This window comes from Carassius gibelio, chromosome A1 (assembly GCF_023724105.1).
Source record: "Carassius gibelio isolate Cgi1373 ecotype wild population from Czech Republic chromosome A1, carGib1.2-hapl.c, whole genome shotgun sequence".
NCBI classification, from domain to species: Eukaryota; Metazoa; Chordata; class Actinopteri; order Cypriniformes; family Cyprinidae; genus Carassius; species Carassius gibelio.
In genome coordinates this window covers 38,270,958-38,559,315 of record NC_068371.1, presented here as the reverse complement: position 1 = coordinate 38,559,315, position 288,358 = coordinate 38,270,958, and the positions used below count along the sequence as shown (strand labels likewise).

The 288,358-nt window shown below is 36.8% G+C and overlaps 16 protein-coding genes and 1 pseudogene across 27 annotated transcripts; 7 read left to right on the top strand and 10 right to left on the bottom strand.

Annotated features, from left to right (window-relative positions):
- Nucleotides 1-9,331: 9,331 nt before the first annotated feature.
- On the bottom strand, nucleotides 9,332-34,740 carry LOC128020875 (protein jagged-1a). Of its 3 annotated transcripts, none has more exons than XM_052607641.1 (25): nucleotides 34,463-34,740; nucleotides 33,866-34,174; nucleotides 30,278-30,335; nucleotides 28,255-28,512; nucleotides 27,356-27,416; nucleotides 26,303-26,433; nucleotides 26,090-26,209; nucleotides 23,989-24,102; nucleotides 23,106-23,219; nucleotides 22,756-22,869; nucleotides 21,886-21,932; nucleotides 19,884-20,208; nucleotides 18,536-18,700; nucleotides 18,340-18,453; nucleotides 18,108-18,221; nucleotides 17,061-17,174; nucleotides 16,861-16,977; nucleotides 16,352-16,379; nucleotides 14,923-15,008; nucleotides 14,672-14,785; nucleotides 13,670-13,779; nucleotides 13,355-13,579; nucleotides 13,109-13,231; nucleotides 12,186-12,339; nucleotides 9,332-11,906 (listed from the first exon to the last, which is right to left on the bottom strand). In XM_052607641.1, the coding sequence occupies exons 1-25, from the start codon at nucleotides 34,556-34,558 to the stop codon at nucleotides 11,374-11,376; spliced, it is 3,744 nt and encodes a 1,247-aa protein (XP_052463601.1). In that variant the 5' UTR covers nucleotides 34,559-34,740; the 3' UTR covers nucleotides 9,332-11,373. The 3 variants fall into 3 exon arrangements, with proteins under 3 accessions (XP_052463601.1, XP_052463609.1, XP_052463616.1); XM_052607649.1 differs by having other exon boundaries at nucleotides 9,332-11,903; XM_052607656.1 differs by having other exon boundaries at nucleotides 34,598-34,740.
- A 22,043-nt stretch (nucleotides 34,741-56,783) lies between these two features.
- On the top strand, nucleotides 56,784-61,315 carry LOC128020859 (BTB/POZ domain-containing protein 3). The gene is made up of 5 exons (XM_052607620.1): nucleotides 56,784-56,890; nucleotides 57,349-57,542; nucleotides 57,654-57,744; nucleotides 57,973-58,091; nucleotides 58,204-61,315. Exons 2-5 carry the CDS (start codon nucleotides 57,412-57,414, stop codon nucleotides 59,237-59,239), a joined length of 1,377 nt encoding a protein of 458 aa, XP_052463580.1. The 5' UTR covers nucleotides 56,784-56,890; nucleotides 57,349-57,411; the 3' UTR covers nucleotides 59,240-61,315.
- Nucleotides 61,316-61,333: 18 nt separating this feature from the next.
- LOC128020849 (ESF1 homolog) lies at nucleotides 61,334-67,920 on the bottom strand (annotated as a pseudogene).
- Nucleotides 67,921-69,377: 1,457 nt separating this feature from the next.
- Nucleotides 69,378-89,483, bottom strand: LOC128020826 (kinesin-like protein KIF16B). Of its 4 annotated transcripts, XM_052607575.1 has the most exons (32): nucleotides 89,145-89,483; nucleotides 88,093-88,162; nucleotides 87,899-88,012; nucleotides 86,573-86,689; nucleotides 86,387-86,484; nucleotides 85,980-86,089; nucleotides 83,078-83,220; nucleotides 82,756-82,924; nucleotides 82,500-82,631; nucleotides 82,147-82,322; nucleotides 81,606-81,671; nucleotides 81,290-81,349; nucleotides 81,080-81,199; nucleotides 80,532-80,583; nucleotides 79,630-79,767; nucleotides 79,419-79,501; nucleotides 79,245-79,333; nucleotides 77,839-77,871; nucleotides 77,471-77,524; nucleotides 77,026-77,227; nucleotides 76,651-76,880; nucleotides 75,397-75,781; nucleotides 74,444-74,704; nucleotides 73,963-74,300; nucleotides 73,705-73,863; nucleotides 73,472-73,577; nucleotides 72,590-72,637; nucleotides 72,212-72,256; nucleotides 72,002-72,124; nucleotides 71,799-71,888; nucleotides 71,152-71,235; nucleotides 69,378-71,066 (listed from the first exon to the last, which is right to left on the bottom strand). In XM_052607575.1, the coding sequence occupies exons 1-32, from the start codon at nucleotides 89,189-89,191 to the stop codon at nucleotides 70,905-70,907; spliced, it is 4,104 nt and encodes a 1,367-aa protein (XP_052463535.1). In that variant the 5' UTR covers nucleotides 89,192-89,483; the 3' UTR covers nucleotides 69,378-70,904. The 4 variants fall into 4 exon arrangements, with proteins under 4 accessions (XP_052463535.1, XP_052463550.1, XP_052463541.1 ...); XM_052607590.1 differs by lacking the exon at nucleotides 72,590-72,637; XM_052607581.1 differs by lacking the exon at nucleotides 77,839-77,871.
- Nucleotides 89,484-96,997: 7,514 nt separating this feature from the next.
- On the top strand, nucleotides 96,998-138,933 carry LOC128020799 (microtubule-associated serine/threonine-protein kinase 1). Of its 3 annotated transcripts, none has more exons than XM_052607530.1 (27): nucleotides 96,998-97,549; nucleotides 103,180-103,208; nucleotides 118,066-118,154; nucleotides 118,252-118,327; nucleotides 120,732-120,804; nucleotides 122,558-122,715; nucleotides 122,810-122,885; nucleotides 123,711-123,920; nucleotides 124,772-124,873; nucleotides 125,524-125,656; nucleotides 126,633-126,700; nucleotides 127,018-127,094; nucleotides 127,195-127,403; nucleotides 127,510-127,648; nucleotides 128,542-128,674; nucleotides 128,754-128,919; nucleotides 129,138-129,239; nucleotides 130,866-130,988; nucleotides 131,055-131,164; nucleotides 131,806-131,960; nucleotides 132,078-132,337; nucleotides 132,417-132,659; nucleotides 132,769-132,998; nucleotides 133,099-133,221; nucleotides 133,351-133,484; nucleotides 133,590-133,777; nucleotides 133,883-138,933. In XM_052607530.1, exons 1-27 carry the CDS (start codon nucleotides 97,499-97,501, stop codon nucleotides 135,622-135,624), a joined length of 5,199 nt encoding a protein of 1,732 aa, XP_052463490.1. In that variant the 5' UTR covers nucleotides 96,998-97,498; the 3' UTR covers nucleotides 135,625-138,933. The 3 variants fall into 3 exon arrangements, with proteins under 3 accessions (XP_052463490.1, XP_052463483.1, XP_052463500.1); XM_052607523.1 differs by having other exon boundaries at nucleotides 103,177-103,208; XM_052607540.1 differs by lacking the exons at nucleotides 96,998-97,549; nucleotides 103,180-103,208 and adding an exon at nucleotides 107,267-107,488.
- Nucleotides 138,934-139,608: 675 nt separating this feature from the next.
- Nucleotides 139,609-147,378, top strand: LOC128020812 (cysteine protease atg4da). Its single transcript, XM_052607553.1, has 11 exons — nucleotides 139,609-139,919; nucleotides 142,234-142,470; nucleotides 142,673-142,756; nucleotides 142,894-143,067; nucleotides 143,540-143,897; nucleotides 143,985-144,049; nucleotides 144,176-144,309; nucleotides 144,822-144,900; nucleotides 144,985-145,061; nucleotides 145,144-145,263; nucleotides 145,447-147,378. Exons 2-11 carry the CDS (start codon nucleotides 142,275-142,277, stop codon nucleotides 145,624-145,626), a joined length of 1,467 nt encoding a protein of 488 aa, XP_052463513.1. The 5' UTR covers nucleotides 139,609-139,919; nucleotides 142,234-142,274; the 3' UTR covers nucleotides 145,627-147,378.
- Nucleotides 147,379-148,257: 879 nt separating this feature from the next.
- On the top strand, nucleotides 148,258-156,899 carry LOC128020822 (actin-related protein 2-A). Its single transcript, XM_052607563.1, has 9 exons — nucleotides 148,258-148,433; nucleotides 149,256-149,366; nucleotides 151,126-151,341; nucleotides 151,427-151,499; nucleotides 151,978-152,114; nucleotides 152,600-152,749; nucleotides 152,926-153,071; nucleotides 153,793-153,925; nucleotides 154,669-156,899. The coding sequence occupies exons 1-9, from the start codon at nucleotides 148,386-148,388 to the stop codon at nucleotides 154,837-154,839; spliced, it is 1,185 nt and encodes a 394-aa protein (XP_052463523.1). The 5' UTR covers nucleotides 148,258-148,385; the 3' UTR covers nucleotides 154,840-156,899.
- A 9,175-nt stretch (nucleotides 156,900-166,074) lies between these two features.
- On the bottom strand, nucleotides 166,075-180,014 carry LOC128020790 (sprouty-related, EVH1 domain-containing protein 2-like). The gene is made up of 6 exons (XM_052607510.1): nucleotides 179,645-180,014; nucleotides 173,862-174,042; nucleotides 173,604-173,772; nucleotides 173,451-173,515; nucleotides 170,825-170,974; nucleotides 166,075-168,717 (listed from the first exon to the last, which is right to left on the bottom strand). Exons 1-6 carry the CDS (start codon nucleotides 179,668-179,670, stop codon nucleotides 168,025-168,027), a joined length of 1,284 nt encoding a protein of 427 aa, XP_052463470.1. The 5' UTR covers nucleotides 179,671-180,014; the 3' UTR covers nucleotides 166,075-168,024.
- A 2,842-nt stretch (nucleotides 180,015-182,856) lies between these two features.
- LOC128020786 (homeobox protein Meis1) lies at nucleotides 182,857-202,440 on the top strand. 2 transcript variants are annotated; one of them, XM_052607499.1, is made up of 13 exons: nucleotides 182,857-183,227; nucleotides 184,236-184,435; nucleotides 184,952-185,090; nucleotides 185,229-185,279; nucleotides 185,420-185,470; nucleotides 185,586-185,732; nucleotides 188,111-188,216; nucleotides 189,624-189,769; nucleotides 195,390-195,466; nucleotides 199,053-199,111; nucleotides 199,799-199,885; nucleotides 200,805-200,905; nucleotides 201,347-202,440. In XM_052607499.1, exons 1-12 carry the CDS (start codon nucleotides 183,216-183,218, stop codon nucleotides 200,864-200,866), a joined length of 1,137 nt encoding a protein of 378 aa, XP_052463459.1. In that variant the 5' UTR covers nucleotides 182,857-183,215; the 3' UTR covers nucleotides 200,867-200,905; nucleotides 201,347-202,440. The 2 variants fall into 2 exon arrangements, with proteins under 2 accessions (XP_052463459.1, XP_052463448.1); XM_052607488.1 differs by having other exon boundaries at nucleotides 182,859-183,227; nucleotides 199,796-199,885; nucleotides 201,347-202,438.
- A 12,256-nt stretch (nucleotides 202,441-214,696) lies between these two features.
- Nucleotides 214,697-228,625, bottom strand: LOC128020785 (calcineurin subunit B type 1-like). The gene is made up of 6 exons (XM_052607472.1): nucleotides 228,366-228,625; nucleotides 223,493-223,532; nucleotides 219,001-219,177; nucleotides 218,477-218,536; nucleotides 218,091-218,275; nucleotides 214,697-216,872 (listed from the first exon to the last, which is right to left on the bottom strand). The coding sequence occupies exons 1-6, from the start codon at nucleotides 228,366-228,368 to the stop codon at nucleotides 216,825-216,827; spliced, it is 513 nt and encodes a 170-aa protein (XP_052463432.1). The 5' UTR covers nucleotides 228,369-228,625; the 3' UTR covers nucleotides 214,697-216,824.
- A 758-nt stretch (nucleotides 228,626-229,383) lies between these two features.
- LOC128020769 (CB1 cannabinoid receptor-interacting protein 1) lies at nucleotides 229,384-232,317 on the bottom strand. Its single transcript, XM_052607425.1, has 3 exons — nucleotides 232,033-232,317; nucleotides 231,524-231,668; nucleotides 229,384-230,558 (listed from the first exon to the last, which is right to left on the bottom strand). Exons 1-3 carry the CDS (start codon nucleotides 232,209-232,211, stop codon nucleotides 230,394-230,396), a joined length of 489 nt encoding a protein of 162 aa, XP_052463385.1. The 5' UTR covers nucleotides 232,212-232,317; the 3' UTR covers nucleotides 229,384-230,393.
- A 522-nt stretch (nucleotides 232,318-232,839) lies between these two features.
- On the bottom strand, nucleotides 232,840-234,792 carry LOC128020773 (F-box only protein 48). Of its 3 annotated transcripts, none has more exons than XM_052607438.1 (3): nucleotides 234,715-234,792; nucleotides 234,112-234,419; nucleotides 232,840-234,015 (listed from the first exon to the last, which is right to left on the bottom strand). In XM_052607438.1, exons 2-3 carry the CDS (start codon nucleotides 234,415-234,417, stop codon nucleotides 233,854-233,856), a joined length of 468 nt encoding a protein of 155 aa, XP_052463398.1. In that variant the 5' UTR covers nucleotides 234,418-234,419; nucleotides 234,715-234,792; the 3' UTR covers nucleotides 232,840-233,853. The 3 variants fall into 3 exon arrangements, with proteins under 3 accessions (XP_052463398.1, XP_052463406.1, XP_052463416.1); XM_052607446.1 differs by having other exon boundaries at nucleotides 234,112-234,612; nucleotides 234,715-234,762; XM_052607456.1 differs by lacking the exon at nucleotides 234,715-234,792 and adding an exon at nucleotides 234,485-234,708.
- Nucleotides 234,793-236,623: 1,831 nt separating this feature from the next.
- On the top strand, nucleotides 236,624-244,770 carry LOC127949704 (aprataxin and PNK-like factor; the record flags this gene model as incomplete). Its single annotated transcript, XM_052547288.1, is given in 9 exon segments — nucleotides 236,624-236,781; nucleotides 237,596-237,761; nucleotides 238,500-238,584; nucleotides 239,592-239,778; nucleotides 240,601-240,713; nucleotides 241,487-241,631; nucleotides 242,844-242,905; nucleotides 244,594-244,711; nucleotides 244,713-244,770. Coding segments are annotated over 9 exon segments (1,092 nt in total), but the record flags the coding sequence as incomplete, so codon positions are not given.
- Nucleotides 244,771-253,100: 8,330 nt separating this feature from the next.
- Nucleotides 253,101-259,536, bottom strand: LOC127947489 (prokineticin receptor 2-like). Its single transcript, XM_052544669.1, has 2 exons — nucleotides 259,022-259,536; nucleotides 253,101-254,753 (listed from the first exon to the last, which is right to left on the bottom strand). The coding sequence occupies exons 1-2, from the start codon at nucleotides 259,483-259,485 to the stop codon at nucleotides 254,027-254,029; spliced, it is 1,191 nt and encodes a 396-aa protein (XP_052400629.1). The 5' UTR covers nucleotides 259,486-259,536; the 3' UTR covers nucleotides 253,101-254,026.
- Nucleotides 259,537-264,424: 4,888 nt separating this feature from the next.
- LOC128020755 (U2 small nuclear ribonucleoprotein B''-like) lies at nucleotides 264,425-266,519 on the bottom strand. The gene is made up of 7 exons (XM_052607399.1): nucleotides 266,424-266,519; nucleotides 266,108-266,202; nucleotides 265,826-265,998; nucleotides 265,358-265,489; nucleotides 265,233-265,274; nucleotides 265,025-265,113; nucleotides 264,425-264,778 (listed from the first exon to the last, which is right to left on the bottom strand). Exons 2-7 carry the CDS (start codon nucleotides 266,169-266,171, stop codon nucleotides 264,619-264,621), a joined length of 660 nt encoding a protein of 219 aa, XP_052463359.1. The 5' UTR covers nucleotides 266,172-266,202; nucleotides 266,424-266,519; the 3' UTR covers nucleotides 264,425-264,618.
- Nucleotides 266,520-269,074: 2,555 nt separating this feature from the next.
- LOC128020764 (peroxiredoxin-1) lies at nucleotides 269,075-276,366 on the top strand. The gene is made up of 6 exons (XM_052607411.1): nucleotides 269,075-269,190; nucleotides 270,654-270,771; nucleotides 270,987-271,140; nucleotides 271,987-272,109; nucleotides 272,980-273,110; nucleotides 275,941-276,366. Exons 2-6 carry the CDS (start codon nucleotides 270,669-270,671, stop codon nucleotides 276,021-276,023), a joined length of 594 nt encoding a protein of 197 aa, XP_052463371.1. The 5' UTR covers nucleotides 269,075-269,190; nucleotides 270,654-270,668; the 3' UTR covers nucleotides 276,024-276,366.
- A 2,398-nt stretch (nucleotides 276,367-278,764) lies between these two features.
- On the bottom strand, nucleotides 278,765-280,384 carry LOC128020741 (transcription factor JunB-like). 2 transcript variants are annotated; one of them, XM_052607390.1, is made up of 2 exons: nucleotides 280,235-280,384; nucleotides 278,765-280,020 (listed from the first exon to the last, which is right to left on the bottom strand). In XM_052607390.1, the coding sequence occupies exon 2, from the start codon at nucleotides 279,980-279,982 to the stop codon at nucleotides 279,110-279,112; it is 873 nt and encodes a 290-aa protein (XP_052463350.1). In that variant the 5' UTR covers nucleotides 279,983-280,020; nucleotides 280,235-280,384; the 3' UTR covers nucleotides 278,765-279,109. The 2 variants fall into 2 exon arrangements, with proteins under 2 accessions (XP_052463350.1, XP_052463343.1); XM_052607383.1 differs by having other exon boundaries at nucleotides 278,765-280,376.
- Between the last annotated feature and the right edge of the window lie 7,974 nt (nucleotides 280,385-288,358).

The window sequence follows — 288,358 nt, the reverse complement described above, 5'->3', positions numbered from 1 at the left end:
GAAGAGATTCTAAAAGGAAATACTGGTGCACTGCTTGGCATGCTATGCAATAGCCTAGGCCTATACACTGTATAGTGGGGCTTTCATGTGTTTCAGGTTGTTGCATGAACTATGAATTAGCCTAGTTTTAAGTTACTCAAAGCCAAAACTGTTGATTTGATACAAAACTATCCAAGAACACCACTGGTTGACTGTTTACAATAAAATCTCTCGGTTTCATTCCTGTGTAACAAGGTGTAGCTGCATTTTGCTCTACTGCATTATGTTGCAAAAACATTTATAAAAGGTGACAGTCTGTATAGGCCTACCTGACATGGAAGAAGAAGAGGATTTCAGTAACCTGTTACTGTGTTAGTATTTGTATTATATTTGTTACTATCTTTTATAGTTCCCGGAATGTGCAGTATCTGGGTCTTATCTGTTTAAAGACACTAATGACAGGGTGTGGAGCTTTTGGAGGATTTAATACTCCAGCATTAAAAGCAAGATAATTTCACACTGTTCCGAATTACTGGCGTGACTTAGGGAATTACTCAACTGATCGCAAATATAGGCCAGGAACATCATCAGCTAACAAAAAATATGTTCTAAGAAATGCTTGCGAACATATACTTTAAGTTATGAATACTTTATTTCTTAATGTTCTCAAAATGTGCAGTTTTTTATGTTCTATTTTTTTTCTTCTTGGTTTTGAAAACCTTGTATAGCTCATGTATGTTTGCAAGATGTCTGTTGAAGATCACTTAATCTGGAAAGCATCTGCTGCGTACAAACAAAGACGGCAGTTTTACATTTAGACATATTGCAGATGAGCAAACAATCCAAAAATACGTCTTGCAGATGTAATTGCAGATGTCAAATAGATATCTCTGTGAAGTAAATGTTTTATCAGGGTAAGGGAACATTCAAATGTCTCATATAAAAAATATTATGCAAATGTTACTTTTGAATGTCCTCTGAAGGTTCTGAAACAAGTAGTACCATTCAGAAAATGTTAGACAAATTTCCAAATGAGTTGAGGGGAAAAAAAAGGTTCCATGAATTCTGTATACATTAGTTTTGTGCTAAAGTTTCAACCACATTATTAAAGACCATAACTTTGAATGAACGTTCATTTAATGTTACTGGAAGAACATTTGTTTAGAATGTTCACCAACATTCTCTGATTGATGGAAATCAGGCTCAATCAGCTCTTTTCCATACAACGACATCTGATGGACAACTTTTGGAAAAAAATATTAATTCTTGGTTCTGTTGTTGTTTGGCACTAAAGATCTTTCACAAATTCAACTTTTGTGTACCGCGATTAAAAACGACATGAGGGTGAGAAAATAATTTTAGAATTTGCATTTCTGGATGAACTTTTCCTTTAATGCTTCTATAAATGCAATCCTCTGAGCTTTGTGTGTGAACTGGGACTGAAACATCCTTCACAATACAGCATTACCACTCGTTTCGACACCAGGCTTTCTCTCTAATTAGCCTGTGTGGTAAACACACTGTATTTGTTAAAACAGGCCAGCGTCTCTGCAGTTCCCATGAGAATTTGACTTCACACACACAGCAACTCCACCAGTAATCCCACCAAGAGTGTGCCATGGCTCCCCCACAGTGTGTGTGTATGTGTGTGTTAAGAAGACAACTATACCTACTAGATTACTTTAAGACGCTAAATAAAGATAAACGAGAGGGAGTGTCTGTCTCAGATTCACAGAAATGGACAGTTGTAATAGTTCACTACAAAGTCATTTTTTTCAAACAGAAAAAATGTGTCATAGTCATTCCTGGTATTAAGGTGACTCTCTGAGTTTCCAGTCTTCCCATGCCATGAGGAGACAGAGAAAGAGAAATGGCAGGCAGGTTTGAGGGAATGACAGAGGGCAATAACAATTTAAACTTGCTAATTGTTTGAAGCTCAGGGCTCAGTCATCTATCACACATATACACATGTAGTCAGTGTGGGAAACTCATTTGTATTACAGTGACACGCCTGTACCACCCCCAACCCTCACGTCCCCATCCCATTCTAAACCACCAATCAGCAGCGGTTCTCTCTGGGCATGTGCAGACACAGAGGTCATGTTTACACCTGCTATTGAAAAACCAATCCAGTTTTTTCAATTTCAAAATACTTCAATACATATAATACTTCCAGGCGTTAACACAAACTTAGGAAACCTATTTCTGCCACACAAGAAACACAAATCATGCTTTGTTAAATAATGATTATGACATACAAATGTGAAATAATGAGATTTTTATTGTGGTATCATGAAATTATACGTCACATAAAAATAAAGCAAACTGTGGTTTGATGCTTTACTTCTTACTCAAATAGTCTCTTTGTTTCTAAGTGAGCAATTTTTGGTGGCCAGATTTTTTTCCACTACACAAGACTACCGTCATCAGCTTGTCACATGACTATATTCAAAGTCCAATCTTGTCTGTGCAAATACACGTGTGTTTGAATGTGTGTTTAGTCAGTGATGTTACAATATTATTACTATACCCCATTTTTATATTGACTACTATTTTTGAAGCACAGCAGCCTCCAGCTATATATCCCCATGGAGAAATCAAGTGTGTGATTGTGTGTTTGTGTGTTGGCAAGGTGTGTTGTGAGTGTAACACCTGGTACTGCAGCTTCTCCATTATTACTTGAAGCTGCTGTGGGGCAATTTCCCTGATGACAGCAACCACTTACACCAATTACTGTAAAACCTTTCCCCTCCCTCACCCACTCTTTTCCCTGCTCCGTCTGACTTTCAGGAATTTTTAAGATGCAATGTGCATAATATACCTTCACCTGTATTCAAACTAGGAAACACACACACACACACACACAGGATTTGAATCCATTTTGAAATGTTCTGGCTTGTAACCTGTTTCAACTGTATCTCAGCTCCGACACGCCCAATAGTTTTAGCTGTAAGTGCAGATGCATCTGAATCATGTAAGGAGAGTGTGTGTGTTTGCTGGACACACCTTCTTTTCCCAGGAGCTTCTGGTATGTGATGTAAGAGAGGATGCACTGAGGATGTCGTCACAGGTGGAGGTATAATCATTTGATGGGAACAAATGAATCATAGTCAGTCAAACATGACTGAGAACTATTCTGGGAACTGAATTTCACCTCATTTTTGCATTTGCATTAAAATAACAAACTATTCTGCATCACAAATACTACAGAAATGGTCACAGGTGTGGAGATCTGGGGCTGGACGTGCATGTTTGAGTGCTAAAAACACGACGTGTATGTGCTTGATAGTACATCTGTGAATCTTGACATTTGGCCACATTGTTTTTGATCTTCAGAGGGTCTGAACGGGTCAGACTGCTTGCTGCTTTCTCTTGTGCCTGACCCACATTCCTCATTCACTGCAATAGCATGTGGTTAATCAACAGTTTGCGCTGTAGGGTGAGATCAAATACACACAAACAGCCCAGTGATGCTTTCAGTTCACAGAGAGAGCTGGACTCTCAGCACCATATACTCCATATAAAACAGGATCAGTACCAAAACCCTAAAAATACAGGTCCGACAAAAGTAGCTCTTTCTTGGGTTTTAAATGTTTGTTTACTGGACCCCCCCCCCCCCCCCCTCCATATCACAGTATGCATTTACATTACATGGTTCAAGTGACCCCATTTTAAATAGGCACTATTTTTGCCAAGTTTTCCTGCAAAATTGGGCTCCTTTATGTTGTTGTGGGTAGTTTTTCAGTCCAGTTTAGTTCCTCCACCTGGAAAAAGTATTTGATGGAGGGAAAACCACAGAAAAAACACAATTGGGTTACATTTGGGTTAATTTTGTTTAGCAATTTGACTGGCTGTGTTTTGCCAAGTGTCTAAATTCGCTCTGTCAATGCATGTTGGATTTATCCGATCATTTTTTCTACCTAAACCCTGTCCCTTTTTTTGTTTGTGTTTTTTTTTTTTTACCTCAGGCTTGCATTCAGATCTGCCTCCATCTAATCTACAACCAATACATAGAAGCAAGTCTCACCATACATTTTTTCTTTTTAGATAATTCATAACTCGGATGTACCCAACAATATAGAAGTACATTTAATCAAAACTGTACGATTTTTAGGGAGAGACACCTAGCATTCAACAAGAACATGCTAGCAATCTTTTGACTAGCCTAGCAACAACCCAGAAGAGCCTCACAACAACCAAGGACAATATTAAATTAAATTTATGCATTTAGCTGATGCTTTTATCCAAAGCGACTTACGTAGTACATTCAGGCTATCAATTTTTATCTATCATGTGTTCACGGGGAATCAAAGCCCCAACCTTGCGCGCAACGCTCTACCAATTGAGCTACAGGAACACTATGTAATAACAATATGGCAATAACATAACAGCAACTGAGAAAACCCTAGCAATGCCTCCGTTATTATGCAAATAAATAAATGTTCCCATTCTAGAAATCTTGTGGTGAAGTCGTCTATGTTTAACTTTTGCTATGATATATGCTGAATGGATTTACACAAAACAGAACGCATACTGTAACCTCTTTGCCAATGAGCCACTTGTGATGTGTCAAGGAAATTGATGTGTCAAGGCATTTCAAGGAAATTATACTGTGGGAAACATCTACAACATCAGAGAAAACAATCAGGCTGTTATCACTCTGAAGAATAACACAGCAATTACGCCTCTCCAGATAAGCTAATCGCTAACGGTGAAGCCCTGAAATCTAGACCATCATACATCGGCCATCTCTGTTTGATCACACACTTCCTGCGTCCGAAACCAAAGATCCAGCTTTTGTTTTCAGCTCAGATAAAAGAGACCTTAAAAAGCATGACACAGGCACGTGATTCTTGATAAAGGCCATATTCTCTCTCAGTATGTTGTTTTTATGACCTCTCTTAAACACTCTCATGTTTCAGAGTGATTAAAGGAACTAAAGAGGAAGCATGAGTGTGTCACTGGGTTTGTGCTGTGTGATCTGTGCATGGGAGTGTGTGTGGTTTTATGACTTGATTTTTCAGACTGATTATTAGCATATGCTATTAGCATAAAAGCATAAGGTGTTTATGTTTAGCATGTTGCTAAGCTAACAACACACACACAAATTGGGTCTTTTATTGATACTCTCACTTTCTCCGCCATAATGAATGGATGTTTTCACTAACCTCATATGCTATTAGCATGAAAGCAAGTGTGTGTCATGTTTCTTTGACTTCATTAGATGGAATTTTTGACTAACAACACAAAGTCTGGTTCATGTAGCTTAATGCTGCCAAAAAACATCCACTTAGACAGGAAGAGACTGTCTGACCAAAACGTAAAATGAGCAGTAATAACAATCAGACCTGAACAATTTCTGCATTGAGCAGGATATTCACTACTGACAAAATGCAGAAACAAATGTAAGATTGTTCCTGTGGCTCAGTAGTAGTGCCTTGAGTTAGCAGAGAAAAAGGTTATGGTTTCAATTCCCAGGGAACACACCTACTGGTAAAAAAATAAATAAAAATTATAACCTGAATGCACTTTAAGTCATTTAGAACATTTGTGTGTGTGCAAATCACTATACAATTGGAGGGAATCTGATTCAGTTAGTCTGTAAATAAACTATTTATAAATGCAACTTCAGTCTGTATTGCCGACTTAAGCCTGAGGGGAGGCTGCTGCTCTTTCTGCTGTTATTTCCCCCGTCTTTCTCTCGTTTTATTTTTGCACATTCTTCGTCCTAAAGGAAAACTGACATCATCATCTCCGAGTTCCCATGCACTCTTCGCCGTCTCACAAACATATTCACAGGCTGAGTCATGGTACAGAACTAATTATTGGCTCTAAATGCATCTTCTCAGGGTGTGGTTTCACTGGGAAAGTGTTTCTGCAGGAATGGGCTCCCGTCTCCTCAGGGTGCTTGAAAATGTGTGTGTGTGTCTGCGATACCCTTGGTCTGTGTTCAGGACAGTGTGTGACTGTATATGGCTTTTAAAGGTCGGAAATCTATGCTAATTTTACAATGGATCTGTTCCAAAACCTAATTCCTTGTTGTCTGCTGCCTATTTAGTAATCTGCCTTCTAAGGCAGCATCCTAACTGACATGAATCTCAAAAGTGACAATTTTTGAACACTTAGCAACAACTAGTAAGAACTAATCACATGAACTGCTCTGGAAACTTGACTCACAGCTGATTTCAGTTGAGTTCGTCATTAGCATGTTGCTAAGCTAACAGAGCCACCAAAATATACCAAAATGTAATCTATTTTTATTGATACATTAGGTATATACTTTATTGACAATCAACATTTCTCCCGCTTTCTCCACCATCTCTAAAGATGCTTCCACTGACCCGAATGCAATGCATTATGGGATTGCATTCCCCATGGAAGCCTTACAATTCAGCCAGAACAAGGCATTATTTTGATGTCTACCATTTAAAACAGTCTTTGTACTGGGATTGTGTCCATGCTATCTTTAAATACTGCTTGTGTAGGCGTCTCACTGGGTTTTGGACCAGAGCTAATGTTTTTGTGGCTAAATTTGAGTGCAAGGGTCTCTTAGCATTGAATGCTTTGTACTTTCCAACCTTCTGCTCTGGGATCACTCTCCTTACAGCACAAACACACACGGATCGGATTCTAAAATGTTTTCAGAGAACAAAAGATGATAAAGCCCCTTTAGGAAGCTCATGTTACATCACCTCAGTGAACTCACTCACTTGAACACGCCGCAGTGTTGTTCTTAAGGGAACACTGAGTCTAGTTACTGTGACAAATTTCTTAACATTATGGAGCCATTAGCTCTGAAGAGGGTGGCCAAGTCAAGTTTCAGACTTTCCTTCAGTCTAACTTATTTCTCAGGCTTTGAAGTCAGCGAAATAGTCATAGTTGCTGTTCTGATGTCAGCATTTCCTGTAACCAGGAGACGAGGGGTCAGTCAGATTAATAGTCCAAATGTGTTCTACGTCTACAGGCAACTATATGGGATATTCACAAAAGGCATTTGTTCTGCTTGCTGTACATCCACCAAAATGAAAAAAGATACAGTGGCCCCAAAAAGCATTTGGACGCTTATGCCACATTTACACATGAATGAATGAATGCCATTGCATTCAAAATGTCAAACCAAGTGTTATTTGTGCTGCTAGAGCTTTTCTCAGAACTAACTTCAGAACTAAGCCATTCTTACAAAAAAAGGTTTAAGGAACTGGCGTCAAGAAGATTTTCAGTGGATGTATGCAGTCACTATTCCTCAAGTTCAAACTGATTAATATGTTCCACTGATGTTAAACTACCAGAAAGTGCCTAAACACTTTCGAACAGTATTCTATTGATTTATCATCTATTGTTTTTATCACTGAAGGACTTGATTAGTTGGATCAGGAATGTTTAAATAGGGTTGAATCTAAGCTCTGCTGGGCTCCGGCCCTCCAGGAAAGAGTTTGACACCCCTGGTCTAAATGAATCTGGTGGCGGTCAGGTGGTCGAGTTGTAATTACGAGTTCTGCACAAATAAACACTTTGATGTTGATAATTTGATAGAGGTGCATAATTCAGCCAGAAAAAGAACTTCACATGTTGTTATCTCAGAATTATGGTAATTACGACATGGCGTGAAGGCAGCCTACTACATCTGGTCTGTATTAAGCTACACAAGGGCTTTTCATATTTGAAATAGTTCTAAATAGCTCCTTCTGGTAAATGGAATGTTGTTGTTTTTTGTTTCACCTTTTTATTAAAAGTGATTAACAGTTATTCCTGTGTATTCATAAATTTAGGAATGATGTTGTACATTCCTAAACAATAGGTTAATGTCATGAGTAAAGTGCAAATGAAATTAATTGCGGCATTACATTTAGATCGACTCATGTTCCGCCATATTTCTTTTCGTTGAGCAATACAACCAATCACAAACGATTCTGTTAGCTAATGAATGCAATGGCCAATCAGAGGCTTTCAGATGAGGGAAGTTCGGATCATTTTACTGACTCGGATCTTTGAATCTCGTTTAGCAAAATTCACGAATCCTTTTTTAAAGTCAATTAGTTCATTTTGAGAGTAAATAGAACGTTCCCAAAACATTCTCGGTATGTTCCCTGGAACGTTTCCCTTACCCTAAATGGGAATGTTCCGTTTACGGTAAGAGATTTTTCCTGGCTTGCCAACAGAGATCATTCCTAGATAGTTCTTAGAAAGTTAAATTATTATTGGTCGCTTTTTGTAATTTATTCGCTGTTCAAATATCCAAGGAAATGAAAGTGTTATTAGTAACTTACAATGTTTATATTAAACATAGTTAACGGATTACACTAAAATTATGATACGTTTAGCCTTAAAGCTATGGTAGGCTACTAGAGACTTGATACATGACAGTAAAAATTACTTGAATTAGTCCTGAAAGCCACTGTCTCCAGATACTTTCTGTGTCATTTCAGTGATATGATTAATGATCAGTGCATGGCAATCACTTCAGCTCCAGAAAAACAGTTTTGCACATGTTAAATGCTTTAGCGAAACAGGCCTGTTGAGAAAGGGTCACCGCACGGTTTTCGAAGAAAAGCTGATTGGAGGTAGAGATCTAGAAGAAGACATTCTTTGTGCGATGCCTTTGCAAACACGTTAGGCAAGCACGTCTCATGCCATCTATTTTGGTGTGCATCTTCAGCTTTCCCACGACTGCAGAGAGAGACAGTGTGAAGGGCTTTCATAACCTCTCTCACATGGTCGCCCACCCCGCTGCGCTCAGCTGAACGTCTAGACTCACACAATGTGGACCCTGTTGGGGCCGGTTACGGCTGTGTCCACCATATCAGAAATCAGGGTTACATTAAGTCGTGCATTAATAAGGAAACATTTACAATGCTCTTAGAACTTGACAGGAGATCATATGCTACACAAGCTGCATTTGATACACTTAAACCTATAATTCCATATAGAAATTCCATATCAACATTTGAATTTTCAAAGAAGAGTTCCCACACTTTTGTCAAATTTCCATAAACAGTAGTCTGTGATTACTGCTGGATTAGGAAAAATTATTCAAATTTATACATGAGTCTTTTAAACAAGTTTGTGAACCTGTTTAACTGATTCATTTAAACAAAATGACTCAAAGAATGACTCACTCACAAATCGGACATCACTACTGTTAGCTTGCAAGCAAGTTTCATCCTACACAAGACAAATATTTATCCATTTCACACAATAAATTGTATTTTTTATGACTTTGTCATGGGATAATGGATAGCTTAGGACTAGTATTCACACCACAGAGTTTCCTTCGAATTATAGATATTATTTGATAAATATGACTTTTTTTGTACAAAAAAACCAAATAAAAAAATCGAATTGCACAAATTCAAAACATTCAAGTGAAATTTTATTTGATTTCAGAACTCCAAATGTAAACAGTTGAATGAAATTTAACTAAAACCTAAATAAATGTTTTGACAAACCCCAGGATGTGTTTTCATGGTCTTGTTTCTTTTTTCCATAGAACATTTCATAGGCAGACACAAGGAAAAAAATAACTAATGAATTGAAAAACGTAAGACTGGACCTAAAAAAGCCCAACAGTCCAAGTGTATTGTAAATGATTTTGATTGAATATTTGTCTTGCACATCACATTCGGTTCTGTGTTCTTCATATTTCATATTACTGTACAAGCATTGCACTTCTAATACTGTTTATTCCCTTTAGACGTTTTGGTTAAAGTTCGTCTGAATACTGTGGTTTACCAGAAAACTCTAGACAAGCGTTGTTTGATATCCTGGGCTGCCAAATCCATTTAACACCGCTATGGCAGAATATTTGCTAAACATCTTTAGGAATGATTTTAACATATGAACAAAGAAAGTATGTATATATCAAAACTAGATGGAAAACCATCTAGCCTACGTCTCAGGTTTTCTGAAACAGACATTGCACACTGTATTCTGGATTTAAACAAACACCCTATTATTCAAAAAATAAACTATTATTTTGGCATCTCAGAAATAAGACAATATTTTCCATCCAAAAATACAAAGGTTGGACACGAGCGGTCACGTTCTCAAACCTAAACTATGTATATAAATAAAAACAAACAATAGGCTCTCGATTAAGTTAATAAATCAAATATACACAAATGATTCATTAGAAAATATGTACAAAGTCATCTATACAACATCAAACTGACAGTGAATTTCTTCATACAGACAGTAAATTCTAAGCATGACCTGTCTGCCTGTAGACGAAAAAAAAAAAAAAGAGAGTGTGAAAATAAAATCCAGTCAAAAACCCAATAAATGGGAGTTAAATACAATCTTCGAACACATGACACAGCAGTGTTGATTCACAAGCTATTTCTGGTGCATTAAGTTCTACATTATAAAAATGTAACACAATCTGCATAATATGCAATTCAGTTCAGCAATTGGATGAAACTCACGAAATATCTCCACATATAATTTCATCCTAAAGTCACAAGAAACGAATAAAAATTTCTAGGACTATACTGTTTAGCACTATAAAGGTTAAGCACACCCCACTGTAATTGCATAATGTTTTATGCAATACAAATAAATGTGTAATTCAAGCTATTTTATTTATGTGGTAAAGTACTTTTTGTAATTTATGCTGATTTGCATAAAAATCCTAGTATACATTTTTTTGTACTGTATAAAAATGCAGTATTTCAATCTTGAAAAAACAAAAAAAAAAAAAACATGTAAAGTAATGAGAATTTGTGTGTATAGTGCTTAAAGGGACAGTTCACCCCAAAATTGAAATTGTCATAATTTACTCACCCTCAAGTTGTTCAACTTACTTTCTTCTGTTGAACACAAAAGAATATATTCTGAAGTAATCAAAAAAATTGACGGTAGCCGTTGACTTCTATATAATATATATATATATATATATATATATATATTTTTTATACTATGGAAGTCAATGGCTATAGTCAAATGTTTGGTTACTTCAGAATATCTTCTTTTGTCAGGATAAACTCATACAAGTTTGATGGTGAATAAATGACATTTTTCGGGGTGGAATACCCCTTTAATTGTCATTCAAAAAGACATCACAATGTGAACAATGCCTATGAATTCTGGGATGAAATGTGACCTGGACATGTTTTCGTGATATTCCCACAATAAGCAGATTTTGGCCAATTACAGTCCATTCTAAATCTGGTTCTGTGTTTTAGGCTAAAACTTCAGCACAGGTTAACATCTTCAGGCCCTACTAACGCCTTAAAAAAACCGGACCAGCCCGTGGTCCGACGGCAAGGTCTGAACAAAAACTGTCCGGCCTTGTCGTGACAGCCAACAATAGGCGTTCTAAGTCCAAAAGATGTCTTCTTTCGTTTGACCTCTTGTGACATCATGTGCAATGATTGCTAACATGTCGATCATCGGCTGCTATACGATATACTCCAGTTTGTGCAAGCGGTGTTGTGCGTCCAGATCTCTGTGCTGTGACTCCAGGACCCTGTTGTCTCGTTTATTAGTCCAGCGTGGATCTCTTAGGTCCGTGGCGTTGGCGCTCAGCCTGTCGTCTCTGTCCACCAGCATGTAAGTCGACTGGCGTGGAAAGCATGTCTTCTGCAGACTCTTGTTGGAGTCCTCCTGCGCTAGTCTGGCTGATTCGGACAAATGCGTCCTGATTTTGGCGTTGACGCTGTTCTTGTCGTCGCAGTGGAGCTCTTTTCCTGGCAGGCTGGCGTTGGACGCGTTCTTCTCGATGTGGTTCTTGATGTGGTTGAGCTGCTCGCGGGCGTTGTTCACTGTGTTGTCGTCTGTGTTCCCCGTGGAGTAGGGGGTGGTGGGGTTGATGGCGCTGGGGCTGGAGCTGTGTTTGCGTCGATGGCGCACGCACCACAGGAACACAGACGCCAGGGCCAAAAGCCAGATCGCAGTCACTATAGACACCAGCAGTGGCACCAAGTAGTCTACTGAATGGAGAACAAAAAGATTAATAAAAACAAGCTGGCAATATAATCTTTGATGAATAGAAAGTTAATAAATGTCTTTATTTTCACTTTTGATCAATTGAATGCATCCTTGCTGAATGAAAGTATTAAGAAACCCCTCACTAGCTCCAAACTTCTGATTGATAGTGTATATCTCAGTATTTATATATTTGCTCTGAAATTGCATAAAATGGTACTTTATTTCCAATCAGAGCATCCATCATTTTGAACTATGGTTAGGGGCTTCCTGTGGTGTCTCACCGTTGGAGTTCAGTGCTGGTCTGCGCTGCACACGGACCTCAGCGATGGAGCCGATGATGGAGCTGTTCACGCTGTGCTTGCTCACCAGATCAATGAGGCTGTCTGTGATCTCTTTAACAGGAGCCCGGCCGTGAATGCCATCCTCAGTCGCATGCTACAAAACACAGTGTTTGCTTTAACATGCGACGCAAAATGCAAAAATAATCCTGACTTAAATAGCTTTCTATAGTTTCTTTTTACAACTGAAGCTGCTGTTATTAAATTAAATTAAATTAGTGTTCCTGTAGCTCAATTGGTAGAGCATTGCGCAAGGTTGTGGGTTCGATTCCCAGGGAACACATGATAGCCTGAATGCACTGTAAGTCGCTTTGGATAAAAGCGTCTGCTAAATGCATAAATTACATTTTTTTTATGAAAGCAAACAAAATGCATGGGGTGTTAAAATAATAATAATGAATATAATACCGCAACATAATGTATAATAAAATAATATAATAAAAACCATGCACATTTTTTCCTTTGAAATACCGACTGTAAGCTATTATTCAATTAAAGCAGAATTAAATGCATGGTTTAAAAAAAATTAATTAATAAAAATATAATAAAATACAAATAAATGAAATATATCATGTAAATAAAAAACACATATAAAAATAAAACATGCTAGAAAACAATATTTCATTTAAAATGTTATGAAACTGAAGCTTGCAAAAAAAAAAAGAAGATAAAATACAACAGAATAAGACACATCATGTAAATAAAAAGATAATATAAAAAATGTATACAAATATATTATGTATAAACATTTCAGACAATGCAAATTAATGACTTTTCTAGTAGTTCTTTAATACAATAAGGATACTAAAACCACTCACAAAAAGCTATTTCTAGCCAATGAAAAACTGCATGAATCTGTCACTTACGATGGCCACATGGATCTCATTATTGGTGACAGAAGAGATTTCACAGCTCATAGAGATGGAGACATTCTTAGCCACATACAGATACAGCCTCAGCTCACGACACACCTGCTCCACCGTCACTCCCTTAGAGCCGAAGCAAATATACACTTCAGAAAACCTCAACAAATGTGTGCATTAATCCAACATATGCAACCTCATCACCCAACCCTAGCAGCACACTTTAAATCTCAGTCCCAGCCGCCTCACCTGTGGCATGGTGTCCTTGTTGAAGGTGAAGGTGATGTTGGCGCAGTCGCTCTCGGGGTGACAGTGGGCCCTCACGGCCGGCCGGTGAGCAGACCAGCACTCACCCTGTGAGGAGCAGGGCTTCACGAAACACTGCTCGTCTCGCACCGGCACACACAGCTGACCCAGAGGACAGTCGCCTCGTCCCGAGCCAAGCATATGACAAGGCTTAGGGCCACACCACAGCTGTGGAAGAGAAGGAAGCGTATTCAGAAACGATAATGCATCACTATTAACTTCTGTCCAGCTACAACACTCAGGCTCTCGCTGACGTACCTTGGTACAGCTGACAATCCCTCGGTGACAGTAACAGGTGTTACAGTCTTCAGCCCACTTCGATCCATCTACAGCAATCCGACCTCCGGCCAAACACGGACGTCCAGAGACTGAGAGAAAAAACATGGCATTTAAAAAAAAACATGCTACATTTACATGTCTTATTCTTTAATTTACGGCCACTTTTGACTATTTTAGATTATGAAAAATGTAGCTGAGTTATAGTTATGGGTCAGTTATGTTGAAACTTTTATCACTTGTCCTTTCAGTTTGTGATGTTAATGATATTTGTCATGTTTTTGAGAACAAATAAACAGAGATCTTGCTAATCACATTATCTAGTGCACTGTAAAATACAAAGATATATATCGCTTCAGAATTAAAATGACTAAAACGTGTCATGTAGCGAATTCTTTTTTAATTACAAATTATTCAAAATTATTAAATTCAAATTAAATTCAAAGCATCATTTAAAAATAATTCAAACTGAATTATGGTTCTGGTCATGATTAAAAATATATATTAACACAATAGTTACAGTAAAAAAACAATAAAGGCTATTATATATTTTTCCCTTAAATCTAGAAAAAATATTTCTAATAATAATAAATGACTCTATAATATTAACACAACAGAGGCTGCTATAATATATCCTTTAAATCTAATAAAATAAGGGTTTTAGTAGCAACACCTAAAAACCTAATCTGAGATCATGAAAAAATAGATATTATATTGGCCATAATAAATATTAAAATAGATAGTGAAATTTAAAAACTATTTTAATATGTCCTTTAAATCTAGAAGAAAAAAAGTCTATCATTCTCTAGGGAACAGGAAAGTTCCCCTAATCAATGCACAATTGATAATTTAATACTGAAGTTTAGGGATTTGACCAACTCCTGAATCCTGTATGATCAATAAGTGCATGACTAATTATATTAATGTTTTAAACAGCAAGCACCAACAATAGGAGTTTGGAAAAGTGGAGTGTGGAGCACATACCTTCCTGACATCTGGGTCCGGTTCTTCCGGGGGGACACAGGCAGCGGTAGCCGTTAATTTCATCGACACACGTGGAACCGAACGCACAGGGAGACGACTGGCACTCATTGACGTCTGCGGGATGAGACATATATGTTTACACAAGAACAATATTCCTCTAAAATCACCATCTTGTGTGCTAATGTGACTTTTTAGAATGGATTAATTTAGCTGTAACCTGACAAAAGATGAATGAAGCACGAATCACTCACTGATGCGACAGTCCGGCCCTGCGAATCCACTGGCACACTCACAGCGGTACCAGTTATCACCGTCCACACACGTCCCGCTGTTATAGCTGCACACACATCACACACGCGATGAGATACGGGGTCAAAGTTCACCAGGACACAAAAGTCCCCCTCAGAAATTTCTATGATTTTGGACATCTTTGGCAAATCTGATTTATTTCAAATTTCTTTCATTTATACAATGACAAAAACAGTAAGATTTTTAAGTCGTGATGCAAAAAATAAAAAGATGCTTACAAAACTATTTATTCCTGCAATGCCAAGCCACATTTTCAGCATTTTCCTCCAGTCTTCAGTGTCACATGATCCTTCAGAAATCACTCTAATGTACTGATTTGCAAACTGTTGTGCTGCATAATGTTTATTTTTGGAACGTGATACTTTCAGGATTCTTTGATGAATAAAAAGATAAAAAAGAAGAGCATTTATTTAAAATAGAAATATTTTCTAAAAATATACACTACCATATACACTATTCTTTCTTTTCTTTTCTTTTATTATTTTTTTTAAAGATTTATATTTTGAATAAATGCAGTTCTTTTTTATTTTTTATTAACAAAATAATTCCTGAAAAAAAGTATTACAGTTTACAAAAGAATATTTGGCAGCACAACATTGAAGATTCCAATAATAAATCAGCATATTAAAATGATTTCTTAAGGATCATGTGACACTTTATACTGGAGTAATGGCTGGAGGAAATTCAGCTTTGATCACAGAAATAAAGTATACTTTAAAGGATATTAAAATAGAAACCATTATTTTATATTGTAATAACATTTAGCAAGATAAGTGTTTGTTTTCTGTATTTTTGATCAAATAAATGCAGCCTGTGTGTGTGTGTGTGTGTGTATGTATGTGTGTATATATATATATATATATATATATATATATATATATATATATATATATATATATATATATATATTTATATATACATTTGTGAGAAAATATTAATTTAATTAAAATATTTATTTGATTAATTAATGCTTTACATATAATGTATTGTCCACCCACAGAGAGTGACTCAAACAGACCATATTCGTTTTTATCTGGCAAAATGTATTGCAATACTTAACAATATACAGAAAATAAATTAAATTACAATCAATGCTTACAAAAACAAATCCCTCGTGGCTTGAAAGCAGCAACATAATTTACTGATTTGAAGATAATCTCACTATTCATCTGAAGCTTAATTTGCACAGTATTTCATACAATTAAATGGTTTATTAAAAGTATACTAGGTAAATATAGCTGATTATCACTATGTATTATTTGTTACATTATAACATTGTTAGATAAAAGAAAAGACCTTGCTTTAGTTACAAATTACAATTAATTGCATTTTTACACAACAGCAAAATGATGGACTTAAAATGAAGCTCACCATGGTTGTGGGTTGCAATCATTGGAATCTGTAAATGAAACATCAAACAATTTTGTCATTAAACAGTATTCAAACACAGAAACAATCATCAGAAGAGTGAAATCAGCATGTTCACATGCACGACTGCCTAAAATCCACGATGCAACATCAACCAGTAGATCAGTCGCAATCATTTCACCATAGTCATAAAAGGCAGATCATAATCCCACCTGAATTATTACGTTTGCTAATAATCTGTGAACTATGTAAGCCATTTCTGGGTTCATTTACAAAAACCTGGAGTTCTGCATCTGAAGGTAAAGACGACATGTGTCTTGATATACTTTCTTCTATCCCAGACAGACAACTATAATGATGACGCTAGTGGTGTAGGAATTTAAGGTGCTATCCGATTAGTATATAGTTTGAAAGAGAACCTTAAGCAGCAGTAGGTGAGAGTTGGAAACAGGAGGTAGACAGGAGTCAAGACAGGAAGTAGTAAGGAAGTGGAACAGGAAGTTTTGCCGTACTCTGGCTGCAGGTGAGCCCCTCCCAGCCTTCTTTGCAGACGCAGGTGAAGCCGTCACCGGTCACCACACACGTGGCTCCGTTCTGGCAGGGGTTCGGCAGGCAGCTGCTGTTCTTTGCTGCAGAGTGAAGAGGGGAAAAGCTTTAAAAGCGGATTTAGAGGCTAGTTCACCGAAACAGTCAGTCAGGCTGTTCTTCTCACCTATGTTACAGGTCGCTCCTCCCCATCCAGGAGCACACGTGCACTTAAATGAGTCGCCTTCGTCAGAACACGTGCCCCCGTTGTTACAAGTAGCCTCGTCGCATTGGCTCTCGCCTATAAACCAGAAGAAATCAAGTGTCAGAAAAAACGGATTACATTCAAATCCTTTACTTGATACTTGAACGATTTATTCTAATTCTGCAGGATAACAGCGTCTGATTTAAACTAGTCCAGAAAGTCCGATTGGTTTCCGTGAATCAGCTCAAATTGTGTTTTTAAATGAACTGATTCAAAACTGATTTAATGATTCATTTGTATCATCACTGTTCAGAATATTCAGGGACATTTTTCTATGCTATTTCATGCATTAAGATGGTTTAGTGAAAATATATGAAGATAAATATGGCATATGGATAAATATGGATAAATATCACTATGTATTTATATTAGATTTTCATATAAATTAAAAAGATTACATATCATTCTTAAAGATTTAATTTAATTCAAATATTCTTATTTGAGGAAAAAAAACATGCTAGATTTTTTTATGTATTTAGTTTATTTCTTAATCATTGGATCTCCTTGACTGCAGTGGTTTTGTTGACAAAATCCCTTTTTATTATTAGTATTTTTTTTACATATAGAATTTTGTTAGTTAAATCAAAATAATAATGAATATTTTTGTTAATTCTTATTTGTTTACTATACATTAAATAATATTAAATAATTATAATAATTATTATTATTATTATTCATTCTTGCTTGCTATACAGTAATAATAACCATGAGTATTAATATTGTTAATTAATCATTAATAAAATTGAATAAGTATTTTGTTATACAGTCTGGTTTAACGCAAAAATATAAAAATCTTAAAACAAGATGAATTCATTTTAAAGACAAAAAGTCATCTGAACAATGCCTTTTCCAGTCAATTGAAAATATTTCAGCAGAGCATTACTAGAAAAACGTTACTGAAAAAAAAATCTTGGGGGTTTCAAGGTTGTATGAATGATACAATATGCAAATGAGGAGGGCGGGGCTTACGTGAGTGACAGGTCTTTCCCTTCCAGCCGTTTTCACACTCGCAGTAAAAGTCACTGACCAGATCCCGACACACTCCTCGATCCCGACAGGGGTTCAAGCTGCAGTCGTCAATGTCTGTTTTGGAAACAAACAATGATGTACTGCTAAATATAATCAGAGACATTGCTGAAATCATTTCCATAGAAAATCAGCTCCACTTGAAGTGACTATTAAAGGCTGTAATGATACTCACTGCTCTCACAGTTGTGTCCCTCCCACCCATCAGCACAGATACACTGGTACGCGTTGATTTTATCAATGCAAGTACCGCCGTTACGACAGGGACTACTTTCACAGTCGTTGATGTCTGAGAGTAAAGAGTGAGAGGTACAACGTTAAAAAGACTCTGAGTGAAGGCGTTGAATCTAACACGGGGGACTCTGGCTTACTCTCGTGGCAGTAGGTGCCGGTGAATCCCTCCTGACACTCGCAGCTGAAGTGTCCTCCGGCGTGACTTCGACAGCGGCCGTGAGGACCACAGACGTTAGAGGAGATGAGCCGCATGCCGCCCGGAGTGCTGTTAGACGCCACCGCAACCGTGCAGCTGTCAATCACTGGAGGAACCAAAGGAGTCATTAAGAGTCCTTCTGACCAAAATCAAAGTCTAGACTCGGTCAAACTCATGTCCAATAACTAGCAACCATTTAAACCAGCTAGAAACCACAAAGAAGCTGGCTCTCCACAGCATTAATCATAATAATGCTGTTATTATTAGTATAATATAATTTATATTATTAATAGTGACAAAAATTACATCTGATATAATAATCTTGATCTGATTAAGATTTATCTGATTTAATAAATATATTTTTGTTATAATAAGCATTAATAATTTATTAAGTAATTAAGTTCAAAATAATTAAGTTCAAATAAGTATTTGAGCATTTTCTTATTTTTCGTTTAAATAATTCTTGCAGTAAATAATAATAATAATATTTGACGGTAGAACAAAATGTTATTGTTATTATTTCTTGCTATACATATAAAAAAATACATTTATGATTGTTAATAGTAAAGTTTCACCATATGTATTTTTAGAGAAAAAAAAATATTTAAAAGGATATCAATTAATTTGAAAAGTAAAATGTCGTCTGAACAATGACTTTCCATTGTTTTTAAAGCCATTTGAAATATTTATGAGCATAAAAAAAAAAAAAAAAAAAAAGTTTTTATGACTTTTACTTTTACAGTCCTGAACAATAACAGGTGAAAATATTCCCAGGGTTTCCTTGAGCGTGGGAACCCTGCCTCCATCCGGATATCTCCTTCACACTGACAGCTATGATGAAAGCAGACAGCGGCATGCTAAGAGTTAGCGAAGTCGTCACGTCGTCTGATTAACGGTGGGTTTTCCCCTCGCGGTATAAGCTCACTTCGGGTTAGCATATGCATCGTGTAACGGTATCCTATCTGTTACCATAGTGCACCAGCCCAGGAGACCAATAGACTAGAGTTAGCAATCACTAACGCTACAGCGTACACAATGGCACGGCATCAAACACACCGAGGCCTTGAGATGAGGATAGTCCTACAGCCGCGCTAACTAAAAAAGACTCAACTTCTATTCCGAGTAGCCATTAAACCTCAGAATGTGCCTGAACACATAATCTTTCCCCCCCGCACACGAGAGCCCATCAGCAGCCAATAAAGCTGGAGACTTCAGCACTCCTGTAATAATTTGAATATTATTAATAAAAATATAAATGATATATATACTGGATTCTCTGGGTGACCTACCTTGACATGGTGTGATGAGGCAGTGGTCTTTAAGCTGGGAGCAGTTTTTGCCTTCGTAGTCTTCGGGACACTTGCAGTAGTAATCTGAGGCCAGGCTAAAGCACTGTGCCCCGTTCTGACACGGGCCGCTCTCACAGTAGTCTATGTCCAGCTGACACGTGTCCCCTGAGAAACCAGGTGGACACAGACACTGGAATCGGTTGAGCGCGTCCTGACAGCGTCCTCCGTTGAGACAGGGGCGACTAGCGCACTCGTCCACGTCCCGCTCACAGTGTTCACCTGCAAAGCCTGCTGCGCACACACATCGATATCCATTGACCAGATCCTGACGGACGGAGGGAGAGGCACATTAGGACAGGGCGGGAAAACACTACACTCACACAGTATTAAAACACTAATCAGGATGAAATAATAATACCATTATTATTATTATTATTATCAACTGACTACATTGTAAAATAAAAAGTTGTATTATTATTATTAAGATAAATAAATAATAATTATTGTAAACCTTAATAGTAACAGTCATAATAAGTGTTATTATTATTCATAATACTACGATATTGACAATAATTATTTAATAATTTTCTGCATTTTACTTTATAATTATAATTATAATTTTTATTTTAATTACTTAAATTTGAATAATTATTTATTTTCTTAATTCTTATTTGTTATACATAGTTAATAGTAATAACAATAATAATATATTGTAAAATAAAAACCTATTATTATTATTTTATACAGAGAAAGATAATAAATAACATTTACTGCAAACTTTACTAAATAAACTTTACAAAATTTATTGTAAAAAAAGTAACAATAATAGTAATAATAATAATATTGTTATTATTATTATTATAAATAATAATTATTGTAAACATTAATAATATATGCTATTATTAATTATTATTATTATCATGATATTGACAATAATTTTTAATCATTGTTTAATAATTTTCAGCATTTATCTTTATATTTATATTTTTCTTTTAATTACTTAAATTTGCATAATTATTTATTTTCTTAATTCTTATTTGTTATAGATGGTTAATAGTAAAAACAATTATAATATATTGTTATTTATTGCAAACTTTACTAAATAAACTTTAAAACATTTTTGTAAAATTATTTTTTAACAATAATAGTAATAATAATAACATTGTTATTTATAATACTATGGTTTCATCTATATATTTAAAAATGATTTGTATTTTTCTTTTATAATTATATTTTCCTTTGAATAATTTAATAATCATTAATTGTTATACAGTACAATAATAATAATGTATTTTTGTTACTTGCCATACTTTAAAATAATTAAGTGTATTAATATTATTAATGAATGATTCATTAATAATTTCATTTAATAACTATTAGTTACTTAAGTAGTATCATTCAGCAAGTATCATTTTAGAGCAAAAATATCTAGGCACCTACAAAATAAATCTACCTGAACAGCAAAACGGTGTATGGTACAACATATTTCCATTGATGATATCTTGAATTTTATTTTCTAGGACCACTGACAAATCGTTTTTTCTTTTAACAACATTTTGTGAGGTTTATTCAAACATAATCTCACCCATCCCTAGTGAGGATATTGTACTTTCTTGCATTATAAGCGACTGATATCCTACAGTCCATTACAACAGATTAAATTTGATCAAACCGAACACAGTATTGTCAGGACTGATTAGGGTTTTGGGAGCTAACTGGCTCAGATAATGTCCTAATGTATTCCAGCTGTACTAAAGCGCTGAACCAGAGTGAGCAAAGTATACAAAGAGAGCGGAAAAACAATGAATAAGAGACAAGAATGCTTCTGGTAATCCGATCGTTTTACAAACTCACTCTGTCTTTAAGTTCACTCTCCAAAACATGACTCTGCTTCTGCTATAATTAAACAGAAATGGACAGAGGGGATAGAAACGGAGAAAGCAGGGTCTGGGTTTTTTTTTTCACATCTGCCAAAAGAGATGGAAAACATTTGTAGCCTTACCTTACACAGTCCTCCGTTAAGACACTGTCCATGGCAATCATTGACATCTGAGGGAGGTGATCAATCAAAATATCAGTTCATATTTCAGAAATCATGCCAAGAAAGCAGCATTAGGCTCCATATCAGGTCCAGACTCTGCACACTTATTTGCATTTTCTGCATTTAGTGAGAAAACCTTAAATTTATACAAGGTGAAACATGTTAAACAGAGAGGGCTGAGAATACTAGACTCTATTAGGATTCTAGGATTTTTAAGAAAACTATTCGATGACTCGGATGAAAAGGTGAATTATTTTTTGAAGTTGAGTTTCGCCCCACACTAAACCACTAGTTTTTAGGAATTAAATAATGGACAACTTCTCGTATGCTTCTAAATTCACAAATTTGTTTGTAAAAAAAAAAAAAAAGGAATATTTAAAAAGTAAAAGTAATATAAATTTGATATTTAGGAAGATTTATATACTGTTGTAGTATTTATTAATATTTGTAATTAGCTTTTATGTTTTTTATTTTTACTATTTTTCACATTTCTATTTAGTGACAGAATAATAATGAATAATCATTAATCATCATTAATCATCATAAAAAAATTATTCTAAGTGTTTGCACTTTTTTTATTTCAGTTAGAAATAAGAAATAACTGTAATTAGATCACAGAAGAGTAATCCCTTAATTGACTTTTTCAAAGTTTCAGTAATTAGTTACATCTTAATGCATTCAACCCAACACTGATCACTTCATTACTCCCTGAAACTGCTCTATGATATGAAAACATATTGATATGAGTTTTATTTGAATATGGGAACTTCGTTGAGAGCTCCTAAGAATTCAATCTCTGACTGCTTTCATTAGAAACTGTGACATACTTACTGATGTCGCAATTCTGGCCCGTCCAACCAGAGAGGCACTCGCAAAAGTATCCGCCAATCAGATTCCGGCAGGAGTGGGCATTGACGCACGGGCTCTCCTCGCACTCATTAGCATCTGAGCCAAAAATGACAAAAGAAATCAGCATGAGCGCAGTCTAAATAACGTCCCTGAAGAATTTGTGCGTGTGTGTTAATGGTCTGTAAACGTGATCCACTATGAATCCACAGCGGGGGTCTCATGGGGGTCTGGTACTTAAATTCTTCCAAGGCTGATTCGGTTAACACGGTAAACTGAATTTTAGAACGAACACACCCTGACTCAAAGAAAGACACACACACACACACACACACCAATGAGACAGGTCTTGCCGGTCCACTGCGCAGGACAGATGCATTTAAAACCGTCCACCAGATCCAAACACACACCGCTGTGATTGCACGGGTTCGGACTGCAGTCGTCTTCATCTGAGGAAGAGGAGGAGACACAGAGGAAGTTTGCATCATAGTTTAAGAGACTTCTGAAGGTCAGAGTTCAGTTTCAGTTAAGAATCAAATAAAAGGGAAACAAATGTTTATGTAAGAAAACTTGATTTTCTCATTTTCTGAAGAAACTAGTGGTCCTTGATTACGCAAAAGTCACTGCAATGATACAAGCGTATTTTACATGGTTCAAATGGTGTCGCTGTGCCATTGCTGAGGTGTTTAGACTGGTTTTTAATGTGTTGACATGCACTTGCTTTTATATTCTGGGTTATAGTCACTGATCTATAATATATATAGATCAGTGGTTATAGTACTATATTAGAGTGATTTCTGAAGGATCATGTGACTCTGAAAACTGGAGGAATGATGCTGAAAATACAGCTTTGCATAACAAGAATAAATGACAATTTAAAATATATTCATATGGTAATAACATTTCAAAATATATAATTTTTACTGCATTTTTTTTTCAAATAAATGCAGCTATGTTGAGCATAAGAGACTTCTTTCAAAACTATTTTAAAAATCATATGACAAGAACTTTAGAAATAAAATCAACAATAAAAAAACATTTTCTGATGAAGTAATTATAATAATAATAAATTGTTATTATTAATAATCATGACACTTGTTGTTTATATTTAATACTTACATTTCTTAATACTAACTGATATTAATATATTTTCTTAATTTACACTCATGTACACTCAGGCAGATCTGAGCAGTTTGAGGCATTGCAGAGATGGCTTACTGATGTTGCAGGACGGTCCGGTCCATCCCGGTGCACACTGACACTCGAAGCCCTGACTGGACTCCACACAACTGCCTCCGTTCAGACACGGCTCAGACAGACAGGCGTTATCTGCTGCAGAGAGCCAGAGAGAGAGAGATTGTAATGTATGCTCACACACAATCAAAACAAAACTGAGACAGAACAGCATTTTCCACAGGAATGCACAAAATACACAGACATTTTACCCCAAAATAAAAGACATGGACCACACATTTGCCAAACCATGACAAACTCCCTTTCTGTTCTAGCAGCACTGTATGCTTCGGACCGTTTCATGTCATTTTATGACTCCACGGTCTCTTTTTCACTCACATAATAAAATAATTACAAATCAAATAAAAATTTCATATCTATTTATTTAACCAGTTACTTACTTAATAGCCTCTTCATGTCAGGCAGTGTTATTGTTAATGAAAACCATTGAAAATAAAATAAAATAAATGAAAACATTACAGTGAAACATTAGACATTTTGACTTGGCAAGTTAAGCTTACTTAATAATAAAATTAAAACTAAAATAAAAACCTAAATATATAAAAATATATAACATTTGCAAAACTAATAAAAATGATTAAAATATATTACTGAATCTTTACCTAAAATTAAAACAAAAAAAAGGAAAATAAACAAATAATAGCTAATTCAAAATATTGATTAAAAACTCTAAAAGTAAATAAATAATATTAAAATAATTATATAAAATAATTAAAAATAATAATAATAATAATAATTTATATATATATATATATATATATATATATATATATATATATATATATATATTTTTTTTTTTTTTTTTTTTTTTTTTTTTTTTTTTTTTTTTTCTGTAATTATATGGAAGTCATCTGTGTCTGGAAAGCTTTACTGAAAACTCCTTTTCCCCAATTCAGAGATTATGGGACATTCTGTAAAGCTTCTCTGACCAAGCAATGGTAAGCAGGCAGAGTTTAACAAAGGGTCAACTGAATGCTAACAAAGAAAGAAAATAATCAGTAGGAGTTTTGTTGCATCAAATCACATTGTCTTTTATTGTTCACAGACAGTCAGGCAGGACCACGTTGGTTTTCCCCTTTTCAATCTCCCAGTCCCTCCCTCTCTTCACTGTTTATCAGATCAGTCAGTGGACGGGAAAGCCCCTTTGGCCTTTCTCAGAGACCACCAACAAAAACAGACGAGTGTAGCAAGAGGCTATGAGTTTTTATTTCCAATAAAACATAACAAGAAGAAGGATAAACAAAAAATCGAAGCAAACCAGAACAAAACGAAAATAGTAATATCTCTGTAACTGTGTCCTGGTGAAGTGTGTCTGACAGGAGACGAAACATCATGCCAAAACAACCCAACCAACAGATCTATTCCAACACACATATGTGATAGAGCCTGCGCACGATCGGATGCATTATTCTGCCTAAAATCAACTTAATGCACACTGCATTCTTAGGCCTGGCCAGGACACGGACTGCTTGATTAGTAAGAGTATGTTTGCTCTCTGATCTTTTCTTTTCAAAGAAAGACAGATGACAGAATCCAGGATACTTTGAAAAAGAGAAATATGGACAAGCAGGATCCAGAATGAGCTCTCGCCAAGTGCCAAATGTGAGTAGAAACTGGCTTTGGAGAGTAGGTAAAATTGAGTTTCTCGCCAGTTGGCCGGAATGAACTGCAATATGATCCATGGCTTAATTCGACGACTCGCTGATAACTAACACGAGCGAAACATGCAAACCGCACACTCAAGAAAACATCTGTCCAACAACTTTTTATCCTCTTTGGAAAAATCTAATCAATCTGAATTTTATCCATGATTGTTTTCCTCCAGTACTTCAATTGATATGGAATATTCCTGTTTTTACTGCATTTTTGATCAAATAAATGCAACCTTGGTGAGTATAAGAGACCTATTCCAAAAACATTTAAAAAACTCATCTGTGGTGTAACAGTAGTGTAATAAATATGGAGGAATCATGATGCATCCTCAGGTTTTTGTAATTCATTACGGTGGACATCAGCCATGTGAGGTGTGTGTGTATGTGTGTGTGTGTGTGAGTGTGTGTCCCACCTCTCTCACAGTTCTGTCCCGAGTAGCCATCAGGACAGGCGCAGTGGTATTTGTCTGGTCCTGTGTTGCTACAGGTGCCGCCATTCAGACAGGGCTGGCGTGTGCCACAGGTGTTCAAGTCTAAACAGGAGAAAACAGTTCAACAGAAGACTCAAGCTGAAGAAGCTGAATAGAATAGAATAGAATAGAATAGAATAGAATAGAATAGAACACCTTTGTCACAGAGCTGGCCTCCCCAGTTGGTGTCACACAGGCACTGCCAGGGTTCGATGCATGATCCGTGCACACAGCCGGGATGAGGGATACACTGGTCACAGTACTCGCCCTGCCAGCCGTACAGACACCTGTGAAGGGCAGAACATCGCCTCTGAATATACTCTACCACACGCACTTTTTTGAAATATGAAATCACTGACATAATGTGACACTGTTGCAAGATCTAGTGAGCTGGCTACCTAGATAGGATACACTAGGCATAATGTGTGCACTTACAATGCAAAGGCTGCTAGTGAGGGCACACAGCAACAGTATGCTGCTTTTTAAGGCACTTCGTTAGGCCAAAATACATGACAGAGAAGGCAATCTTTTACTGCATTTTGCAGAAAACAAATTATATACAAAATGTAGAATATAAACAGTCATATTTCATTAAATTCTGAAGTAAACATAGTTCAATCTTATAAAAATCCCTAATTAAAAGACTATATGACTGAACTTTTGTGTATTTTATTGCTTATTTCAGTATTTTGTCATTAGCTTACCAACATGCTTAAAATTAGACTATCAAAATTAAAAAGCTTGACATTTGAAAATTAAAAAAGAAAGAACAAGACAAGAATTAATGTGTAGTTTATTATTATCATTATTATTATTTAGGGTTACTAAAATATATTTAAAAAAAAAAGGCCAAAAAAAAAAAAAAAAATGGCCAAATTTCGCAGCTCTACAAAAATGCACAGAAAACCTCAGTAGGAAAAAATGATAAAAAAAAATAATAATCACATTTTAAACTACATTTGCAATTATAACCAAAAAATAAAATAAAAATCCCTAGCAGCCCTAGTTAGTAGTCACTTAAACCAGTCACTTAATAGTAGGCCAGTGCAAATAGTAGGCCGGTGAAAATGGGGTTTCATTTGAGTTTACTTATGATGAGGCTCTAGGAATTTTAGTTAGCATGCAACCTTAGAAGGGAGAAGTCAGCTCACTTGATTTTGGAAAAGAGTCATTAGATCCATGATCCGTATAATAAAGACGATGTGTTACCTGCAATCTCCAGGCACTTTACAGGAGCCATGCTCAGTGCTACAGCCCTGCTTACAGATGGCTAAAGAAACAAGAGAGAAAGAGGGACATGGTTACTGCTATCAGCTCCATCTGTGTGATCTCAGCAGTTCTCTCTCATCACGCCATTCCAGCGGCTCTCAACATCATCACACCCTCAGCCAGTGATGTCACTTCTCCTCCCCTCCACTCGTGTTTCTTCATGCAAGAGTGAATGAGGGAATAAACACTATTACAAAGATAAAATCCACCCTAATACTGTCGCAAACCCACACCGTATCAAACAGTAACAAACACTAGCTGGCAGACGGGATGCTGTGTGTCTGTGTGTGTGTGTGAGAGACAAAACTTTGTTGTGATAGTGATAATCTCAAATAATAACATCCCTGTGAGGTCAATGATACAGAGCCAGTATGAGTCCAGTCTGACCGAGCCTAAATCTCATTCCCACACTTATCAAACAATGAATTTCCATGACTTTTCCATCGTTTTGTGATTTTTTTTTATTGTCAAAAAGAACATTTTATTGCAGATTAAACATTTATTTAAAAAAAATAATTAATTAAATATATATATATAGATTTTTAAACACTATGAAAAATATTTTCATTATAGGAATGTACATGACTTTTCTAAATGCTAAGTAATTTCCAGGAGTATTTCAGGTTTGGAATTTGTTTTCAATTCCTGACATTATTTATAATAAGAGACCTTTTTAAAAACCAATCTTACAAATCTCTACCTTTGAAACAGTAGTGTGAACACTGTCCCCGATGGAAACAGACCTCAAATATGAAACGTGAAGTATTTTACCTATAGCAACAAATCCATAAATTCATGCACAGTAGCACTGTAAATCTGACAGATGCCCAGCCACTTACCAGTGTTGCATTCTGGGCCAGCCCATCCCTCCAAGCAGGTCTTGTTGCCGTTGTGATCGCAGTTATAGTGGCCGAAGAAGTCATCTCTGGGCCGACAGAACTTATTGCAGCCGAAGCCGAAGTAGTGCTCGTCGCAGGTCACCCGAATCTGGTACTGGAAGTGAGCCACGAGGCCGTTGTGTTTCAAGACGTGCCACTGACGGTTTGGGTTGATCATGCCTGACTGGACCGCTTTCTCTATGACTTGTCCATTAACGCCTACAGGAGTGAGAGACAGAGAGAAATGGACACTTAAGTGGGCAGCTGTGGTTTAATTACACCTCTTTACAGCGTGACTGAGAAATTATTCCATCTTACAAAACCCTGACGCACACACAAAGTCTGATCGCAACAGGCGGATTTGTGTAATGGCTTAAAGATGAAATGTTTCTGAAACACAAAAGGAGATTTTAGGCTGAATGCCTATTTTAGCCTATTATACCACCAAAATAGACAAAAAAAACACTAAAAGTATCACAAATGTTTCATGTAAATGTAAACATACTCTATATTCCCAGTCTTCTGAAGCTATATGATAGCTTAGCTTGACAAATAGATCTAAATTTAAATCCTTTTTGGAGCTTGACAGCATAAATCACCATCACCTTTTGATTTTTGATGTGTAGAGCGGCTTAGACATTCTGCTTAATATCTCATTTTGTGTTTCAAAGAACATGTAAACAAAAAACAATGACAGCTTTTTAGGGGCGAACTGTCCCTTTAAGAGCAGTGTACTATAGTCTTTGTTTACTATTGGGCAGAGAAATATTGTAGTGATTTTTTCACTTCAGGCAGGAATCCAGCACAGCGGTGAGGTATTTGGCCGAAGGGCTGTAAATTGTGAGACGAGTGTGTGAAGTGTGTGTGGCTCGTGGTTTAAGAGAACTGTCTTGACCCACACCTGTCCTTCAGAAATACAGGAGATCTCACTGTTACCTTCCCTCACTGTTTACCTGAGAGACGCTGGACACATCACACCATAGTGCAAGAGCCAAAAGTGTTGTGTTTTTGATTTTTGCTAGCATACATACACAAATATAATATATAAAACAAAATGCAAAAACACACACACACACACATGTATATATATGTGAAATATACATTTCCTCTAGTATACAGTTCACAAATATAATATATAAAATATATATAAATATATCAAATTATATATCTATAAATATATTTTTTACTTTTGTAAATGTATGAACTTAATATTTACACTATTTATTGTACGTATGTATATAAAATAAAATAAAAATTATTCTATATCATTTAAATATTTCAAATTGATTTAGGGAGAAAAATTACAGTCGATTTTACGCCCAGTTCATTAATTACGCACCAACACATTATATATACAGTGAGTATTAATATATAGTGTGAGTATTAATGTTTAAAAACACAGCCTAAGAATGTATTTACTGCTTTATTTAGTCTTTAAACCCTGGTCAAACAGCATTCACTACAGTGTGTGTGTGTGTGTGTGTGTGTGTGTGTGTTAATGAATGCTACACTACAGAAGCTGGAGCCGTGCTAAAGGCTACTTGACATGTAGGTGTTAAGTACAAGTCAATATTTGCACTCCTGTTCACATTTGGCACACACTCATTTAACTCTGAATCAGAAAATAAAAAAGATTATACACATTTTACATGCTTGACTCTACACAAAACTAATGTACCAAATTTCCAAGTGTCTCACTGCTTCACGTGTAAATTTGTCTCCTGCTTGTAACAATGTGTTTAAAAGACTGATGAATGTAAGCAGGTGCAGGCAGCGGTTTAGTGACAGGAAGTATTTGCCAACCATCCACAACACACACGCACAGAAATACACACAAGTTGCATGCTGCCTTTACACACGCTCTCTCTCATTATCACTTTCTGACTGTGCTCTCTTCAAAGATACAGAATAGAGAGAGAGAGAGAGAGTGAGTGTGTGTGTGTGTGTGAGAGAGAGAGAGAGAGAGAGAGAGAGAGATACTCACTGCCAGTGCTCGAGTCATTATTGAAGTCCAAAGCCTCCACAATCAACGTATATGACCTCTGAAAGAAAGAAAACACACATGAAATCACCAGTACACACAATCTCAAAGAAGCTTCATTTTATATTCATTCACAATGTTTTTGTGTCTTCTTTGAACATTTGTGTTTCAAATTCTGCTGCTTTAAGTTATATGGTTGGCTAAAATGAGCCAATGGTTTAGTCAAAACTGAGAGAAAGACTTCAAGGTGTAACTACAAGGTGAATAATTATAAAACAAAAAGTTATGCGTTCATCATAAGGACTTTACACCAAAAGTTTTTTACTAATTTTAGAGCTAAATGGTTAAAAACATGCAGAAAGGGCCATTCAAAATGCAAATAATACAATGATATAATCACTGGCTGTTCAAAACATCATATCAATGCATTCTTGAATATATAGCCTAAGTTTAAAATTGTTGACAGTTAAAAAAAATTACAAGTGAAACTTTTAAACATACTTTAAACTATTTATTATACTGTGAAATGTTACAAAAATTTAAAATAACAGTTTGAATATCCAAGTGATGGAACTTTACATTTTCAGCAGCCTTTCAGTGTCACATGACACTTCAGAAATGATTCTAATAAGCTGAGTTGTTGCTCATTTCTACATTTCTTTTTACTATCAATGTTGAAAACAATTGTGCTGCTGTATATCTTTGACTAATAGAACACTCAATTGATTGATACAGAATGTTCATTCTTGAGGTTGGGGTTTAGAACAAACCCTTCCAGAACATTTGAGAAACATTAATACAGCACTGCCTCACACACACTAATGATTGATGACTCGGTGCCTTATCAGGAGACAGCACTGAACTACTTTTACTATCAGGCTCTTCATCGACTGAAGATAATCAACAGGACAGACAGGAGAGTGAAAGAATGTGTGAGAAAAACCCTCCACGAGATGTTAGATGACGTTTGAGGACAAGGAGAAGCATGAAACTGACAGAAACAGCCTGAGAAATATTCTCAGAATATAAACTGATTCGGAGAACAGACCGCAGACGCGTTTACTCCATCGGTGCTCTCTGAGATGACCTCACACACACCAATAATGCCGGCTCTTCCTGCCTCTGCAGTCTGAGGGATCTACGGCCCTTTGTGAGCTTTAATCCATCCACACACACACACACACACACACACACACATGAAGGTGAAGTCAGACGAGTGAGTGCAGCATGGACTGCAGGCCAATCAGAGTTCAAACTCACGCACAGAAAGACACAGCAGGGCCACAGGATTCATCCACACGTGACACATCAGTGATTTGAACTTGAGACAGTGTGAGAAAGACATGAAGAACCTCTCAGACAGAACTCATGTCACACTGACTGACTATTTAAGTATTTACTCTGAAATGGCTTCAATTACTTTCAATTAGATGAGCCATCCTTGTCAGTGTAATCATTAAGATTCAAAACGTTTGATGCAAGAACAAAAAAATCAAGTTATAGAAACAAATCAAGGCTAGTCTTTCACTGTTTGAACAGAATTAATAAGGATATGCTCTCCCACTGAGCCACATGAACCACTATCACAATAAGAGCCAACATATTGTTTACTAAAAACTTTTACAATTTTAAAAATTCCATGCTTTGATTCATTGAAACAGACAATTTGATTCAACTGAATCAAACTTATAACAAAGTTTTTCCCACACCAGATATTATTGATGTTGCTTCATGAACAAAATCACTGCAAATGGGTTATATTGGCGAATATCTATTATATCAGCTATAAGACTAGTCTTCATCTTCTCCAAGTTCACTAACAGCAGGACGCTGGTTACCAAGACACGGTCTGAAACATCCATACACACCCTGCATTTCATCTGACTGCTGCTGATGATGCGAAAACCAACAACAAATAGATCAGGACACACACACACACAAACACAGTCATGCAAAGACCCCCTGTGTGTCTTTGTAAACCCGCTTTGTTGAACCGCCGTCCAAAAATCCAGCATCGCAGGCTGCGTGGAGTTCAATTGCTAGGTAGACTAGTGATGGAAAAGAAAGCATGCAAGATGACAATGTCTAATTAATCTCCATTCAGAGCGGCTGTGAGGCAGGTCTAGACCGCTCTGGTCGATGTGGGCAGGGGGTGAAATGTTTGAGCACGCCTGCCACGGTAACTGGCCCTAATTGAACTATCAGACTGACTTGCTTTGACCTCGTACTGACGGCTCAGCCTCAGGAGTTGTGAAAGTAAATATGGGCTTCAGCAAAAACAATTGCACCATTCAGATTCAGAATGGAGAAAATTAGATGCCAAAATCAGATCTGGTTAGATGCTCTATGCACTGACAGATAAGAGAGTTTCAAAGGCTGATGTCAACGTCTGGTGGTCGACAGATATGAATTTTTTGATGGCTGATGCCAATATATTTTAGAGCAGATATAACACTGAATTACCCTGTCCCACTATTTAATTTGAACAGTTAAAATTATTTTAAATAAAAAAATGTTTTTGTTTTTGTTTTGTTTTTGAAAAATAAATCTGTAAAATAAGACAGGAACTTCGTGTTTTATTAATCCTTATCTAAAATAATTAGAAGTACAGACGTTGACAGCATGTGGATTAGAGATCAAAAATATAGTCTCATCAATATATCTCAAATGTGATTGTAAAATCAAAAAAAAAAAAAAAAAAAAAAACACACACTTGCATAACCCTTATTTAATAAACTATAATAATGTGTTGCAAGCAAAATGTATAAATAGTCCAATAAATTAGCTTGGATGAATAATTGAATAATCAGTCAACCATGTTATATTATTTATTTATTTAGTGAAGTTGAAGTAAATACTTTGTAGAATAGGTGCTGATTTATTATTTGCTATGATTGTATTGTCATTTTTTATTTCAGCATACAGCATTATGTTGTCAAAATGTTGTAAATATGAATGCATGCTTAGCTTGAATTATAGGATGTGTCTAGGTAGGCAGCACACTATAGGTTTCATTAAGACAATTAGAGATAGTGAGATAACCCCCTTTAAATGATCAATGGTGGTCTGACTGGATATCTAAGAGCAGCTTCCAGAGACCACTGTGTGTAAATCAGCCTCTGCGTGTCCATCAGCAGGAGCTGGAGATAAACTCCAGCATTGTCCTGCTATTCTGAGAGGATTCTGGGGGATTGTGCCGGATAGGGTGGGGTAACACAACACCTGTCCAACCTGAGAGTCATCATACAGGAATGCCATGGCCCAGAGCACGAGAAGAGAACGGGACAGAACCGGCGTTCACAAACAAGCCTCGTGGAAAAAGGTATGTTGGTGAGACCGGGGCAAGTTGTCACAAGCTTATGGTCTACTTTTGGGGGTATGTTGTCAAAAAACACTGTACATTTTTTATGGCTTATAACAGTGGCTGTTTTAAACAAATAAACCCGAACTTACTTTCACAATAAACCCACCGTGGGAAATATTTACTGTGGTAAAGAGTTTGACAACTAGTGTCCCGTAATCCTTGGATTTGTTTAATCAGATTAGGATTTCCCAACAGCTTTGATAACAAAACAGCCTTTTTCAACTCACCGGCCACGCGAAGCTGAAGGGCAGCACGATCCTGGATTTGTCGTTCGGGGTGTCGAGGGGCTTGACAGAAAAACTATTCCCACCGATAACGGGAGTAGATCCGCTTCCGTAGCTGCACGGGCCTCCCGATGACACCCGCAACTGATACTCCTTCAAACACAGGCGGAAAAACGTGTCGCACTCGTCAGCCGTGCACGAGCGATCCGGGTCGTCGCGAGCACCGTCACAGCACGCGCCGCTCTGCAGCTCTCCGTTCAAGTTCTGCATGGACAAAACCTGCATCTCAAAATGCCCCGATGCCTCACATACCTGGAACATTAAAAATACGGGGGTTAATAATATTAGAGTACAGTATTTGTCAAATGAGACATCTATCTTTATCAGTTGTTTATATGAATGCATGTGCTCAATTCTTGTCCTGAAGTTGTGTGCATGAAGAATCAAAATCTGTCAAAAAGTTTTTAAAAGCCATTTAACTCAAAAGGTGTGAAAAAAATTAGAAATCTTAAAAATACCCGAGTTTACAATCTATTCCAGTGTAAGTGTTCAGATAGCATCACATAAACAGTTATGCCACAAAAGCCAAATCGCACGTACCCGCATCCACAGGCACCGCAAAAGTACATGAATGGACAGCACCGCGAAACTTGGACTCCGTCTCAGAATCATGCCTCCTCTGTCTGTCTGTCTCATTTAGTTTGCTGTGAAACTAGAAGTTCTCTCATATATTACCTCATGCACGAGGACAGAGCCGCTCAGATCCAATAGAGGACAGATTCCCTGATGCCCCTTTTGAGGCTCTATTATCCGTTACTCTTTTCTTGTATTGTCCTTCTGTTTTATAACAATGCCCACGGGTTGGAGAGGAAAAGCTGCGAATGCGGCCAGGCGAGCGCTTCATCTATACAGCGCGTTCACGGAGGAGGGGCGGGTCCGACACTTGCGAGGATTCCATATTCATGAGTGGGCGGAGCCATGACTGGAAATAACACAGGCTTCACCTTGTTTTCTAAAGCAAATTGTTTGCCAAGGTTATTTGAAGGATTTTTTTTTTAATTCAGGTGAATAGGGTGTCAGGTTTCAATTATAAAATAAAATAAAATGTATTGTAAATTTTAGATGTTAAAGTGTATTATATAATAATAAATATATAATAATAAAATCAATTAAACATTACATAGGTAATAAAGGATATATGGATTAAATTTTAATATAAAACAACAAATAAAAATGAAATTTTATTCAGTTATATAACAATGTATTTATGTATTAAATAAACAATTTTATATGTACAAGACTACTTTAAAATAACAAATTAAATAAATAATAAAATGTATCGTGATTTAATTCTAAAATGAAATCAAATTAGATTAATTTAAATAAAATAATAAATAATAAGTGTATATGTTAAATAAATACATTTATATGTACAAGACTACCGAATAATAATAAATATATAATATAACCACTATATTAAATATTAAATAAATAATAAAGAGTATCGGGATTCAATTATAAAATAAAATAAAATAAAATACAATCATACAAACAATAAATAACAATTTATATTTCAAATGAAAATGTAATATGTACAACACCATATAATAATGAACATATAATAAAACCAGTTAAATTTTGAATAAAATAATAATGGTTATCAGAATTCAATTATAAAAAAAAAATAATGAAATGTGATAATTTATATGTATGAAACTACCATATATAAGTACATTTATAATAAAACAAATTAAAATATTGACAAAACTGAACCTTAGTCAGACCTTCTTCCCTGGTGTCTCTGGCTTATTGCATTTTCACTACTTCACTTGATTGCATTCTAACGAGGTTCATTTGCTACACGTTTCAGCACAAGTTGCCATTGTGGCAGTCCTGTTAATATGCATATATTATTCATGAGCAAGAATCCTGAAATTTTACAACACAGGACCCCTGCTAGTTCGCCATTGTTTTGGGCACAGAATCAGCCTTAGTCTTTCATGCCTTTAATGGCAGCTGGTCAGAGACGGCTCTTTCTTGGAACAACAAACTGCTCTTTTCAAAGCTTAAACGTGAAGCGGTTAATCATCTCCCAGTCCATGTTAGAGGAGTCCCAAAAGAAAAGGACATGACGGGAATGAGGGGGGATAGAGAAGAAAGGGCGATCAGAAGGGGGATCTCCTGTGTAACAGAGATGGAGGAAGGAGGGGCTGATAAAGGTGGGGTTCTTTATTTTTAAATTAGAGCAGCTGGGTCTCAGTCTCCTTAAAGAGCTGTCATGAATAGATTATGGCACAGACCCAAACAGGAGCTGCCAACCCCTCCCTTTAGGACACGCCCCCTCAGCCTCTGCTGGATGGAATGAACTGCATTACTTTGACAAGACAGGAAGAGTGCAGGTAGTAAATTACAAGTGTAAAAAAAAAAGGGAAATTCCTCTTAAGTAAAAATAAACACTGTTTGAAGATCATAAAAGACGTCTCTTATTTTCACTAAGGCTGCATTTATTTGAAGATATTTTGTTTTTTTTTCAATCAAAATTTTTTTTCTATCTGAATAAATTTTCAAATGTAATTTATTCCTTTGATCAAAGCTGAATTTTCTGCATCATTACCCCAGTCTTCAGTGCCATATGATCCTACAGAAATCATTTTAGTATGCGGATTTGGTGCAAAAAAAGAAAAGAAAAATAAATGACTTATTATCATCAGTGATGGTGACTCCGTGACGTTTGAAAACATTTGTGCTGCTTTATATTTTCAGAAAATCTTTACTTTTTTTCAGGTTCTTTGATGAATAAGAAGTTGAAAGAACAACATTTATTAGAACTATAAATATTTTGTAACATTATAAATTGATTTTATTATGTAATTTAATGCATCCTATTAATTTCTTTCTCTTTAAAGGTAATTCATTTGCTCTTTTGAATGGTAGTGTTCACAACTATTCAATCATGATCTTTATAATATTTAACTAATTGTTTAGCTGTTCTGTACATTTTCCAGGACTGGAATGACATTTTCAAAAAGTGTGAAATTGAAGCGTGTTGATGCTGACAAATTCAAATATTAATCTAGGAGTCTAAAAATATTCAGATAAATCTAGGAGTCTAATAAGCATTTTATCAAGGATCCTAAAAACCTCCCAATTCCTCAGAACTGAGTGACATCATAGCAGCTCAACCACAATTTACCAAAACTGATTTTAGCATCGCAGTAGGCCTGTAGCCACAGGCAGCAATACGCTGTCAAGCTGCCAGAATCATGCAGCTTTACATTCCTCTATCTTCACACCTTATTTATTCATGCATGACTGATGACAAGGGTTAACTCACCCTCATGAGAAAAACTTTATCAGTCTGTGATTTTTGACTATTTCCATGTTTGTTTATTCGTTTGTTTCCATTGACTTCGTTTTTGGAGGCTGATCATTCGTATCTGGGATGTTTTACAGTAATATCGCGCTTTGTGTTTGTGTGTTTGTGTATGAGCTGAAGTTCCCACAGTTTCTCCTCTGCTTTTTCTTGCACTGACCTGCATGTCAGTTCCCTGCAGGAGCGACGTTGCGAAATATGTCAGTGAGAAAATAACGAACAGTTAATGAGCAACTGTTGTTACATATTAGATCTGCAATGCTTCATCTGTCCTTCAGATTACTCACAGACACCCAGTGAATGTGCACTGCAAATATTATTTCCTTAAAATATATATTTTTTTCACCTGTACATTAAGGGGGATCTGGACTGTCCAGCACCTGATGGAAATGACCAGTCCTCCTAATCTTGAGCCGAAAGAAAATGATTGGCAATGTTTGAGTTTGTGCGAAGGAAAGTTTTGAGTTAGTTTGAAGGGAAAACGTAGCTTCCTTCTTTTCTTCTGGAGATGAAATAGCTCAACACAAGCCAGACCCTGTAAATACTTTCAACTGGACCACATGACGAACACGTTTCAGATCTCTGTGAGGTTAGCTAGCTAGATGTTGTCATTGTCTTCAATGAAAAAGTGCTGCAGTTTCTACACTCTTCTATAGCTGCGCCGTGTAGTCGATCGCACAAGTGATGAGTTTGTGTTTCAGGAGATATATGATCACACATATCTTTATAACAGATAACCAGATATGAGAAAAGATTCCTAAGAACAAAAGAAATTACAAAAAACACAGCTTAGAAATAAAATGCATCTTCTCCACAGATATCATAGATAAGAAAAACCAAAGACATTTGACCAAAACAAAAAGGTTCCTGTACTATGACATAAGAAAGTATAATAAAAGATTACAATTATAGACACAGGTCAAAGCTCACACGTTTGGCAAAACACTGAAAACAAGACCTTCTTTTTGTAAAATGGCAACATTTCAGCGCCACATATTTACATCACTTTCTAATTGACTTCTACATATAATTAACCTACCATGGATTCATGTCAACAATGTGTTTGTACTCCTTTTTGATCTACGATTCATCATTATTTCAGTGCTCCACCTCTAAAACAATCATTATTTTTAAATACTGTTACAAATACTCTTTAACCTCCCCCCTCCGACTTCTTTCCGGAATGTACCGTCCACTTTTCAGACATTCCCGATGGATAAATCAAATTCCTCCCAGATTACAGAAGTGAATGAGGATATTAAACAGTGTCTTCATGCTCCATTTGTCCTCGTAAGCACAACTTGTAATCTTCACGCTAATGTTATCAGAGATGAAGAGTCAATGGAAGAGTATGTGTGGGATCTCAAGGGTGTGTGTGTGATTATATTCTACCAACTGTGCTGAGAGTGTGTGTCCTGAACTCCCCCTCATCTTTACTCCAGAGTTTATGTGCTGTAAGTGACTGCAGTAATAAATGACCTCAGTCATGTATGGGCTCAATATATATGCTAATATATGGAAGTGCTCCAATGTCTAATAGGTTTCATATGTTTTCACTTCCTATGACAGTATATTTAATATATGGAAATGTAATAATGTATGCACGTAATGCACGTATTACATTTGCATATGGGAAATGTTGTAATAAATAGATGCAAGTAAATAGTGTTTTTTATTAATATGCATTGTTATATTTGTGCATGGAAAAAAAGATTAAATATCATTAATCTTTGTGTTTATTTAGTTAGAATAATTTGAGTTACATTCATTTGATCTTATTAATAAATTCATAAATATTGTGATTTTTATAACGTTTTAGTTATATGCTGGAATAGTCTTTATCTTAATTGTGTTTATTAGGCAGATAACAACAGCAATCTCTCTTGGCCGTGAGCTTGCTGTCCGTTTCTCAACAGGTGTTGTTCTCATGAGACTTCGCTGAATCTGTGACCTGGTAAAGGGACATCATGTGGCAAAGGCCACGTTTTGTTTAAAGTTGTTTTGGTGCAAACCTCCCATCCTTTCCCAGAGAAGCAGTACACGGGACCAGCTCGAGCCGAGACCCCGCACCGCGGGCCGTGCAGCTGCGCTCGGTGGGACTTCTCCTGATTACACAGTAATGAGCAAATAAAAGAATGGGAATGCTATGATTCACTCGCCACAACACTTGCAGGATAGTCGCATATAATTTGTAAGTGATTGGTCAATAGAATCAGAAAATGAGCTGTGTTATTGCCTGTGTGCATCTGTTTTTTTAAAGTTGTGAGGTGTATATTTAAAAAAAAAAAAAAATAACCCCAGCGGTCGACCATTGGTTTGTGAGCTAGACCTCATTATTTGACTCATGTTTTGCTTCAAATCTACTAATCTCAGCAGGTTTGAATGAGGGTTCAGTTTAGGATTACAGCAAAAATCATTAGCTGTGTATAAAAACCATTGTATTTTAAAAGGATCTTTACCAATACAGCTTCAAGTTTCTATTGTGTGTGTGTGGAGAGGAGATCTAGGCTGCACACACATGTGATTGAGTTGAATTCCTCCATCCCTGATGTGTCAGGAAAACATCTCACACTCTGAAAACAGAGCCAGCGCTGCGACAGGTTCAACATGCACATCTGGACAGGAGATAGAGACAGAGGAATATAGTACAAACTAGGGGTGGAACGGTTTTTCTTTTTCATGGTTCGGTTTGTTTCAATTCAATTCAATTCAATTCAAGTTTATTTGTATAGCGCTTTTTACAAAATAAATCGTTACAAAGCAACTTTACAGAAAATTATGTTTCTACAATATTTAGTAGTAGCTAGTAGTTTGTGCACATTTGACAGGATTTTAGAAAAAATAATAATAATAATACAAGACGTAGTCAGCTAGACGATGAACTATCAATATTATTAATTAAGTTATTATATGATTCAGTCACACATTTAGCAATAATTGTTAGTTCTGTTTGTTGATTCAAGGTAGCATCTAGCATGTAAATCCCGTGGCGAAACATAGAAACAAAATACAGACATCATTAGCATAGCTGCTGATCCAACAAAGTAAAATTAGTTTAACCCAAGCTAATGAATAAAAATGCAACTTTGAACAGATGCAACTACACTCACAATTAAAAAGATACATTATTCGAATGCTTGGCGAAAGAGATGTGTTTTTAATCTAGATTTAAACAGAGAGAGTGTGTCTGAACCCCGAACATTATCAGGAAGGCTATTCCAGAGTTTGGGAGCCAAATGTGAGAAAGCTCTACCTCCTTTAGTGGACTTTGCTATCCTAGGAACGACCAAAAGTCCAGCGTTTTGTGACCTTAGGGTGCGTGATGGATTGTGACGTGGTAGAAGGCTAGTTAGGTACGCTGGAGCTAAACCATTTAGGGCCTTATAGGTAAGTAATGATAATTTGTAACTGATACAGAACTTAATAGGTAGCCAGTGCAGAGACTGTAAAATTGGGGTAATATGATCAGATTTTCTTGACCTGGTAAGGACTCTAGCTGCTGCATTTTGGACTACCTGTAGCTTGTTTATTGAAGAAGCAGGACAACCACCTAGAAGTGCGTTACAATAGTCCAGTCAAGACGTCATGAATGCATGAACTAGCTTTTCTGCATCAGAAACAGATAACATGTTTCGTAGCTTGGCAATGTTTCTAAGATGGAAGAATGCAGTTTTTGTAACATTGAAAATATGATTTTCAAAAGACAAGTTGGTGTCTAATATAACACCCAGATTTCTGACTGTAGAGGAAGTAACAGTACATCCGTCTAGTTGCAGATTGTAATCTACAAGATTCTGTGTAGTGTTTTTTGGTCCAATAATTAGTATCTCTGTCTTATCCGAATTTAATTGGAGAAAATTGTGTGTCATCCAATCTTTTACATTTTTAACACACTCTGTTAGCTTAGATAATTGGGAAGTTTCATCTGGTCTCGTTGAGATATATAGCTGAGTATCATCAGCATAACAGTGGAAGCTAATTCCGTATTTTCTAATAATATTACCAAGGGGCAACATATATATTGAAAATAGAAGGGGACCTAGGACGGATCCTTGTGGCACTCCATATTTTACTGATGATAAATGAGATGACTCCCCATTTAAGTAAACAAAATGGTAGCGATCGGACAGGTAGGATCTAAACCATCTTAGAGCCTGCCCTTGAATACCTGTATAGTTTTATAATCGATCTATGAGTATGTCATGATCTATGGTGTCGAACGCAGCACTAAGATCAAGTAAGACTAGAAATGAGATGCAGCCTTGGTCTGACGCAAGGAGCAGGTCATTTGTAATTTTAACGTTTCACGGTTTTAGAGTCACGGTTTCGGTATGGTTCGGTATGTGCTGCTTATGGAGAAACTATACTTAAAAAAATAAAGTTTGCACGCTTTGGGTGAGCGCATGCACAATTCCTTTGCTTCGCATCCTTTGGTTCTTAAATGTTTAAACTGACAAAGCTTAAATGAGTTTAGTTTAAACACAGATATCAACGTGTGCTGTTCAGGTCTCATCTGTGCGCGCGTGCTATCAGCACCCGGGTGATGACGGAATACATGACTGCTTATATTCCAGCATAAGGCATTCACATTGAACAAGAGTTAAAGGTTTGTCCACGGTTTTTTATGTCTGGGAATCCAGAATACAGATGCATCAACAGAAATATATATTAGCTGAACCCTGTTTGTTTTATGAGCTAACGGATTTAAGTTGAACCGCGGTCCCCGAACGGTGCGTTTTTTTTCAGTGAACCATGCCATCCCTAGTACAAACCAAGCACAAAACAGACAAAAATGCATGTAATATGTTTACATAAAAAGTCCAGGTATGCAAATAATCTCAACGTATCCAAAAAAAAATATGTTCCTTGAACATATTTGAAATGTTTTTTTATTATGCTTACTGAAGAACGTTTGTTCAACAGCTGAATGTGGAGCGCAGTGTCTGAACCCCCTGAGTTGTTCTGAAATCACTCGAACCACATCCTCAAAGGGCTTACTGATTTAATAAAATGCTTACTAAATATACAGTACAGGTCAAGTTTTCATAAATACACAGCAACAAAATGTAACAATTTATTAATAACAAAACAGTTTTTCACCAAACTGCATTGGTTTTCAGCAATGTTTAGCAGAACATAATTAATGTAATGTAATGAGGTCACAGGTGTTTTAATGGAGTTTACAACCGCTTTAAACGTGGCTCAGCCAAACATAATAAAGGGGCTTATAAAATTTACTACAGTTAATGCAATCAGTCCGTCTGTCTATCTATCTATCTATCTATCTATCTATCTATCTATCTATCTATCTATCTATCTATCTATCTATCTATCTATCTATCTATCTATGTGGATGGATCAGTGATTGCCATATAACAGAACGTGGAGAGCCAAATGTGTATCAAAGCTGAAATCTTGTGTTTGTGGCCACTACTTTGTTAATAGGTTGTGTGTTTGTTTTTCTGTACATTTTAATAAGTCAGTTTGCATGAGAAAATGGAAAGCTGTTTTTGATTACAAACACACAGACACAGAACACACACTTGACCTACTAACCCTACACACTCGCATGACGTCACCGTTGTCAGAGATTCCCATATTGGGTGTTTACACAGAAACGATAACGGTGGCATTTTCAAAAACTTGCACTTTGAAACCCATTTTCAAATATATGCGTTATACACACACACACACACACAAAACTGAGTTCAAACTGTGTGACTGCAATGAAAAAAACTTATATAATACCATTAGTAAATCAGAAATTGCAAACAATATTCAGCTTTATTCATGTCATTGTTATATCCAAAAATTGCACTTTAAAGCAAAACTATATATAAACAAATCCTATAAACTTTGTGTCCCAGTTCGGTTTGGCTCTCAGCACAGATGCAGGACACAGATCACAGACCTTACTGTTATTATACACACACACACACACACACACACACACAGTTGGACTGACACATTCATACATTCCCATTTGCCCTCATGAGAGTCTGACACAACACACACCAATCACAGAGTGGATGTGCCAGATTCAGAGTGTTTCTGATCGTTTTGATTGGGTGGAGGTTCAGTCTCTGGAGAGGACGCTTGAGGAGCTCTTGGCTTCAAGGTTTGGTTGCATATTACTCAATAAAAATAACTGAGAACTGTCCTCTTCATTTTGTTTAATTTGCTCTCACTGATATGTTATTTAAGTTTTCACTCAATCTAAAATGCTCTTTCTTAGTGGTCCACCCTGCAAGGTTCAGTCACTATACCCATTTACTGTAAATGAATTAGTGCTATCAAAATATGGATCACTGTGTCTTTTTCACTTCCAACATCACCTAGACGTGCCATTTTTTTGTCAGGAAGAATCCAGATCTGGACGAGATTTGAAAAATGTAAATGGATTTGTCTGTTAAAAGCATATCTGTTATCAATCACATACAGCATAAAATTCATAAATCCACAAACACAGTTCACCTGAAAATTACAATTCCTCTCAGCTTTTAATTACCATATTTGATAAGCTCTACTTTTGTGCATTGATCAATGTTTATATGTCAGTAAAAACAATCAAATCCATTCATCATAAAAATCAACCGTCTCTCTTCAGCTAACCTGCTCAATTTACAGCCTTATGGATTACTTTTACAATGATTTTTGATACGTTTTGAAGCTTGAACATGTTGACTGAATAGACTTTCAATGGACAGACAAAAATAATGAGAGAATATTAAAAATATTTTTGTTTGTGTTCAGAAGACGAACAAAAGTCTTATAAGGTTGAAATGACATAACAGTGAGTAAATGATGACATCATTTTAATTTCTGATTTCAAATTTTTTAATTTCTATCATGTTTTGTTTAATTACCAAACTAATCCTTTATAACAAATTGATTTGAATGATTAAATGCAATTTTTTTTAAACAACAAAAAAACATTTATATACTTTTAAACCACAAATGCTCATCTTGCACTGAGGAAAGGTCACGCGTGATGTAGGCAGGAGAACCATCCCAGCATTTACAAAGCGGACATGCAAAGTTGTTGGAGAAGTTGGTGGAGAAAATGAGATGGGAGTTTTTCACCCCACTTTTCTGAACCGGAGTAAAGAGATGAAGAGTTGACCTCACGTGACCTTTTCAACCTGATTACCTGAAAGATTTTTTTTTTTAGGAAATGACAAATAGTTTTGCTAGATGAGACCCTTATTCCTTGGCTGGGATATCATGTAGAAGCTGCAATTTGGACCTTCAGCCGATTGATTCCCATTGAAGTCTATTATATGAAGAATAATCCTGGAATATTTTCCTTAAAAACCCTAACTTCTTTTCGAATGAAGAAAGACATGAACATCTTGGATGACATGAGCGTGAGAAAATTATGCTATCAGGAAATATTTATTCTGGAAGTGAACTAATCCTTTAAACTAGGCCTACAAACAACCACACAAAGTTCATTTCGAAGACTTATAGTAAGTGAGTCAATTCAGTGAATGAATCATTAGACTGTTTTTTTTTAAAGGGGGGGTGAAATGCTCGTTTTCACTCAATATCCTGTTAATCTTGAGTACCTATAGAGTAGTACTGCATCCTTCATAACTCCAAAAAGTCTTTAGTTTTATTATATTCATAAGAGAAAGATAGTCTGTACCGATTTTTCCCGGAAAAACACGACCGGCCGGAGGCGTGGCGTGTGGGCGGAGCTAAAGAATCACGAGCGCCAGTAGGCTTTTGCGTTGAGAGCATGTGGAAGCTGTGACATTACCGTGAGGGAAAAAACATCATCCCAAACAAACCATGGCTAACAGTCAGATTCATCCGTTTATTTATGATCCAGAATCAGATCCCGAGGCTGAAACTGAACGAGAGCAGCAGCAGCAACGACTCGCTCCGAGCGGGGCTCGAACCCGGGTCTCCGGCATGGGAGGGGACGCACTAACAAGGAGGCAGATATTTGAAGCAGTTTTACTCACCGCCTGCGGTTCCAACACACGATCGTGACCCTTTTTCGTTGGGATTGCATTATCCTTAAGAAATAAACGATGTGCAAATCCGTCGTCAAACTGGGCCTTGTTTGTAAAACAAGCATCTTCGAAATGCAGGGAACAAACACAAACACTTGCACAACTCCGTTGATGCTCTGTAAAAATAAACTCCATCCACTGGTCCCTTAATGCTGTTTTTTTTTTTGGTAATCTGTGCAGGGTTGTCTTGCCCTGGCAACCAAAAACACACTTCTTTTGTGACTTTTCGCGACGCTCTCGCTCCGATCAGTGAATGTCTGTGCTCTCATTGCTCTGCTATACGGGAGCGCGCGCTCTTCCGGCAGAAGTGCCTTAAGACCCATATAAGGAAATTCCGCTCCATCTAACGTCACACAGAGCCATACTCGAAAAAAACTTTCCAAAACTTGTGACAAACCGGAAGGAGTATTTTTGGAACAGAAATACTCCTTCAAACATACAACTTAATTTTTGAAACTTTGTCCACATGGGAATCCAACTCTTTAACAGTGTAAAAAACTCAGTATGCATGAAATAGCATTCGTTTCTCATTTTGTTTTCCACAAACAACAGAAAGCTACATGGGTTTGGAGCGACATGAGGCTACGTAAATGATGAAATATTTAGTCTTCATGTGTTTCTCCAGGCGACAAGGTTTCCCGCGGTTTCTCTGTGGTGTAAACAGATCTGCAGTGATGATGCCCAAGGCACAGGCTTCAGCTACAAACACTAATGATGCTCTTTACAAAAGCTAGCAGTTTTACACACACAGAGAGAAGAGAGTTCAGAAAGACTTGATTCTAGTCAGTTTCCTTCGAAACCACGATTCTTCCACCTTCACACACACACAAACACAGGCGTTTAGAAATGTCTGACCACATGATCACGGCTTGTAATATGTCACAGCCTGTGGTTATCATCTTGTTTTATGCACTCGCGATTGTGTTTTGTGTTTATGTGCGCCTGAGAGAAAAGCAAAAACGAGTGTAGAGAGCACAAAAGCAGAGCTATATTGAGGCCGACAGAATAAATGCAAAACAAACCTCACTAATCGAATACAACTGTGTTTACGAGTGAGGGAGAAACGCGCCGCGCGCCGCACAAGGCAAGAGGAAACTGCTCGGTCATGAGTCACGATGACTTGTTGATCTCCATGGCAAACTCGTTCATTCTCACTCTGCGACGGTAACCGGACGCCTGGAGCAAATTGCTACACACAGATGAACGGTTGATGGTAAGAGCAAGTATGAACATGAGCTCTGGCCAAAACCAAGTGTGCTGCCTTGCTACCTTTTAAGGGTGCTCCCTGACTGAAATAGAACCTCATAAGTGATCGATTTAGAACTTTTTGAAAGATTTTTTGGTAATTAATCTTTCAACATGAAGAATGTAACTTTTTTTTTAAGTTACATTTCATTTTCTTTGCATGTACACTCTTAAAAATAAAGGTTCTTGATTGGCATCAATGGTTCCATGAAGAACCTTTAACATCCATGGAACCTTTATAAGATTCTTTATAAGAAAAAAAGTTTCTTAGATTATTAAAATCTGGTTCACTTTAAGAATAAAATGGTTCGTTTAAGAACTGTTGACTGAAAGTTTATTTGAAGATCCCAAAAAATATTTCTTCTGTGGCATTTCTGTGAAAACCCCCTCTTTTCGACCCTTATTTTTAAGAGTGTTTAGTGGAATGGAAAGGTTCCATGGATGTTAAAGGTTCTTCACAGTAGATGCCAGTAAATAGCCTTTGTTTTAAAGAGTGTGGCTTTGAATTTGGAGACGGCATCTGAATGAAAATCCCACACGGAGAACTGAGGCGAATAATTAAGACCACAAACCCATGAGAGGAAACCAAACGAAACCATTAATCCGAACAATCATCTCTCTCGGTTGTGATATCACCGTACAACATCTCATAAGACCAAAATGAAGGGCTTTTAGATGATTATGACGCAAAAGAAGGAAAGATACGCCAGGATGTGTTCTAATGCAGATAAACAATATAATAATTTGTAATGTTAGACAAGAAAATGTTTTCTATAAAACAGTCTTTCCGCTCCAAAATGTCCTTGTGATCAATGGTGAAGCAGTTTCTGAGGGAAAATTGTTTCTTCACCAAATTTCTTTCAGTGAAGGTGTGTTGATAGTTTGAGTGAAGGGTCTTTACAGGTGATTATTAGGAGCGGATTCCTGTCTGAAGTATCTTGTGTGTACAGAAATCAGTCAGTGCAAACTCTGGCCTCATTTCACAGTTTGCATGGAAAACACACACAGGTACGCCTGGCCAAACTGAGACGCTCTTTCACAGCGTGCAGAGAAAGACACAGACACTAACATACACCTCGCTGGGCCTATACGGAGTAAATTAGTCTGTGCAGTGTAAACTGTTCATTTCACAAGCCCCATTAGCAAATGCATGAGGAAAAGTTTTGACGTTGCATCCACACAAACACATACAGGTATGCTTTGTAAATCACTGAACTGATTCACAGTATCGAGTGAAAAGCACACACTTCACAATAACATGTTAAAAACAGTTAATTAATATTTTTGTGAAAACTGTGATAATTATGACATTTTCAGGATACTTTAATAAATAGAAACATCAAAAGTACAGCATTTATTTGTAATATTCAAGACATATTAAGTGCATCTTATCTGTCTTACTCTGTAGTCGCTGTAGTTTTGAGTCTGAAACTGAAATTCAAAACTGTGTTCCAAACATCTGTCACAGCAAATGACGATAAACTGCTCTAAGTGACTTTCCAATGGTTGGAAACATTTGTTCATGTGAATCTCAATGTTTTTTGACAAGTTATTATGGTTTTTTTCATTTTACACTGACTTTTTCTGCCACTGAATGGCTCACTTAAACAAAGAGGAAGGAATATATCAAGCCCCCTCTTCCCCTTCACACACAAATGAAAACAACACACGGCCCTGAAAAACACAAACGTGAAGTATTTCTCTGGCTTGTTTGCAGTCAGTGAGGCACATCTAATCCTTCCACTGATGAGTGAGACTGTTTCCTCCAATTTCAGAGCTTTGGAGTCTTTTTCTTTTGCCATCAGGGCATTCAAAGTAAACCTGCTATTTTACTGTAAGATGAATCTCTCAAAGCCTAAGAATGAAGCCTGTTTTAGGAACCTTTACCATTTCTTGAATTTGTACGTTATGACAATTTTAATACTGAATTCTCATTACTGTATTGAAAAATATATATTTATATATTATATATTTAAATTGTTAAGTATTTCTGTTTCATTGTTGTCTGTTGTGAAACCTTTAATTTATGCAGATTTATGCAGTTTTCTTCACTATAATCTGGATTATTTGCATTATTACTATTATTTTAGTTGTTTTTTTTTTTATTTTTCTCCCAAATTACTGTAAAGCAACTAGATATTTTACTCGTTTTTATACTATTTCATAGTTTTGTAAAAAAAAATTATATTATGACTAATTGTATTTATGTAATACAAAAAAAAAACAGAAATGCAGTACAATTTGGATGATGTAATCATTTTACACAGTTTTCATTGTTTATTATTTTTATGGTTTTATTATTTATCAGCATATTTATATTATAAGCACACTGTATTAAGGTAATAACATTTATTATATTAAATTGCTGGTGTTTTTACTATTTATAAGCAGAATTATAAGCGCATTACTTTAATCTACTACAATTAATTATATTCAGTGCAATTAATACTAACAAAATGTATTTAAATGTATTGTAATAATATTTTCATATATTATTTTCACACAGTGTAACCCGAACAAAGGGAGCCCATCTCTGGTGCCGTAATGTATCAAACATGCTGTAAAAACAGCCTAAAGAGAGAGCTGGAGCTGAAAGAATGAAAAGAGAGGGGAACTGATGGAAAGAGGGATTGAGAAAGGAAGAGAGAAGAGCCTGAGAGAGGGATTAGATGAGAAAGCGGTTCCCTGCGGCCTGAGGCTGTGGATCGACTGAACGCGCTGAGGCCACTTCCTCTCCGGACGCTCTGTTTAAGCCACAGAGAGGACTGGACATTCCTCCTATTGTCCTAAAGCAGAGGACACCACGAGCTCAGGATCCCATGGGCCTCAGGGAAGAGAGACACACACAGAAAGGGTGACACCGTGACTTTTATACACATGCAAAGAACTGATGCTCCTGCGTGATGTCAGATTTCAACCTGCAGCAAGTTGCATGACTTTATCAGCCGTTTTATTGCCACAATTATTAAAATGAATGCCTGACTGATTAAACAAGTAAAAACACATTCTCCTCAGCAAGTTTTCCTCTCAGAGGATCTCATTAATGACACTTTTTGGAATATGAATGGCCATATTAATACTCCATACATGTTTGCAGCATACAGTCAAACTGTTTTCCAGTCCAAAAAAACAATAATTTGTCAGAGTAAGAGGAAACCCCAAAGCAAGACAGGAAGTATTTGGTGAAATACCCAGATCTGTTCTCCATTAACCCCTGAAAAACACCTCTGATACAGTGAAGAAACAAGCACATCAGACGATGGTTTTCACATCTAATACATGCCTTCAGTATCCAGATGATTCCACCCAGTTAAAGATGAGGGAAAAAAATATAAATTCCTTTTCTGCACTGATTGAATAATGTATGGAGGTCTTTCCCATGGCACTCTGTGGTAATGGCTTCTTCATGCAGCAGTGCAGTGAATGCTTAGTTTCCAGCCAATGTGCCATGCACCGTCTCCACACGGGCCAGAGTTCAGTCCCTCCGGTGAGCGATGGCCCGCTTCAACAATCTTTGGCACCTTTTTCGTAAACCGTTTCAAAATTTCATTTTTAAGTCTCTCTATTCCTTAATCCCTTATAACCTCCACCAATGGAAAATAATTTCAAATGTCATATTTCAGAACATTTCCATTTCTTGGGTTTCCCAGTGGATCTATAATGCTGGTTTGAAGGGTCAAAGCCGCTTTGTAAGCAGATCAGGTTCTCCAAAGTGAAATACCCTCTCAAATGGGAAAATATGTTAATTACATGAGAAAAGAGTGATGCTGGTGTTTGGGCTGTACCTTAAAAGTTACATATTTTTTCTTTACATCAACAAGCCAACAACAACCAACTTTTAAAAGGCAAACTTCACCAAATAATATATATTGAAAGCAAGTGCCTCTGTTACTCACCATTTACTTACATTCACTGTTCAGAGGAAAGTAATGCATTACAATATTGCAGTATTCAGTATAAAGTAACTAAGTACTTGTGTTACTTCATTACTTTTATGGAAAGTAATGTATTACATTCTTTTTGAGTTACTTGAGTTAAAAAGTAACGTGCATTACTTAATGAAAAAAAAAAGTAACTGATATTTTCTTGTAAATGTAAGAGCAACACATTACATTAATTACAATTAATTATAATTAATGTTTTTTTATCGTATCATAATTTTTCTGACATTACTAGCATAACTGGATGAGTATCGTATTTACTCTAATTTTCAAACACTTTTTTTTTATTTAATCCTAAATTAAATTGGTGCTTAGGAGCTCGTTAGTTTGGCCTCTTTATTGAAGAATTTTCTGAAATACCAACCCGATCTCACGGCAATTCGTAAATTTTTCACAAGGTGGCTTATTCGTATGAATTCATACGGCCACACTCGTACAAATTCGTACAACCACACTCGTACAAAATCATACGATTGCTACCAAATCGTACGTATTTTACGAGTTTAACAATTCGTATGAATTTGTACGAATGACCTACACCTAACCCAGCCCCTAAACCTAACCATCACTGGGGTTTAGACAAATCGTATAAAATCGTACGAGTGAGGTCGTACAAATTCGTACGAATAAGTCACCTCGTAAAATACGTAGGAATTGGCAGTGAGATAGCGTTGGAAATACACATGGAAAAAAAGTGCAAAACACTTCACAGTTGTATAGACTAGCAGTAAGCATACAAATTCCAGACACATCTGAGCCATCCTTCTTCTTTTCCTATCAAGAAGTGGCAAAAAGCCCAAGAGTCTAAAAACATCACATGCTAATGTTCAACAGCATGCTTGTGTGTGTTCATTTCAGTGAGTCACAGTGCAAACAGTGGACACTTTTGCATATTGGCCTCATTTAACCCCCATTTAAAGTCACTAATGCCTGTAATATTGGTTCTGAGAGTGATGGCATGTCTGTTTGGCTGCTCTTTCTACCATTAGAAGGCCCTTATGAGGTTGACGGCCCCTGAATGCTCATAAATGTTTGAGACTATTGACGTGACAATAGAAAGACACGGCGAGCAGTACACAAGCCGATTATCAGCAGCTGTTCCAGCGCTCTTCTGAATAGAGACCTCCTCCTGAAGGAGCGAGAGAAGGGCCCTCATCCGTCTCTATTGTGTGGCCATTTCTGATTGGCTCTGTTGTTGCTAATGGAGTTTATAGTGGTTTAATTGAGTGGAGTAAATACACGGAGCACATCAATGGAGCGGGAGGCAGATGCTGGCGGAGATAATAAGGGACGGTCTATTCTCAAGTATTCAAAACTCATTCAAGACTCCATTATCCCTTTCAACCACGCGCAGGAGAACCACAGCACAGATGGCAGGGTGACCGTTTGGGCCAGAGAAGAGCTTTCTGAGATCCTTTTCTTTCAAGCAAATGCAGCGAAAAGTGAACACAGGTCCCTACAGCTGAATGAATGACCAGTGGAGCACAGAAAGAAAGACCCAGACCTATGTTTGCAGACTGGTTTATGTTAGTTACTGCTGGTCTGGTCATGATCTCGCAGATAGTCCACTCAATTGAGATCTATCTATCTATCTATCTATCTATCTATCTATCTATCTATCTATCTATCTATCTATCTATCTATCTATCTATCTATCTATCTATCCATCTGTCTGTCTCTGTGTCTGTCTGTCTGTCTCTGTCTGTCTGTCTCTGTCTGTCTGTCTGTCTGTCTGTCTGTCATCCGTCTATCTGTCTGTCTGTCTATCTGTCTGTCTGTCATCCGTCTATCTGTCTGTCTATCTGTCTGTCTGTCTGTCTTTCATCCGTATATCTGTCTGTCTATCTGTCTGTCTGTCTGTCTTTCATCCGTATATCTGTCTGTCTATCTGTCTGTCATTATGTCTGTCTGTCTGTCATTCATCCATCTGTCTGTCTGTCTTGTCATCCGTCTATCTGTCTGTCAGTCTGTCTGTCTGTCCATCTGTCCATCTGTCTGTCTGTCTATTTGTCTGTCTGTCCATCTGTCCATCTGTCTGTCTGTCTATTTGTCTGTCTGTCTGTCATCCGTCTATCTGTCTGTCTGTCTGTCTGTCAGTCTGTCTATCTCTCTGTCTGTCTGTCTATCTGTCTATCTATCCTTAAGGTCTGTAACCTGTCTTTTTTAACTACTTTTTTTTTGTTTTGTTTTGAATTTTTACTTTTTGGCTTCAAGTTTTTAGTTTTGTTTGGTCTCTTACTTGCTGTTTGTCTTGTTTAGTTTTGTATGCCTTGTTTTTGTCTTGTAACCTGCTATTCAGTTTTGTTTTGTTTAGTTTTGTCCTTTTTTGTTTGCATTTGTTTTGTCTTTTTACTTGAAGTTTGGTCTTTTAGTTTTCTTTTAATTCTGTTTAGGTTTACTCTTGTTTTTTTTAATTTATATGCTGTTTTATTTAGTTTAGTTTAGTCCAGGCCGAGTTTATTTTGGTCTTGTTTAGTTTTGGTTAGTCTTTACTTGCTGTTTTGTTTGTGTTTGTTTTGTCTTTTTACATGCAGTTTGGTCTTTTTTTTTTTTTTTTTTTTTTTAGATTTGTTTAGTCCTGTTCAGTTTTGTTTGTTTTCTTAGTTGCTGTTCAGAATTTGAGCTTTTTTGTTTGCTTTTGTTTTATCTTTTACTTGCAGTTTGGTCTTTAATTTTTCTAGTTTTGTTTGATTTTGTTTTGTCTTTTTACTTGAAGTTTGGTCTTTTAAAAAAAATTGAGTCCTGTTTAGTTTTGTTTGCTTTTGTTTTGTCTTTCAACTTGCTGATTGCATTTGTTTAGTCTTTACTTGCTGTTTTGGTTTGTTTTGTTTACTTTTTTGTCTTTTTTACTTACAGTTTGGTCTATTTTAGTTTTGTGTAGTTCTGTTTAGTTAGGTTCACTCTTGTTTTTGTGTGTGTGTGTGTGTTATTTTTTAAAGTCTAGAATGACGTTTTCTTTGATGAAATCTCTGGCAAAGGTGTGTAACATACTCTCATAAAAGACTTTCAATGATATGGACACACAACTTGAAATTATGACAATGGATGATGTGACAAAGAAGGGGGTGGATCAAGACACACCGGATCCCAGAATGCACCTGGCTGTGCAGCCCAGCCAGTCTGTTCCACTCATTCGCATCCAAATGAACAATAAGAGCCTTCACTAAGAAATACTACAATACCCTTTATGAAACACTGTTATCACCCTTTCCTTCTCCACAACACATACACTAAGCCCTGAGAAAGCCTGCGCACAATACAAGGGGCAGGAACTGACCAGCCTATGAATACAGAGTCTCCTATTATCACACCATGTGTTCAGTCCAAACACTGCGGTTCCCAGGCATGAGACGTATTATTCAATTTAATGAATGCCACTTGACAGATAAAGAGAAAGAAAGAGGCTGTGAATAAAGAGAGTTAGTACGGCTAATTCATCCTTTATCTCCATAAACAGCATTTCATTGTAATAGACTTCTAATTGACTTTGACCAATCTGCTTGCTGGAGGATTTGAAAAGGATCATGGGGGGTTTGGGGGCTGAATGCATGTGATGTCACTCATTGCATAATGTTTAAGAGTTAAATATTAGTGTAACATGTTGAAATATATTTTGAAATCAGTTTTAAAATGAACTTATATAAACAGTGTGAGCTATGTTGGGCTCAAATGATCATAACTCAGAGCAAAATCTCAAGATCATAGACGTTTTGTGCAATGGTATAAAATATGTTTTGCAAAATTACAGATAATCTAATAAAAGAAGGAAAAAACACACAAAGGCCCAATTTAAATCATTGTGGAGTAGGAAAAGTCTTACCAGCCCTGTGTTCAGAGACGCTGATATCCCACAATACACTTGGGGCATAAATCACCGCCGCTCACTACAGATGAAAAAAAAGAGAACATCAGATTTCATTAGCAGCCACATTCAACTAAAATGATACAATATCTGTATTTGTAGATATAGTATAATGTTATGACTGCAACGCCACATGAGTTATGTAAAAATACCTGCATATGCTGTTAATCACAGCTCATGATCTGTGGTTACGCTAATATAAATTGCAAATACAGTGGCCCCAGAAAGTTATTGGAGACTTAAACCACACTTAAAAATGAAGTGAAACCCTTGAGCAAGGCACGAACCCCCAACTGATCTCCGGGTGTGAGTTCACGGTGTGTGTGTGTGTTGTGTGTTGACTAATGTGTGTGTGCACTTGGATGGGTTAAATGCAGAGCACAAATTCAGAGTATGGCTCACCATACTTGGTCACAGGTATGTCACATCACTTCAGAATGGAATAGCCGATAACTACATTTATAATAATGCATTAATGTTTTTTTTTTTTTTTTTTCACATATTGTAAATTTAATTTTTTTTTGAACATTGTAAAGTATGGTCCTTGCTGATTTTTATTGAAATGTATTATGTTAAAATGTTAAAGGCAACAATTAATGTTTTATTTTTATTTTTTCCTTGGGTTGAAATACATTTTATTAAAAAATCTTTAAATATATATTTGATATTTACATTTTTTAAATATATTTGTAAAATATATATGCATATCAAAAAATGGCCAAACATATATAAATATTTTATGTTTTAAAATGAATTTATTTGCTTATTTTGCCGTATGAGAACATTTCATAAAACTAAGTTTCTTAAGTTTACATGTTAAAACAGTAGATATGAAATTGAAGATACCAATGAAAATAGGTTTTCAGAAAAGCCTGAATAATATTAATTGTCCGAATACATCTTGGGCACATTCTGGTGTCTTACTGTGCCTTGCATGTTTTTGTGTCTGCCATAACCAAATCGACCATCCTAGAAAAGAAAACTGATATTTTCAATATAACAATTGACAAACTTTACCACAGAACTTTAATCTCAGACTTTATGGAAATGCAAAGAAAACTGAATGGACCTATGAATAGAAGAGCAAATATAGCATGAGTCTCCACATCAACAATTTTATGTACAAGCCGACCATAACTACTGTAGACAGGCAAACAATGGTCATTTCCTACCTCTAAAAGACCTAGAATTGGTCTGAGAGATACAAATCAATGGCCAGACAATAAAAGTGTGGCTTGTTTATGGACCCCTTCCATTAGTCGGTGCCTGTCGTAGTCTAACTGAGAGAGTGCCGTTACCCAGCATTTCCCAAGGCTGAGGCCTCTATAGTGTCATTAGTAAACCATTACGTAAAGCCTTTGCATCAGTGCAACAAGGGCAGCGTCGCATTCCTGTGACTGTTTTTGCTGTTAAGCTCCAGTCAAGCTGCTTTCCAGGGTCAATGTTCAGTCAGAGGTTTGCTGGCCGTGGGATTCCAGCGATGAGTCTGAATATTTGTTATTTTATCATAATAAAAGAGATTCTTTGCTGTCTGTGAATTTCGCACACTGACCTCCATGTTTAAAGCTGAAGATGGATAAATAGTTGAAGTCTAAAAATGTGTAAGGTGCAAAAATCCAATTTCTTTTTGTAATGCATGTTTTGTCAGTGGCAAGAGAATGTTTATACAATAATGTATGCTTGTAATTATTTGCAACTGTACTTTAAAAACGTTATTAGATAGTCTTGCCCATTATTCATGAGCTAAACATTCTTGTATTTGAATTATCCATTAATTCCCTCGTTACAGTGGACAAACTGAACAATCTGCAAAGATTCTTTAAAAAAAATATTTTTATCACAGTTGCAGAACGCACCTGAGGCAATGTTCACAATGTATACCATTTCAATTTAAAATGTTGTTTTTATAATTAAGTTTTCAGAGTTTTAGCTTGATTTTCTAAGTGAAAAATTTAATTCCAAAAACTAAAATTGGGTTTTACAGTGCTGAAAAATAAATATAATTGTATATATATAAATAATACATAAATAGCATATTATAAAATAAAAAAATAAAAATAAAACATACGTCAATTTGACTGAGGAAAGACGTCATTGCAACGATTTAAAAAGGTTATAAATTATTCTACAACCTTGCATTAAGCGCCACCTGCTGGTTATATTAGTATCAATGCATTATAAGTTTAAACATTTATAAATAATATAAGAATTTTCTTTGGCATTAAATAAATAATTTGGTAGAAATTCTTACAGCAAATATTTGTAATTTATGTGAAAACCCGTATCACATCAAGACACGACTGTTTTGTTACGACTGTTAAGTTATGGCCTACTACGGTTGCCCTTAAAACATCAGTTTTAGTCTCTAAATATTAACAGAATTCCACATAACATATATAAAGTTCATAGTACCTACTGTTAACTGCAAGCAATAATTCTCTTTTTCCCCTTAAATAACAATAACAACCACAACTGTATTTTCCGGCGCATGCGCAGTCCGTCAGGCGGATCCTCGCTCATGGAGGATGTTGATGTGCAAACTTTCCTCACTCTTATCACTAAACCTGCTGCATTAATCAACCTCTGGTAATTTACTGCTGTTGACCCGTTATTGGTTGATGTCGTGATGTTATTTTAGTTTGATGTTTTGGGGATTTTGTAGGTTTGTGAGCTCGATGGCCGCTTTTGTTTATTTCCTGTTGTTTGCGTCTGAATTCAGATCATAATCTGTTATCATTGATGTTACAGTTATCAAACGATTTACTAAATGCACATGCTTCTAGATCATTCGAACACTTATTTAACAGTATTTGTTGCTGTTCTGCGATATTTGGATGCTCATCGCCGCTTTAGCTGTGAGTGCTAACTGTTTGTGTCAGGCTAGCAATGAATGTGAATTAACTGAGGTTCTTATGTGAACTGCTTCAGTCTCAAATAGTTTATGTGTGAGATAACAGGGATGAGATATTTTATATTAAAATCAAATCAAAAATATTAAATGCTTGCTATTCATTCAGAATACCTGGAGTGTTTTGTCTCTCCAGTTTCGCAGGTTGCCAGATCCTCTGGCATGTAATCCTCCTGATTAATTGACATGTTTTGGTAAAATGGCTGCTGAGCTGTTTCCTGCCAGAAAACTGTCCACTGTTCAACAGTACCAGCAGCAGAACCTCAGCAACAACAACAACACCGTCCAGGGATGTAACTGGCAAGGCTTGTATCCCTCCATCAGAGAGAGGTGAATCACTCTTCTCTTGTGCATTGCTCTGTTATGCTGCCACCCTAGACATCATGTGATGTTGCATTGATGCTCTGGATGTGAAGGGTCTCACTCATTTGTCCTCTGCAGAAACGCAGTCATGTTCAACAACGAGCTGATGGCTGATATTCATTTTGTGGTGGGACCTCCCGGAGGAACCCAGAGAGTCCCGGGACACAAGGTGCAGAATCACCACGCTTCAGCCATGTTTAAAAAATACTGATATTAAATCACTCCAGTGCATGCAATAAGTTAGAAATGAAATAAATGAAATATTAGAGTAGGTTAATTAGATTTCTCTTTTTTTTTTTGAATGCAAAATTGATTTATTTTTTCCTTTTGATTTTGGGGTGTGTTATAACCGGGACATGTTCTTGAGTGATGCTTCCGGTCTCTTTTTGTCTTTCAGTACGTCCTGGCTGTGGGCAGTTCGGTATTTCATGCCATGTTCTACGGAGAGCTGGCTGAAGATAAGGACGAGATCCGGATCCCTGATGTGGAGCCTGCGTCATTCCTCGCCATGCTCAAGTACTCTTTTCAGACTCTAGCGTACAGATAGACACTATTTCATTAAAAAAACTCAAATGTTGTGGGGTCATGAAGATATAAATGTATACAATGTTTTGCACTCTGTTTTCAGGTATATCTACTGTGATGAGATAGACCTGTGTGCCGACAGCGTCCTCGCCACGCTGTACGCTGCCAAGAAGTACATCGTACCTCACTTGGCCCGCGCTTGCGTCAACTTCCTGGAGACCAGCCTGAGTGCGCGAAACGCCTGCGTCCTGCTCTCTCAGAGCTGTCTGTTCGAGGAGCCCGACCTCACGCAGCGCTGCTGGGAGGTGATCGACGCGCAGGCCGAGCTCGCGCTCCGCTCCGAGGGATTCTGCGACATCGACGCTCAGACTCTGGAGAGCATCCTGCGGCGCGAGACGCTCAACGCCAAAGAGATGGTGGTGCTGGAGGCGGCGTTGAGCTGGGCCGAAGCAGAGTGTCAACGACAGGAGCTCCAGCCCACCATCGAGAACAAACGGCTTGTTTTGGGAAAGAACATCTACCTGATACGGATCCCGGCGATGGCGCTTGATGATTTCGCCAATGGTGTTGCGCAGTCCGGCGTGCTGACGCTCAACGAAACCAACGATATCTTCCTGTGGTACACAGCGGCCAAGAAACCGGAGCTCAAGTTCGTCTGCAAGCCACGTAAAGGGTTAACGCCGCAGTGGTGCCACCGTTTTCAGTCCTGCGCGTACCGCAGCAATCAGTGGCGATACCGCGGCCGCTGCGACAGCATCCAGTTCGCCGTGGACAAGCGCGTCTTCATCGCCGGGTTCGGGCTGTACGGCTCCAGCTGCGGCTCGGCCGAGTACCAGGCCAAGATCGAGCTGAAGCGCCAAGGCAGCGTGACGCTCGGCGTCGCCATCATCAACTACTTCTCCGACGGCTCCAGCAAAACCTTCCCCGTCTTCTTCGAGCACCCGGTGCAGATCGAGCCCGACACCTTCTACACGGCCAGCGTGGTTCTGGACGGGAACGAGTTGAGCTATTTTGGCCAGGAGGGCATGACGGAGGTCCAGTGCGGGAAGGTGACCTTCCAGTTCCAGTGCTCCTCGGACAGCACCAACGGGACGGGTGTGCAGGGGGGGCAGATCCCTGAACTCATATTTTATGCTTGAGAGAGCGTCCCGTTCACCACTGATTAATCAGAACCCAATCTTCCTGTTCCTTAATGAAGTGCTGCTCAGATTTTGCACAAAGGCTGCAAAAAAGATTATTAGAGATTACTGACAATCCTTAGAGACTATATTAATGTTGGTGCACCTGAAAATGAAGTTCGGTTATACTCAGCCTCATTGTCTTCCAAACCAATAAGCCTTCGGTGCAACGTCAAATTTCAGACTCAGAATTCTTAAAGTGGTCGATTAAACTTGAAAGCTGTAATTTACACCATGAAATACACTTTACTGTGCTAAAGTTAATACTTTTATTCAGAGAGAACCAATTAAATTGATTAAAAGTGACTGTAAAGACATTTATGATGTCTCTAAAGTTTTCTATTTCAAATAAATTCTGTTCTTTTGAACTTTCTGTTCATCAAAGAAACCAGTTTAATAAGCAATAATTAATGACGATAAGCAGCACAGCTGTTTTCAACATTGATAATAATCAGAAATGTGTCTTGAGCAGCAAATCATCATATTAGAGTGATTTTTTTTGTTATTATTGATTAGTTGAGGCTCTCAAGTCTCATTTTCCAGTTGCACATATTCAAAACTTGTGGTTTCAAGACACTTCTGCCATGTTTGATGTTGATGAGAGCAAAGGCAGTTGGTTATCACAGCTTGATGTTAAAATCAGTATGCAAAGTAGATTGCAGTCAATGATTTATAATTAATAATGACATAAATTTCCACACGACTTCGGCTCACTTGGACAATGGTGCAAGGGTGAATTAGATGACATGAGGTTGAGTAAAGGAACTCATCTTCATTTTTGTGTGATGTATATATTGTTAAGCGCAGAGATTATGATTCACTTATTTAGCTGGATAGACCTTTCTTGAAAATGACACTAATACTAAAGATAAAAGTGCAACTTAAAAGCTTCAGCACAAATAACATCTGCCTCACGTAAATCCTCGTGAAGCGTTGGTCTCCTGTCGGGTTAAAGGTCACGTGAGGTTCACGTTTCCTCCCGACTGACACTTATTGAGCTAAATAACAGCAGACGGGTTTTGAGGAAGATGATTTGTGAAGCCACACACTTGATTTAATCTACAGAATCATATTTTATTGCCTTTTGTGTCGTATCGTAACGAAACTGTATTTTGCTGAACTCTAAAGTATTTGTATACTTTTTTTACTCAAAGCGTGAAGCACAATTTGTCCTGAAGCGTTTCAGTAAAACTTATTTTCTCTACTCACCATCCATGTAATCCTATATTTTGTAACATTTTGGTGCGACACAACATTGTATGTGAGTGGGGTGAAGTCAAGAGGGGTTTTACAAAGACTTTGAGAGGAAAGATGAGGAGAGGGAGCTATTGCTTCAAAGTTTAGAGGTTTGGGGCAAAACTCAAGGAGTTCGGTCACTTTTCATAACAACCAGACTTGGGAATTTTGCTATAAAATGGGCAAAAAAAAATCCCACAGATGACGAAGGAGGGACCTGAGCCACATAAAGAGCAGAATATCATAGAAATTTGGGTTGTTTACTGAAGCCAGTAAGAAACCAACGCCCTGTCAATCCATAACAGTTTAGCAGCATGACGGCAATGTCGAGCACCGTTCAGAAACTGAACAAATGATACTGTGGTGATAACCTGAAACACAACACAGCACCCGAGCTCTTTCAGTCGATGTCAAACCTTAAATGCACTATTCCTCGTAAAGTAGCTGTTTTTTGTAACACTGTGGCACAATCTAGTATCATTCCGTTGGTTTTACTTCTGAAATGCTTGTGATCTGGAGTTCCTCTTTATTCAGTCAAATCAAACCCTGCTGTTGACATTACTCGGCTAAAATCTGTTATTTGTGCCTTTTCTGGATTGGGTTTACTTACTTTTACACTTTGTTCCTGGACCATGAATTGAGATGTCTTTACATGCTCTGAGCACTGCTCATATTCACTGGAACTGGAACTGGAAGAGGTTTCATTCATTCGTTGTTTTACAGTTGTATTTGAAAGTGCCAACAGACTTGAATGTGAGAGCTGCGTTTGTGTCAACATGAATAAAGATTACATTAACTCCATCTTACACATGTCCGTTTTTCATTATTGTATTGACAATAAATCTAAATCAACAGAAACCTGTTTTTGCCGCAGCTCATACTTGAAATTATATTCTACAATATATTCTATATTCTTTGGCTTCTCTATGTTGAAGTTCAAGATTTTTATTGTGATCGACTGCTTATGATTTCACTGTACATATCCATGTGTTTGTTGTGTAATCTTAAAGTTCTAAATGGAATCCAAGTCAGTATGGAATCAAAATTAAAGCAGCAAACAACTTTAAATGAAAACAAGCCAAATAAAATATTTACCTTTGACTAGGAGTCTCAAACTCAATTATATTTTTATAATTTTATATATCTACACAAACACACACAAAAAAACTTACTACCACTACTAAGTATTAATTAATAATAATAGAAGTAATACTAATGGGCTTTAAAATAAAGAAATAGTATGATATTTTTCATAGAACACCACTAGAATTACAATACTAATTATGCTTTTTTTTTTTTTTTTAACAAAACATTGTTCTCATTTCATTACAAGTGACTCCTTGCAAACCTAGCTCCTCTCTATCAATTTTGAAAACTTGCTGGATCTGCTGGATCAGACTCACAATAGCATTTTAAGATGTACACATGCTCAGCTCTGCAGCAATTAAATGTGCCACACTTCACATTTAACTCACAAAAGTACATGTAATATCTAATGAATGTAACTTGCACTAAATCCTCAGAATTCAGCGCTTGCAGTCTCTTCTGATGATCTAATGAGATGAATCAGGTGTGTTTGATGGGGGAGCTTGGGTTCCTGGAGGATAGGTTTGGGAAGCACTGATCTGTGATTTCAACGAGCAACACGAGTGCAATGAGATTTTGGAAACAGACCCTTGATGTTTTCATCCAAAACTGGCAGGTCAGTTACAAAAGTCTGAAGCAGACAAGTTCTAACAGTTTCGAACTAGGAGAAAGTATGATATTTATTCAATCAAAAACTTCTCATTTTTTCTCCACTAAAGTGACTCCAGAAAACCAACCCTGTTGTTTAAAACAGCAATGACTCCACTTCACTTGTTATCAGTCATTTTGTCTTTTGTTTCTTGCGTGCTTGAAACTGTTCAGTTTTGTTCTTGATGGATTTGATGAGCAGTGATAAACTGGGGTCCGTGACTTTAGTGGAGGAAGAGGGTCTCTCTTTGCTCTTCAGCGCCTCCTCCTGACTGTGCTGGCGCTCCTCTCTGCGTCTCTGTTTCTCCTCTAAGATGCTCTGTGTTGCTGTGGTCTTCTTGTAGGCCGGGTCGGACGGGTCCAGGTTGTAAAGATGGGATGTGAACACAGCCTGGAAACGCGGGTCTTGAACGTCCACCTGGAGATCAACAGCAGAAATGGGGTAAGAGTCAAATAAATTTGATTCAGTTCTTCAGGGAGTTGATTCCAATCTCTGATTCAGTGATTCTCAAGTCACTAAATCTGTGAAGGTGATATTTTGGGACTCTGACCTGGAAGTCGTCCTCCTCCAGTGGCGTGTTGCTCTTCAGGAGCTTCTTCCTCTTCTTCTTGCTCAGGTTCTGCTGCTCTACGATCTTGTCGTAGTTGAAATGCTTGTGCTTGTCGTCTTCATCGTCGTTCATCAGCAGCTCCATCTCAGCCTAGATGCCACAACACCGCCGTTACCCATGATGCATTACACACAAACACACATTCATGAGCATCAGAGGAACATACCCTCCGTCTCTCCAGCTCTTCCTGCTCTTCTGGTGTCCTGTCCTCATCCTTCTTGCTGTTCTTCTTCTTCTTGTTGTTTTTCAGGGCTGCTGCAGAGAACATGCAGAGAGAGCACCAACAATGCAATACTCCTGAAGGACTGTGAGATTCTTTCTCATGTTGAAAAGAAGAAAGCAAACTCGTCACTTACCGGTCGAGCCGAGCTCCTCTTTGAAGAAAGGGTCATTAAAGTCAATATCAGCAGGAAGTTCATCATCACTGATCTCAGGCTCCGCCTCCAGCGCTTCCTGCACAAGTCAAAAGAGAATATGTGAGTCAGAGGAACAGAGATGAAGGAGAAACTACATGATTCTTTCCTCACTGACACATTTACCTTCTTTCCTTTCCTCTTCTCTTTCTTTTTCTCCTTTCTCTTCTGCAGGTACTGCTCCCACGGAGTCAGCTGATCTTTGCCCTCCATTTTCTTCTTCACAAGCTTCTCAGTCGTTTCCTTCAGTCCTAAACAAACACTGAAATTAATATACAGTACAAAAGTGCCTATATATATATATATATATATATATATATATATATATATATATATATATATATATGCGCATGTTACTTTTTTTAATATTTCATAAAATATTTGTATTTTATTTATAAATAATATATATTGTATTAATAATATATATTATTATTAATATTATATATATATATATATATATATATATATATATATATATATATATATATATATATATATATATTATAATATATTATATATAATATTATATTATAATTAATATAATTAATTTTATATATAAATATATATAATTTTTTTATTATTATATTTACTGAATAAGCAGGTTATTATTATTTTAATAATATAGTATAAAATAATATTAAATATAAAAACTTTATATTTTCATAGGTATAGAATTTTTATATATGTATTGTTAAGTATTTTTTACATTTTTATATTTATTTTTTATTTTATGTTGAATATATTTACAGAATAAAAATAAATTGTATATTCTTATAATTATTTAATATATAATGTTATTTTTAATTGTAATTAAAAATATACATAAAGATTCATATTTGAGGATACTCAATATTATATACTTGATACTGTAAATTTTTTAATTTATTTATTTTTTAAGGTTACTGAGTTACTGTTGAGTTAAATTATTATTATCATAATTTGTTATTTATATATATATATATATATATATATATATATATATATATATATATATATATATATATATATATATATATAAATAAAAACTCTGATACCTGGTACCCATGTGACTTCCATATCCATGCTGTCATCTTTCTCCTTGTCCTTGTCCTGAAGGCTCTTCAGCAGTTCTCTGCAGACCTTGGCTGTGGTGGTGGCCGTCGATGAGAGGAGTTTGGGCTTGTAGGAACTGTAATCCACATCCGTGGCTCGGTCTTTCGGCTCGTCGTCAAACGTCACGTCATCAGGGATGAACCTACGAAACACCACGAGCCACAAACATGAGATCTTTTAATAGCACACGAGTGGCAGGTTCTTAGGAATCAGTTTGAGCTCCTTGATGGTTTCAGTTTCGAGGGAATCTCTCTGTGACTGTGAGGCTCTCACCGCAGGTCGATCATCGAGCAGCTGCTCTCGTACTCAAAGCCGTCACACTCCTCGTAAATCTTTGCTGCCGTTTCGACGGAGTCACACTCCACCACGGCGTAGAAATACCTGAGACGCTTGAACTGATAGTCACGCACCTTCTCTCGGTAGATCCTGAAAACACATGGGAAACATCTGGCTGACTGAAAAAATATAATCATCCAGAGTGAATATAAAGACAGAAGACAATACATATCGTCAAAAGACTGAAACATATCGAGATAACAGTGATATACACTACAGGTTGCATTTATTTGATCAAAAACACAGTGAAAACAGCAATATTGTGGAATATTATTACACAGTTTTCTATTTAAATATATTTTAAAATGCAATTTATTCCTGTGATATTAAAGCTGAATTTTCAGCATCATTCCTCCAGTCTCCAGTGTCACATGATCCTTCAGAAATCATGATAATATGATGATTTGATGCTCAAGAAACATTTCCTATTATCAATGTTGAAAACTATTCACATCAACTGTCAGTTTTGAACAGTTTACTGCATCCTTGCTTAATAAAAGTATTCCTTTCTTTCAAAAATAAGAAAAAAAAAAAAAAACATTATATCACCTTTTTAGCTATCAATGTATCACGCAACACAGCATACACTCCTCTTATAATCATAAAAATACACAGCACTGAGAAAAAACTGTTAAATTAGACTGGATTTCTTTTTAGGATTGACTGAATAAGGAGAATGTTTTAAATAAAAACCCGGGCATCAAGAACGGATTTTCTTCACTGAGTTTGTTTGCAAAGCATTCTGGGATTGTCCTCGCTGGCCCAAGCCCAATAGGAGTCATGATGATGACTGCGTCCAGTACCTTTGCTCTTCTGTGTCGGCGTCAGGTTCTCCTGAGTCTGTTCTGCACTCATCCTCTCCTTCCCAAACTCAGACGGATAGATCTGACGAATGCACGACAACAATTCAGACTCGCCGGGTCAGGACTGACATCTCACAGAACAGAAACGAGTCTGGAGGAAGTGATGGGACAGTTACCGTCACGGACAGCACCACGCCTCCTTTGGGCTTGAAGGAACTGAAGAGAGCCAGAAGATCTTTAGCTTTCAGTCTGTCCCAGTTCATGTTACAAACCGCCAACCGCCGGGAAGACTGAACACAGCAACAAACACTAGTTTGATAAATACTTTTTAAATACAAAAGTAAATATCTTAACTGCATTATGCATTTTAAAAAATGGTCCGTAAAATGTGTTTAAATGTCATTTAAAAAATATCACAATGCAAAAAAGCATAATAGCTGTAATCATTATAACAAAAATTACTATATTAAATATTTTTTATATAACAAAAATAACATTTTATTTTAATTTAACAAGTATACAACTGTTCAAAGGTTTGGGGTCAATAAGAGATTTTTTTTTTAAAGAAATTAATACTTTTATTCAGCATTCAACTGATCAAAAGTGAACGCAAATAAACTTAGAAGGTTACAAAAGATTTATATTTCTATATAAGTGCTGTTTTTTTTATTTCTAATCAAAGAATCCTCAAAGTATTACGGTTTCCACAAAAAATATCGAACAGCAAAAACTGTTATCAACATTGATAACAATAAAAATCTATGTATTTTGGAGTAATAATGCTGAAAATTCAGCTTTGCGACACAGGAATAAATTACATTTGAAAATATATTCAAACAGAAACCAGTTATTTTTAATTGTAATAATATTTCATAATATAACTGTAATTTTTTTTATCAAATAATCGCAGCTTTGGTGAACAGAAGAGACATCTTTCCACAGACCCCGAAATTTTGGATGGCAGGTTATGATTAATAAAGCATTGGGATGAAACTCACGTTATCACTGCGTGGAGCATCCTTCCACATCTCTCCCCAGTCATGCTCAATCTCATCTTCCTCACGACGAAGATAGTCCTCCAGCTTGTCATCATCGTCATCAGAGCTGGTCTCAATGTTACCCTTCCCTCGGGCCAGATCGGGTCCACTGTCGCTGTCCTCACCACACTCGCTCTCGTCATCTTCATCAGACTCCTCTTCCTCGCCATCATCTTCCTCATCCTCTTCAACACCAGATTCCTCATCCTCATCTGATAAAACCAATACAAACAGTATCAAGCCATAAATAACAAACACCACTAGTATAGTCTTCAGAAGATCCATATCAAGACGAAAATCTAATTTACATAACTCAATTAAAGGAAGTTAATGCAGTACCTTCTTCAAAAACTCTCACTCACTTTACCAGCGGCTCTTTCGTTTTCTTCGCTCCTTTCGGCTTCGGGATCTTCTCGGCTTCTTCCTCCTCTTCAGATTCATCGCTCTCCTCTTCATCCTCAACTTGAGGTTCCTCCTCAGCCTTTTTCACTTGCTTTTCTTTCTTGGGCTTCTCCTTCTTCTCTTCTCCTCTTCTTCGTCCGACTGTTCAGAGTCGGAGAGATTGTAGAGGCGCTTGAGGTCCTCGGTGGACGTCTGGTTGACGGGTCGGCCGCGTTTATCGACTGTATACTTCAGTTTAAAGCGTTTGTCGTGAAACATGGACTTGAAGCGCTTGTCGATTTTGACTTTGCGTTCTCTGCTGGGCATCTCCCAGAAGCGAGGGTCCTTCTGGACCTTGGAGAAGCGGTCGTCGCCGCTGACAGTGTTTTTGGAGGTCATGGTGATTATTAGGAAGAGCTAGATGATAGCATGAACCTGCGGGGAAAAACAGAAGAGGTTCATGTCAAGTACACGTGAAAGCACTTACCTAGAATTACATCAGATAGTTGTAAATGCATATTTAATACGCAGATAACCCAAAATAACTCGGCTCATGTTTCCATCTGTATAGAAAACACTAGGCAAACAAAATATGATAAATTGTGGGAAAAAAAATGAGTGAAGTGGTGCATGTTTGCACACTTTATACTGTTAGATAACGGTGCATGCGGTCAGATTATAGTTTAGAATGTACACTTGTCATCTGGCTGTATGCAAGCTCTTTTTGTCTGTCTGTGATTCACACTGCACACATTGTACAGACTGTAATGACACAGAACCAAAACACTGAGCATGTCGTTCATTTACAACACGACACTGCACTTTACGAAAACTCAAATAATTCAGTACAAAACTGACTGCATAGTAATAAAAAACCCGACTTACTGGGGTTTCGTGCGATGTAGCACAGATCAGATCCACTCCACACGTGTTTTCCCGTGATGCTTCACTACTTCTGTTACCACTTGGAAGCCACGCCCTCTTTTCCTCAAAACACTCTAGACGCGGAGGTGTTTCAGTCAGTATAGTTCGTTTCTATTCTGATATTTATGACAGTAAGCAGTTAGATTATGTCTTGAAATTTATGTGTATGATGGGTAAGTACCATTTACACAAAGCTTGATGCCTTATATTTTGCAGCTATGTTTAAATTTTTGTTTCTGATTTACTTGCATCCCTTCAAAAAGAAACTTAATAAAAAAGCACACCAGACACGAGCGTCTTTCATTTTACTTGTGACATTCTGTGCAGATTTTATAGCCAACTTAATTTTTTTAATTGTTTCTTAAAATAAAATAAACTAAAGCTGAAATAAAATGAATATAAATAAAGTGAAATATATTTTTACAAATAATACAAAAATAAAAATGACAAAACAACACAATTACTAAAAACTTTAAGTCCAGTGGAAATGGAAATATAAAAATACAAACTAATTCAAAATGCGAATAAAATCTATTAAAGATACCAAACACTGAGCTGAGGCTATTATTTAGTTTAATTCATGAGTTTTTAGCTGGAAATATAATTAAACTTACAAATAAAAATAATATAATAAATAATAAATGAAGAGTTCAGTTGCAAAAGCCTTTTTATCAGGCTCCCATGTTTAGGTTCAGTAAATTTACTTTAATGTCAATGTATGTATAGGCTAGATCTTTTCTATGCCATTAAAGTGAAATAAATGAACATAAATATAGGAACCTGATAAAAAACAAATGCTCATTTTAGATGAAGATTTCAGACTCACTTCAAATAAATAAATTCACAAATAAAATACACTTCAGTCACTTCCATTATACATCATCAGTATCAGAAAAAGTGGCAGCAACTTCTGTTTTACTACCATCACTAACTTACCAGCAGTTTTATTGTTTATCATTTATTTCACGTATTGTTGTTGTTTTTACTGTTATTTAAAAATGTAAAAAAAAAAAAAAGTTTTTCAACTGAGGGCTTGAGACGAAGAACCATATAAGTCCATATTTTCAATTTTTGAATAATATTTTTTTTTTTATTTGGACTCTGAATATTATATTACTTTTTTTTTTTACTTGGAAGATAGAAAACAAAAGCTTCCCAATTCTAATGAGACAGGATTTTTTTTGTATCAATCTTAAAAATAAAAAGTTAGAGTAATTTACATTTCTGGAATGTGGAAGAACAGTATATGTCCAGTCAATGTGGAATAACAGTATAAGTCCAATTAATCATATCAATTTAACAAATATAAATGGAAGCCTCATGAGACTCAGGTCTGTTGCATTTTCATTGGTCAGCATGGAACGAACCACAGCCAATCACATTTCTCCAAAAATGGAATTGTAGTGAGATTCTGACTTTGCAATCTTGTGATGAATTTACAGGCGAAACCAGCAAAAAGGGGGTCGGCGAATATCTAATTCGCTGATCTGTCAAGTTTAAACAAACTTCAGAAAACCAACGAAAAATCCTAGGACAGGAAGACGTTTTATCTTTCAGATCAACTCTGGATCTGCTTTACTTACATGAACATGATTACACAGAAATGTTGCATCAACAAGCTGAATTTTGCAAAAGCTTCTTTGACAAATGTACTCATTACAACATAAATAACCAATGATTTTAATACGGTGCTAAACAATTCATGTTACTCTCTAAAACTGAGTTACCAAGTCATGTCACTCACAAATTATTACATTCAGTTCCAGAAATAAAAAAGCAAATGTATAAATCTTACTCTCAGTCAGTTCTCTTTTAGAGGAAACAAGTGCTCTAATGATCAAGAAGATCTTAATGGCTACTATAGCAGTACATCCCTTTCCTCCAAACATCATGAGATGTTCATGACAAACTCCTCTGTACACATCAAGTGTAAATTACATTTACATATACATTTATATGGCTTTATAGTGTTCAATAGTTATCAGTGGACATATTATAGCCTGTTCTACTTAAACTTCATCAAGGGTGTTGAGTAAGACAGTAGCTCTGAACCAGGAGCATTAGTCGTTTTGCTGGAAGACATAAGTTCACACTTCATATTCTATTTTGTGAGCTTTGACATCTTAGTGGTTATATAAAAATAATAATAATCTGCTCAACGTTAGCCTGAGTATCATAGATATTAGTACAGATTTGCTGTAATTCATTTAATCTGGAGTAGATATGGACTGGAGCCGGTAACAGGTTGCGGTTTTCATCATCTACATCCAGACTAAAGTAGAGGAGATTGATTATACTGTCCGCATCAACTACAACAAGAGCATGATCACTAACCCAAGCAGCAGCTACAGGACGTCCTGTCTGTGCACAGAAACAGGCTTCACGGTCCTCGATGTAAACACAAGACGTCATCTGTTGTCAGTTTATGTTTGTAGCATTTAAAGCTCAATTAATGCCAACAAGGCACAAACAAATCTTTGGATCCTTTTTTTCACCATAAATTTTTTCCATTTCAAGTCACTCTTACCTTTCCTGCTCGATTTTCAGATTTCCTAAATGAGTGCACACGTGTCTGCATGAACCCAGGTCATATTTCACCTCAAAAAAAAAAAAAAAAGCCTAATTTAGATTTTTTTTTTTCATTATGATATTATTTTCATGACAATAATAATTATATTATATTTAAAATGTAAATTATTCATACACCATGGCAGTCTTGTCGTACTGTTATTTAAATGTATGCTACTTAAAAAGAAATAGAATTTTTAACTTTAACACAGAATTTAAAATAAAAATCTATATTACTATGGGAATCACACTTGAAAAAAAACAACAACCTTAAGTTAAACCTCAAAGTGTATAGTATAATGAGAATGTCATATGAAAAATATGCTTGTCATGAAAACAATATCACAATGCAACGTTCTCAGGCTTGATTTTCTTTAAGCTGAATACAATTTCTTATTTTTTTTTCTTTTGGCTGTACTTTCACTTTCTGGGAGTCAGTTTGTATTTATCTATTGAGTGTTTTAATTGTTTAATTGTTGTGTGTGAGTGTGTCAGCCCGTCCCGTGACTGCTGTAGTCAAACACTCCCTTCTTAAAGAAAGGAGAGATGCTGCACACGGCGTGTTTTGAGAGGTGTAGTCCAAACTCGTCTGTTCTCAGAGGAGAAGAGGCCGAGGATGACATCATCACGTGGAAGAAGTTCCGCAGGTATTGCTGGGAAGACACAATGACATCATCAACAGCTCCAATCAGTAAAACCCCTGTAGTGTTCATGAGGTTCTCACTCAAAAACAGTTACCTCCAACTGATTCCGGCGTTCTGCAACCATTCGCTCATCTCGGTTTCCAAAAATCTTTTTGGGAGGGAAGTCCAACACCGCGAGCTAAAACAAGATTCAAGATTCTCTAAAATATCTAATGCACCACAGTTGGGTGAATCTCACAAAAATGGGGTCTGTGTCATATTTCACTACAATATCAAGAGGGGGGAAATTTTGATGGTCCAGAACATATCATTATTTTTGGATGAAATATATTAATATGTAATAAAGATGGATTAAAAAAACTTGAAAATTCACAGGATACATGCATGAACTTGATCTGATTCTATTATTATTATTATTTATTTATTTTATTAAAGCATGTATCAAAGCAGCTTATTCATGCACTAATATCAATTGCATATAAATACAGCGGAAATGGTCCTTAATTATATTTTGGGTTGAAATTATACAAAAATTACAAATATTTCAAAAATTACATCAATAAATTTGATCTGGAATAAATTTACATTTATGCATTTTTCCAATGCAACTTAGGATGCACTCGGATGCATGTAATCAATATGTGCATTCTCGAGGAATTAAACGCCATAACCTTGGTGTTACTAGTGTCATGCTCTACCAGTTGCGTCATATTTGTTTCTTAGTATACATGTGGGTCATACCTCTGGATATTTCAGCTTCAGAGATTTGTGCATCTCCCGAAAACGACTGTATCTTCTGAACACTGTCCACGTTTCATCTAACACAGTGATCTGAACGCAGACACAAAACCACAAGAGGGATTTTACAGGAGCTTGCGAGATGGTCAATTCAATCATTCTTACAGATAATTCAGTGATTGTGGTTCTATGAAATGCAGACAAACCTTGACTTCGAACTCAAAGTGTTCATCTTTTCCCTGCCCGCAAAGGACATAACGGGGAATACTGATCCTGACTGGATCTTTAAGACTCTCCGGACTCGGATCCAGAGGAACTGACACCAGCCGCTGTAGAAAGACAGGCACTGACGGTCAGAAAACATCCTCAACTAAAGTGCTAATGAAATAAAATGACCTAAACATACAGGAGAGTACCTCGTATTTCAGTTTGCGTTGATCGATGCGTTTTTTATCGCTCTCCTGAGAGATTTAAACACATTTCATTAGGTTCATAAAACAGGTTCATAAAATCTCAATAAATAGTAGCTGATTTAGGGGAGAAAGCACTTGTTTGTCATTTCCTATCAGTGTGGTAGCAAAAAGAAAAATATCAGTTTCTTTGCTGGAACATGTGAATGCATCTATGAAGACATCATTGGGCAGGCTGCATGCTCCCAAAGCAGAAAACCACAGGAAAACAGGAAAGACCCAATCTACTGATACCAGAGATTGTGAGCGGAAAGCAAATTAAGGCTGGATCATGCAAATCACAGTCCACTCAGCTGGTGCTGATTGGCTGAGGCCTGTGCTTACCTCATCCGTCAATCTAACAGAGCTACCCTCACTATCCTGCTCCTCCTCCTGCAGAGCCAAAAACAATTCTGTGGGTTTTAACGGGTTTCTTGTGCATGACTAGGGTAACATTAAACACCATTTTTCTCCTCTTTTGCAAGCCCACACCAATTCTGTGCTTGCACACAAATTTCACAGAAGATAATTGGGCTAATTTGATTGTGCTTTCGGCACAATTTGCATTCAAACCAAATAGAAAAGCAATTGTACATCAGCAAGTATATGTTTATAATAGAATAATGATAGCAAGAACATGACGTTTTGGTCTACAATTTAAAGAAAACATTAAAACAACATATTTCACTTCTGTATGTTAAAGTATTCTTGAGTGAGACAAAATATTCAGTTTTATTAGTTATAATAGTTTATTATTTGTTGATATTTGTCTCTGGTTGTGTCGTCTCAGTTACACTGGGAAAAATTATAAGATGTTCTGAAGAAAACAGTTAAAGTAAAAAGATGACGTGCCATTGTTATTTCAATATGTTTTATATAGTATTGAAAATCATTTTTGAATTTTCCTGGTCTCATTAATTTCAGTCTAAATTTCAATCATTTTATTTGCTTTTGTAATTTATTTATTTTTTTGGTGGGGGGGTTGGGGGGGCTTCATTTTTATTTCAGTTTTAGTTTCAGTCATTTTAGTAATTCAACTTTTGCCAATTATTACATTTTAAAAAGTTGTTCATTTTTGATTTCAGCTTGATTTCGATTAACGAATATGACACTTCATAGATTTAATTAACAATGAAAACACTGATTTGCACCAAAGTTAAAAGGCAAAACTTTAAGTCTGGGTGTTGCAGTTTAAAGGGAGTGTGTGTGTTAGCTGTAGGTTTATACCTGCAGTGAGTCTGAAGACAGTGACAGTGTGTTGTTATTCTCTCTGTTCCTCAGGTTCAGTTTCTGCAGTCTCCGCTGCACCTCTTCTTCAATATATGTGTTAATCCTGAGAGGGAAATGGCCACAAATTAAATTACTTTCTGATAAAATCACAACCAAGCAGTAAGTTTTTACTACACACTGCTTGTTTGAGATGGTTAAGCAGCAATAAAAGGCAGCTGTGGTGTGTGTACCTCTCGTCTCCTATAGACAGCACAGTCGGGAGGGTCTGTATTGGGCTGACGGGCGACTGGTTCACACTGTTTTTATCTTCCCCGCTCACACTGAGACTCCGCACACTTCCTTCACTCTCACTGATCCTCTGCTTCAGCTGTGCGATCTCTCGCTCCATCCTGAGAAACACCCAGAACAAAACGATAAAGCAAAGACACAGCATACTGTGTATTTTAACATAAAAATATAGGGCAGTCTTTTTTTGTCCAACTACACACCTGTCCTGGTCCAGGTCTTGTGTTCCTGTAAGCCTGGAAGTGCTCGGTCCTAGAGCGGACTGTGACCTCTTTCGGGGCCCTTCGGCGTCCGGCTCCAGACTGAGGCTCCTGCGGTAAGCGGAGTGTCTCTTCTCCAAGCGTGCGACCGCCTGCTCCAGAGCCTCCCGCTGCTGTCTCTCCTTCCACTCCAGGATCTCCTTCTCCTTCCTGCGGACCTTCTCCTCCTGACGGGCCACGTTTGCTGTGAACTCGTACGACTGCTGGAGCTGCTGGAGCTGTTCTGCGCTCGTGCTGTACTGAGACAAACGCTCCTCCTTCTCCTCCAGCTCCTTCTCTACCTACAGAGAAAAACACAGAAACGATAAAGATGGATAACCAGGAGAAAAAAAAAAACATGTGCGAAATGCTACTATCAATACAAGTATGCAGCTTATTCAGGCCAAGTGTCATCCATTTAAACAGGAAGAGTTCAGAGTTTTACCTGATATAGAGTCTCATCCAGCTCTTTGTCCATAGCTTCTGGACTTCCGTCCAAACCAGGAGACCCTGTTCCTCCTCTAACTCTCTCCAGTAGCTCAATGGCTCTCTGTCGCTCCTCTGAGACAGCAGGGAGGTGTTTCTCACAGAGAGACTGGAGCTGTCTCTCTTTAAACTGCAGCCTGTGTTCGGCCTGTTGGATCAGAGCCTCCTCCTGACCCAGAAAGGACACGTCCTGAACGCCGCGCTCCATCATATCACAGACCTGCGAGGATGAGAAAAGTGAATCACCAGAGTCTTGATTCAATTTTGATTAGATTTTCATTCTGGGTTATAATTCAGTTATAATGTCCATTTTGCACACATTTGAAAGAAATTCTCTCTTTGCTAATGCTTTAAATTACTTAGTTTTTCTAATTCACTAATTCAAAACGGTAATTTGTCTTATGGAACTATTCATAAAATAAAATAAACTCCTAAGAGTCATTTTTTTCAGTCAGACTAAATTGGTCTTGATGAATGTTACAGAATCACTAAAAAGAACCATTTAACAAAATGATTGTGCTTTTTTAACCTACACAGGCCTTGTTGGATAAACAAAAAAAAATAAAAATCTCAAAAGATTCAGTTGTTTGTGAATCAAACTACACTGGTCCTGTTTTATGTTACAGATTCACTAAAAAGAATCATCTCAAAAGATTCAGTGGTTTGTGAATCAAACTACACTGAGACTGTTGCATGTTACAGACTCACTAAAAAGAATCATCTCAAAAGATTGTGACTTCAAACTTAAATATAAATGTAAAAATGAACACAATGGTATTTACTTAAGTGTCGTGAATGTGCCACACTCTTATCACAATCATTACATTTAAAAAAAATAAATAAACAATGCAAACCTCCCCACATCAGTTTTCCTCTTGTTTGAGTGTGCTTTTGAAACAAGGAACCCTGTACCTGTCTCTGTTTGTCCTTGTGCGTGTGCAGCAGCAGGCCGAGAGACGTGCGCTCATGGGTCACCTCCCGCTCCAGTCCGTCCTTCTGCTGGATCAGTGACTCCTCCAGCAAACTCAGCTCCTCCACCTGCATCAGTTTGAAGTGTTCATACCGAGCCTGCACGCTCCTCCGGGCCTCCTCCCCGCCCTCCTCCTCTCCATCGATCCGCGCCTCCTTGGCTCTGAGCAGCTCCTCCCTGAGCTCGGTGAGCGTCCGTCTATCGTCCTCCAGTCGGCGCGCTTCATCCGGCGTGAGCAGGGCGGCCGCCTCCTCGCTGCGCTCCCTCAGCTGCTCCTCCAGACGCCCAACCAGACTCAGCTGCTCCTTCTCTCGCTCCTCCAGACGCCTGGAGGTTATTATTGTGAAATACTGTTACATGACAGATCTCAGATTGAATATATTTTAAAATGACATTTCTTTCTGTGGTCAAAGCTGAATTTTCAGCATCATTACTCAGTCTTCAGTGTCACATGATCCTTCAGAAATTATTCTGATATACTGATTTAAAGCTCAAGAAACATTTCCTATTATAATCAGTGTTCGTATTTTTGTAGAATCCATTTTCTGACGATTTTTGTAATGAATAGAATTTTCAAAAAGAACAGCATTTATCCGAAATAAGTTTTTGTAATAATGTCAGTCTTTACTGTCATTTTCACTAAAGAAAGTACACCCTTGCAGTATACATTCATTTTGACATGACAAAAGTACACACTCGATAAAGCTACATATATTAATATATCTAAAATATATTTGGTAATTATAATATCTTTATAATATATAAATACGATGTTACTTAATTGTATAATTATAACTTTAAACAAAATAATTGAAAATATAGCTTTATTATAATTATTATATTTAATATAATTAATATTATTTTTAATTTTATATCTAAAAATAATAATAATAATTATTATACTAATATAATCAATATTATAAAATATTATTAAAACTATTATTTTTTAATAATAATTGTTGTAGTTAATTTAAATTATGTATCATAATATAATAATTACATAATTATTTAAATTAAATACTTTATACTAATAATAATATTATTTGTTTTATTATTGTAGTTAAATTTTTTTTTTATAACATTTAAAATAAAAAAAAAACCTATATGCAAGTTAGTCCGGATTGCTTTCACACCAATATATATTACTGAGACTCAACATATTTTCTAAGTCAGGTGTTAATAATATTTCCTTTCACCTGTGCTCCAGCTGGAGTTTGATGGCCTGCTCCACGCGCTCTCGTTTGAGCCGCTCCAGTTCACGAAGGAGCTCGGTTTGTTCTGCTCGATCTCGCTGGGCCTGAGTCTTTTCGTCCTCCTCCAGATCCTCCTCCTGCACCTCCTCCTTCTTCTCCTTCAGCTTCTGCTTCGGGTGCAGTCTCCTCTGTTTCTGCTGTTCCTGTTCCTTCTGCTCTCGGTGTCTCTCCTCCTGAACACAACAGACATTAGCATATAAAAAAGGCTCTTTTTGGAGACAAAAACTAACCCTAGTAAAAACATGTCATGATTTTATCAGCAGCACATTTCCAAACACTGAACCATAGAATGTCCTGCTTCCTGATCAGCAGTCTGACCTGAAACCTCTCTTTCTCAGCGATCAAGTCTCGGAGGCGGCCCTCGATGTCCTGACTGCGTCTGTGCAGGCTCTCCTCCTGTCTGCGGATGCGCAGCTGCACCTCCTCAGACTCCTTCCTCTGAGACTCCACCTCCTGCTGCATGCGCTCAAGCTCCGCCTTCTCACACTTCTGCTTCTCCTCCATCTCCTTTATCAGCCGCCTGGACCAGCAACAAAACAAAGGACAGGATATGTGATTAGGCCACAAATACATCAATCTGAAATGGATTTATATAAATGAATATATATTATTAGATCATTATTACGTGATTATAAATACATTTATTTTACAAATTACTTATTATATTACACTAAAATTATTAGTAGATGTTTTACAGAACTGCTTTATTTAAATCATGTGTTTCACTGAAGTATTTTGCATCTTGATATGTCACAAGATACACCTTTTATTTTCCAGTTTTTCCAGTTCTTCTCTTTGCTGCCTTTCAAACTCCAGTCTGGAACATATAAGACACAATTAGTTTCCACCCTTAAAACACACACACACACACACACACCACTGCAAACTCACACCAGCACATGGGATGAGGGTCATTGAGCCGTCACATTGCATGCGCTGCAACTATAAGCACGTGCTTAAATATAAGAGATGGAAACACACATTGGACTAAAGTGTTAGGATGATGATGAAGTGCTTCTCACAAGCATGATGAACGAGAAACGGAGAGACTGAACCCACAAATACTGACATTATTATGTATGTAAAAACACAACAGTTAACACGAGAACACTAGCTGTACTTTGGTTCTACCTGAGAAAGATGGGACCCTTTTCAGTGAAGAGACTGCCATGAAGAAGTTGAGAAAGAGGAAACGTTACCAAAAACTGCTGCACAGGTCCAGACTGTTAGTGTTCATTCATTTTATTTGAGGATAATGAAAAAAATAAATAAAGACAGAATTTGTGTTTGAACAACTCCTTAAAATAAAATAATATAATAAAAAGCTCTAATCAAATGAAAGTTGAATGTTTGGTGTTGATTCAGGAGATGTAGTTGTAGTGTGGTAAGTCATGGCCCAGGATCATGATCAGTCTCGAGATTAAATCATCAGAAAACTCTTTTTTACTGTGCGTTCTTCTATTAATGAGACCATGCAAAAAGTCAACATGCATTTTGTAGTTTATTAGGGATGCATCGATTTAAAAAATGTTTTTTGGTGAAAAGGTGTTTTTTATACTAGACCAATCTTGTCCAACCTAAAATTATATATGCTCAAATTTAGGCTTGAAATATTAAAATGTACAGCAAAAATGGCAAAAATCTGTTCAGTGCTCATGAGAACTGTAACAGAAAAAAGCTTGTAAACAAACAAACAAACAAAAAAAAGAGTATTATTTTCTTTCAATAATGATTTGTATGGTAAGATTATTTTCAGGTTTGGATAGACATCTCTTCTGCTCACCAAGGCTTTTCTTTGATCAAAAATACAATATAAACAGTAATATAGTGAAATATTATTACAATTTAAAATAGCTGTTTTCAATTTAAATATATTTTTAAATTGTAATTTATTTCCGTTATGCAAAGCTGTATTTTCAGAATCATTCAGTGTGACATGATTTCTCAGAAATCAATGTAATATACTAACTTGCTGCTCAAAAAAAATTCTGATTATCAATCTTTTTCTGAACAGAAAGTTCAAAAGAACTGCATTTATTTGAAACAAATCTTCTGTAGCATTATAAAAGTCTTTACAGTCACTTTTGACCAATCTAATGCATCCTCGCTGAACAAAAACATAAACCCCAACTGACTTCAAACTTTTAAAGGTAGTGCAATATACCAATGATGACCAGCCATTCAACTCAAACTACTGGCTGTTGGTGGTCATGTTGTATATTCCTCCACTATATACTTTATACATGCTTTATCTTCCATTAGTCAGTACCAGTATGGTAACTGATATATCGTGCATCCCTATTGGATCACTGATGATCTGGCAAGCGGGGATGAATCAGAGTTTCCGATCAGCTGTTTTAAGCACTGGGCATCAGCAGTACCAGCAATGGTGCCGGAGGCCATGAAGAGAGAGAAGGATGGAGAGAGGAGGGAAGAGAAGGCTTCTGGGAAGGAAGAGAGGGAGAAGGGCTGAGGAAGAGGAAGATATCACTCGCTCTGTTGCACACACACACACACACACACACACGGTGGCTTACCCAGGGTTATACAGCATGACTGTGGAGAGGTTTTCACAGGACTTGGACAGATCAGACATGGATAGGCTCAGACTGGTGAGGAGGCCGCTCTGGAGAACAGGAAGAGCAGATACATGAACAAATGCGTGTTTGTGTGAGAGAGATGCTGAAGTTTTGTGTGTGAATTCCTCTCACCTTTCTCTTCTCCCGAAGTTTAGCTGCCTCTTTAGGATGATTGAATCTGAACATATTGGTTCTGCCGAGGAGCATGACGGCACCTGAGCAACACAAATGCACAAATAAATCTACCGTCTGTTTAATAAATGAAAAAACATCAGCTTTGCATAAAACTGCATAGCTTATTTAATAAAAAATGCAATTCTTTGTAGAAAGGTATATGCGTGACCTTGGTTGAGCTGGCAGGGCTCAGTGATCTGAACGCCATTGACTGAACACTGAGCGTCGTTCAGAGGAATAAGAGTGACCGTGCCATTCTGATTCTCTATCAGACAGTGCTCACTCTCCAGACCCAAACCATGAAGAACTGCAAAGAGAGAGAGAGAAAATGTCTGGCAAAATCTGAGTTGGGGTTAGGCAAAGATCTCATTTTAAATTCTACTCCAGTTGCAAATCTAAATCTAAATAGAACTGAAAACGGCAATCCAAATCCGAATTAAGAAACAAAGAGGATAGAGCATCTTGGACGTCCTGAGCAATTTTTCATTTTTGGGTAAAATATCCATTTAAGGGCAGAATTCAAATGGAATTAAAAAAAAATGCATTTAACTGAAGTTCTATTTTTTATTAAATGTTTTTATGTATTTAAAAGATAAATCAATGAATGCATCATCATACACAGGATGTTGCTCTGATATTTTAATTGCAATTACAGGGAGAGGAATTTACTGTAAAATTGCAATTCATAGAGATACCTGTTTGATAAGAAAACCATTACATGATTAATTAATTCTGATTACTTCTTTCATTTTCTTCTTTCTTTCATCTGATCTGAATTATCTGAACTACGGGTAAAATAGTTAACACTAACATTAAAATAAATAATTCTGTTAAACAGCACCAACTAAATATCCACATTTTCCAAAAAAATAAAATGAAATCATATCACATTATAGAGATTTAATTAATCTAGATAATTCTAGAAAACACATGGTGCATAAATTAAGACGGATTTACATTGTGGCATTTCAACTGCTTCTTATTAATATCATGTTTGTGTGCTGTGACTGAATCCTATAATATCTAAACAGATGGAGAGAGAGCTCTGTCAATGAAGCCTGGTAAACTCACTGATGTCCTGTTCGGTAGTGGCATCATCACGGCCAACGTATGTCCTTCCCTCCTGAACACACACACAGACACTGTATACTCTTATGAAATAAACAACATACCGTATTTTTCTGACTATAAGTCGCACCTGAGTATAAGTCGAATCAGTCCAAAAATACGTCATGATGAGAAAAAAAACATATATTAGTCGCACTGGACTTTAAGTCGCATTTATTTAGACCCAAGAACCAAGAGAAAACATTACCATCTACAGCCACGAGAGGGTGCTCTATGTTTTCAGTGTAGACTACAGGAAAACTGAGCAGCATAGAGCGCCCTCTCGTGGCTGCAGACGGTAATGTTTTCTCTTGGCACTTTCTCTCGGTTCATGTCAAATTAATTTTGATAAATAAGTCGCACCTGACTATAAGTCGCAGGACCAGCGAAACTATGAAAAAAAAGTGTGACTTATAGTCCGGAAAATACGTTAATATAGAAAACTCATTCATTCGGTTGTAGTTGCATCTTCATCTTCACCACCATGATGAACACTGCCTGATGTTCACTACCTTTAAGTGATAGAGAATGATGCCCGTGCTGAGCAGATCATCATCAATCCCGATGAGATGAGGCAGCTCCGAATCCAGGATCACTCCGATTCCCTCCTTCCTCAGAGCCAGAGTCTCCTCCTGCTCAACACACACACACACACACACAGTCTCTAACTCAGAGAACGAGGTGATACAAGTGAGATGCTTGACTGACAGATGGTGACAGACCTTCAGGATGTTCTGCGTTTCGTTCCATTTGTTCGTCCATTCCTTGGTCAGCTCCAACACCTGCGACAGAAAAACATGCACACGACCGTGTGTGTTATCTCATGTCCAGCCATAACCAACATTTGAATTCATCAGTGGAATTTCGCACAGCATTTATTAGCAAAAAGCAAACAAATCCCTGCTGTTCAGAACATCATGGGCTTCAGTGTGTGAAAACTAATCGCTTTAGAAACTGCTTATTCAGTGCGACAGCATCAGCTAGGAGGAGAGTGTACAAGAGCTGTTGTTATGTGATTATGAATGAGTTTCGTGTTACCCTGGCTTCATTATGGTGCAGTTCCTCCTCCATACTTAACGCTGTGGGGGAATCGAGCAGGGCTATCTGAAAACGACATAAAAATATAACAACCAAGTCAAGTCACCTTAATTTATAAAGCACTTTATACAATATAGATCGCTTTAAATTAGCTTCACAGTAATAAACAGGAAAACAACAGAATCAATGAAGAAAACTTCTTCAAATATGAGACTCAATAGTGTTTATTCAGTAGTTTAATTCAAATAGTAGCTTAATTCCATAACTGTGTAAAGTTAATCAATTATGAAACAAGTTTAAAATTCAGCTAGAAACAGACTGGTAGAAGACAATAGTGTCCTTAAGATCAATATAGATTCTTTTCAGTTTACTGACTGTCGATTATTGAACGAATCTGAATCAACATAGCCGCTCCACAGCTCTAACAGCAAGTGAAAGGATCTATTAAAACTGATAATTGGATAAGAAAAGAAGATCCATCGTTAAGGCTAAATAGCTTTAATCTTTTAGAGTAAATACCAAGTCAAATTCACATTCAGACCTGATTTCCCTGCACGAGTAGTGCTTTCAGCCGAGCGATCTCCGCCCGCAGTTCTCGTATAAGTCTAACGTTGGAATCCTCATTAATCGTGGGTTTGTTGATGATGTTTTTGGCACGATTAGCATAGCGCAGCGTGCTCAGCGTCTCGCCGTAGTTGACGTCCGCAGGCGATACAGCTGGACAAAAATATTTGAGATCTCACATGCATGACATTCTTGCAAAAAAAACTGATTTAATAACTCTAATGGTGTCACCATCAAGAAAACAAGTGGTGTGACAATCAAGTAAAAAGTTATAAATGATGTTCCTTCCTTCAAGCCATTGTCTGTACTAATTACATAAGTGTTACTCACTAGCAATCATGATGGTCTTTGAGTTTCCTCCCAGACTGTCCTTCAGGAGCCACGTGAGCACAGAGTCCCTGTAAGGAACAAACACCTGCTTCTTCTTCAAATGACTGTTCCCTCCTTCCAGTGACAGATCAGCTACCGATACAGAAGGAGACATCAGAATAACCATTAAAAGAGACAGAATATGACCCATCCGTACCCAAAAGTTAAATGAAAGAAGACAATCAGAAGTGTGTCAGGGCAGGACAGCGCCTCTCACCTAAGGCGGAGATGACATTTCCCAGAGTGACCAGTGATTTGTTGATATTGCCGCCCTCTTTGAGCCGGACACCCGTGGCTCCGGTGGCATCGGCCCTCTCACTTCCTGCCAGGTCCACCAGGTGAATCTTGCTGAGCGTCTCACTCGGCATCTCAGCATCAAACTTAGCCTGAGAAGAAGGGAATAAAAACAAAATGCATGATTTTATCCTTTTAACCTTATTTCCTAGTAAAAGTATTTTACATCTTTTGCTGACATCATGGATTTTACAGATGGTTCAAATCCACTTTCTATGGCAACGACACTAGTGTAGATCCTGTACCTGTGTGAAGTTGATGGTGAAGATGGCGTGTGAGCGGCTGCTAGTGTCGTTCATGCCGGTGCTGGCAGTCGTGCGGTTGATGTTTCCCGCCTCCATCAGCTCCTCCACATCATTATAGTTCTGCACGAGGTGCTTCGACAGGTCTGAGATCAATCAGGATGCATTAAAGTGTTTTTTAAAACATGCAATATTTACACCATTTTTTTATTTAATGTTTAAATATTAACATTTTCACTCAATATTTAAGCAATGTTTACCTAATATTGCAATATTTACTGAATGAGTAAATACTGCAAGATTAAGTAAATAAGTAAATATTAATAAATATTGCAATATTTACTTGAACTTAATATCGTATTTACTCACCATTTACTTAATATAACAATATTTACTCAATATATAATATCACAACGATTACTTATTTAAATAATCTTGCAATATTTACCAATATTAATATAACAATATTTACTCAATATATAATATCACAAAGATTACTTATTTAAATAATATTGCAATATTTACCAATATTAATATAACAAAATTTACTCAATATATAATATCGCCACGATAACTTAGTATTGTAATATTTACTGAGTATTTAAATAATATTGCAATATTTACCAATATTAATATAACAATATTTACTCAATATATAATATCGCGACAATTACTTAGTATTGTAATATTTACTGAGTATTTAAATAATATTGCAATATTTACCAATATTAATATAACAATATTTACTCAATATATAATATCGTGACGACTACTTAGTATTGTAATATTTACTGAGTATTTAAATAATATTTCAATATATACCAATATTAATATAGCAATATTTACTCAATATATATCGCCACGATTACTTAGTATTGTAATATTTACTGAGTATTTAAATAATATTTCAATATTTACCAATATTAATATAACAATATTTACTCAATATATAATATCGTGACGATTACTTAGTATTGTAATATTTACTGAGTACTTAAATAATATTGCAATATTTACCAATATTAATATAACGATATTTACTCAATATATAATATCGCGACATTACTTAGTATTGTAATATTTACTGAGTATTTAAATAATATTGCAATATTTACCAATATTAATATAACAATATTTGCTCAATATATAATATCGCGATGATTACTTAGTATTGCAATATTTACGGAGTATTTAATTAATATTGCAATATTTACCAATATTAATATAACAATATTTACTCAATATATAATATCGCGACAATTACTTAGTATTGTAATATTTACTGAGTATTTAAATAATATTGCAATATTTACCAATATTAATATAACAATATTTACTCAATATATAATATCGTGACGATTACTTAGTATTGTAATATTTACTGAGTATTTAAATAATATTTCAATATATACCAATATTAATATAGCAATATTTACTCAATATATATCGCCACGATTACTTAGTATTGTAATATTTACTGAGTATTTAAATAATATTTCAATATTTACCAATATTAATATAACAATATTTACTCAATATATAATATCGTGACGATTACTTAGTATTGTAATATTTACTGAGTACTTAAATAATATTGCAATATTTACCAATATTAATATAACAATATTTACTCAATATATAATATCGCGACATTACTTAGTATTGTAATATTTACTGAGTATTTCAATAATATTGCAATATTTACCAATATTAATATAACAATATTTACTCAATATATAATATCGCGATGATTACTTAGTATTGTAATATTTACGGAGTATTTAATTAATATTGCAATATTTACCAATATTAATATAACAATATTTACTCAATATATAATATCGCGACAATTACTTAGTATTGTAATATTTACTGAGTATTTAAATAATATTGCAATATTTACCAATATTAATATAACAATATTTACTCAATATATATCGCTACGATTACTTAGTATTGTAATATTTACTGAGTATTTAAATAATATTTCAATATATACCAATATTAATATAACAATATTTACTCAATATATATCGCTACGATTACTTAGTATTGTAATATTTACTGAGTATATAAATAATATTGCAATATTTACCAATATTAATATAACAATATTTACTCAATATATAATATCGTGATGATAACTTAGTATTGTAAAATTTTACTGAGTATTTAAATAATATTTCAATATATACCAATATTAATATAGCAATATTTACTCAATATATATCACCACGATTACTTAGTATTGTAATATTTACTGAGTATTTAAATAATATTGCAATATTTACCAATATTAATATAACAATATTTACTCAATATATAATATCGCGACATTACTTAGTATTGTAATATTTACTGAGTATTTAAATAATATTGCAATATTTACCAATATTAATATAACAATATTTACTCAATATATAATATCGCAATGATTACTTAGTATTGTAATATTTACGGAGTATTTAAATAATATTGCAATATTTACCAATATTAATATAACAATATTTACTCAATATATAATATCACGACAATTACTTAGTATTGTAATATTTACTGAGTATTTAAATAATATTGCAATATTTACCAATACTTAATATAACAATATCTATGCAATATTTACTGAAAATGTAATTAATATTGCAATATTTACTCAATATTTACTTCAGTTATTACTAGTAAAAACTTAAAGCAACATTCACTTAATTAAACAATACCAGAAAGCTACATGCCACTGTTTTGATCAATTTATTAATATTTATATGAATGTTTTTGTTTTGTATGTTTTTTAATTAGAGGAGTGCCATCCATAACATCTTTGTTTGGCTGTGACACTGAAATCAGTTTGAGAATCGTAAAATTTCACTAGTATAGTTTTGGTTAAGGTCTGAAGTCATGCTCTTACCTTCTACATAGGGTCCTTCTTTAGGATGCTCTCTGACTCTGAGGTTATACGTCTCTGCCATCTTTCTCCTTAACAAGTCCCGCACCCGTTCATTGTAAATCTCCAAATAGCTGCCAGCATAATCAAAACGTGACAGTTTTTCTTTTCTTTTTTTTCTGTGTGTCTACTGCAACAGACCTTTACTTTGAAAATGTACATGTGAATAAATATGAATTCTGTGCTACTAGCATCACTGAAAATAACTGCAATCTGACGCAAGCAATAAATGTGTGAGTTTGTGATGGGGACTGCTTGAAACTTTTATGCAGCTCTGTTTGCTGGCCCTAATGGAGCACACTTCACCATTTGACTATCATACTTTAGCTATCGAATACTGCAGGATGTTCACATTTGATTTCTGAACTCACCTGACCTCTGTACGGAAAGAGGCTTCATCTCTCCGAGTCATTCCTGAAATTCGGCTGAATAATCCTTCACAGATCCGTGGGATCAGCCCGACGTCACCCTACGGCACAACGAGTCATGATTCAGAGCCTGTGTTCAGCTCAATAGGCTGATAAATAAAAAAGACTTGGATTAATGAAAAGGCTTACAGGGATGCCCATCATGGTGTGTGACTTCCCTGATCCAGTCTGGCCATAAGCAAAGATGCAGGCATTATATCCTTCAAACGCTGCCTTTAACACATCAGTGCCCAGGTCCCTGAACACCTAAAATCACACACACACATCATGCCTGTGATATTACAGTAGTTATAGATGCACCCGTGCAAAGCTGATAACTGAAAGTTAATCATAAAGTCAAGATGTGAGCTCAACTGTACTGTTAATGATGGCTGGGCATTTACATTACAAACCCTTCAAGATCTGGGAAACCAGCCTTGATTTTAGCTATTATTTTAGTGTTTACTATAATATATGTGACCCTGGAGCACAAAACCAGTCTCATGTCGCTGGGGTATATTTGTAGCAATAGCCAAAAAAACATAGTATGCGTCAAAATGATTGATTTTTCCTTTATGCCAAAAATAATTAGGATATTAAGTAAAGATCATGCTCCATGAAGATATTTTGTAAATGTACTACTGTAAATATATCAAAACGTAATTTTTGATTAGTAATATGCATTGCTAAGAATTCATTTAGACAACTTCAAAGGCGATTTTCTCAGTATTTTAATTTTTGTCGTATCTCGGCCAAATATTGTCTGATCCTAATAAACCATACATCAACGGAAAGCATATTTATTTAGCTTTGAGGTGAAGTGTACATCTCAATTTGGAAAAAATTGACACTTATGAATGGTTTTGTGGTACAGGGTCACATCTAACTCAACACTCAAGATTATTATTACCTGTCATCGTTGAGTAACAAACCATTCTGAACACATGCACTAAGACGATTAGCTCCTAATGAGATCTGATTACTTTATTATACGTAAACGGAGCTGGGGTTTTCAAATAAAATAAACCCTTCCACAAACATGCTCCGGTTATTATCAAATGTTCATAATATGTTTGAATGATATTGCATTGTGGATAGCATGAAGATATGTATTTGGCTATTAAGTCACGTAATTAAACTAGTTCTGAGATCTTGCAAGATTTACTTTGCATTCATGCATTAGGTAGATGCTTTTATCCAAAACGACTTACATTGCATTAAATTTTCTCTGATTTAAATCTTAACAGAAATTTGATCTGTGAATCAGTTTTTACTATTATTATGTATAGTTAATTTGATGCACATATATATTTTTTCATTTAGTAAAATAAGTGTGGAAAACATACTTTGATATAACTAGATTTTACCTCATTATTGTTTGCGTACACAGCTAATTAACAAATGAATGCATGCAAATGTCAAAAGTTCTACAATCATCATTTGGCAATCTGTGCTGCTGTTGATATTTCCACTGACCTTCTCCTGAGACACAAAGCTGCCGTTCTTACAGTCCGAAGAGTCGTAAGAGAAATCATATGTGAAAGTCTTCGTTCTCTCTCTTACAGAGTCTCCAGTCACTCCGTCTGGTATCTGATGTAAAAAATAGCACAAAAAAAACTATAGTTTGATCTGTGAAAATCTACCGTTTAGAGACTTTCATTGCAACGTACTTTTAAGTTAGTGATGGTGGTTTTGTTGCCTTCCATTTCGATGATGCATTTGGCAGACAGATCTTTCTCCCTGTGCCAAAAATCAATAATACATTAATAAAATATATATTTATGCACTTTATTTATTATTCACACATACTGTAAATCCATCGTCCACATGCGTTTACTCTCAAGGGAGATGATTTAATTTAGAGCAATCAAACAAAACAAACTAGGTGTCTATTTTAGACCCGATGCTTTTATTAAGGTGGAAAGCAGATTAAAATCTTTCAGCTCGTCTGGGATCAGGAGATCTTTCAGAAAGAATGAGCCGTATACAGTAAATCCCCAGAGACATACAGAAGTTACACAAGCTATATGCTCAATCCACACAGGTTTGTGTGCATACAGTCCCACAAATCCTCATCCTTATTTTAAAGCATGTTTATAATTCCTATTGCACTCATAGATGATTTCAGGATGATACTCACATTATTGTAAAACATTCATTATATGTTGCAAATTAAAAACAAAAATAAACAATATTTATACAAACATTATAATTATTTTATTCACATAACAGTAATGTTAAAAGCATTATGAATCATCATTTTTTATTATTTTTACAATTGTGATAAAAATATTGTTTTATTATTATTATTATTATTATTATAAATGACAAGTATTATGATAAGTATTTGGTCTCAATACAAAGGGGTCTGAAAATAAAGAAGAAGAAAAAAAAGATTCAAGAGATTTTGGGCATTTTGCATCCGATTGACTCTCGATCTGATTGTTTACAGTAGAGTCCAGTGTCTGCTCTGGGAGCGCAGGTTCGTATCTGACCTGCGACATGACAACTTTCCAAAGGAAAAAAAAACCCTCAATAATAATGAACAGATTATTTATACATTAATACGTGTTAATAATGAGAAATACAGCTCACTAGTTTAATTTTACGTGTATTTAATATCTGTTGTCACGCCTTTCACTCCGCAGCTGTTGTGACATCATTAACGCCGGTGTTTGCGTGTTTGTTTATTCGGTGATTTATGTGTTTAAGACGCACTCACCGTCTGTTCATGGGCCGGACCCGCACTGCCACCCGAACCGATGCCATGACACATCCCTAAAGAGGGTCAGAACCCCACACACACACACACACACACTTCAGCGGTCAGTTCTCATGGGTGACTGACACAACTCTGACCGGCTCCGGGTGATGCGACTGTATCCCAGAAAACAGCTCCGTGTGTCCGCGAGAGGAGCTCGTGACGCTCGTCTAGTATTCACTCAACAGTCAGCATGTAAGGAGATGTATTAGTCCGGGACGCAGATGTTCACTTCGTATTATTTTCCCGGAGTGTTTCACAGTGTCCTGCTCTTTGCTGGCAGCAGGAAGGCGCACGGAACACATGGCGGACGCGACTCCGCCTCCTGTCGGTCTGGAGTAATCATGGATCGTGCCGGGAACAACATCACGTGATATTAGATTAGATTAGATTTTATTGTCATTATGTACAGTAGAGTACAAGTACAGAGCTAATGAAATGCATTTAGCATCTAACCAGAAGTGCAAGAAAATAGTGTTTGATATGCATATAAGTGCAATATAAATAGAAATGCAATGTAGGGATTGTATGTACATTATGAACAGAGCAATGAAGGATTATATATACATTTTGAACAGCAGCAACGTAAAAACAGTGGTAATAACAGTTGGAGGATTGTTGTTAAGTAATGTATTCTATGCAAAGTAACATTTGTTCAATTAAATTTTTATAGTTTTAATATAAATAGTTTACCGTGCTTTGTACAGTAACAACTTTAGACAGTTTACAGTGTAATAGCTTGAACAATGTGCAGTCTGTGCAAAATGTAGGCAAGGCAAGGCAAGTTTATTTATATAGCACATTTCATACACAATGGTAATTAAAAGTGCTTTACATCAAAGAAAGTAAAATAATCATGAAAAATAAGAAAAAAATAAAAAATAAAACAAGCAATTTTAAAACTTTTAAAATGATTAAAACGTTTACTTAAAATCAATTTAAAAACATTTAGAAAATGATTTTATATAAAATAAAACAGTGAAAATATAGTGCAATCAGTTCGGACATAGCACAGTGCTCATTCAATAAATGCACAACTAAACAGATGGGTTTTGAGTCTAGATTTAAATGTGACTAGTGTTTTAGCACATCTGATCTCTTCTGGAAGCTGATTCCAACTGCGGGCAGCATAGTAACTAAAGGCGGACCCCCCCTGTTTTGTGTGAACCCGTATTTCTAACTGACCTGATCCTAGTGATCTGAGTGGTCTGTTAGGTTTATATTCAGTGAACATATCTGCAATATATTTCGGTCCTAGGTCATTTAGGGACTTATAGACGAGTAAAAGTACTTTAAAATCAATCTTAAATGTAACTGGAAGCCAGTGTAAGGACCTGAGGACTGGTGTGATATGCTCAGATTTTCTGGTTCTAGTCAGAATCCTGGCAGCAGCGTTCTGGATGAGCTGCAGCTGTCTAATGGTCTTTTTGGGAAGGCCGGTGAGGAGCCCATTACAATAGTCCACCCTGCTGGTGATAAAGGCATGTACTAGTTTCTCCATGTCTTGGCTGGAAACAAAACATCTAATTCTTGCAATGTTTTTTAGATGATAGTATGCTGATTTAGTTACTGCTTTGACATGACTACTGAAACTAAGGTGTCCAGAATCACACCAAGATTCCTGACTTGTTTTTTAGTTGTATGACCCCTAGAGTCAAGGAATGCTTTCACCTTGAGAACTTTATCTTTGTTTCCAAATGCAATGACTTCAGTTTTTTCCTTGTTTAACTGAAGAAAGTTCTGGCACATCCAACTATTAATTTCATCAATGCATTTGCAGGGGGAGTCAATGGGGCTGTAGTCATTTGGAGATAAGGCTATGTAAATCTGGGTATCATCAGCATAGCTGTGATAGGCAATTTGGTTCTTTCTCATTATTTGACTCAGTGGAAGCATATACAGGCTAAACAAGAGCGGTGCAAGAATTGAGCCTTGTGGGACTCCACATGTCATGGACGTCCATTTAGACTTATGCTCTCCTATACTCACTTAATAGCCTCTCCCTTCTAAGTATGATCTGAACCATTTAAGTACCATCCCAGAAAGCCAGATGCAGTTTTCCAGTCTCTCTAGTAGTATGTTATGATCGACAGTGTCAAACACAGCACTGAGATCTAGCAATACCAGAACCGATATTTTGCCAGAGTCGCAATTTAAGCGAATATTATTTATTATCTTAATGAGTGCTGTCTCTGTGCTGTGATGCGGTCGAAAACCAGATTGAAAATTGTCCAGGTATCCATTTGAGTTTAAGTATTTGTTCATCTGATTTAAAACTACCTTTTCTATAATTTTGCCTATAAAAGGAAGATTAGATATTGGTCTGAAATTGCTCAAAATTGTGTTATCAAGATTGGTCTTTTTCTGGAGGGGCTTAACAACTGCAGTTTTTAGGGAGTTTGGAAATGTCCCAGAAAGAAGTGAGGCATTCACCACTTCTAAAAGATCTGCTTCTAAGCAGTTAAGCACACTTTTGAAAAAAGATGTGGGAAGTGTGTCAAGACAGCAGGTTGATGATTTTAGGTGCTGCACTATGTCTTTCAGAATTTTGCTATCAATTGTTTCAAAAATAGACATAGTATATTTTTGATATTTTGGCCGAATCTGTCTGACCTCTGCATTACTTGAGGATGTGCTAATCACCTTCCTGATATTGATGATCTTCTCAGAAAAGAAGGAAGCAAACTCATTGCATTTGCTGTCTGATAGCATTTCACTGGGAATCTGACTTGGGGGGTTTGTCAGTCTCTCAACAGTGGCAAAAAGAGTACGAGTGTTATTTAAGTTACTGTTTATAAGGTTTGAGAAGAAATTCTGTCTATCTGTGGCTAGTTTAAAATGTAGTGCAATACATGTATGTAAAGTACTGTGAACAGTGCAGTAAGAGAGCAGGTGCAGGTTATATTGGTGGTGTGGGGTTCAGAAGTGTCACATCCTCGGGGAAGAAGCTCTTCCTGATCCTACTAGTGTGAGAGCGTGGCTCCTGTAACGCCTGCCCAATGGAAGGAGGGTGAAGAGTCCATGGTTAGGGTGAGAGGCATCTCGATGATGTTTCTTGCCCTGCCCAGACAGCGCTTATGATAAATGTTCTCAATGGAAGTTAACTGGGTACCGGTGATCTGTTGAGCAGTTTTAACCACCCGCTGGAGTGCTTTGCGGTCGGATTAATGTATATTAGAACAAAAATACTTGGTGTATTAATATGAATATGAGGTATCAGCGCATAACCATTACAAAAATAATATAGAAGATAGTGCTTTTTTCTTTTGTTTTATTGGTAGAATAGCACATACATATTATTACAAATAAATATATAATAAACTAAAAACAAAATAAATAAACATAACATTAAAAATGTGACAGTTCTTTTAGCAATGGCCTTTTTATGAATGGTGAAATGGTGTTGTTGTTTTTTTAAAGACATTTTCAGATATTTCTCTTAATTCTCCACATTGAAATGATTAGGCTGTTGTCTATATTGCTGTATGCTGTTTTAATCTTCTGTGTTCTAGTCTATTCTAATTAAGTGTACTTTAGTCTTTACAGGTTTGCGTTTAATCCAGTAATAACAGCATGCTCTATTGGTTATAGGTCAGTTTACACGCAGACCTTGGCTAACATCTAAATAATGTTCAAATTAGTTGTTACCTTAATGCCTTCACAGACCCCTGGCTGATTAATTATTTAGTTATTTACATTTTATTTTTTATTTGTTATAAAACCATTAGGTCTCTTAAAACAGGTCGCCTCTTACTTTAACTTTAGTGACTGATGGCACAATTTGAGGCATTCAGTTATAGCACCTCATAATGAATGAGACATTTTACACATTTGAGACAACATTTAATGACACGTGTTTCTGCTCCCGCTGACCGTCAGGAACGATGGTCCTCAGATGCTGACCTGAATCCATGCATGGTGTCCTGTGGATTTACAACATTACACATCATAATCATATCAGCTCTATTAGTTGTCATTTTTTCTTCAGCAGAGCCAGCAGAGGCTGTTAACATCAGCTCATACACATAAACTGAGTTATAAGGCAATTCCATCATGAGCCATTAGAGCTAAAGTGCCCTGAAGTTCTTGCTTCAGTTTTTTAAAGCGCCCAATCTCTGATCCTGGATTTTTTTCCCACAGTTCATAGCCAGAGTCGCTACAGCGTAAGAGGAGAGGATGACGATGGTGGATCCCACAAAATGTGAGGAGGCCCCCCGAGCCGGGACCTTCAGGGCTCTCCGTGGTATGGATCCTTCTGGGCGAGAGAATGAGTGAGACACTGATTCCATGATTCCCGTTAGAGGAAAATCCGGTTCACTTGGATCTTCTTAGGTACAGAAGTTGAAGTGGCTTCACCGGCTAAAGATGAAAAAGCTTGAGGCTCCTTTGAGACACACGTTCATTATTTGTTTTTTACAAAAGTGTTTGAACACATTCAATTAAGTTTTGAAATGTCTGACTTGTAAGATTGAGAACGTTGAATGTATAAAGAATTGGCCTCATCTTTAACTGGTAATGTCTGATTGAGGACATTAGCAGGGGATGTCAGTCAAGGCCGCGCTGCTGTAAATAATCAGGTGACCCAGGAAACACTACAGTCACCATTAAACCATTAATCCTGTTTGGTTTGTTCATGTGTGATTCACTTCTCACAGTCAGCGGCGCTTAATGGTTAACTGCTTTTTCCATCACTCTTCGCTGTGCATCATGACAGAATATTTTTTTATTTTAGTAGGTGGAAATGAGAATGCTAATGAATAGCTCTCCCCATGGTATTACTAGAATTGTGTCTGCATTCAATTCATATTCATCAATGATTTTTAATAGAATTTTTTTTTTACTAAATAAATCATGTTGTCCCCTATTCTTTATAAATAGCCTACTTAATGGAGCAAAAATGTAAATGTTTTGATTGAACTATAATTGACAAATCTAATTATCCGTCTCAGTAATGCCAGGCGAGGCTGATGAGAGCGCTCGGTTCTTGGCACTGTGAGTTTAGGCATTATTGCACCACAAGCTCACTTCAAGAACAATTAACCGTGTGACGCAACAATCAGTGTCAGAAAGAGACTTGGTTGCGGTCATTAGGATGACTTTCCGAAACAAGTATAAGCCTACTTTAAATATGCCTCTTTTCAGAGTTTGTTTAGTTCTGTTGCTTTGCTTTGTCACAGGTTTCCCTACACGTTTCATTCCACTTTTTTGCTTGTCTTTTACTTGCTTTTTAGTTTAGTTTTTGATGCCTCTTATATTTACTGTTTGGTTTAATATTTTTTTTAAATTGCTGTTTGTTGTTTTTGTTCTTGCTGGTCAGTTTGGTCTTATTTATTACATTGTATTTTTTTTACTTGCCTTTACGTTTTGTATAGTTTCGCTTTAATGGCTTTTTTTTGCTTTCTATTTTGTTTAGGGTTTTGTTCAGTTTGTCAAAGCTTAAGTGTAAAAACAAAAACACCCTGGATATTTCCACTGTCTACCAACAGATGTCAATGTTAATTCTTTCACTTGCATGCATGCTAAGTCTGGTTTGTGTGTGTGTGTGTGTGTGTGTGTATGGCAAAGCCTCTAGTTACTGATACTTTTGTTTTCACTGCACACACACACACACACAAAGAATAACATGGTTAACGTTGTCTAAAGCTTTGTTTGGCAGCACACGTTCTTCCTTTCATAAGGACTTGTTTGTCTCAAGGACCTTAATAAAATGCGTGTTACACAATTTATCCATGGTATCCATCTAATTTGACAGATTAATTTGCACCAAAATACTGTTGCATTTTCTCCTCCGTTTTGAACAATTGTTGTCCTTCCTGTGCATGACATTATGCATTTTATGTACCTTTTTATATTTTATGTTTCTGTCCCTGACCCTATCAGAACAGATCAGCAGCACATTTTTCGGTTGGAACGCACCAGTTGAAAACTGTGAGCTCTTCACCTGTTTCATAATTCACTTTCCTGCTTATTTTAAAGCAGTGGTGCTGGTATATAATCTTGTAAACAGCATTACAAGTTGATTAGTGGTGTTGTTCTCAGTGTATATGGATGATTTGATGTAGTTTCCCGTGGTGTTTGTCTTTCTCTCATGTAATGGTTTCTAAGGCAGCTAAGCTTCTGATTAGAGATTCCTCGTGGGTGCATCTTTTCTTTTATGGCTGATTGCATTCTGCTTGCCTACAGCTTTTGAGCTTGTTGGTGTGTGTGCATGTGTGTGTGTGTGAAAGTAAAAGAATATGTGAGAGAGCCAGTGTGCCTTTTAATTTTAACAGAAGAACCATAGCAAAATCACACAATGGATTGACATTTCATCTTTTCGAATAAGAATTGACATATATAGTATAAGCTTAAGTAATTGTGTTTGTTTGTGTGTGTGTGTGTGTGTTCTGACACTTCTTGTGTCCTCGTAAAACATAAGGCTTAAAAAACATATTAAATGGTGTTTTTTGAAATTCAAAGACTGCTAGTATAATTTTCTCCCTGCAAATCACATGCAAGAAAGTGTGAGTGACTTTATGCATCGTTAGGGGTCAGACATCACAATGAAACATTTAATTTGTCTTAAAATATATATTTAAACGTGTGTATAATATAAAAAGTTTAATTACATATATTAAATATGTTGTATTTAAATATGATCAGTGTGATATGTTAGTGTAAATATGTCAGTGTGGTTGTTTAAATGTTGTACTGTGATGTTATAATGGACTTTGCTTGGAGAGAATGGCATCTGTTTTTGCTCATTTCTGTGTCTGAGATGTTTCTAGGATACGGCACGTTCTACCTTTTAGTTTGACACTGTTGTCATTGTCAGGTGGACAATCCCCCCTCAACACTGTTCAAATGAACATAATGTTTCAGTGAAATATGTAACAGATTTCATCTAAACTAAACCAGGAAACCACACCTTGGGGGAAGGCTAATATTTCCACTCACACACACCCACATGAACACACAGTCAGTTATGTGCTTAATAAATACTGCGACAAATGCTGGTTCATCACTCTTTTTATAGTTTGCATTATTCTCTATTCTATATTAATTTAATTTTAAAGTTGTTGTAGTACATAAACTAAATGAAAATGAGAAATGTGTTTTTTTTTTTTATTAAATATGGCCTAGACACAATTTAAGAAATTAAGTAAATGCACTACATTATAATAAAAAAGCATATATAGATATGTATATATAGATATAGTTTCGTATTAAATTCTATATTTAATAACATTTATTACAATAATATAAATCATTATAAATTTTAATTTATAAGATGTGACGCACTAAATGAAGATATTTTGAATGCATTACACAAAAATATATATATATATATATATATATATATATATATATATATATAACAAATATATCCTAATTTGCAAATATAATAAAATACATCATTTTATTTATTTTTTATTACATATATTTTTATTATTAAAATCAAATTATGCATAATAGAATAGATTTCTGACCTAGACCTGGTGTCAGATCAGTTGTTGTTTTTTTTATGTCCCAGAATCCCCAAACTTCCAGCTCTGGCTCTGCACTTGTTAGTGAGCTTGACTTCTGCTGGCCACCTCCTAGATAGGTTTCCTTCAGTTCAGAGCTCAAAGGGTTACCGTGCTTCTCCCTCAGAGTGAGAAGATGCATTAAACACCGGCGTATGTATTCTCCAGGCTACTGAGGCTATAGTACACAGTGTGTGTGGATCCCTCAGCATCAGAGGCGGTAGTAGCTAGTGCAGATTTGACGCGCGCTCATCAGTACAGCACAGGAAGGGATGGTTACTGTACTTCATTCAAAAAGAAGCTCACGACAGCAATCAAAGCAGGATGCATTTCACATAAACGATGCCATTACAGTGCTCCAGCTGCCGGCGAATATGATATGATGGCGATGTCCTCTGGGGGACAGACTGTGGTCCATTAGTGCGGCTGGATGTCTCGTTAGTGCGCCAGATGTCCAAATGGACCTCTCTGAAAGCACGCGCCCGCGCACAGAGAAAGTGAAGATCAAGATGAATCTTATACTCGTTTCTGACCGTACAAACCAGGCACACTGACCCTTGTCGCGCGTTTTAGTCATTATAACACGATATTCCGGTTTATTTTGAACAGTTATCTGGTGTGCTTTCTTTTCATCAGCCGGGTGTTTGTTGTTGATGTGTAGCACGCATCGCTTTGCAACGCCCATGATCTTCTCAACCCGAGGAGGGAGATACAAACGGGGTGAAACTTCTGAGCATCATCTGTAGGCGTCTGTCACCACGTGGACTTGGATGTGATCTGTGAAGGGTTTTTTTGGACTGACAAGACGAGATGAGCGATGCCATAGATGACTCCGGTATCATGCGCAGGCGGAGGATGCAGGTGAGATGACGTTTTGTATAATGTTATTTTACAAAGTTGATCACATTAAAGGTGTATTTTTAACAGCCCACATAAATGTCTCTCATCATACCTGACTGAAATCGATATCCCGAGAAAGCACAGCTGACTAATCGAGGGAACCAATCACAAACGCCATTAGTCTGTCAATCATTTGACGCGGTCGGGTTTGCTGATATCGGATTGGCTGGCGCGTCCTCGGAAGGCGGGCTCTGGAGAGGGCGTGTCATTTAAGTTAGCAAAGCGGTGTGACATTTCTTTTCAGTGCCTTTCCAATGAATGGACAATGGAGCTTTTTATGCTTAAAAAGCAAAAAGTATTATACATTTGGCACTTATGAGTTATTCCTATATTTCAACGAGTAAAATGGCAGTGTGAATGGAAAGTGCACCAAAAAGGCTTGAATCTATTTCAAGGCTAGGCACGGTGTGAATGCAGTTCTCTTTTTTTACTTAGTTTACTTTTTAGTGCACTTAAAATCTGAGTTTGTTCTTCGTAAGTAACTCCTGTATGAAAACTCACTGAACTCTGATTAAAAATAAATAAATAATCTGGCTCTTATTAATCTAATATGGTTTTTTATTAATCTAGTTTGCACTGAGCAGTTTATTAACACTTAAAAACTTTTCTCAACACTAATTCTTTGCCCAACAGAATGTAAATATGTTATCAAAACCAGATTAGGTTTGTTTTCATTGTCAGTTACTCACTAGGTTTCAGCATACACACAGGAGTTCATATTTGCTTTGTGGTTTGGGAGTTATTGTTTTCATCTTGTTTTCAAGGCCAGATCTTGCCCAGAGCAACATAAACCGAAAAGAAAGAAAAAAAAAAAACATAAAAGGGGTTTTGAGTAGTCTTATTATTGTTGGTACAGTGCGGAAACCATCTGCTATTATATGAAGTCAAAACAAAATGTGTGCGTATTACTTTCACTTCCCCTCTTTCACTGCTCAAAATAAACAAGTCATTTTCAAGCTCCAGCTGATCTGCTGTACTCCACCCCAGACAGCTAGACATTTTGCTGAAAGTTCAGCACCTTTAAGCTCATTTACTGTAAAATTAGAGAAGTCAGTGTTTATACTTTATCCTAAAGTGCTGGTCATCTGGTTTAGCTGCTCATATATATTTATAATCTGTAACTAAACTTCAGAGCCTAACATTGTGTATTTCATTATAAGTCAAAGATTACAATATATTCCAGCGAAAATGTCTTTACTCAGCATTGTTGTTACTTGTAAACTTTCAATTAGGAATAAAGCATTCCTTGATCCCTTTTGCGACAAAATAATAATTCATAGTCTTATTAAAAAACTCTGTAACTTTCAAAACATCCTTCTCAGAGAAAAAGGGCATTTATTGAAACTAAGCTGTAAAATGGCTTGTTTCTGCATATTATCCTGCAACTTTCAACATTTCAGTGCAAAAAACACCTGTTTGGTGTTCAGAACTTGTCCTGTTCATTCACAGTGTTATTGGCTGTGTGTAGCACCCGACACTCTGCAGATCTTTAAATATGAGTGGCTTGATTTATTATTTTTTTAAACAAGGTTTCTAATTATTTCAAATTGGTTCATTTAAATGCCTTTTTTATTTTTATGAATGTCAGATTCTAATTTTCTTTAGTCTAAGAACGGGGCAGCTAAAAACTATATTAAACGTGTCTAAATGCAGCAAAGTTCAGCATCTCATTTCACATGAGGACATTTGCATAGAAGTCTTAAAGGTACAGCAGAGTTCTATTCTAAGTGCGGGAGGATGGTAATTATAAGGCAGAAATACTAAATAACTTTTATTAGTAACTGTTTTTGATACAAAGAATAATAAAATCATAATTGGACATAATTAAAAAGTCCTCTTTAGGTCTAATTTAAACATTAACATAATACCACTCTCTTATTCAGGATCTGTACCCCATGAGACACTTATCCAGGTTTGCAGCTCTGCTTTCAAAAAGCCATTTGGATCTATGACATGTGTAATGTTGCACTGGCTTTCAGCCTGCAAAGCATTCTGGGAGATTAAATGTAGACCACAAATTAGTTGCTTTCAGGGTTGCCAGAGAGTTTTAAGCAACTCAAGGCTTTGTTTTAGGGAGCACTTCTGAGATACCCATCCACTTGGGAATTGACCCCTTCTGGGAAGGCAGCTTAACAGTTGGATGCAGCTTTATTGAGTAAAGGTGCATCAAAGCTACATAAAACCCACAGTCAAATAGAAAACACTCGGATCGGTGTATGTGCATACAGGACGCATAGAGTTCATGAGCAACCACTTTGAGTCTTATAAATGCTTACCGAGGCAAATGCTAACAGAAACAGATACACACACCTCTTCGACACATTCAAGTCCATACCATAAAGCTATCAGAGCCTACTGGATATTGAGATGGACTTCAGGGAAGGTCTGATTTTTCTGAGACAAACCGAGTTTGCTCTTCGTGCCCCATTAGGAAGTTAATGGCAGTCTTACAGCTTTCAGCCAAGGGGGAATATATATCATAGAGTGCACGTACTGTATGTACAGTATATATAAAGTACAGGGCTGGGCAATAAAAATGATCTTGATATTTTTCAGCCTTTTGATGATTTTCAGTATGTCTTTCACTATAATGTGATGTTTATGTAAATGTAAGACATATAATAGAGTAAAATCTAGTAAAAAATAATTGTATTGTCACTAAATTAAAAGTATATTTGTATCGCATTAATTTATTTTATATGCTTAATGTAACAAAACATAGTAAAAAAACAGCAATACCTACATTTACACTTTCCCTCGAAAGTCTGTTATGCTCATTGATGAAGTGATTTGCCTCTTATTTTTTAAAACAAAGCATAAAAATGATCAAAAAGTGTCCTTTATCTTTAAGTAGGGATGTAGGTATGTGATATGTTTTTCTTTTATATTTTAGCTACTAAAAGTTTGAAAAAGAATGTGATTTAATAAATACTCACTGGTGTATGTTGTTATTTCAGGTGAATCTCTCTAGCTGTGTTTTGATTGAAAGCCCAGTCTGGTGACTCTGTTATTAACCTCATTTCTCTTCTCCGTCCCTCGTTTTATCTCCAGTTGGAAGGATGGGGGTTTCTCTTTTCTGGGCGCAGAGCCTAGTCTGTTTCATTAGTCTCAGCTGTAGACTGGATGTTATTCATCACGGTCTGGAAGTTCACAGACTTAATGAGTCGGGTGTTTGTCAAGATCGTCTTTTGCCATTATGTCAAGTGCATGCTATGGATATGTTACTTTCTGCATCTTATATTGATTCAGTTCGTAGCTACTTCATTGGGCGTGAGAGAAACACAGCCTTGGGAAGGTGGTTGCATCCCAATCGCATACTTAATTGACTCAAGTATGTACATACAGCAGTACTGGGACATCATCACATCATAAAATAGACTGGTTTTTGAAACCAGACATTGCATTAAAATTTATTGCAGTTTCAAGCTTGGTCATTTCAAATCACTGATCAATAGCAGTTCCATACTTCAGCGGATAACTAGAAGATCACTGGCTTAAAGCTTGTAAAGATTGGTGTTGTTTAAATGTGTGGAGTAACCGAGATTGAGTTCAAATATCAAATGTCCCTTTAGCCTTCGCTAAAGATACTGAGACAGTGGGAGAAAACGGCTTTAGCGTAGATCCCTTTTCAACTCTGAACTTTGACCTAAACATCCAAACAAAGATCTGGAAATAGTGTTCTAATGAGTGAACAATAAAGATATAGCAGGATCAACACAGCAGAGAATCTCTTTGCTTTTTTCATCACCGTTCTTAGAATAGAGTTCAAAGAGGTGAATGGAACTACGTGAAAATGTAAATGAAGTGCAGCTGCAGAGAAAATAACAGCTTCTTTTTCCTGCACACTCACTCCCTACAGAGAGGAGCAGAAAGATGCAAAGAGAATGGCAAAACTTTAAGTTTGATGTGGTACTAGAGAATATCTTTAAATGCATCTCATGGTAATAAACAACCTCTAAATTACCCATGTTTTTCCTATATAAAATAATACAAATAGAAATAAATACAGTGTTTAATAAAAAAGAAATCAATGCATGAAAGGCAGATGGTTACCATCTGGTGGAAATAAATAATAAATCATATGTAATACAATGGTGTGATTACTAAATGCCTGTATAGAGGAAAGATGAGCTGTTAGCATAATTACCTGGAAAATAAAGACAGCTTTGCCAGACTGCTTTTGATTGATTACAGTTATTAATTTGGCATTCAACACTATCATCCAATTAAAACTCATAAACAGCCTGCATAACCTGAGCCTACTCACCTGTAGACCTAAAAAACCACTCTTCCAGCACCATCATAATGAACACAGGTACACCTCAGGGCTGTGTACTTAGCCCTATGCATCCTAACAACGTCATCAAATTGGCAGATGACACCACAGTCACAGTGTCTGAACTGAACTGGTCACATGGTGTGAGACCAACAATCTTCCTTGGTGTACACATCTGCGAGGACCTCAAGTGGACAGATAACACGGTGAAATTAGTAATGAAGGCCAAGCAAAGAATGTACTTCCTTAGGATACTAAAGAAGTTTGGCACATCACCACAAATACTCCATAACCTCTACAGATGCACTGTGGAGAGTGTGCTAACTTTTTGTCAACAGCACAACACATGAGTTTTGCACTGTCATCTCTCACATGTCCTTCAGAAGACGTAAAATCTTGTTAAAATGAAAAAAGAGGCTGTTTTAAATAAGCGAGACATCCATCCACAGAGGCCTTTGAAGGGTTCAGTCCTTTTCCTTATGTAATGAATTGAGCTGCTCTCTAATGCCTTTGCTTTCCCCTCATTGTCTCCTTGGCCTCATTTGTCAGCTGCTGCATCCTTTCTATTCATCTTTTTATTTCCACCGGCTCTTCAGTTTTAGTTTTAGTTTTAGTTAACAATAGCAACACTGGCATAAATCTATACTAAATGCATTCTGTCAGCTATTGGTTTTCATCTCACACTTGTTTGTGATCGCTTTTATATGTTTATATTGGCAGCAATTTATAATAATGCAGTATAATACAGTATAAGATTCTTAAAGGACTCAAAGGCTCATATTTTGTTGGTCTTTTTTATGGTTATAAATTCAAAAATTAAAGTGTCTATAAAGTGCAGAACACAGCACACACACACAAAGATTGGCCACAGACTATTTGTCCACTTAATCCTCCATCAGTTGCTCAGTGGCGCCAGTCATGCTGGCAGGAAAGTCCTTGTCACACACAATGTCATCAAAGTGAGTCACAGTGGGTGAAGTCATTTCCCCCCGACTCAAGCCCTTAGTGTACCATCACAAGCGCCAGCATGGCCTCTTTCCCGCTATCTAACATGGACACTCTCGCTCGCTCTCTCCAGTGACCTTGTTTGTGTAATTGGCCAGTTTAATGTTTTGGGGATTGTTCTCCCCTAAGTGCCGTCCTCCCTCTCAGAGATCTGAAAAGCATTATGGGTCATAATGAATGTCAGCTGGCATAAGATTATTCCAGTTTGGTTTCATCAAGATATTTATGTCCTGAATCCAAATGGTACTGAGCAGTTATTGATGGTATCATTTTACTCTGGGTAATATAATCACTCTTTCTTTTCCAGAAGGATCTTCCCCTGCCCAGGAAGAGCAGTGGGTGAGTGTAGCAAATCCACTTTACCTGATTTAATTCTGCATTTGTTTCTTCAAATGTTGTCTGTGGACCTTTTTTTGTTGTTGTTGGGACCTAGTGTAATGTGGTACTCAATAAAAACACTTTTCCCAAAACTAATCTGAAACAAACAACCATAGACTTGTGTACATTTTTCACTATGCCTGTCGACATTGAAAATACTTGGGGAATGAATGAATGTGGTGAATGAACATGACGGGCTAAAGTTGGAAATCGGAGACTGGTCTTGCATCACTGAAGGTGATTTTGAGTAAGCGGAGGAAAAATGTTGAGTAATATGCTGCTGCTATAGTGAAGTAGGGCAATAATGTGGGAGTAAAGGCCCCGATATACTAACAAAATCAAAGCATGAACTGGTATTATGTAATTTTGAACAAATCAGACCAAAATGAAGTTCGTTTCAAGTTTGTTTCAGCAGTTCGAAAGAGTTGATCAAAGCAAACTTTCTAGGGGAGTTCGTTTTGGCTCCTAAACACCTTTGAGCTACCATTGGTCCATAGCGGTTACACAATCGGTGGGTGTGTCATGGAACTCCACCTTCTTTGAAGTGCAGTTTTTTTTTCCCGGGTCGTTTCTCAATTAAAGGAAGGCAGGCGGCTGGAGAACAACATCTCCAAGTCACTAGCAACATAAATTGGATAAATTGGGTGTTGGAAAGTTCGGAAACTGTATACCGTCGCTCAGCCTTTTCAAACTTAATTTTGCTCCTGAACCAATAATGAAAACAAACATCGTTTGAAGTATATCGGGGCCTTAATGCAGTAGTTCAAGAGCACAGGAAGTTATAATGTAATGCAGGGACACTGTAATACTTCAGTGCAGTAATGCTACAGTGCAACAGTATGTGTTGGATTAATGCAGGAATACTTTAGTGCAGCAATGCAGGAACACAATGATACATCAGTGCAACATTCAGGAATGCAGCAATCCACTAGTGCAGTAATGCAGGATCACAGTAATACTTCAGTGCAGCATTGCAGAAATGCAGCTAAACACTTTTGCAGTAATGGAGGGATGCCGTGATACACTAGTGCAACCTATGGTATTTTGGCATAATATCAAAGATGCCAAGATCAGCAAAAGCCATAAATTGTGCAAGGAAATTGACTAAATTAGATACTTGCACATGAGTATCCATTGTTTTTGGCAACCATAGTGTACATTGTGCAGTAAACTATCGGGTTCAGGAAACATTAAACCTTGAATCACTTTAATAGTTTATCTGAAGGACATTAACCGTTGAACAATATGCAATTTTAGAACTATGTTGCTGTCCAGTGTGAAATTCTCTCCTTAAGCAAAACCAGCTGAGAGCCAGAACTGTGTAGAGTTTGAGCTGTACAGATAATGAATGAAACGCTGGCCTTGGTGCTGAACCTTTCTCTGGTGTGAGAGACTCCCTGGATGTGTTTCCTGTGCATCCCTGTGCTTGTCTATACTGAACACTTGTGTGATCTTCTGCCTGTTTATCGCCTATTTATATATATAGCACCACAACACCTCCGTTTCACACATTTAGTGTCACAGAGACTGTGTGGGTTTCGTTAGCTCCTGTGAAAGTTTTGGCTTTTTGTATGCTGATCATATCAGAATGGCTGTTGTTTGTACTGGGCTCTACTGTGAACTGACACCACCATTAGCATTCACATACCTGCTATAAAGAGCCTCTCCACTGACTGACACACACAACACAGGTGCTCAAATGTGTGTGACTGTGTGTGTATGTGTGTGTGTGTGTGAACAGAGCTCTCTTGGGAGGCTTGTGAAGAGACAAAGAAGTGTTTTAAGGTTTTTGTAGTTTCTTATGGCAGCTAATAACAGATGGGTCTTTTGTGCTCAGTGTGGGTCACGATGTTTAATTAGGCTGATACAGATTAATCAGCAGACAATCAATATGACATTTCCAGGACGGCTGAACCGCGCCAGCTATAATCAGGATACAGACTCACTGCTGTCTGGACCGCCGTGACTTTCAGAATGTCTTACATCCACAAAACTACACAGCCACTCTAGCAATATATTTAGCCATCTTTGTTATCTTTGGATGTTTTTGATGGTATTTTTTATTAATTTGTTGGTTTATATTGAGAATACATTGACTTTATTTTAAGCATGAAATCTATGAGATCTATCCATCTATATAAATCTTTTCTTAATATGTTTTATTACATTTTTTCTTTATATACTGTATGTCATCTAGCCCTGTCCAGCCCTACTAGAGGTGATGTTTCCATTGTGAGACTGGGCTGGTCACACATGTCCTCCCTCCCTCCATCCATTATTCCTGGTCATATTTTCCCTTCTATGAATTTGTCCCAGTAACTCCCAAAAGGTCCTTTGCATCTCTCTCTCTCATCTATATTTCATCTCTCTTTCCACCATCCAGATCATTTATTATTGAAATGAGCAGCTTTTAATGTGTGTCTGGGCTTGTGTGCAGCTGCGTCTGTGTGCTTTGGGAGACGGTTACCCTCGCAGTCCCAACAAATCCTCCCGACAGGGACATGACGAGATTCGAAGGTTCAGACAAGGTTTATTGTTGTGAGCTAGCTAGGGCACAGAGATGATGTCAGATTTTATATACCCTGGTACACAGAGAGAGATGGGTGGGGCTCTGTAGCCATAACAATGAAATCGACCAATCAGATGTAAGCATCCAAGTATAAGTGCCAAAGACTTGTGGTATAATATAAATTAATCCATTAATATAATGTGCTTCGCTCTTATCTTGTGTCTGATTAAAACTGGGGAAAGTTAACATTACATACAATTTAGAAAATTACATTCATCTTCTTGAATGAATTCACATACACACTGAGCCCGCTAACCAATCAGAGCCCACTGCGTATTTCTGAGGGAGGGGCTTAATAGTACCAGGAACTCAACAGACCGTTTTAACAAGAATGGAAACAGCGGTGTAGAATAAAGGTGAATTAGAGAAAATAATGTTGTTGTTTTTTTACACTGCTAAAAACACTGAACCCCATAAACACAATAAAGCTTTCGGGAAAAAATGAAAGCTGATCAACCACCCCTTTAAGACAATTTAGACAGTCTCAGTGAGTTTAATAAAAACTCCTATTCAGTGATTAATTTGACATAATTTTTCAAAAACAATTCACAAATTTATTTCTGTGGAATTTTTCTTAAATTAAAATTATTAATGAAAAATCTTAATAAATATTTCCATGATATATTATTATGTTTTATTATGCTGATTATTAAAAAATATATATATTTTACATGCATTTCTATTATAAAGAAATAATGTACACTTTTTAGTATATTTATTTTTCTGTTCAAAATGGTTCAAAAAATGTTCTGTTTCAATGCAAAACATGTCCTTATGTTTAATTGGACTTGTGCTATATTCACAACTTGATTGTATATTTACTATGTTTGATTTAAATGTTGACTTTCTGAAAAAAATGCATGACATTTCTGTGCAGATACATAAATATTAAGATAATAACAACACTAATAACAGAGCATCAAATCATCATATCAGAGTGATTTCTGAAGGATCATGTGACACTGAAGAATGGACGAATGATGCTGAAAATTCAGTTTTGCATCACAGGAATAAATTACAGTTTTTAATATATATTCAAATAGAAAACAATGTCATTATTATTATTATATGTACTGTATTATTATTTAAGGCATTTCATTGCAGATTCTAACATGCATACATATTAAGATATATTTAATATAAAAGGCTTAAAAATATCTTGTGGACCAATCCGATTGGAGCGTTCATGTTTAAGGGTCCAAATGACCTGTGGTATATTTTATGTTGAACAAGATCAACATAATCCTTTCCTCTCTTTCTTTTTATCCCTCCCATGTGTCATTTAGATTTCCATTAACAGTCCTGAGTCCTGAGCTCTGATAGGCTTTTAATGGCCACACACACATGCTGACAGTCTTCCTATGAGTCCTCTCTCTCTCTCTCTCTCTCTCTCTCTCTCTCTCTCGCTGTCTTTACTTCCTGGCTTGGCACATCACCCTTTAGAGCCACCTTCCCTCTCTCTCTCTCTCTCTCTCTCTTTCTCTCGGTATCTCCATCACTCAGCCACACACACTCAGATGAATCTAGAGCATGTGTGAGGAATGGTGCTGCTCTCTGTGAATGTTGTTTAAGTGTGTGTTGACACACTCGGCTGCCGCTGTCACTCTCATCTTCGCATGTGCGCCTGCCGACCGGCCGTCCTGGATAGCAACATGTTCCGCCGAACCAAAAGGTAATAGAGAGAGAGAGAGAATTATTTGGCTCGCACTTGCAATTATGACTCATCAGAATGTGCTGCTCGAGTTAGATTGTTCCGATAAATTGGTGTCGGTGATTTCGATATTTTTGATGATGATGATGATGATGATGCACTGTGATTGTTTACTCTGATGTCATCGTCTCTCGGCTGGTTCATGGAGGGATGACAGCTTGTGTTTTGCATGTGTGAACTCATGAGGTCTTGTCTTTCTGTTGAAGTAGTGATAGACCGATATATCGGTCAGGGTGGTTAACTGGTTGTTCACTATATGGCCGTTTTGAGATTATCTGTGTTTGCCAATAACCAGAACCAAAAATGACTTTCTGCCACACCTGCCAATGGTGCATCACACACATTTTTTGCATTATTTACATAATAATAATACTTAAAATATATGTAAAATTTAATGAAATATGAAATAATATTATGATGTTATAAATATTTAATGCCATTTAACAAACAATGACAAACTGAAAATTAATGAAAAATTATATATTATATGTATTATATAATTATATGATATTCTTTATTCTACAGTACATTTTCATGATAAAAAAATATTCAAATATTCAAAATATTCAGCAAAGATGCATTAAATTGTTCAAAAGTGACAGTAAAGACATTTAAAAAATTTTAAATAAAAATTTAATTTCTATTTATCAAAGAATCCTGAAAAAAAGCTTGGTCTAAACTGTATTAGAAGAAAATATATAGAAAAATCTAAAATTTGTGTTAATCATCTGATTAGACACAGATCTTAAACAGAGCCGATAATCTCACAACCCTGCATTGTCGACATACTGTATATAATCAGCCTCTCTTACTGTATATCACAATGTAACAGCCTAACAATAATTATATTGGTCATTGATCACCTTAATGTCTATAGATATTGCATTTTTGGTTTTGGAAAGCTAATGTTGGTTGACCGTTTGTGTAAAAGTGCTATTGATTGAATGTATGTGTGTAAATAAACTGGTAAACTGTGCATATGCACATACACACACATTTGTTCGGCTTGGCATGAGCACATAACAGGCAAGCAGCGACTACATGTGTTTATGTTTTTGTGCATATGCTGTGTGTGCATCCGTTTGTGTGCTTATAAGTGTGTGACAGAAGAGATTAAAGTGGCTTTGAACACACGTGTGTGTGTGTGTGTGTGTGTGTGTCTCTCTCTCTCTCTCTCTCTCTCTCTCTCTTCATCTCTGTCTGTCCCCCATGGTGCTCCATTCTGTCTACACTGAGCTCACATTAGTCATATTCTGGTGTGTGTGTGTGTGTGTGAGAGAGAGAGAGAGATGGCTTATGAATAGTTCAAGTTCAATTATTTTGTTCAGCACTGCATAAAAAGATGAATTAACTTCTTAATACAGGAGTAGTTCACACAAAAACAAAGATTTTTTTATTTTTATTCTACTTTTATGGTACTGTCTTGTGGCTGGAGTTTGATTGCACCTGATGACCTCACTGAACATATTATTTATTATTCATGTTTGTTGAGGTTTGCTCAGTGAGACAATCGCTGACCTGTCCAATGAGTTCATGGTTTATCTGGTAAAATGTGTTGTGTAACTGTATTTCATGGTATTTATTTTGTTTTGTTATATTGTAGAGGTTTTTAGTTCATAGATGCAAATAATCCCCAATATTTCATCATATTTTAGTAGATACGTTAGTGATTTAATTTCATTTTATTTTATTTAGTTTTATTTGATTCTTTTTTTAAATCTATTTAATTTTACTTTATTTTTAGAGGTATTTTGTTTTCTATAGATATGTAAATCCAAAATACTTCATCATATTTTAGTAGATACTTTAGCGATGTTATTTAATTTTTTAAATCATCATATTTCAGTAGATACGTTAGTGATTTAATTTAATTTAATTTTATTTAGTTTTATTTGATTCTTTTTTTAAAATCTATTTTATTTTAGTTTTAGAGGTATTTTGTTTTCTATAAATATGTAAATCCCAAATATTTGATCATATTTTAATATATGTTTTTATTTTACTTTAAAGTTATATAAATTCCAATTATGTAATCATATTTTAGTCGATGTTTAAGCAGTTTTTGTTTTGTTTTATTTTATTTAGCTTAGTTTCATAGACGTATCTCATCATATTTTAGTAGATACAATTTTGTAAACAGATTTTTTTAATTTCTCATTTTTTAAACCATGAAATGGACATGTGTTTTGCCCTGTTTTCTGTGTTTGACGTCACAGCTCGGGATAGTTGCTAGTAAAGGCCTTGTGATTGTGCGCAGACTTAAATTTGTGTAGCCTAATGAAGCATTTGTGCTCACATACTTGTGCTCGGGAAAGTGTGTTTTGATATTCTGTTGTCTTTGTGAGTTTAGTGCTTTGTCATTTCTGTCATTTAGGATGGGCTGCTCTGAGCCTCAAATGCTTTTATGGAAGAAAACCGATGGAGAGGCATAGAACAGAAAGAGTCTTGGCCTATATTTGAGAAGAGTGGAGTGGGTTAACGGTGTTCCTCTCTAAAACACCTGCTCTTGCATTTCTCTCTCTTCATCCTGCACTTCACTTCCCAACTGAGTCATTACTGTGTGTTTCATTTGATCATGAAATCTCAGCAGACATATATCAAAGACAGAACAAGTAAGAGAAAGAGTTTGCAACAGCGACTCTTCAAGGAATGAAAATGTTCTGGTGTGAAACACGTCCTTGTGATAACTGTTTGTGATGCCATCGGAAACAGAAAGTTGCTTCACTTATTTAAGCTTTTTGAATTTACTTGGCAACAAATATATCATTTTTATTGTTAATGCTAAACATTTATTTAAATTATGTGTGTACACTGTAAAAAATTATTGTGGTATTAATGGTAAAAGACTGCAAGGACAGTAACTGTCAGAACTGTTACTTTTCCTTAATATACCTATGTGGTGAAAAACTGATAAATCTCACTTTACTTTAAATGTAATTGTAAAGTAAAATACTGTTAAATGTACAGTTTATGGAAGTAAAAAAGTGCAAGTCATCTTATAATTTATGGTTAAAAACACAATTATGTTTCTTTCTATAAAAAAAATATATATATATATTCTAAACACTTCTGTACATCATAGTTTTATGTTACATCTAATCTCTAAAACATTATATTGTGCTGCCATATTTTGTATATTTTTATGATAAAGTTCTGGCAATCACGGCTGCCATTTTTTGCCATAAATTTCACAGATTATAATTTATTATCATCATCATTATTATTACAGTGAACTTTTTAAAATGAATGAAATATTTATTTTTCAGTTATTTTTTTCCCCAGGAAAGTTATGGTAATCTAAGTCTTTTTTATGAAATAGTAATGAAAATTATTGATTTGATTGATTGATTTGATTTGATTTATGCATTTTGGAGTTTTCTTATTTATTATATATTGACTATAAAGTATGTAATTAAAATACTTGGCAGGAATATATCATTCAAATTAATATTATTAAGACAAAATATATTTAATTTAATGTCATTATGCCATTTCTAAAGACTCAACTGTCACAGACCTTGAGATATATAATTAGGTCTATGGAAATATAAACAGTGAAAACTGTAATGGTAAAAATTAAAATGACAGACTATATCAAAACTCTCATATGGCAATAACAATATCTGAGATGATGAGATGATTCAGATTTCCCTAGAGATCACATTACATTGATAGATCATTCTGCACGATTCCTTTGTGGCCTGAAATGACACACCTTCATGACTCCAGTCTTCTGTTGCAATCAGAGCTCAGGAAATGAAAGCACAGCAGGAAAAATGAAAGGATGATGTACGGCAGATGAACAGAGGAATATGGGTTGCCTGCAGTGTAATCTTGTTTGTCAGTGACTTTCAGGTGATCTGTTAGATTTATAGCTAGAGTGGATGCTGATGATGTAATTTATTTCATTCAATGCATTCTTTATTCAGTTTTTAATTTAATTAATGCATGCATTTATTAATGCTTTCATTCATTCATGTTTTCATCCATGCATTCATTCATCCATTCATTCATGCTTTCATCCATGCATTCATTCATCCATGCATTCATGCTTTCATCCATACATTCATTCATGCATGTATTCATGCTGACTATTTATACAGGACTGCCTAAACATTACACATAACTGTTTTTGAATACATAGATGTCTTTTCTTCTCTGTTGACACTGAGAAACAGTGTAGCTAGGATTACTCTAATTTACATTATTTTACTTTTTTAAAATTATCAAATCAAGAGTTAAAATTGCTATTATAAGGATGTATACAATCAAATTATCACAATCAAGAATTTAGCAGCATTAGCTTTTATTTCATATGATTTCAGTTCACCAACTCTGCTGCTGGTAGTGTTTTTTTGTGGACTTGATGCATTAACAGTGTCTATATTTTCCAGTTCAATCTGTGCAGAGAATTATTTGGAATCGAGTTGACTGTTAAAGTCTGTCAATAACTCTCAATATTCCAATGCGGTTTTAGGATTAGAGTTTGATGTGAAGCCGCCATTACGGCTAAGTTGGCAGAGGTTTAAAGATTGCCTGTTTTATCCTTTCAAAGATTGCAGCATTCCATATTAAAGCAAAGTCTTTTCCTGCTAAATTCAGATCACTGATCAAACACACGTGACCAGCTACTCAAAGTTTTAGGGTTTCATTGCACATTACAGTCAGGCAGGTCTTCAAGCCATTTCATATGACTAAAGATATTGCATTTTCTTTTCTATTCATATTTTAATTTTATGTATTTTTAATGCATGTAATTCTATTAAAATAGTACATTTATACTGTTCTATTTAGCTTTTTTTTATGTATTTAATTTTCTGTCTTTTTTTTACAGCCTAATTTTACAGGACTTCTTATAAGTGCGCATCTCTAATTTGAATGTAAAGACATCTGTATTTTCTGCAATGACACCAGATATTGTCACTAGAGGCCTTTAGGGACGTAATATTTAATTTAAATCAGTAAGTCTATCAGTTGAATCTGGGCCATGTTTAGATTTTTAGTAAAATGCGTCGGGACACTGAGACACGCACCTCGTGAAAGCAGGACGTCTGGTCACTGCTTATCAGTCCTTTTTGTCCTTCTTGTCCCCTATCACGAGGAGAACAGGAGTTAAGGTCCTCCGTGAGCTTTGCTCTCTCACACTGCCGGCACATTCACCTCCTCTGGTCCTCTCTTTCACCCATTCATCAGCACACTCATCTGTTCTCTTCACCTTCTGCCTTTTCTTCTCTTTCTTGAAACCGTCTGTAAACCAGTATCTGCTGTAGTACCCAAATCCTATTGCCTAGCAACCAGAAGTCATGGGACCTTACATCACCACACCCTTTACATTATCAATTGAATTTCCATTCCTTATGCATAAAATGTTGGGATGCATATATATATATGAAAGCCTGCGGTTGGTTTGGTGGCTCTGTTTGGTGACATCTGTATCAACATATGGCAGTGAGCAGTCAAGTTGCACTCTGCAGCAGGAGCAACAGATGAAATCTAGAGCTCTAGAGGCTTGTGTAGATGAGAAATGTAACAGGTGTGCAGTAAGGATGATGAAGCGTCCCGCCGCAGAGCAGCTCTCTCAGCATTAGTAAACTGACTGCTGTTCTGTAGTGCAAGCAAACCTTGTGTGTGTCGCATTCAACAAGACAATCTCCCTGCGGTGTCATTATACAGGTGTATTAGATGTGTTTGTTAGGTTGTGTTGTGTGTTTTGTTGTGTTGTGTTAAAGGGTTAGTTCACCCATATATTAAAATTATTTCATTAATAACTCACCCTCAATGTCGTTCCAAACCCGTGATACCTCCGTTTATATTAAGAACACAGTTTAAGATATTTTAGATTTAGTCCGAGAGCTCTCAGTTCCTCCATTGAAACTGTGTGTATGGTATACTGTCCAGAAAGCTAAGAAAAACATCATCAAAGTAGTCCATGTGACATCAGGGTCAGTTAGAATTTGTCGACGCATCGAAAATACATTTTGGTCCAAAAATATCAAAAACTATGACTTTATTCAGCATTGTCATCTCTTCCGTGTCTGTTGTGAGAGAGAGTTCAAAACAAAGCAGTTTGTCACATCCGGTTCATGAACTAATGATTCAATGTAACCGTATCTTCTTGAACCAGTTGAACCAAATCGATCTGAATCGTTTTAAACAGTTCGCGTCTCCAATACGCATTAATCCACAAATGACTTAAGCTGTTAACTTTTTTAATGTGTGAGAGAGAATGTCACTTCAAACTGCTCTGTTTTGAACTATCTCTCACAACAGATACGGAAGAGAAGACAATGCTGAATAAAGTTATTTTTGGACCAAAATGTATTTTCGATGCTTCAAAATATTCTAACGGACCCTCTGATGTCACATGGACTACTTTGATGATGTTTTTCTTACCTTTCTGGACATGGACAGTATACCGTACACACAGCTTCAATGGAGGGACTGAGAGCTCTCAGACTAAATCTAAAATATCTTAAACTGTGTTCTTAAGATAAACGGAGGACTTAGAGGTTTGAAACAACATGAGGGTCATTAATGACATAATTTTCCTTTTTGGGTGAACTTACCCTTTAAGTTATGTTATGTTTTATATGCTGTGTTATGTTGTTATGTTATGTTATGTTATGTTGTGTTATGTGAGTGTGTCCTTTAAGAGTCTGAGCAGTTGTTAATTGTGAGGCTGTCTGGGTCAATCTCTATGGTAACCACTGATATAACCTCTGACCTTGCGATGACTGAGAGATTTCATCAATTTTTGTTTGTTTGTGCCTTTTAAGGGTTTCGATGTGTTCACACCACACAGATTTTTGTGTTTCATTCTTCCATCCTCCATTCTGTCTCTTTTCTGAAAGTTTTTGGGTGATGTTTTTTTCTCTATAATCCCTGAATGTGTGAGTTGAAGAACAAACATCCCGGTGTCTTGGCCAGATTTCTATTATGTATGTATACATCTTTGTGCATGTGATATAATAACAACATCTTAATTAATTGCTTTTATTCAAACCAAAAAATATTATTTAATATCACTGAATCAACCTCAACATTTTCATGAAACAAACAAAACTAATTTGTCATGGCTTAAATCAAGTAGAAATAACTGTTAATGTTAGCATTAATGGTATTTAACATGCACGTTCAGCTTTAACGTTTGCAGGTCGTTTACATTCACATACAGCTACATTACACACTGCATGAAAGGCAATATTGGAAATGGCATAATGGGGCACTTTAAGTGTTAAAGCTTCTGAATGTACAGCCTCTTATGCAAAGTATGATATTATGTGGGTGAAACATCAGAAATCAGTGGGATTTTACAGCTTTAAGGATCCCTGGTGTGTATAAGCAGATGCTTGAGTCTGTGTTTGCTAGTCCATTACCTACTAGAGACCTTTATCATGAGCCACGCATCCGTCTCCTCTGACAGCCTGCCTTCTTGTTAGTCTCCAGTTTTCATCAGGTATCGACCTTCACCGAACTATACAATAAACCTTAGATTTGGACATTATTTCTGGAGATTGATGTGGTGTCTTACTGTTTCGTGTGTAACAAAACACATGCGACTTTGCTAGCATCCACAAAAATGTGCTAGCTGATCTGCTAGAATAATGATCACATCTTTGAGAAGTGCAAAAAATCGTCAGTTTGTCGCATGGTTTATGTAATGAATATTTAATTTGTGACATCTAGGATGCTGAATGGTGATCTCATGAATATGAATCAGAATGTGGACGAATATTCAAACATTAATTTTTTCTGTTATGGAGTAACAAATCATGACCAGTGTTAGTATCACTGAGATATTTTTATTGTTTGAATTAGTTTTTATTTCGTTTTCTTTTAAATTTGAATGTTTTAGTACTTTTGTTGTATGTTTTTCTCATTTAATTATTGTTTAATTTTTTGTGATTTTTTCTAAAATGATTTCAGTTCACGTTGTTTTAGTACATAAAGTTAAACAAAAAAATTAAAAGGAGAAATATTGCCTTGGCATGATGACATGATATAAGATTGTATTTTTATTGTATTTTATTTTATAATAACTTTTCTCGTGGCATATTTGAACAAAAATATGGGATTTTGTAGGTTATAGTGAATATTATCATTTTTCATTGGCTCTAATTAAACAACTTGTGTTAATAAACCAAATTGTGCTTTAAAAATGGACGCTTGTACACTATAGAATTAAATGCAAAAAGGTAAAAAAGACCAAGCTCATTGAACTTGCTATAGTGTTTTTACAGCTCGTTGTTCTCTTTGTATTTCAAAGCAAATCCCATTGCAGACTTACATTTCCAGCAATGTTCATTTTTCTTCTTCAGAGCGTACTGTAGTCATATTCTTTGCCATGCAGATTTATTGTTTCAACTTCGAAGCTTATTTGAATCTGAAATAGAGCATTTGGATGAACTTTTCCTGATGAATTAAGCATTGCAAATCAACAGTGAGTGCTCCTGATGGCCCGGCAGAGGCTGTGAAGAATAAATCAGATGTTTCTCTGCTCTCGAAGTGCTTCGCAAACACTGAAAAAAGCTCTGTTTGTTTACAGAGAAACACTGAGGGGAGTTAATGAAAGAGAGTTTGCTAAATGGGTCAATGCTGCTGAAAGTCAGTGTTATTGTTGCAGTTGTGTGTGTGTGTGTTTTATTTTTGGCGCTGTATAATGCAGTCGTGATTGGCAGCATCAGAAGAGCATCAGGCACCGGTGTTTTCTCCACGGGTGTGCTGCCTGCTGTCAGAGGTGTTTTTGATTTATCGCCCTCTTCGGCTTGAACTAAGATCCAGCACAGATCAAGCATATGCACTCAGACACACATATTTCTGATTATCCTGACTATTCTGTTACATGCAGAAAAGCTCATAAACAGGGGATATAAGATCAACCTGTCAGTCATGCTTTGTGTTTCAGAGATATGAATGCATCCTGTCTATAAGACACTTCCTGTCTCCAGCTAAATTAAAGCGATACTGTACTATATCCCATCCACATGTTTACTTTGTGTTATTCATCTGCCAGGGATGAATTTTAGTTCAGATCAGAGCTGTTATTATTACCTCAAAAATTAGAACTATTACAAATAGTTTTCAGTATTTAAAATAAAACTGATACAAGTAATATATATATATGTATTTTGCAGGAAAAACTTAAAGTTAAAAGGCAAATAAGTCTACATAAGATAAGTACTAAAATGACTAAAAATGAAATAAAAATTAATTAAAGCTGAGCACATAACTTAAACAAAAATACAATAATTAATACTCGCGTAAATGTTTTCTTGAGTTGCTCAAACTGAAAGATCAAAAAAACTAAAGCTAATCAGAAATATTAAAAATATATATATTTAACATCTAATACAAATTACATGAGTTACATACTAGAATCTAAACTAAAATTATGAAAACACCTTTATTTATACAATTTGGGGAAAAACACCTTATAACATCAAATAATTCAAATTAAATTTAGGAAATAAAAAGCTATGAAAGCAATCACATATTCATTCCCAACAACTAATTCTAATTACAAAGAGTCAAATAAATAAAGTATTTTGTTTTTGAATGTAAGGAAGGCGTTTACTCCTTTATTCACATTTGGGGAAAACACTAACCTTATCAATAACCTAGGTATTTAAATTTAATTGAAAAGTAGTCTAACTCGCCATTTGAGAGAGATTTGGGGAAGAGAGACAAGCAGATGTGGCCACAGGCATAAGATCATGAAAATATTTTTTATGAATCTTCACACACTGTCATACTTTTGTGATCTGTGATAGTCTTAGTGAAGTGAAACCGAGATGCAGAGAGACGACCAGAAGGACACTTAGCTGTTTTTATCTCCGCTGGGCTCCTGTCTCTCTCTCTCTCTCTCTCGCTGAGGGTTCGAGGGAAGAACATCACTTACTGCTTCCTGCAGTCTGATGCTGATGCACTTCTGTTAAATATTTCACAACGCACACACTCTGTCTGTTCTGCTGCAATGTGCTTTCTAAAAAAATACTGTCTAAATGAAAATAAATACAAATCAACTCGAAAAAAAAAATTAATTCATTAATATTTATTCATTTCTTTTGATTCTGGGGATAAAAGTGACTTGGATAGATTCCTGATCCATGTGTGTTTGTTAATTTATTTTTAGTGTTTCTCTCACACACACACACACACACACACTTGTAGGTCTGAATCTATAGGGCAAGATGCAGCCTGAGGAACTACAAGAAACCGATGAAAGCAAAGCAAAAGAACAAGAGACAGAAAAGATGATCAGAAGGAAGGAGAGCAGTGGGGAAAAAATAATTGGGAAGATCACTCAGGATTTTAATCAGGAAACACACACACACACACACACATCTACATGCTTAGATCAGGTGTGATGATTGTTCACTCTAAGCGAATAAACTTTCTGATTATTGCATCATGTCATTAAGTGAGTCTCTATGCTGATTTGTTGACGTTGTTGTCTTTCTTTCAATAGTTCCAGATCCAAACAAATCACTGACCGTTTTCTTTCCCGTCCTGAATGTGTGATTGTTCGTTTCTTTCAGCTGTCGCACCAGTAACCGCAAGAGTCTGATCTTGACGAGTACGTCTCCCACTCTTCCCCGGCCTCACTCTCCTCTGCCGGGACACATCGGTGAGCAGAGCACTCCTCACTGATCACATGATCCGCTCCTCTATCTACATGTGTTATTCTCTCTCTCTCTCTCTCTCTCCGTCCGTTCGTCCCACAGGAAGCAGTCCGCTGGACAGTCCTAGGACGTTCTCCCCCAGCGCACCAGCCCATTTCTCTTTCGCATCATCCAGAAGGTAAATAAATAGCTAAACAACCAAGAAGCTATCCTCAATCTGATGCTGTAGGCCTTGTTTAGAAAGCCTGTACACATCTGATGTTTTTGACATGTCTGACTCAAATCTGTTTAGTCATTGCAGGACAGTAATGTCTCTGTATCTCATGGGCTTCATGAGTTTAGGACCATGGCGAAATGTCATGATGGACACCCCAGTTATCAGTCCTCTCTTTCAACACTGGCTTCCACTCTCATGCTTTTGCCAACAACTTACACTGACGACACTGACAAAGCAAACAGATCAGATTTAATCACTCGCGGACAGTCAGTGCTAAAGATCAGATTTGAAGAACAAATCCAGTTTGTGTGCTGCCTGACTGAAAGCGCACATTTTCCCTCATCGATCTTGATTTCACTGCTCAACAACACAACAATCTCAAGACTCAAACTAGGCTTAACATCCAGAGCTAAGCTAAAAATCAATACAGACAGTGCAGAAGTTACTCGTTTTTTTTCTTCACACTTTTGACCAAGCAATGCAAAATCTTTGCTCTTGTCTCTTCTGCTCACAAAGCCTGGATTTAGTCGATCAAAAATGATATTATAAAATATTATTTCAATTTAAAATAACTGGAAATGTCAATATATTTTAACATGCAATTTATTTCTGTGGTCAAAACTGACTTTTCAGCATCATTCCTCCAGTCAACATTTCTGATTATTGCGGTTTAAAACGGTTGTCCTTCTAACAATATTTTTGTAGAAAATGAGATGAATTATTTTCTTTGATGAGAAAAAGTTTGAATTAACAGCTTTTATTTGAAATAAAAATATCCTGTGTTATTATAAAAGTCCTTACTGTACATTTTTTATTCATTTGATTTGTCCTTGCTTGATTAAAATATAATTGTTTACATAGTTTTGAATGGTAGAGAACATTTGAAAAATCTTCAAACATATTTTAATTTTCTGAATAAGGCTAAATTTTGTGTTTGTGTATCCTGGTTTGTTTATTTATGCATATATCATAAAAATAATTGTTTGTGAGCAGCAGCAGGAAGGAAGGAGATTCTCCAGGTGTCTAACACACACACACACACACACACACACACACACATATCTCAGCATCATCGTTCCCCAGCGAAACATCCTTTTGTTCTGAAAGACGAGTGCAAAGGAGAGATGTGCCTGTGTCCTGCGAGGGCTAATATTGGATTCAGTCAGTATAAATCTCATGCAGCGAGATGGTTGCACAGTATGTGTCATCAGTCCTGTCCAAAGCACAGCGCAGCTGCTCGCTGGAAACACTGGAAGATGAAATATAGTGCTTGACAAAGACCACACAATCCAGCCCAGTGCAGCAATACATCACAACAAAAGTGTGTATATGCACACCATCAACAAATGTCCTGAGACTCTTGGGCCAAGCCGAGCGGTTCGGCCCTGCAGAGATACTGCTTTCATTACGAGGAACCTTTGTTTCTGAGCGCACTGGTCCTCTTTTGAACGTGCTCTCTTCTTATGTAGTTTTAATGACCCCACTGGGCATGTTGCCTGCACAGAAATACACACTAAACAAAGCAGAAATGCGACAGTTGCCTAGCTACCACACAAGAATGCCGCCACATGAAACAGACTCGTAAACTCAAAGGACCTTGATAACTGCAAACGGGAAGCCCCGCCCCCAATGCACGCCATTGGTTGAGCTGATGTTTCTGTTTGTTGCAGCCAGTGACACTGAAATTACATACCTTTTTTTTATTTTAATTTGTAATAATTTTTTATTATAGAAAAGATAAACATTTTCACGCAAGGAAGATGTTTTTGTAAGGAGTCATTTATGCATTTATTTGATTAAAAATACAGTAAAAAAACGGAAATATTATTAAAATTTAAGATAACTGTTTTCTATTTGAATATATTTTCAAATGTAATTTATTCAATGCTGTATTTTCAGCATCATTACTCCAGTCTTACTCCAGTGTCACATGATCTTTCAAAAAATGATTTTAATAAGATGATTTGCTGCTCATGAAACATTTCTGATTATTATCAATCTTACTTATACTTCTTAATATTTTTGTGGACTTTTTCTAGATTTTTTAGGAATAGAAAGTGAAAAACAGCATATATGTCTCTACCTTTTTATCTAAAATTGTATAGTGTAATATCTATACAATTTTTATATCTGTAATAAATTGTAATTAAGTATTAATTTCTTTCATCTGCAGACTCATACTGAACATACCTACATTTTAATTTTGCTTGATATGAAACATTTAGCTGAACGTTAGCTTTCAAACATGTACTCTGGTTGCAATGAACCTGTTATTTATTTTTTGTAATTTTTTCACGTAAGAATAACTGTGCATCTGGTACGTTTTGAAACGGATTAGGAAACTTCATTTTGTCTGTCTCCGTAGGGCTGATGGCAGACGCTGGTCTCTGGCCTCTCTTCCCTCCTCTGGATATGGGACAAACACACCCAGCTCAACGGTACAGGACAAACCCATCCATAGAATGCTGCTGCATTTATATTTTTGACTAAAAAATCACTTAAAGGTGCTGTTAACCATTTTGCTAAAGTATTGCAGACACTTATTAAATACTCTCCTCCACCATCAAACACATTTGGATATATCAAATAGAAAGGCAAAACAAGATAAATCAAAATGGGTGAGAATGATGAATTTGCAAAGAATAATAATGGAGAAATTGTCAATTCTGCCCTTTTATTCGTAAATTTAAAAAAAAAAAAAAAAAAAAAAAAAATGTGGTATGTGAACTTCATTTGAGCAACTTGACATCTTTTTTAACATTCATGTTCATTGGTCTTCTTGGGGAAAGTTCTTGAGGTTATCTGGTTTTGCTCATAGACTCAAGTTGCTTTTGGCCTTTTATTGACTCCACAGTGACATATATTTGCGATTAAAGGCAAACTCATTCACTCATGAACACAGGGGAGCGTCAAGTAGGAGTGAAAATCATTAGCGCAGGCCCCTGTGTGTACTATGCATGTACAGTTCACTCGACTCCTTTGGGTCGGTAGTCTTCTTTCATAAGTGCATTATAAACCTTCTAAAATGACTCTTGCAGTGTCTTTGGCTCTGAATATTCAAGCCATGATTCTGCAGACAAGCAACAAAATAGGCTATAGAATGCAAAAAGTTGAAAATTTAACATAACTTTTAGAAAACGTAAAATGTTTTAGCTTTTTTTTTTTTTTTACAAAATGTGTTTTTTTTTTCTCATCATTTTATGTGCCAACACAACTTAAACTAAAACCATTTGAAAATAAAAACTTACGTGCAATAAAATACAAATATTTTAATAAAAAAAAAAATTACATTATGCATTAAAATGCAATAATAATAAATTATGAGTAGTAATGTGTGTATATATCATTATTTTTACAAATAATAAATGTTTAAAAAATCTTATTCTTAAAAAAATTCTTACATTTTTTTTATTTTATTTCAGATGAATATTCACCAAGGCAACATTTCTCATTTTCATTTAAAGTTCTAAAATCGACAAAAAGTAAAACTAATATATATATATATATATATATATATATATATATATATATATATATATATATATATATATATATATATATATATATATATATATATATACAGACTTATTATTAAAAAAATTATAAAAGTGAAAAGGAAAAAAAATACTAAAACTGTAACAAAACTGTAACAGAAATTTAAATGAAAACAGAAAATATAAAAAAATCTAATTCATAATATTAACAAAAACTAGAATAGTTTTTACTAATTATACTAAAAATTACACAAGTCAACACTGTCTGATTGATTGATTGATTGATTGATTGATTGATTGATTGATTGATTGATTGATTGATTGACAACCTCCAAGATAAAGTCCTAACTGATTTGTTAGTATCTGATTTTCTAAATGTATTCATGAATATAAAAATGTAACGATACAGCAGTGAAAAAAATTTTATTAACCATTTTCATTTCGTCAAGACATTGTCGCAATGTTTCTTTGAAAGGTATTTATTTCTGTTTCTGCTTAAGATGAATAGAAATTATAATTAGTATGAAGGTGTTAAGGTGTCATCATTTTGATAAAATAAACAGTAAATCGATCTGTTAATAGCATTCTCTGTTTATTTTTGTGAGACCACTGTGAGACTTTTTTGCCCCATCTCTAAAAGTATAGAAATGTGCATCCTGTATGGTATTTTCCTCACTCGGTTGTGTCATTTCTTTAGTCTTCCAGCTCGTCTCAGGAGCGGCTGCATCAGTTGCCGTTCCAGCCCACCCTGGACGAGCTGCACTTCCTGTCCAAACACTTCGGCAGCACTGAGAGCATCACTGATGATGATGGACGGAGATCACCGCAGGTGCGACCGCGCTCACGCAGTCTCAGGTACACAATCACACATCAGTGTCTGAAGGAACCAATCTATGCACAGTGTCTCTTATTCATCTTTTATGTTCCTTCTCTCTGCTTCTCTCTACAGTCCGGGGCGATCGCCTTCCTGTTACGACAATGAGATTGTTATGATGAACCATGTTTATAAGGAGCGGTTCCCTAAGGTTAGCGAAACACAAACACACACTTCAGACTAAAATTGGATTATTAAAGGTGTCATGATATGAGAAATCACATTTGCTTTGATCTTTTGTCTTTGTACCGAATCTAGTTTGTTTGGATATTGTGGTTTTTGTGACATCACACAGACAAATACCATCTCCGGAGCAAAACATCGACGAATAGTTACACAGCATCGCAGCATAGGCCCCGCCCACTGGCTTTCAGTCACTTAAAGGGACAGTTCACCCAAAAATAAAGATTCTGCCATCATTTATTCACCCTCAAGTTGTACCTGTATGAGTTTCTTTCTTTAGCTGAACACAAAAGATGATATTTTGAATAATGTTGGTAGGTAAAAAGTTTCCATTGACTTCAGTTGTAAAGACAACAATTACAATGGAAGTCAAAGGTGATCGAAACTGTTTGGTTACCAACATTATTCAAAATATTTTTTTGTTCTCTTCTCAGCGGAAGAAATTCATGTGGATTTGGAACGACACGAGAGACTGTCTCTTTAAGAGGCTTTAGTGTTTTTAATTTGTGAATGCAAGCACTTGCAGAACATTATTAAAGCGTTGCAGATATGTTTTGCCTACATTGCTTTTTTCAAATTTTTGCCATTCCAGTGAAGTCTCACCCCGAAAAAAAAAAAAAAATCTTATTTTGAATGAAGAAAATGTAGTTTTTAGGACCAAGAGTTTTGCACTGTTGCATTATTTTCTGGAAATATTGACGAGTGTTCATTTTAGACCCGAGTTTGTCTGTAATTGAGCTCAGAATATAGTCTCTGTTGAAGTTATTATTTAAATGTTGTCTGTTATCTTCAGGCCAGGGCTCAGATGGAGGAGCGCTTGGCTGAGTTCATCGAGTCGTACTCACCTGAGAACGTGCTGCCGCTGGCTGACGGGGTCCTCAGCTTCATCCACCACCAGATCGCCGAGCTGTCCCGAGACTGCCTGACCAAATCTCGTGAAGGCCTCATCTCCACCGTCTACTTCTACGAGCTGCAGGAAAACCTTGAGAAGCTGCTACATGAGGTGAGCATGTGTGTGTGTGTGTGTGTGTGTGTGTGTGTGTGTGTGTGTTTCTGCTTGTATGAATTAATATCTCACTTTACTTGACTGGTTTATTAAATCATTTTGTTAGTTCCATAATATTTCATTAGTTCAATGTTTGTCTGTTGGTGTATTTAAAGAAATGATCTAGTTAATATCTAGTTAAAGGATCAATTATAATGGATTTAATTATTATTATTATTATTATTATTTTATTTTTATTTTTATTATAATTTTTTTATCAATTATTTTTTTAATTCCACACCATCAGACATTGTTGCAAAATTCACTATTCACAAATATTGTAATACTTAATGCAATAAACATTAAATATTAAAACATTAAATATTTTAATAAATTATTTTAAATTAAAAAAACATATTTTAAAATGAAATGTAAGCTTGTGCTTACATGAAAAATCTATCTAAAGTAATGAGAAAAAATATATTTTTATGAGAAATAATATTATTTGTAAAATTTAACTACAACAGATATTTATTATTTTATTTGCTAATTTAAGAATTAATTATTTTATTATTTTATTTTATTATTAAGTATTTAATTATTTATTTAATATATTGTTTAATTTGGAGTCATTCAGCCCTTCATACATTATGGCCATGATCAAATCTTTTCCTTGAGCTTCGAATTTTGTAACCAACTATATATTTTTCTACAAAACTAATTTCGAGCATCCTAAATAATATGAATTCACTCAAGTGTGTGTCTGAACTGTTGACTGTTGAGTAGATTAAATGATTTTTAATTTTCCCATTAAGATTTTTAAGAGATTTCAGTAGTCAAAAGTATCTCTAACTTGTGATATCTGTCAGGCCTATGAGCGATCAGAGAGCTCAGAGCTGACCTTCATCGCAGAGCTGGTGAAGAAACTCTTCATCATCATCTCCCGTCCTGCCCGACTGCTTGAATGTCTGGTGAGAGTCTCCACAAACACACACACACACACACACACACACACTTGATCTGCCGGTCGCTGGGCTTGGTCGTTTCTTCAGCTTACTTTGTGCAGTTGTGATGGCAACTGGCTGATGGGGTCACCAGGGGTCAGGAGAAGAAAGTACGATGTACTGAAAGGCCAGAGTTTAACAAAACCCTCGACTGGTTTTATCAAACACAAAAAAAACTGAAAATGTGTCCAGTAGTGCGATCACTGAAAATAAGGATCAGTGGTTAAATAAATAATATGGATCACCAGATAAATACAAATGTGGACATGAAATATTGAGTTATTTTGGTGATACTTACAATAGTGAAAAATAGTTAATGCATTAACTAGCATGAACTAATGATGAGTAATATATATGTTACAGTGTTTATTAATCATTCTTAACATTATTTAATGAAAATACAACTTTTAACCCATTTTTGGTTCATGTTAACTCAGGTCCACTGAATATTAAAGCTGCAGTTGGTAACTTTTGACGCTCTAGCGTTTAATAAACAGAACTGCTTGCGTCTTGCGGAAGAACATCGTAGCCAAAAACGCCAAATATTTGAGCAGACCTGTATTAAGTGCAGAATGCAGCAATTGACCAAAAATGCTATTTTTTCCATGTTTCTCCAGGAGTTTAACCCTGAAGAGTTCTACCACCTTCTGGAGGCAGCAGAAGACCACGCTAAAGAGGGCCAGCTGATGAAAGCAGACATCCCGCGATACATCATCAGCCAGCTCGGCCTGACCAGAGACCCTCTGGAAGGTGAGAAGGACAAACACGACCGAACATCCTCACACAGCGAGCGCGTGTGTCTCCGGAGGGAAAGAGCGTAGAAGAAGCCGGGGAGAGGAAGGGAAATGTAGGTCATACTGAGAGACATTGTTGAGATTATGGAGCAGGTGAAGGTGGTGCACAGGCGGTGGGAAGTTTGGATTCCTGCCAAGAACACAGGGAGATGTGTAAGCAACGCTGGGAAGCTGGCCAAAAGCAGCCTGGATACACTTATTCTCTCTCACTGCAGAGCTAAACACAACAAAACACTTAACAGGCAGAAAATTCACTGTGTGAATTCACCAGTTTAATTTACAGATTTATGTAAGATGTTTTTATGTTCATTTCCACTTTATAAACAATGTGACTCAGTCTCATCAGCCCTAATTAAGTAGCATTGGCTCGACCAATGGTGTTGAGTTTAGAGCATTGACTGACCAATGGCAGACTGATGTAGCATTTAAAAAATAACCATTATTTTTGCTGTTCAGTTTAGTGCTGCTAATGGCATATCAGAGCGATTTCTGAAGGATCATGTGACACTGAAGACTGGAGTAATGATGCTGGAAATTCAGCTTTGACTCACTGGAATAAATGACATTTTAAAGTACATTCAAATAGAAAACAATTATTTTAAATTGTAGTATTAATTTACAATATTACTGTTTTACTGTATTTTTTTAATAAATGCAGCCTTGTTGAGCAGAAGACCTATTTAATAAAAATTCTAAATCTTATTGACTGCAAACTTTTGAACAGTGGTTTATTATTATTATTATTATTATTATTATTATTATTATTATTATATATGCATTATATAATTATTTAATTGATCTTGAGGCCAATTTAGATTATTAATTGGCCTAGAAACATGTCAAACTTCTAAAACAACTAATTTATGTCTCAGAGCCAGTACATGTTCACTGCATAGTAAAATGTATTAACCTACCTTGATTCTTGCATGCAGAAATGGTGAATTTGGAGAGTTATGACAGCGAGGGACCCCACACGCCAGAGACGGACGACTCTGCTGAAGTGAGTGTATTAATATAATCATGTTTATATTGCTTTGCAATAATGAAAAAGATTGCAAAGATTGAAACGTTTACCTACTAGTAATTTAAGAGAAAAAGAGGGTGTGGAAAAAAACAGATCAAGATGTGTTATATAAGCCTGCAATGTTCTCCCTCTTTAACATGGAAACATATTTTTAATGAAGGACTAGGCAAACTCTCGCAGCACGTCAGGGATTCAGGATAAAAGTGGTAGAAATGAAACGGCATAGGGAGTGAAATTATACTCCAGTTGATTTATTTCCCCTGCACTGAATCCTTCATGTGTCTTTGTCTCAGGGGAAGCTCAAGGCCATCAAAGCGCCCTGTGAATCAGACTTCCAGACTATCAAACTCATCAGCAATGGAGCGTATGGGTGAGAATACCGCTATTCACTCTCAAATTACTCTGAAACTACTCAAAACCAATAAGTAAATGTGTATAAAACAGATCTCTCCCTGTCGTTTGGATCGCAGAGCTGTGTATTTAGTCAGACACCGAGAGACTCGGCAGCGCTTTGCTATGAAGAAGATCAACAAACAAAACCTGCTCCTGAGGAACCAGATCCAGCAGGCGTTCGTGGAGCGGGACATCCTGACCTTCGCCGAGAACCCCTTTGTGGTCAGCATGTTCTGCTCTTTTGAGACGCGCCGTCACCTGTGTATGGTTATGGAGTATGTGGAGGGTAAGACATTATCCTCTTTAAGCAGTTGAATGAATCCTAATTTCTACACACAACCCAGATTTTAGTCATTGTTTAGCCAATTAAAAACACTTTATTTTTTATTTAGGCGGTGACTGTGCAACGCTGCTAAAGAATATCGGAGCACTTCCTGTGGAAATGGCCCAGATGTACTTTGCCGAAACCGTTTTAGCGCTGGAGTACATTCATAATTATGGCATCGTACACCGAGACCTGAAACCAGACAAGTAAGTGAGCGCCCCCTGTTGGAGTGGAGGACACGTATGAAAACAACATATTGATCCAAAGTACTGTACAAAATAGAAAAAAACTGTACTGCAAAAGCATCTTTTACACATTTTACACACGTGCATTAGTGCCCGTCCAATTATTCTGCAGCATTTGTTACTGAAGTATTTTTCCCATTTATTTTTCTCTTTTTAGTTATAAGCTATAAACCAATCCAACCAGCAACAAGGTGAATCTCAAGTTCACGTTACAAACATTGATTTCAGACAAAAAAAAAAATTCTTCAAAAGTAGAAGACTGTATTTTGTAAATAATTGCAACCAGGTAATATGCATATATGTGATGAAGGCATAGCTAGCTAGCATACTGTAGGCTGTGAAAGAACGTGAAAGAACTACAAACACATAAAGCACTGCAAATGACATCAGTGATTTCAACAGATGTTGAGTGTGTATGTAAAAAATATTTTAAGTTAAAAAATTACACACTCACACAAACTTGTTTTCTTAAGTAGTTTGAGAGCATAAAAAAGCTGCCTCATGTCAATAATAGTGACGTGATACTCCCAGTCTTCTGATTCGTGGAGATTTCTCTGCAGAATCATGGGTAATGTGGTTTTTCATAAGGAATTCTGAGGTTGATTATGACCATATTAAAAATACATTCAACAAAAGCTTATATGATCTATTAACTAACTCGTTGTTTACCGTAGGTCTGTCTTTAATGGTTTATAAGTTGTCGTTAAAAATCAATTCTAACACTATGAAGAAAATAAACGGGATTTTTACTTTGGGGAACCGACTGTAGCTCTCTGTTACAAGGTGTAAAACAGATCTCATGTTGTCATTTATTTCTGAAGCAAACGCTCATGGTTTGTGGTTCTTCTTCACAGTCTGCTGATCACGTCGATGGGTCACATTAAGCTGACAGATTTTGGCTTGTCAAAGATGGGACTCATGAATCTCACCACTAACCTGTTTGAGGGACACATAGAAAAGGACGCCAGGGAGTTCCTGGACAAACAGGTAAGGAAAGAGGCATGTCCTCTTGTGATTCAGTTCACATGCCAGGTGTACACAGGATGGTATTGTCTCTCTGTCCCAGGTGTGTGGCACGCCGGAGTATATCGCCCCGGAGGTCATTCTCAGGCAGGGCTATGGGAAACCAGTGGACTGGTGGGCCATGGGTATCATCCTCTACGAATTCCTAGTGGGCTGCGTGCCGTTCTTCGGAGACACGACTGAAGAGCTCTTTGGTCAGGTGATCACAGGTGAGTCTGAATCTTGAGGTGAATCCTGATCAAACTTCATGTCCCAGCACATCAGAGCTAATATTAGCAGCAGCGGTGTTGATTTGTGCTAAAGCAAACACATTCTTCTTCTCTGGAAACCTCTTCAAAAGTGCTCCAGAGCTTTGTAATGCCATACACTGAAAAGTGCTGAAGAGCTTCAGTGCTGCCAACAGATTTCTGTGTGTGTGTTTGTGTAGATGATATTGAGTGGCCTAAGGGAGACGAGGCACTGCCTAGTGAAGCTCAGAGCCTGATCTCTGCCCTGCTGCAAACCAACCCACTAGTGCGACTGGGTACAGGTACACATCCACCAGTTTAACACACTTTCACACACTTACCGTATTTTCTGGACTATATACTTATGTATATACAGACTTATAGTCAGGTGCGACTTATTTATCAAAATTAATTTGACATTAACCAAGAGAAAACATTACCTTCTCCAGCCACGAGATGACGCTCTATACTGCTCAGTGCTCTAGAGGCTGTAGATGGTAATGTTTTTTCTTGGTGCTTGGTTCTAAATAAATGCGACTTATAGTCCAGTGCGACTTATATATGTTTTTTTCCTCATCATGACGTATTTTTGCACTGATGCGACTTATACTCAGGTGCGACTTATAGTCCAAAAAATACGGTATGTTATAAGTCAAGACGTCATGAATTCAGATTGGACATATGAGGCCCTATTTTAACAATCTAAACGCAAAGTGTAAAGTGCATGGCACAGGTGCTATCAGGGAATGTCCAAACGGTTGGCGCGCCCGGGCGCATGGTCTAAATGGGTTGTCCCTATTTTCTTAATGAGTAATGGGTGTTTTTTTGGGCGTAACATGCAATAAACCAATCAGAGTCTCATCTTCCATTCATTTTAAGAGTCAGTTGCGCTCGTGTCATGACGGATTTGCTATTTACACAGCTGTATTTGGCATGTGCAAAGACAGAACGCGCCTCCGAAATGAAACGGAGTTGCTCATGTGTGAGCAAATATATAGCCTAATTCTGATATATGCGATGACTATCCATTATGACATGTAGGCATTTATATATATATAAATTTTGCATTGCATTACTTTGTAATATTTGGCATGTTTGTGTGCTGCTGTGCATCCCTGAGTTTAATAAGCAGCGTGTACGTTCTTTAAATAACAAAGAAAAAACATTGCGTCAGACCTTAGACCAGGTTTGAGTTGGTCTATGGCGCAGTCTGTTTTCAGCACCTTAAAAAGCGCCTGAACACACCACTTTTGATAGTGCATTCAAAAAGGATTTCCCAAAAGTATCGCAAGAAAGCATTGATGCTTTTGGAAATGGCAGCCCAGAACAATCCTTATCAGAGGACAGAAAAACATTATATGTTTGAGTTCTTTCACAATGAACAAATTGTGATTGTCAGAATAAAAAGGTTGCATTTTATGTGTGCAACACCCTGTGACAGAGGCAGTCCCTTAAGAAGATGAACCATGATTTTACTAAAGTGACCTAGTTCAACTATATATTTGTAGATTTCCATGGTTACCACTAGAGCAAACATAATTTAATCATGTGTAAACAAAAATATAACCTAATAAATTGCACTTAAAGCGTATTATCGTAATGTTAAAATGCTTTTTTTTATATAAAGTTAAGTGGATATCATTACCCATTACACTCTAATTTAAAAATTGAATAAATTTCATAATTTAAAAAGTTTGTATTTAAAGGTATCGTATCAATATCTACAATACTGGCATTTAAAGGTATCGGTATCGTACCGAAAACAAAATAAGTGGTATTGCCCATCCCTAGTAACTTTTCCACAAGTGGGCGTGGTTTCAGCACTGACAGCGGACACACCCCCAGCATTTGCTTATTTTTTCAAGATTTTTACCAGGATTGCGTGTTTATCTATTTGTCTATAAATGTGCTTCTCTTTACACTAACAGGTGGAGCGTTTGAAGTAAAGCAGCACTCGTTTTTCTTGGGATTGGACTGGAATGGTTTACTCCGACAGAAGGCCGAGTTTATCCCTAATCTAGAGTCTGAGGAGGACACCAGCTATTTCGACAGTAAGGACACTTGATCGCCATCTCTCTATCTCTCATCATCATCATCTCATACTCCCTCTGTTTCAGCACGGTCCGAGCGTTATCGGCACATCAACTCCTACGACGAGGACGACACCAATGACGATGAGCCAGTAGAGATAAGACAGTTCTCCTCCTGCTCGCCGCGCTTCAGTAAGGTCAGTCTGACACATGGCTGCATTCATATTTCATGCTTTCTTTCTCAGAAATACCCTTGAATCTGTAAACAGACACATTAACACTTATCTTTCTTCTTTATCTTTCTTCTTATTTAATTTTTAATGGTCCATCAAGGTCACATTGCATCCTCGGATTCCTTTTAGAGAACAGACATAATTGTCACAATTTTAACTCCAGTGATTGTGTTTATTTTCTAAAAACATTTTTTGTATAGATGTGCAACCCTCTTCAGAACCACTTGCTGAACAAAGACCTTGGATTAAATATTTCAAGTGATTTCAAGCACTAAATATAACAAATGAAAAAAAGCCACCATAAAGCATTACTGTTCAAACAGTCAGATCAAAGATTATTTAATCTTACTGACCGAAGTCATTTATGCTTAACAATTCTGTATTAATTTCAGCAGAAATATAGTAAAAACATAAATCTTACCGTATTTTTCTATTTGAATATATTTTAAAATGCACTTTATTCCTTTGATGCAAAACTTAATTTCAAGCATCATTACTCCAGTCAGTTCAGTGTCACATGATCCTTCAGAAATCATTCTGATATGGTGATTTACTGCTCAAGAAACATTTCTGTGATGAAATGCAGCCTTTGTTCTGTCTTTCAGGTGTATAGCAGCATGGAGCACCTGTCTCAGCTGGAGCAGAAGACACCTGTAGTAACCCGTCGAGAGCACAAAGGTCGCCGTGATGACAAGACGGCTAAGCGGGAGAGTCTGGGAAGCTTGAGGGACAAGAGCTGGAGGACAGGCTCACCTGAGATGTACGTTTGAGAGAGTTAAATTATATAAATGCATATGAAGACATTCTATCAAAATTATTGAATTTTAACAATCCCTCTCAACTACTCTCAACTACTTACTTTTTTTTTTTTTCACAGGAAGCGTCTATCATACTCTGAGTCTTTGTATATGGATGGAGATTACAGTCCTCCTATGGGTGCCCGGCGCCGTTTTTCAGCCCTAATGGACACGCACAGGTTTGCCGCTACTCAAGAGGGCGATGGAGAGCTCTCAGAAAAACAGGGTGCTGCTAAAACCTCAGCATCATTAGTAGAGGGAGCCACCACACTGTCATCGCCAAGTGCTAATGAACAGAGGAATGCTGGAAAGGAAGTTATGTCGGCAAGTAAAGGGGCAGGTAAGTGGAAATGAAAAAAAATATTATAGACAGTAGAGTTTCAGATAAACATATTTTCTGTGTATATAAAATTTTGCAGACAAGCCACTGAGACCAGGTGAGATATCAGCACCAAAGGCTATACCAGGAGCCATAGCAGTGGTTGGTAGGGACGGGGTGGCCATGGGTGACACCGTCGGACAGCGAGCGACCAAAGATCTGGTGCTTCGGCAAGCGCGTCACCAGCAGCTGTCAAGCGATGGAGAGAAACGCACCTCACGTCCCAGCAACAAGGTCATCAAATCTGCATCTGCCACCGCTTTGTCTGTCATCATACCCGGAGGTACAGTTCAGCCTTCATTCCTTGTGAGAACTTGTCATACATTCGTTATACAAATAATGCCAAGTGCAAAAAATTTTTATATATTGATTATTGATTTACCAATATCTAGTTGAGCAGCACGGTAGTTCTCCACTGGCCAGTCCAATGTCCCCACGCTCTCTCTCATCCAACCCCTCATCACGAGACTCCTCTCCCAGCCGTGATTACTGCCCCACTGTAACGGTGCTTCGTTCACCAATTACTATCCACCGCTCTGGCAAAAAGTATGGGTTCACACTCCGTGCCATTCGGGTCTACATTGGAGACACTGACATCTACAGTGTGCACCACATAGTCTGGGTGAGACAGCAATACAACATGAAAAAATGGTTGATTGACTATAGAACAGATTTGCAGCAATAGTTTTGTTGAAGCTAATTCCGTCCTTAACCAATCACAGCATGTGGAGGATGGAGGCCCTGCTCAGGAGGCGGGACTATGTGCTGGTGACCTCATCACTCATGTCAACGGTGAATCTGTGCATGGATTGGTCCATACCGAGGTGGTAGAGCTTATACTTAAGGTGAGACACAAAATGTTCTCATCAACGAGGGAAAATACACAGAGAAGTAATAACAGACATGACCTGAGAAAGATTTATTGATAGCTGTCCAAACAGTCCTATATGTTTCTTTGCTTTTTCTTTTTTCAGAGTGGAAACAAGGTAACTGTGACCACAACACCTTTTGAAAACACATCCATTAAAGTGGGACCAGCACGCAAGTCCAGTTGCAAGTCCAAGATGGCTAGACGCAGTAAGAGGACAGTCAAAGAGGGACAGGAGAGGTAAAATGTGCCTCCAGTTGTGAAGATTGTCTATATAAAGAATATCTTTCATCTTTTTTTTTACCCCTGTCTGTTTCTCTATTTTTCTTCCATGATCATTCACAGTAAGAGGCGTGGGTCTTTGTTCCGCAAAATAACTAAGCAATCCAACTTGCTGCATACGAGCCGTAGCCTGTCATCTCTGAACCGGTCCCTCTCATCCAGCGATAGTCTTCCTGGCTCTCCGACACACAGCCTGTCCGGTCACTCCCCTACCCAGGGCTACCGCTCAACCCCTGAGTCATCCCACCTTGGTGAGTAGATCAATGCATATGTTGTGATATCAAAGGTAAAACCAGCAACTTTAAAAGTTTAGTTTATACATTCATTTCAATTGCCTTTTGATATTCTTGACCCAGGTGCCTCCTCCCAGAGCAGTTCTCCTGCCTCCAGTGCCCCGAATTCCCCTGCAACAACCCAGCATATGAGACCCAGCTCCCTGCATGGACTTTCCCCCAAACTACACCGCCAATACCGTTCAGCCCGCTGCAAGTCAGCAGGCAACATTCCTTTGTCTCCATTGGCTCATACACCATCCCCAACTCAGTCCTCACCACCTCCTTTGCCTGGGCACACAGTCGGGAGCTCCAACACCACCCAAACCTTTCCTGCCAAACTACACTCATCTCCACCAATCATAAGGCCTAGACCCAAGAGTGCTGAGCCACCCAGATCACCACTACTCAAAAGAGTGCAGTCAGCAGAGAAACTTGGGTCACCTCTTTCATCTTCATCTGATAAGAAAGGTGGGATTGGGTTGATGAGGAAGCACAGTTTGGAGGTTGGACATTCAGATTATCGTAAGGATGGTTTCCACTGTGAGCTTGGCCTCCAGAGTTTGGTGGAAATTGAGGGTGAGAATCTGGCATCTGCTCCAACAACTTCTCCTTCACCCACTCAACCGACACCATCATCGCCTGAAAAGGGCGTTCTGAAGCCGGTCAGGAAGCTGGGCAGGCAGGAGTCACCTTTGAGTAGAGATGCTTTGCTTGCCGGGAGAGAAAGGGATCGAGACAAGGAGAGGACTGGTGAACCAAGTCAAGCTAGTGAAGCTAAAACAGGGGTGGTTAAAGAGACCCTCTCTTCTGGTGGCATTACTCTATCTGGAAATAAGAAATCTGCAAGTGTTGAAGCATATCAGCGGCCCCCTTCCACACTGCAGGAAAGTTGCCAAGCCAAGCCTCAGACTTGGCAGCCTCCATTGACCAAGTCTTCTCCGGTAGCATCAGAGTCCAAACCTCTATTCCAAGTTGCCTCTCTTCCATCGCCCCTGACCACGTCTTCCCCGTCTGTCAAAGCAACAGATCCAAGTTTCATTAAGGAAACAGCAAATGATGACCAAGGAAGTCTTACAAAAATTGCCCAAAGCCAGGCACTAGGAACAACTAAGCCTTCATACTCTGTGAGTACATTTGGTGTTATTAACAAAGAGTTGTTGGAGAAAGAAGGGGGAAAGGATACTGGGAAGACTTCAACTTCAGTCAAGCCAAGTATGCCATGCAGTGATCTCGGGAAGACAACAAGCACAGAGATAACCAAAGCAAATAATGGACCAGGTGATGGAGAGGGTCTCAAAAAGAGCATATTAGATTCCCATACCAGAACTTTAGATGTCAGGGCAAGAACTGCTCCATCCAAAGGGGTTGTCCCATCTCACCCACCCCAGGTGCAGTGCTCTGCTTTGGGAAAACTTAGGCAGGACAAGGGCTTAGCTCCGGTCAGCTGCTACCGGGGAACACTGGATTGGGAAGACAAATGCCTCTTGGAAGTAGTTGAGGAACACTCTCCATCTCCCACTTCTTCTCCAACTGGAGTTCCTCCTGATCTGCCCAAAACTCAACTTCAGTCTCCTGGTGAAAAATCTGGTTTGGCTACACAGTTGACAAGCACAGGGAAATCTATAGGGTCTGATAAAGGTGGAACTCAGGAGGGGCCCAAGCCCAAAGAGACCCCCGAATCATTGGGGGTCACCAAGGCTTGTGCACCAGGAAGACCTGATCCTTCTTCTGGGAGTAGACCAAGCTCCAAAGTAGTCAGCCAGAGTCCTACTAGCACCTCTCCGCAGGTGAAGACTGTCATTACTCCTCAGAATGGCTCTTGATCTTCTGCTAGTTGGAATAATTAATGCATTAAACCATATTACGCTGAACAAAGACAACAACTCCAAGGTTATTTCAAAGGCTGTTATTTAGTGTACATGCAGAGCTGCATCAGAAAAAGTTATAGAAGTATTATATTAGAATGTGTGTTGGGTATTTGTGTATGAGGTGATGATTGGGTGCATGTTTTGTGGTGCTTGTGCTACAAAGTAAAAAAAAATGGACAAGTGCAAAGTGCTTTAACAGATCAAGCAATGCTGAATTCTATGAACACCAAAACAATGTTATGTGTACTTTTCCTAAGGTGACCAACCACTCAATTTCCTTAAACACAAAAACTGAAAAGAATTTGTTCAAGGTTACAGCATATCAAGTTTTTGGCATTGACAGAACGCATTGCTTCTTTTGCAGTTTTTGTTTTTTGGGCTTCTTACATGATTCAGGAGTTTCTAATCAGGTTTAACACAACCATTAGTGCAGGGGCAGCAATGCCCCCCACCACCCCACAACATGACCCCAGAACCAAGTGGGGACCTCCCCCCATTGTCTTAGAGCAGACCAAGAATGGACTGGAACTAATTGAGGTTTAAGTCAATGCCATACCGTTCTGTGAAAGGCCGCCTCTGCATTAATGGCTAGTGCATACTGCTTTAGCCATGAGGAGGATGTTGCCTAAACCATAGATTTATTCCCCTTATAAAATTCCCTCTTAACTAAGTCTCTCATCACACTGAATTAAGACAGTTGAAACTGTTGACATTTTGTTAATTGTGCAGATTGATGCCTTCTGAGGTAAATATCAGTCCCTTAACAGAAAGGTGGTGCATTTGAAAGACTAAAATATTCAAAGCTTACATTGAAATAACTCCACCAATATAATAAATGGTATTATAAATTTAGCATCTTGTAGCTACATTTAGCTATTTATTTTCAAATCAAATCAAACTAACTAAACTGAAAAGACAATGGTATTCCTCCGAGATAATCATTGATCACAGACAGGCACCTCTATGTTTGCATACTTGCATATAGTGTTTTATAGCCTTACAGTGTCTCTGTAAATTTACAGTTTACTGGCAGATTTAATACTCACAAGTAGGTCAATGTAATGCACAGCGCTTGACATGGACTGGTGCATCTCTACTCTATTTTGTGCTACTGAATTCTCTTTGAAAGTGATGGTTGACCTCACTGTGACTCTAGCGCTCAAGTCTCATATTCGCTACCTGAATAATAATTCTCCAGCCATGGGGGTTTGCAGTTGGTTAAAGCAAGGGGTCAAAGTTTGGCTGTTAAGTATGGCCCAGTTAGCCCCTGATGTTAGATGTCATAACTACACCATCTGGCTGTTAAAGAGAGCATTCACAGTCATTCAAAAGAAGCTGTGTATTGAAAGAATGCAAATGCATTTTGTAAATCAATAAAATGAGGTGAAATGAGTGGTTAAGGGTTTGAACATCTCTGCAAGTCTCTGGCTATGTTTTCTGGAGCAGTGGCTATTGAAAGTGAGATCATAAACTAAAAAACATAATGATTTAAGTGCTAAATGCATATCAAGAATTTCGGAGTACATGAGCATTGTCTTTTCATAACACAGGTCTTGATTACAGAAATTGTTGGATCAGCAAATTAACGATGGTTGTTGGAATCTGACTGAAAGAGGATTCTATGGTAAAAATATTCTGTAGTTGCTCAGGCATCAGTAAATGTCACTGTTGTCATGGCAACGCGGAGCCGGTGTAGCCTGTCGCCTGCTGACATTTCTTTGTGTGGTCTGAATGTTGTTCACTAACATGCAATGAAAATATCACTAAACATTTGTTACTAAAGTAACTCTGTTTTAACTTAAACTTATGCAAAACAAATGTTTGTAGGGATGTGTGGGGATTTTTTGCCATATCCATTGAAACATCAATAGCAAACATTAGTAAAGATGAACAGTGGTTTTACTACAGTAACCATAGTTTACCATAGTGAAACATAATAAAGAAATGGTATAAAACCATAATAACCACATATATATTTGATTTATCCTTTTCATTATTTTTTATGCCATGTATAAATAAGCATATTGCTAGTTTTAATACAAATATATCAAGAAGATGGTGATGATGATGGAGATGATGAGTTGAGGTGTGGCTGAAATAGATGGATTTATGCTGCCACCTGATGGATAACACAAACACTGTCACCAGAGTGTTACATCACTTACATCTTATATTTACAGGGATAATAGTAGTATGGGTTGCAATCAGTGACGAAACCAAGAGTGCTTTATTTATTTGTATGTCATTGTAACGTACAAAGGTCTTGAATTGCTGTAGCATGATGATGCCTTTGGATAGACATTAAGATATCGATTAATCTTTCCATAAATGTATTCTGACGTTGCTTATCTCTCATCAACTCTCATCTCACATAGCTTTTGCCGTTTCATATCTGGTTTCAGTATTAGTGATTTAATGTATTATATAGAAACTCAACAGAGTATACCAGAGAGTTATTTGGATGCATCAGTGAAATGGAGAAGTGACGACAAAATATGCACAAAATAATGTAAAAATTTTGGGTGAAGGTGTGAATATATCTGATGTTATATTTGTAACACACAAGAAAACTGATTTTCAGTTGTTGTTGTTTTTTTTTTTTTTTTCATATTCGGCCCTTTCCCGTGCATGAATTCTCTGTTGTGGTTAAAGGCAACTAACATTTCACTGGCCTGAATGTTTCCACCATGTGACTGTTACAGCGGATGGAATATGAGACTAATGTTTTATAATGATCACTTACTCTGTGCTGTAAAGCCCTGTGTCTTATTCAGCTCTGAATGATTGGATTTACACTGCACAACAGATTCACAGAGTGGACTGAAAACAAGAATCCACACATATTGAAAGTATCCGCTCCTATATGTCAGATTATATTGTGTTTGTGTTCATGTGGCCATATTTGAAAAAGTTCCTTTTTTATTTTATTTTTTATTGTAATTTCCTATAAAATGTGATCTTATGAGAATGCACTTTATTTCATGTCATTTTTTGTATACGTTCTTTGTTGTTTTATCCAACTGTCCAAAATTCTGTACAATACTGTACATGGAGGTATATAAAGATATAAAGGTATTCCTACACAGGATAAATTAAGAGGATCTCAGTCTTGTATCACCTGTTATGAGGCATTTTGGACATTCATTTGTTAGTTTATTCTATTTATTTGGCTCTGTACATCAATTTATTTACAGCAAATATCAAGCGATCCATTAACTGAGGTGAATTGTGTGTAATCTATTAATAAAGAGATATTGTATAAAATGACAAGCTTGTTTTATTTGCTTTGGAGAATAACCTACTAAACTTGAACTGGAAAGTTCATCAAGACAAAAGGTGAACCAGAACCTTCTTGTCTATTTGTTCGAGTTGCTAGGGTTTTTGCTGGTTAAGGTATTGCTAGATTCTTAGTCAAGTCTAAATAGTAATAGACTTTTGGTCACAGATCTTTTGACCTCCCTTATCACTGTTTAAGGGATTATTAGTTAACACTACTCAAACTGACTTTTTGCGAATACAAAAACTAGCTGATACTTTTATTATGAACACAGCGATGCTATTAGTGCTTTGCAAGCAGAGTCTACTCAACTGCAAACAAAGCATAACACTACCATCAACTTTTTCTGGTTTATACTAGTAATTATGAATGTATGACACACTTTGTCTACGAAAACTGGAACATGAGGAATTTTTTTCCCCTCATAAATGTAAAATCTGACTAACGAAATAAATACCTAAATTAATTATTTCCTTTTGATAACACAGGCTATCGCTTTACTTTATATTCATCTTGTATGTACATATTTGATCAATTAAATAAATTAATAAAATAATTAACTGACCACAGTTTCTCGTACGTGTAGATCGTCCAATCATTAAACGGCAACTGTCAAACCTGACCAATCACGTCGCTCGGTGGGCGGGTCGAGGTTGCGTAGCCGCATTGACAACAGGAAGTGTCTGCATACTGGTTTAAATCGCTTGCTGTTTTATACGCTCTTCGTCAGCTCGGGAGCCGCGCAAGATTGTAAAGACTCAGAAACTCATGACTACTGCTTTAATCGATAACGTGCTCGCCAGGACGACGGCGCCTGATGAGGCCTGAGCTCGGTTTCACACAGCGGTCGTCCTTGCCAAGACTCCTCCAGACCAGCGCTCGAGCAGCTCCACACTGACCGGACGTCGCTGCCTATTTATAGCAAAAATAGGAAAATATCCGGAACATCAAACATGCCGGGTCTAACGTGAAGGTAAACGCTTCTAGCTGGTCAAAATAAACTTTGAATCGCATTAGAGTCGCAGTTTTGGTCAGTGTCTGGATACATGATACCTGTCCTCACACTTGATTTTACTTAATTCCAGACAAATCAGGCTGCCTTTTAAATAGCTGGGTCATTTTAAGGACATTAAAAGCTGTATCATGACTAAAAGTGAGCGATTGCTCCGTGCAATTATGAATGACTTATTTCTAATTACATGATTTCACAGTAAACTGGATTTTCCTCTGTTGGGCTGTGTTTAAAATGAAACACTAGTGTACTGTACTATGTGCATTATATACTTAAATTAAAACTAAAATTAAATTAAATTTATGCATTTAGCAGACGCTTTTATCCAAAGCGACTTACAGTACATTCAGGCAATCAATTTTTACATATCAATATTTTTATATACTTATACTGCATTTTTCTTTTCTGCAATGGTGACCTCAAGAAGTTGCATGTTGAATTGAGCGAGGGCAGTCTAGTTATCATTTTGTAAATAAAAGATGTTTAATTAGGACAGGACAGGACAGGCACTGCATTGTGGGAAACACATAGTTTAATAGTTTATGCAAGCAGGCAATCCTGTGCAAACAGAGAGTTCATACACTGTTATCATGCCAGTAATCAAGTATACATGTAGTATGCTATTCTGAATGAAGCCATTGTGATGACCTGGCTGTTCACTTTTTCTGCTGAGCACTCGGAGGTCACATGGTCGAAAATTCACATGCATCCACTTTCTCCAAGCAGTCTAGTGTACTAGGATGAAGTGGAAATTTTTATAGATTTTGCATTATTGGGAAATGACGTTGACTGTCATCGTGAACTGGTGACACTGTCTCATTTCCCTTCATTAGACCGTAAGCTCCTTGAGAGAATAAGTAAATGGGAAGTGAGAACATTCCCACAGTAATGTGTGCGTGGTCTCTTGTGTCTGTCAGCTGGCACACCTGTCCTCAGTCAGGGCTCATGTGACCGGCTCTTTCACACACACACAGCTGGATTGTTTGCGTAACACACAGGTGGCATGTTTTCTAGTTCGAAAGATGTGTACTGTGGTGTAGTGAGTAATTCAAGTTGTGTGACTTCTTTGACGCTTTACAGAAAGTGCTGTAACTCTTTTATGGTGTTAAGTTGGTTTTATAGATCAATGTTGGTAATTACAGGCAGAGTTCCCATAGTCAAGGAAAGCATGGAAATATCAGTGAAATTTAAATAGTTTTTTCAGGCATAGAAAACCATTTAAATAAAATAAAGAACTTTTTCTTGAGCACTAAATTCAGCTTTGACATCACAAAAATTAAATAAAGAAAATAGAAAAGTTATTTGAAATTTGAAATATTATTTCAAAATATTACTGTTTGCTGTAAATATAACTTATCTCAATTATACAACATTGTTCAAGCAAATCAAAAACACATCGGAAGTAGAAACACAATCTGGGTAGACATGCATGAGTAAATTGGGGCAGCTTGACGTGTCAATGGAAAGGCGCTCTTGCTGAATGCGGGGCGTACATTTTTTGTTTGTTTGTTTGTTTGGAGTCCATGCCAGCTGCCCTGAATTTGATCTCTTGAAGGAAGAAAAGAAAGAAAGGAAAATGAAAAGTCAGAGTGATGTGGAGGGAGGCTGATCTATGGGAGTGATTGGTTGGTGTTCTTGCTTTGATTCAGCCAATGAGAGGCAGCGAAGTGTCTCCAGTCCCATTCAATTGCAAATGTCACTGACTGATTGCAATTGGATAAATAAATGAAAAAACAGAATGAAAAGGGAACAGAATGAGAAAAAATGAACAAAGAAAAAAGTCAGATCTAGAAGAGCATTGTGTTCCAATGGTTAAAAAATAGGCTTAACTACTTTAAAATAATAAATAACAACAAACAATTAAAGCTGATATTCATTAAATATGTATTATTATTATATTAACAGTTGGGTTATTAAATTAATGCTTTTAAAAATAACCTTTTAAGTGAGTGTTAGATGATGACAAAGGTCATCTAATTAAAGAAATGAGCATGCACAATTAAATATCCATAGTCGGTAGATATCAATTAAATAAAAAAATCTTTATTAAAAATCTCCAATAACTAGTATGGTAGCAGTTTTAAGCATCTCTAAGTATTTACCCTGTTTTCTCAATATAACTTTACCGTGACATTGGGGGGGGGGGGGGTACTAAGGAAGGTTTTGAGTTCAGTAAATCAGAGCTGTTTTATTTCAGAAGGTCAAGGAACTACCAATTGCTCATTCATCAAAAATGTACCAAGAAATGAAGGAACCTCTCATCTCTGTGTTTCAGGCTGAAGTTCCTCTGTAATGCTGCTGTATCCAGCCTGAGCCATGAACTCTGTGTCTCCCAGTGGCGTTCAGTACATCGTGGGCGGCGGCGCTCATGAGGACAAGCCCTCGGCGCAGTCCAGACGCCACAACGGCCACGGCTCAGCGCCTGACGGCCTCAGAGAAGGCTCCGGAGAGCCCGATGAAGTGGATCGCCTGAAAGCCAAGTTCATGTCCGCCTGGAACAATGTCAAATATGGTTAGTTTTCAAACACATGATTGGGATTGTTACGGTTTGCGAAAACTGGTTTGTATGACTGACACCAAATAATGCCTCAAATGGTTAGTTCCTTTTTTCTCAAGCTATTTTTGAAGGCAGATGTAGAGGCCTGTCTTTTACAAATGACGACAACAAATATCACTGACTGTATCTCAGTGAGTTCCTGTCATCATTTTCCCAGGCTGGACCGTTAAAACTAAAACTACCTTCAACAAGACCTCTCCTCTGATCCTCCTGGGTCGGTCCTACCTGTTCAACAGTGAAGGTGCGTCATGTGATCTGCCTGAGAGTTGAGTCAACTCAACCTATGAATGCTTTTGCTTTTGCTTTTCTGCATTTTAAATTAGAGAATAAAGCTTATACAAATGTTGAAGGTTGTATTCCTTTGCATCTCAATCCCAGATGAGGTGGATGGTTTCCGGCAGGCGTTCGTGTCGTGTGTGTGGCTCACCTACAGGAGGGAGTTTCCTCAGCTGGAGGGATCCAGTCTGACCACAGACTGCGGCTGGGGCTGCATGCTGCGCAGCGGACAGATGCTGCTGGCGCAGGGGTTACTGCAGCACCTCATGCCTCCAGGTCTGACTGTCCCATTTTTTTATTTGCATGTAAATGAAATGCAAATTATAAAGAAATATGTTAATGATGCAAAGCAGAGTGCCTAAAACCTGCATAAATATAAAAAAAAATACTTTTATTAACCATAATAAACAACAACTGTTGTTAAGTCATATAGTGCTGTAATACACACCATACTGATAAAAAATTTGGGGTTGAATAAAAAAAAAAAAAAAATGTTTTTGAAAGAACATTTTGCTTAACAGTGCCGCACTTACTGGTTTAAAGATACTGTAAAAAAAATAAAATAAATAAAAATCTTCGATGAATAGAAAGTTCACAAGAACTGCATTTGTTTGAAAAATAAATCTTATGAAACATTGAAAATTTATTTTCTGTCATTTTTAATCAATTTAATGCATTTGTTTTGTTTTTTTGGAAATATTCCTGACCCCAAACTGTGAAATGGTGTCTGCTGCTCTCTGTATCCCAGACTGGAGGTGGGCAGATTGTCATCCACTGACAGATGTGGATTTTGAAGTGCTGAAGCCTCGCTCACCCTCCCGTCCAGCCGCCATGTCCCTTCCGTCTTTCAGTTCTTCCTGGACCAGCCCCATTTCCCAGAGGGACCCGAGCTCTGGCAGCAGTGAGGTTCACCGGCGGACCCCGGGGGGGTGTCCTGCAGCCAGCAATGAGCCTCAGGTGGAGGCTTTGCACCGAAAAGTGGTGTCTTGGTTTGGGGACCACCCCTCAGCTCCTTTTGGTGTCCACCAGTTGGTGGAGCTGGGAAAGGAGTCTGGGAAGAGGGCAGGGGACTGGTACGGCCCCTCCGTAGTGGCTCATATGCTGAGGTTAGTGGAGAGCAAATTAATGTTATTGTATTTAGATGTAAAAGCTTCATTTTAATGACTTTGTGATGATGTGACTTCTTCTGCCAGAAAAGCAGTGGCTAGATCCGCTGAGTTACACAACCTTGCTGTATACGTGGCACAGGACTGCACGGGTGAGTTTTCATGCTGGGTTGTGCATCATCATGCGGTCATTTATAAAAACCAGTTAGTGAAACTGAAAGTTTTTCCTGTTTCTAAGTGATGTTTAGCTCATGCTTCTGCTTCTGTGTGTGGTGCAGTGTATAAAGGAGATATCATGAGGTTGTGTGAGCTGTCCGAGTCTGCTGGCACAGGCTGGAAATCAGTCATCATCCTAGTGCCAGTACGACTCGGAGGAGAAACGTTAAACCCTTCCTACACTGAGTGCGTTAAGGTACATCATCTACTGCACATCAACTCAGTAGTTACGTATGTAATGTATGAAGTGAACAGATATTATGTTATATTATATATTTACGGAGCAAGTTACATTTACAAAAGTTATTTCTATACGTAAAAATATACAATATACAAATAAAGGGTCTACTTTAATGTTTCAAATAACTGTGAACATAAAATGTCAAAATATGGGTGGAAAAATGTCATCACCATTTAGCCTGACACGCATATTTGTGTAAAAATGAACCAAATTATATTAAAAACTTAACTACATTATTATATTGTAAAACTATAATAAAAATGAAATTATATATATATATATATATATATATATATATATATATATATATATATATATATATATATATATATATATATATATATATATATATATAATATATTAATTAATTAATTATTATTTTTTTTATTTTTTTTACATTAATATAGAATACACAATGCCTTATTTTCGACCTTTGTCTTAAATGAAGAACTTCTCTTTTTTTCTAGAACATTCTCAAGTTAAAATGCTGTATAGGAATTATTGGAGGAAAACCCAAGCATTCCCTGTTTTTTATTGGTTTTCAAGGTATGTGTCTATTAAGCGCTATGTTTTGATTGGTTACTGCGTTCCTGTCTGCTCTCTGATTGGCTGCTGCTCTCTGTCTTCCAGACGAGCAGCTGTTGTATCTGGACCCACACTACTGTCAGCCAGTGGTGGACGTCACCCAAGGCAGCTTCTCTCTGGAGGTGAGATGGAAAGCATCCCTCATAACTCAAAGTTTTGACCAGGTAGGAGGAACTGAAGCTGCATTTGTCTTTTCTCTCGTAGTCTTTTCACTGTAACTCACCCAGGAAGATGAACTTCAGTCGTATGGATCCCAGCTGCACCATCGGGTTCTACGCGCAGACTAAGAAAGACTTTGAGTCTTTGTGTTCAGCGGTCAGTGAAGTGAGTGTCTTGTTTGAATCAATAAAATATATTTCTTCTGGAATAAAAAAAACAAATGATGATAATGCCAGAATTTGTATTTTTATGCATTTTCAGAATGAATGCAGAAATATCAAGAAGCTGAAATCATAATTATTATATATTTTTTAATATGTGCATGTTATTTTTTTTGTTCTTTTCCAGGCTTTGTCATCTTCTAAAGAGAAGTATCCCATCTTTACATTTGTTGAGGGCAGGGGACAGAACTATGGACTGGAGGGGCAGAGCGGGGGGTCTTTGGATGGTCCTGCAAACATTTTCTCATGCAACAGGATGAGCAGGAACAATAAGAGAGGAAGCACAGATGAGTTTGTGCTCCTGTGAGGAGCGTATCGCATATAACACAGACCCTTCCCCGGTGAACCCGACATCATGAAACTGCTGTTCCTCATGTCTGTGTACTCCAAAATATAAAGCAAACCTGGCACTGAGTTTCACAAGAAAACCTGTCCGAGTCATATTTCACCCTAGAACCCAAGGAATGCAAAGAAATCAGATTTTGCATAAAGAAAACATGACATTAATGAGAATTTTGTGAGATATTTACTTAATAATTAATGTGAGAATATAATAATTCTAAAAATAAGGTTAGTTTTCTTAATGCATAATATACTTTTGGGGTGCGTTCCTTTGGTAAACTGCTCCTTAAATGTGGCATTTCTTCATGAATGGAAGGGGAGCACTTTCTATTATTGCTATTTTTCAAATGATTCATCCACATTAAAGGGAAAGTTCAACCCAAAAATTTAAATCTCATAAAAAATGTACTCCTTCTCAGGCCATCCAAGATGTATATGAGTGTGTTTCTTGATCAGAACAGATCTGGAGAAATTTAGTGTAACAACATCACTTGCTCACCAGTGGATACTCTGCAGTGAATGGGTGCCGTCAGAATGAGAGTTTAACAAGTGATAAAAACATCACAATAATCCACAACAAAAATCCAGTCATCAAGTAACATCTTGTAAAGCGAAAAGCTGCGTGTTCGTGAGAAACAAATCGATGATTAAGGTATATCAGCTTTAAACTGTTGCTTGAGGCCAAAATACGTGACCATAATCCATTTTTATTTTTGCTTCCTCCAGCAAAAAAGTTGCCTTTTCATGCAGCTTTTCACCACACAGTGTGTTAATTGACGTATACTGGAGTGTTGTGGATTATTGTGATGTTTTTATCAGCTGTTTAGACTCTCATTCTGACGGCACCCATTCACTGCAGAGGATCCACTGATGAGCAAGTGATGTAATGCTACATTTCTCCAAATCTGTTCTGATGAAGAAACAAACTCCTCTACATCTTGGATGGTCTGAGAGTGAGTTCATTCTCAGCTAAATTTAAATTTTGGATGAGCTATTCCTTTAATGTGTATATAAACTCATACACACTGACATTTTGTCTCATACACTGAACACGTGATCCTGCTGTTTTGTTGCTGTCTTTAAGAAGGTGAACGGGTAGTTTTTCTTTTTCTTTTCTACTGAGATTGCTGTATAACAGAGCTTGGAGGGATTGTGGGTAATTATGACTATGAGTAAACCTCCTTGTTGCTGTATGAAATAGCTGGTTTTCTAACTTGTTAAATTGTAAATCTCTTAGCCTGTGTGTGTGAACTGAGTGTGTTTTTGTTTTAAATCATTGTGCTTCATCACCAGTTCACAGCTTTCTCTTATTTAATTGTATGTTTAACTGGGAATCACAGCCGTAGAACCTCCTCAAGCTCTAGAAGATTTGTGGCATTAGGTTTAATGCTGGAAGCTGTCTGAATATTTGATGTCTGATTTGCTATTACTTGTTCAGGTCAACATTTTATTTTTACAACTTGTATTTTTAAGGATTGTTATGGAGATGCAGTGGATTAAGCTGAACTGCTGTCAATGTTTGAACAATCATTTCTGAATAATTGTAATTTTTTTCATTGTGTATGTATTGTATTTTACATTTTGAACTCATTCCTGGACATGGGACCAGTGAACAATAGATTATGAGATTATACTTTTGTTTATTTTGGACTTTTTTTTCAGAATTGGAAGATGGAAATGATCTATTAAATGTAAACGAGGAGTAAATTGGTTAAAATGCCTCAGTTGTCCTCAATGAGTATATGACTTAGAATAACTTCAAGTATTTTTTAAACAACATTTTATGAACTGACATTTGTGACCCTGGACCACAAAACCAGTCTTAAATTGCTGGGTTGTATATTCAATAGCTAAAAAAAAACATAGATTTTTCTTTTAATGACATAAATCATTAGGATATTAAGTAAAGATCATGTTCCATGAAGATGTTTTGTAAATATTCTACCATAAATATATAAAAACTTAATTTTTGATTAGTAATATGCATTGCTGAGAACTTCATTTGGACAACTTCAAAGGCGATTTTCTCAGTATTTATTTATTTTTTTTCATCCTCAGATTCCAGATTTTCAAATAGTTGTATCTTGGCCAAATATATAGTCTGTTCGTAACAAACCACACATCAATGAAAATGTATTTATTCAGCTTTCAGATGATGCACATATCTAAATGTTGAGAAATTGACCCTTATGACTGGTTTTGTGGTCCAAGAGTCCCATATTTGAGTGCCTCTTGGTACCATTGAAAAGGTGAGCTACTGTCCTATTTGCTTTTATTATTGTTTGTAATTTTATCTAAAGTTTGTCAAAATTAGAAAAAGAAGAAGAGATTAGTGAGATATATATGTATTTATATTTTTTACCTGAACTGTCACCTGCACTTAAAAATACTTTCAAGCCCTAAAGAAGTCTGTTCTCAATGCTAAACAACCCATTTATCATTTTATGGCTTTGATTTTTAAAATCAATTTGTTCGTTGTTCTGGGTCCTGAAATAACACCAGTTGTAAACATCTGTCCGTTGAAGGTGGGTATTTTCGATAATTTTCGTGAAAAGCTTTAAATTTGTAGCTGTACGTGTGATTTTGTTTTGAAGCGTCGTGGCGGACTTTTATTTTGAAGAGGAGTGAAGGGCAGGGCTGAGTTCGCAGACTTCCGGGTGTCCGAAGACAGCGGCGGCGGCGGCGGAGCTGAGATCAGGGCGGATTCACCGAGTCTGTACAAACATGGACAGTCAAGGCAGGAAAGTGGTGGTGTGTGACAACGGGACCGGGGTGAGTGTGACTGCGCACCTTATACCGCTCGCTCCGGTCTGAATGATGTGTTTTATCGCCGCTGTGTGTGATTTAATGACGGCTTGTAGGAAGAAGATGCAGCGGAACAGGAAGTGATCTGATAGCACCTTATTTCACACAGTGATTATCTGTGATTTAACGTTACATTCGGCCTGTTATGTGGAAAAAAGCTGTGATCGGATGTTTAGAAATCATAGATCGGACCGTGTTATAAATGCTTTGCATGTGGGTGTTTTGCAGGATCTTTATGAATGTATTGACACGATTGACACACGTATTTCCGTTAATATTTGAATGAGGTCGCAATGTGAGCGTGCATAATTTATTAAATTACATGGTTGTGCACATATTTATCGATGTTGCATGCGAGTTTGTGTCAGTAAAAGCTAAAGATGATCTCAAACTCACTTCCGAGTTTGTAATTTCACATCTGGCCGAGAGAGGAAGTGACGAGACAACCCATAGAAACACATCACATCATCATTCTCTCTGTGTCTGGGATTAAATGGTAATGGTGAAGAATACTGTGGTACATATCCTGCAATACCATGGTGTTAGCATGTTTAGAAAAAACATGATATCGCTGCAATAAATGTCCAGAAAACTATGGTTACTGATTAGAATTGTTTATAATCCGCAATAAGTTTACACAAAATTGTCTACTTATTTATATTATTAAAATTTCCCCCGGTACCATCGAAAATCCACAAATAGTAATATGAATTTAGTTTAAACTGAACATTAGAGTCGGTATGTGTGTCATTGTTTCCACAACTCTCTGTCTGTCTCCCTTTTCTTCAGTTTGTGAAGTGTGGATATGCCGGCTCTAATTTCCCGGAGCACATTTTCCCGGCTCTGGTGGGAAGACCGATCATCCGCTCCACAGCCAAAGTGGGAAACATCGAGATCAAGGTAAGTTTCCCCACTGAACTGCACCCTAAATCTTTCCCTATGACTTGGGCTCTGTCCCAATCAGCCGTATACACCCTACAGCAGTCCCCTAAAGCTGCATCCGGATTGAAATGAGTAACTTAACAGTTCGTTTTTAATCATATGAAACTGTTTATTTATGATTTTTGCTATTAAATGTATCACAAGCAGGTTCATAATCTTGAAATGCTGCCTATCTAGGCCACCAACTGGATTTGTTTTGTATCAGAGGTTGTAAATTATCATTTTAAAGGATTTCAAAGAAATGCTGTGAGTTTGGTAACGGTTCCTGTTTGACTTGAACTTCCTGCAGAGTGGTGTTCACTGGGGTGGAGCCGCCTCGAGAGGGGTCCTACAGGTTCCTCTCACCGAAATATTCATCTTTGATTAAAAAGGAAACACAGAAATATTAAGATATACTTTAAGAAAACTGAAAAAATATGACTAGATTGTTTTTTAGCCATGTAAACACTTTTTTGTTTTGTTTGTTTTTTGCCATAAACACTTTTTTTTTAAATACTTTAATTAGAAATGGATATATTTCTAGACAAAGGTCTGTCAGCTTATGAATGATATTGGGGAACATGTTTTATGATAGTGCCGTGGAAATACAAACCTGAAGACAGCGAGCGCAGTGCTGAAAAGGGGCGGAGCTACATAGTCTATATTAAATTAATGAGTTGAGCAAAGAATAAAAAAGTACTAACAAACATAGTTTCAAACAATAAATTAAGAGAACTAATTTATGCATTTTAAATCATTTTAATACAGTTATTTAAAAAATCTAAGCAATGAAGGACCCGAGTATACCGTTTCCCTTACTGTCTTTTGTAAGTAGGACATGTTTTGTCCCTTTTTCCAAGAATCAGGGATAAGATCGCTGAGCCTGCATCAGTTTTGACTCTCACTCTCATTGCTCATCTCCTGTTCTCTCCAAATATGTCTTTCTCTCCTCTGTTACTGTATTGAGGTGCTGTAGGATTATAGGAAGATGGTAAGTGTGTGTCTGTGCGTGTGTGTGTGTGTGAGTCTTACCTGTAGCGATTCTCTCCAAACCCTTTCAGGAGATGCAGAGCTGGTAGACATTATTATTGCATTAATGTTTGGACTAATCTTGATCTCTCACTAACCCTGATGAAATGATCTTGCTTGTATGGGTCAGTTTTTTGACATTACCCAGAATGCACTGGTCTGTACAGAATGGCATGAGTGTGCTGTGTCCAAATATGATATACAGGGTTCATGGTCATGAGTAGCCATAGATGCTGGTATGGCAACAAAAAGTAGATGAATAAATTCATTGTAATAAGAAAGCCAGGAAATGTCAGGTTAAAAGTTTGCTTTTAACACCTGGAAAAAAATACTGCATGATTACACGATAATATTTAATTATGGTTAAAACGTAATATGGGAGGCAGTGTTATTTTAGTTTTATTTAAATACATTTATAGTATTCATATTTTGAATGAGTTTTTATTTTTATGCTTTCAGTTTCCAATTTAATTTTATTAGTTTTTTTTGTAATATCTTTATTTCAGTTTTAGTAATTTTAGAACTCGCATTTGTGTACAAGTGTACAGAAAATAGTCTATTTCATAAACATCAGTGACTTTTATTTTGAAAAACTGATGAAATGAAGTTTGTTTTCCCAGTTTTCTCCAGCTCCATTCAACACTTAATTTTTCTTCCATTCAGCTCACATTGAAAGGTAACATTGAGCATTCTGACCTTTGACCTGTAGGACCTGATGGTGGGTGACGAGGCGAGCGAGCTGCGCTCCATGCTGGAGGTGAACTACCCGATGGAGAACGGGATCGTGAGGAACTGGGACGATATGAAGCACCTGTGGGACTACACTTTCGGCCCCGAGAAGCTCAACATCGACTCCCAGAACTGCAAGATCCTGCTCACAGAGCCGCCCATGAACCCCACCAAGAACCGAGAGAAGATCATCGAGGTTTGAGCACCCGTTCGTTGAATTAAATCTGTGATGAACCTCAGTGAGGCTTGTGATCATTTTTGTCCCTCTTGTCTCCCTGTAGGTGATGTTTGAGACCTATCAGTTCTCAGGCGTTTATATCGCCATCCAGGCCGTGCTCACTCTTTACGCTCAAGGTACTCAACCTTTTTAATTATGTAAAAAAATATATATAATAATAATAATAAGAAAATAAAATAAAAATATGAAAAAAAAAAGTCAAATAATATGAAATAAAATATAATAATAAATATACTTTTTTTAAATAACATAATAAAGATAATACAAAATAAAATATATAATAATAATAATAATGATAAATATCATACAAATCTAAAATAAAATGTAAAATAATATATATAATAATAGTACAAAATAAAATATTATATAAAAAGAAATATAATAAAAATGTAAAATAATAATAATAAAAATAATATAAAATGTAACATAATAAAAATAATTCAAAATAAAATTAATATAAAATAATACAAATATATTGTATAAAATAACAAAATTAACACCCAATAAAATGTTGTATAATATTATATTTAAAAAAGCAGTAGTCCATGCCAGACTTGACAAGGTGATGTTTGGGAATGCCTCTTCTCTGTACAGGTCTGCTGACGGGTGTGGTGGTGGACTCTGGTGACGGTGTCACTCATATCTGTCCAGTGTACGAAGGCTTCTCTCTTCCTCATCTCACACGTCGTCTGGACATCGCTGGACGAGACATCACACGCTACCTCATCAAGGTACCGCCCCGTTGATACTCTCTCTGTCTTATTAGCTGTCATTTTTATGTTTAAAGCTTTAATTTAAATTTTAAGTTTCTTTTTTTATAATTTTGTTTAGGGCTGTCATGATTCCTCGATATTAAATCAAATACTCGTTTATAAAAAAATCTTAATCTGTGTCGATTAATTTTCAAAATACCGGAAACAGCACAGAATCCATGAAAAGCATTATTAGCCCATTTTCTAAGTCAGTATTAAATCCAATCATAATAAATCATAGTGCTTAGTGCTATTGTGAATTCACAGAGGCTTTGATTCAATTCAATAAATCTATGCTCTGCGGGTTCAGTGTGTGATTTATTTCTATGCATGTAGTAACGGCTGCGTTCACCGTAAATGCTGCTCCACACAAACCGTTCTCATTTACATGCTGCAATCGTTCAGATGTATTTTCCACAGACAACCTTCCAGAATGACTCTTAACGCTGTCCATTTCTCTGCAGCTGTTGTTGCTGAGGGGTTATGCCTTCAACCACTCAGCGGACTTCGAGACGGTGAGGATGATGAAGGAGAAGCTGTGTTACGTGGGTTATAACATCGAGCAGGAGCAGAAGCTTGCGCTGGAGACCACCGTGCTGGTGGAGTCCTACACGGTGAGTTCAGCCCAATGGAGGAGCAGATCTGCTCCATGACCATCTTAAACCATAATGACCCTCGTGACAGCAGACTTGTTATTGCCAGCAGAGGGCAGCAGTGTGCTGTGTCTATTTGAAACCGTCAGCAGGGTATAAAATGGGAGAATTCACACTAGTTGTCCCTGCGTTTGTAGCTTCCGGACGGCCGAGTGATTAAAGTGGGCGGCGAGCGGTTCGAGGCTCCGGAGGCTCTGTTCCAGCCCCACCTCATTAACGTGGAGGGAGTGGGTGTGGCTGAACTGCTCTTCAACACCATCCAGGCCGCAGACATCGACACCAGGTCAGTTTACATATCTCATGATCAGGATTAATATACAAGAGATTTTTTTTCTCTTGTATATTATTTTTATATATTATTTTATTTTTCATTTATTTTACAAACTAAATAATAGTAATGCATTTTATTTATTATGTTATTTTTTTAAGTGCTACAACAGGTCATAATAATAATAATATAGTAAAACAATTTAATCTTTTTTATATATATACTATTGTATAATTAAAAAAATATATTATTTTACTAATAATAATCATTTTTTTTAATTGTAATGTTATCATTATCTATTTATATTTCAGCCTGATCTCACGGCAGTTTGTACATATTTTTACGAGGTGGTTAATTCATACGACCTCACTCATACAAATTCATATGATTTGTGCTAAATCGTATGTATTTTAGGAGTTGCACAATTTGTATGAATTTGTACGAATGACATTGGGGTCTAGATAAATCGTACAAAATCATTCGAGTGAGGTCGTACAGATTCTTACGAATTAGCCACCTCGTAAAATACGTACAAATTGGTCATGAGATAGCATTGTATATTTATATCTTTGTTACAACGTATTATGTATCATATAATTAAAATATTATTACATTTATTATTATTACTTTAGCTGTTACATATATTGTCAAAATGATCTTTTTTTTTTGTCTCAGACGCATGTTTTTATGTTCAATTACATATACGCACTGACATTTGTCTCTGTCTTTATGTCAGGGCTGAGTTTTACAAACACATAGTTTTGTCGGGCGGCTCTACGATGTATCCGGGTCTGCCGTCTCGTCTGGAGCGCGAGCTCAAGCAGCTCTACCTGGAGAGAGTCCTGAAGGGAGACGTCGACAAGCTCTCGGTACCAAAGCTTAACCACAACTAACATGTAATACAGACCCCAAAATAGAGATGATCAGTTAGACCGTCCTAAAACCTTCTGATCACTAGGTGGTGATATTCACCGGTAACTGAGTATTTAGCGATGTAGCAGTTTATTTAACATTATTTGAGATTATTTATAGACAGACATCAGCTTCCTTTATTAAGGGAAATTCCTTTAAAATTTTTACTTTTTAATGACATGTTTTTCCCTCCTAACTATGTGAAAGGTCACTGTGATGTTCACAGATACACTAAACTGATAACTAGATAGGCTTATGATAAAGCATGATCAAATGTCAGCTATATTGAAATGGATGAATCATTTCCAGAGCCTTTTTGCCTCCATAGTATAGTTATCTAGAACAGTTTGTTTATATATATGTGTGTGTATATATGTGTATATATATGATTATCTCAGCTAGTTGCAGGGTAGAAATTTCTAATTTTCATTAATTAACTCGTACTAAAATACCTTTAAAATATAATTAAAATAAAAACAAACTTGAACCAAAATTATTTTGAAAAAAAAAAAAATATATATATATATATATATATATATATATATATATATAAATTACAATTAAATTAGAATATTCATAAAAACTGAAATAGTATCCAAATATTAAAATAACGCAATTTTTGTGTTTTATTACTCATAATTTCTTGCATCATTTAGAATTGGCTGTTTTTCTGAGTCTGCCTTGGCTTCTGTTTTTGTAGAAGTTTAAGATCCGCATCGAGGATCCTCCACGTCGTAAACACATGGTGTTTTTGGGCGGAGCGGTGCTAGCCGACATCATGAAGGACAAAGACAACTTCTGGATGACCAGAGAAGAGTACCAGGAGAAGGGCACACGGGTTCTGGAGAAACTGGGGGTCACTGTTAGATAAATCACACACACACACCCACACACACAGACACAACACTGCATTCACACTCTCAGTCAGGGTGGCATCTTGGCAGCATATACAGCACAGAGGTTTCAGCAGATTATGAGGATGAGAAAAATGATATTCAAATACTTGAAATTCCTTTGCAATCCAAAAAAGTGCTCTGTTTGTACAACATTACAAATGTAAAGATTCATATGACCTCTGCACAGCACGAGACAAAAATTGAATGAAATCGAGTGATTTGCTCGTTTATGCTGCCAAAATGAATCCTCTAACCATCCTTCATGTGTATCACCATATCATGTCCTGTCTGTCTCATGAGTTCACATTGACCCTAACGAAGAGAAACACCGCTCAAAAGAGAGCAAGAAACAGGAGGATGTTGTGTACGTAGAGGGACAAAACAATAAAAAGATGTATTTTTAAGAAAAATAAAGTTTCTTTGGTAATAAAATTAATTTTATTGTGTGGATAAAAATCTCTGCAGCCAGTTTGCTAATAAAAAAAATGAAGAATGTAATTGTGGCCAATAGTATCAAACACACAGACGTATTTCTGAAGGCAGACTGCTATTGCTGAAACGTTTGTTTTCTGTCTTTTCCTGTCTGTAATCTCAGCATCCGTGCACTTCATTATTGGATGCCCCACAAAAATAGAGAGAGAGAGAGAGAAATGCAGTAGCATCTGGAACCAGCTTCCCCGAATAGTATTTAACAGAACATTTGAAGAGTGTGTTTTTATCCAACAATGTCACCGAGGAGGCTTTGAATGCACTCTTGATGAGCAGAGTGTCATTTTCATCGTTTGAATTGGCATTTGGAAGTCTTTAGATATAGACTCAGTTCCAGGATCAGTTTAAAGGACCTTCATTAGTATCATACTGTATTTAAAAGGGAGTGATAATGTTCTGCTGCATGCTTGGTGTACAGTTGTGTCTAGAACCTCATCTCCACAAATAGCTGGGTGAATCTTCAAAATCAAAAGAAAGAAATAAGAAGTTATAGTTTCCTTGAAGGATTTTGTCACGTTATTTTTAATGACATTAATCACCATTTTTCCTCAAATACTCATTACAGTAATGCAGAAAAATCCCTTATTTTTTATTTCCGTAATGCAAAAAAAAAAAACTTTTTTTAAATGATTGAAATGCAGGCTATTTTGGTTTAGTATTATTGAATACTTTTATTTCATTTTTTATACTATGTTTAATACTGATTTAAATGTAAAAAACAAAACAAAACAAAAAACGTTTTACTGTAATGTAATTCACTTAGTAAGAATCTAGTAATGGAATTACAACATGTCCAGTGTGTTACTGTAATGAGATTTGGCAGATGAATGTGTGTAATTGTCAAGAAAATAATAGGAAAATCAAATGTAATTTCTGATTGCTTTTTTTTTTGATTTGGGGATTTTAGTGAGACACACACACATTGGCTATAAAACCGTGCGAGCAGCTGCAGCAGTGCATTTTCACACACATGTGCATCATCCATCCATGCGGCTTCATTCCATTGCAATAACCCTGAATCCTTTTCATCAGCTCATTTATTTAGCATTTTAATGAGTCTGAATCATGTTTCGCTGCCTGAACTATTTCTTTATGGTTTTGCATTCGTGCTTTTTTCTTTGCTGTTGGTTGTCGGTCATTTTCATGTCCTAGAGGAGTTGGATCTAATAGTCTGGGAACGCTGACGCCCCATGGGTGTTTCTGGGTCAGGCGCTTCATTCCCAGACTGAAGGCACCCGTGATGAAGCGGTTTACTGCCTGTTTGTAACATGAATTACATAATGATGGTATTGTTGATGATGATGATTTTAGTGTTTGTACTCGTGACAGCCGTCTGGAAGCTGGATCAGTGATGTTTCTGTGTTTGTACACACTCGCACATGGATCAAACTAAACGACGACTCCATTGATGTCACTCTCACACATTCTTCCAGTGCCAAGTTTGGGTATTGTAGTCATTTTGTTTGACTGTTTTCTGCTTTTGGATTTTGTTTCATTTGTAGCATACTGCCAGACCGCTGATTTAAATAAAAAATTTGATTTATTACTCGATGGTTAAAGTGAGTCTTTTAAGCAGATTGAAGCCAGTATTGTGTGTGTGTGTGTGTGTGTGTGTGTACGCGTGTGTGCATGCACACAAACACTCATAATTTATTCACACTATTATCCATATTTGAATAAGTAAACAAACGTACATCAATCTGATTATCTATGTATCATCTGTCTATATACCTGGTGCCACACCCTAATCAGCTAATTAACTCAAAACACCTGCAAAGCCTTTAAATGGTCTCTCAGTTCAGTAGGCTACACAATCATAGGGAAGACTGCTGACTTTGCACAAGGAAGGCAAGACACAAAAGGTCATTGCAAAAGAGGTTGGCTGTTCACAGAGCTCTGTGTCCAAGCACATTAATAGAGAGTGAAGGGAAGGAAAAGATATGGTAGAAATAAAGTGTACAAGCAATAGAGATAACTGCACCCTGGAGAGGATTGTGAAACAAAACCCATTCAAAAATGTGGGGGAGATTCACAAAGAGTGGACTGCAGCTGGAGTCAGTGCTTCAAGAACCACTACACACAGACGTATGCAAGACATGGGTTTCAGCTTCGCATTCCTTGTGTCAAGCCACTCTTGAACAACAGACAGCGTCAGAAGCGTCTAAAGACAAAAAGGACTGGACTGCTGCTGAGTGGTCCAAAGTTAAGTTCTCTGATGAAAGTAAGTTTTGCATTTCCTTTGGAAATCAGGGTCCCGGAGTCTGGAGAAAGAGAAGAGAGGCACACAGTTCACGTTGCTTGAGGTCCAGTGTAAAGTCAGTGATGGTTTGAGGTGCCATGTCATCTGCTGGTGTTGGTCCACGCAGCCGTATACCAGGAAGTTTTAGAGCACTTCATGCTTACTGCTGCTGACCAAATTCATGGAGATGCAGATTTAATTTTCCAACAGGACTTGGCACCTGTACACAGTGCCAAAAATACCAGTACCTGGTTTAAGGACCATTGTATCCCTGTTCTTAATTGAGAACAAGAATGCAGAAGAGCTGAAGGCCACTATCAGAGTTACCTGGGCTCTCATAACACCTGAGCAGTGCCACAGACTGATCCACTCCATCCCACGCCGCATTGCTGCAGTAATTCAGTCAAAAGGAGCCCCAACTAAGTATTGAGTGCTGTACATGCTCATACTTTTCATGTTCATACTTTTCAGTTTGGCCAAGATTTCTAAAAATCCTTTCTTTGTATTGATCTTAAGTTATAATCTAATTTTCTGTGATACTGAATTTGGGATTTTCCTAAGTTATAATTTTCCTAAGTTATAACAAATATTCATTGTATTAAATGAATATACAAGTTTCACTTTTTGAATGGAATTTGTGAAAAAATCAAATTTTTGATAATGAGCAAAAATGAATGCTTTTCATTCATGAAATGCAAAAAAACAAAACAAAAAAAAACCACCCATTGTCATTACCTTAATGCTGTTTAAAATAACTAAATATACGTGGCAGGTTTTTGTACTGCTATGCTGATTTAAATGTTTAAAAAAGAATAAAGTAATTACAGTATTTATACTGTAATAAAAAAATGACTGAGAATTTATTAAGAATAATGGGAGTTACAAAATGTCCTTGTGTGTTACTGTAATGAGAGTTTGGGAGATGAATGCGTGTAATTGTCCAGAAAGTTGTCACAATGCAAACTTCCTGATACTAAAACGAGATAATCAAATGTAATCTCTTTTTGCTTTTCGTTTTGACGTTGAGATTTTTGTGGGATTCACTAAAGGAGAATTGGGCATTTAACGAGTCTCATGGGTCTGGGCCGGGGCGGAAGAAAAGACAATATATCCCTTTAGTAGGAAATATTTGTAATGTTCGTGAACAATACAAAATGTTTTTTTTCTCTTTATGTTCCTGTTCTTTTCTCAAGAAGACCATCAAGTTCTTGAACAGACAGTCATCCTGCACAGAAATACAGAGCTGTGGCCTGATGGTGTGTGTGTGTGTGTGTGTGCGTGTGTGTGTGTGTGTGGAGGAGGGGCTGATTGTGTTCACATTTGTTTCCGATTTTATTCATGTAAACAGGGGGCTGTCAGACTCAGTGGGGCCTGTTTAAATTAAGGCCAGGCTGCTCTGAAAACAGCGACTCACTCGCTGTGTTACATTACACGTACTGAGAGCAGTGGTCTATTTGCATAAATAACAGGAATGCAGATCTTGTCCCAAATTGTGGTGGGTATGAAGAAGTTCACCCAAATATGAACCTTTTATCATCATTTATTTGCCTGTGGAATGACAAAGCAACACCAATATATGGCTTGTGCACTATATTGCATGTTTTACATCATACAATAGATCAAAATATTAGTCATTAGTGTGCCGTCATATTTTGATTTGTCAGTGGCATCTGCTTAATAACAAGTAACACGGTAGAGACTGCAGAAAACTGTTATTCACATAATATATATATCCCATAATTCCACTCTGCACTGTACACATGACTGAACTGCCCTCTGGGGAAGAGAATAGTTATTCTGTTGAGTTGAACTCCGCATGCTATATCCAGCGCACAACAAGCCGATTCATCAGTGTATGACATGAACCACAGACATGTTTACTATCAATATCCTTATGCAGCCAGACTGTGAGAGCAGGAATCTGGTGGAAATGCTCCTTTCTGGCAGTTATTTGCTAAGACAGTCAGCATTAGGGCATGCTGGGATGGAGTATGGAGCACAAGGCTGTATTGCAGCACTCTCCCACATCCACAATTTAAAAAAAAAAGGGACCCACTTTATATTAAGTGGCCTTAACTACTATGTACTTACATTTTAATTAGTAATTTAGTACAATGTACTTATTCTGTACATACATGTTTTTACATTGTACTTATATTATAAAAAAATGACATGTAATTACATCTGTATTTAATTTCTGTAATTGCATTCATAATTACACTTTTGACCCATACGTTACACCTTAACCCACCCTCAAACTTACCCATACCTCCAACCCTCTCCCTAATCTTACCCCATCCCACCTCAATAGCAGCAAAAGTGTTTTATAATACAATATGAACACAAGATGTACATTGTACTTATTTTTTTATGTAACTGCATAGTAGTTAAGGCCACTTAATATAAAGTGGGGCCAAAAAAAGTCCGAATGAAAGCCTCTGTAAACTCACTTTGCTTTCAAAATGTGATCCATTTTTATGTGAAGTGGAGCATTGGGACTTGATTTGATCCATTTATCAACTAACCTTTAACACAAAAAAAGAGACAAAAAGTAGCAATTATGAAAAAAAGTTGATCATAATCATGAATTTTCTCAAAATTATGGCAACAGTATGATTTATTATAATATATTAGAGTTTTATCTCATAATGAGCGTATCATAATTTTAGGCTTTGTCGTAATCAATACTTTTTATCTCTGAATTATGACTTCCCAAAGCATGTTTTATGTTGCATATAGTATTCGAGTAGGAGTAACTGACGTCAAACATTTGTTTAGTTTTTTGTTCCCGCTGGTTTTTGTCCAGTAGTTCAACATGCTGGCAAATCCTCTCATTATAATGAGCAAAGCATTGACACAATGTAAATAAGAGACTGACTAGGTGTTGTTCTTCACACACACACACACACACACACACACACACACGCACACACATCATTCTGAAGATAATTCATGCTCCTCAGATTGTAAACTCAACCTCACAGTGAAAGACAATTAATTAATTAAAATGTCTGATGAATATTTGTTTGTTTTAGTCGTCTAGAGACATAATTATTGCTATATATATATATATATATATATATATGCGCAATACATGACTTGAAATGGATAGTCTTATATTTCTCCATCGATTTCAATTCTATTATATCATCATCATATATATTCACAGTTCTTCATGGGATTATAGTTCTTTCCCTCATTATAGCCCAGTCTTGTATCTTTGTCTGATTTTCAAAAACCTTCTTGCTTCAACTCAAATGTTGTACAGTTGTGTTTCACCTGGTGGCCGGTTGGCTTGATTCAAGGGTTATAGCATTTTAACAAAGACCTTTTGGGAAAAATGAACCGAATAAATACTTCCAGATCCGCACCTCTGAAAAAGGGGACATGAGCTAATACACTCTATTCCAAAGAAGTGAAAAAAAAAAAATTTAAACATAGTCCAGTCCCCCCCCCCCCCCCCGCCTAAAATGACTGACCCAAGCCCGGAGTGTTAAGGGTGCATGCAATGCGTCCATCTGCTTCCTTCCCGTCCCAGATCCGGATCCATTTCCCATCATGCTGTCTGCTCATAAGAAACTGCTCCCAACTGAGCCAATTTTTACTGTGATTCTCTCAATACTTTAGTCTCAAAGATCCAGGCACTACCAAAAGCTCCCTCCGGACCTGGAATCTTAAAGTGTATTTTAACTGGATTTGAAGCACTGGATCGCTCCACAGAGATGTGCGTGGTCCAGAAGGCTTCAGCTGACCTCGGAGTAATGCAGTAAATTCATTACCGTGACCTCTCCGGCCCTGCAGACAGGTTGCCAGATAACTACTGCTGAAAGTAAACAAACAAGGGTGTACACGGGGAAAGAGACAATGCTGGCCGGCCTTCTCTTTTCCTGCTGCACACACACACACACACACACACACACAGCTCCTTCCGAGGTCCCTGCTCAGTGTGGGAAGACTCCTCTGGAGACACAGACGGCTCCTTCACTCCCCTCTCGCTCTCTGAACATCTCCGTTTCCTCCCTCTTCCTTGTTCTTTTGTGTAAAGCTACAGTGTTGATACTGATGTCCATTTAATCTTTGGTGACCTTCATCTTTCTCACAAACACACTTCAAACTGTGTCACGCACAATAACATCCTGCTATGTTCCCAACTGGGAGGAAGCCGCGTTGCACAAACACTCGACAAGGGTCCTGAATGAGACGAGGGAGCGTCATCATGGCGCCTCCTGCAGCCTGGGAGTAAGCTTGGGGTGACGGGGTTCAGCTGCACACAATCAGAAAGATGGGCCAATCTGACAGTAATGCATACAAATGAGCATGTTTTAAGATTGAATGTGCCTGCTGAGCGGCAAACGATTAACACCCTGTTCTTCACTCCGACGTTACACATCTACTATCAATGAAGCTTGACTGAAATGACCAAACTCGAATAGCAAAACTAGCTCTGTTAAAATCAACAAAGATGTCAGTGGACGTAACAATGCGAAAACATAAGATAGTACACTGCCATTATAAATCAACAAAGCAGACGAAACGACAAAACTAGTAACAAAGATGTCAGTGGTAAAATGAATATAATGGCAAAACTAGTACATCCTTATTATCAGCAAACAAAATATATTCCAATGGACCATTATAATTGACAAAACTGTCAGCAGATGAAGTGACAAAGCTGGTATGCTTGCTTAAGAACCAGTGTCAACTTAAACTAATAAGTATGAAATATGAAAATGTTAATTAACAGTAAACGAACTGATTACAATAGAAAGAACCGTTATTAATCGTTATAAGGCAAACCAATGCACTTGAGTACAGAACAAGCATTTTTAACTCTAATTTGAAATGTAATAAAAAAATAAAACATAAAAAAAAAACACTTGAAAATGTTGCCTTAACCAACTGAAATAAAATAAGTTTGGGTTAAAGTAAAATTAGTCCAATTAAACTGGGAAATTAATAACTTAAGAAATAGAAATATAAAAAAAAATGTTGCTTGAACCAACTGAAATAAAGTAAGTTTTGGTTAAAGTACAGTAAAATTACAAAAAATTTAACAAATAAATTAAAGCTAAATAGAAAAAAATAATATTATATACATACACAAAAAAAAAACTAATAAAAGTACAAAACTAAATATGGAAAATTTGAATAAAACTAAACTCTTGTTAAAATCAACAAAGCTGTTGATGGATGAAATTAAAAAAGTAGACAAAAGTAGCTACTATATAACTAGTATGCTGACATTTTAAACAAAGCTGACCAAACAAAAAACTAAAATGCAGATACAGATTTAAAATGACATATCAAAAGACAAACCTAAAAATACACTGTAAAAAATTATCTGACGTATGGTTGCCAGAATTATACCGTAAAAAATACGGTAACACGGTTTTACCTTAAATTAACAGTTTAATACTGTAATTTAACTGATATAATATTAATATACCAATTACTGAAGTACTGAAATCCATTTTGTACCCTTGTAATACACTGGTAACCACCAAAAGCAGGTGGTGAGGAGAAAGTCACATGATGAAACAAAGCCCATCACAAGCAGTTTTTAGACTATAAGATATATAGAAGGTGCAACACCATCATGGTGAGACTCATTAAACTGAAATATGCAATAAACATTCATTTAACAACATTATATGAAACATACAACCCTAGTAAACATAACAGATAAGAAAAAAATAAGAAACAGTTCTTTTCAAAGAAAAAATAAATTTCAAACAAAATTTAAAATGCAACGCAGAGAATTCTGGGAATGTCAATTTTCGTTTTTTTCTAGTACATTTTACAGGAAATTACCGATAACCATTTAACAGGTTTGTACTGTAGCATTTTCACTTTTTTTTTTTACAGTGCATCATTAAATCAGGAAAAAAATACATATATTCTCTCATTATCCAAGACTGTCAGCCGGAGAAATGACGAAACTAGTACACTTCTATAACGAGAGGAAACTAGCATGCTCCCATTATAACCAACAAATCTGTCAGCAGATGAAATGACAAAACCCAGATTAGAAGAGGATGGGTCTGGTTTCGTCATGCTGTAAGGAGTTTTGGTCATCCCTGCTGTGGTATATGCATTACTGTGCTGTAACAGCGGGAAGAGGACAAAGAAGGACTCCTGTTGAGTCCAGCGTGGTCTAAATGTCTGCACATGTAGGAATTCGATGCTATTTGTAGTTACAGTTCCAAAGCTGGACAAGGCCTTTGGGACCCCCTCCCAATCTGTCCCACTCAAGCTGTGATTCACTCATTCGGGAGCTCATGATTAAGAGGTTTTCCGACTTTGCATTACAATGGTTGCCCATTCTGTTAGATCATGCGGAGTAATAGTGCTGGGTTATGGGATGTGCAGTCATGCCAGCACGTGCCCGGCTTTCTGCACACACACACACACACACACCGCCACATCCAGTTCATGCACAGTTTCTCATTGGACAGTGGCCACACATGCTTTTCCATAATATTGAATGGCCAAACATCTGCGTGACTTACTACCATTTGTCTATCAGTGCGTTCTAGTCTCTTGGCTTTTATTTCCACCTAAAACGGACATGACACAAGCTGTCCTCGATGAAAGTGTGCAACACAAAATACTGCCAATCCAAACAGTTGCTGATATATAACTTTGTGGCAATGGTGAAGATGTGCACACAGCCTTGGTTGTGGAAGTATTTTTGCAAATCAATGCAAATAAAGTATAGTTTTAAAATAGCAAACAAACATGACATTAAAACTTTTGATTTAATGCAGAATTGTATGAAAAAAGACAAATGCACTGAACATTATGAGGGAACAAACTACTGTATAAATCATTCCCAATAATAAAATGTTAAGTTTAAATCAAATTTATAATATATATGTAATACAATATATACAATGTGGATGTGCATCAGGGTTATTTTGGTTTACTAGAACCACACACACACACACACACACACACACACACGGTACAGAAAGTATTCAGACCCCCTTAAATTTTCCACTCTTTTTTTATATTGCAGCCATTTGCTAAAATAATTTAAGTTCATTTTTTTCCTCAATGTACACAGCACCCCATAATGACCGAAAAACAGAATTGATGACATTTTTGCACCGTTATTAAAAAAGGAAAACTGAAATATAACATGGTCCTAAGTATTCAGACCCTTTCCTCAGTATTTAGTAGAAGCACCTTTTGATCTAATACAGCCATGAGTCTTTTTGGGAAAGATGCAACAAGTTTTTCACACCTGGATTTGGGGATCCTCTGCCATTCCTACTTGCAGATCCTCTCCAGTTCTGTCAGTTTGGATGGTAAACGTTGGTGGACAGCCATTTTCAGGTCTCTCCAGAGATGCTCAATTGGGTTTAAGTCAGGGCTCTGTCTGGGCCATTCAAGAACAGACACGGAGTTGTTGTGAAGCCACTCTTTCGTTATTTTAGCTGTGTGCTTAGGGTCATTGTCTTGTTGGAAGGTGAACCTTCAGCCCAGTCTGAGTTCCTGAGCACTCTGGAGAAGGATTTCGTCCAGGATATCCCTGTACTAAGCCACATTCATCTTTCCTTTGATGGCAACAAGTTGTCCTGTCCCTGCAGCTGAAAAACACCACTACAGTATGATGCTTCACTGTTGGGACTGTTTTGGACAGGTGATGAGCAGTGCCTGGTTTTCTCCACACATACGCTTAGAATTAAGGCCAAAACGTTCTATCTTGGTCTCAGCACCTTAAGTGCAGCAGAAATTGTTTTGTAACTTTGGCCACATCTGTGCCTTGCCACATTTCTGCCTCTGAGCTCTTCAGTCAGTTCCTTTGACCTCATGATTCATGCGTCTTATATAGACAGGTGTGTGGCTTTCCTAATCAAGTCCAATCAGTATAATCAAACACAGCTGGACTCAAATGAAGGAGTGTCACAGCAAAGGGTCTGAATACTTAGGACCATGTGATATTTCAGTTTTTCTTTTTTAATAAATCTGCAAAAATGTCAACAATTCTGGGTTTTTCAGTCAATATGGGGTGCTGTGTGTACATTAATGTTAATTTTATTATTAACATTATTATTATTTTTTTAATAATATGTCATTTTATTTCAGTTAAAGTTTATTTCCAATTAATGAAAATGTTACCTGAAATAAAATACATTTTTGCTAAAATAAAAAATTAAAAACTTCAGCTAGTGTACTAAATTAAATGTGTAATTAGTGTACTCATTTTAATGTGGTGTTCTAATGTACTAAAATAACTAAAACTGAAATAAAAAAGAATAAAAACTAGATAGACACGTGTACAAAAAAGACAAAATCTTAACTAAAATAAAAAATATAAAAACAAAATCTTATTCAAAATAATAATAGCTATAACAGTATCCTTTTGATGCTCAAAATCACTGATGTGCATATATGCATGTGCGAATACATATACATAGAGATATGAAAAATATGATTTTATAAAAAGGTGAAAGTCATTTTATATATACAAAAAAAGTATATTCAATATATTTTTATTGATATATTTGTTACAAAATATTCAAATATATACAAATATATAAATAAATGAGTGTTGGGAACAATTTTTAAATACATTTGAGATTTGTGACATTACATACCAACATTTAACAGTTTCTGAGCTTGCAAAACATTTTATGATGTTACTAAATATTAGTATCTCTAATGAGAAAAACAACCCAGTTTTAACTTCTGAAAGCCTACTGTTGCACTCAACAGCAAATGATCTTGACTCGTGTCACACCTGCTTGTGATCAGGTTTCACTCTTTGTCACAGAAATGTTCCAGATGTGAGTAAAAGACGAGAGTCGCGAGAGTGTGACCGTAACATTTCAGGGTGGACAGAAGGGGTGAGAGACGCACTGGCTGACTCAGGCACTTTCTTTTAATCTCAGATTGTTCAGGAGCATCAGACAGACAGAGAAGTCGCTCTCCTGGACACCAGTAAAAAAATAAAATGCTCCTCTTTAGTCACGCGTCAGATAGTACTACTGCAAAAGCTTTTCACGGGGAGATGGGAAGATGAAGGACAGACACCAGAGAGACAGACAAATAGGACAGAAAACATCTGGATCACAGTCGTAATGACAACGCTGTCACAGTCCACTGATTGGCTGGATGTTGTTTTGAAGGATGATGCTGATTGGCCAGCGATTGGAGTTATATTTTGAGCACATAACAAACAACTTGCACAGTGTTCAGATGGTTGTTTTTTTTCTTGTTTGTTAGTTTTACTAGTTTGTGTTGTGCTTAAGACAAAGGCGGAGAAAAAAGACATCTTGTTTTTCGTCCCGTAGGAGGGGTACATCGATTTTGAGGCTGGTTTTCAAAACACAGAGAACAGGCACATACATCACCTTTTAAGAACATGTTCAGCTCATATCGCACCCCAAAATGAGAAACTGGGAACAGTTTGCACTGTGACATTTTTTCACGATAATCAAGCAGTGCAACAACTTACTCTACTGGGATATGAAAAATAAAATATTGTTTCAGTAATATTTGAATGATTTTTTGCACTGTAAATTATTTTTCAAAGTTATACAAAAAGTTTATTGGAGAGAGAGTACAAAGAAAATATTATTTTAGTCTTACAACTTCAAAATTTCACTTTAATTGAATTTGTGAAATTTACAAGTTGCGTCTGAATTTGACGTTTTTTACACTGTAATGAAACTGAAATAATGCCACAATGCTAAAGTCCTAAAATAGGCAAAATAAAGCCCATTTTCTTTAGATTTTGGGGTAAAATATGACCGTCACATGAGATTCACCCACACACCTACTTTATATTTGGGCACCAATGTGTTTGCAATCTTCCACACAGTGACTAAATATTGGCAATTTGGCAAAATAACATTTCCAACATCCATTCTGACCCAACACACACACACACACAGACACAGACACAGACACACACACACACCTTCCTACAGGTCAGCTAGTTTGGATTCCTCTGGGTTTGTCTTATCTAGACGGAGTGGATCACAGTAGAAGAGACGCCTCTGACTGGAGAGACGTAACGAAAGGCTCACGGGGGGAGGAAAATCAAATCAAACAAACATTGAAACACAGACGAGACGGAAGGAAGATTACAACTCAAACCTTCAAAGCACATGAGCATAAAAATATAAAGTACCTGGATTTATATATTTATATCTACATATATTTATATATACCTTTCATATATAAATGGATATCTATCGTGTAGTCTTTTAAATGGAAGCTGAGGGTTACTCTTTTAAAAACAAATAAAAATACAAACCAGGACAGCGGTCCAGTACAATTGAATTGAGAAAATTAAACAAAAATATGGAGCAACCCTCTGAAATTCAGGAGGGAAGGAGAAAAAAACAACAACGATGAGAAACACAGATGCAGCCATAAGTTCGTTCTTCCCAGCGGCAGGTGTGCTCGTGTTTTTCTCCGCTCACCCCGAGGCCTTGTGCTTGCCGCCGCAGCAGTGGCACGCGACGCCGCAGTGGTAGCACGCTCGCAGCGGTGCGTAGCAGCACATGCAGGGCGCGAGCAGCGACAGTCCCAGGAGAGCTAGCCAGCGCAGGCAGAAGCGCTCTTCGCTGGCGTCGCAGGAGCACGGGTCCGAATAGTCACCCTCGGGGTCCGACATGCAATGATAGAGCAGGCTGTCCGCGCACCACATGAAGCTCACCCGGTGAATGCACGTCTGCACGGGGTCTGGAGCTTCCTGGCACCGCCCGCGTCTGTTTTCGGCCGGACTGAACATGTTTTGACAGTACACACACCGTAAGCGCTCTCTGCTGTCCTCCACGCGTCGCGGCAGCCATTTAGCATTAAGCACCCGCGGCTGACCTGTGACCACACCGCCGCCGATGCCCGTCTTGCCGTTGCGTGGCGTGTGTCCGTCCCCGCTGAGTGGGTACGAATAAGTGTAGTCGTGTTTGGGAGGTTCGCTCTTAGCGAGGTGAACGTAAGCGTCCGTGGCGTCCGTCCGCAGGGGTTTGGCTCGCGTCGCTGTGGTGGCGTGGCGATAGTCCTCGTAGCCCGTTAACCAAGAGCGCTCGCGTGGGTTAATCCGGACGATCTCCTCGTCCTCCTCCTCGTGAAACCTTACATGACGGGGACACGGGAACATGGGCACCGTCTGTACAGCAGAAAGACTGGTAAACACAAGATGCACAGACATCCCGATAGAAATATCTGAATACACAGGTATAAAAGACTGGAATGGTAGCAGATCAATATTTTATGATAAACAATCAACATTTCACATAAAGAGGTCTAAAAATCACACTAAACAATGGTGCAAATCCAGTTTGCAAGAACAACCCTTGTGCATGAACATTGATTTTGACTGAATATTACATAATTTTAATATAACACAGTGTAATAACATTACAGATATTATGAATTCAATTTATTATACTGAATTTCAAAATATAAATTACACAAACACACACATAATTTATGTTTTAAATTAATATTTATATCTATAATCCAATTTCTTAAAGTATTTTATTTATACATTTAAAAAAGTTGATATACATATTATTGTAATTTTACAAAAACTATTTTAAAAATATATTAAAACTTTATTCAGTGAACTGAAAAAAAAATGCTACTGGTTGAAAGTGGATTTTTAGCCAACTTTTTACACTTAATAACAATAATAACATCAACAACAATAACTATAATTACTAATGTTGTTGTTTAACATAGCACTACGACTGCTACACTAAATATTTAAAAATATATATATTATTAAAAAATATATGTTTAAAAATATCTATATCTATCAATCTATATCATAATGAAAACTTTACCAAAATGGAAACTATATATTGCCCATCATGATGGCTGTCATGGTTGTTTGGTTGTTGTTAGTGAAGCGCATGATGAAGAAGAATCAACAATAACAATCTTTAATATATAAATCCACAGGAAAACCACAGGATACAGGTAAAGATGGGAACGGAGCAAGACTAAAGGAGAACTGAGGGTTTACAAGTAAGAACCAAACGAAGGGAACTAATGAGATAATGAACAGGTGAACAGAATAACTAATTAAACAGACTGGGGAAAACAAGAAATACACAGAAAAGAAAGCATACATGTTACAGTAGCTCCCCCTCCCAGAAGGCACATCCTTGCGCTGTAACTAATCCATCTGAGGAGGGAGGGTAGGGGTTCGAAGGGGGGCAAGGAGCAGGAGAGTGGCAAAACAAAACCAAAGTCCATAGGGAATAAGAAGGTGGGAGGAGCCAGATGTTGGTCCAGGGCCCAACCAGGGTGGAGTCAAGGGAGGGAGGAGCCATGGTGGAAACTTAGCAGACGACACCCTGAGGATGAGCGATGGAGACCCAGGTGGAGCTGAGCAGACGGAGAGGCAGGGCGACACCTGAGGTCCGGAGGGCCAAAGGTGAAGCTGAAGGCTCATGTGAGGAAGGCCGCAGTGGAGCTTTAGCAAATGAGGATCAAGGTGGATCCCGAGGGATGAGGATAAACCAGAAGAGTCCTCCATAGCGGAGGAAGGTCGACGACTGACAAAGTTGGAGCCAGAAGGATGTGGGAGCCTGGTGGAGCCAGTGGGATGACGGGCCATGGTGGAGATGAAGGAGCAAGGAGCCAAAGCAGAGCTGATAGGACAGAGAATCCCCACTCCTAGGTGGAGCGGGAGCCTGGAAGCCCCGAGGCAAATCAGAGAGCACAGATAGCGCTGACAGAGGATGAGCTGAGGAGCTGACAGGAACCAGTGGAGGCAGGACCGAGGAACTGGCTGGTTTTAGGAGCGAGAGGCTGGGTAGAAACTCAGGAGAATATGAGCTGGGCAGAACCAGCGGAGACTCAGAAGAATTGGGTATATATTGGGTAAAGAGAACAAAACAAAAAGAAAGAAAAATGCAGCTAGAAACTGTTTAGGTCCATTCTTTTGTTACAGTTGGTTGTTGTTAGCGAAGTGCACGACAAAGAAGAATTAACAATAACAGTCTTTAACAGATAAATCGACAGGAAACTCATAAAACCAACAAGTTTAGATGAGAACAGACCTAGACTTGAGGAGAACTGAGGGTTTAGAAGCAAGAACCAAACAAAGGGAACTAAAGAGATAATCAACATGTGAACAGAATAACTAATTAAACAGACTGGGGAAAACTAGGTCAGACAGGACCAAAAACACAGAAGACAAAGCATACATTTTACAATTACATAACCTTAGTCAATTTTGCATAAACATATTCATACAAACTCGCCTGTTCCAGGTAGAATCGGTCAGAGTGTCTGTGTTGGTCGTAGAGATGTCCCAGAATGCAATGGTGGGGCTCGGAGAAGCTGATTGGTGCGAGCGTCTGCATGGACGTCTCTCTCTTCTGAGAAGAGTTAGAAGAGCTGTCTGTGGCATTCTGAAGGACAGATAGAGAACAGAAATTGTGTCCCAATTAGTGCATGTTGGCAGGATCATGGTGGCACAAACTAAACGACTCCCCGCTCTTGAACGAGGGTAACACAGTTGTATTCTTCACTGAATTTCCAGCAAAATAGCCCTGTTGAGATTTATAAGGTTACCATGATATAAGACTAATGATAACTTGGATTCAGCTGAAAAATAGAACATTGAAATGCATTAAATCATCACTTCAAAGTGTTTGTATAAAAACAGAAATGGATCAATATAAAAGCATTTCAAACGTTCCAAAACAACACTGCACAGGTCATTCTGCTTGACCTTTGACCCTGTGTACGGGTACGTGAGGTTTGTGTAAATTAAGTGCTTGAGTACTATCATCAGCACTATTATCTCTGACCTTCAACCCCTGAAATCCACACTGTCTCCTTCCTGTGGCTCTTCCTGAAGCCTGGAGCCTGAACGAGAGCCAGCGGAGTGTGTGTGTGTGTGTGTGAGAGAGAGAGAGAGCATCTGTTTTAAGAGTTGACAGTGAGCCACACGGCCATCAATAACTCAAGAGTGTGTGTGAGAGAAAGCGCTCGAGATGATTACAAACACAGCTCGCCTCTCTTAAGTCATCTGACTCCTTTCTTCTCCAAAGTCTGAAATCTACACTACACTGTAAAACACATTTGTTAAATTTACAGCACAAATCTGACAGCTGCAGCATCAGGGTGACACATGTGAAACACACACACTTAAAAACGCAGTAAACATTAACTACACAACATAAAGTAACATAAACACCCCAAAATGCACAACGTAGGAATATAAGAAGAAATTACAATTTACATAAAACTCTTTTTGGACTACAGGGAACATTATGTTATGTTTTTAAACCGGAAATTATAAAGTCTTACAAAAACAAACATATAAATGTAACAATATGTACCATTTCAGAACATCTATTGTCTTGTGTGTGTATATATATATATATATATATATAATTTTTTTGTTTTTTTTTACTTTAAATGTTAATTTTACTTACACAATATTTACAATATTTTACAGTAAAAATACATGGGCCATTTTGTTAAATATAAAATGTTCACCATAAATAACAAGGTGATTTATACATTACATTTACCCCCAAAAAAACACAAAGGAAAGGAAAGAAAACAAAAAGAAAGTTTAGTCTTGTTAAATGTAAATTATTCTCTTATAAATAAGTTATAATTTATTTCTTATTTTTATTACGGAACACTTTTCCATAAAAGTGCGTTGCCTTGTTAATTATACATAATCATTTAATTAATGTTTCTATTAAATAAATAATACAGTTAATTAGAATACATTAATACTCTTATTATATTTTTCATCGTAAATGTTAAATTAACACACAGTTGACCAGTTTTTTACCGTAGCATTTAGATGATAAAGGAATACTGTCTTGAGACAGAGTGTAAATCTATATGCATTGTAAGTACATCCAGGGTTGTGAGAGTGTGTGTGTAATGTCTGGATGGAAATATATTTGTGGCTGTGCTAATTATCACTTTAGACTTTACCTCAGAGGGAATTAGACATCCAACAGCTGCTGCCCATTCTAACCCCACCGCACACATCCCATCTCTCCCTCTCTAAACTTAGGAGCGACTGACTACTCTGATTAGTAATAATCAGTGTCTGGCTGGGCTTGTATGAATAGCTGTGAGTCATAAACTTCTAAAGTTAGCGATTAGAGGAACACCACTCCTGAGAGACCATGGCAAACGCTGATCACTGAACACCTAAAGCCTGAAGTCAAACCCAAAGAATTACAATTCATCTGAGTTTCTGAATGCATGCGAGTTATAAACGGTCTCTTGTATCTTAAGGCTTTGGCGTGGCATTGTTGTGTTGTATTAGGAGCAATAGGAGGACAAAAGGGAGCAAAGGTCACTTCCTGAGAACAGCCCACACACACACACACACACACACACACACACACACACTTGACCAACTAACAAAAAATTACTGGCAACTGATCCAATAATAGCATATTATACTGTATATCTCAATAATATCTCATATTCTTTGAGATAAATGAATAGAAAAAAAGATTATAATAACATTCTAGTGATATGTGGAATATTCATTATATATTTTAAAAATCTTTTTTATCTAGCGATAAAAAATGATGTGAAAAAAGGGTGTTTTAAAACCTTTTGTCGATTCATTGAATTGTCTTAATGAATCACTTCCAACATTTTATTTCATCACTCAAAAATGTGCACAAAAACACAACATTTATCAAATTAAAACCATCTGCGCAAGTAAATCTTGATGTTTATTACTAAGAATCGTTGATACAAAGAAGAGCCCGAATTTCAGTGTGTTCGTTAAAATACACCATATTATGAATACAGTGAAATTATGGCTCCTCTGATTGAAAATAAATAATAAATCATCCTTTAAAGCCAGGGACTGAGAGACTGTAGTCCGAGACTCACCGTGAAAACATCATCATCACCCAGTTCGGCTTCATTCTGCAGCGTGGAGGATGAAGTAGTGGAGCCTGGAGAAAACGAACAAGAGTCATGTTATGGTCATGGTTAACATGTAACACATTAAACCTTTCTCATGATCCTCACGGATCCACACACCCTCTGTGAGGTCCTCGATGGCCTTCCTCACGCCGCGATCGAACGCTCGGGCGTCAGCGGGGCTCTGGAAAGACAGGCCACACTTCCTGTTGTCCACTCGCCAGTGATGGAAAGTGGGCGTGGCTTTAGTGTAGACCAGATCCTTCTTCAGAAAGCACTGCAGGATCACCTGCTCAACACAAACACAATGTTAAGGGTTGAAGAATCAGGTCTTTGGTGCATACCATGGAGACTGGCACACACTGGCAGCTCTCTAACCTGCTTGTCTCGGACTCGCTCTCCAAAGATGAGAAAGCCGTTGCGTCCCAGGAGCTCTAGGTCTGGGACCACCTTACAGACACCCACTCGACTGAGACCACCGCCCTCCTGAGCCAGCCAGCCCCCGCTAGACTCATCCCTCGTCATCACCACAGCTTTCACTCGCACTATGTAACTGTCACTGCAGGGAGAGACACAAGGATGTTCTGATGTGGTGCGATGACAAATAAGACGGTCAGAGATGATTAGAAGACGACGTCTGGTTTAAAACGCATGTGCCAAGTTTTCAAAAAGATATGTTGGTTTAATGCATTTTTCAAACTGTATACAGTAGGTTCCATTTGTTAACATCAGTTAACTATATTAGTTAACATGAACTAACAAGAAAAATTGTTAACACTTTACAATAGGTAACACTTGTTAACTATTAACTACAACATTTTTCTCAATCAATTCTTAATTTGCTGCTTATTAACAGTTCGTAAGGTAGCTGTTAGGTTTAGGTATTGGGCAATATTAGGGATGTAGAATAAGGCATTAATATGTTCTTAATTAGCACTAATACATGACTGCTGTTAACTAATGGGACCTGTTTATTTAATTTTCTATAAAAATTATGATTTATTGACTACAAATAACAAGCGGTGTAACCATTAAGCAAGAGATGAAAAAAATGTCCTTGCACATATTGAAATAATAATATAATTGAATTTTTAAAGCATGAATAAAAATATTTTTGCAAATTTTTTTTTTCTTGGGGTTATTGCATTTGAAACCATGCATACGTACAATAACACGTTTACAAAAATAATAGTAATAAATTAGATAAACAGCCCAGCCATATATTTTATAAATATAAATATGCGGACTTTAGTGTCAGCAAGAGGTTTTGCAATCCTCAAAACAAGCCTTCTGTGCTTCTTCCCTTACGAAAGGAAAATATATTTACCAATATATTTCTTAAAATATATTGTGATATATTGTAATATATTATTTTCCATTTTATTTTCTAATAATTTATATTTTTGAATACATTTAATAATATATTGATGATACATATATTATATAATATATTGCAAAATATACAAATGATTGCCGCTTTCAATATATTGCAATATATTGGAAAAGAATAAATATATATAATAATATATGCTAATATATTACATGATATTTTCCAATATACTGCAATATATTTTTGTTTCATAAGGGTTAGTTCAGTGATGTCAAAGCTTATGCTAACATATCAGCGTCAAACCAAGCATCCTGATTGGTCCCAGACCTGACTCATAATGATGAGGTCATAATCAATTCTGGAAGATGGCAGTCGATAGCTCTGCATTGCAAATGAGGTTTCAATGAAAATCTTAAAGAGGATGGTGTTTGTTTTGCTAATGAGATTTGCCTTATGCATAGATATGATAATGCTGAACCTAGTTTATGTGCAACCATGTGCAAAATATGACAGAAGGTTTAACAAATGCAAAGTTTGAGATCAGGATTTCTCAGAACATCATTTACATAATGAGTAGTACAGCAGAGCATGGGAACTTAACACAGATTCACAGGCCTTGAGTACAGGCTCATCTTTGCCTCGTATTAATGCTGGAATGAATTGGCCAGTCAACATCAGAACAGCTGATTTACTGCTTCAACTTTCAAACAGAATGATAACATCACAATAATCCAAACCAGTCTCCAGTCCAGAAATGAAGGTCTTAAGCTGTGTGTTTGTAATAAACAAAACCATCATTAAATCTTAGACCACTGACTCCAGCTAAATTACGAGTCCTGTTTGGACTCTCAATCTGACGGCACCCATTCACTGCAGAGGATGCAAGTGATGTAACAAATTTCTCCAAATCTGTTCCATTAAAGAAACAAACTCATCTACTCTCTGATGGCCTGAGGATGAGAACATTTTCAGCTAATTTTCGTGAATTATTTCTTTAGAGGAACCGTCTCCAGAACTGAACATCGTGACTATCAGACAGGAGCATTAACATCATGGTATGGAGAACATCACAGGCCGTTCACACAGGAACTAGTGCTTAAAAATCAGCACATCGTATGTCGAGAAATAAATGTCAGCAAGAACATGAGTTCATTTCCTCTTGATCTCAATCTGAGGTTTTGCTGGAATCTGTCAAATTACTTTCAGACTTATCATACAATCTCATCTTTTGGTTTGTGTCTTTATAAACAGATAAAAGTACGTAACTTGAATTTCCAAAAATATACATTGACACATGATTGCTTATGCAAAATATATATATATTCCTTTTTTATGTATACCTTAGCCATGACATCAGGTTGCTCATAGCATAATATAAGATTTTGATAATTAGGCTATGAATAAATCTTGTACTATTGTATTTTTTTGGCATGTCATTTTACACTAAATGTGCTAAATGATTAAATGTAAACGTGAAAGTGGCTAATTCACAGTGTACACAATGCAATGACATATGCAGCTGCCATAGAAACCATTGTCTCCCGCACGCTGAACAGCATACAAAGGAAAACCGTTTCATTCTGATCTTCTTCCACTCTTTAAAACGCTCTGCATTCCTCTACCCTCACACTTCCAGCGAGTGGCTGGCTGGGAAATCAGTCCTTATCTTTACTGTAAATACCTCAGAACTATGCAGGAACCAGTAGAGGGGTTCATCTGGACTGACTTTACCTCTATGTCAGATATTATCGACCCATAATGGTTCTGCATATAGGTCATGCTGGTGTGATCAATATAGATCACATTCCTCCCCTCCCCATCGGCTCTTCCCAAGCACCCAGAGGCTGGAGAGGACATCCGGGTCTGAGGTCTGGACGCCAGCCAGTTCACGTGAGCATGTACACACAGCTTCAGGCTACAGTCATTACCAATGGGGAGCCACTGGTTTGCTCAGCACGTTTTTGAGGAACTCGCTCACATTCCACTTCAAAAAACAGTCCAACAAACACCAGGATTCTAGAGTTTCTCTGAAATCTTCAACATTTTGAAGGAACATCGCAACCAAAACTAATATCTCGCAATCATTTACTTAACAGGAAGACATGAGGACGAGTAAATGATGACAGGATTTTCATTTTTTAATCCTTTAACAATGCCCATCCCAAACGGTGGCATTTATCTCTAATTATTCAGTCGCAGTAAACCTGAATTATCCAGGTGATTTTGAATAATACAACTTATGTGACAGAGAGACCAGATATGCATCATGACTCAAGTAGTGAGGACAACACTAATTCCAAGTACATCCATTAGCCTATTTGAAAACATCATTTAAGCAAACTCAAAATACGTAAAGCGGAAACCAATGGTTTCAAGCAAATATATCGCACAACAATACGTCCAATCCCATGTCGTTACATAACACTTTCAAACAAACTTCCTGATGATTTTCCTTCACACCAGGTCTTGTGATAAAGGCATTTTGATACATTGCCCCCAAAATGTATTTTAGACCCTTAAGACATAATTAAACACTGCATGAATGTCATTGCGCTAGATAGCAAAACACCAAACTGGTTAAAAACACTTTTAATGCAATCAAGCAACAAATTTCACAATCTTAAAAGGACAGTTCACCCTAACATGAAAATCTGTCATAATTTACACACCAGAAACTCAAACCTACTTAATGGTAAGCAAATGATGACAGAATTTTCATTTTGGGGCGGACTATTCTTTTAACTATGTTTTAAAAACTATTGAATGAAAAGAGTATTTGGATACTTGAGTTCTGGGGTCAGTAAAGTTAGCTCATATATATACATATATATATAAACCTAGTATTTGGTTTACAACTGCTTTGCAACTCAAGCAATCCCATTCAGATATTTTAATAGTTAAAGTATCCATATATATTTCAACCTTTCAAGACTTGAAACTTCAATCATTTATAGCCTAACTGGGCCATAACGGTTTAGACAACACAAAAAAGAGAGATATGATTATTAAGTAAAAGAGAAGGATTTCCTTGCAGAGAAATGAATAGTGCAGAGTAATCCATTCATTACCTGCACGTCACTGAGAATCAAACAATCGAGGGGCGTGACAGCGAGGTAACGCTTCACCGCTTCACTTCCGCCGGATCTGTGTTTAATCCTCTCTCCATTGTTTCCCTTCCAGGAGCGCCTTCTCAGAAACCTCCCCCCATTTTGGAGTAGGCCACAGCCCTCCCCTCCGCCGATAAAAGTCAACATTTCACAACCTCGGGCTATTATATGGGCTTTTACATCCCAGTTTGACACAAGTATTTACTCAAACGGGCGTGAGTGTGCCATAAATCTAAATAAGACAAATTCCCCACCAGCTTCGGCGTTACATCTCAAGTAAAGGAAACATAAGTGGAGTTCAAGCAATTTAAATTAAATATGTAACTTTTGCTCAAAAGTCATTCTACAAAGACGATGCTCAAGTAAAAAAAAAAAAAAAAGAAGTTAGATGACAAGTTCTCATCAGAAGGAAACCATAGAAACAAACGATAAATTGTCATACTGCGTTATTATGGCTTTACACATCGGCTAAATATGTATGTATGTATGCACGTATATATATATATATATATATATATATATATATATATATATATATATATATATATATATATATGTAATATATATGTATGTATGTATGCATGTATGTATATCTCAAACACACACATGTTAGAACTGTTTGCCTGTCAGAATATAAAATGTCTATTTTTGTTGCTAGGAGTAGCCTAACAACAACAAATTGCATTAATTTACACCGGTTATAATACTGTAATGTATATAATACTGTATAGTATTTTACAGCAATGCACTGTAAAATCAATACAAGTCATATAGGTTGAAAACACAAGTCTACTCTAATTAATATTGCTTCAGACTCTCATTACACTAGTATTAACGATACAAACTCACATAATCGTTTTGACAAAATCATAAAAGACAGACTAAATAAACATCAGCTTGTAAATACAGGTTGAGTGTTTGTTACAGAAGTTAATTGTTTAAGCCCATAAAGAGCTCACTAAGTTCACGAGGCGTTTTAACTCGGCTCTAATGCTATTAACGAGACTTTGATCGGCTTGAGTCAAACTACCGTGAGATACAGTGTTTATATTAGGCAGAAGAACGCAGTGAAATAGTAATTAATGTTTCTTGCAAAAAGAGGAAGCCGTCAGATTAAATGTAACACTTAAAAGCACATATAGGCCTGTATATAGGCCACTATAGGGCCTGCTGTAACATCAGCACAGCTCTGAGGCGCTCTGATGTGCGCGCGCACCCTTCTGTGTTTTTATGAATGAAGGACAGTATGCAAATGAGAGCGATTCACGAAAAAGAAATGGCGGATATGGCATGTCAGACCACCACAAAGAAAGAGACCAAGAACTGGCTCCATGCTCAGGCGTTGTGTGTTTAGAAACTTTGCAGTCGCCTAGTAGCTTTTTTGGAGCGCTAAATTCGCCTTTACAGTCGACGGGATATAAGGTATTCAAGTAAAGGATCCGTCCACAAAATGTTTCCGCTCGCACCCCCTCCTCCTCCTCCTCCACCTCCACCTCCTCCTCTCCCTCTTCTCGCTTTGAGACCAGATCCCTGCAGCAGGGGCCCAGCACTCAAATCCCTTTGACACTGCATTGTTTCCTAGCATTAACATCTCCAAAGTCTCTCTCCGAGGCGCATGCACGAGTCCCCTGCATCTGACTGAGCTCGGGAACGCATTCTTGGACACGGGATACGCTTTCCATTCGTGTCCACATGCGTCGTTTTCTCAAAAACTGAATACTCACTCGTCTGGGTGCGATTCCTCAGTCATGTTTCCCCACGTTTCACCTACAATAGAAATAATATCCCACCGCGGGCGCGCAGCGTTCTGGCTTCATGTCGTCTCTATTTTCCACCTCGCCTTTTTTTTAAAGTCCAGTGCATCAACGAGTTTCCCTCAAATCCGTCTCCGCGTTCCTTATTCTCGTTCTTTCTCCGCGCACTGCACTTTATCCGTCAGGGTTTGCAGTGCATCTGGTTAATCCTCGCGTTCTGCATCATCCTGGTGGCTATATCGATGGTTTCTCGCCTCGCGTCTCCTGCGCGCTGGTCTCGAAGAGGAGCCCCATCTCTCGTTACTCCATGTTGGATTGTGTAGTCAGCAGCGGGCGAGAGCCGCCGACACTGGAGGTGGGGGGAGGGTGGGGGGTTGCGGAAGCAATGACGTCACGTTGGAACGAATACAGGCCGTTTTGGACTGAGGCATCTCCGGTGTGACGGGCTGCACCGACGTCCTGCCACCTAGTGTGCCTCCTCTGACCTTAACCTGTGGGTCTGGGTTATTGTTTTCCCCATAAAGCATCCGGGGTTTAAATACAGAGAGTGAACAATGTTATTATGTCTTGGTGGATGTCCATACGTAAATGTCTGTTATGTGGAAAAACTTATTCAGGGAAGTACTAAACGAATGCAAGGTGAATGTAAACTTATATCTTCAACTATACATACAGGCATCCTAGAAAACAAGAAAGAGTGCAATATGCTAATAAAATACATAACTAATTACTTTCCCCATAAAGCATCTGGGGTTTAAATCTTACAGTGAACAAACTGCTGGAAATCCAGTTTAAGTATGGCAGAAGGGTTCTTAGCTGGTCTATGGAGAATGACTTACCATACAGACCCGGTTCTAGACTGCATGAAAACCATAGGGCAGCATTATTTTGCAGTGGTTGGTCAGACTTGGTTCGATTCATAAGAGGTTTTTGGTTTAATTTGAAAGCTTTATATTTAATTTGAAAGCTTTATAATATACATTTTATATATATATATATATATATATATATATATATATATATATATATATATATATATATATATTGAGAAATTGAGAATGATTCAGTTTGATTCGTACTTAAGTTTTTAGATGTAAATAAAATGCATTTAATACAAAGAGAAAAAGAGACAGTCAGTCTTGAACAATCTGGAAAATGTTAATAATTTAAAAAGAGGGATTATACAAATAATGCATTTTGTGTTTATTTATCACTGCTTATTTTTAATACTCTTGATTCTTAATTTTGAATACTGTTTTGTCACCTGATCAAAACTGCAAACATTCACTGATGCACAAGGCAACATACTGGGATAACCGAAATGCTGTCAGTAGCCATTCATTTCCATAGTAATTTTTTTATATACTATGAAAGTCATTGGCTGCTTTCGAGTCTTTAGCTACCATCATTCTTCAAAACATCTTATTGTGTGCTCAACAGAAGAAAGAAACTTGGCTTGACTTGCAATAAAAACAGATCTTTCAAAAGTTGTAGATGATAACGACACAGTATTGCTAATCAATATATAAACCTTCCTTCATTTGTGTACATGCAGATATTATAATGTCATATGTAAATGTCTGTTATGTGAAAAACCTTCAGGGTAGAACTAAATGAAAAGACAAAAGCAATTTATGTTGCCTAATTTTTAATGGTATTTTCCAGATTCTGCAAGGTGCATGTAAACTACATAGAAAACAAGAAAGAGTGCAATATGCTGATAAAATACATAACTGAGCAAAACTAATACATATTTCACTAGAATAATTACATCTTTTTTCTGCTCATGAGATTGTCAGTATCTTGAAATGCGATCAGACATGAGGTGTGCAGAAGCCTCGGATAATTGCTCTGGAAAAGGACGAGGGCTTGAACCCTTTTTATAAGTTGGAATCTAAGGATCCTGGGGATGATGGAGGGGCACAGGGAAAATTTGGTAGCCCCCCTTAGACCATACCAGCTCAAGGTGGTAAGTTTGGTTTTTAGATCCCCGTTGCAGTTTGATCAGCAAATAATCTGTTTGTAGCATTTAATGATCTTTAGTTTTGTAGAGACATATAAATTGTTCTAAGCAATTCTTTAGAAAATGTGAATGTAATAGGCCTATACATTGGTCCTAAATCTTGACTAGTCAGTCTCAAAAACAATGATTAAATAAGCAGGTAAATTGTGGTGGTTGTTGAACTTGGATCAGGAGTTTCCAGTTTCTCAGACTCAGAGGCAAATAGAGTTGGAATAGTGAGGCCGTTTTAAAGTGAGCTGTGTTCCAAACCCAAATTCAGGGCCAAAGTCAAAGCCGCTCATCTGCTGCCCCCTCATGGTGAGAGGAGGCGCTTGCGTTAATAACTTTTTTTTTAAAGAGCTGTTGGAAAAGAGTATTAGATGATTACGTGGAATGTGGAATGTTCCTCAATACTTTATAAACGAGAAAAAGTCTCGGTAAAACAGCTTATATTTAAAACTGTTAAAATTATAAGGCAAACAATACAAGTTCAATAACAACAAAAATAAAGAAAGTAATTTAGTCTTCAGCTTCAAGTTAAGCAGTTATTAAGTAATCACGTCCATTGGAAAATCTTTTCAAAATCATATCTTCCAGCAGAGGGCGTCATAAGGATGATTAATAAATATAGTTTACATTAGATCACTGCTGACCTCTTTACCTTCTCTGATTTAAATTAGAAGATGCATTTAATAAATCAAATCAATATAGTGTTCCAATTATGTGTTTTTGAATTTTTCACAATTTCATAAATGTACATAGTAACAATGTTGGATATATCAGTTCCCTTCTAAATAAAGCTAAATTGTTCAAACATTTACCAGGTTTCATTATGTACCATTATTAGGATGATTTAAAAAATCTAATTCCATATAGTATTGGGACACGAACTGGTTTTTAGCTGGTCTTTGCCACTAGTAAATCTAAACTGGTCATCTGTTACCTTGTACTTTCAGACTGTTGGTTACCTTACTGTTGGTCCAAGTATAAAAAAAGAATGAAAAAAATATATATTTGTTTTTTTTTTAACGATATACTGTATTTTTCCAGTGGCCTGCATGCTCGGAATACAGTTGTGCGCTCTTTACGCACGGGTTAGCATTGGTCTCCCTCTTACGTCTCCTTTAAGAAGTCCAAATGCCCTCTCCTCCTCCTCCTCGTCGTCCTCCCTCTCCACGCTCCTCACATCTCATAGAGGTGTTATTGCATTAAGAATAAACCAGCCAAGCGATCAAAGACCCGAATGGAGTTTGCCTTTTCACCCTTTGGCTACAAATCTTCGATTGGCAATAGAAGAACACAGCAGACATCCGAAGCGCACTTTGGTTATTTCGGAGCGTCGAGATCTGGATTTTTTACTTGCTGATAGACAGCGTTGCGTTTGTTGTGAAAGCTGACCAGGAGTATTTGGGTGAATTACGATGTTATTGTTCATCACGGGCACTTGAGCTGGGTGTTCGGGAGAGTTTTGATTCCCCGGGCTCGCTGCACGGAGATCCGGACGCGTCGAGAGCAGGGAGTCGGTGATACGGAGTCCTCATGGCGCAACGGGTGCGTAAAAACCTCCGCAACAGAAAACACTCAAACGTGGCCGTCAAGACTAATTCTACCTTAGACGCTGATAATGGACATAATTACAGTCAGATGCCCTTTAATTCCTCGGATGAACGATGTGTGCGTTTAAACACCAAATTTATTTTGGAATACACACAGCAACAAGTGAAACCAATCCAAAATCCTTTTTTTTTTCATAGCACTCCATTTTTCATTTCCGTCTTAAAACCATTACTTATTATTATATTTATATATTTTTAATTCAAATAGGCTTATGTTTTTTTTATTATTATTATTATTTTGCAATTATTATCTCAACTAATTCCATATATAGCTGACAGGCAAAAGCGTAATTTGATGCTTACAGCCTGTTCATAACTCATATTTCTCTCGTTGGATAGCCTACTTATCCGAGACTGATTTAATATTATAAAACATCGATTGTAATTGCAGTAATCATTTTTACACGCAGTTAAAACAGTGCTTCTTTTTAATTCTAAATTATATTATGCATTTCTAGTTAATTTGTAATATGCCGTAAACAAGAAAACTCAGTTTTATTTTTATTTATTAAATCGTTTTGGCCGAATATTGGTTTGTTATATCACGGTAATTTCAAGTTATAGCCTTAATTTGAATTTGACAAAAGATGTGAATTTAAAATTTCCATGTTTTTAAAAATGTAAAACGTGTTGAAAATATTTTAAGGTAGGTATTCTAATGGCAACACATTCATATTTTCCGTTGTGCGTTCTGGCACATTTAGAGCCACACAGAGCCTGGAAATTAGAACTGATCCAAATGTAATTAATTTGTTTGAAGGTTGAAACTATTGTCGTGGAGCCTATTTCGTTAATTAGCTTGTGATGCTCAATGTATTACCTTTTAAACAAATACGAGCTTTGTTCCTCGCTCATGCTCCCTTGGCTGCTGGTATATCTACATTTGCAAGATGTGTACACAACAGAGTCTGAGTTTTAACTTTCACATTTTGCATCTGCTCAGTTCGAGGATCTGGTCCATTACGGAATGGATGCGGTCGGGATCCCGTCTCCGATGTACGGGGATCCTCACGCGGCCAGAGCGATGCAGGCGGTGCACGTGAGTCACGGCCTGCCGCTTCACCAGTACGCGCACCCCGCGGCTCCCGGTGCCCCGTCGCCCGTTAACGACGCGCTAAAACGGGATAAAGACGCAATTTACGGGTATGTAATTACTAGCCTAAAGCCCTGTATATTTTTGTTACGAAGAGGAGTTAAACTGTTGGGTAGAATTTAAAAGTAAAAATAAATTAGTTATTTTTTGCTATTATTTTACGATGTTCTGTTTGACTAGGCTACTTTGTTATGCTGAAATACTGGTATTAGTGGAAATGTTTATTTGTAGACAGTGGGATTTTTATTTTTATTTTATTTCATTTTTCGAAAATTAACTTTTATTTCCCTCCTATCATCATCAGTTTTTAACGATAGCAATGCCAGAATGAACTTCGTTTGTCACAACCATAATTGGTGCATAAAGCCTAAAAATAAAAAATAAACCTTTTTTTATTTTATTTTATTTTTTTACATAATAATATAGGCCTATATTTCATTTCATTGTTATTGAAAAAGTTGAGAGAAAGACAGGGCCTCGAGCCTGAATGTCCTGTGCTTGAGGCAAATCGTTATTTTCGCCACAAAAAGGCTATAAACTCCACCAAATGTGTTTTTGTTTTTCAGGCACCCTCTCTTTCCTCTGCTTGCACTAGTTTTCGAAAAATGTGAATTAGCGACTTGTACTCCGAGAGAAAGCGGAGTGACCGGAGACGTCTGCTCGTCTGAATCCTTTGACGAAGATATCACAGTATTTTCAAAGCAGGTCAGGTCTAGCAATGCTTTAATACAACAATAAAAAACTGCAGGCCTTCTGATATAAGCAACCAACAACGCAGTCCGAGTTATTCTTCGTGCCTCGTTATTATGCACTAACGACACGAGCGCTATTTTTTAATTTCAGATAAGAGCAGAAAAACCTTTCTTCTCGTCGAATCCAGACTTGGATAATTTGGTAGGTCGCCCTGTGGTTTGAAATCTTTTAAAATCAATTTCTAGTATTTTTCCCTTAAACAGTTTCATTCTTATTGCTGGATAAAATGAAACTATAATCACAAAACATTTTTTGTGATGTGATGTGTCGTTTTATTTTAGATGATTCAAGCCATACAAGTGTTACGATTTCATCTGCTCGAACTAGAGAAGGTTGGACTTTTACCTATTTTTTATTATTAGCCTTTTATTATTATGAGTGACGTAGGCCTATACATGCAAATAACATATTGGCCGATCATTGATGATAAATGTGTCCTTGTCGTAGGTGCACGAGCTGTGTGACAATTTCTGTCACCGCTACATCAGCTGTCTGAAGGGAAAGATGCCCACTGATCTGATGGTGGATGATAAAGAGGGGGGATCCAGATCTGATGGAGAAGAATTTACACGCACTCCAGGCGGGACAGACCCGGCAAGTCCTTAGCTCAAGTCTGTCTGCTTCTCTATGCTTTTGAACAGGCAGTGCTGTATATTCTTGCTATATACAGTCCCTGTAAAGAAAAAGTTAATTTACTTGTTATATTAAAAGTTTAGTAGACGCTTACATAAACCATAAATAATATAATATATATATATATAGGTATATATGAGTTCTGTGCTGTGAAAAGTTATTTTTTTCCCAACAAATGGGCAGCTGATGTGAAACCTATTTTAAGCGTTTTTGTAATTTGTTTATATATTTATTATGCATGCAGATTCTTTGAGAAATTATTTTGAATATTTGTGCATTTAAAAATTAAATTTTTTACCTTAGAAAACTAAACAAATAAAACAGCAGCAAACCTTAAGGCACTTAAAATATACTCTCTCTGTAATAGGTTAATATAGTTTTAATGTATAATTTCAGTGTTGTCAGCCATTCGAATACAGTAACAAAGTAAACTTGAAACACTATCTGGAGAGATTGTTTTTGTGGGGGAGGCCTGAAACTCCTGTTTCACGTGATACAATACGCCACAGACTATTTGTCCCCCTCATATATATTAAATAACAGCAGATAATCAATCTTCTGTCATTTTATAATGAAACAATTTTGCTCTTTTGTGGTTAAATGAAACGTAACCATTCACATTATAGTGTCATGCTTGATTAAATCCCACAAAATGATTACAGATCATATGATAATTCAGATTATATGTTGCTCATTTGAATACTGACAGAGAAACATGAACAAACCTTTCACCTTACATTTTTAAAGAGATTAAAAAGACATTTTTGATTTTATAAAGCAGGTTAATTAAAACTCCCATTCTTCTAATTTCTATTGCATGGGGAGAAGTATAATCAAAATGTTTTAGATAACAAGTCTTCCTAACTGTTGGTGTTAAACATCTGAACTATGGTCACTAAAGTTCAAGGATTTAAAATGCCTACTTATAAAAAAACATATAAATATATGTTGTTATTTCAGAATATATATATAAATGCAGCAAACTTGGGAAGTGTTAATGATGTGTAAATAATCCATCAGAGTTCATTAACACTGCTAAGTGTGCTGTGTGTGCAAATCACTGAGGCATGGTTTGTCTGTTTACTGCATTGTCTGCACATATGTTTGTTGTTCTCTGTGAATTGTGTGTCATGTGAGGATAACTCGCAGTGCATCTCTCTTAATGGTGCAGTTTTGAAATGTTAGGGATTGTGTTTGTCTGGTTGAAAATATTGATTTATTGTAAGCGTGTCGCAAGATAGTGTCTCCTTATTGTGCAGTGATGCTGAACATCTCCTTTTTCATGAAAAGTATTATTCTGAGTAGAACAAACTATGTAGCTATTCTGTGAACAATTGGCACTAGAGCTTGTCCAAATTTTGAAGCATTTTCTTTCCTAAACAACTCATAACTGAATAAACATGCAATAATAACATGCAATTCAGAATGCAGATATAAGATACTTTAATGTAAAAAAAAAAAATGTTATATATATATATATATATATATATATATATATATATATATATATATATATATAGTATGTCTTTGTGTGTATGTGTGTATATGTGTGTGTACTGTATATATATATATATATATATATATATATATATATATATATATATATATATATATATATATATACTGTATATGTATATATACTGTATATAGACATTGAATCTATTGAATAATGCCTCTATAAGAAATAATGATTGGAGTCAAAAATGTGACAACTAGCCACGGTCTTGTCTAATATTAATCTGTCTTGTTCTTATCACTTGTTTGTGAACGGTTGCCAACGCATGGTTAAGACATTTCTCTCTAGGTTTAGTGTCAGTTAAAAGCAACACACTGATCAGATTGCATCTTTACAACATAATAAATATTCAGTTTTTCCGCTGACATGTAGCGTTCATATTTAGTCTCTACAGTATGTGTCATATACACACTGGCCAGATGCACAGGTGTTTCACGTCATAGCTGTTATATTATATTATGTATTTTAGCACAGTTCAAATGCTCAATTGACCAATCAGCATCCCGGCCCGTATCCATCCGCTTCATTCGGTCGGTTGAAGCCAACAAGATGGGTTTTCAAAATATCCTGTGCGTGTATGTGAGTGCGTTTGTTTGTCTTATAACTTCTGCGCAGATGTTTGTGCGTGCACGCGCACGTGTGTTTATATACAGCAGTCTGTAGAGCTTTTCAACTGTTTGCTCTTGCAGCATGTGTTCTGTATTACTCCTTACAGCACGCCTCTGGTATGCACTGCTATACTGTACTTAACCAATCCTATATTATGCTGACCGCAGCTTATTACTTTGTCTACCTGTCTCTCTCTCCGTCCGTCTCTCTCTAGGCGTTCTGGAGGGAGGACGACGCTGCATCTGTTCATTCTTCTGAGGCTCCTGCAGCCGGTGGCAGACGCCACGGCTCACACAATGGAGACAACAGCAGCGAGCACGGTAACACACTCACACGCCACGCTACAGATACACACACCAGTGTTTGCGAAGGTCTTGCTATGTGCCAAGTGAAACAGATCTGCTGCAGGTTTGTCATCTCTAGCATACATTTACACTTTAGCACCACCACAGGGGTCTCAGACATACATACACACACGCACACACAAACATGCAAGTACACACACCGGTAGACTGCTCCTAAATAACTGCAGCCGCTTGTGTGTGTGTGTGGATGTGTGTTGGACAGGAAATGGTGCATGATGGATATAAAGACTCTTCTCTTGGCTCCTCTGCTCTGAGCACCAACCATGGCCAATAAAACCAGAGTACATACTTCCCAGAGCACCGCATCTGTGTGTGTGTGTGTGTGTGTGTGTGTGTGTGTGTTTTGTTCGCTGTGCCTCAGCGCAGCAGCTGTGAGTCTGGCTCGGACAGAATATCTCACTACCTGAGAAAGAGAAACAACAGACAGACAAACACACAGTTCAATGATCACAATGAAGCCTGAGTCTGTCCTGGAGCGTTGTTTATACTGTAAACATTTGCTTGACTCTGATGCATAAACCTAAAGGGCTGCCAATAGGCTTTTAGGAAAACTGTAACATTTGCATGAGGATTTTCTTTATTTTAGGGGCCATGTCAAACCTTTTTCCTTTTTTATGTCAAGTTTGTTTTCAAAAATAGCTAACATTTTATTTTCATTGCATTTTTTAATGCATAAAAGTAAAGAGCCTGTATGCTTTTAGCTAGTTAACGGTTAAGATATTTTATACTGGAAACATTTGTTATGCATTTTGTAGTTTGCTTGTTTTTAGACTGAATTTAAAGGGGCCATGCATTTTTACTTTTTATGTCAGTTTTTGGTAACATCTAAATTAACTGCTTTTATTCAGGTCAAAAATATGGTTGAACATCATTGAATTATCCTGATTTATACCAACAGCTGCAGGTTAATACTTTTCACAGTGCAGTTTTTTTTTTCTGTCTGACATGACAACAAGTTTGAAACAATGTGGGTTTCTTTCTTGTTATTTACAATAAATGGTAATTTTCACAAAGGAGGACATTTCTAGCTTTGAAAGTTACTGTTTTATAATTGTTATTATTTATAATAAAAGCATAATAGAAAATAATGTGATTATTCTGTTGTGCTGAAAGACATTCACAGCGTCATGCTCAAGTTATGATGAATGAAAACGAAGTACTTCTGATGTACTTTAATAGAAAAAAACAACAACATCAATCTAAATGTGCATTTGCATTCATTAGAAGGTTTATGAACGCCCTTTTAAATGATCTGAAAATGTGAAAAAGCAAAATGCAGCCAATGCAAATATATATATAAAAAAATGATCTGGACACTGTCACTCAAATCTGTTAAACCTGTAATTGTTTTCTTTTCTCCAGGTGACTTTCTGGATCAGAGTGTTGCCTCTCCAAGCACAGGAGAAGAGGAAGACCCTGATAAAGAGAGGAAGAACAACAAGAAAAGAGGCATTTTTCCCAAAGTGGCAACCAACATCATGAGGGCATGGCTGTTCCAGAACCTCACGGTAAAACACCTCTCTGCTTTCCCAATGATAACACAAATCAAGCTCTTATCAAAACCAAACCAGATGGGCTGAACCAAGGCCAAAAGTAATTAAAATGTTTGCAACGTCAATGTAAATGGAATAATTACAGCTTTCAGAAATAGTTACTCAACTACATTGACGATAATGAAAGTAGTCCAAGTTAAATGCATGTATATATGTATGTATATGTATATAAACCTATAAAACAGCTTATAGATGCACAGAACAAGACAAGAAGCTCATGTGGCGTGTCTGTACCTGCACGGCTACATTATTTCAAGCTCAGTGACGCTCCCACAGTGCCTGGAGGGTAGTTAGTGAACACACACACACAAACACACACACACACACACACACACACACACACAGAAAGATGCACTAATGAGCAGTGTAACAATATATTGGGATGAAACACAGGCAGGGTTCCTTACTGTTGTCATGTGTACAGTGTGTTAATGGTTTTCATGGTAAAGTGGGCGGGTACGACTCAGAGCCCCTCCCCCTCCCCCTCTAGTCTTGAATATATAATCAGTGATACTGCTTTCAGAGAATTGAACAGACATTTCTGAATCTTCGTTTTGCTCCTCTCTCATTTGGAAACTTGTTGAATCTCCTTCCAAACAAATAGCACTGCCTCATAAACACTAGCTCAAATGCATCCCACATAAAGGCTGTGATTTGGATTGGGTAATTAGTGGGTAGTTTGTTCCCTTCTTGACAGCAGATGTGAAGCAGAAAAATACAAAGCTGCCTGAGCAATTTTAGAAGTTTTTTTTTTTTTGCTTTCATATTACTGAAACATGTGCTTGACTGTAATCACTGCATATATTTTAATCAAAATATACATATTAAATTATTTTAAAATATACATTTATATTTAAAAAAAATATATATATATATGAAAATATTGGTAGAAAAAAAATTGGGGCCATCTTTGTATACTTGAAATATATATATATATATATATATATATATATATATATATATATATATATATATATATATATATATATATATATATATATGTGTGTGTGTGTGTGTGTGTGTGTGTGTGTGTATATATATATATATATATTTGCTATATTGATTCAAAAGTCTGGGCTCAATAAGATTTATTTATTTTTATTTATATATTCATTAAAGAAATGTATACTTTGATTTAGTAAGGATGCAGTAAATTGTTCAAAAGTGACAGTAAAGACATTTATAACATTTCAAAAGATTTATGTTTCATGTGTTGAAGACTGAAGAGTTATGATGCTGAAAATTCAGCTTTGATCACAGGAATAAATTACATTGTAATATATATGCACGTATAACTTAGTTGTTTAGAATTTAAATAATATTTCATAAATTAAACTTTTTTTCTGTTCTTCTTACATTCAGAAAAAGTCCCAAACTCATCCAAAACCACTGAACGGTAAATAAAATCAAATACTTAAATTTTACAAATAGGCAGAATCACAAATATCCCTCACAGAGGAGTCAATACAATATGCACATGCTGGAAAAATAAAATAAAAAAATGAATAGAGTCCAAGAGGTGTTAATATATTTATATGACAGTCGCAGGGTAATAGTACATATTTATAACACTATTGTAAAGATATTTTGTAGCGGCACACAAACACCTAAACACTCTTCACTGTGATTTGGAGGCAAATAATGAAACAGACTGTGGATTCTAGAACTGAGGGCTTTCCTTCAGGCGCCGAATAAGGTGGTTAGCATGCAGATAGATGACATTACAACATTCCCTGAGATCATTAGGGGGTCAAAGGTCATGGGTGTAAAAGAACGCGCCCCCAACCTTTATTCCCGTACAGTTGCCTGATCCATTCAGCTCCAGCAGCCACACAAACACAATGCAGCGCCATCGCAGACATTACTGCATCCTTCTGTTTGAAGTTTAGAAAAGCGAGAAGCACAAGCAAAGCTTAATTCACATGTTTTCCACCCTGCCCCTTCTTCCCAGGCTCTGATCATTTCCAATCTCCATATTCGTGCTTGTCAGTCATAAATGTGACCTCCGCTCACTGATTACCCTTTAATTCTGCTGCAGCGCAGACCAAAGGAATAGTTCACCCAGTCATTATTTTCTTCATTCTTACTGTTGCCCAAGACCCATATGCTGCCATTTTTTATAATACATGAGTCATTATGACTACTTATATAGTGTTTATTATTATTTTTTGGACGGTTCATTGTTGCTTGTATTGCATGAAGTTTTGTGTCCCAAAAATATGCAGGCTTGGATCTGTACCTTGAAAAAAAATCAGCTGATTTGAATTATTTTTAATTTTTTAATCTGCTGATTGGCCAAAATAAGTGACTTGGCCTAATATTACTTAATTTGTTTATGCTTAGTTCAAAAATATCAACAAAATTCTTTGCAACGGACAGTTTTTCCATAAAAATATGAATGAATATTTAGAATATAAATGGTATATATATATATATATACCACTTACAAATGAATGTTGAAAGCAGAAAAGCCACATATTTTGTGAGAAAGTGTGGCGTGCTTGAGTAAAATTAAGCACTATTTCTGGAATCAGCAGCCCAAAATTAGCAAGAAATGAGTATTGGATTTCACTGTGCAATGATGTCATTTTCATGCAAATTTTTTTTTTTTTACCCAAGCATGAAAATTACATCATTGCACATATATGAAAGAGACAGTGGGGAATACAGAGATTTCACTTATTTAACGTCCACCTGTACGTGCCTTTTGTTTATGGCTTGTATTATTTCTAGGCTGTTCATGCCACTGTTTTAGCCGGTTTCTCCACAGGCGTAGTTTTCCTTTGAAGCACCGGAGCATTTGTTTGTAATGAGGGAGCCGCAATTAACGTCAGTCCCAAAAAATGAGGCTGCAGTGGGGGCGGGGAGGGCCCCAGACTTCATTTAGCCGAACTGCACGGGCATGTTGTGTGAAGATGGATCTGCTGGGGTCCCCCCCCCCCCACCCAGGGTCTCTCCAGGGTCGAATTCGCTGTTATCAAAACACCATCCATTACGGCTCTGACAGCTCCTCCTGGGGACCTGGGCTCTGCCAGACCTACAGGGAATTTCCGTCCTTGCCCATGAAAAGAAAGGGATGCAGAAAAGAAAAATGCTGGGGAGAATGAAAGAAAGGAGAGGTGATTCATCACAGCCAGACTTTTTTGGTAAACGCAGAGGGGAGGGAGGCGAGGAGGAGACGTAGAGATGAAACGGAGAACCGTCGGACGCTGAAGTCAGGCTCACTTTGGGATGCACTGCAAAGTTAATGAAAATCACAGTCGGCCTGCTGGGTCTTTGCAGGAACGTCTTTTTAAAATGAAAACCTGTGTCGGAGAAGCTACTTTTAATATTAGCTTGTCAAGTAACAAGCTACTCGTAATTTAGAGTACAGCTACTATAAAGCTATCCGTTTGAGAAAGTACTACTGTGAGCAAACAATAGGAGACAACACAGGTAAATGACATCTAATAGAGCTTGATTACAGGCTTCAGGAGAGGAGCAAGCGATGATCACAGGTGAGATCAAATGGCTGAGAGTCTTGAGCATAGATTTAGCTGAATAGTCACTGTGGGTCACTTTGCATGGTGAGGCTGAGACAGTGTGCTGGGATGAAGAGAGACGATGATGACAGACAACACGGTAAGGATCAGACGAACAGGTATAGGTAGAGCAGGTAAGCAGCAGGTAAGTTGATGCATGCTAGTGAACAACAAGAGCAGACACTGAGGTGGTGATGGGAAGGTGTTTATATACTGAGACTGATGAGTGCTGACAGCTGAATCCATCAGAATCCTGCTGATTGTGAAGCTGAAGGATCTGGTGACTCTGAGACAGCTACATTAAATTCAGTAAAAGTAGCTATTAAGTTGTATTTTATACCAAAAAAAAAAAAAAAGGATAGACAATAATCAGGAATATAACAATATATACATTTTATATATGAAATTATATATTCATAAAAAAATTACAAATACAAATATATATATATATATATATATATATATATATATATATATATATATATATATATATATATATATATATATATATATATATTCTCAAATATGTTTAATTCAGAATTCAGATCTAAATTTGTATTTATATAGAATTATATTTAATAAAAGATATATTTATGTATCAGCTCTTAATTATTATACTTTATGTGTGTTAACATTTACATTCACGCATTTTAACAGATGTGTTTATCCAAAGCAACTTACAGTGCATTCAGGCTATACATTTTTTTTTAACCAGTTTGTGTGTTCACTGGGAATGGAACCCATGACCTTTTGCATTACAAATGCAATACTCTTCCACTGAGCCACAGGAACACACACATTGTTTAAATATTAGTGTGTCACTTTATATACTTAATATATAATATGATATATTTATAGATTTAATATATAATACTAATATGAAAAATATATGCCCCAAAATTATTATTTTTTTTAAAAAACATATTTGTGAAAAAAATAATATATGCAATTATTAATTTTTTTTTTTAAGTAAAATACATTAATGTTTAATATCTTCATTCATATATGTACATAGTAAATGCCCCAAAATATTTAAAAGTATTATATTAGCTATGACCGATTTTTACATTTTATTATTTGCATCTAGCTTTGTTTTTTTCCCCCACCATATTCCCCGTTGAACCACTGGTATATTAGAGTTTAGGTAGAGTTTAGTCTAAAGTCTAGACACAGTGTTTGAGTACAATACAGAGACCATCACACACACACACACACACACACACACACAGCTGCAGCGGGTGAAGCTGGGTGTGTTTTAGAGTCTTTTTAAATACCGTTCACCCTGAATTACCGATCATTAGAGCCCTAACAGTTTTACTGCCTCTGTAAACAGGCTAATGACCCCACACACACCTTTAACTCTTCATTGAGTTTCACAGGACACACACACACACACACGCACACACACCTCCAGCCAGCATGGCTCACTCGCTCGTAAAGTTACCCACCATTTGCTAGCAGAGCTCTCAGCGTGCAACAGGTGTTAAGAGAGAGTCGTTCATGGGTGAGGTGTTTATAGTCGCTGCTGTAAAACTCCTGCTTCAGGATCAGTTTAATATGCACGCCTCTTTATTCTTAGATCTCGTTAATCTTTAGATGGCTGACCCGGGATCAGTTGTTGTCTAATTACAGGTTGAGACCTCCTCGGTCACTGTGTGCCTATCTTCTGGGTCTAGAGAAAGGCTTTGGTGATTGCTAAAGCCATCACCATTGGTTACAGGACAGCAATTTGTAATTACTTTGTGGCTTGGTGTCTAAATCCCAGCTGGCAGCTCTCCGATGAGCGCATGGGGCTTCCTTTAGAGTCTAAGGCTTTATTTGCCAAGAAACACAATGCATTTGTTTAGCTGCACATGCAAAGACAATACAGTCACAGTTTAACAGAGGAACAATGGCAACTGGAACCTGATTCTTCAAGTCCTATTGATTGGTGTGCCGTTTCAATAATTATGGTTTTTAAATGTTTTTGAAAGAAGTATCTTATGCTCACCGAGGCTGAATTCATTCGATCAAAAATAAAATGTCAAATGTAATCTTAAAAATGTGTCTCGCAGCACCCGTACCCGTCTGAGGAACAGAAGAGGCAGCTGTCCCAGGACACTGGACTCACCATCCTGCAGGTCAACAACTGGTAAGTGAAAACACCATTCATTTCACATAGAAACCTTTATAACATTATAATTGTCTTTACTGCCACTTTTGATCGATTCAATGCATCCTTGCTGAATGAAAGTATTCATTTCTGTGATAGACAGACAGACAGTTTAAAGAAACTCAACAGGCTTGTTTTTATAGTCTGAGTGTTTGGTTTCTAAATGTCTCTTGTATTTCTATGGCTTCATGCTCTCGGCAGCCAGTCTTTCACCACACAAAAACACATTGTGGTTGCCACTTACAATGAATACGCTTGCAGCAACTGAACCCTAACTTAATGCATTCTGGATCATATTTTTTGAGCTTGCTTAGGTTTGTCCATGTTTTTAGGCACGACATGCGGCCTGTCCATGTTTGCATCTGTCGTATTTGCCGAGATTTTACAGAGAAATATGCGTTTGACAGCCTTGGCCATCAACAGCAATATATAGGAAGCGTTTTCTCCTCCATATCAACTTTTAAGCTGATAAGCATATCTGTTTTGCTATCCTAACCATGCACGATTACATGGTTAGTTTAAGCATTTGTGGGGGGTTTTCAAGCAGAAATTCCTTTAATAATCCACACACTCCTTGTAACCCTCCAGTTGAGAAGCACTAGTTGACTGAAAAATAAATATATTGAAAAAATAAATATATATATATATATATATATATATATATATATATACATTTATTTAATGTTTAAAAAATATACATTTTGTACTGTGTGTAATCAAGTTTATTCCGTCACATCGAATAATTTCAGTGACTAATAAAAGCAGATTTTATTACATGAGGTACATTTTAATTGGCCGAACATTTTCTCGTCTTTGGCTTTGGGCTCATCACTGTAAACAAAATCTAGACCTCCAGAGCCCTTCATAATCAAAATGACAACTGATTAGTATTTTAATCACCGGAGTGAAAATACATTAGGTGCTCTTCAAAGCCCAACACAAACAGAGCGCAGAAAGTGCCGTGTGTATGTCTGCAGCTCTGGAGCGCAGAGAAACTGATGAGGGAACGAGAGGGGTGAAAACGAGCTGCTGTCAAATTAAACAGAAATTATCACTGGGAACAGCTGGACTGGTTTATTTAAACGTGGAGACACACATACACACACATTCACTCTCTCTCTATCTCTCTCTCTCACACACACACACACACACACACACTGTCCTCCAAATGAACTCACAATACAGTCGGACTAAAAGAACACTTTGTTGTTGTTGAATTTGTTGTTGAAAAATATATCACATATGCACACACACATAAAAAATACATATTATGTGTAATTTATTATTTTATTAAAAATATATATTTTAGCATTTTATAAATAAAATTGTTTTAAGTATATATTTAAATATATAAATATTTAAGAAATGTGAATATATATATATATATATATATATATATATATATATATATATATATATATATATACTAAAAACATTTTTTATGTATAATATATTATCATTATATTATTATCATATTTGTATTGTTTAAAATATAGTCATATTATTTATAAATGTATATTATAATTTTATGTATGTTTCTCAAATATATTTATTCTTTTACATATTTTTGGATGTATACAGTAATACAGTAATATATATATAGGTCAGCAGGTTTGCTCCGTGTTGAATTTTGGAGTGAAGGTACTATGTGTTTCTTTGCTCCCTTGTGCACCAGAAAGGGCCCCCAAATATTTGACTGGCTGCGTAGTGTTGTTATGTGTTTGGCGTGCGTGTTGGGCCGTGTACGAGTGTGTGTGTGTGTGTTTGGAGTGAACAGGCAGAGGCATGAAGCTCGTAAACTTGGGCTCGTGGTGAGAAGAGGGGTTCAATGAGGGGTCAGCTTTTAACCCCCTTAAAGAGTGGGACGGGTCCGTCCCCGCTGGGTATATGGCTCTTATCTCTGATTGGTCACCTAACGGGCGGAGCTGAGGGAGATGCTCGCCCTCAACAACCTCACTAAAGTGTTTATAGTACCTGCTCCGAATGTTGGACCTCTGACGCTGCTCTTCATCTTAATCTCTGGCTTTACTCTGCTTTATTGTGCTCCTCAAGCTGTGATGTGCAAAATTATATGTACAATTTAGCATAACATCCTATAAAGCATACATTTTAATTGCCAATTTTATTTTTCCATGTGATCTCCATATATTTTAATAAAGTTTTGTGTATTTAAGAATCCAATGCACAATGTACAGTACATTGTAATGTGAATAGTAGGATGCTTGGGAAACAGAAGATGCATTTATTATGTATTTAATGTGCACCAAGGCATTTATTTGAATAGAATATTGTAAAATTACAATTAAAAATAATTTTCTATTTTAATTTAATTTATTCTTGTGATCAAAGCTGAATTTCCAGCATCATTATTCTGTCTTCAGTGTCACATGATCCTTCAGAAATCATTCAGATTTGCTGCTCAAGAAACATTTCTGATCATTATTAATGCTGAAAACAGTTGTGCTGCTTCAAATTTTTGTGAAAATTTTTTTTCAAGATTTGTTCGTCATAAATATTTTGTGATATTATAAATGTCTTTCCTGTCACTTTTGATCGATTTAATGCATCCTTGTTGTTGTATCAGAATCTTTCTTCCAGTACGATTTTCTATCACATACTTAAGAAAAAAATCAGTTTTCTAAGAAAAACTTCATAAGAGTGTTTTTTTTATCAACTTTTGTTAGATTTATTCTTAAAACAATAAATCATATATTCTCTGAAAATGAGACTTTATTCCTTAAATTCCTCTTTTTTTGCAATAATGGAATACTGTGAGCATTTAGTCTAAAGTCAGTCTTCTCCTCACCCATGACTCTAATGTCGTATGGTCTTTATCATCTCAGACCGTGACACCGTGTGTAATTCACTTCCTATGAATTAAAAGTAGAACTTCCCCTCCTTTGTGAAGGTTGAAATGGAAGCGAAGCACCTGGGGTGACGCGGAGCGCTCATTAATCATGTGGACTTGTGCCCTGGCACTCGCCGGACAGAGGTCACGGGGAATTTTTTAGGCTGAGAAAGAGCAGAGCTGCGGCGCTGCCCGGGGTGTGAGGTCATTGAGTCAGGGGGTCAAAGGTCAAGCGTAGCATGGGAATAAATGCAGAAAGCATTGAAGGTCTGTGGAACGTGTTTATTTATGTTCTGTGTTAAAATAGTGTACTAAAGATTTGCCACCGATAGGATGTTGTGGACGGTTGATGTGGTGTTTCTAACTGGCACAACTCTCTCATCTCTGTTATTTCGGTCCATAGTCTATTGGAGTTTTCATCCATTTTCTTATCCACCAGGCAAAAGTCATGAATTTGATCATTTGAGACTTAATAAGCTGCATGATTTGAGGAATCATTCATGTCTGGAGCACAAACGGTGCTGGATGAGTTACACGCCAAAGTTTCATACTCTGGGTTTGTTCAAATCCATAATCATAAGTATGAGCAATAATTTTAATGATGTTTGCCTTTGACAGAAGCCAGCAGCGCTAATAAAACTTAAATCTGCTTTTATTGTTTTTTTTTTTTAAATGTTTGTACTGTTTTCACCCCTGTTCTTTCCTTTGCTTCATCAGGTTTATCAACGCCAGGAGAAGAATCGTCCAGCCGATGATCGACCAGTCCAACCGCGCAGGCAAGTGCCTTGTAAACTGACCCACATCTTTTTATTTTCAGTTCTCAGAGCACACACTGAAGTGCCGTTCATCCAGGATGTGCTCTCGCGCTCCATCTGCACTATATTTTAATTACTGGTCTGTGCAAATATTTGTGAGATGAATGAAATTGGCTGTTGCGTTACATTTAAAAAAAAAACTGTATTTTGTGCCATGAGCATCAAGTTTTTAAGACCATGGCTCAAATTCAAGTTTTTAGTGTGCAAGCGTTTTAAAACAATTTCCAAACATGCTAATAATGATAAACGATGGACCAAACATATATCTTCAAACATATGTTGTGCTATTTTTAAACTCAAGAACATGTGCATGCATGAACTGCCCCTAAAATGTATTTCAGGATGAACACACACACACACACACACACACACACACGCTCACCTCAGGGTGAAGTCTGATGCATGTTGGTCTGGTGAGGACTAAGGCTTGCTGTTTGCAATGAATCTCAAAGACATCCATCCAAACAGATGCTTACGAAATCATTTTGTCAAACTTTTCTGGGGGAACTGGAAAGGGGAGTGTTATTAGCATCGCATCTGTTTACACATTTCCTCTGGGAAGCGGCTGGCGTAGTAATGTCTGACCTTCTTAACTGTCTTTTGTGTAATATAAGTGTGTAAACATGTTAGTGTGTGTGTGTGCAGTAGGTCACGGTGGCCCGTACACTCCTGATGGTCAGCCGGTGGGTGGTTTTGTGATGGAGGGGCAGTCGCACATGGGCATCAGACCCCCAGGTACATCAAGCCTGTCTAAATATTTGCATTCAATTGAAAAGTGTCAGGACAGACATTTATAAATGTTAATGTTAAGTGATTTCTGTTTCAAATAAGCGTTGTTCTCTTGAATTTCATATTTTTCAAAGAATCGAGCATCAGACAAAATACATTTTTTGTATTCAGCGTGATTTTTTTATTATACAATATAATAATAATGTGTCCTGTTTGGATTATTTTTCATTTCATTAAATTTTTTAAGCAAAAAATTAATGACTATCATACATTTGTATTATGATTTACAGAATATATATATAATTCAAATATTGTTATCAATAATAATTAGATAAGTATGCACAGTTTTATTCAAAATTCACCAGAAACATTTGAAAATAAAATGCGAAAGATCCATTGTCAAGGCTGTTGGTCGATGTGTTTGTGAATATATTATTTGTAAATCCTGGAGGACAAAACCTTAAGTCGCTGGGGTATATTTTTAGCAATAGCCAAGAATACAATATAAGGGTCAAAATTATCGATTTGTCTTTTATGCCAAAAATCATTAGGATATTAAGTAAAGATCATGTTCCATGAAGATATTTTGTAAATTTTCTGGTGTAAAGATATCAAAAGTAATTTTTGATTAGTAATAATCATTGCTTAGAATTAATTTGGACAACTTTAAAGGCAATTTATTTATTTTTTTGCACCGTCAGATTCCAGATTTTCAAATAGCTGTATCTCGGGCAAATATTATCCAATCCTATTAAACCATACATCAATGGAAAGATCATTTATTCCACGTTGCGATTATGTATCAATCTCAATTTCGATAAATTGACACTTAAGACATAAGGTTTTGTAGTCCAGTGTCACATGTAGTGAACACATAATAGCTGAGAAATTAAAGTCTCTCTGTCTGTGTCTGTCTGTCTCTCAGCGGCTCTGGGTGGTCTTGGGGGAGTGAACATGGGGCTGGAGAGTCAGTGGCACTACATGTAAACAAACCCCTGGCCTCTGTCTGAACACAGCGGAGCAGAGGTACGACACTGCACCAGGGATTCCCCTCCAGTGGAAGCAGGCCCAGCTAACACTCGTACATCTCCCACCTTTACAAAGATTTCTCAGAGTCATAAAACAGAGCAGTACGCTATATTTCACAAGGAAATACTTTGCTAGTGTTTCACGAAACTTTCATGTTCATTCGATGAGTTGCTTGCTGTTTATTTGTGAAATTTACCAGCAGTCCCTATCCCATAATTCCACCGTCACATGGTATTACCCAGGCAGCCTGATTAACTAGTCACTTAATTACTCAGTGGAGACAGTTTATGACATCAGAATCAGTTAATGTCTCAACCCACAGGAAAAGATAAAGATGAAAGCGGCTGTTTTGATAGAAATGTCGGCTGAAATGATTTGCGACAGCGCCGTCGCCAGTACTGTTCCCTCATAAATGATTTCAACTCTTTCTCATTACAGAGTCAGGCTTTTTGGCGAGAGGCACGCACCCGGAGTTTTTGGACGGATTCGGAAATTGGATTGTGACTTGCACCACCACGAACGGCCTTTATTCAAATAATACCCTAAAGAAACCCCTACAGCTTCTCTCTCGAAACGAGGCACAGACGGATTCAAGATGGCCACCAGGACTCGTGTTCCCTGTGATGGGCAGATCAACCGTATCAGGACAGAGAGAAAACAATCCAGGAAAAAGAAATGCTTCAACACCTGGAGCCGCTCTGGGCCGGGAGATCCCTTCATGTGACCTTTCACCTGGAACCAGGTGAATCTTCAAGTGGCCTGAAAGGCCGAAACAAAGTCTCATGTTTCAACTCAAGTGCCACCTGAAATGAAGAGTCATTATTGTGCAGACAAAAGCCCGGGAGTATTTTTCCAGCGTCAGACCTCGACGTCACCCGACCACAGGCCTGCGTCACACTTCACAGGCGTCTGTAACAGGAGTCTAATGTCGATCTAATCTGTGCAAAGCAGTTCAATACAAAGCTGTACATGTATATAAAACTGCTGGATGTGTCAAACGTGATACAGGAAAGATTGATAAATGCTGGTATTGCCTGATGAATGCAACTAAAGGTTTCTCACACATCATTTACTGTGCTCAGATGCATCTGGACGGTCAATGATTTTGAAAGGTACTAATGATTGTTTTGAATTTGACTGATGTGAGCTGAGCTGTATATTCACACTATGTGTGTGTGTGTGTGTGTGTGTGTTTGGTTTTTAGTGAGTGTGGGTTTATTCACATAAAAAAAAATCATACCTCAACACACGTGTTTATATCATTTTTGTTGCGCGTCTGCTTCAATTAATTGACTATGTTTGGAAAGAACTACTAGTGCACTGCTTTCTATAATGTACAGTACATACTCATTTTAATAATAGTACACTACTGTTCAAAGGTTTGGGATCAGTAAGTTTTAAATTGATTAGAAGTGACAGTAAACACTGAAAAATGTTTTGAACATTAATAATAATCGGAAATGTTTCTTGAGCAGCAAATCAGTAAATTAGAGTGATTTCTGAAGGACCGTGTGACACTGAAGACTGGAGAAATGATGCTGATTTGCATTGCAGGAATACATTACATTTGAAAATATATTCACATAGAAAGCAGTTATTTTGATTTGTATTAATATTTCACAATTTTACTGTTTTATTGTATTTTTGATCAAATAAATATACCTATGGTGAGCAGACGAGGCTGCTTTCAAAAACATTAAAAACTCTGACTGACAATAAACTTTTGAATAATAGTGTATGTAAAACAATCTGCAATTCTGAATGTTTCAAACAGAGCTACACTAGTAACGTGACCTCAGTATGGTACATCTTTCTATCATCTCAAAAACACTTTTATTTAAATCTGCTTTTATTGAAAGTTTAATAATAAATAATTCTAAAAACGTCTTAACAATTAATGAGACGAGAAGACACAATGTCCACTGAATATGGAAGGTATACAGTATTTCTTTGCATGGCTCAGTTAAAAATACACATTTTGGCAAACATGTATTCCATGCATACTGTACATAATTACATACTATATACTGGAGAAATAGAAGTATGCTTCTATGTTGTTTTGAACACCGTCTTCGCATTGCACTGGAGCCGGTGTGTATCGCCCTCTGTAGGGCACTTGAGGTACTGTTTCTCTTGTGGTTTGTATTGTAGATGACTACTTCTGGTTACACTGAACATTTCATCAACAACTGGGGTAAACTAATGTCTATTTAATTTCCAGACAAACATATATATGTGCATTCTCAGGTGAAATGAACTATTTCCTATAGAACAGGAAGGAGGATTGAACGAGAGAAGGTGGCTTATAGGTTGTGGTTGTAACAAAACCATCTGTGGTATATGAAGGTGAGTTATGGTCAGAGAAATTCAAATGTCTGGGTCGGATTTTAATGCTTGATCTCGCCCTTCTTCCACTTTCCTGTTTAAACTCACTACCAAAACACACCCGGCATCATCTCAACACAGGAGAATCTTGAAGCGTATCCAAAACCATGTTTACAATTCTGGCAAACTGTTTTACGTTGACATATTTAACTCTGAAACAGCCTTCCTGTTTGCATTCGGAGTGCATGTTTCAGATCAGCTAATCCTGCAGACCTTTCGCTGCACAGGAGTATTGTGTGTTTCATGAAATCTACAGTATTTTACGATCATAAGGAAAGTTTTTGTACTCTGAATGCAATGCATCCAGAAATGTGACTTTTAAGCACTGCATTATACACTCACACTATGTTGTGTATGAAAGTTTTTTTGAGTTCATATTTATTTTTATACATACAATTAGAATAGTTTTTTTTTTTTTTACATGTAATTATTAAGTCAGAGGGGAAAATGTACTTAATTGTCATAAAAAAAAATAGATAATTTCCTTGAAACGGGCTTCAATATAATTTATTATCTGGCATTACATCAGCTCTGAACGATTAACACATAAATGCTGTTTTAACCATTTAAACCATGCATATAATAAGAGGTGTCCACCATTTAAATGATTGAATATCTCTCTGGATCTATTTCAGTTCAAGGGTAAAGAGAGGAAGGAAGAGAGGAGAGAAAGAGACAAACAGATGGGTGTCGGGTTGTCTTGTGAAAGCTTACAGGATAGGAAGTTGCCCTCGTTTGAAGAAGCAACTGGCTTCATTTAACAAACACAGGCTTGCACAGTAGTCAAGATGAAGGCAGAATTGGCCCTGATTACTTAATGAATGATTCAGTGGACCTTGTTCTGAATAACTCTAGATTCATTTATCTTAATCTTGTAGAGCATGACACTAAAGTTAAGGCATTTATTTTTCTTTCACTTTATAATAATCAGTGTTTCCTACCATTTCTCTCATTTGGCAAAGCAGTGGTGTGTCAGAAGATAAAGAATGATGGGTAATCAGTACATGCGTTCAATGGACTGTACTGTTGTTTAATAATAATAATAATAATGATGATTGTTCAGCTGACAAAATGTATTTCAGAAAACTTTCAGTAGACCAAAGTCATAGGACCTTTAGGCCTATACATTGTGTCTAAGACTAAGTCTTGTGTGAATGGGTCTTAAAGGCGATTATGGATAACAACAATCCTTTGTGTCTGTTTCGTTAGTTTTGTTCCTGTATTCTCATGGAATTAGTTTAGATTGACTATTTGAGGAGGTGTTTACATGACACCTTTTTCAATTAAAAATGTTTTTTGGGGCAATTCATTTATATGTCAATGGCATTTAGTTTTTTTTAGTTGCTTTCATGGATGCGTGTAAACGTTTAATGTTGCTGATGTGTGCAAACAATTGTCTGAACTTTTCAAAAACATTTTTATTACAATCGTTGTCGTGTAAACGTACCGTATCGCTGTAAATGTATAGTTATTGTTACAGTTATTGTGCTCGGTGTGAACAGACCTTAAGCGGCAATCAGAATGTCGAATCACAAACTTTTGCCTTCCAAAATCACTCAGACAAAGATGTGACCCATTTGATGGGTCAGCTAGCATGCGTACAGTTAGCAGCCGACCCCTGTGTGACCCTCGGCCAAACCACACCAAAGACAGGCCTGTGAGTGATTACGCAATTTCACACACACACACACACACACACATATACACATTCAATCAGCTCCTCTAATCAGGATCTAACCACAAGAAAGGCCAACCAGGGGTCGTTAGGTACCTCTTCTGATGACATCATCAGGTTGCTGAAGGTAACCGGAGCTGGACCGGCTCTGGCGACTGTACATGGCTATATATCACAGAGTTTCCCAATAACCGACTGCTCAGAGAACAGCCATTTATCAAATAAAAGGCCAAGCAGTGCAGACTCTCTGTGTGTGTGTGTGTGTGTGTGTGTGTGTGTGTATAGGTACCCAGCCCGGGCTCAGATATAAACATAAGTAATCTGTTGAGCTAGCTTTAGCAATGACAGGGCAGTCAATCAGGCCTCCGTCTACATGTCAGCCTGACAGTTTAACAGTTCACGGGAGATTTATTAGCCACGGGTCAGATCAAATAATATATCCCCAGTCTGCTCTTGTTTAGAATGACTTCGCTCTATTGATTAGACTCGGCTGCGAGGCCCTTCCTGACATGGACAGAGCGCACAGGAAACTCGGCTAAATTGCCAAACCACAATATATCATGCTTTGATAATTCAATGAGATGGTCTTCATTTATCATTTGGGTGAACTGCTACAGTGATTCTGATACAATGACATCGTAAATATGCCTTAAAGGGACAGTTCAGCAAAAAAAAAAATAAAAATTCATTACTTTTACTTTCATGTTGTTCCAAATCGGTATGTGAACTCTTTTTCACTGAACATCAGTCAAGGTCCAAAAAGGACCCAAAACACCATTAAAGCACGACAAAAGTGGTATAATTACATTATATTTCATATTTAACAGAAAAAAAAAGTTTGGAAAGACATGATGATGAGGAAATTAATAAAAATAATAGATACAAACAGATACAAACAGATACAAATAAATACATCAATAAATAATGTTTAAATAAATAAACAAACAATGGAATTGGACTTAACTAAATAAATATATAAATAACACATCTAACAGTATAGTACAGTGAGTGAAAAAAAAAACTTAATATAAACTAAGTAGTAATTTTAAAATAATTTTTACCATTCAAATTTAGATTGAAACTTTTTAAATAGTAAGTACATAAAAATATGATTTAAATATTTCATTAGATTAAATCAGGTAAATAAATGCACATAAGATATTAATAAATAATATAAATTAGTTTTAAATAAATAAATAACAATCTAACTGTATATTACAATATTGAGTAGATAATGGAAACAAAATATTTTCCAAATAATATTTTGAAATGAATACTACACTCATTTAAATGAGTATAAATTGGGTCTTTATGCATTAAACAAACTAAAATGTATATTTGCCTTTTAAAATTTAGGATGGGGGTCCCTCACATAAAAATATAATATTTAGGGGTCTATGGCATCTAAAAGATTAAAAACCCTTCTTAATGATGCAAGGCAAATAATTCTGACTACTAGTTTGAACAGTAATTTGTTTAATGTTAAAGTTACTGATTAATGAATCGTCAAACGTTGTGTTAACAAAATAGCTTGGTATGACATCAATCGGATGCACATTTCCACTTAACCCCTGAGAGGTCGATCACATGCGCCTTTAAATTTATGTTCAGCTCCTGCAGCTATTTCCTGTGTTACGTTACCCTGAAATAACACTGCAGCTTTGCAGCGCTGCAGTCTGCAAGCAAAGCTTTGCAAGAAAACAACAAAATAAACATATAAACATTACTATGTGGACACATGCTGTATTATGAAATTCATGCAATGTATGAATGTAAAGGAAAAAGAATCTGACAAGCTAAGATCACGATCAATTTGGACACAGCTCATTTGAGAAAAGCACACACGTAATGTGCTCTGATTGCAGACACTTTTCCACAGTCCTGCACTGACACACACACACACACACACACACACACACACACACAGACATGCAGAGCTCCAGACTTCTACAACAGGAGATCAGAAAAGACAGACAGAGCACATTGGATTCACAAAACACTATTGTTCCTCATTTAATATTCCGTTTCTCTCGGAAATACATCACAACACTGGAGAAAAGTCGTTTGCAACTTCCGGTTCACGGGAAATGAGTGATAAAACTGGCAGCTTCGCTTTATGATAAATAGTGTATTAATGCAGCAAGGTGCAGAGTTGTTCGTTTATGCACGAACTAAGCATTAACGATAAATGGTGCAGAAAAATAGGTTTAAATGTATAACATCGTGTATATGTATTTGATTGCTGATGTGTATGTTGTGTAAGTTGCAGACAGAGCACTGTAGAAGATCTAATGCGGCTCATTTCCCCACGAGTAAAGCTACGCCAGTTTCTCCGCGTTGTTTTAACGACAACCAGAATCAGCCATATCAGCACAAAACACAAGTACGACAGCTTCAGGTTATGTTCAGGTTTTGCCGTTTCCTCAATGCGCCATTTCCGGCCAAACACCAAAGAGATGCTGCCGTCCACCAGTCTCAGTATTATAAAACCTCCTCGTTCAAATCCTCCCAGAATCCAAACTCTGGAGGTCTTAAACAAGGAGAGGATGCCGTTACACCCCGAGATGGCTTTAGTGATGTTTTAGATGAAGACCTGGACTCTTTTTTTTTTTGCATCTGATGACAATCTGGGATGACGGAGTGGAGGACGATCTGTTTTGTGAGGCGTGTGATAATCTAGAGGAGTTATCTTGAACAAGCAACCAACAAAACACCACAAAAGCACTACAAAAAAAGCTGTACGGCACCTCTGAAACGGCCAGTCAGCAAACAGTGTTTGCTCATCCTTATCCACCCAAAAAGCTGGCCGCTAATGTTCCCACGTCCAGTGCAAACACATCAGTGTCTCTGTACGGCCAGAAAGCTCATGCGGTGAGCTCCGGGCCTGCAGGACTCGGCTCTAATGTGTCATGTGATGCAACGAGACCATCTGGCCCCTCAAGTAATGGAGCCAGGGGCGTAGCAACTGGGGGGGACGGGGGGGACACGTCCCCCGCACTTTTAGAAACAGGTGATTCTGACCCCTGCTAATTTAATTTTTTATTTTTTTAGGATCCAGCGTGAATATTTCCAGTAGTGTTCTCTGATTTGTTACTTAGATTTGAGTGAAGTAACATTCAGCCAATCACAGGGCGAATCATCTCCTGGGCGCGTCTGCTAGCTTCAAATCTCTTGTTGCTCTTCTGAATTTTAGTTCGTTCGTTCACTTTGCTATTAGGCCGTCTGGGATAAAATGCACCCCAGAAAAAAGTAAAGGACGATTACATCCTTTTTTCAAACACACACTGTAAGTATGTTACAGTATGTCGCGATGACACGAATCGCGCAATAAAGTTTTCATGTTATGATTTAACCTATTGAACCCGTATGGACCTCGTCACGTCGCGCCGGATTCAGTGTGTTAAATGCTCTCCTAATTGTCACTTTGGATAAAAGCGTCTGCTAAATAAGACGTAACAATATTATTGGTTTCTGCTGTCTTTTGTTTGTCTACGTGCTGCTCGCGGAGTAAAATTATCATTTCACAATAAATCATATTTGTTTTGCAACGAATATCTTAAAATACTTTAGCAAATTTTATTATTTTAATTCATAACTGTTACTTTATGTCCTAACTAGTCTGCAGGAAAGGCAGGCTGTGACGTCACTGGCAGAGAGAGGGGTCAGTTGCTCAACCTCTCCAGAATGTGTACAGGTGAGATTTGTATCTGGGTTACTCCGCCGCAGTACCCCCGAAGCAATCTAAAATAGTCCGAATATAAACACTTATTATAGGTGCACCCTAGTGATTCAGGACAAGCCAAAAACACGGTTTGGAAAATAGATTCATGGTGTACTCGCTTATTATATACATTTTTCTACATTTTGAACACAAACAAAGTTACGGACCGCAGCTCTGATTGGTTATTTTTTACCGGGAGTGATGTATTTCTGCAAATGGCAATAGGACCACTGGGAGGAGCCAGAGGAGCTTGATTTTTTCACAGATTATCTGTCTCATATTTTTCATAAAATGTATGTTGTATAAAATTACTGTAGATGTAATCTGTATACTCATTTAACACCTGTTTTTGTCCAACTGTTAAAAAAAAGTTATTGTTCAAATGTAGTGCAACTGAAATATTGTAAATATCATAAAATATCTTTATTTAATAATAATAAAAAAAAAATTATAGATGGTCTCCCATTGGTCTCAAAGTCCTGCAGTATTTTTAAATTTCGAGTATGATTTAACAAAAATAGGTTCCTGTAAGCTATCATGTCATGTTCCCAAATTTGAAAAAGTAAAATGCCAATTGGTATTCTATTTAGAATTTATTATGAACATCAGCTTTGGGTCAAATCTCCATACAGCTGTCCCCCCCACTTTTAAAATGGCTGCTACGCCCCTGAATGGAGCATATAAATTCAAACAGGTGAGAAGCTCATCTGTGGTGGGACAGGGTACCTGTGCTGCCCCCCCCCCCCCCCCCAAAAACAGCAGGGTCACGAGAGGGGCGTTCTGGCCGTCCTCCAATCAGATGTGAGAACAGCAGACAGTGACTCGTTCAGGTCTGCGGTGGTCATTGCCAAAGGTAAAGTAAATGTTACATGCTCTTTGCTTTATTATTGTGGTGTGTACAAGTGCTATGTAGGGGTATTTTAATAATAATTTCTTAATATTACTTTATATTATTATAATAATAGTTTTTAATAATTATGTAATAATTATTGTGAACATATTTAAATACAGTAAAACTTTGTAACATTATATATTCCTTTACTGTGTTAAGACCAGTTTTTTTGCCTGCTTACTGAACAAAAGTATTTATGCTTTATAAAAAATTTGATAAAACAAAAACAAATGCTACTGCTGGTCCTAGATCTGTTGAATAATAAAAATAAAAGTAATTTAACATTTACTTAATTAAAAATCCTAGAGTTTGGCATTATATTCATTACATATCTCACTTGCATCAAGGTTTCCTAAATAAATGCCCTTTATTGAGTGTTTTTCTGTAGATGTGTTTAACTCTGGAGCCCTGACATGCAGTGATGCTCAGATTGAGAGGAAGAAGCAGCAGGCTGTGGAGAGGCGGAGACTCAGGATCCTGGCCAATCAGAACCTCAGAGCTCCGGTCTGATTCACTGTTGCTATGAAGATGCACAACATAACAGGTATACATGTAAATAACGAGTTACACTGTGTCTACACCACAACTAGAACTATTGCCATTTTTTGGATTATAATGGAAGCACATTTAATTTTCCCACATCATGCCACTTGTTCATGGACAAGGTGTTACCGAAACCCTTTAGGAACTTGTTTTCGTTTTAAGGGTCATTCTTATGAGTAGAACATTTGACTGTTAAAACAAAAAGAGATGCTGATCTAAGGACATATGTTTAGTATTATGCCTGTTTGGGCATCAGAGATGTATGCTGACCTTCTCAATACATCCCCACTGCTCATTACTAAAATCAGGAGTAGCTGTCACTTTTATTCAGATTTTATGTAAATTATATAAGAAATATTTCCCCTCAGTTTAACAAATTTACACATTACTTAAGGTAAATCACTCTTGTTCATTTTTATATATATATATATATATATATGTGTGTGTGTGTGTGTGTTTGTGTGTGTGATACAATTTATAATGATGTAGAAGAAATTAAAACATGTTCGGATGGTTGATTTTTATTGTTTTTGTCCTTTAAATGAGTCTAAAAGAAAAAGCCCAGAATAATAAAATGACCTAAAGTAAGCGATGTATAGTATTTATTGAGTTGGAATTGTAATTGTAATTAAGGCAATAATAAATCACTTTAATAAAAATATTTTGAATAAATATATATATATATTTTTTATCTAAATGATTTATATCTCAACCATATCAAGAGCTGCAGATTGATGACCAAGCTGACACTTATAATACATTTATTTTCAGGTTCCCACAATCAGGGAACATTACTTAAGGTGTTTTCAGAAAATCAGTCACAGTCATAGAAAGCAAAAATTGGAAAAGTTAAGGGTGGGTTTAATAGAAATATTTATTGCTCTTTTGGCTGGTTCTTCTTCTTTTAAACATATATTTTTATTAGCATTTTTAGATTCAACCAAGCACATATTTAAAGGAATAGTTCACCCAAAAATAGGAATTTCCCGAAAATGTTCTCACCCCCAGGCTATCTAAGATGTACATGAGTGTTTTTTTTTTTCTTTCTATCAGAAAAATGTGGTTAGCGTTACATCACTTGCTCACCAATGGATCCTCTGCCGTGAATGGGTGCCGTCAGAATGAGAGTCCAAACAGCTGATAACAACATCATAATAATCTACAACACTCCAGTCCATCAATTAACATCTTGTGAAGAAAAAAAAGCTGAGAATCATATCAAAAACTGTTCTAAACAGCTGTTGGTGGATTTATGGATTATGGATTTACTTTGGAAAAAGGTTCAAGTTAAAACACCTTGATGGATTTGTGTCTTACAAATGCAGCTTTTTCTTCACAAGACATTAATTGATGGACTGGAGCGGTGTGGATTATTGTGATGTTTTTATCAGCTTTTTGGACTCTTATTCTGACGGCACCCATCCACTGCAGAGGATCCACTGGTGAGCAAGTGATGTAATTTCTCCAAATTTCTCCAAAACATCTTGGATGTCCTGAGGGTGAGTAGAACTTTTTCACTTCGGGTTGAACTATATTCTTTTAAGTCTGAACTAAGGGTTTTAAACTCGGGGAAACTGGTGTAACGGTGTGCGAGTCTTCTCTGTGGGTCTGTTTCTCATCATTAGCTCTCTGACACCCGTCTGACGCCACTGTCCTCGGACACCTGCAGCACACATGAGTGCTCCTGAAAGTCGAGTCTTGTTATCAGCCTGCCGGTGTGTAACTGTAGCTAGTCGCACAGAACTTTGAAAACCCCCGCGGGCCGGAGATGTGGTTTCACCCGACCAGCCAAGCGTCCAGGCACTTAGCTGCTCCGCGTGTTGTCTGAACTCTGATGAGGACAGCATGAATGGAGCATTCTGGGGAGCTTCATGTCGTACATGCAGAGATTAGTGTGTGTTTTGATATGGGGTCGACCTGAGGATCACATAGCTGAAGTCAAAGGTCTACATCTATGCTTCATTAACCGCTGGTTCCCTAGCAAGTGCACACATTAGGGATGATGCAGAAAAACAGCTCCATTTACAGCACTTTGGTAGCGTGTCAAATTTTTGAGGCAGGTTGAAGTTCGATCAATCATGCTTAAGAATTGCACCTTCGTGGAAAACCTGGAAATATGAGGGACTGGAAAAAGTAATGACTGAAGATTAGTTCTTTTGTGAGTGTAATCTGTACTCAAATGATTGGAAAAGCCATGAAATTCATTGGCCAGAAGGTCTAGGTTCATTTTAAAGCATAAAAATCAGTCAGAATCTAAGCGATTCATTAATGAATCAGTCTGAATTTTCTAAAAAGATGTTAACTAATTCATATCCATCTTTTAAAAATGGAAATTCATTGGTCAAATGTGTCATTGGTTGATTGGCTGACTGTAGGAGCCTGCACCTTTTATCCCTGTACTGCTTCATTTAAAGTCAGTCTGGTGTCCCGTCGCCAGCACATGGACATGGAGGACAGGTTTAAACTGAAGCAACCGGATCCTCACTGTCCTTTTGTCTGCTCGATAAACATGCTTATCAGCAGCCTGTGTGCAGAAATAAAGTCACCTGAGAATACAGCTGAACTCCAGCTGAACCCGCTCTCTTCTCTGCTTTACTCCAGTTCTCTCACTTTCATCAATTATTCTCCTTCGCAATCAGTACGGACACCGATACAAAATATCGCTCGCTGTCCCAGACACTGGGCCTGAGAAAAGCCAACCTGCCAGGCCAAGACTATTGTCCTACCGGGGCACAGATTCTGGAAATGGATCAATGTCCTCTAGTGTCTATGCATGTGTGTGGGAAATAAGTGTGTGTGTGTGTGTGTGTAGCTGTAATTGATAGATGTTCTAATTTGTCTGTTGTGCTTCACCTGATGTTGACTGATACTACTGGTCTTGAATCTCTCCTGCAGAAAGATCCTGTACTGGACCCTGGTCATGCAAGAAAGAAAAAACACATGTTGGAAAATGTCTGTACATTTACCCTCTTCGGTTTATTTTGGGTCATATTTTCGAGCATTTTTCTGAGCCAGCAATTAATAGACATCAATATATATTCTGCACTGAAATTAAGCATGGCCATTTATCATTTATATAAAACATAAGCTAGTCCTCGAAAGATGTGGGCTGAAGCATAATGATCTATCTGTTCGTGAACCACTTTTAGTCAAACTGGAAGAGCAGTTTAAACAGGCTGAGACTAACGAACCAGTTTAGGCTGGTTTAATTTGATTTCTTTCCCAGGGAAAAGTGTTGACTACTGATAACCCTTCTTCTGAAAGGTACCATTTGATTTAGTGAAAGTCTCTTCTGAATTTTTTTTTTCAGGTGCTGGAGACTAAATGGACAAGACCTTAATCCACTTAGAAACTGAATTCGACGCAGGTGAAAATGAGATTGTCACTGATTCTAAATTACATAAAAAAATTGCAGTTAGTAACATAATCTAGTGCATTACATATTTTAAGTAATATAATCTAATTAGCTAATTTTAGATTAGGCCTTCTTTTGACCAAACTGATTTATCACATTGATTTATTGATTACGATACGGTAATACGTTAAGCCATTGAGTGATACAAATAAAATTAGTGTGTTCATCAGTAGTTGATATAATTTTGAAATGTTGAAAAAACACTTCAAATTGAAATAGTTTTGGTGAATTTAGTGGTCACATGCTGTGACCTAGTGACTGGTCTCTGTGTGAATGTACATAAAACTGGAAGACTTTCTTAATGTATATAATGCTATTTTAGATGGATTCAATGAAATGTTCGGAAGATGAGAAAAAGGATTAGGGAGAATCAAATTATGAAGGATGTATTGCTATGGCGTGAGTAGACATAAGTAAATTAAGATGTAATATATTTTACAAGTACTTTATTTTTGGAACCTAATTATGTAACCCAGATGACGTGTAATCAGTTACCACCCAGCACTGGTTGATAAACAACAGTACAATTCATGGAACACACTTTTAGCCCTCACAGCCTTATTTTCATTCCTAACAAAACCAAAATCTAACCTCATCTGAACCTTGCACTGAGGGGTTTTTGTAACTACATAACTAAAATGATGCAAGGGTTAAGGTATTATATGTTTTATAACAGTAAACGTTGGATTTTATAACAATTTGACTACATAGGACACATCTTTGGCTCAACATTGCTCGTTTGTTGTGTAATACTGTCCCCTAGTGGGAAAACGACAATATTACAGCTTTAGGACTTTTAAGGTCACTCCGTGAAATAGCTCGACCTTTTAACCTGTAAATTAACATGATTGTGTCGCAATGTAAAACGCATGTCTATTTAAAGAACACAGAAAACAGATCGAAATAATCTCTGGTCAAGATCAGGTACTTAATTACACTATCAATTATAAAAAACCGAGATGGAGGTCACAGAATTGAAACTACTTAATATTTGTAGCATCTTTTGACAGTGAGACACCAGCTAACGCCAGCAAATATCACCGAATTCACACAGACTTTAGATATTTACTTTAAGTATCAATGGGAAATCACCTCTTTAAAAACTGTGAGTTTTATATACAGTATATGAAGAAATTTATGATGAACACACAACACAGTTGTACAAGTCTCAAATATTTTATTTCTCATTTTCATGAATGACATTTCAATGGTTCCCACAGCATTTGACGCAGCATGCAAAGAAATGAAGAAAGAAACAAAACGTTCAACCTAAAAGCGAAATGTTTTCATCCACTTCTATGTTTTGTGTCCAAAAACCACGGCTCTCCAGTCGAAAGTTATACAGATGGCTGTCTGACCCCCAGCTAAAGAAATACAAAATAGAACCGAAAGCAAGGAGCATTAACAAATACATTCTGTACAAAAAAAAAAAAAAAAAAAAAAAAAAAAAAAAAAAAAAAAGCGAACGGAAAGGGAGAAAAATAAAACTCCCTCTTTTTTTTTTTTTTTAAGAGGAAATCATTTTTTAGAGAGATGCACACCAATCCAGAATAACTCACACATTCTTATTTTTTCATTTTAATAATAATAATAATAATAAGGGATATATGTAGTGAAAAAAACTTGCTTTAAAATTGTTTCCATTTATTTAAACATTTACCAAAAGTTTGGCAACGTCTATATATATATATATATATATATATATATATATGTCATTCATATTATATCTCAATAGTATGATTCATATGTAAACAAGACATACCCCCCGCCCCCCTCCCAAAAAATTAGATCTACATGCACAACAACAACAACAAAAAAGTGTGAGAGAGAAACCCTCCATTATCATGCAAACGCATCAGAAGACCTCGACGGTCTTCGAAGACAGACATATTTAAGCGTCATCACCGTGCAGCAGCTGGCGGGAAACGCCGGTTTGCGCGGGAGAATCACATTTAAAGCAAAACAAAACAGCGGAGTGGCCGAACGTGTCGAGTTTATTCATCCACACCGAAAGAGTCTGCTTTGGTCTCTCCTTTTTGAACAATTGAATCCCACGGATCAGTCTTTGAAATGACGAAGGAAAAGAGAAACTGATCATCATCTGGTTTTGCGTGCTTCGACGATCCGTGAAAGAAAAACGGTCTTTCAGTCCCTAATATACAAATATGAGCTATAAGGGCTTTACAATGCTGCCTGCAGTCAAGTTGGAAAAAAAATTAACCTTACATTTCCACACACAAATATTCAAATGTTATTGTGGATTCAGTTTGCCACAATATGCACTGTATCCTCGAATGTATATACAGTGTCTAGAGGTAAATCAAAATTACTCGTTTGTGGTGTTTAAATGGTAATAAATCCAGAACACACACACAAAAATTTCCAGAAGTTTTACTGATGGCACTGTTCCATCCTACAGTAACCTGGTGTGATCTGATCGTCCCTCCCCACCCGACCCCTGCGATAAAACACCGCTTTTAAAAGTAAACCATACGCATTATATATGCACAACTTCAAATATATTTGCTTTTTATCCTAGTCTACTGTATATTAGAAAGCAAGACGGTAGATGAACTCCCTGACAGTATTAACACACATTCTCGGTAGAAAATTCAAATCGGATTTGCATGTTGCATGAGATCTGAAGCAGGCATTTGCTAAAAAGAGGTGGAAGCAAAAAAAAAACAAAACAAAAAAAACAATAAGCTTGATAATAAACTTTTTTTAATCTCCCCATGACATGAAAAACATTTGATAGCGATTCCAATATTTAGGTATTGTTAAATCCCACGTTTTGATTGGCACTTCATGCTTGAAGCATGTTGCACTGAAATCAAGCGTCAAGTCATATATCGCTCACATACACACCATTCCCTGTAGACCTAGATCATCTTTAAAAAAAAAAACAGGACCAAAATAAATACAAAAATCCCCCCTTCAAAAAGAAAAATAAAGACACACACGCACACACACACACACACACACACCCTCCTCTTTCCCTTCTCCACCACACTGAATCACTCCGTAATCGACAGAGAAGCCATCTCTCTGACTGTCCTTAAATACCCGAGAATGTGGACAGAAGAATCTCATGCTCTATAACACTTAGGATGGCAGGCGTCACTAGGCTCAGGGAGTACAGACGGGGAACAGGCATCATTTAGAGAAATACTTCCATAGAAAGACAGAGAACAAGAAAGAGAGAGAGAGAGAGAGAGCGTGTGAGCGGAACATCTGGAGCTGATTCTCAGAAATGGAGAAGTGAAAAGAGGGTGTTCCATCTTTTCACACGTCCACCACCATCTTTTTGTGAATGTCTAAGCCACCAACAACCTGCGGAAGAGAAGGAAAAGGTGACAAGCACATTAATTAAAGCACCACTGCTAAAATATACCAAAACTTAAAAAAAGATACTGGAAAAATATTAATAACTAGTCAGTTGTTTGACACACTCTCTACCATTGCAACTTCTAACTAACGGTTGACAAACAGCCAAAAGATTAAGATATTATGGTAAATACGATCATGAACTTGTTAATTATATGCATATTGAATGCAGGAATCATTCAAAATAAAATTGATAAAACAAGAAAAAAACACTCTGAAACCAGTAATATCCAATGCTTGGGTTTAAATGAGTGATGCACTAAAATTTCGGCATCTGAAAATACTTGTTAAAAAATGTATTTTGCATTTCAGCCAAAATCACTGACCGAAATGATGTTTAATTAGGGCTTCTCTGATGGTGTGTTTTGACTGTGTCAGCATCTATTTGTGCACACGATGTGGATAAGCTACAACAGAGCGTTCTATGGAAAGACGTCAATAAAAGAAAAAAAAATGCTCTATTACATAGTCTTTATATTTTTTCTTAGCCTGTCTTAGTCATATACCGTATTGTTCTGACTATAAGTCGCATCAATCCAAAAATACGTCATGATGAGGAAAAAAACATATAAGTCACACTGGACTAGAAGTCGCATTTATTTAGAACCAACAACCAAGAGAAAACATTACCGTTGAAAGCCACGAGGGGGAGCTCTATGTCTTCAGTGTAGACTACAGGAGAACTGAGCAGCATAGAGCGCCCCCTTGTGGCTGTAAACGGTAATGTTTTCTCTTGGTTCATTTCTCTTGGTTCATGTCAAATTACAAATCACACCGGACTATAAGTCGCAGGACCAGCCAAACTATGAAAAAAAGTGTGACTTATAGTCCGGAAAATACGGTACATATAATAAATCTCATGAAAACAAGGTTTTATGACAGACACAGTTTAAATGTTATATTTTAACAACATATTGGAGTAGAAACACAAATATCAATTAAAAAGTTGATATTAACTTGATTATTCAATTGATTATTAAATAAACTTTAATTTTGAGTTTCTGTAAAGTAACTCTGGTGCCTCACTAGTGAAAATTAACTCTTATTTTCATGTTTATTTCCTCTTGCAGCAAAAGCAGAAGAAAGTGTTTGGTATGTCAAATTTGGCTGTATCCCAACATTAAAAAGCAGACCCAAAATGAAGTTGACCCCTCTCAGACTCACAGCGCAGAACTCCTCAAAAGATATCCTCCCGTCCCCATCCTTGTCTGCGTTGATGATGGTTTTGTCGACGATCTGCTGCAGCTGGGTGTCCTTCAGGTTATTCCCAACCATCATCTTCAGCACCTGGAACAGCTCACCGTTGGATATGTAGCCATCCTTATCCATGTCATAAATCCTGAAGGCAACTGCAGAAACAAACGAAGAATAAAAAACCTGCCAGGAAAAGTGATCTAATGCTTTGCTCCGGTGCACTACAGACTAGTTTCATGAGGGGTTTCCTGTGTTTATTTTGGTTTGGCTCAACACTGGATGAGCACAGTTGTACTAAACTCTTAAACTTAACTAGAGGAAAGTGTTGGTGAAATTCAAGACTGAAAGACACTCACAGCGGAGCTTCTGCTCCTTGTCGCCCTTGACGCTGAACTGAGAGACGCCTTCAATGAACTCTGCAAGAAAAAAGACAGAAAATAGGAGCGTGATTTACACTCTTCATCTTTAATTGGGTCAAGTTATGTTAATGCATCTGCACTTCTCAAGTACAGAGAGCCTCTGAAACCAGCATAGACCTCTGGTAAATCTTGTGCTTCCACTGGACTTCCCAATGCAACAATTTCAACTGAGATCTGAACACATAATATTACATTTCCTGTAGGAAATATCATGTCATTCAAAAGACCAGAAAGGAAAGGAGTTCAGCCCTTTGATTGTATGAAGGCAGTTATGAAGGGTTTCAAAATATGCAAGGAAAACAAGACCAATCACAATTCAGCATGCAAATGAATGAAAGCAAAAAACATCAATTGGAATTCAGTATAATTTGCAATGAAGACATCACTATATTGATGCTTAGATCACACCCCCACCCGTCCCGATGTACACTACACATCTACTGGAATAAACAGAAATAAACCTTTAAAGTCCACTTCTCCGTTTCCGTCAGTGTCGAATATTTCAATGACTCGCTGCACCAGCGGGTTCTGCTGCAACTCGGGTAGAGACATGAACTCCTCCACGCTGAGAGAACCGGAGTTATCCAGGTCGAGTTTCTTAAACCGCTTTCCTAGTCTTTTAATCTCATCAGCATCAACTAAAATAGAGAGAAAGAGAGAGAGAGAGAGAGAGAGAACAGTGAGAACAAGTCATTTCAACACCAAACACAAACAATACAGCCATATCTCTTTGATTTTCCTCAGCTAAAACCATACATCCATATTTAAAAATTTAATTTAAAATGACTTCAAAGATTGCATATGTCTTAAAACAAGCAATCACACACACAGGGACGCAATATTCCACATCCAGGGCTCTCACACATATTTCCATTCATCTTTGGCTGCCAAAAGAAAGCCAGAACTCATCCCAGAATGAACCTTACCCAGTTTCTCCTGTCTGGCAGTCATGGTCATCCCTCAGAGGACCGCTGCTCAACTACAGCTCGCTCTTGTGCTCTGTGGACTGCTAAATGGCCTAATCTCATTCACACAGCCACGTGGTGCACACCTCCAGTAATCGGCTGCCAGTTAATAGAATTAAAAATCTAAATCACAATGTGGCCGAGAGCAGCGATTTCTCAACCTTTGTAACTCTTCAGTCCCTCGATGTAACATGGTTCAAATGAAAGATTCATTTGAATTTCTCAATTTAATTAGTGATTAATTTTAGATTTCTCATTTGAATTTTATATGCATAAAAAAAAAAGAAGTAAGGAAATGTTAAAATATTAAAAATCGTGAAATGCCTGGCATGCTAAATTTTGCAATTGTGTAAAAAATAATAATTATCCATTTCGCTTTGTACTTTTTACATGAACAAACAGATAAAATAAAACATTTGAATTTAATTGCAACAATTGGGTTAGGGTTAATGTGCTATTTTGAGTATGTGGATACTTTCCCGTTTACCCTCAAGTTGATGATGTAACCCTTTATTTTTCATATCTAATAATATGGCACGGATTAACCCTGATATAGCTTGTGCCCAATGTGTGTCATTAAAGCAGGTGACTGTATGCCACAATCATGCATCTGTCGTTCACCGAGACGTCAGGACAATGCATGCCAGTGTCACAGTCTACATACTGAAAGTGTTTTTTATGCTACCTAAAGGTACGTTCAAGGCAATAAAAGAATGAAAACAAGAGCTAAAATGTTCACGCTATTCACTACGGCCCATTTGACATCAGCAGGGGCAGTTGCATCACTGAGTCACAGAATTGAAACAATGTTGAGATGGGAGAGCCAGAGGGGAAATATTTATAGCAGTCATGCTGATCCTCCATGGTCTCTCACACACTGTAAATGGCTGATAAGGGCCTCTCAGAAAAGCCCCCTAGCAACAGACCGGCAACCCAATGGAGGGAGAGCAGCGGAGTACGTGCTCATCAGCACAGGATGGTTTATAAAAATGTTTCAACTTCAGCAATATCATTTCTACCACTGTTTTGTGGTAATAATGGTTTCACTTTAAAAAATGTGTCTAAGGACATTACACTCTGCTTCATTACATAAGAACATGTCTTAATGCTCTAAGAAAGCTCAACTGACAGCATGTGGCATAATGTTGATTAGCACCGAAGATTTTCAAAGATAATGCACTCCTTTTACTTACGAATGCAATAAGGTGTAAAAGTCATCGCATTTATCTTTAAAAGATCCAGTTGCAATAGAAACAGTGCTGATGCACATTGGCAGGTCTGGCCTGAACAATAAGCTTTGTAAACGTTATCTGAGAGTAAGAAATTAAATTTATGCGACACCAGTAAAAAAATATTATTAAAAAATTATTTCAAGTTCTATAGCTCAACTAATAGTTTTATCAAAAATAATTAATGCTTGCATTCATAAATTCAAATTTTTAATTATCCAAATTTTATTTAAAGAAAGCCAAAATAATTTTTGTGGTAATTAACATTACACTACAAATGATACCCAGAATACTGCTTTAGTTATACAGGACGACCTTAACACCGGTTCAGACAACGTACTGACTAGCAAATTTGGAAAATGCATAGTTTTTCACGTCTCTAGTAACCGATTAATTATGACCCATCATAACGATGCAGTGCCATTTTGTTGTGCTCAACCTGGTGACCATCTGATCTCTAACATTTCACATAAACAGTCTGTGTTTGCCAGATGCATTTCATCTTCAAAAATGATTTGGGCCAATGTCATAAGTGTCCTGTTACCAGTCACTAACTGCAGAGGCCTTGTGGTTTCTAAGAACCCATCTGACCAACAGGTGGCTCAGTTTCACAGCAGCCTACTTGTTCTCACCCCGTTACAGCCCTGCAAAATTCATTACTGTTGCCTCTCTATTCTGCAGCAAAACCTCTTGGGAATGAGGCAATTAATTGTTCACTCCTCACCTTGACCGGTTAATGGCATGCTAGCACCAGATCTTTAATATATTTGTCCTCTTATTCACAGAACACATACATGCAGCTTATTCTTTGCTGTGCAATGCATGTATCAGTATGGTCATCTCTCTGTGGTCCTGGAAACCTGTGCCAGTGAAGTTGCCATAGCAACATTAAGGGAACACTGTGCTTGTACCCAGAGAACTCTGGGTAATGTAGTTCTATAGCTGATCTTAAAGCTGCAGTCGGTAACTTTTGATGCTCTAGCGGTTAATAAACAGAACTGCTTGCGTCTTGTGGAAGAACATCGTAGCCGAAACTACTTCTCTCTGTTTATGTCTATGAAGAATCACAAAGGTACTGGGTTACTCTGCCGCGGTACCCCCGAAGCAATCTAAAATAGTCAGAATATAAACACTTATTATAGGTGTACCCTAGTGATTCAGGACAAGATAAAAACACGGTGTGGAAAATGGATTCATGGTGTACTTGCTTATTATATACATTTAGTAAATTTTTCAACACAAAAAGAAAGTTACGGACCGCAGCTCTGATTGGTTGATTTCTTACCGGGAGTGATGAATTTCTGCAAATGGCAATAGGACCACTGGGAGGAGCCAGAGGAGCTTGATTTTTTCACAGATTATCTGTCTCATATTCTACTGTCAGGACATAATGACAGATTTAACAAATATGTAAAAAATATATTTTTACAAAAGTTACCTACTGCAGCTTTAAGTGGCACAATATAAAAAATGATAATGTTCACATACGCTTTTTTTTTACTTAAATGTTTCTTGACCCTATAACTTTTACTGTTGAGTATAAATATATATATATTTATATATTTTGGACTGCACTGACATTCATAGTTTGGACAAAAATATAAAAAATATATCTCCTTTTGGTTTGGAACAACATGATGTTGAGTAAATGATGGCAGAATATTGATTTATGGGTGAACTGTCCCTTTAAATAAATGGAAAAGATAAGCTCTAGATTTTACAGTCAAGCACTGGTCAGCACTTTTACACTAAAAAAGGAGTCCAAAAGCTCTAATGTGTTTGTCAGTACTTACAATGTCTAAAATAGAACAGAAAAAAAAACAACACATAAAAAATGGACCATTACCTTGTGTTCTTCAACTCACTCCCACCAACTCTAAAAATAAACAAGCTCTTCCTACAGCCCCGAGACTAACCTTTACCAGCTGGAGGCATTTATAGCCCTAGTACACCACCGTGTCTAGTCTGGTTACACTAGCGCTGGCCCTGCTCCAGACCCGGAGAGCCCCACTGATCCGGGGGATACCCTCTGCTGAGGTGTAGACTGCACTGACGGCTTATTCTGATCACACACCACCAGCAACATGCAAGTGACTAACCACAGGTCATCTTTGGTTATAATGTGAATGTGCAAAACTTCTAATTTGACTAAAATTACTGATGAAACAAAACCCCACAATATGCATCAGATGAGCTGAACACACATTATTAAAACAGTGTATTTGCCTACATAATCCGTAGATCAATAATTACATAATCACTGTTTTTTTTAAATACATATTTATTTATTTATTATTATTATTTTAAGAGTGCTGAAACAAATCCAGATATGGATAGATGGTGTTCAAAACATTGTTTTAGACCTAGCACTTAACCAAAAATCATTTAGCTCAGAATTTGATATAACCTACATAAACTATGACTGGATTTACCCTATTTACACAAATGCAAAGTATGCAAAAGTTCCTAAAGGTATTTAAAATCAAATAATAATAAAAAATTAAATTGCACAAAAAAGTAAAAATGTACTAATATGTATATATTAATAATAAATGTTAACAAATTAAATGTAACATCTGTATCAAAAGTATTCACACTTATTTCTGCAACTAGAGCTGTGCTTATACAGTACAGTATATTAGTATATTATTATACAGTATATAGGAAGGACCATTGAAGTTTTAGTTTGAGATGCTTCAGTACCTCTGGTGAAATTAAGGAAACAAAAAATAAATTTTGAAACAGCCCAAATTACTTACAGTGTGAGCACATCTCCAAAGGATAACTCGCCTCATTTCCCTGTAGAGAGAGAACAAGAGTCTGAATCAGCATGACGATGCATATAAAATGTTACTGATCAATCCTGCAGGTTCTGTAAAGCTTGACAGACATCAAACAGCATAATCAATGACTCGGCCTCATCAAATACCTCAAGCAAGCATACCATCTATTATATTCTACTCATTACTCTAATGTAAAAGTGGATTTAGTCATCTCTGTATGTTCTCTCATCATTACATACAGCTGTCACAAGGTGAAAGGGTCATCAGAGTCACAACTATGGCTCTAAATGTGTCTTAGTTAATTAGCTAATCAGATTTGAGGAGTGAGTTTACAATACTATGCACGAGGCCATCAGTCTCAGAGAAGAAACTGGATTTTGCTGTGTATAATACTGTAGATGTAAAAAGAGAAAGCACATAAACACTACATAATCAAAGATCATATCAGCAATCATTCTAAAAGGGAAACGGCAACATCCTTTAGTGATGTCTCGATTGAGTTAACTCATCAAAATCTAGAGCGAAGTGTGGGTAATAGTTGATTTATGCTGATATATGCATGACTGATGCAAAGTTTGTGGTTGGTAAAATGCTTTAATGTTTTTGAAAGTCGCTTCTTTAGTTAAAGCATACAGTAAAAACAGGAATGGTGTGAAATAATTAGGGCTGCACGATTAATCGCATGTGATTGTCATGCGCGTCTCGTCAGTAAAACTGGTTCTTTGATTAGTTATAAATATCCATCACCAGCTTTCAAATGGAGCAGCACTTAATATACAGAGTCGTAATTTGCTGACAAGCTACGCGAAACTGCGGCATAATCGCAGATGAATCGCATGCGTTTATGAACGCGATATTGCGTAGCTTTTCAGCGAATTATGACTCTGTATATTAAGTGCTGCTCCGGTTGAAAGCAGGTGATGGATATTTACTACTAATCACAGAACCAGCTTTAATGACGAGACGCGCATGACAATCACATGTGATTAATCGTGCAGCCCTAGAAATAATATAACAATTTCTAATAAGTTTTCTTTTTTAATATATTATAAAATTGTATTTACTCCTATGATATTAAAGCCGATTTTCAGCATGATCCTTCAGAAATCACTCTAATATGATAAACGCAGCCTTGGTGAACATAAGTGTCTTTATGCAAAAAGAGCGGCTTGGACACTCTTATCTTAATTCGGGTTTCATGGTAGAAAAAAACAAAACAATACAGCATTAGAATAAGTGAATTTATGAAAGTTTTCATTTTAAATTGACCTACAGATGAGACAAGAAGAGGGCAAGATTTCAGAAAAGAGAAAAAAAAAATGTAGAAAGGTGTGACATGCAGACAGAAATCAAGTTGTTTCAAGTCGGCAAGAGGAATGATGCTTTCATTGAGCTGTGTGCTGAAGGCCTGTTATGACTTGCAGCGAGAATACAAAGTAGAGAACGGGACGGATAAACCGGGACATCACTGTGCCTAGACGTTTCTAGTGCAACTTCCAGAATATCTAAAGCACTCCATTAGATGTTTATTACATAGCTTACAAAGTTAAGTCCCTGTGCGACTACATAATAGAGCCATTTCATGATGCTAAAACAAAATATGTTTTCTAATTTTCTTCAAAGATAAAAATTCAAGCACACGGATAAACCATGTAGTAAAGATAGTAAAGGAGGTGTATTTCCATGCTGTGTGTACATAAGTGTGTGTATTTGCACATATGGTGTGGAAGTAGATTAAACGTGTGTGAGACGGCTCACTTGAGTCACTGCGAGGTCGAACGCTGTTCACTGACTTCTCTATTTTACTGTATTAAACATAGCCATTTCAGTATGTCCCTCCCTCTAAAATTAGTTTGAGCGCTCACGTGCACTACAAGCAGACAGGGTTTTGCCACAGCTAGTAGGTTAGCTAAGGTTGAGTGCCCTGTGCTATTTTGACTTTAGTGGTAGAGAGACAGCAAATGAACTTAAAGTGGATTGAGGGTTTAGGATTGGATTACTTCATCTGGTTATACGGTCAAGCATGAGCGAGTCAACAGGCAAGGAAAGATGTCTCAAAGCAAGGAAGAGGGAGGAAACTTTCATACAAATGTTGCAATGTTCGATTGGGCTACGTTTGACTCTTTATGACATCACGGCGCTCCCAGTCGCGTCCAATCAAGAAGCTCCTTCAGTAGAAATGCCTTTTAATAAGACATCAGGATCATCGGAGGCAACTGGCTTCTGGATAGATTTCTTTACTTTTATATGCCATACATTTAATAAACACTGAATTTATTGAATTTATTTTTAAAGGGAAAGGTCAGGTGAAAAGTAATGATTTAAAATGAATATGCAAATATGCAAAACATTTGGTTAACAGATGTTCATTTGCATAATTTAACATTAAAAAAAGCATAAAATGAAAATCTATTTTTTAATTGAAAGTTATCTTAAAGTGAATAATCAATCTGTGCATACATTTATTTAAATTTTTTTTTTTAATGTTTAGACCTCAATTTTGAATTAAAATGTCAACTGGATTTTCTGGTGAAAATGGAGTCTTCTCTATGGGGTTGTATACGGGAAAAATAATATAATACTTTGTCTTTTTACCTTTGCATTAAATGACAGAAAACTAGTTAATATTGCTGCATGAGTATTTCTAATGCAACAGCTGAGAGAATGACAATTTTTTTCTTTTGCCATTGAGCAAATGTCTCAAAACAAAAGTGTAACCATTTTTGATTACTTATTATAGCACTCTCAGTCAGCTCCATGTAATGTATTTCACAATGTTACAATCTATTCCACTTATGTTTCACCCAAATCAGTGTTGGAATTGTGGAAAACACCCTCTGATTTTGTCTGGGCCTGATTATAAGGCACTACAGATGAAATGTCTTTTGAGAGGATAGAAATTACATTGCTGTATAGAAATGGTGTTGGTAGAGTCTAGGACTAAGCTAAATCTGGGTCTGTGAAGCTAGTCCTTGGAGTATGTAATCCTATGCTACGCATCCCAAGTATGCATACTTTTCTATTCTTTGAATTGAGTGTCGTCTTGGATTGAAACACAGATATGCAGAGTGAGATTCTCTCATTGGCCAAGCTGATTAAACAAAGTGTGCTTCCATTCCAACTAATGTCAGTTCCAAACTTTTATATTGTGTCCCTCTTGTTTGCTATCATTAATTATACATATATCTGCATTGTATCGGCCACACTACTGATGATAGCAATTTGGGGTAAATTAAGGTTAAGTTTAATATCTGTACCAAACAAACAACTGGCACACACCTTCTGACCAATGAGCTTCCATTATTTGAACGGTTGTTATAGTTCATAAGAATTAAAAAAATAAAATAAAATTATTGTTGGAGGGTCAAGACCCAAAAATAGATTGCAGTTCTGTTCTGATAAGGTCATGGACAGCACAAAAACGCAAATAAAGTTACATTTAACCACATAATTAATCATAAATACTGTAGTTCAAAATAAATATCTGCTTCCATTCAAAGCACAAATTCATTGGTCAATCAGTAGGTATGCACCAAAATTTCAGCCTCCAAAAATGATCAGACTAAATATGAATAAAACTTAATAATATTACTATATTTTTTGTCCAATTGTATTGATACTTTCAATAAAAGTGTGGTTTCTTTTCGCTTGTGTTTTTTAAATTCAGTATCATTTAAATTATTGAGTTAAATTAAAAAGCCTTACAAAATTACTTATTATTTAATAAAATAATACATCATTATGTCAAAGCATTTTCGGTTTTGTTTTTGGCCCAGAATTTCGGTGCATCCCTATTAATCAGTAATATAGCTAATACGACTTCCTCTCGTGTCACTGAACATTGAACTCATTAAATGTATGTCATAATAACATATACAAAGCTAAATGTTACAATAAGGCCACATAAACACAGTTCATTGACAATATTTCTAGATTTAAACATCTAAATACTATCTGTTTGGCCTGTGATACTGACAACTAATAAATCCGCTCTCAAATCATAATGTGAAAGTCTAAAACCTGGCAAATTACAGTCACATCATAACCAAATATTAAGAAGCACAGTTGTAATCTAAAATGCTTGGAATAGTTGTAATGCCAGCAGTGTTTGGCACAGTGATTCGAATTAATATCATATGATGTGCAATTATTTTATGCTTTTATGAAAATACACTAGAAAATTATCCCAGATTTAACACTTTTTATTAATTTATCATATAGGGGAAGCTGAAAAGTCTGGGTCAAGACCAACAGAATCATGACAAATTAGAAAATGTAAAGGAGGGGGAAAAAAAGAAATACATTTAAATGAAAAAGCATGCATTTACAATGACCCCAGGGGACAAAAAAAAGGTCCCTAAATGTTGGAGACCCCATTTTATGATTAATGGTTCAGCAAAGTCAAGCTTTTGTGAAGAATCAACCAGTCGATTGAAGTAGTCAACAGACACGCGCACCATCTCTCGATCAGCTTGACAGTCGTGTATCGATCGAGTAGCAGCTACTAGCTACCAAACTACGTCTCTTTTTACCCGCCGAGCTATTACATTTGATCCCTGCTCGCTCAAATACCGTATTTACACAGGAATCTAGAAGACAGCGATGTGTTTTCTGTGTGCCTCTCCGTTCATAGCGTACAGAGCCTAGCAGTCCTGACCGTGGGCCACACTGACAGCCATGGCTCTGTTTTATCAACAACGGCTTCGATCACGACACCGCGAGCGAGCGCATTTCCAGCCCGTAACGGCAGCAGAAACGCGTTAAACGCCCAAAGCGCAGCGGTATCGGAAGTATCTGCTTTTTCGGGTTTATTTGCAGCGGTTTAGCGAGCCATGTAAGAGATTCTTACCATTCTGTGGCCGGGGTTGTCTTCGCCTTGCGGAGAATCTCGCGGAACTGAACGGGCGCTGTCGGTAACGGTTACTTTTCTGGGCGAGGAAGTCGCAGTAGCGCGTCGCTCCGATTCTGTCCTCGGGCTTTGACGACGGATTGACTGCAGTGGCTTCGGTAACGTTAGGTCCGCAGCGGAGGGGGAAGAGGCAGTGGGTTGAGTTGGTAATGTTAGTGGTGTTGGTGGAGAGAGAAAGAGAGGGAGGGAGGGGCATTAGAACAGCACATCCGGGTACTTCTGCCATATTTTCTCTCTCTGTAAATGCACGAGCATTCGCATCGTTGATCAAATGATTTTGCATCTCAAGTCTGAAAGAGAAACCTAGACTTAATCGAAGAGGCGGTGATGGATTGGAGTTTATATCATACTGTTATTTAAATATTGGCATAATTTGAAATGGCCTTTAGTATGACTTCATGATGAAATGCTGCAGTACCTTAATATGATATTAGTATATTTATTTTTATTTTTATTTTTTTTTGTAGTTTGTAATAAATATGATTAGAATCATGGCGAAGTACAATCGCATAAATATATTTTTAAATACATTTTTTTTCTTGATTAATCTATGTCCTAAGGGGCTTTTATCGTGAGGACTGCTTTTGTATAAAAGACATTTGGTGAACAATCCTAAATAAAATTAAAAGTTAAAAATAGTTTTTGGGAATTGTAATAAATATAATTGGGATTATGGTTAAATGTAACATTTAAATGCTTTTATTTTTTTATTTTTTTGTAATGTTTTACATGTGCCACTTAATATCTAATAAGTTTTCTCTTTTTAAATTATGTTTTATCTTTGTTTCCTTTATTTTATTGTTTGTTCTTGCTGTGTAATATTTCATCGGTCTTGGGGTGTTTTTTGTGAGGCCTGCTTTTGTATTAAATTTTTAATAGCTGCCTATTGTAGGTAATGTATATCAGGAATAAGGTAAATTATAACAATATGCTAAGTTAAAAATAACCACCAAATATATTATTTTCAATGTATTGCATATTTTGGAAGTTTTTCTTTTTCTTTTGGTCTTTATTGGCTGGTATTGTATTAAAACATGTATTTATTAAAACAGAACAGAACCTCAAGCAACAAGATTGTTTATAATTTTACAAAAAAAGTGAAAAGTTTGGCTCAAAGTCACACAAAAATCAAGATGGATATTCAGCAACATACAGACACCCCACGAGCAAACAATGCATTAGAACATGAGTTAAAATAGGCATAGAATTAAGAAAAAATAAGCACTGACTGCTTTTCTGATTCACTTCTAACCCTCACCAGTGAACTAATGCTTCTGTGAAAAATAGGCAAAAAACAGTTTAAGCTTGTAACACAAAATAGGAAATAATTAAACATCCATTCACACCTTTACAGTAACAGACATGTCTGTCAAATATAATTGTTTTACGCTGGTCTCAAAAGTCCACAATATTAAACAACAGGTCTTCACTTATATAATATTATATTATACATACTAATAAAGAGTATCATGTATATCCTGTGTATGTTCATACAGCACCTTTTTGAGCAAGCATTTTAGAGCACCGCCCCGTCTCTACAACAGCAAACCACTGGGTTAAATACAGGCCTGCAGTGCAGTTTTCTCATCTGAGTCTTGTTGAAAGATCGTCTTGGTGTATTTGTAACCATAATAGAGCGGATATGTGCTGTGCAAGTCTCATTTAAAACCCCTTCCCATGGAGACTATCACCATCTTATTTCACCAGCTTAGGCATGATAAAGAGGAGGAGACATAAATAAGGAGAAATTCTGTTCAGACTGAAATGTTCACATCATGCATGACCAGTGGTACAACAAATAGATGCAGTGCTTGACTGATGAACAGATTCCCTGATGGATCACTTGTTTTGAGCCTTTAATAGTCACATCTTCTTTCACTTGAGCACTACATTTATCTCGCACACTGCGGCCCCGTGTTGGTTATAGGACATATTGTGCAGGTTTGCTGCTGCCACTCCACTCGTGTTTTATTGGAAAACCTCTTTGTTTATCCACATGAGGCTGCGGGTCTCGTTGGGCTTGGCCTCGTAATCGATGCAATTGAAGCTGTTGCCGAACTGGCAGTGTTCTCTCTTGTAGTAGTTGTAGTATTTCACTTGCCACACGGTTTCAAACATGCCGGCATCTTTGAACTGGCAACAAAAAGAAGATGGAAGGTTAAAAACATTTCTTTCTACTTAATTAGTTGGCTGAGTGATTTGTCTTTAGTTACAGATGCATGAATGATTACATGCTTGCATTTCCATGACACACTGCAAAATTAACAAAAAGAAAATGCTTCGACATTGTTAGAAAAACAATGTTTTATTTGTTAACTAGATGTACAGCAGCAAACTCACTAGACTGATTAAGCTAGCAGTCTATAATTGTAGTTTTTTTTTCACATGTTGCACTTGTCTGCACTTATTTTTTTGAAGTTGTAAAAAAAAAAAAACAGATTATTGCACTACATTTAACAAGAGAATACTATTTCAGTTTTCCTATTTCAAAATTTCAAATTTAATTAAATGTTACTTACCATTTCTTGGGAAGTTTTTTTTCTCATGAAATTTTATTTGTAATTTCTGAGTGAAATTTTTTACGTTTTTTTTTTTTTCATTATTGTCACTTGCTTTCCCTTTAATTTAGGATAGATAAAATAATAAAAACTGAAAATACAATTTTCAAGGTTGAAATATGTTTTGGAGAGTACCATTAATGTATAGGCTCTTGTAAATAACAATATTGGGCAAAATTTCTCAAGCATTAGTTTGCATGGTGTTTATATGAGTTTGCTGTAGGTTCTGGTATAGTTTAGGTCAAAGAGCCCATCCCCCAATTGTATGATATTCTGACCACCACATATGACTCAAAACTATGATTTGTTTGCCTGTTTTATCATCTGTCAGGAGCAAATCAGGTGTCTTGTAAAGTAACACAAGCACAAGCTGCTCAGTAATTTGAGGCATCATTTAGGTCCGTAGCCAAAACACTGCGGTTCAAGTGAATTCTAATGCTAAGGCTGAGTTTAGCTTTAAATCCCAAATCCTCATGAACAATAGAATCTTGCAGTTCATAATGAATTCTGTTCTATTCTATTCCCGGCTGGTTTCGTCACCTCTATGAAGACCTGCACAGGTTGTCTGTCCCCGCTCTTGGTGTGTGGCACTCCTTCAGTGTCATAGGAGCCATTGTAGACGATCTGTTCTTCATCTTTGGACTGCTGCTCCAATGGAAAGCTCTTTCCGCCGATTCCCATTGTGCTGAAAACCCAGTTTAAACATGTGTCAGACTATCTGCCTGCTTAGCTTATTTGACACACACATCTGAAATTCCTTCTGTCAATTAAACATTAACGACTCGTACTTGTAACACATCACCATGGTTCAATTTAACAGCGTTTCTAAATAACTCAGGCCCACTGCGCAAACAAAGAATCGAGTTTAATGCATGTATAAACAGCAGCAGTGTATTTATATCACATACACGATATATTTCCTTTGTTAGAGAAGCGCAGGTGCAGCTTTCGCCCTTAATATTGCGAACGTTTTGTATGCAACAACCTATAATAACAGGAGCATGTAAACCGGATCAATTTGACCGCGTATTCATATTGAATGGACTTACGCGGCCTCCGCGCTACCGGGTTTCACGATCACCTCGATTTTGTATTTCGATCCTGTTAGCAATTTGATTGTCCTGCTCTGGCCGAACCTCGTCCCGTCCACTTTATAAAACACGGGTCCGTCATTGGGTTGGATTTTCAAAGAAATTGCGATGTTTATTATCGCTGGAACGTCGGCCATAGCTGCGAGATAACGGAGGTCGATGTATTTCCAGGGCTCCCGGTCATTAACGGGATGGCGGATGGTCCCAGGAAGCTGATGAGAGATGCTGTGACGTCTACACAAGCCATCACGCCCATTCAATAATGCAGAATACATTTATGCATATGTGTATGGCTAAAATGGTGTCATACAATTCACCAAATGGCATTGCTAAAATAGGCATTGCTGTCCTATCGATTGTTTTTATATTTATTTTTATCATGTGTATTGTATTCTAGGATTCAAAAATAGTGTAAATATCTTATTAAGTATTAGATTTTGATCCTAATCCCACTGTGTTCGTGTCCTTCTCCGTTATCCTCGCGATTAAAAACAGGCATTTGTATGCAGTTTAGTCTTTGCAGAAAGCATTAGTTTTAATTACAGTATCTGTGCAAATTTTAATGGACATTCAGGCAGAGTAACAGTGTCATTTTAACCATTTAAAATAATAGAATGAGAAGAATATACATAATTTGAGTAATCAGAGAAGTTAAAAAATAAGTTATATTCTCATCTCACAGATTCCTCCATTATGAATTCATATGAATAGTTCACCCAAAAAAAAAATAACAATTTCTTAAAATGTTCTCACCCTCAGGCCATACAAGTTGTAGATGAGTTTATTTCTTCATTAAAACAGATTTAGGGAAATTTAGCATAAAATCACTTGTTCAGCAAAGGAGCCTCTGCCATGAATGGGTGCCATCAGAATGAGAGTCCAAATAGCTGAAAAAAAAAAGTCACAATCATTCACATGACTCTAGTCCATTAATTAACATATTTATCAATTAATGCCTTCCTACAAGTTTGAGATGGCACAATGCTATTTATTAGTAGTAAAAAAATAATTTTTTTTATGTCTAATAGGACTGAAAAGATATTCAGGATTTCTTTCGAAGTCTCTTTTTAAAAATTATTTCCATTTCACAAGTCCATGCTAATTCATACATACTGATTTCTCACTTTGTGTACAAAAAAAGCTTTTTTTAAATAGCAAAAATTGTGCATTTAAATGTAAAAATATTTCTATATTGTTTTGAATTATTATGTGGTTATAAAGATAAGGCATATGCATACAGATAGCGGAAAGAGCGAAATGGAAAGAGAGGCCAGCAATGAAGAGGGAAGTACAGCATTGGGACACATAATATTCATTAATATATTAGCTTTGATAAAATAATAGTTGCATTATATCAGGCAAAACATGTTTTGGCAGTGACTCTAAAAAAAAATCTAATACATACATAACAATCAATACTTAAATCAAAATGTGCACATTTTTGTTGATTTATAAAAAATTAAAATAAAAGTGCAAAGAAAAGGTCTCTCTCTGTTCCACCTGCAAAATGATTCCATCATATGAAACCTATAGTTTTCCATTACAGTCTCAAGCAAATTTCAGTAATACATCAAAAAATTACAGTAAAAAAAGCCACATGATCATGTATTTTTAACAACAACAGCATTTGTGCTTTTTTTTTTTTTTTTGCAATACCGATTATAAAACATTCCATAGAATGATTTGCACAATAAGTGTTTCAGTCACAATGTTTCCATTGTAAGACACCGCGGATGTATTTCAGTCCACTGGCAGGATCCAGAGAAGTCTCTGTTTGCTCTATCTATCCAGTTCTGCCTCCAGTATTTCTCCCCAGGTCTCCACGTCTAATGGACACATACTGTTAGGAGGGATATCATCAGCAGAGCGGATGTTACTGTATCGGCCCTTCAGCCACCTCCGCTTTATACAGCCTTTCCTGTAGTTACGAACAAGAGTAACCTGGCACAAAAAGGAAATGCAAATAAGCAACACACAGCAGAGACAGGAGCAAAATGAAGCAGAATATCACTTCATTTAAACAGCAAAAACACAAACCTTCCATGAACACCCATCCAGCCTGTCCCCGTCCACCTCCCTCCTACAAACAGCCAGCACTGTAAGACAGTGGCTCCTCCACAGCTGATCGCTGCCCTCGATTATATCATTCCAGTGTCTGCAGGTGAGCGAGGCCTGGCACAGACTCCTGACGTCCAGCTCACTGAAGATCCTCACGCTCATCTCTGTAGGAAGGGTCTCTGTGTAGTTCTGCTGAAGTGGATCCTGCTCTCCAGAGATCATCAAGGTGGATCCTCGGTCTGGGCTGAAGGTGGCGCTCTTGCTCCTTTTACAGACCTTCTGCATCTCTAGAGGAGTTTCAGTTTTATTTTCAGTAAGCCCAACACCATTAGTGTGCAGACATTTGACTTACAAATAATGTATTCTTTACGCAGTACATAGGTTATAGTGTGCGTGTACTTGAACGGTCGCAGTAACGTTCATCTGTTCGTTCGTGGACAAAACCACCACCTACAGTACGAAACTCTAGCTAACCTGTGTCTAGAACAGATTTTTAAAAACAAATACATCTATATTATTGCATACAGCACCAAAAACTAATGATATTTATTAAAACAATGTGTTATTTGTAAAGATTCATACCGGCGGAGGAGTCTCGTTGACAGCCGAGGATTTAAACGTCTGCGTTTGTTTACGCCAGAAACGTCACAACAACGCCCAGTTCTCACTGCGCATGCGCGTTTCTTCAGCGGAAGTTGTTTCGATTCTGCGTTAGAGTGCAGGACACATGAGGCTACATTTTATATTATGTATTTACAAAAGTTGTGCACCTTTAGGGTAAATATTTAGAAAAGGTCACACGTGCATGTTTATACAGCGCATGCTCATCGCGGAGTTCGACAAATAAATAACTTAAACACTTCTTCGGCGTTTTTCATGCACAAGAACAAGAAGCGGCGAAAAGTTTACTCTATTTTAAAGCTCAGTAGGCATGAACGAATCACCCAAAAAAGGCTGTCTTTATATTAAGGCTGCGTAAGTGTTTTTGCACTGAGTCCATGTATTTATGTTATTCATGTTGCTTTAGTGTAGAGCAACACACAAAACAAAACAAATGATACTTCCAGTTTCATGCATGAGCCATTCATCATTCAGCAATGACAATCAAAGCCCTCAAGATGGCACCCTGACTCTTATGTTTGAGGTTTAGAAATAAAATATTGCACTACCACTGTTCAAAGGCTTGGGATGGAGAGGATTTTTAAATTGTTTTTGACAGAAGTCTTTTATCCCAGTGAGGAAAATTGCTCCAGTCTTTAGTGTCACATGATCCTTCATAAATCATCATTATAATATGCTGATTTGCTGCTCAAGAAACTTTGCTTATTATTACTGCTTCATATTTTAGTGGAAGCTACGATACATATTTTTTCAGAATCCTTTGACGAATAGAAATTTTAAAAACTTAATATATTTGAAACTGAATTTTTTTGCAATATTAAAAACTTTCTTTGCTGTCACTTTAATAATGCTCCATAAAAAATCTTACCGCCCTCAAAATTTTTACCATTCACAAGAAGCATTCATACAGTATTCATACATACAATTTATTGTCATACTGTTTTGCTAAGGGCTATATATCTTTTCACTTTGCCTTTGCTCTCTTCCAGGTGAATGATACGAGAGTGTCCTTGAGAAACAGAATGGACAGCTGCGTCTGAAGCCGGAAGGTTTTTGTTAGTCATTTGATGTTGGCTGAGAGTTGTGATGGAGGTTTTGTCATTTTACACTCTTCTGTCGAAGAAAAGCGGCACTCACCTTTGATGTTGAGACATCAAAAGTTTTTAAATATGAGCTCTCTCCTCGCATCTTTCCCTCTTGAGCAACTGTCTCTCTTAATTACATGTGTCATTGTTATTGCCTGTTAGTCATTCTGTCATAGCAACAGTGATTTCTGGGATATTTGTGTAATGTTTGCCTGCATTGATCTTACGACTATGGGTATATAACAAGCCCTTGTTTTAAAAAATCTCATGGATATTCACATTATTGAGTTTATTCATTAAACATACTCTTTTTTTTCAGCTGCACAAGCTCAATTCATTGTTTTTATTATTAACTAAAACAGTTATTTTTTGTATTTTTAATTGCAATAATAAATAAGTGAAAAGCTGAAAAAACTTTCATATATAAATATGAGATGGAAAAGGGTAAAAAAAAAAATATGTATATATATATAGTTGTTCCAAGTACTAAAATATATAACAAATGCTCAACTAAATAAAAAGTTATAATAATAAAAAATATAATAAATTAATAATAAAAAAAGATATAATAAATATATAATAAATTCATTAAATAAAAGTAATACTAAAACAAAACTGGCTTGAATTTTGACATTTTGTTTAGAGAAATCATTGTCAGTGCTGTGGCTTTGCATTTCGTGCACATGCTTCAGAAATATATAGCCATTGTACTCATACAGGAGACAAATCCAGCCTGATATCATTCTCTCCTCGTTGTCTCTTTCAACACAAGGTGGCAAAGTAAATGTGTGTACAAGACTTGTTTTATTCAGACAAACATTGTGGCTTCCCCTCAGCCACTGGAGGACCAGTGGCATTGCCTAAAGGAGGGCGACATCTTTTCTTTCATGCCTGGGAAATGCATTTACACGGTGCGTGTCAAAGACGACGACCAAACCCCGAGGTGATACAGCCTGTCTCTCACAAGCATTCATTTATTATTCAGCAACAACAGAGCTCAGTCTGTAGTGCAGTGATTTGACCGAGTACAACATGTTTGCAGCCTCCTCTTTTATTTCTTCCACTTCCTTAAGGGAAGGGTTAATATTGGCGTTGAATGCAATATTCTATACAGTTTTCTTACTCTATTCAAGTTTGATTGCAATTGGTTGCAAAATGTTTCACGATGATTCAATTAAGGATCCTCATGAATATTCTCAACTTCATGAATATACAAATACTTTCATGCATGCAGTGTTATCATTCTTTGTTATCTTAAAATAGCACCTTTTGTAAAGGCCAGTCATTTATCTCATCTATCTATATTCCCTCTAGTCAAGATAATGTGCGTCTGGTTGATTGTGGTTATTTTGACCTTTTCCCTTGAAACCGATCTGTGACCGCTGGGTTCAGATCAAAGGACACTTTTATTGTCTTTCTCTATAATGAGCAGACAGGCAGACTGGGCTTGAATGGACACGTTCAAAACAGACGCTCTGATAACGCCCAGACGATAAACAAGCGATGAGTGCTGCTGGACGAATTGATTCTGAATGAGCTGATTTGCATGCATTTAAAAGTCATGCCTTTCATCTGTGAAATTAGACTTAATATTAGGTGGCTGTATTTTTTTTTTATGGCATGCTCGCTCACGCTGACGAGGGATTGTTTTTATGGTTAATAGATGAATAGCCTTAAAAACTGGCGAGATACAAGCCTCGACGTTTGGTGCTTGACTTAGAGAAGCAGAGAAGATTTTCCCTGCTGATTCTTCACAGAAACAGTCAGGCGTTTGAGGAGGAGTTGGGAAAGTGTTGGAGTGGACCCTCTCTAGACTCGGCCATGCTTGAAACGAACAGCTGCACACCCAAGAGCCCAAGCGCCACATTCACAGAAGATAAAGGAGCCGGTGATGCTTCACACACTCTTTCCTCTCCAAACGAGGTGTGTGTTTGTGTGTGTGTGAATACCACATACACTATACCCTGCCGTTTAAAGATGTTAGGTAGATAAGATGTTTTTTAATGCATAGGAACCCTGATAAGAGACTTCTTCTATGAGTTCCTATGCATTAAAAAAAATCTTTATATGTATAATGGAAAATCAGGGAATTTCCATGAGCTCTTCTATACTTTTCTACATTGTATACAACTCTATATATACGTACAATTCTGTAATTTCTCTCTTCTACACTTTAGAAATTCGATTTTATAATTTCTCTTTTCTACACTAGAAATTCAATTCTGTAATTTCTCTCTTCTCCTTTTCTCTATTCATATAATTCTATAACCTACTGTTCCGAATCACTAAAATATTGACTTATTGAATATACTATTTTCTTTTGCAATTATTTTTGTATGTGTTAATTTATGTTTCTAAACATTAAGCTATCTTCCCTGTTACACCAAAATAGATCATCCTGGGGAGAGAAAAGCTTAATGCTAATATTTATTTATTTATTTTAATGTACAACTTTATTTAATATAATTTAATTTAATATATGTTTTTCTACACTTTTTTCTGTGACTGTACTTTTCTGTGCTCATTTTCTATATGCTTTCCTTCTCTCATCTATCCTCCTCTAAACCCAACTTTTTTATACACATCTATATTTTTATATACTCTTCTATACCCTACTTGACTATATTCCTTATATACTATGATTTTCTATCTATTTTCAAGGCAGCCATGAAGAGCCAAAAGGACGAGTCTGATCTGCCACAGAAGAAGCGTATTTTACCAGCCTGGATGATGACATCAGCCAAAGGTACTGTCCCCATGGCAACAGATCCAGTGTTCTGTCTGTTCACACCTATTCAAAAAAGAAAGAACACATCCTGCTAGTGTCTGGTCGTCACGGCAACTCTTCTCAGCCTGTTGTTGAGGAACAAAGTGGAGAAAATGGAGAATGCAGAGAGAGTCAGTCCACATCCACTTGTCAAATTAATCACAGTGCTGTGACTCCGGCCCAAGGTTTAGATTTGGCCCAGAGGTCCTCCTCATCCTCAGGATTACTCCCATGCATATGCAAATGTGAGCTTAATTTTAAATAAAAAATAAATGTGCATAGGATAATTTTTTGTATGTATAATTTAATATTTTAATATTAATTTATTTATATGTATTTCTTTAATAGTAATATTTTAAGCAATTTTTCGTATTAATTAAAAATATATAATTTCAGTTCAATTTTTGTTGTTTATTTTTTTAGAAATGTATTTCATTAATTTATTTAAATTTCATAACATTATAAAAATGTCTTTTTCTGTTGCTTTTGATCAATGTAATGCATCCTTGCTGAGTGTTACTGACCCACATAGTCTGTAAGCGTACCTTTGTTCATCTGTCGGAGCCTGTTTCAAAACATCATCTGTAATTTTCTGTCTTGTGTGTCTGAGACTGAAAATACTGTTTGAAACAGTTTACAGTGTGTGAGCGAGCACAGTGTGGTAGGACTTTCTAGTCACTATCAACAGAGCCAGAGAGCTCTCGTTTGTACCTACGTTGGTCTTTTTGGAAAGAATCAAGAGTTGAGCGATCGCCTTCATGTTCAGCACACAGTACACACGTCAGACCCTGTTTCCTCTGTCCACACTTACCGTGATGGAGAGATGTTTGGAGAGACTGACTCACGTACTGTACTGTTCTCTCTGTCTGCAAAACATCCCTGTCACCTTTCATCTCTGACCTTCTCAGTGCCACAGGTCACATCTGGAGCCCATCTGGACATTAAGCATCAATAACACAGTGCTTTTTCTGTCTGTTTTGGAGAAGGTGAGAGCTCAGCGGTGAAAGCGACTCCTACAAAACCCAAACAAGAAGCTGCATACAAGAAGGCAACTGGACCCAAACGGGCTCGTGCCGCACAGGTGTCATCTGAGGAAGAGGAGGTGGAGGAACAGATGCCCAGAAGGAAAGCGAAGGGACTGAAGAGTGACTCTGGAGACGTATTCTGCACAATGTGGGATTATTGTCCCCAGTACATTACATTATATTATTGTTTACTATTATGTTATGTTATGTTATGTTATGTTATATAAATACTATGTCATATACATAATGCTACAGTATATTTTATTTATTAGATATTATAAAATTTTTAATTTGTTGTTACTTGATGGGTGCACTGTTTATATAATTATACAGTTTTATAAAATGATAGCAACAGCAGATTATAAATATCACAAGGTGGTACAATTTTATAATGATGATTGTTAATAATAATAATTATTATTATTATAAAATGCTGTGTACTTAATGACAACAAAATTATCATTATTATTATTATTATTATTATTATTATAAACCGTGAATCCATAATAGCAGTAATTATTGTTTTTATTATTATGTATTATCATTAATAAATTCTACTATTTATCCATTGACTTTTATAATTTGTTGTTGCTGTCATTTTATAAAATTAGCAATGTAAAAATATATATAATACATTTTATTTAAAAGAAAAATCTGTAAACTATAAAAATCTTGCGCATTTTGTGTTTATATTAAAGTTTGTATTACCTAATAAATCAGTGTTATTCTGGCGGCATATTGTCATTTTGTGTATATTAATATTATTAAATAATATTAGTGAATACTTTTTCTTGCTTTTCATTTTTATCACTGTAAAATCTGTTGTCATTTTAAACATTTCCAGTTTTTTTCTAACTTTTAATAGTACATTTTATTTGTAAATCCTGATAGATATGTTTACGTGAATTGTCACACACAGCTAATACCTGTATTTCGTTGCAGAACAGAGTATTTAAGCATGTCCTGACAGGATGATGAGCAGCAGAGTCGGATCGGTCCCGGATGAAGAGAACCGCAGCGGTGTGATGATGGGGAGAGAAGAAGAGGTGGCAGGGGAGCCGAGGTCAGACACGAGAAGAAGATGTCAGTGATTCTCAGGTCAGCCAGGGACGGCCACAGAGCTCAAAGATCACAGAGAGGAAAACGAGCACCGTGTCCTTACAGCAGCTCCTGCTACAGCTACTGTACCGCAAGATTGAGACCTAAACAACTCTAAATGAATTTTTGATTTATAAACTGTACCTTTAAACAAAGCCAGCGTTCAGGCATCTTTATGCATAATGGCATAAATATAACTCAAAATATTCCTTGAAGATCAACACTGCATTTGCTAATTGGTTTGATGTAGTTCATATCATCTCAAGATAAAAACCTAGAAGAAGATTAATAATGAAACCATCACAAGCATAAGCTTCTCTGAGACGCTTAAAATGTGTAAATTAGCTCGACTGAAATGGTGTTATTTCAAAGACAAACACCGATTTCCCTAATCTCTTATTCTCTGATGTTTATTTTTAATCCTAAAAAGATGGGAGATTAAAACACAAAATCTGTACTTTAGCTGGAGGGCGCCGTCCAAACTGTCCTTTAGGGACAATCATAAAGAAAGTTCATGGTAAAAAAAAAAAAGTAACTTTGCTAACTGATGGCAGTTGTGATTTATACAGTTTTTTTTTTCAGCGTTTAATTCTGTTGACAGCTTAATTGAAATATTAAATTATGAAGGATCACAAAATGATAATGATAAATGGAAATGCTGCTGAATAGTACTTTAATTTCCAACTAGATTAGCTGTCAGTGTAATTGAGTTGCATGAATGCTCATGATTTAATTAATTTGCCTTTATTGTGTTCCAGCATGCATTTCACTTCACTCGGCAATTGTGTATTTCCTCATGCCACTTTCAGGAGTGCATCACCCTAGAGAAAGCGACTATGAGGCAGAGGAGGCAGAGGATGCTGACGAACACAGGCCTGAGTGTCTGTATGGCACCCACTGCTACAGCTGACGACAAATGAGTTTAACAACAGCACAGTACATCATTTTTTGTATTGAGAACTCATTGTATTATGAAAACTAACTTTAAGAACTCAAGACATCTTTCTCAGTGAAAATGGTTTTTGAAAGAAAAATGTAAAACATTCCTGACTGTCCACTTATACACATCTTTATAAGAAGCACTGTGAGTAGAGATTCCTGATCACAACTTTAAGACAAGACACCACAGTTTAATGGGTTAAACATTTTAACTGCTGGATATCACCAGATTTTCCCCAGTAGATGAATCATAGTACATTAAGACTTATGTTAAGACATTATCACTAGTTTTCAGACATGTTATGCTTAAACATGCATGCAAGGCATTGTCAAATGAAATATTCACTAATTAGCATGCACCTTCAGAACAGAGATCTGAACACTGGATAAAGCCAGGTTCAAAATATTTGTTTTATTTTGTTGACATAAAGGTTTTTACAGAGGGGATATTGTACATTCACACTTTACGTTAGATTATTTACGTTTTTTTAGCTGCTTACACGTAAGTATTTGTACGTTTTACTGCTATAAATACGTCTAAGTTGTAAGTTTTTATGTGCATGAAAACGTAAGTAAATGTACGTGTGGAACCACATTTAACGGAAAAATACACACGTATTCTCATGAGATCACGCTGGTATATCTCCTTTTATCACTCCACATTTAAGAAAGTATTGTCAACAGCCAGAACAAAATCTAATAAAATTCTGTATGAATATGCAAATTGTATATATATACAATTTGCATATTCATATAGAATTTTATTAGATTTTTGATGTATATATATATATATATATATATATATATATATATATATATATATATATATATATATATATATATATATAGACCCCTCAGTAAAATTCTCAGAATATAAGATGGAAAGTTTGGCATAACAACTAATTTTAAGAAAGCAGCCTTCAAGAATATTTACTTTAATTGAAATATACAGTCACCAATATATAAAAATAATAAAATAAACACTTAAATGTGTAATTTGCATGTTTTATTTCCACTAGTCTGAAAGAAGATATTTTAAGTATGCAAAATATCCCAATATATCATTGATGACAACTGTGTTTAAATTTGCCTGCATTAAATGAAAAGTGTATTAGACAAAATGTCATTTTAGCTTTTGTTTAAAGTTTATTTTTCTTTGTGCTTGCTTCAATATTTCAGGAAGAATCTACTCCACAAGAAAGAGTACAAGCAGACTAAATCACCACGTAATACTTGGCGTAAGATGAAGGGTTTTTTCAGATCCCTAGCTTTTATTATTAGCAATAATAAAGGTGAAGCTTACCTTAGCAGACACCACTAGTTAAGAGTAAGAGGTTTCAGTCAGTCCTCTTAACTTTACACTGAAGAATGTCTATTTACTTGCTTTTATGGCCCTGTTTTTTTTTTCAATATGTCGTTTTTGTAACTGTGCATGCTAAATCGAAACATTATTGCTGTTCTAATGTGAAATAAATCGTTTTCATCTGAATGGCAATGGAAAAATATTAGACGCGCTTTCCAGAACACTGTTCCTAATTGTTAAAAAATGCCATCAGTTTTTCTTGCCAGTCTCGTCTCCTTTCCTCCGTCCTGTCTAATTTGGACTATGTCCCCGTTGAGAGGGCCGTGGCGATGATGTGAGAGGTGTGAGCCGTGATCATCATCTGGACTGCTGTCAGATTTTTACAGGGTTTTTCCTGCATTTAAGTTTTCATCAGTAATAAATTGTGCAGTGGAAAGCACGAATGCTACATGAGCCGCTTGAATTAGAAACATAAATCTCTGCTTCGAAATACTTTGGAAGGTTAAAGATCTCAAGTGACCAGGCACTTAGTTGATAATGGAGCACTTTAAATAAGAAATGAATAATAGCTTCTTGGGAAATGGAGCACAAAAGGTCAGTTGCTGAAAAATATTCAGAATGTTTCAAATCCAGAATGTTTTGAATGTACAGACAGGGAGAAAATTCAAATATGTGTGTATACATATATACAGTACGTACTGTATAAAAACATACATTTTAAACGTTCAGGACCAGTACGTTTGTTTTTTGTTTTTTTTTAAATTTCTAAATGGACAGAATCTTTTTTTTTATTTTTTTATTGTAAATATTTGAACCTTCTGCTCAAAGAATCCTGAAAAAAAACCAGCAGCTGTTTTTCTGAAGGATCATGTGACTCTGAAGACGGGGTATTGATGCTGATAAATTCAATCAGTTCTATTACTATAACATAATCTACAACATAATGTCAATTTGCCCCTGGAAAAGTCCAGTTATTTAAGTGCAGCAGCTCTCTGGCGTCTTCCCTAAAATTCAGCATGTCATCTGAAGGGTTTTGGGTTTTTTAATATCTGTAATTTAATTTAAAATGGCTAGGTTTGTTGCATTGGTCATCACTTAGATTTACCATAATGTTTGTGTAATATTTGGTGAGTAACCTGAGGCTCCTCTGGGCCGTCGTCACATTTAACACAATTAAAGTCATCTTAAACTAATTGAAAACATGCAGCATGAACCCTGGGGAGGAACAGACTGCACACATGGGCATCAGCAGCGATCAAGATTAATATTAGGAGAAAGATCTGCCAGGCTTTTGTGATGTTTAATTGTTAGCAGTGGTTTCACTGATTTGCATTGAATGCTTCATGAAGTCACAGACTGTTTTGCTTATTTTCCTCCAGAAACCAGAACAGTGCATGCCGGATACTTCAGAAACTTCAGATGCTCGCAGCTGTCTTAAGAGCACTATCACTTTGAGAAGATCTTAGAAATTGAAGCTTGTAGCCGCATCTTGCATAGCCATATCTTCTTAAGCCATATTTACACTGTCTCGGGTGATCGCAAGGGGTCAGTGTCAAATACAGGTGTACACCAGGTCCAAAATCTTTCATTCAAATCACATTTCATGCCGTTTTGTTTGTCCAGCCAAGACTGCTGCTGATGAGGATGATGGTCACTATGAAAATAATTTAATTATGGATGAGCGTGAGGAGGAGGAGGTGGATGAAGACTTGGACTATGTGCCCGAATCAGACGACAGAGGCAGAGGACATTAAACGCCTGCAGAAAGAAGCAAATGCATTCGTCAGGAGGAAGAAGTGACTTTCATTTTGGGAGTTTCCATGAAAACAGCTTCTTGACTCTAATTTCACAACAACTATGAAACATCTCACACACTATAAGGAGGCACTTTTTTAAGTGTTTGAATATTTTTACCTTCATATTTTAAGGAATAGTTAATGTGTGTGTATATTTAGCACAAGTCATATATAATATTTTATCATACTTTATAGTTCATTTTCAGTTTTATTTCATTTTATTTTTTGGAGTTTGGCATTAATAGATCACCATCTTACTTTCACTGTGAACAATGACCAATTACATGATTTTCATTTGTTTTTAGGTGAACTTTTCCTCCAACTTTCTTCACAATCTAATGTTTGTTTTTGTTTGTTTGTTTTTAGAACCAACTCGTGTTTCTGTAAAGACCGTTACTTTATAAGTCTATTTTCTGATGTTTTGTAAGAATTCAGGTGATTATAGTTTTGTGGGCTTTTATTTTTTTACCGACTGGCTGATTATTTTTACCACCGGGTCTTGATTGGCCCAGGGTTGTGAGTCATAGCAAAAATGAACACTATTATAAACATTGAAGAAACAGTAACGGTTGTTTAGTTGCACTTTTTTAAATGCTTTTTGGCATTCATATTTAACTTTAATCATTATTTCTCAGCCAGGACATTTATAGAGCAACAGCAAAGGTACAATAACATTGCTGCTTTATGAGTTTGGCATCCTGACTGAAATGGAGCCCTAAATGAGCGGTTTGGAGCACTACTTAGGGAGTATCTCTGTGCATCACACAACTAATACTCTTTAGGTGAAGTGCACAAGAGGTACTGAATAAACAATATTTACAATTTGGACAAAAGGAAGTATCTTAGTAGGCAGGTTGTCTTTTAGAACAGCATTCACATCGGAAGGATGCCTTAAAATGCTGTCTAGGTAGACAGCTTGCATGATTTTCGAATACAGACTCTGCGAGCAAAGAGCTCACCATGCATTACATGTGTATTACGTTTCTAATTCTAGGCCAAAACCCAGAGGGCTGCAATTTTGGAGAACGGTTGTTTCAGAGATGAACTGATTTACTGTGACTGAGCAAGTATGGGTGACTAAACGGAGAAGAAAACAAGCAAGTCTTAAATAGGAAATCCATGATTCCGAGATACAGCTCTTTCCAAGCCATTGTGATTTAGTCCAAAACAGTTCAAACACTGTTTAGAAAACTAACATCTGAGCATTCAGAAGAGGAACAGCTGATCTAAGCAGATTAAAACAGGCTTTATACGTCATACAAAGCACTAAGATGTAGCCATTGTGTCTTTTGTCCTGTTAAGTATTTTGGACTTTTGTCTGTTGTAAATTGTTTCTATTTTATAAGACAAAGCATTAATACCCAAAATGGAAGTCGAATCAGAATAGTTTGTGTTCACTTACTTGTGCACAGTGTGTCAAATAGACCCTCCTTTTCAAATCATTAAAGCTAAAAAACAACAATTAGCAAATAGTCTAGCTCATCTGGTTGACCTCAAATGACCTTGTGTGAGTATCGCTGCTCTGTACTGCTTCATCAGCTGCTGTGTTCGTGGAGGTTGTTAATCTAAAGGAGCTCGTTCTGGGTTGATTTGAGATTCTTTCTCTAGTCCCAGCTGCCGCTGTTTCCAGTTTCTTTTTATTCGGCGGATGAGAGAATGCTGTTTCTTTCTGCTATCTCGGGTTATTGAACACTGTGTGAGGGAGGACATGTGGTGACATTTGCTTTCAGTTGCACTTGCTCATGAAACGAGCCAGACGTTTAGTCTTTCTGGAAACATGCGCTTCATTCCAACTGCTGCAAATGTAGGTTTGTCCCAGAAGGTAGGTAGAGGAATTACGCCGCCATCTAGCATCCCTTACTTTGGCAGCACTGCAGTGAAATCATTTGGGATTCAAGTCTCCTGTGCATTTTACACACTGTTTTGCATGATTCATGCATGATTCATGATTCAAAATCACTCATTTAGAAGATTCCACTTCATTGAGGATGCTCCTTTAGAAGAAGACAGCGTGGGCACTTTTTGGTTTCCTAATCTGTCTCACATTCCTCAAGCAGTTTGTGTTCATGCCGTTGGTGGCCTGTCTGTTCTGAATCAGAGTATCCCAGCTCACAGGGATTTAAAGCTGAACTCTTAAGAGAAGTGAAATGACAACATGTTATATGTTAAATGTTATATATATAATGTGACGAGTCAGCTGCCTCCTCCCTGATTGTCACCGGCACCCCGTCCTAAATCGCCGCCCTTCACCAGGCTCCCGACTGGAGTGGGTGTGTGAGAGGAGGGGCGCTGGACGAGTCAGGGCTGGCGGCGTGTGATGGGGCACACCTGAAGGAAGTGGAGCCTCATTACCGCCGCTGTTTAAAAGCCCAACGCGCCTCTCCTCAGGGGACCGGTCTCTTCCCCGTGCATGCACACTGGTGTCCTCGTGGGTCCAGGAAGGGTGCGTTGAGGGACTCCCGCGCCACAAGAGACGTGAGCAGCCGGACCCGCGATCCGGAGGAGAACCGCACCCGTTTACACGGCCGACGGGCCAGGATGCCGGGCCGTCCATCCCCTACCAGCGCCGCGGCCGACGAGTGAGATGCGGCCGCTAGAGGAAGCCGCCGCCCCTCGCGCCCCGGACCAAGGAGGGGAGCGCGTGCGGCCGCCGGACTCCGCCCCTTACCTGGACCCTTCCTCCATGAATACTGCCTGACCCACACGAACCCCGCAGCACAACGAGGACACCAGATTCCCTGTTATTTTGGACACTTTCCCCCTTTGGCCACTTTTATTCCCTGTTATTTTATGATTTCTGTTAATAAAAGCCTCTCCGAGGCCTGACGCCACGCCCACTGTGTCTGTCTTGTGCTCCTCCCGTGACTATATATATATATATATATATTTTTTTTTTTTTAAATTGTTGGGCCTATGCATCTTGTGTTAAATTTTATATATTTCATTGTTTATTTTTCAGGATTTTATTATTTATCTTTTTCTGTTATTTACATTTTTTGTCAACGTTTGTACAAAGATTTATTTTGGGTTCTGTGAGTTGCATATTGGGTCACATGTAGAATGAGTGACCTGAAGAATAGCCAGCTGAAATCTGCTGATTTAAACAGTATAGGGACATTAAATTGTGGTTTTAGCTTAATTTATAAAAAAATCCAGACACCCCGTTCAATCCATAAGAGTTGAGATATGCAACACACAAGAAGAGTTTATTTTAACAGTTTCATAAGTGCCCATAATGGCCTTAAGTGCCCTTTAGATTTTAAGTTGTATTGTGTAAATATAGTTCAGAAGATTGAGGTTGGTAAGTGTTTATAGTTTTTGCTCACTGCTGCATGTACAGTGCATTCAGAAAGTATTCAGACCCCCATTCACATTAATATGTTTTATGTTGCATCCTGATACAAATAAATTGTTTTATTTACACTCAGAATCCCATAATGACAAAGTGAAAACAGAATTTTAGAAATGCCTGTAATTTATTAAAAAGAAAAAACTGAAATGTCAAAATTACATAAGAATTCAGACCCTTCACTCATCACTTAGTTGAAGCACTTTTGGCAGCAATTACAGCCTCGGTCCTTTTTGGGTATGATGCAACAAGCTTTGCACTCCTGGATTGAGCGATATTCTGTCATTCTTTTTCACAAATCCTATCAAGCTCGGTCAGGCTGGATGGGGACCATTGTTGGACAGACATTTTCAGGTCTCTCCAGAGGTGTTTGATAGGGTTAAATCACTTTAACCTCCTTTAAATTTTTTGTGAATTTTGTATGTTTTTCATGTCATTACATTGTTTAGAGCATAAGAAAAATAAAGCTCACTGGCTGAGTATAACAATACTGAAAAATGATTTAAAATAAAAAGACATGAATAGGCAATAATAATAAAAATAATAATAATCATAAAATTTTAGGGTTTAGGACTTTGTATAAAGATGATTCTCGTTTATGTTATGAAAGATATAACATTGTTATGATATGAATTTAGCTTTATGCAGTATGTGTGTAAAATGTTTCCTACAGTATCTATACACTATCTAATTTGCATATTAATGTGTTTTTGGGGCAACACGTAATGAAAAAAGAAGTGTAATAATAAATTGGCCAGGTTTTCATAATGATATCTTAGATTTCATACAATTCTTTCCCTATTCATTTGTTGTGTCTCCCAAAATGTGTAATAAACATGCTATTTGCTGTCCCCTGGAAATCAATACCCTGTTTCGTAACATTTTCTTGAGCTGTTGATCTATGATAAACACTTTAAAAATTATTCATATTTAAGTGACAATTAAAAAATATTATAATATTTCCATAAGAGTGTTAAATTTGATCACTAAATTAATATCAGCCATTTTAAAGATGAAGGAGTGGTCACGATGAAACTTCCATTGATGTGGTATCTCTGAAAAGCCCTGAATGTGCTCCGTACAGAACGTCAAGTTCTCTGAGAAATTCAGTCAAATATAATGTCCACTACCGAAGACAAAAAGTCCTATTCCTTGGTCCCAGGAGGCTAGGACATTGACAGTGTTGTCCCTAAGCCACCCTGTGTTGTCTTGGTTGAGTGCATGAGTCATTGTCATGTTGGAAGGAGAACCTTCGGCCCAATCTGAGGTCCTGAGCTCCGTAAAACTGAAATATCTCTGTACTTTGCTTTATTCAACTTCCCAACCCGTCAACCCTGAGCAGTCTCTCAGGACCTGCTGCTGAAAACCAGCCCCACAGTATGATGCTGCCACCACCATCACTGCTGGGATACTTGAGGTAATTATTATTTAAAAAAATCCAGAATGGACTATATTTTGTCAAATAATAATAATAAATAATATATACACACACACACATTTTCAAGTTGAATATGTTTTAGAATGTAATTTATTCCTGATGCGAAGCAGAATTTTCAGCATAATTTATCCAGTCTTCAGTGTCGTCACATGATCCTTCAGAAATTTTTTTCTTATGCCGATGTGCTGCTCAACAACATGTTGAAAACAGTTTAGCTGCTTCATATTTTTGTGGAAATTGATCAATATTGATCTTATGGACCCCAAACTTTTGAGTGGTGGTATATAGAGTTTATTTCTGCATAAATTGGCAGCTTTTCCTGCTTATGAAGAGTGTCAGCTGCACTGAAATGCTGCGTGTTTATAAATCAGCATCAGTCTCCTAGAGAAGGGAGGTAAATAGAGACATTGAGTTTCTCTCTGTTTCTAGCATGCCTCTATTCCAACTTTAAGAGCGGGAACTGCCAAAACCATTAGGGTTTGTCTGTTTTTCTCATTAGCTCAGTAAAGTGATAAAGCACTATGGTCTGTCAATGTTGTGTGCCTTTTAATGCGTTGTTTTTGTTCCATGACGTTTTCCACATATGCTGTTAGATTTCACACTTCACACTTCTGCAACACTGCCCCTGTTCACTCAGCGACAAACAACCAGGACAGATCTGCATCCTTAATTCCACTCTTGCGTAAGTTGTCATGTTAAATTGGATTATGTATGAATGCTTTTTAAAACTACTATTTAAATCTGTTCTCTTCATATTTCATGAATGAGGCATAACATTTTTCGAAACAGTGAGATGCCTACATAGACAGTTGTATCCTTAGGCAGCATCCTAAATTAAACTGAACTGCATGGACTGCAAAAAGTATATTAATTTTAATGGTAAAAAACTAAATCAGCTATCACTGGAATGATACCCTTTCAAAATGTATACCTTTATACCTTAGTTACATATTAGTGGTTAAAGCATGCATACACATTGACACTCCCAGAATTCATCATGTGGCTTTTTCTTTATCAAAGCATATTAAATGTGTTTGTCACAGTATAACAATAATACGATCAGAAGCTTGTGACATATAAACACGCATATCAAAAACATCTAAATCCTAACAAATACAAATAATATATTATATTAATTCATTACACACATACTGATGTATTTCAAATGTTTATTTTGTATTTTATTTTGATGATTAGAACTGACAACTAAGGAAAATCCCAAATTCAGTATCTCAGAAAATTAGAATATTGTGAAAAGGTTCAATATTGAAGACACCTGGTGCCACACTCTAATCAGCTAATTAACTCAACACACCTGCAAAGCCTTTAAATGGTCTCTCAGTCTAGTTCTGTAGGCTACACAATAATAGAGAAGACTGCTGACTTAACAGTTGTTCAAAAGATGACCACTGACACCTTGCACAAGAAGGGCGAGACCCAAAAGGTCACTGCAAAAGAGGCTGGCTGTTCACAGAGCTCTGTGTCCAAGCACATTAATAGAGAGGCGAAGGGAAGGAAAAGATGTGGTAGAAATAAAGTGTACAAGCAATAGGGATAACTGCACCCTGGAGAAGATTGTGAAACAAAATCCATTCAAAAATGTGGGGGAGGTTCACAAAAAGTGGACTGCAGCTGGAGTCAGTGCTTCAAGAACCACTACACACAGACGTATGCAAGACATGGGTTTCAGCTTCACATTCCTTGTGTCAAGCCACTCTTGAACAACAGACAGCGACAGAAGGGTCTCACTTCAAAAAGGACTGGACTACTGCTGAGTGGTCCAAAGTTATGTGCTCTGATGAAAGACAATTTTGCAATTCCTTTGTAAATCAGGGTCTCAGAGTCTGGAGGAAGAGAGGAGAGGCACACAGTTCATGTTGCTTGAGGTCCAGTGTAAAGTTTCCACCTGAGCAGTGCCACAGACTGATCGACTCCATGCCACGCTGCATTGCTGCAGTAATTCAGGCTAAAGGAGCCCTAACAAAGTATTGAGTGCTGTACATGCTCATACTTTTCTTGTACATTTTTTAGTTGGCCAAGATCTCTAAAAATCCTTTCTTTGTATTGATCTTAAGTAGCATTCAAATTTTCAGAGATACTGAATTTATAATTCATCAAATTGACAGTTATAATCATCAAAATTAAAAGAACTAAACATCTGAAATATATCAGTCTGTGTGTAATGATTGAATATAATATAACATTTAACTTTTTGAATGGAATTAGTGAAATAAATACTAAACTTTTTGATGATATTCTAATTATATGACCAGTACCTGTAAAGTTCTGTTATTAATTATTCGATTTCTTACAGTTATATTTAATGGGTCACACTATGTCCTGTTTGAGCACCAAACCAAAACTCCAGGTGCTCTGTCACCGCTCTCGTGAGAACCAGACTGAAAAACCTATGTGCATACCTGGCTGGTTATATAGTTAATTTGATTTCAAGAATTAATCAGTGATTGATATTTTTCAGTATTTCGAATCAGCCTTTTTTCTCTCCTCATCCACTACCTTAAAATGATTTTATTCAAAGAGTTCGGAGGAAACATAGCATCTTAAAATGCAGCCTACGTAGGCAGTTAACTGAGAACAGAACGAATGTGTTTTTTAGATTCAGGCACACATTGATGCCAATTTGTTCCTAATTCCTAATGTGCAAGGCGACTAGCGGTTCTGCTAGTGATGGCTTTTTTGCTGCTCTTGACTTGTTACACTGTGATTTCATTCACTTTTATATCTCCCAAGCTCTGCTTGCTCATGTTTCTCTATTTGCTCAGTGCGTTAAATGACTCGGAAAGTCTTAAATATGATCAAACCATTGATGGCATTGTACGGAAACAATCTTTTTATAGATTTGGCACAAAACTGCATATTTTACCCATGTGTGCATATGGATTAAACACAAGGAAAATGTACTTTACAATTTGTGTATTTTTAAGATCCCAGAGTGATAACAATTGCAGTGTTTAAATGAACTGTTTTTTGTTTTTTTTATTGTTGTTTTTTTACGTTCCTCTTGCTCTTGTCTAGTGAAAACAGATATTATTGTAGCTTTAACTTGGAGTTTGTGCATCCAGACTGTTTTTCCAGATTGACTCCAGATGTGACTGTTATCCATTATAGTTACAGCATTTTGGTTTCCATGAAAATAAATTTAATATAATTAAAGGAAATGTGATAAAACAAACATGGACAATTGTATGTGCAATAATCAGAAAACAAAATGTGAAAGTTGATTAAACTGCATTTGATCGTGTTTTTATACCTTGAGACCCTAAACAGAAATAATGCAATAAAAAAATGAATGAATTTAGCTTGAATGAATTGTTGTATAATAAATGCTTTATTTAAAGTTTGCTCTTATTCAGGTAACAGCCAAGTGACACTATATGAATGGGCACAAAGACTAGTAACCCAGGTTCATTAGAAAAACATACCTGTGACATTGATTTCTGCAAATTATTACAATGGTTCTTGCACGTTTTGTGAAATCCAGGCTCTAAAAGTGGGTTAAATTTGATCTGCAACAAATGAATGTGAATTTATTATATCGTTACTCAAACTGTGAAATGAAATTAACTTAGTGGCACTAAAAGGTTTATAAATAATGTACACCTACACTAAACCCCATATTCTAAACCTAAATGATAGTGTTAACAAAAGAGACACACGGGAGATAAAAATGCATTTTCTCAGGAAATAATATAATTTCAGGTTGCTTCTATTAGTGTTTGAGTTCTTTTATTGTCAATTGTTTCACAAGTCTTTTACACAAGCCCAACACATGGTAAATGCAACACGGTACCAGGTGCACTACCAAGCAAGTTTACTACATCAGAATATATTAGTTGACAAGTCATAAAAGTGTTTTGAGGTTGCATATTGTGCAAAGAACTGCATGAAAAGGCCTTTATTAACTGATAATCTGCTCCTATGATTTGTGTGAAAAGCAATAAAAGTTGGCATTCCACTGATATAGTCCATTTTAGATGGAAACTGGAAATGTTTAGCAAAAATTTAGGTACAGCCACTTTTTTGAACATAAGTCTGAATAGTATTTACAAACTGAACATTAAATTCTGGCACTTAATCTGTTAATTCAGTGTTTCGATCTGCAACATCATTTCTGGTCTATCACCTTCAGAAAATCTACATTGATCACTGAAAATGCATGTTGACATCAGGGGGTCTTTGAAGCCATGTTTTTGCTAATCAAATTATTTCAGTAGTGAATTTAACATAAGTATATTAATTTGGGAGCATTTACACAAGCCAGTCTCTCATCAGTTTAATTCATTGGTCTATCATGTGATCTGAACCTCTTGCAGTGGTAATTCTGTTGCTCTGGCTTCCAAAACAAGGAGGCTAATTCTTCATTTATTTGTTCCCATAAGTGTTCATGCGTGTGGCTACTTCCAAAATTTGAAAGACACACATGATGTCATTGTTGAGGCCTTGTATCACCTCCTAGTTTATTTCTCCATCATTTCTCTTTATTCGTGTACATTCCATGTCCTCTGTCACTCGCAAGGATGAAGTCCTGATGTCGTCTTCGGCCATCTTGCCAACGATCGCCCTCGTTAGCGAACGCCAGTTAGTGAGTTTGACGGCTCTGAGGCACTTTGTGGCATTGTTCCTAACGCTGACAAAACACAGAGTGTTAATGACCCCGTTGCTCATAGCGATGCATTCGATGATGTAGAAAACGACCAGCGAGTTACGGCCGCGTGTGATCAGCATCGGGTAGAAGTCACGCAGCAGTGTGAAACTATAATACGGTGCCCAGCACAGAACGTACACCACCAGAACTGCAATCAGTGCCACCACCGTCCTGCGCCGACTCCGTAGCCGTTTACGCAGTTGGTCGGTCGGAAATCCCGGGAGGTTCTTGAACCACAGCTCCCTGGAGATCTGTGCGTAACAGACTGACATGGTCACCACGGGCCCCAGGAACTCCACGATGAAGATGAAGAGGAAGTACGACCGATACATGAGCTGTTGATCTGCAGACCAGATCTGAGCGCAGAAGATCTTTTTGTGGTGGCCGAGCGTGCTGTGCGGGTACTCGTGCTCTGTGGCGAAGTATGCCGACGGCACTGCGATGAGCACAGGGATCATCCAAACTCCAAAAATAATCCAGTACGCTGTCTGATACTTCATACGGGGTTTCAGGGGATGAACGATAGCCATGTACCTGTTGAATACAGAAAATGCTGAGAAAACTGCCTGAATGCATTTGCACATAATAAACACTCACACTAGGGTTGCCACCCATCCCTTAAAATATGGAATCGTCCCGTATTTGAGAATAAAATAGCGCGTCCCGTTTTGAATCAATACAGGGTTTGTCCCGTATTCTTGGAGTTGTTTTCAATGCAGCATCTCATGCAAATCATCCCACTGACATTCTGTGAAGAGTCGTCCTATCCTGCCCCTGATTGGGAAATACTCGCTGGCATCGTTGGATTGATTGGTTTGTTTCAGGTTCACGGCCAATCAGAGTCAAAGGAGGAAGGGTCTCTTGGCAGAAAGAATGGCGGAGGCTGCAATATACGGTGCCTATGTAAAGTTAACAAAACACTATATAAAAACATTAACTTACTAATCATAATAATAAAAATTGTGTGTTTTACATGAATTTAGAAATGTTTATAGATCGGTTATGTATTATGTGGTTTAACTGTTTGGATGGTGTTACTGTCTGCAAACAATGACAAATATTTTATCCTTTATAAATCTGTGTTCACACCACCTTATACAATTACTTAAGTTCATTAGCAATTAATATTTTAATGAAAACATGTTTCAAGTTGTGATTTACCACCACTGGCACGTCATCAGACCTGTGGTTATCGTGGCCCCGAGGGGTGTCCCCCCCCCCCAGGTGTCCTTTATTTTTCTGTATTGAAGGTGGCAACCCAAACACACACACACACACACACACACTTTTTTTGTGAAAAGTGTGAACATCCCATAGGCGTAATGGTTTTTATACTGTACAAACTGTATATTCTATGCCCCTACACCTAACCATAACCCTCACAGGAAACTTTGTGCATTTTTACTTTTTGAAAAATGGGGACATGGGTTATGTCCTCATAAGTCACCCTCTCATTGTAATGCCTGTGTCATACCCATGTCATTATACAAAGTTGTGTCCTGATATGTCACAAAAACACGCCCACACACACACACACACACACACACACACACACACACACACACACACACACAGATATATATATATATATATATATATATATATATATATATATATATATATATATATATATATATTAAACTAAAATTTAAACAACAACAATGACAACAATGTAAATCTACATGAAAAGCAGTGTTACATGCTGTGCCAAAACTTAAATGAAAATGAATTGAAATTCAAAAATTATCAATAATTCAATAAAGTGCAATTTTTTGCTAGAAAATGAGAGTTCTTTAAAACACAATTTTGATTTTGAAGCTTTTTCTGAAAGTTTAAAAGGGTTATTTTATTAAAAGATCTGATATTTACATTTATCAGACACTTCTAACCAAAGCGACTTATTCAGGCAATATATTTTTTGTTTTTACCAGTATGTGTGTTGCCTGGGAATTGAACCCATGACCTTTTGTGTTGCAAACACAACGCTCCACTACTGACCAAAGATTTAGATTGAAATTAGATTAATAAACAAGACTGTCTAATGATGCCTATTGTACTAATTATATACATTATATATTTTATATTTAATACAACTATATATCCATATATATTAATTTTACATTTTTACAGAATGGATTACCTGTGAAATTTCTCTGAATTGCAATTAAGGAAATTCCACTTCCTTCATTTCCAATTCAACTTCCTGTAGCCAGTTCTTAAATTCTGAATTGTAGAATTTGAACTGGGTCTGGATTTGAATCTGCTTTAGGAAACTGTGAACATTTGGAATGGATCAAGTGTTTGGTGTAGATTTGTATTGGTATTTATGAAAGCTCAAATCCTCAGAGCAGTCCAGAAGTAGAAAATGAATCATGGTCTGGCACACAGTATTAACACATACCGACTCTCTGATCTCTCTGTCTGATCTGATCACTGTTCCCCGTTCTTAATGAGACATTTCATAACCTTTCGACATTCATGATGAATAGCAGGCTCCTCCATCACTCGTTCTCTAAATGAATGATACAGCACTATTTCTACTCATTTAAACTCTGTCCATTTTGATTAACAGCACATCTTTGCCCGTGGCTCTACTTGTTTTCTCTCATGCACTAAAATATGTCCCACTGTCTGTAATAATTCTACATTTATTACTAGTAAATATGAATTTAATTGGTTAACTGAGCTGTATGCTACTTGAAATTCTGATATTCCAAAGTTCCAATGAGTTCTTTTCTTCCCAGAGGAAACCTTTGCAATCTTCACTGGCTCAGCAGGGATAACGGAGTCCCCTCTAGATCGGCAATGTGAACACAATGTACTTTTGCCCCAGATACATGTTACTGTACTGCATGGGAAGCCCAAAGACTTTATTAAATGTACTATTGATATGCATCATCTGTGTTACTTGCCAAGTTCACAAATAAGAAGTCAAAGTTCATGGGAAAAGCATGCTGGGCTAACAGGTTGGACAATTTCATGGCATTGTAAGATAAAAGCGGTTCTGTTCCAAAATCTACTGAGCTCATTAAGTAGAGAGCATTTTATAATCTTAAAAGTAAAGGTTCCTAAAGGTTTTTTATTTATTTTATTTTTTTATTCAATGATGCCATAGAAGAAAATCTTTTGTTCCCCAAAGAACCTTTCAATAAACAGTTCTGAAAATAATAGTTTTTCTTAGTGCACAGAACATTTTTACAATCTTTCTCCACAATAAAGAACCTTTTGTGGATTCGAAAGGTTCCATGGATGTTAGGTTCTTCATGGGACCATCAATGCCAACCTTTATTTTTAAGAGCGTAAAAGTCTTAGTGACATGCTAATATTAAAATCTATAGCAATAAGATTAGCTTACGAGGCTTAATCTCAGGTTGGGTGCTGCCTTTGTAGCCAGCTCATTAGGTTTTATTTTATTTTCTAAGTTGTCAAATTATTTCCTGAAATGTGTTTGCAAATAGATTAAGAACCAAACTGCTGCAAGGACTGACTAATGTGTTCACATTAAGATCTTTATAGGCTATGAGACTGTTGAATGTACTGTACGTTGTGTCTGAATTTCTGACTAGCACACCTGTCAGCTGACGTCTAAGGCTGTTGCTGAAAGCTAAATATAGGATGTTCTGCCCAGCCATTCAAATATTGACATGCTATTTAGCTAGTTTAGCCTCAGGGATTGGCCAAACGTGATGCAAGTGCTGTGCAAGCGTCCCACATACAGGTGCAGCAGCACCTCAGAAAGCATTTCACGTGATCTGAATGTATGAATGAAGTCTGCAGCTAATCCAAATTTGAGTCGACTAAAATCTGAACTGAAGTCTCTAATCCTGCCTTCATGTCCTTCTGAGGAATTTTGTGCACGTTAAGTGACTTTAGATTTTTTTTTTTTTTAATGCAAAAGCTGAGCAGTTTTTCTTTTCACGTGGCACTTTTTACTGTACAAACTTTAAGAGCTAAACTATTATCCAACATTAAATTAACTAAATTAGACAACCCTGTTACCAAAGTTAAGAAAACATTTTTAATCATCTATGGGAAACGTATGTTAAAAACTGCATAACAGCTTGCAAAAAATGTAACATGTAATATTAATATTATGTTCCAGTTTGGGGTTGGTAAGATTTTTCAATGCTTTTGAAATAATTCACTTCTGCTAACTAAGGCTGCATTTAAAAATAGAGTAAAAACTGTAATATTGCTAACTATTATTATAATTTAATCACAATATTTGTATATATATTTTAAACAGTAATTTGTTCCTGTGCTCAAAGCTGAATTTCCAGCATCATTACTCCAGTCTTCAGTGTCACATGGTCTTCAGAAATCATTCTTATATAGTGATTTGCTGCTCAAGAAACATTTCTTATTATGTTGAAAACATTTGATATTAATATTAATATTTTTTTGTGGAAACTGAGTCATTTTTTTTCCATTATTCTTTGATTAAAAGGAAATAAATTTTTGATCAATTTAATGCATTTTCATTGAACTGAATTTAATAAATAAATTGTATTAAACTAAAAAAAAATCCTATTCATAGTAAGTGGAACTTTCTCATAAAGACAGGAAACTTTTCAAACTTAATGCACATCATTAGTCCTTCATTTTGTTGCTTTAAATGTGTAATTATGTTTTTTTGTATTTTGGCCTTGTTATGCAGCTACAGCAAATAATGGGAGATTTTGTCCTACAAGCTTGTTTCCTTGTGATCAAAACCAATTTACCATTAATTATTTAATAAACATATTGACCCACAGTCAATATCTAGCAACATGCTGCATGAGCTCAGAGAGACGAATGCTCACCTGTCCACTGCGATGGCTAGCAAGGCATTGGTGGACACGTAGAGAGACACGGTCCGAAGGTAGTTAATGGAGACGCAAAGCACAATCCCATGATCCCATGACAGCTGTTTGACCACGTAATAATCCACCAGAAAGGGACAGCACACAGTGGCCACCAGGAAGTCTGATATTGCCAAGTTGGCGATGAGTAAATTGGTGAGATTCCTTAGTTTTTTGTAGCGTGCCAATGAGGCTATAAAGAGGCAGTTCCCAACACCGCAGACCAGCATGATGCAGACCAGGACCACCGCGATAATGATTTTAGCCACGAAGAACGCTCGTCCCTGAGTCGTGTCTGGGATCTCGTCCATCGGAACCTCGTAATCCAGGGGGATGTCGTAATTGGGCATGAGGTCAAGGGGGCTCCCCGATGGGGGGATGAGAGTCCATGTCCCGGTGGAGGTGCTCCTGTTGTCTTCTCCCATCGTCTCTTTTTTAATGGTCTGTCAGAGAACCAGGATCTTTCATATTCTTGTTTGAACACATCATTTGTTACCGGCTTCTAAATTAAGAAAATACATTTTTTACTTTAAAAAAAAAATAATTGCTGGACTAGTGCTATCCTGCACTCTTCAAAATAAAGGTTCTTTATCGGTATCAATGGTTCCATTAAGAAACTTTTAATTCCAAATAAGGTCATTTAGATTATTAAAATGTTAAAAGCAAAAATGGTTCTTTCACTGAAAGATATTTTGGGGGGAACCCCAAAGTGGTTCTTTGATGGCATTAGATTAGATTACTGTAGATTAGATTAGGTTCAACATTATTTGAAAACTGTGCTTTTAATGAAAGAAAACATATTCATAACTCATGTGAAAACTCAAATGCTTACTGACAGATGTGTGGATGAGAGCTGGAGGCCAGGAAGCTCACAGATGGCCATATTAGGGATGGATTTATGATAATGCCCATTTTTTTCCTGCATGTTTACTTAAAACTTAACTTGTTTTTCTTTCAAACTGAACGGAATTGACTGCTCTTTTTCTGTACTTGTGTACTCTTAGGAACAGTTTACAGAATGGTGCTTTTGTAGCGATGCAATAGAAAATAAACATTTTATTCCCAAAGAATATTCAATAAATAGTTCCTAAAGGAATAATATTTTAATGCCACCGGTGTACTATTTAATGATAAGTAGCTAATCAAATACGTTTTTACCAACCAAGGGCAAATAAATGGCCTTGCATTGAGCTACATAAATATAAATTGTAGTTAAAAAATAAATAAATACATAATAATAATAATAATGATATATATATAGATAGCACGTTTATTAGATTAGTTAGATTAGATTAGCATCAGCAACAGAGTAACCTATATTTCTAATAAATTATTTACAATAAAGTATGCAAAGTGAACAAGTAATGCACACACTTAAGTCTGTGGTGAGTAACATGTATTCCTCACTTCTAAAACTGATTTATTGTGGGCTGTTTCCTGGAATTCATTTGCATTTAAAAGAACCCAACAATTTTAAATGCTTACAAACTTTCTATTGAGAAAAAAAGCCCAAATCTGGTGAGAGAAAAAAACACTGAACAATTGCACTTTCCCTTCAGAAATAAGAAGTAATTTAGATCCTACCTTCAGAGCACCCCTGGTGTTGTTCTCGGCGGGAGGACATGTGCGCATCTTCAGAAGTGTCTCTGTAGTTTCTGCTGGATGTGACCGGAGAGCGGCGGCTGTGCTCTCAGCTGATGAATGAATGAAAGCAAGAAGCAGCGCTCAGCGCCTCCTGCCCTCTAGCGGCTCTACTGTGTGTCTGCACGCCGAGTCACTAGTTATGCTCGCGTAGCCCTTCGCAAATTAAATGTATTTTTATAAACACATCCTAATAAATCCCCCAGTATTCAGAGCTCCTATGGCTATCAAATGTATAGCTTCGACTGGACAAACCACGAAATAGCAAAATGTCGACAAACGCGCCAAATCTCTACTAACTGTAAATGGTGCCAGAGCCGTTGAGAAACCGAAGAATTTGTTAATTCTTTTTATTTTGTTAAAAAACCTCAGTTTAAACGCTGTATAATACCACTGTTTTATATAACAACGATTCTATAACAGGAAATTGGTTGTTCTGAGGTGAGGCAAAGTAACAAAACGTTCCTTAAAAATCACAAATGTAAGGGCTCAAGTGGCTGTTTGTATTAGCTTTCCACATAACGAAAGTGATGACGTTTCTCAACGGTCACTCATCACCATCGTAAACCCTCCAAATTCTTATTTTTTTTTTATTCTCTTTTTTCTTTCTTTTTATTTATTTATTTATTTTAGAAAACTGTAGGCTACATTTATAACATTTTCATTAAATTACAAAAACAAATGAAAAAAGGAAAACTTGACATCGTTTTCTTTACTGAAGTTCATTATTACTCCCCTTTTCTCTATTTATAAAAAAATAAAAATAAAAATAATGGAATGCAACAAATATATTTGTGGTCTCCCATTCAAAGCAAACCATGACAACTGCTGCTGAGAAGCCCAGGAATGGAAAAAAAGGTAAGCTAAATTTAAAGTAATAGTTTATTTTTAATTGTCTAACTTTAGTCACAGCACAATACCACAGTTTATATATAGAAAATATATATATAAACTTCTGACTTTTTTAATAGCCTCCTGACTTTGCCTTTTGTTCTATTTCAGGTACCAATAAAAACCTTGATAAAAAAAAAATCTTGTTTAGCCTAAGACAAGGTGATAAACGGTCAGCAATTGCCCCCGATATGCAGACTACACTGACAGATGAGAAGGGATTTTATCAGGCAATTTTATTGGGTAAATAAATCAACATCTTGAAACCCATGAAAAAATGTCTACATTTCACCCAATAATCTAAAGGAAGACAGAAGAAATTATATTTAACTTAAAAATACTGCAGACTTTAGAACATTAACTTTTTTCCCCAAATGTGTCAGAATATTTTAATAACAATTAAACAAATTTCCCCCCTAAAACTCATTACTGTAGTAGTGGAAAAAAGTCAGAACACAATAGTAAAATGTGTTTAATTATTAAAATAATGTTACAATGAAAGCATGTCGTGTAGACATTCCACAAAAATATTGTGATGGAGGTGAGAAAGCTTCCAGAACTTGTAATTTGTCAAAAAAAACTGAACCTAAAACAGGCTTTATTGCCTTAATGCAAAATATAATTTGTTTTTCTTTTAATTTAGGGTTGAAATATGACTTGGACACATTTTTGTGGGATTCACAAGATGAGTTTCTGTTTAAGAATCTCTATCTAGATAAAAAAGAAAGTGAAACAGGTGTCGTGTTGAAGATTTATTCATATGTAGACACCGAATCTATCAAAGACCATTATGCTGTCCTCCACACACACAATCCTTCACTCCCTGACAGAATCATTCCTGAACATCCTCTGGATTTACAGCTCGGATAGGAGACTACGGTAGATTTCTGCATGGACAAAAATATCCCTCCCTTTCTCTAAATCACTCACTCACACACACACACACACACACACACACAAAACAAGCCATAAAAGCAGCACTGAATCCACAAGCAGCTGAATATCAAACAATGATATTGTAGCAAGGCAGCAGGACAAAATAAGAACATACCCGTCATAATGAGTGCAGCTCATTATAACAGGAAGCGAAGAAGCAGTGAGGCTTTAATGGTGGACAGCTGTGTACATCCATTAAACTGCATGAGAGACTCTGAGCAGACACCTCCACGTCTGTCACTAACACACTGTCTGAATGTCCAGCACGCTTGAGTTACTTCACAGAGTGTGTGAGGCTACCTGATGTCAGAGACTGATGACTGTGCTGTCACGATGGTGAGAAATCAGTAGTCTGCTCATTTAGAGAGTAAACCAGGGATGACAGTCACTTGATAGCTTCTCGTTGCCCTTTCTTTATAAGAAAACTTGCTGTGAGAACAATTTCTTGCAGTTAATTGACGACAGCTGCATTGTTCGAGGTTAAAACATTGTTAACCTTTTGGGTAACCGCTAGGGTGTTTTTTTTTTTGGTTGCTAGGGCATCTTTGGTTGTTTGAAAGCTGATCTGTGTAGATTACTTTCACATTGTAGTTCTTTACTGATTAGAGATTTCATGATGAAAGTTGTAGTAACTTAGTCTCGGTTACTCATGTTAGGTCATTTATTCTGAGTACTTTTTAGATTATTTTTTACCTAACTTCTTTTAAATTTACCATTAAATGTACCATATTTTAATAAAACAAAAAGGGGCGAAATAACTATATTACATTATTTGATATTATCATCATGAAGCGCATTAAACATTACTGCATTATATGAACAAACATTAATACACAAACATGAAAATTACACTCCCAAAGTCTTCCAGGTTTGAAATATTTTTGTTCAGACTTCCAGAACCAACCATTATTAAAGGTCACTGGATTTAATGAAGCCAGCTGTACATCACCAGAGTTCAGTAACTTGCAAAATGATTTAGTGACATACAGCCAAGTATGGTGACCCATACTCAGAATTTGTGCTCTGCATTTAACCCATCCATAGTGCACACACACACACACATTGTGAACACACACCTGGAGTTTGTGAGAGTGTTCTAATTGGCTAATTCTGGCTGGTAAAAACCTGTAGATTATTTTACATTGTTTCATGTCCATTTAACGCATTTAACAGAAAGCTTTTAATGTTTTTTTTTTCTTCCTCTATTTTATGTATTGAAATGACACTTAGTGGAGGGTCATTATGTGCTGAGCCTGGGACTAATTTGATAGTGTCTGTCAATTATTATGCAAACCTCTCATCATAACATTTTAAAAGCGTGTCTAATGTCAGTTGCCTGGTGGTCAGATCCCCAGCTGTGTAAATAATGAGACCAGTCTTTGCTAAAATATAAACACGACTGATTTCATCTGGGGTGAATATTCTGCTGCTTTATGATAGTTTCCCCAAGGTTTGCCTACAATAAAATGCACATCTTTGCAAAGTATCAACAAAACACACATTTGATAGAGTTAATGAAAATGTAGAACAGTGTTTACAGTAGAACCATAGTGTTTCCGTCAATGTTGTGATGTTATTGATGCACCTGTCAGCTTGTGCCCACATTCATAAGCGAATTTCACCTCGCTCTCACCAAAAAATTTACAGAGCCTTGAGTGCTGACGCATATGAATGTTACACGATTTTGTGCCAAACCAAGTATTTCAGTTCTTTCGTCAGGTACAGAGCGTTCATGCCTGAAATCTTACAACTAATCTCAAGTCGTACAGTTATGATTTAAAGAGACTATATAAAAATGGTTTGGAACAACACAAGGGTGAGTAAATAATGCCTTAATTTTGGGAACCTTTCCGTTAAGCTCAAGCAGACAAATAAAAATGTCAAAAATACACACCATTTATTTTAAAGGCTAATTTTATTAGTCCCCATTACAAAATAAAGATCTGTCCTTGGTGACCAACTCATTCCTATACAAAAGCAAAACAATACTAAACAGTCATTGAACAAACATGTTTGTTAAAAGATGATTCTGAATGTAAAGAAGAGGATCCCCTGATCAAAGCCTCAGAGTCCAGTGAGTGTGAGCCAGCTCATTTTTTAGCATATGTGATTTTCATGGCACACGTGGCTGTGATTCTGAATCCCTGTAAAGCATCCTTCGCGACTCCGGCTTGAGCCTCACCCTCAAACTCCACAAACGCAATGTCGTGCTTTCCAGGAACCAGACGCACTTCTTTAAACCCTGGAAACCTAAACAGATGGAACAAGACAGGGAGTTAAAAAAAAAAAAAAAAAAAATCGGAGCAGAAAAATCTAGCTGAAAGAGCTGGTTGTCAATATTTATGCATTTTTAATCAAAAGGTTTCCATAAATCCAGTTTAATTAAGGTTTTCTACATTAATATCCACACACAAAAAAGTTCATATAAATTAGAATATTTTTATATGCCAAAAATAAATAGATAAAATAAAAAGGTTTATAGTGTTTAAAACTTACTGGTTGAATAACATGGAGAGCATCATCTCATTGGTTTCCTCCGGGAGATTATTCAGGAACAGAATATAATTCGGTGGGTTGTCAGGGACCTAAATCAATATAAAATAATGATGAGTGACTTAGAATTTCAGATATATAAAACAATGTATTATTGCTAATCCTAAAATATATAAAATCACAAAATCCGTGTGTAAGATGTGTGACGGACCTGGACTGTGGCGGGTGGAGGAGGTTGTGTGTTCACAGTGTCCTGCAGGGAAAACAAACAAACAACATTTCAGCACAACTTGGCCGTCACATCAATATCAGCAAACATGATGCATTTCAACTCACCGCTGGCTTCTTATTTACATTGGCGGCCTGTTCCAGAGCCTTCTTTTTCTTCTCTTTCTTCTTTTCTTTATCTCCATACGTGCCTCTCATCTTAGAGATCAGGTCCGAGTCTGTTTTTGCATACTGGATCCGCTGTAAGTACATGCTTAGGTCAGCGACTGAGAAATGTGTTAATCATTCCTAATACTTTATAATGTGTGGACTGATGAATAATATGAATGATAACATCTGATAAACGCTATCAGTGATTCGCAGATGAAAGAAACATAATATAGCAGAGTTAACCACATTTTTCACATTATAGATTAACTTCTCCTTGAGTGATCGAATTCTAGTTGAAGGTTAAAGTGAATCAAAGGACCATATTCTGCTCATTATTTTCTGAAATGCTAATCGTATCGGTTACGTGAAGGTCAAGCGACTAATGTGTATTCCCTGTGAGCTGCGAGCGACGTCTGTGTCACTGACCATGGGTTTGTTGTAGAAAGGGAAGCCCTGAAGCTGTCTGAGGGCATTGGTGGCTGCAGCAAGTTCTCTGAAGATAACAAACGCCTGACCCCTCATCTTCATAGTCTTCATCGCAACAATGTCCATAACCTGGCCGAACTGGGAGAACAAGGCGTACAGTGATCTCTTCAGCTCTGTAGAAAAGATCCAGAGGAGAAAAAAAAACAAGCTTTACAAAGATGCAGATTCTGTGATCAAACATACAGTCAATTCTGTTCTGCTCATATTCACGATAGACTTTACCTTCTTTCTTGATCTTATCATTGACATTGTTGATATAGATAGTGTGATTCGGTCGTATGTCCATGATTAATAATTTCAGGTAAAACCACACTGAACTGAAATAAAGAGAAAAGGCACAGAAAAAGAGAATGAATGCATTTAGCAGTAAACGTCAGCAACTAACGTACACTGTGACAAAACACACGAAGTGTCTTCTGTGTAGTATTTCCACTAGTAGAAACTAGTTATAGTATACACACATTTATAAAATAAGGGTAAAAATAATTTATAAAACATTACTACAACAATAAAACGGAATGAACCGCCTCACACTCACCACACTGCTGAGCTCAAGCGGAAACTGGCGAAGCTTCTTCTTCTTTTCGTGTATCGTTGTGAAACAGTTTCCGCTCGTTACGCCACCTGCTGTCGCGGAGTGATATAAACACTGCCCTCTAAAACACAAGAGTGAGGAGGATTTATATAAACTTGGCCTCGTCACCCAGGTTCGATAGTATGCAAGTTTAAAATGCTTAAAAGCAAGCAACCCTACAAATACTTTAAGATAGATATAAGAGTGTCTGCTAGGCAGTTTTCAGTCAGACAGACATGTATAGATTATGGTTGAGAATTATAAGAAAGAATCACTAATATAATATATATGTCTCACCGAAGAATTGATATGAAGTGAAGTGAAGTGACATTCAGACCCATACTCAGAATTTGTGCTCTGCATTTTAACCCATCCGAAATGCACACACACAGAGCAGTGAACACACACACACACTGTGAGCACACACCCGAAGCAGTGGGCAGCCATTTATGCTGCGGCGCCCGGGGAGCAGTTGGGGGTTCGATGCCTTGCTCAAGGGCACCTAAGTCGTGGTATTGAAGGTGGAGAGAGAGCTGTTCATGCACTACCCCCACCCACAATTCCATCCGGCCCGAGACTAGAACTCACAACCCTTCGATTGGGAGTCCAACGCTCTAACCATTAGGCCACGACTTCCCCGTAATGGAACATATACTGCTGTATTGTGAACTATGGACTTCTAAAACAAATTTCAGTGTTTGTGTTCAGAGTGTGTTGATGCTCTGTAGCTTGTGCTACATATTACGCTTTTTGAGTGAAAAAGCGGTGTGTGTGTCGTGTGTGTGTGTGTGTGTGTGTGTGTGAATGGAGACGTGTTGCTGCGACTGAAATAAGACAACATTGAGGTGTTATTATGACGAGCAGCAGATCGTGTGTGTTGCACATTTTTGTATATTATAACGTGTATGCAATAAAAAAATAAAATAAATGCAGCCTGAGTCTATTCTGAACATGAGAAGGCAGCTCCCTCTGCTGTCGGACTCACCAGTGAACAGCAACAGCTTTACTGTCCATGAGCGTCTGTGCTGGGCTCCAGCTGAACCTCACAAACTGTAGACAACCCAACACTGGGGCCAGAAACTTCAGCAGACAGCTCTTTGTTATTAATGTTTATTTTGAGCCAAGTACAATTCTGTTGAAAAGTTCAGGGTCAGTAAGATCTGTTTTTGAAAGAAGTCTCTTATGTTCAACAAGGCTGCATTTATTTGATAAAATGCTGTCTTATTTTGAAATATTATTACAATTTAAAATAACCATTTTCTATGTGAATTTATTTTAAACTTTAATTTATTTCTGTGATGCAAAGCTGAATTTTCATAATCATTACTCCAGTCTTCAGTGTCAAATGATCCTTTAGAAATTACTCTAATATGCTGATTTGCTGCTCAAGAAAAATGTTTTGCTGCTTAGTATTTTGGGAGAAACTTTTTTTTTTTTTTTTTTTTTAGAATACTTTGGTGAATAGAACATTCAGCATTTATTTGGAAATGCTGGCAGTGCTGACGATGGGGAAGAGAGAATAAGCTTTGGGCCGAAAGGTGACCTTCCCCCCCGGTGGTAACCGCTGGGAGAGCTTCTCCTGATACTTCTCTGCAGGACCCACGGTATCCACAAACACCAGAGAGGTATTAAAGACATGCCATAACGGCTTCATAGCCAGTCCTTGCTGTCCATCATACTAGGATTGGTTTGTACCTCTTTGAGCTGCACCCCACAGTCCAGGGTGTACTGCAACAGACCAATAGCAGCATCATGTGACAGGGCATTCAGATTGTATTTTGTTCTGAAAATAATAGGACAATAGGTAAAAAAAAAATATTTTGACTCTAATTACCAGCCTTAGTGTGCAGGCAGTGAAATCATGTTCGTGTACCTCTGCAGCATGCTGGAGGAAATGCTGTTTGGCCATATATATATATATATATATATATATATATATATATATATATATATATATATATATATATATATATATATGTATATATGTATATATATATAACTAACTAACAGGGAATTCAGAGCATCAGAAAACAATGTGCTTAACCCTTAAAGTGCCTGAAATTTGCTTCATAAACTCACACGAAACTGTGTGCGACCTCAACCGGAAATACAGAATTGGAGAAGCGACCATGACCTTTGACCGACAATACTTGAAAGACAAAACGTTTTTATTACCTAATGGAAATTAAGACACAAAGTTAAAAATACAGTTAATTCCTAAAACCATGAGGCGAACGCGTTTAAATGTGTGCCCCCCCCCCCCAACTCTCTATCGCAGTGCTTTATGGGAAATGGAGTTCGGGGAACGTTTTTTTTTTCATGGACACACAAAAACGCGAATAGGGAGGTTACTAAATTATTATAAAATGTCATTGATGAAGTAGAAACGTCAAGTCTTGAGGTCACATACAACAAAACTGCAGGCATGTGCGTTTTACGCGGCTTGTTGTGTGTGGAAAATGTGGCTGAAATATATATATATATATTTCAGCCATTTTTTTTCATCTTTTTTTTTTTTTTTTTTTTTTTTTTGTAATGTTGCCTGATCTATAATATATCATAAAACTAAATGCAAAATATGACTTAACCGAAACACATAAAGAGAGGCGGTGCGCTGAAGCGCGTGGATCCTCCCTCTCCTCTCGAGAGTTTAGCAGCAGGTCGCGCGACTCGATCTTTCTGTGCTCGTGCATCAACGGAAAGTGAAGTTTCCCATCCGCGTTCAGAACAGGTAACTTACGGTTTTAACACGGTCAAATTGCTTTTTTTGCCTTGAATCATAAGGGTCATATACATGCAAAATACTTGTATTTTTTTGCAGATTATTATTAAACAAAAGAGCGCGTGGAAAACGCAGTTGTTGTTTTCTCCTGCAGGTTGCATGTTCATATTTTAATAACTGTTTGGCCTATTTTAACGTACTTCCTATAAATCTTCGTTATTTCTACTGTTGTTATTCTCTCGCAGTACTTATATCATGCAGTATCAGACTCCACTGATCTGGCTTGATGTTAGCTCGCGTGGCTAAGCGGCTAAATAAGTCTCTGAATATATTACTGGTTTTAATATCGACTCTGTCAAGTATGCATCATATGTATTTCATGTTTGTCACGTTTCCAGATACTGCATATCATAAGTGAACATGCCTTTTAGGATTTATAGCAAATATCTTTCTCGTCTCGGCCTTCTCGAAGTTCACCCGTTTTTGTCTTTTTCCAGTCGTTTGCAGGGCAAAGTCTTGGAGGGTCGTTGACCATTCATGTATTTTCTAGGGGTGGATACTGTCAGCTTTTTGCAGAGATACTGAGCTGGCAGTCGCTATCAGTGCGTGCAGGGTCACACAAGGCGTGTAATCGACCTTTGAGCCAAGTTCACTTCTAAAACGCCTCAAAGTCTCTCTTTTAAGGGTGGAAAGAACTAAAATGCTCATGTATTTGGTCTGAAGCTGAACTGAGATTATGACCTGGATAAAACGCTGTGCTTAGGCCGATCTGTTTTAGTCAGTTTCTTAGCCCTTTGTTCAGATTAACAACTGACTATCATGTGACCTGCTTTGTGTGTGATCTACTGCAAAGCCTTAAAATATATTATGAACAGATACTCTGGTTCAAACATGAAAAGTTATTTACCTTGTTTATTTTTGTTAGATTAGAATCTCAGTTTCCTCTTCACGTTTCAGAGCTGATATTTTAAAGCAAATATCATTTGGTAAATGATTTGAAGCAGGCATATTTGATGCAAAAATAATAAAAAAACTGACATTTATGCATGCTAAATTTGTTCCACATCTGTATGAGTTTGTTTCTTCTGGTGATAGATATTTTAAAGTATGTTGGTAACCCAAACGTTTCTGGTTCCCATTGACTTGCAAGTCATTGGAGACTGTTCCTCAAAACATTTTTTCACATAACATATGTTTCTGTTTCAGAAGAAAGAAACATATAGGTTTTGAACAACTTTACACACAAATTCAAACATTTTATTAATTTTTCTATGTTTTTGTCAGCTGTCCTTGTACCACAAACAAATAAATAATGTTTATTATTATTATTATTATTAATAATACATTTAAAGCAATTCAAAGTTTATCATTTGTGTAAAAAAAAAAAAAAAAAAAAATGTGGTTAAAGTAGTAGTTGCAGGACCAAAAACAACAATGATACTAATATTTTTGATGTTCTTGTATATTTGTAGTCCCCCGTGAACAGCATGTCTTCTGGAAACGCTAAGATCGGTCAGCCTGCTCCTCAGTTCAAGGCCACAGCTGTGGTGGACGGACAGTTTAAAGACGTTCAGCTCTCTGACTACAGAGGTGAGCACCAGACTCTCCACGCGTGGTGTTTTGTAGATTAGGACAAACGTATTTCTAAATGCCATTCTAACCTACTTTTACTTTCCATTGCATCATGATACTAGCCATCAAACACCACATGTCTGTTTCTAATTGAACTCCGCGAACCACTGACTGGATTACAGTTGTAACCTGTTTTTCACTTCATCTTTGTTTTCCCTCCATTTCTTCTTTAGGGAAGTATGTCGTGTTGTTCTTCTATCCACTTGATTTCACCTTTGTGTGTCCTACCGAGATCGTCGCGTTCAGTGAACGGGCCGCTGAGTTTCGTAAAATCGGCTGCGAGGTCATCGCTGCTTCCACCGACTCTCATTTCAGCCATCTGGCATGGTGAGGATCCTGCTTCTCCACATCTAAAGGGCTCTTACTGGCCACTTCAGAGCAAAATCATTATTTGATATCATTCAAATGTTGTAGTGCATCAAGTGCCTTTATTATAGATCAATAGTGCCAGAGGTCATAGATGTACATTTAGATTTCACTGTTGGTTCTTCTCTTGTTTGTGAACGTGATTCTTAGCAGGCTTTCTATGGTTTCACCCAGTTAGTGGTTATCTTCTATGTTGTCCTGAACAGCCTGGCTTTGATAAGAGCGACTATAATGTGTTAGAGAGGCACAGATAAAGGAAGAGTGTAAGTGCTTTATCAGCTCTAGAAATTGTCACCTTAAGTCGTATTGACTTTTATTTGGATAGCATTAATATTTACACTTAAAAATATTTTTTTTTAGTTTGAAAAAACAAAACAAAACAGACATTTCTAAAAATAATAATAATAATAATTTTAGGTTATTTTGAGAACCCACATGTTTCTAATAGTAATAATAATACATTTAAAAAGAGAACTTTTAAGGTTTCAAAAATCCGGACTTTTCTACGAAGATTGAAAATAAATGTAAACAAATTATTTTGATTAATTTCTTTGTTTTAAAAACCTAGAGTTTTCTACATAATAAATGATAATATAAAAATCTAAATAAATACATATATAATTTATATTAAATAGTATTGCTTTTATCATAATATATATGTGTATCACTTTAACATTCAATATCTGTATTTAGCCTCTTGATGGAAATTCGGTGAAAAAATGTAAATATGTAATAACCATGAGGTATAACCATGTTAAACTATAATCCAGTAAATTAAACTCTTTATTTATGGCTTGCTCCCGATAGGATCAACACACCCAGGAAGCAGGGTGGCCTGGGCTCCATGAACATCCCACTGTTGGCTGACCTGACTCAGTCCATCTCCCGCGATTACGGCGTCCTGAAAGAGGATGAAGGCATCGCCTACAGGTCTGTGACCATGTGCTGATGTTTGCACTGGTTCAGTTAAACTCCAACCACTTAACCACTCTTGCTTGCTATGTGTGATTGCAGCAGGAGATAATGATCAAGTGTGCTCGATAACACCCACGTGTACTGCAGTGCAGTCATGGTACAGGAACTATGAGAGCAATACTGTATGGGGTTTTATTGCACATTGGAATTTTCTATCAAATGTTCAGTCGCTGATTTTAAATGTGTGTTCCAGGTTCAGAGTTAAGCATTTTACACAGTGTTAACACAGTAGTTAAAAAAGCTTTATTCGGTAATTATATGACTTAAATGAATTATACTCTTCAAAAGTTTTAATATAGATTTCAGTGTGTTTTGTTTTTTCTTGTGATCAAAGCTGAATTTTCAGGAACATTACTTCTGTCTTAAGTGTCAAACGATCCTCCAGAAATCATTCTAATATGTTAATTTGCTTATGAAACATTATCACGGTTGAAAACCGCTTCATATTTTCGTGAAAACTATAAATGTATTTTTTTTTTGCTTTTTCTGAGATATATAGAAAGTTCAAAAGAACGGCGTTTATTCAAAATAGAAATCATTTGAAACCGGATAAAATGTCTTTTCTTTTTTTTTTTTTTTACTTTCGGTCAATTTCATACATCCTTGGTGAATAAAATAACATTTCTTTAAAAAAAGAAATCTTACTTGTATTTAACTGAGGATTTATTTTTTTAATAGTCAACTTTCAATGAATTCTTAGTGCTCAGCTTGAACTGCAGCTAAAACGTTGTTTAAATTAGTTTTTTCAACATTAAAGCAGTCATACAGTTTTGATAGTGAACAGAACAAACTGAACGTTTTCTGTGTCTTGTCCTGCTCCCACAGAGGTCTGTTTGTGATTGACGATAAAGGCATCTTGAGGCAGATCACCATCAATGATCTGCCGGTGGGCCGCTCTGTAGACGAGACGCTGAGACTGGTGCAGGCCTTCCAGCACACCGACAAATATGGAGAAGGTGAGCGAGACGGGGCTCTTTCTGAATGTCCTGTTTATCTTGAGTCGACCGCATGTTTAAACATGCTTTGTGATCTGATCACTTAACCACATTTGGAGGTAGTCAAAGACATCTGACTGCGTTGTAGAAGTATTGTAAACACAGATGCATCCTGATGCAGACAAAGAAATGTTTACCTGCATAAAACAAAATTATACTGACAAAATTAGGGTTTTAAGCCCATACTTATACTATTTATTTATTTATTTATTTATTTATTTTTTCTTTTTTTTTTATGTAGTATAATTATATTGGGATTTCTATTTCTGTTTCCTTTAACATTTTATCAAAGAATCCTGCAGGAAGGAACTGATTTCAACGTGGATAATAATAATAATGATAATAATAATAATAGATAATATATAAATAATAAATAATAGTTTCTTGAGCAGCTAATCTGCATATTAGAGTAATTTCTGAAGCATCATGTGACACTGAAGGACTGGAGAAATGATGCTGAAAATTCACAGCAATAAATTTTTTTTTTTTAATATTTTCGAATCGAAAACCGTATTTTTTTTTATTTATTGTAATTTCACAATATTACTGGGTTTGCTGAATTTAAATAATTACTCTGGGACAGTATACATTACTAAGTACAAACCCGATTCCAAAAAAGTTGGGACACTGTACAAATTGTGAGTAAAAAGGGAATGGAATAATTTACAAATCTTATAAACTTATATTTTATTCACAATAGAATATAGATAACATATCAAATGTTGAAAGTGAGACATTTTGAAATGTCATGCCAAATATTGACTCATTTTCGATTTCATGAGAGCTACACATTAAAAAAAAGTTGGGACAGGTAGCAGTAAGAGACCGGAAAAGTTAAATGTACATATAAGGAACAGCTTATTAGGTGAACTGGCAACATGATTGGGTATAAAAATATCCTCTCAGAGTGGTAGTGTCTATCAGAAGTCAAGATTGGCAGAGGATCACCAATTCCCCCAATGCTGTGGCGAAAAACAGTGGAGCAATATCAGAAAGGAGTTTCTCAGAGAAAAAATGCAAAGAGTTTGAAGTAATTATAATCTACAGTGCATAATATCATCTGTAGGGGAATTTACAGTTAAAATCCAAGGACCAGATATTTGGCAATGAAGACCAGGAGTCAGAGATTAGTTCAAATAATAATAATAATTTTACTTGAAGAAAATAGTTAGCAATTTCATCAGCAGAAGTCAGCTTCAATACTCTCGATGGAGTTCGTAGGCCGCCCCCGTACAACTCAAAATCAACCACAGTTATACCCTGACAGAGGATACTAATTGCGTCAACACATAAGTCAACAAAATTCTGATTGGTTCCCAAACCTAGATAAACTCTCCAAAGACGTATATCTGATACACTGGACACTGGCAGTTGATCGTTTGTCCTGGGACTGTCTGAGCTTCTCCCTGTACAGACAGATAATAATAACACACATACACCGAGAACTTATCTAAAATTCAAGGCTTTCTAGCACTGGCAAGTGTCTTATCATTACGGTTGGATACACACACATAATATGTGGACATTAATCTTGAGGAAAAGAAATACAAGGTAGAAGAGGATTCTTTAATATCTCATAAGCGCACATAAGGTTACACATTTCACTTTTGCCATAACTTGATTAATAGTCAAACAAGAAATCATGTAATAATGTAATTAATATCAGTATGAAGGCTATGGCAACTTGGCATCCACTCCTTCACATCCAAAGATTCAGAGAATCTTGAACAATCTCTGTGCGTAAGAGTCAAGGCTGGAAAACCATACTGGATGCCTGTGATCTTCAGGCCCTTAGACGGCACTGCATCACATACAGGAATGATACTGTAATGGAAATCACAACATGGGCTCAGGAACACTTCCAGAAAACATTGTCGGTGAACACAATCCACCGTGCCATTCGCCATTGCTGGCTAAAACTCTATAGGTCAAAAAAGAAGCCATATCTAAAAATGATCCAGAAGTTTTCTCTGGGCCAAGATTAATTTAACATGGACTGTGGCAAAGTGGAAAACTGTTCTGTGGTCAGACGAATCAAAATTTTAAGCTCTTTTTGAAAGGCTGGGATGCCATGTCATCCGGACTAAAGAGGACAAGGACAACCCAAGTTGTCATCAGCGCTCTGTTCAGAAACCTGCATCTCTGATGGTATGGGGTTGCATGAGTGCATGTGGCATGGGCAGCTTACACAACTGGAAAGGCGAGTTCAAGAACAACATATGTTCCCATCCAGACGTTGTCTTTTTCAGGGATTTTCCAACATGACAATGCCAGACCATATACTGCATCAATTATAACATCACGGCTGCGTAGATGAATGATCCGGGTACTGATATGGCCAGCCTGCAGCCCAGATCTTTCAGCCATAAAAAAACATTTGGCGCATCATAAAGAGGAAGATGTGACAAAGACATAAGACACTTGAGCAACTAGAAGCCTGTATTAGACAAGAATGGGACAACATTCCTATTCCTAAACTTGAGGAAATTGTCTCCTCAGTCCCCAGACGTTTGCAGACTGTTAAAAAAGAAGAGGGGATGCACACAGTGATAAACATGGCCTTGTCCCAACTTTTTGGAGATGTGTAGATGCCATGAGATTTATAATCAACTATCAACTTTTTTTTCCCTTAAAATGATACATTTTCTCAGTATAAACTTTTGATATGTAATCTGTGTTTTATTCTGAATAAAATATTACAATTAGAAACTTTCACATCATTGCAAAAGTATTCTCCTTTAGTCTCCACTTTTCAGAGGTTTAAAATAACAAGTCTGTCTATTCTCCATAGTTTGTCCTGCTGGATGGAAACCAGGAAGTGACACTATTGTTCCAGATGTGCAGAAGAGCAAGGAGTTCTTCTCCAAGCAGTAACAGTCCTGCCGTGTTTCCCGGATCATGCTCCCATTCAGTGGGACGCTCGAGCACTTAACCTCAGCCTGAGGGTTCTTGAGAAGCTGTCAAAGCCAACGTAACAAACTCTTTGCAGTTCAAATGCACTCATTAGACAGATTTCTTTTCTTTTCAATTGTCTGAAGAAGCTGTTGCAGTTAGCATCTCCCATGCACTGAAATATCTGTAGTTTGTTTTCAACTTTAGTTAATCTGTATTACATATTTAGTACTCTGTGAACATTTGATTCAGTTTGAATTCTCAAGTTGTTTGACATTCTGGTGATCCTCAATGTCTGTCAAATAAATGGGCTGTTATTGTGTGATGTGCAGTTCTCTTATTTTTCCAACCTATCTCTGCTGTTGTTGTGTTTCAGATTCATCACATAATATGCAGTTTATGACTTTTTGACTCTGACTATAGGTTCATCCATCCAGAAGTTTTCACAACTCCATAAGAAGCATAAAAACAGCTTTACCACTCGTGTATGTGTATACATATATATATATTACCACTCTCATTTGCAATAATATGAACTGTGCAACCCTGGTTGTAATTCCACCAGTGTAATTGTCCAGGCAAACTTAATTGATTCTAGACCAGCGTATCATTCATACACTATAATATATACAGCTTTTGTTCATATTTTAAATTAAACTCTATTTCCATATTTATATTTTCTTTTTTTTTTTCATTTAATTTAAATTATTTAGTAATATTGTTTTTTAGCATTTATATATATTTTTTAACAAACCTATTTGAATTTAGTACATTCAATTATTATAGGTTAGGTTCAGTAAGTTGTTAAACTAAAGGAAAATGTGAAATGTAGTCTGAAGTAAATAACAAAGTTTCTTTTTTTTCTCAATGATTTTAGTTTTAGTTTGGTTTTAAATAACTATAATAACACTGTAAAGGAAATTACCACAAATGCTTTTGGTAGAGCTCCAATTGAACCAGGACATGTCTTAAGATTTTACAAATCAGACCGGTAGATGTCAGTATTTCACTACATTTGGGAGAAATAGCTCAGGAGCATCTTGTTCTGATGAGCCCTTGGCTGCAGTAGGCCCAGTAGAGCAAGGGTCTATAATTGATTCCAACGCAGATTTAATGTTAATTAAACATATATTATATTCAGAACAGAGATCTCGATGATGTACTTGCGCAAACAAACGTGATTTTGTAGGTTGTGTTGCTACTGTGGGGGTGATGTAAAAGTCATCTGCTAGAGATAATCTGATGATAAAACACCCAAAATAGCGATATTCCAGCAAAGGCTACAGGAAATCAAAACGTCAAGCACTTAACACTGAATTTTAAGCACTCACTGATGTTTGATAATCTGGAGCTAGTTAAACCACAAGTGATTTTGCTGATCTTGCTTAATTGTTACCATGGTGTTATTTTCTACGTCAGATGACTGATACCAACCGAGTTAAAAGGGAACGTCCTCAATAAAAGAAAGAAAGAGGGAACGTCCTCATTAGAACGTTTTGTTCAGAGAACTTTCAAAAGTAACATTCCCATAATGTCTGTAATGACTAAATAGAATGTTCCCAGTGTTGGAATTACCTTTTTTTTTTTGTTTAGTTTCTTATAAACGTTTTTCCCAAATATACGTTAATATATTTACCATAAACTGCTTTTAAAAACCACCCCCTCACCACCAGAGATTTTTAATGTCCTTAAGTGTTAAAAAAATAGAATTGTGTTATCAAGCTAAGTTTACACTTTTGTATATATGCCGAGATAATGTTAATGTTCTGTAAATATCTTGTTTTTAATCTAATATAATGTTTTCAAACTATGTGATGACGGTTGTTGCTTATCCTGGGACATCACTTAAAGTGTGTGTGTGTATATATATACATATATACAATTGCCTACAAATAACTAGCTTTTATTTATTTGAATCAAAATGTGCTTCTTATTTGGGTAGAATTTTGTCCCGACAACAGGACAAGATGCATAGAATTAATTCCTTTGATGTGTGATATCAAATAAAGTCACCATCTGACTGTTTATGCCTAAAGTAGAATTTGCTATAGATGGGTTTACATTCTGTAGGATGAAGATAGAATTAGTTCTAATGTCGAAAGATTTCCTCACAAAATTGTTGTATTTTGTGGCTGACTAAAATTAAGAAAATTGGCAACTTGTGAAAGAATAAAAGCATGTTTCAAGACAGATCATACTAGCTTTGTGTCTTATGGCGTGAGTCTGTGGTTTTGGTACTGGACAGTTAATCAATATTTTCCAGAAATCACTGGAAAAATAGTCACTGTGGGCACTTCTCGTTTATAAGCCTAGCTCTTATTTACTGCGATCTGTTTTTCTATTTTTATGCTTGCGACGGCTCCATTTTTTGCAAAGTGCCTGGAAAATGCCCGTGTTCGTATTTTTATCTCTCTTTCGCTGAAACTGTTTTGGGAAGGTTTCTGCGCGCGGGGAAAATCCCGAGTTGCTAAATTTTCACGAGTTCACACGCGCTTCATTCATTCGAACTTCAGACTTGAAAGCGCGCGGACTTCCTGACCGGTAGCGTGGGCGGGGGTTCCCGCAAGTCTACCCTCAGTGACGTACGTGCGCCAAAACAGCCCATATATGGGCTTTGCGTCAGCAGGAACAAGAGGCCAACGTGGGCACGTCTCCAACGTCAATTTAAAGCCGTACAGAACGAGCTATTCGTTTGCTAGAAATGAACAAGGCAAACAGTGGAATAATTTTCAACGCTTTTACTTAAATATAAAAAAAAATAAACAAAACAAACAGAAATACAGGTCTGGATCAACCCAACTCACAATATCAATAACTTACTGGAATGTTTTCAAGGGCAGCACTTAAAAGCAAAACCAACATAAAGGTTTCTCCCTGTGCTTTCATTGTCCATTCTTCAGCATTTAGTACCTTGAAAACAATTATAACACTTTAGTTTTCTACAAGAAAACGTTTTAGAAATATACAACGCTCGTACTCAGTGCTGCAATATCACTTGCATCAAAACATCACAAACATGATCTGCTCTTCCAGTGTTCCCCATTTGTCAGTGTCAGTGTCCTCAAGGTCTAAAACGACTTGATCTTGGGCGTCAGCATCAGCTGGCACCCGCTGCTCACATGGGTCATGACCTTCTGCTTGAGCTGGGCCACTTGCTCCCTCAGTAGGGACGCGGTGCTGGACAGTCCAGCGTTATCCGACTTGAGAACTTTCACTTTGTCCTCCAGCCTGGAGATGCGCTCCAGCTTCCGTTTCCGGCACTTGGTGGCCGCCACCCGGTTCCTGAGCTTCTTGCGCTCCGCTTTGACGCGCTCCTGGTCCTCCATGTCGATGGGTGACATGGGAGGAGAGCCGTCGCTGCTCTGCAGGTCGGGCACGGTCTGTGGCTCCTCTTTAAGCGCGACAAGGCGCTGCGGATGATGGAGAGAGTGCTGGAAATGGTGATGAGGGTGCGTCGTGGCTTGGTGGTGGTGATGGTACTGTTGGTGGTGGTGGGGCAGGTAGCTGATGGTGGCTGTGGGGTAGTTGGATGCAGGTGTGAGGTTAGTGTTGGGATTGCAGCTGTTCAGGGTGGTGTACACAGGGGTCTCCGGTTGCAGGGAGGCGGCGAAGACAGACGACGCGGCCGAGCAGGACGACATAATGCCGCCTCCGATGGAGACGTTTGGCGGGGGCATCTGATTCATTTTGTGGAGTTCGTCCAGCGCTTTTACGAAGCCGTCCGCGAAGCCCTCCTGTTCTTCTGTGATGCCCCGACCGTACAGATACTGCCCCGGGGTGGGTGATGTGAAGACGCCGTTACCGTTCTGGATGATGAGTCTCTCAAGCTCCGTAGAGGCGAGTTTAAGCGAGCCAACGTCTCCGGTTGCCGCAGTGTAGAAGTCGCTCTCGGAGCGCAGGGACTTGAGGTTCCGGTAAGGTTCGGCGAAGCCCACGCTCATGTTCTGCTTTAGGAGCTTGTAGTCGTGCAGGGCAGCGTCTGGATGACCATAAGCAGAAAGAAACGAGTCGTCATGATAAAACGGTTGCTCCATTTTTGTTGACATGTGAATAGAAATTACGTTGGAGGCTTTTGATTTGACTGTACACTTTACTGTCCGCAAATCTTGTTCTCTCCGTAATATTACATGAGGCAAAAAAGATGTCAAAGAGTAAACAAAACTTCCAAAATAGTTTGAACAACTTTACTGTACCAAGTCGACAGGCAGTTTCCCTTGACAGCTGATGTCCAAAAAGTGCTTTTTCGCTGTTGTGTTCCCGGACAGTTATTTTCAATCAGTCGCAGCCTACACGTTGTCTCACATCTCGGTGCGCACTAAATCTCAGAAGAAAGCGCACCTCGGAGTCTTTTATACTCAACGTTCCGAGGGCGTGTCCTAGAGAATCGGAACACTCTGATTGGACAAGAGTTTGTTCCGATGTCAGAGGAGCGATGACGTTGTTGCCAGGAACCGCTGAGATTGAAAACAACGCTGGAGGCGAGAGTGCAAAGCTGAAGGGAGACTGCGCTCCTATTTTTGTTTCCACAGACAAGACGCAAAAAAACTGGCCGCAAGAGTTACATAGGCACTTTCAAGAAAAGTTTCCCATCGCCAAGTAAACAGAAACTCTGTTGTGGTCTTGAGAAAAACAACCTGAAGACGGCGTAAAGGGATCATTGGTATAAGCTTTGAAGTAGTATATACAAAAATGAAAATATATTTCATTATTTTCTTGGGAAATTTCATACGGAATATTTAAGCAGCTGTTTTACTCACAACGAAAGTGGACGTGATTTTAATGTCAAGCTCTGAATATACTCCTTTAATTTAGGTGGCACATCTAAACTGGCCATTTGAGTAAATACAGGATCGCAAAAGATGGGATTGGATCATTTTAACCCAGATGAATGTGTCAGGGCTACCACATCACCCCAGGCCTTCAGTAGGTGCCCACTAAGGTCCCATACTGTAGAGCTTCATGAGTAACATAAAATAAAGATGCCAAATTAATTCAGATAATATATAATGCTTTTCTTTTTTTTTTAGGACATATTGGCCATTTGCATTTGAGTACTTTGTCCTTCTGAGTCATATAATACGCAAAACATGAGTAAAAGTAGACCTCTCTCATAGAGCTTTAAGAGTATGATCCCACAGATAGACTCATTAAATGTCTTTAGAGAGTCTTACTTTAAAATATAAGCTTCAACTGTAGCTCTTTATTGATCAGGATTAAACTGACTCATGATTTGGCAACTGATATCCATCCCATATAAGGGCAAAACCACACAGTAGTTCCTCCTTGGTGAACGACCGGGAAACCTCTCCCATGTCGGCCTGATTCCAGAGGCAACGCCTCCGCACATGGAGAGGGGGAGGAGGGGGAGTAGACACATACAAAACATGCTGTCGAAAGAGTGTGAGGTTGAAAGTCCAGTTTTAATGTGACAACTTAATGTGAACTAAAATTCAGTACACTCCTCTTCTCTCATACTCTCTAAATATTCATACAGACATTCAGGGAAGCTAAAGCATACACTAGGTCAGGACACAAGGGTGCTTCACACCTGTGGTGTGCACAAGACACACACAACCACATACAAACTCCTTTAGCACTAAAAGAAAGCCACTACTGTCTCCTCAATATGCTAATAAGACTGAATCATCATTGACTGGGTTTAAAGCCAGGTGCAAACCCATGTTTCGTCATTCGGCAGCAGCGTGGAATCTTTCACCTATATCTTTCACCTATATCTTTCACCTATATCACAGTCCTCTCAAGAATGACACTCAACTTCCTCTGCTGCTGCATTGAATAAATATCTTAAACTATGTTAGAAAACAGGCTTTTTTCCAATGAATGGTCCACGAAAAGGGCACATAACCTTCTTCTATCATCTGCATCAGGAGGTCAGACTAAATATGGGATAACATTTTAAGTAACTAGAAGCACGGGACCTTAAGAACCACACCAGTAAGCCAATGGGTCATCGGCTGGGAGCCACCCATCACAGATGTTTCACCCCATGATAGTATCGTATAGTATAGTAATATATATCATTTTTATCTCTTGGGTATGCAACATTTACCTGTTATCAAACTTTGATGGGTTAACTATACCTTTACAACAACAAAAAATACAAACAATAAAAAAAAATCATATAATGTCAACATGGACAATGTAAAATTGTAAGGTTATTCAGAATATAAGATTATTCTGTCCACTAGCACTGCTTCTCGCGTCCTCTGAATATTTTATTTCTGAGTGACTATGATTCACTGACAATGATCTGTGTGGACTTTTAGTTGTGTCATCAGCTGAGATCAGGGTGGAGGTCATTCTTCAAATTTAGGGCCGCACGCATCCTTCAGAAGACTCAGAGCATGATGCTGTGGTCACAGGCTAAATTTTCAAGAAATGCACATACTGATAAATATTCGTATTTTACATTTATGGATGTGCTTACATGCACTGTAATGTAAATGTCCAGTTTCAATAGCTAGACATATTCTTTTTTGCATCAAAATAAATGATACAGTCAAGCAACTCATATTTTGATTCTATCGTTTAGCATAATAATGAGCAAGTCTTTTTTATTTCAAAATTAGGCCCACTATGTTTGTTCATGAATGAGCCAGTCATAGTGAAAGTGTGAGGCTAGAGAAAAAAAAACAACAAGACAAGAAAAAGATACACATCCAACCGTAACCATGTGGTAGCAAAGAGAACAGTGGCTTCCGTCTCACTTCTTTGATATCTTTAAATCAAACTGGTTACACAGGAAGTTGGCTTCCTCTCTCTTCATTCCACCACCACAAAATTCAATTCCTACTCTAGATATCATTCTTTTTAAGAATTTACCGTATCACATATCAGTCTTTTATAGATTTTAGGATATTTGCTTTACTATTGTTTTTCTTTTTTCCAACCAATTAGATTTTTTCATATGTGTTTAGACGGGCCATTGAATCACTTCATTACTGAAGGTCACAAAAAGGCTAAATCTTTTGACCTTTTAGCCACAGGACAGTGGCTGTGGGCCTTATTCCTTGATATTAATTTGCATTCCTCAGTTTGTTTTCCCATCAAACAGCTTTCGAGAACACTTGATCCCACTCGCCTGACATCAAACGGCTGTCAGTTTCATCACACCCAAGTCCAGATCAAAGTGGATTACACAGAAGAGTTCCGTTTTCTTTGAAGGCAGACCCACATGAGAAGTTGGAAACAGGCTGTAGAACAGTACTTCCCCTTTAAAAAACATATATTTCTCATTAATTTTCATCACGCTTACTGGACGTTCATGCTCACATATTCATTCACGCTTCATGTAAACAATTTCCCCGTAAGTGTCATCTTTTCCCGTTTGAAAGGATAATCTGCCATGACAGACTGTAGTTAGGGGCAGTGGAGAAGGTATGGCATGGGCTGAAGGAGAAAAAGCTGATGAAATGAGAGAGAGGGTGGCAATAGTGCACATGTGGTCATATCTGTCAAGATGGTGAACATGCTGAGTTAGGTGAGAGATGTTTCACACAGATTTTTCAACTCTCTGTTTCTAAAACATCTGCTTTTCACAGGTACTTTGAAGTCAAATAGAAAATGCAAGTTATGCTTGTGGCCATTCCCCTAATTTTCCAGTGCTTGTGGTCGTGAAAGGTCACTTCTGAGCTCTTCTGTCTTCTGTCGAGCTCCAAAAAACATAATTAAAAGTAGAGACTCATGCACTATATTCTAAGCCATATTATTGTCCTGTAACTTCAACTAACAGTGCCAAGGTCTTGTGTTCGATTCCCAGGAAATGTAGACATTCAGTGCCTTTAAGTTTCTTTGGATAAAAGCATCTGCCAAGTGCGTAAATGTATAACTACAGAAGACTTGAAATATGTGTCTGTTGCACGGACTACTTTAATGGGGCCTTCTTTTTTATCCTTTAGGAGTTTGGTAGACATGGATGTAAAATGTTGTTGTATGGCGTAATGAAAATGAAAGCAATCACAAAATTGCTTATGCGGTTACACACTTGACACATACTTCTAAAGTATCTAATCATAGTTGAGTTCGGAAACTAGGGACATTTCCAAGTTCAAAAAAGTCAGAAACATAATTGAAATCTTGTTATTTTCTATGAATTAAAAAAACAGGATAATAAATGTTTGTATGCTTTGGATTTTAAATTGTTGTTAGTTCCATGTACTGTTATTAATGAATAATTATGAATAAATATTTGTGAATCGTATCTAATTAACTTCAATACAAATCAATAAAAAATCAGTGTAAAAATAATAGTAACCACTGCAAATAGATCAGAACACTTTTGAAAAATTTGACTTTACAAACATAAACGTAAGAATGTATTATAAATAAATCTGTATTTATTATTTTTTTACAATATTCTGTACATATAAAACAGTTTTCAGTGTTATTTTCTGTTTGTAATTTTTTAATTGGATCTTTGCTTACTCTAATTAAGCTTATTATTTTTGCATTTCAGACTCATTGTGAACACGTAGTATGTGCTTTGTGTATGTGCAAGTGTAATTATTGAAAACGCAATTGTTTAGTTGATTCACTTTTTACTCATATTGGGGTGTACTTTCACCCACATGATATAGCTAAGATGTTTGTGTGGTAATTGCTGCGCTGTAACTTTCTGGAATGTTTAAAATTGTGTTGAAAACAATCCTGCCGCCCGTACAGGCCCTGCCATATAGTGCATTCAAACAGCATAACTTCAATTTAACATGGATAGTTAGTATGTGCCTAACTCGAAAGGACACCAAAAACCAGCACTGTCCTCTGTACAGTCGAGCACTTAACAAGCTTCTTGGGCAAGGTTAGTGTTAGGATCAGCACTGATCCGTGAGAGGCCTGTAGGAGTCATGAGTCAGGTAAGAGTGACTCTTTCTGTCCCCATGGGCAAGGAGAACAATGTAAAAGTCCTTCACAAACATATTATGCTTGTACGAATTGAAGAACAGCATTATATAAAGAAACGTTTGTGTTAGCTTGACTATTAGTGCTAACAGATGGATATTAGCATTTAAAACGAAAGCCTCCCGCTTTGCACCACCCAGGCCCTCATTATCCTACAGTGCTTCAGGGGTCTGTTGTGTCCGAGGCTAATTGTGCTAATGAATGCTCTAATAATCGTCACTCTGTGACTGCACGGGAACAGCCACATAGCTGCAGGTGATTCACAGAGGAGCCTCGTATCAGTCGAAGACCTTTAGCAGAAGGCACGCAGACGTCGACGGGATGAATGAGATTGGCAGGAGATTGGCACTCGAGGGCACGTGCAGACAGACAGGGTGCATATGGACGACAATGAGGAGGGGAAATATTTAGAGAGAACAAGGGAAGCCACTTGATGAAACGCCAGACGCTAATTAAATAGGGTGAAATGTTACCCAGTTCTGACACAATGTGAAATAGTCCACTTGAATATATAGGTGTAACGTTTTATAGTTTAGTTTCAAGCATTAAGATATACCCCGTTGATATTTGTCTGCATTTTTTTTTATTTAAATGCCATTGAGCGTGCTCCTGTGATCTGGTGTGCGCATAAGCTTCGACAGATTTTGAGTGTCTGCGACTTAAATTTCCTTCTTGTTTTCACTCAAAGCAGTCGAATACATTTCGAAGACTTGGAATATTGCACAGGGATCCGATGGACTACATTTGTGTGTTTTTTAGGGATTGAAAAGTTACAATCACCACTGTCTCATCATCACTGATTTTATCCGATGAAAACATCATGTGGTTTCGGAGGGAAATGATGGAGAGATCGTCAAGTCCTAAAAGCTTTTCTAATTTCCAAAAAAGGGTATTACCAAAAATAAACAAGTCAAAAGAAATATGTAAATAAAAGCAACAACTTTTGAGCTCTAAGAGCGAGCATTCTGGCACAGAGACATTTTAAGCTTATGTTTTTAGCATAAAAAGATGTCTGCAGGCATGGTATCAACTGCATGTTTCCAAAAAAAAAAAAAAAACAATGATCAGGAAATGCTGTGTTTGTTCCACCCAGTTTGATAAAGGTTCTGTTTATATATCTGCTCCTTTAAACAATATCTGCCTGAATTTACTACTTTGATTGATTTCCGCCATTTTTGTAATTTAATCATCACATTTTCTCTTATTGAAAGGTCAAAGGTCAAGCATTGTTTGTCCAACTGCTCAGGAACGATGATGGCAGGTCATCAACAGGTCATGAAAAGTGATGTAATGTTTGGATGATGTGAGATCAGTGTATCAATGTGTTTTTTTTTCTGTTTGTGTGAGTAACAACCCACACACACCCAAGCAAATCACATCACACACATGTGAGAGACTATTCATACTATTGAAAGCACAGTCACTGTTTGGTTCCCTTAATGTTCTCTTTTTGTGACGCCCCAGACGCCCCCAGGTTTAGCTGACACCAAATGTTACAATCTTAACATAGTTCTTCCTCTTTGTAATGGCATGCCTTTTGTTTTAGTTAAATAGGTGCAATAAAATGATATCAGACACTTGTAAAAGCCTTTGGATATTTGCGGACAGCATAGCTGCTAGCTGTTATTGTGAACACCTTAGTGTTGGTGTAAAAAGGACTTTCTGAGTGGCAGCCATTGCAACGGACAATGCAAAGTAAAGTGTCTTGAAATATATTCAGCTCTCTGAGGTGTTGGTGATTTCCCTCTGTGGCGGTGCGCTGTTAGTGAAGTTTCACTTGAATGCTGTTGATAACTGTAAATTGTAGTATGGACATGCATATGACTGCATGCACACTTTTGTTGGAATGTTTTATATTCTTTCCATCCCCATGCACTTAGTTAGCAAATTGGTCTTTATTTAGGGCACCGGTGTTGCATCATACAGCATTACAACTAGAGTTTTGCACTAATCCTACACCCACACAAAGAGAAAGGAAACAAAAGAGGGAAAAAAGGAAAAGAAAAGCAGAAACATGCTCTTTGAACACCCCAATTAGCCATTAGTCTAGCTTTTTTTTTTTCATGGCTCTGGAGTGCTTCCCCTTTTGAAAAATTAGCAGAAGCACTTGCATGTTCCAGCACAACCCTGACTACAAACCCAAGAACAAACCTTTAATAAACTGTTTAATGTATTAGGATGCAAAGGTTTATTATTGCATTACTTCATTTCAACAACAAAATTACATGCAAAGAAACTGTAGAATGGGAATTGCTTGCCTGAGCTGGTTTGCTGGTCTTAATTGGTCTCCCAGCCTAACTGTCAGCTGGTTTTAGTGGTCTTTTCCTTTTCTGAAACCAGCTAAGACCAATTAACCAAATGGGTAATGTCAAAATATGCACATTTTAAGCAGGAACTGGTATTGAATAAATAAATAAAGTCAGAAGTTTTTCTTCTTTCCTGATATACATCCACTATAGACAATGATTGGGGAAAAAGATAACTGTGCCCTCTGACACGTCATGTTTTATCAATTATCTTCTTTGTGTTCTGCAAGTGAAGTGCTCAGATGACCCGTTTGATTGTGTTATGGATTTCTGGGCCTGCAGACTCATCAGTCCATTATTATAAAAATGCGAAAGCCATTTCCAGAAACTAGTGTTAACTCACTTCCCTGCAGATGGGTTTCAAAGAAGTGTGATTGTGTATGTGCGAGAGTTTGATGTATAGAGAGAGAGAGAGATGTTTGGAGGAAGTGTGGTTGACCAGCCTGCACGCATTGCATTTAGGTGATGCATGTGAAAAAGGATACACACACACACACATGCATAGGCTATATATATACTGCGCAATGGAAATAATAGACAGAGCATTCAGAAATTAGATGTTGGAGAGTAAATGTGATCCACATGACCTAATGACACAGTGACATGCAAAAAATAATGCAAAATAGGGAAATGGTGTACTATGCACATTTCACATGCACATGCACAGTTCAGACAATTAGTGAAATAGTGTTATTTGTATTGTTTTTGTATAATTGTTTCATCATCCGATTCTTTGGTCATGCAGAGGTGGGTTCATTTCTGTCATTTTGAGTCTTAACAAAAAACAAATTCTGCTAATTGTTCTTGAAACTTTGTCCAATCTTCATCAAAATTGGCACAGATGACAACCATGCCAAATTTGCAAGATTCACCATTCAACCCCATACTGCCAAGTTTGTTTTCTCTACTTCTAGAAGAAATGTTTCATTCCATCTTCAAAAAAATTGGCGCAGATGATCCTCAGACCAATTCTCCCAAAACTGACCAAAAGGATTTTGGATCCTCAGCTCCGTTCTCCAATAAATCTCCAACAAAATCCATGTTACTGTGTCTATGTCTACTCGAATGAAAACATGCTCTAATATGTTACTC

What these genes read in the sequence shown, in the direction of transcription:
- LOC128020875 (XM_052607641.1), bottom strand. Translation starts at nt 34,558, where the DNA reads ATGAGACAGACAGACAGAGGAGGCATGATTCTGAGACGGAGTCCAAGT. An exon ending in TGGCCCAGAATGCAACACTG is followed by an intron (nt 27,417 to 28,254) that starts GTAAGTGGCTGG and finishes TTGTTTCTTTAG; the next exon opens with CCATCTGTAAGCAGGGCTGT. An exon ending in GGGACACAACTGTGAGAGCA is followed by an intron (nt 18,222 to 18,339) that starts GTGAGTATCATT and finishes TTTCCAAAACAG; the next exon opens with ACATTGACGACTGCAGCTTG.
- LOC128020859 (XM_052607620.1), top strand. Translation starts at nt 57,412, where the DNA reads ATGGCTGCTGAGCTGTTTCCTGCCAGAAAACTGTCCACTGTTCAACAG. An exon ending in TATCCCTCCATCAGAGAGAG is followed by an intron (nt 57,543 to 57,653) that starts GTGAATCACTCT and finishes TGTCCTCTGCAG; the next exon opens with AAACGCAGTCATGTTCAACA. An exon ending in AGAGAGTCCCGGGACACAAG is followed by an intron (nt 57,745 to 57,972) that starts GTGCAGAATCAC and finishes TTTGTCTTTCAG; the next exon opens with TACGTCCTGGCTGTGGGCAG.
- LOC128020826 (XM_052607575.1), bottom strand. Translation starts at nt 89,191, where the DNA reads ATGGCATCGGTTCGGGTGGCAGTGCGGGTCCGGCCCATGAACAGACG. An exon ending in CCACCATCACTAACTTAAAA is followed by an intron (nt 88,013 to 88,092) that starts GTACGTTGCAAT and finishes TTTTTACATCAG; the next exon opens with ATACCAGACGGAGTGACTGG. An exon ending in AAGGGTCCCATCTTTCTCAG is followed by an intron (nt 77,525 to 77,838) that starts GTAGAACCAAAG and finishes TATATGTTCCAG; the next exon opens with ACTGGAGTTTGAAAGGCAGC.
- LOC128020799 (XM_052607523.1), top strand. Translation starts at nt 97,499, where the DNA reads ATGAGCGATGCCATAGATGACTCCGGTATCATGCGCAGGCGGAGGATG. An exon ending in TGCGCAGGCGGAGGATGCAG is followed by an intron (nt 97,550 to 103,176) that starts GTGAGATGACGT and finishes TTTCTTTTCCAG; the next exon opens with AAGGATCTTCCCCTGCCCAG. An exon ending in ACTAGTGCGACTGGGTACAG is followed by an intron (nt 129,240 to 130,865) that starts GTACACATCCAC and finishes TTACACTAACAG; the next exon opens with GTGGAGCGTTTGAAGTAAAG.
- LOC128020812 (XM_052607553.1), top strand. Translation starts at nt 142,275, where the DNA reads ATGAACTCTGTGTCTCCCAGTGGCGTTCAGTACATCGTGGGCGGCGGC. An exon ending in CTACCTGTTCAACAGTGAAG is followed by an intron (nt 142,757 to 142,893) that starts GTGCGTCATGTG and finishes TCTCAATCCCAG; the next exon opens with ATGAGGTGGATGGTTTCCGG. An exon ending in GTAGTGGCTCATATGCTGAG is followed by an intron (nt 143,898 to 143,984) that starts GTTAGTGGAGAG and finishes TTCTTCTGCCAG; the next exon opens with AAAAGCAGTGGCTAGATCCG.
- LOC128020822 (XM_052607563.1), top strand. Translation starts at nt 148,386, where the DNA reads ATGGACAGTCAAGGCAGGAAAGTGGTGGTGTGTGACAACGGGACCGGG. An exon ending in TGGGAAACATCGAGATCAAG is followed by an intron (nt 149,367 to 151,125) that starts GTAAGTTTCCCC and finishes TTTGACCTGTAG; the next exon opens with GACCTGATGGTGGGTGACGA. An exon ending in TGCTGGTGGAGTCCTACACG is followed by an intron (nt 152,750 to 152,925) that starts GTGAGTTCAGCC and finishes CTGCGTTTGTAG; the next exon opens with CTTCCGGACGGCCGAGTGAT.
- LOC128020790 (XM_052607510.1), bottom strand. Translation starts at nt 179,670, where the DNA reads ATGACTGAGGAATCGCACCCAGACGA. An exon ending in AGCGAGTCCGAGACAAGCAG is followed by an intron (nt 173,773 to 173,861) that starts GTTAGAGAGCTG and finishes TGTGTTGAGCAG; the next exon opens with GTGATCCTGCAGTGCTTTCT. An exon ending in CATCGAGGACCTCACAGAGG is followed by an intron (nt 173,516 to 173,603) that starts GTGTGTGGATCC and finishes CGTTTTCTCCAG; the next exon opens with GCTCCACTACTTCATCCTCC.
- LOC128020786 (XM_052607488.1), top strand. An exon ending in TCACAGTATTTTCAAAGCAG is followed by an intron (nt 185,091 to 185,228) that starts GTCAGGTCTAGC and finishes TTTTAATTTCAG; the next exon opens with ATAAGAGCAGAAAAACCTTT. An exon ending in CGACCAGTCCAACCGCGCAG is followed by an intron (nt 199,112 to 199,795) that starts GCAAGTGCCTTG and finishes GTGTGTGTGCAG; the next exon opens with TAGGTCACGGTGGCCCGTAC.
- LOC128020785 (XM_052607472.1), bottom strand. An exon ending in TTTGGAGATGTGCTCACACT is followed by an intron (nt 219,178 to 223,492) that starts GTAAGTAATTTG and finishes TCTCTATTTTAG; the next exon opens with TTGATGCTGATGAGATTAAA. An exon ending in CGGAGAAGTGGACTTTAAAG is followed by an intron (nt 218,537 to 219,000) that starts GTTTATTTCTGT and finishes TTTTTCTTGCAG; the next exon opens with AGTTCATTGAAGGCGTCTCT.
- LOC128020769 (XM_052607425.1), bottom strand. Translation starts at nt 232,211, where the DNA reads ATGGCCGACGTTCCAGCGATAATAAACATCGCAATTTCTTTGAAAATC. An exon ending in CCCGGTAGCGCGGAGGCCGC is followed by an intron (nt 231,669 to 232,032) that starts GTAAGTCCATTC and finishes CTGGGTTTTCAG; the next exon opens with CACAATGGGAATCGGCGGAA. An exon ending in CTGTGCAGGTCTTCATAGAG is followed by an intron (nt 230,559 to 231,523) that starts GTGACGAAACCA and finishes TTTTGTTGCCAG; the next exon opens with TTCAAAGATGCCGGCATGTT.
- LOC128020773 (XM_052607438.1), bottom strand. Translation starts at nt 234,417, where the DNA reads ATGCAGAAGGTCTGTAAAAGGAGCAAGAGCGCCACCTTCAGCCCAGAC. An exon ending in TGGATGGGTGTTCATGGAAG is followed by an intron (nt 234,016 to 234,111) that starts GTTTGTGTTTTT and finishes TTTTTGTGCCAG; the next exon opens with GTTACTCTTGTTCGTAACTA.
- LOC127947489 (XM_052544669.1), bottom strand. Translation starts at nt 259,485, where the DNA reads ATGGGAGAAGACAACAGGAGCACCTCCACCGGGACATGGACTCTCATC. An exon ending in CTAGCCATCGCAGTGGACAG is followed by an intron (nt 254,754 to 259,021) that starts GTGAGCATTCGT and finishes TGTATTCAACAG; the next exon opens with GTACATGGCTATCGTTCATC.
- LOC128020755 (XM_052607399.1), bottom strand. Translation starts at nt 266,171, where the DNA reads ATGGACATACGACCGAATCACACTATCTATATCAACAATGTCAATGAT. An exon ending in CTTTCTACAACAAACCCATG is followed by an intron (nt 265,490 to 265,825) that starts GTCAGTGACACA and finishes ATGTACTTACAG; the next exon opens with CGGATCCAGTATGCAAAAAC. An exon ending in CTCCACCCGCCACAGTCCAG is followed by an intron (nt 265,114 to 265,232) that starts GTCCGTCACACA and finishes ATATTGATTTAG; the next exon opens with GTCCCTGACAACCCACCGAA.
- LOC128020764 (XM_052607411.1), top strand. Translation starts at nt 270,669, where the DNA reads ATGTCTTCTGGAAACGCTAAGATCGGTCAGCCTGCTCCTCAGTTCAAG. An exon ending in TCAGCTCTCTGACTACAGAG is followed by an intron (nt 270,772 to 270,986) that starts GTGAGCACCAGA and finishes TTTCTTCTTTAG; the next exon opens with GGAAGTATGTCGTGTTGTTC. An exon ending in GATGAAGGCATCGCCTACAG is followed by an intron (nt 272,110 to 272,979) that starts GTCTGTGACCAT and finishes CTGCTCCCACAG; the next exon opens with AGGTCTGTTTGTGATTGACG.
- LOC128020741 (XM_052607383.1), bottom strand. Translation starts at nt 280,087, where the DNA reads ATGTCAACAAAAATGGAGCAACCGTTTTATCATGACGACTCGTTTCTT.